Source organism: Haliotis rubra, unplaced genomic scaffold (assembly GCF_003918875.1).
Source record: "Haliotis rubra isolate DU_JTF1 unplaced genomic scaffold, ASM391887v1 Scf206, whole genome shotgun sequence".
NCBI lineage: Eukaryota > Metazoa > Mollusca > Gastropoda > Lepetellida > Haliotidae > Haliotis > Haliotis rubra.
Window position 1 is genome coordinate 1,247,137 of NW_025766070.1, and position 288,358 is coordinate 1,535,494.

Here is a 288,358-nt window from a genome sequence, read left to right on the forward strand (position 1 = left end):
TCAGTATTACGATGTGTGAGCCTTGGAGCATAAATTCATCTTAAGATAACGAACTGTAAGATGGGATTCGAACCCGGTCCTGTTGCTTGAAGGACGACTTTGAAGCAACCAACCGTTTCTATGTGAAGGCAACATTATTGTGATGCGTGACATGAATATGTCAATGTCACAACAGTAAAGCAGTGTGTCGTTATAGATTCACCGATGCATTAACGCACATACACAGTCGTGACCCACACCTCCATGACGCTGATTTCTCGTTACACTTATGTCACCCAAATCAGTGGATAATCTTAACAAAACCAGGTCAAGCATGTCTGTCGCGAAACAAATGACAGTTTCAAGATGTGATCGAAAGTCAAGCTAGGTGCTCTTCGCTATGTAAAGATATACGCATTCTGATGAAATATATTGTACAAATATTTTGAAAACTGAAATCGGTGTGTATTGGTAATAATTAAGAAATTTTTAGTCGGGGATTTTGTAATAACCATGATCATGTTGTTTCTTGGGATAATGAACGAAACATGTCATCGTTAAGAAACGGTAGTGAGTTGTTGTAATTTAACACATTTAATTCTGAACAAATATTGCAAGGTAGATATGTGTAGATAGTCTCACTTGTGACACGACTGTAGGCATAAACGTGTTATCATAAATCGCATCTGTTCACCCAGCTGTTACGCTAGCCAGGGGTTGTATGAAGCCAGTATGTGTCCCTGATCCCGTTATGTGGGCTTGTTCGCTATTGAAAGAGAAACTCACAACCGGACAATGTAATAATGGGGTTTATGCTAGTACCATGAGAAGATTTAATGCAGGTGGGAGTTCACTTGTATAGCATGTTGTTGTACATCTGCGAGCAGGCTAGGATTAGAGCTGGAGTCGAAGCCTATTGTCCTAGTACCTGTCACCATTCGATCGATTTCGTTCTTGAGTGACGCCTCTACACTTGTATACAGGTACGCGAGTAGACAATACCACTCGGACATGGCCGGACGTTGGTCAGTTTAGACAATGTATGCAGGAGCACGCACTGTAAGATTTATGTTCAACGCAGGAGTTAGGAATCAGTCAAGCGGTGTGCCATTATTCTAACAAAACACTAACTTGAGCACAGGCGGAAATATTGTATATGATGTTCCCCCGTGGCGGGTTGGAGAAAGTTCACGTACGGCGATCCTGCGGTATTAACTCGATCCGGACTTATAACTATGATTTTGTTCTTCGTTGAAGAGTTTAATGTGGCGAGAGTTAGTTGGCGTCGGTAACAGAACAGACCAGCTCGTGTTAAGGAAGGCATTTGATCTGAAGGTGTCCCGTGCTGAGATAGGACTAGCCGTTGAAGGTAAAATCTCGGACAGTGGCTCTCACACCTGTGAGCAGGTAGAGTAGAGGGACAAGTGCACTCTCCTCTAATCTCAGCAGATTCGGGTGCGAGTCGTATCATATCCGTCTCGGTGTCACTTTACACAATATTGGAGATTTGGGACAAGTGTTTTTCGTTTGATCTCTGTGTTGACCTGAGATGTGTTAACGGTATATCTCCCCTACCACAGATGGGTGATACTAGCGAAGATATATTATCTCGGAAAATGTACTGATACTTGTGTTGGATTACGCGCAGAAATTTCTGCAGTGGCGCTGGGACGATTGTTGTGGTGGAGCCACGCTGTTTCCCTTCCCAGACCGGGCGCGACACCCCAGTCTTTGTGGGTGACAGATCAGACCGACTGTGCATTGGTATGTTCACTTGAGAGCGAACGGGTAGCGTTACCTTCCACAGTGGTTGGGTAGTTGATTGTAGGTGTCTCCCGAGCCTGCATTGTTCTTTCCAGTCAATGATCATAGAGTTCAGAGCGAAACAATTGCATACGGAGAGTTCTCGCATGGCAGACTAGCTAACCGCAAGAGCTTTTGCTTTCTCCCTGTCACACACTTAGGAGTGGACCATACCGTCAGAGGGATTGCCAGGGGCACACTCCCCGTCTCCTTAAAGAAGCCATCCATGAGGATGAGGCTTGGTATAGTCTCTCGTCATTGCTTGTGCATCTGTTGTACAACGAGCCCATGGATCTCTACCGTTGATGTGTTATTGCACCAGAGGACGTCTATGGATTAAGTCAGATGGTGTCTGTGTTTCCAGCAGAAATACATTGGATCAACACGATAGTCTCCCGATTTGGATATACTACCTAATTGAATAACGCAAGATGGATATCATCAAAACGGATCCCGGGGTGTTTAAAAGAAAGTTAGCATCATCGCTGTATAGTCAGTACAACAAATGTACTTCTTCGGAGTCGGAATCCATGGCAAACAGACTTTCAGAGGAACTGGACATCGAGATGAGTCGTCTTCAGGACATGATGTCCTCTCTCGAGGAGCTTGACCAGGAACTGATGGAGGACCAGCTGAACCCAAGGACTATATCAAAGCTTGAAAACAAAAAGGATATGAAAGCAAGACAATCTAAAAGGGATACCGTTAAGCACCAAGTCAAAGGACGAAGCCTTCAACAGGTAAGAGACAATATGAGATCGTATTCTCAGACGTAGCTTAAAAGTAAATCTGAAACTTAAACTTTGGTCACTGAGCTATACAAACTCATGCATGAGGCATGGTCACTGAGTATTGACTTAACTCCTTATACTGTTTTCAGTATCTCGTTGCTGTTAGGTAAGATACTAAATGTTTCTTTGCATCTGTTTATCTTAAGGGTAGTGTTTGTAGTTTTTCAGTGCACAGACACACTGTCGCCAGAGCTATTGATTTTTTGGGAGCTGTTTCTGTCAGGTGTCTGTTTACTACCGGAGAGTTCTCTAGTCGTCAAGCCAGACAACTTTTTTTCAACTCGGAGGTGTTAGGAATATAATCAGATTCCTCACATTATGGTGGACCTTTTCTTCCTCGTGACAGTGGAGTGTCCGCCGTTATTGGATTTGGCACTCGTCTAATCAGCAACTAAACATTCTCATCGTAAGGAGCGTAATAAGCCCCATCCTTTGTGAGATTAATGTTATTTTCTTCCTTAAAATAATTCCTCTCACACGTAAATGTCCGGAATACGTAATTGCGCTTTAATACAAAATAAAAATTAACACTTTTTTGTTTTCTGTCTTGCATTTACATTATAAAAAACGTCTATTGAATGAAGCAACATGCCTTGCCTCTCACTACAGTTCGCTTACAATACAGCAGTAATTTAATTTTGAATCGAATGCAGTATTGAGAATTCCCTTAACCAACGAACCATACTGTTTAAGGCAGTGCTTGGAATTAAATTGGTATCCGTCTAACCTAGTAGATTGTGCCTGTCACTATACGGGAATGGTTTTCTGGGGTTCTGTTTGTAGATCAGCACTTTCCATACATACACTCAGACAGTGATCTGTTTATGAAGACAGGTCTTTTGCATGGGGGCATGCTGTTAATTTGAGCATTGTTGTCTGTGAGGCTCTTCTTAAAGAGTTTTTGGCATATTCTCCATTGCTTTTGGGAATAGATAGTTTATTAATGTTTTTTGAAATAATGCAGGGATATAGGTTATGTCACTGAAGGTTTATTATAGAAGCATGATATATCTTTATGGGGATATGACGTCGGTGTGTGTAATTTGATTTGATGGACATCACTCAGACGGTTTTAGCATGGGAACAGCAATTAAGAGTATGTACGCTGGAACACGAATCAATAACGCTGGTGATCACCGACCGATATTCACATGCGGGAACTGCAGTGAGAAACGCTGATGGTTATCAGGGAATGATTAAACTCGAGAGAAGTGAGTGAGTCGGGTTTGAAGCCATTATTGCATTAATGATAATATATTTATGATGACGATGGCGACAAAAACAACAATGATGGTGATGATAATAATTATGCCAAACAGCATCAAAAGGATATTTCTATTGCTGCTAGTGCTAATAAAAATAGCAATCATAATAATAATATTCATCGTCATCATCAAACAGTTCATAGGAGCAAGATTATTTTTGAGAAAACGAAACTATTATAATTGCTGCTACTGCTAATAATAGCAATTATCATCATTGTCGACGTCATCATCAACGTCATCATCAAACAGTTCATAGGAGCAAGATTATTTTGTATCGCGGCACGCACCTGTGACAATAACCTACTGTTTTGATTGTTTATAAACGTATTCCTTTCTATGTAAATTGGGACATAAAGCTGTCACATGGCGGACGCACTGCTACACATCTCCACGTCCCGGCCGGACGGTACCACGCACTGTATCAGCGCTTGCCACCAAGGGGCGTGCGGACGAGGTTACCCTGTAAGGCGGCCGCACAATCAAAGTGTCATCCTTTAGTAACTTGGCTAAAAAAATGAGGACAAGCCTCCCTGCAACCATCAACGTCTTCCCTGCGCCACCACACCGGACTATTACAGTGTGTCTGTTTTATGTGGATATCTGTTTCGATTCAGTAAAACCGCAATAACCATAGGCGATAAAACTTTGAAAGTCCAATCGATTGAACTTGAATGCAGCGTTACGTTAAAAGCTAAAAACCTATTCAGTGCGTTTGTTTCACACGAGGATAAAATTCAAGTTAAGCGTGTGATTCAATTTTGAATTGGATTCTATGTATTTCTTTCTATTACACAGATTATTTTCATGAGGATACCCTTACCGAATACCATTCATTCCAACTGTCAGTGTTATTTTTCTATACAATTTACAGGACACTAACTGATGCTTAGTTTGTGATACACATTGTCAGTTTGAAGCTATCGGGGAATCAGAGTAGGCTGATGTCCTGTGTGGCTGAGTTAAGTAACTTAATGTCTTTTCATGTTTTTCATACAAGTCAACAGGGATCGTGTTTAATGGACGGTGTCTATTCATATATTAAACCCGGGTTAGCTGCCGTAGAGGCATGAATAAAGCAGTAACTGTTCCCAGGGCAATGTGCATTGCTTGTTGTTTCTGAAACAAGCATCGTGTACATAGCATGACTTTGTTCATTTCATCTCCACTCGGGGATGCTTATGTGAAAGCTATAGGAACACAAAGTGTCATTCTTATTAATATGCACTGACAGTTTTACCACGCTGTGGCTTATGCAATCAATGTCTTTGTGAGTGAGTGAATTTATTTGTACGCCGATTTTAGCAATGTTCCAGCAATATCACGGCGGGGAACACCAGAAATGGGCTTCACGCATTGTACCCATGTGGGGAATCGAACCCAGGTCTTCGGCGTGACGAGCGAACGCTGGGGTAGCCATTAAGCTACCCCACCGCCCCTCTTTGTGAGTGAGTGAGTGGATCTTGGGTAGGTGGTTGAGTTAATGAGTGCGTGTGTGCATGTTTGTGTTGTGTGAGGGAATGAATGAGTTTTAGACACTTTCAACTGTATTCCAACATAAATGCATAGCGGCACAAGAAATGGGCTTCACATATAGTACTTATGAAGGAAATCGAACCCTGGGCTTCAGCGTTCCGAGCGAAAGCTTTAACCACTGGGCTACTCCACCTCCCCTCCGATACAGAAAATAAACAAACTAATGGATAACACGGAAGAGTGTTCAGGAGTTCCTGGAGGGAGTAGGTAGAGCAACCGTCCAGTCTTACCACAACGGGTGACGTAAAGGATGAGATTCTTATATTGTAACCTTATAGGAATTCGACCCCGGGTCTTCAGTCGGACGAGTCAGCGTTTCAACTTGGCTGTCTACAGCTCATTAGAACACCAATAACCCACACATATTATATGCACTTCTATTTGTTCGAGCAACTACAGTACAGAATCAAAAAGTAAATATTCCTGGCACATATAAAGTGGTACTTCTTGTACTGTTTACTAGTTTGTGTTAACTTGGGTATCCTGTTACTTCTAAATATATAGGCTGATTATAGCTTAGTCTACTAACATAGAGTGGTGCTACCTAATAGTCTTCAATATACTGTTGCAGTTCGACCATACATCCCTGAACCACCAACGTCTCCCCTGCTGTTATACTAGACAGTACTACCCAACATCGTAGACAGTATTACCCAACATCGTAGACAGTATTATCAACATCGTAGACAGTATTACCCAACATCGTAGACAGTATTACCCAACATCGTAGACAGTATTACCCAACATTGTAGAAAATGCAATGGCATCGATGTTCATCGAGACAATCCGACATTAAACAAAAACCTATCGATGATCTTTCGATAATCCGAACAGCAGAGCCAGGATCAACAGCTTGTCACTATATATATCTATGAGAACAGCAAAAATTTATACGGGCACACTAACAATTTGAAGGGAACGAATATTATTTAAGTCTTGATTTGACATTTGATTTCCCAATGAAGTTATTCTTAGTGTAGGTAGCTCCTTAAGTCATATCAGTATAGCTGACCTGTTTGTAATGGTTCAAACAGTGGGTATAATATCTGTCTTGTCTTAATAGAAAGTACAAGCGTAAACATTTGTTCGTCCAGCTTTAGCTGGGCTTGTTTGATATAGTGTCGGAGTTGTTGCATTAAGACCACGTCTGCAGGCTATGGACTGTCTCGGCAGGGTTTAGAGACAAATTGTATATTCCAAATGTCGTAGTGAGGAATGTGTGTCGTCAGCATTTGTTGATGGTCTTTCTCCTCGGGGCTCAACACTAATCGTGGGCATTCGTCAGCATTATCCCTATCCTTCAGTTGGGAGGGATGTGCGACTATAGGCACACGTTGCGCGTTTCAGGGAGATATATTGAGTGCTTACATTTGACTCTTGATGTAACGAATTCGAGGAACTTACGTCGTTATAATCGAGTCTAAAACAATCATGAAACCTCGTTAACATGAAGTCGAACTTGACATCAAATGAATGAATTTTTGTCGAAATAAACGTAGTTCGGTATCGAGTGTCGATATACGCCCATACTGTCAATGGGGGATTCAAGCGGGTATAGAAAGTTACAACGCTTTTAACGAGAAAATGTAGTCGAGTTAGTGAAGTTTAGTTTTGAGGATGATTGTTCACTTTATTATCTTTATTGCGGCTGACTATTTATTGTACCCGTATATTTATTGGTTCATTTAATTATTCAACAAAGTCGAATATTTGAATCATGTTGAAATTTGCACTTCAAAATAAAAACATTAGTGAGTTTAGTTTTACGCCGCTTTTAACAATATTCCAGCAATATTACGGCGGGGAACACCAGAAATGGTCTCCACATGTACCCATGTGGGGAATCGAACCCGGGTCTTCGGTGTGACGAGCGAACGCCATAAACGCTAGGCTATCCCATCGACCCCCACGTTAACGTTAACATACTGTATCGGGATAAGTCAGGTAACAGTACTTTGTTCACTTGAACCAATAGTTCGACACCCTGCTTTGTTATATCCCGATCAAATTGAATCATGATTATTTACAATAGTGGTATATCATCCATCCTCGATAATCTAGTGTGTTATATCTCTGCTTTGTTTTACGCTGGACCATTCGCTATCACAACGTCGCTCTCATGTTGCCGCCTTTGGGAGACACTCCGCTAATAATAGCTGTCCAATCAAATTCCATTCCTGAGCGAGAGACCTCCGTTGCCATGTCTCTGATAGGAAAGATGAAAATGACGTCAGTTCCCAAACGAAGCTTTTGTGTCGAACAGGTCCCGTCCCGTCATAACAGAACGGACATATAATAGCCTGGATATTCGAATAGGCATTTCCCCAAGTCAACGACGGTAACATTGTAGCGCAATGTTTACTTAGGACTTCGTCCACTATTGCTAAATATCTGGATATACCGTGCATCCGTGTTAATGTTATTGCGTGATTGAGTCATCGATACATTCAGTCTGTATGTAAATATGGGAAATGATAAAAAAATATATTCTAACCAATTTTGTTAGATGTGTCACGTGAGATGGTCTGTAGGTAATAAGCTTACCCCTTCCCGTATGTGACATTTATTTACGCCATTACATTTTAATCGGTTTCGTGACATCAAATATAAATTAGGTATCTTACGAACATGTCAAGGAAATGTTAAACTAACAACGAATATGACATTAAGTTTAGACTTGCAAATAGAGTCGTACAAAATTGATGGATTTTAAACACGATTCGACAAGGTAAAAAACTGTAATTGTATACTTTAGCCTGTTCTCTTTCCCTGTCGTTGTGCAACAAAAGAAATAATTCAAATCTGGTTTAAACTCATGGCATATGGGCAGGCTAATCATTTAGATAGGATTTGACAGATTAATCAACGCGGTTCTTCCTGGATTCAATTTCTTTTTGAAAAATTCTCTCGTGTTTGAAAGGCATGTTCAAGAAATTCAGGCATTATATCATTTTAAAAATTACAATATTGATTTTTTTCACGAAAAATAACTTGTGCTCATTTAATTGCCTGCTATGGCGGGTACATGCAAGTCATTCAGGGACTACAAGGCTAGATGGAAATTCAGACAAAACGTTACAAAACGCCCGAGGAACATTGCGGAAAAGTAACACGACGTCGGCCGGCTTGATCAGACGAACGTGTGTTATCAAACTCCGACCTCGAAAATGATATTTTTTCGCATGGGCGAAGATGAGATTAATTATTCCCCGAATATTTTGAAGCCTACTCTGACGGCAGAATTAAGCACGTGTCATGTAAATAATTAATACGGTTCAAGAAGATATAAAAGACGCGATTACCGGACAACGGTGAGAGTTGACTTCAGAGTCCTCTGTTGTCCGGTCTGGGCCAACTGTGTTAATAGAGCTGCCCCGAGGCCAAGACCACTTTACTTCATTACATATGACAAATTATTCATGGACGTAATCTCCTTCCCGATTAAATTGTTTTAGTGATTATATGACAAAATGTGGTGGTCAATCGCGCGTAATTGTAACCAAGGTGGTCTTTGATTCATGTCCATTTCTGTCATGATTGAAAATTACAAGAGTGCGACACTTCTGTTTCTGAGCGCATGGCCCTCCCCGATATCCCTGTGCGGACGCTTACGATACCAGTGCTCCATTAACACTGATGTTCTTTGTTTCAGTCGAACTGTTCTGTTAAACTCAAATTAGTTACTATCTGAAACACGAATAAATCAAGGTTAACTGTCTGACATAACTGATTAAGATCTTTTCCCCCACGTGTTGTATTTTTAAGACAATGGGTTGGAAACAGTGACCTGTACCCTTCGCTTCTGTGTTTTCAATATTTTTTATATTCTTTCAGAACTAATTAATTATTAAAGACTTGGAAAGATTACTGCGTGTCTCAATTCAACATTTTTATTTCATACGTTGTCATACCAACTCTACTCAATAGGCGTGTAATCCCTGGTGTTATTTATGCTTTTGGAGGGGGATGCTTTTAGAAAATTGAAAATTCATGAAAATTAAAACACGTGAAATAGACGTGGTTTGGGGAAACCATAATTTCAAGCACAAAGCAATTTTCTCAGTATTATCCCTTGACGACTTCCTCACGCCATCGTTCTCTGTTCCAACACGCCGTGTCTGTTGGGGGGTTGGGGGTCGATGGTGAGGGTGGGAGTCAAACCCATTGTCAAATCTGCCATCCTTCCCGACGGGGGACCCGGATCTCCTTCTCGCCCGGAGGGACAGGGTACTTAGCTTCCTTAACCCCCGTACCAAAACCAATTGGTTTCTTCTCATGTCCTACGAACCGAAGCCGAGATTAGCGCACGGTTAAATGTCCTGTTAATGTTTGTCTAGGGCCTGACTTTCTGATGATGTTTTAAATTCATGGTACGGTGTAAGGTTACCGATCTACCCGCTATGAACCCTGCTTATCTCAGCAAATAATGGATAGAGCCGTTTCTTGGGAATTATGCTTGGGATTCCTAACCACGTTAGAGTCACACCTCATAAGCGGCTGTATCAAAAGGGATGTCCTCGACGCATGAGAGTCTAAGAGCGAGAAGAGGACAAGAAGAGGGATATCACATTGACGTGCGGTATCCAGCTCACACCTTTCTGTTATGCCTCTACTATCAACCATCTCTTGTCCACTCAGTGGTAATGCGGGTGCTCCTAGCTTCGGGACACCATTCATTGAAAACGTAATGAGGCCTGACTCAAGCAGTTTAATCACAGATAGGGCAACTAGTTCCTTGTGCATTTAACAGATGCTAGGAGCCTAGAAGTCATCCTTTTGAAGCTCCCTAAACCACGACAGGCCTGGATCTGAATGTAGATTAGATGGGCGTCATCGGATGAATTTCCTTGAAGCTTTGGGTTTGTAATGCTCACCTTGAATGCAAACCTCCACTCTACGACATAGACATATCTTGACAGACCTACTGACCTGAGTACTTCGTTATCGGGAGCATCTCAGGCGCGAGATGTTGATTTGGATCCTCCGTTCATGTCTCGTGTTACTTTCATTCTCACTTTCAAGACCGCATGTTCTGATTATTTGCAATATCAGATTCACGACAGCTTGAATTAATCCTTTCGCTTTCAGTATCACCAGGCTTGTATGCTAAATGTAATACATTTATATAGCTCTAAAGTAACGAGGTTGTTCTTTATCATAGAAAGGACTTGGGGTAAACTGTTCTCACGCCAGCAACGAGAAATGTCAAATGTGCAGTTAAACACTGGACTTATTCGCGATTCCTTTCTGGAGAAATACATATCAGTTTTCGTCAAATATGTCTATCAGGTGTTTAACAATATAGCACAAATGAGTCAAAGAAAACAACCGGCTGAAATTCACACTGTTACAGGTATGCAACAAGGTTGTGTTCTCACCCCTATCGGATTAGTGTTGCACATACAATTTTAATGTCTATCGATGTTTACACTGTAAACTGATGTGATATGTGTCCATTGTCACGCCATGTTTATGTTCTAGCTATTTCAACACAGCAATAAAGGAAACAGTATAGTTATACATTGATTGTAAACGATAATCACACCGGTGCTCTGACCCTTCCTAAGTGTACAGGTAGGCCCACCTGGCACTGGGGTGAATGGCTGCATCAATTCCTTATACCATAACGACATGCCGTGTTAAATTGGAATGGGCAAGTGTATGGTGCTTCAAAGAGGCCGAAACATTTCATGTCCATTTAGCGTTCCAGGTCATCCGGTAACTTTGACAGAAACACGGATGTCCCGTTATTGGTCACTACAAACAAAGGTGTCGGGTTACCTCGCTGCTTAACAATCCATGCTCATTAGCAACAAGTGCGCATTGGCGCTGTTTGCTGTTTCCGAGTAACTTACGTGAGACCTAAAGCCACCGGAGTGGAAAGACAATCATTTGCTTTGCACCAAAGTTTAATTCAGCAAGCCGCTTTCAAATGACCCTGCACTAGGAGCTATTACCAGTCTCTAATCTGATACACTGCTAACACATGTTATATTTGGGATTACAATTTCTTTGTAAAGTACAGATTCCAGTACTTTTGTTGGGTTGAGTCCCATTCGGGATTCAAACCCACACCCTCAGAGTCAGGCACCTAATCGCCAGCACACAAAGTCTAGTCAAAGAAAGTGTAATCCCAAATATAACATATGTTACATTTACCACTTTCTAAATGGCATTGTGTATTTTCATGATACGCTGCTGTCCAGATACTGATTCCATCCAAGGTGTAGACGTCAGATAAATAATATGCCATGCTTAGTCAACTCATGCAAATCTTTGAAGGGCATTTAGAAGTGGAATGCATAAGAAAAGCAAGATTTATGGATGTCAACTTCTTTATTGTGAATAACACGACGTTTCGGAGCGTATGCTTGCTCCTTCACCTGATGAAGGAGCAAGCATGCACTCCGAAAATATGAAAGAGCAAGCATACTCTCCGAAACGTCGTGTTATTCACAATAAAGAAGTTGACTTCCATTAATCTTGCTTTTCTCAACTCATGCAAGTTTTACACATTATACTTTGACTTTATCCAAGATCGTAAAATATGTTTGACCAATTCCCAATCCGTGTTATTATACATAACCGGTTTTAAATATATGTCACGTGTTTGCTGTCTCCTAAATCTAATGAGGTCTGCGTCTTGTGTAATGTTAGCAACAATGGTTGACTGACTCTTAAGATGATGTAACCCATTCGCACAGTTAGGTGATAAATCCTATCCCTTATAAATATCTGCCATTGAAGATTCTTATGTAAAAGTGCCTTCTAACACCTTCCACGGGGTAGGTAGCCTAATGGTTAAGCGCTCGTAACGTTGAAGACCCGGGTTCCATTCCCCACATGGGTACAATGTGTTAAGCCCATTTCTGGTGTCCCCTCTCCTGATGTTGGAATATTGTTAAAAGCGGCATAAAACCACACTCACTCACTAACACCTTCCACACATTCCCCAGCCAGTGAAAATGAGTATCAATTTTACGTTGCAATGATTCGCTACAGAATATTCCGAGGAGGTACATGCGTAATATACCTGCATCTTTTATTGCCCTTGCATGTATGGGTGTTGCACCGTTAGATGCTAATCTGGAGGACGAGGATAGCCAGAGGGAAGTTGACAGACAGGGGATAAGACACGGCCAGGTCCTGACTTATACTCTTTCCGACAATGTTGATAATTACCGTGAATGTCACATATTTCATCCCCACCTAGACTATCGCATAGCACGGCCGATCACCGGCATTGTCTTGTGGATTTGCTACAAGCTTGAGGAGTGTCGGGATGGAGTTTATCCAAGATCGCTTTGAGGTGATATTGACTTACTTCCCTGTCTTTGGGAACTAACTTCCAGTCAGTTGTGCGGACGTTTATAGGTACTGCGGACTTTTATGTCTGTATTACTAAGGTTGTGTGGACGTTTGCGTCTGTATTACAAAGGTTCGGGCTGGACTAATGCTTAGTCTCTGAATATATATAGTTTTGATAGTAACAAACAAGCCCATTTAATTTGAAAAGGAGCCCCAGGGAGAACCTGAGGAAATCTAGACTTGCTTTATTTAGGGCTTTAGCACTGCAGAGAGAGCATGGCAGTAGAGAAAATAATGCGGTTCAGGGACTGTGAGACAGACTAGGTTCGGGCTTGTATTACTAAGGTTGTGCGGACGTTCAGGCCTGTATTACTTAGGTTGTGTGGACTTTGGTGTTTGTATTACAGAGATTGTGTGAATTATTGTGTCCGTATTACTAAGGTTGGTCTGACGTTTGTGTCTGTATTACTAAGGTTGGTCTGACGTTTGTGTCTGTATTACTAAGGCTGCGCCGATGTTTACTATCAGACGATCAGTAAGAGTTGCATTATAATTCTCAGGAGCGGCTGCTGAGTTTATGTCGGGCCAATATTTTGATATGAAAGCCTTATAGCGTGTTTTACTACTCTTGTTAACAAGGCAAGTTGGCAATAAAACCATATACCATTGACAAAGGCATATACTAGACGGTATATATGAATGGGTCGGAGGAATTTGGTTGGTTTCACAGGCTAAACCGTCGACCGTGACGTACGAGAGACAGCCATAAACGTGCGAGAGATAAGCCAGGACCACTTACATGTGACAAGCCCAGCTTTATTTGGCTCAAACTGACGACGCTGGCTAATTTAGATTTCCTGGATCAAATACTAGAAATATTACTGCTTTTGAAGATTTGGAACAGAACAGGTAGGGCCCTGACTTCTATCACCTTCCTACGCTCACAACTAACTGATGAGACATGATTTACTTCAATATCGCTGGCTATATGTCATTTTGTCAAATGGAAGTGTAGATCAAATACGTTATTTTCTCATACCTTCTGATCCATTTCTGGCTATGAAAGCACTGTCTTCGCCTTCAGCTGGTTCACAAAACACTGTCTTCTTTACCTGGGTCCTTCGGCTTGAATGACCGCTATCATTTGTCTACCATTAGTTCTAGATGCATCATGCTTGAGAGTTCAAGTCAATATATGCGTCTAAAAATACATGGCAACCAATGTCATTGGGTAATCACTGCAATGGGGTGTAATTGATTAATCTTTTCCAACTGTGATATTGATGAGCGAGGATGTTCTGTATCAACACTGTAGTGAGCACATCAAAGGGATCTCCTCCACATCAAACGGAATAAGTCTCAATCCGTTAGATTAATACATGGAGAGCATGTTGATTTGGACTAAGTTTCAACCTCGGGGCAATGTTATGGCATATTCTCAAATAGATATCTGTGTTCCACTAATGGCAATGGGTATTTGTGTTGTAAATGTCTTCCTACCAATACGACAGTTACGTGTCAGTTTCAGTATCGTAGTGATACATTTCAATCAATCATATTGCAATGTTAGGGGCGGTGGGGTAGCCTAGTGGTTAAAGCGTTCGCTCGTCACGCCAAAGACCCGGGTTCGATTTCCCACATGGGTACAATATGTGAAGCCCATTTCTGGTGTTCCCCGCCGTGATACTGATGGAATATTGCTAAAAGCGGGGTAAAACCATACTCACTCACTCACTCACTATTGCAATGTTAATACATAGATTTCATTAAGCACATATAAACAAATACTCATACGCTAAAGAAATGTCAGAATAGTGTTACCTTGTTGGGTAAAGTCAGTGTTCTATTTCTGTTCGAGTATTGTAGATAACGATGTTGGCAACATAATAGATGAGGCAAAGCTGGGATTAATCTCGAATATCATCAGTTTATACCCACATAAATCTTACTGAATCCATTCATACCTGCTGTGCCACCACCCACAACTAGGGGCGGACACATGCTGAAATTTCGTGTCAAAATGGCTGATTGATTATCAAATTTACAGCAACCATAGCAGCCGGATTTTGGCCAGAAAAGAGTCACGTGACCAGTGTCATGTGATGAGGATTAATATTTGTCAAATCATTGTTGAGTGAGGTAATTCTGATTTGATGACCTTTGATAAATGTTCCCGATAAAGTCGCTCCCCTGTGGTTTCCTTGGGCTAATATATGCAAGGGCTTTATGCCTGAATTTTGGAATGACACTCATTCAAAGCCACCACCATATCGAAGCGATATCGAAATACTTCCAAACACGTGATAATTGAAATCTTTTTAAAAATTCTATTGCTGCGATCAAAAATAGAAATCCCGTTCCCTAATATAAAGATATTGAACCGTTTAATGCCGTGTGAAGTTGCTCCATTGAAATCGGCCTATTTGTACCATGTTTTAAGGGGGGAATCTGCTGGGAAGACGTTTTCAACGGACGAATCAAGCCTTTAAGTAAACGTTTACCAGAGGACGTTCCTTTGAAAGAGACAAGATAGTTTTCGATCCAAAACAAGCTTTTTGAGTTCTTCAAGACTGGGATAAACTTCTTGATTAGCTATCGACAACGCGCGTCCAATTCCACGTTCGTCAAGGGGGACACGATAACGCCACTTGGTAGGGGGACACACGTAGTATTGTCCTCCTCGGGGGATGCTCAACTACACCAGCATCGACGATAGCAGATGCATTACGTGGACAAGAATCCTTCCAGTACTATTATACGCCCATCTTGAAACTGAGCAGCTCAATGATACGGCATGCAGGGAGAATGCAGCGGTTTGTGGCTTGGGGGACACGTTTTGTATACACAGGCATCCTTCACACATACACGTTGTTTTAAATAGAGACGTATGACATATCTATAGAGCGTTATGAGGGTAGCCCTGGGTCGATGATGGACTGGTTAGTGTTTTGACCTAATTTTGTTCATATTTTACCAGGGGCGGTTGGGTAGTCTTGTGGTTAAAGCGTTCGCTCGTCACGCCGAAAGCCCGGGTTCAATTCCCCACATAGGTAGAATGTGAAGCCCATTTCTGGTGTCCCCCGCCGTGATAATGCTGGAATATTGCTAAAAGCGACGTAAAACTAAACTCACTTACTGATAGTTTCCCATTTAACTCGCGGGTGTTGTACAAAGTAAAATAGCGTTATATAAGGCATGATGTTGTACATTTCATCCATTCTATCTGCTTGTATGTATATGGTGGTATTATAATAACCAGTTCCGCGTACCCAACGAAACATATTATTTTGACAACAAAAAGAGCAAAATAGCATAACTGACAAGTTAAATTTGCACTTTAAGAAAGTGCAAATATGATTACACAATGCCATTTAGAAAGTGGTCAAATGTAACATATGGGTTATATTTGGGATTACACTTTCTTACTAAAGTACAAATTCTAGTACTTTTTTGTACTTTACTAAGAAAGTACAAATTCTGAAAAAAGTGTAATCCCAAATATAACATATGTTACAAGTGCGCACAGTTGTCTTAGGTTAATGGCTCAAAACAAACAGGTAATAGATTAAGTTTGTAACAAAAGGTGTATATCGTGAGTTAAAACTTAACGCCACGCCGGCAATATCCTAGTCGTGACGAGACAAAATTGAACACTGATAACAAATATAGTTAGTACAAATTCCTGACGTCGAAGGACAGTACGGTAACTAAATTATAATGTAAATAAATAAGATTTTATTTGTAATGATATAAAGTTTAAAATCTCCTATAAACACCTACAGTGTTTTCCACCGAGAAGCGCCTAAACCATGAACTCATCTGAACCTTAGACACTTCAAACTTTGTAAATATTCTCGACATGGAAACCTACTAACATGGTGTCACTTTCCCATGCGTCTATTCTTCTGTTTCTCCCAGCAGGCAGTTGTGACATCTCTGGATAAATATTAGAAGTCAGCTCTAAATTGAACGGTAAACGCAGCAGCATCGCTTGTGTTTTCGTCAGTAGCCGCGCACAATACAGAGCCCCACAGTTGGGTCTCCAACGCTGAATGCTGTGTATATCTGATCTATATATCAATCAACGCCCTATTGTACGGCACCGGTAGGACTTCACTCCATGTCAGGTGATTGTCCTCATCACGTGATCAAGTGTCCTCGGCATTATTCCTGCTGTCAGTCGCAATCAAAGACTGTCAGGTGCCACCACTATTTAGCTGACGCCCATATTGTATTGCCCATTAGTCGAAGCTTCAAAACATGCTCAAGATGCTATTTCGAAGATTCGCCTTCATTCCTACCTCATAGTCATTGTTCTCATTCTATTAAGTCCGTCACAGTGTTTCTCGTAGTGGCTTCGACTGGTTTGCACAGCAATCGGGAGAGTCGCTTACAGGGCTGGGAAAACTCCATGAAAACGGATTCTTTTCATATTTTCACTCTCTCATTCTTTTTTTTTGTTTGAGCTATCGATTAGTGCCCCTTTTCGCTGTCAAACAATTGACCCTACCGGTGCTTCACTAATCAGACAGTTCTATGCCCATGCATGACACTCAACATTGAATGGTAAGCATGGGTCTCGTTAGCCTTTGTGGAAGAGTATATGCTAAGGATACTTAATGTCCAGGGTGTGGTTCAGCATACCTGGGTAAGGAAGAATGTATGATATTAAAGAGCAAGGTGAAACTTCTTACTATAGGGCCCCGTGTGATATGGCATTGTCAATAGCAAAGCAAGTAGAGGGAGCACGTCATTAAGGAAAGGAGAGGGAGAAAGGCACACTCGCGCATACACGCGCGTCTTCTGATGAGCGGAGTCTTAGCAAGGAAGCAATGACTTTAGGGCCAGTTCGCACCGACAGCGGCGAAAGAAGGATCGTGGTGTTGATTTATATGAAGCTGATCCGCGTTCCAGGGACATATCCGGGTACGGCCGGGACTTGGTTATTGGTGTGCGAGACTGGAGCGATGGGAGGTCAGTGCAGACGGTGTTATGGTGGGACATGGAAGACCGTAGCCTATTGAGATCGTATTGTGCGGACTGCTTGGCACTCTCCTAGCGGCTTTAGAGACGAGATCACGTCCATTGAACTGAGGCAGCGGGACAAAGCCATTGTCGTATGACCGGGTCTAAAGGCCGACACGGGCCAGTTGGGCTGAGAAACAGAGCGTTTACACGAGCCCGGCGTTTGACAAAAGAGGGGGACTTATTACACAGCCTTGTTCTATGCTACGCGCCTACTAATGGGGATCAATTCGGGCAAGGAGGTGATAGGGCGATGAAAAAAACGTCCCCAGCGGCTGTCCTTAGAGTGATAGCCCCATGATAATACTGAGATATGGAAGTGCATCTGCTCCGAGCGACAGACCGTGGCAAAGCCGTCGTGGTTTCTGCCAGGATCAAGATGCATCGGCGATCGTAGTTACGTTCAAGAACTGATACAGTGCACAGAATGCAGTGAACAACTCCTGGAGAAGGTGGACCCTTACTCGTTTCCTTCGTCGATATCGCGGCGATACCTGGCGTTCGGTTTTAATCGCCGCCATGAATCAGGTGAAGAATATCTCCTTTGATGTGCTGATACCTGTTATATTGGTGCCATATTTCGAGTATACCGGCCTCTGAACCCAACCTCGTCCAAACACCGGTCAACTTCTCCCGACTGATCTTGTATAAATCATCTGACGAATCCAACCTGGACTCCTATCTGATTGAGGAGATTTCTAATGTACGCGCTTGATCACCCAGCTTTGGATTACCGAATGACAGATAAAACAGCACAACAGTTCAATAATAACTTCAAGAAAAAGATGTGATTACATCTGGTCTGATCAAACTCTTTTGATGGCGACTTTGAAGTACTAATCTTGTAATCGCCCTGTGTGCGGACCCATTCTAGTAGCCCTTGGCTCTCAAAGACCGTGTGGAGTTGGACTAACATATTAGGCTCTTGCAAAGGTTGCCACTTCAGTAGATATGATCGTATTCATTGCAATGATTTATAGATGCAGACGATAAATTGTTTTCCTTTGAAAGCAGACGTATGGATTTTTGATAGTCTGTACATATAACAGACGACACGGATTTTTTTCCAAATCAAAGTGAACACGTTTAAGGCATGCCCCAACCTTAGCACTTTCGTGTTTTGGGCAGTCGATTAATTGTGATTTATTGCTGGAGGACGCGTCGTGTGTCGGATATATTACACATGAGGATACTCGTATAGAAGAGTATTGAAAAACGTCTGTTGTCAGGCAGCTATTATTTCTTGTCATTGGATTAGCAGTTTGTGTTCATAATGGGCAAATCGAGGGAAAATCTGTTGAAGGTAAGAAGCAATAATATATTATTTGTTGAACACGTCTTGTCGGTACCGTTAATGTTTCTTTTTATCGTGCATTAATATCCTTGTGACAGACTCGGAGCCAGCAGTTTGTGACCCCAGACGTTTTGTGATGATAATGCACCTGCTCAGGTTAATGTTCAGTATTACTATTTAGATATGAAATTATCTAATGGTGACATTAAACGTAATTATTTATCAAATATTACGTAGCGAGAGTAGACTGCCATTTTACAAGGACCGTCTCAGGACAGTGATGTATTGTGCAAGCAGCTTATTGTGTCGGCAATACATAAAGCATCAGGTAATAGTAAAGGCTTTGAAGAGCCCATAATATCATAATGACACTATAAGCTAGTACTTATAAGTTGTAAGGTGACTGTATCATGTGCTTCAAAGGGGACGTATGTATGTGCTATTGAAAATGTGGGTGGCATTGAGAAGACATGTGTACAATGTATAACTGTACAACCTGTACACATTTTCAGGTTCACATATGTACATCATTCTCTCTCTCTCTCTCTCATTATCTCATTCTCTCTCTCTGTGTGTCTCTCTCTCTCTTTCTCTCTCTCTCTCTCTCTCTCTCTCTCTCTCTCTCTCTCTCTCTCTCTCTCTCTCTCTCTCTCTCTCCATCCTGTTCCCTCTGCGCCTCTGGTCGTCTCTCCCTTTCTCACGACATCCGACTTTTAAGGAATATGGTTATGTGCAATTTCAAATGTTACTTTGAAGCTACTCATCTTGGTTACTTTTGGTACAACTTCTACCATACATTGCCATGTTAAGCTCTACTGCTGGTGTCTCGGTGTAACAGTTAAGGACATGTTGAAGGGCTGTTCATCATGCACTTGCGCCCAGTAGTCAGTCTGTCTCAAGTGTCACTGCGGTCGTTAGTTTCTATTGAGGGCTACTTGCAAACATACGCGAATATGCACATATGTCAAGCATGCACTCTATTAACTGGAATCGTATGCGCCAGTATGTCTGCGTGTGGCTTTGGGGATAACCGTAAAAAACCGGCGACCCCTTCAAACTGCCATGACAGAGGTGCCATAATTTGTCCGCAAGTATCACTCGATGGTGCTTACTCTGGGTCCACATGGAAACAATGAAAGTCCCCTCGGTTCCCAGATTGTGTATGACGAGAGGTGGCCGTGCTATTCTCAGACCCTAAAGCTCTGAAAGGAAAGGAATTGTCAAAAGCAGTTGCGACAGACGAACAGCTTGGACGCTTTCAGGAAGCGGGTCTTTTGAGGGAGACAATCAGTACACATTTGCCAGAGCAGTAAAAACATCAGATTTGATTATGCCAACAAATCTATTCACGAGCGGGAGTTAAACACTCTTGTAATCAAATAACAAGGGTCATCTTTGTGTTTTGCCAGTATCTCTGGTCGTCCTGAACGATAGGCGAAGGCACTTCTCGCCGAGACTACATGCCTCTCTCCTATCGTCTGTATGGAAGCACAAGGAGAAGGGGCGAATTGATTTTCACAATACAGGGCTAATTTTGTAATTTAATGTGGCGATATGATTATGCCCAAACAGCTTTCCGCGGTAACAGGGTCTTGTGCGCCTTCCCTATAGCAGAAACGGAATAATTCGGTTAGGATTGATGTTGTTAGTTCACAACCGTTCCTTCTTATTCCTGCTCAACCAACGCTCTTTCTTCCCGGCTTGGGTATCTCCGTTTCGTCTCGAGTTTCAGACAGCAATCTCTGAAAATTTATGAAGTCGGTTGGACACCTCAAATCCCGTTCCTTGTCGCGAGATCAAAAGTGCAAAAATCGCGAGACTCGATCAGTGTTGTTGAGCGCCAGCCAGGCGATTAGAGGGAACGAGACATTGCAGCAACCCTTAGCCTTTCCAATATCAGGTTTACTGTACACTTCGAGACTAGGTATCTTGATGAACAGCTGGGTCGTGGCTTTAGCTTGCTGTAAAGGTGGTTATACTTCCCTTTCATAACATCACACAGCTTCTGAGGGCGCTTCTTTGAGTGCGATACCTAGAGGTTTCAGGTCTATAGTGTCTCCATTAGCGTATCTTTTAACAAGCGAGTCCTTCTTTTTGAAAGGTAGAGACTAGTGATTACGTTGCTCAAATAAACTTACAAGCACCACCATGGTGCTTAGTAACAGCTGTTCAAACTTCCGTTATTTACTTCTCAAAAGAACTTGAAGACCTCCCGATCCTTTCATATTTTTAGTCAATCATCCGATTCTTTTATATGAAAGAGTCAGATGTGCTTTAACTTCATTGGCATTTGTTTGTTGTTTTGTTAGGGGAGTTGTATGTTTGTGTTACTTTGGTATCGTTCAAGTTCAGTACATTTGATTTATGAAATGCTTACTTTTCTATTTTTAATAAGCGATATTACCTGTTTATTTATTAATTTTAGTAAACCTTTGATTTATGAAAATCTGTTTTTGAATTAGCGATTTAATTAATTTATTTATTATTTTTTTATAAACCACAGGGTATCCATGGGATTAATACGTAGGTTCATCGTGTGGAATCCGAAGGAGGGTCAATTATATGCAGCTTATATTACTTGGTCTGGATTACGTATTTTGTGAAACGGCGAGAACACGGAAATACGAATTCCTATCATGACAGTAGCCCGGCTGAACTAGGTCCTTAACACCCACAAGCATGACTAGTCTGACAGTATCGATCCATGATCACACTAATCTAGAGGACTTGCCTGATCCTGTCCCAACCTCAGAGCATACTCACACATTGGCAGCTGTCAGACAAAATCATCATTCACTCGCTCACTCACCCATCTCCTCAACCCCTCACCCATTTACCCATTCACTCACTCACCCATCCACCCAACCAACCACTCACTCAGTCAGTCATCCAGAGGATACTCACACAGTGGTAGCTGTCAGACACAATCGTCACTCACTCACCTATCTACTCATTCCCTCACACATTTACCCACTCTCTCACTCACTCACCCACTCACTCATTCAGAGGATGCTAACACACTGACAGCTGTCAGACAAAATCATCATCACTCACTCGCTCACTCACCCATCTACTCAACCCCTCACCCATTTACCCACTCTCTCACCCACTCAACCACTCACTCACTCATTCAGAGGATGCTAACACATTGACAGCTGTCAGACAAAATCATCACTCACTCGCTCACTCACCAATCTACTCACCCATTTACCCACTCTCTCACCCACTCAAACCACTCACGCATCCAGAGGATAGTCACACATTGGCAGCTGTCAGACAAAATCGTCATTCACTCGCTCACTCACCCATCCAACCACCCCCTCACCCATTTACCCACTCACTCGCTCACTCACCAATCTACTCACCCATTTACCCAGAGGATCTCACACCCATCCACTCACTCATCCAGAGGATAGTCACTCATTGGCCACTCAACCCCTCACCCATTTACCCACCCACTCGCTCACTTACCAATCTACTCACCCATTTACCCACTCTCTCGCCCATCCACTCACTCATCCAGAGGATAGTCACACATTGGCAGCTGCCAGACAAAATCGTCATTCACTCGCTCACTCACCCCATCCAACCACACAACCACTCACTCATCCATAGGATAGTCACACATTGACAGCTGCCAGACCAAATCGTCATTCACTTCTCACTCACCAATTAGACACTCACTCACGCACGCACGCACGCACGCACGCACGCACGCACGCATTCACTCAATGGTCCACACACACAACCCAATTGAAACCCACCAGAGCATACGTTACCATTACCCGTCATATCTGTCTTTGTCATTTATTCTCAAAATGAAACCCTAACCCGGCAAAATGAACACCAGCGTTGCAATTCTTATAAATAAACATTGTGTGTGGGATTTTATAACCTATAGAGGCAAGTGAGCCCAAGCAGGCATTCGTTGTACAGCATGTATTCGAACATGAGTGGTTTTATCTATACCGCAGGTCAGCAGTTCAGAAAGTCTAGTGGGGAGGTTTTTATTCTGCTGTAACAAAAGTAATAAAGTTGACGATATGAGTAAGTATGTGAGCTTTGCAATGAACACAACTCTAAAATTGCGACGCGTCTACGTCCAATAAAACGCCATGGTCACGTAACGTGGTAACCTCGTCTTGAAATAAACGCTGCTTTTAGCATAGCAGTAACTGATAACGGGTTTAACGACGGCGTCTTAAAAGAACGTCTCACGACATGGTTACGTCACCAGCCGTTACCATCCAGCCTCGATGTGAAATTACTCCATGCACTGACGTTAGATTTGGACGTCCAATGCTATTTTGACGTTGCATAAATCTCTAAAGTAATAGGTATAACCACTTCTTGAGCCCACTTTGACGACAGTCGCCTCTACGCATGACTTTCACAATAACAAGATACACGTGGGTATCTTTAAGTGTGTTCATTATAGAAGTGTATTATCCTTGTGTCGTGCTGTCGAAGGGATGGGATGGTACGTCTGTTTGTTGTAGTTTACCTAAACTGTTATTCTCACGTATCTCTAATCTCGTCATATCTACAGCGCGGATGTCTACGAGTCTTAATGAAATGAGTTGGTGATTCAGCGGGTTCGTATAAAAGCAGCAACTAATTCACCAAAATAAAACGTGCAGAAGATTCAGTACCTTCATTTCACAATCAGTTGTTTTCATATAGACACCCTAATCATAGTATTTGACGCATAAATAACCCCTTTGAAGCACAACGAGTCAATTATTGCCAAAAATGTCATAAAACCCGAGGTGAGCTGTCCGCGTGGTTATATTTAGTTACCATGAAGTGTATGGAAAGGCCAGGGGAGCCTGAGAAAAAGAAGCAAATCCTTTTCCGCTTCAGTTGGCGTTGCGTCGTGGGGTGTCGCAAGTATTACGCGAGGGTGAATGAACGCTTGAGAAAGGCGAGTGTTCCACGGCACAGAGACAAGGGATCGATATAAAGAAAGCTGGAACATGGTTAGGTCCCCGTGATTCTGTGGTTCGGGCACGGTGTGCATCTATCATTAAATTGAAAGTCTTTTAGCCCGTTTCTTAAGTCAAATCAATGGCAGATTGTCAGGAATTACTGCTTTAAATGTGACACTTCAATTACAAGCGTCCATGTTTACTGTTGTATACAAGTCAGCCCCAAACAAAAGTCAATAGCAAGCTGCGATATTTTTATAACGTGTCATGGTGCAAGGCCATTACGGACAATTTGATGGTTCTTTCGGGGTTGGGGGAATATTATTCAGATTTATTTCAATAAAAATGAATCACAAAGAGTTTTTATCTGATTGTGCTGATGCCTGAGAGAAAAAAAGGATTTTTGTCTTGCAACACGCAATCCCCAGCCATTGCTATCTGTCTCATCCCCCATCTTCTTTTGAGCCTTTTATCGAATTGAAGACATTCATCACCAGTATTATCTAAGCAGAAAACAGTCGAAAAATACTGTTCGACCTTGATGTACTTTCTGATATATGTCAATAGGGTTGTGTGATAATAGTTTTCATCCATACTTAAACACGAGAAACACTGGGTTAATTGCACACATATTTCTGTTGATAATGTTAAATGATTAGAGTGAAATATGAAATTAATATGTTTGTGTTGAATAAATTGTAAATGATGTTTCTAAATTATTTTTATTGTTTATTTATATGATTTACTTATCGACTTATTCGTAATCTCATTCATTGTTGATAATGTCATAGCTGAGCGTATCTTAGAGAACTTGAGAGTCTGAGAATATGTTAAGTCCTGATATATTCTTAACAAAACCTACAGTCTATGTCCTCCGGCCTCAAAATGACCAAATAAATAAACTGAAAAGAAGATAAAAGAATATGTCCCACGCCTTACGCTAACAATCAACGAGAATATCAAAGCAAAAGAAAACTACCAAAAAAACCAAAACAACAACAATCAAACCTCTAAAAATACAAAAACTATAATCACGGCTAATCTGCACATATCAATCGGAAATCAGACACATTGTTAACTATTGTAAATCAACAAACCAAAATATCTCTCGTCTAAATAAACAGTCACACAATAAGACACCCACCCCTCCTCACCCCACCTTCACCATAAATCTAGCTCATACTACAACTGACGCTTCCTAGGCACTATGAAGTATTACGTCATGCATGTATAGTGTGCAATAAAATGCTTATCCTTCATGAATTATGCTTTACCTTTAATTGCAATTAATTCAAATTTCTTTGACCAAACCTCTTAAAATTGGACAGGATAATTACAGTCTTGATTTACTTGGCCGGTTTGCCTGCAGGTATTCTCATCTCGTGACTCCGTCCGCTGTACAATGTCTACGTGATGTTATCGCCAGTTAAGCAATCAAACATCTCATTAACTGTGTCCTATATCCCTTGCCATAGCGTGGAACGACGACTGCAAACTTATTGATGTCTCGTGTCGTATTTATTATCTATGCGATGATTAATTAGGTGGAAACTGTGACTACGGGCGGCGACATTAAGTATACCGAACAACCAAAAAGCCATTGAATATTGTCAATAATCAGTTTGAATACGGTTCGGTTGCTCTGGTTATGGCTGTCATGCCTTTGTGATTTGTTTGGTAAACGGAAGTCATTTTGTGTTTTCGAAGTTGGATTCAATTGATATTGAAATATGGCTGAAGTCTGTTTATTACAAAAAATAAATTAGGACACTGGTGAATTTCGATTTGGGATGTCAGAAATTATTAATATTTCATACCAGACATTTTCCACTGAAATCGTTGTTTCTTCCCCTGAGTAATGGTTTCTTCCAAAAGTAGAACTGACATTTTTCCGAAATGATGTAATGAAATTTGACAGGTATTAAGAGAGAATGGAGATTGATATTTTTTAAAGAACGTATTTCTCAATCAGGCCTTGCATGATACCAAGAAGGACATTTAATATTTAAGATTCCCCTCAAATTAATTGTTTTTTCATCAAATTTATATAGCATGTCACAAGTAGCCTTATCCTTGGACCGAACCCAGCCATGGCTCATCATGTCTGATATACTTGTCAAATCTAATCAAATTTGACGTTTCTTTAGAAAGGCTTTAATAAGTTATTGAATTGAAAACAAACTCTACCCAGGAAATTCGTTTCTCGCCATTAATTAGGAAGCGTGTTTGGAGCTGAAGACGCCTGATCATGTACTATTCACTACCCCCATCAACTTAGAATAATACAAAGACTGAAGTCAGGCTATACACGCCTGTCAAGCGACGGTAGTTATATGGGGCCAAAATGATTCCTTAAAAACGCTAACAAAAGGCACAGCGTCTGAACGGTAATGTGGAGGAGATAATTTTCAGTACAGTTGCCACTGCCAAAGAAATGTCCCGTCCCCCCTTCCCGCTCCCCCGAAGTGTCCCCTACCTGTCAGGTGAGCTCACCTGTGCTGCGTCCCAAGTGCAGGGCCCTCGGGCTAGACATAAAGCTCCGTGAAAGCTTCTTGATGGCGTAGTGAGATAAGTACCCTTTTCTCCGTCTTCCCGTATACTGCAGAGTGTGGATGTTCTGACATGGGATTATGCTGACGGTATACTGTGTAGTGTCTGAACCTAATGTCTGGGCCTAGTGTCTGGATCTAGTGTCTGTTGTGTCACACTGTACGTGCGATTCAAGGGATGGTGGACACAGTACGAACGCCTCAAGGAAGGAGTGCACTTGACTTACAGGTGACGCTTGGACTTTTTCTTGACCGTTGACCTGGTGTGCTTTGTGAATGCAGTAATGGATTATGGTGCGCTGTGTATGTATTGTGGCGGTTCATGCGTGACGTTATGGATGTTGACGTTTAATCTACTGGGCAAGTGCTGCTGCAGTATCGGGTCGTCGGTGAGGTACAGGAAATCATTGATCACACGAATGACCTGTTCGATTGTGGCCTGATACACAGGTTAGAATGTGTTGTTACCGATGCAGGTGTATTGGACATTTGATATTACACTGCTGCGCTTCATCAAGTGATGGGAACTATGGGATAATGAATAGAAAAGTGTGATCGTACAAGGTTTAATTGTACTAGGCCACAGTTACTCTTTCGACTTTACCATAGTGATGCTTTATTCCTCAGAATGAGTAATTTGCGACGATAGGCATCGGAAAAGTAGCAATAGCCATGCGAGCGCGATCTGAAAAAAACATGACCCCAAACAACGAAGCCTATTCAATAATATACAGTTGGCGCACAGTGTACTTTACTAATGTTGATTGTCTGTGATGCAGTGTGATTTGTTGGGTGTTTGCAGGCCTACCTTCGTCACATTTGTGGATGAATGTGTTGGTAGTATTAAAGAACTGAGATAGTGACCTGTATCGATGAGAATATTACTCCGCAGATAGGAAGCATCAGTATGTTTTCACACTGAGTGGGTAGGTGATGATCTCATGGATTTTAGTCCGTGGGGGTTAGAATCCCTTTAATCTACGAAGAAAACGACTTCACTTTTCCAATCAACACAGTGGCTTGAGACTTCCAATCACACTTCCACGAGGACACCACTTGACGCTAGAATTAACGTACACGTTGGGGTCGTGTCGGCGTCGTTGTATCCAAGACAGCGGCTGTTAGTTCAACAACGTACTCGACGTGCAGATACGCTGAACCACATATGTGTTGTTTTCTAATTATAGTAAGTTCAATCGATATAAATGATATCTGTAACACAATATCGCATGTTGGAGTCAGTTTCTCAGAGCTGTTTGTTGTCTTTCAGATTAAGGCCGGCATGGATAAAACCAAGAACCCCCGCGGTTCTGGTATCCCTCTCTTTGTGGGTCAGGGGAGCAGCAGCGTGGGTAGCCCTGTCCCCCATCGGAGTCCAATATCCCATCGTGCTGTCATCGGTAGTGAGACTTGTCTGCCCACCCCAGATGGAAGAGGGTTCGGTGATTTCCACACCCGGCAAAAGGCAAGTACATTTATGTTGAGTGTGGAATCCATTACAGAACTTGAGTCCTTGGTAGCGGATGGATCGGATGGTTAGGGGTTAGGACGGTGATGGGGGATTTGGGGGCCTAAAGCGGGTGCGTAGGGTGAAAACGGGTGCAGAGGGACGTGAGAGTAGGTGAGTAGGGAGGTAAGCATGGATGAGTAGTAAAATAGTTTAGGAAGACTGGGTTGGTTGAGCAGAGAGTGGGTTGAGAGGGGAGTGAGGGTAGGGGGATTCGTTTGAGATTGGGTGGGTAGGGATGTGAAAGATGGTGGATAGGGAAGTAGGAGTGGATGGTTAATGGGGTGAGAGTGGGTGGGTAGGGAAATACGAATAGGGGGGTATGGAAATGAGAATGGATGGTTAAGGGGGTGAGAGTTTTGGGGAACGGAAATACGAATAGGTTGGTAGGGAATTGAGAATGGGTAGGTTTTGAAGTGAGTAGGGAAGTGGGTAGCAAATGAAATGGATTGGAAGGGATAGCTTGTTCGGGATGTGAGAGTGGATGGTTAAGGGGTGAGAGTTTTGGGGTACTGAAATACGAATATATAGGTGGGTAGGGAAGTGAGAATGTGTAGGTGTGGAAGTCGGTAGCAAAATAAGTGGATTGGCAGGGAAGAGATAGCTTATCCGGGACGCGAGAGTAGGATTGTAAGGACTGAGTGAGTTAAAATTTAAAGTCACAACGGCAGTATTTCCGCCATATCGTGGTAGGGAAGTGAGAATGGGTGAGCAGTAAAGTTGATTGGTTACGAATTGGGAATGGGTCGGCAGGGAAGAAAGAGAGTCGGAAGAGAAGAGAGACTAGGTGGGTAAGTGGTGAGATTGGGTGGATGGGGAGGTGGGTGTTGCATATTTGTGTTGTTGGTTTGTTGTTTAACACCGCACTCAGCAATATTCCCGCTATATGGCGTCTGTTGCATACGAAGCGAAAGTAGGTAGATGTGTGTTGATGAGAGATGGTTGTAAGGGTTGTGAAAATTAGGATCATTTAGGCTCAAGGCGAACGTTGGGAATTATTTAGTTCCAAACATTTGCTGGAGTAAAGTGAAACGGATAGAAATCTTTATGAACTTTTTGAAACTGGCCGTTGTTTTTGGATTCAGAATGACTAAATTAATTATTTTATTCAACAACCATAGACTTGAGTGATTATGGTTTTACGCCGCTTTTAGCAATGTTCCAGCAATATTACGGCGTGGGACACTAGAAATGGGCTTCACACTGTGTACCCATGTGGGGAATCGAACCCGGGTCTCCGCGTGACGAGCGAACGCTTTAACCACTAGACTAACCCATCGCTCCACCATAGACTTGAATGGTTCTAGTCTGCACAGTTGATCTGTAAACATTTCACATTGCTCAACACATCTCTAAATCTAAATTGATAGAAATGCATTTTTCGCGTAACTGGAATCAGACGCAAAACTCTATGGTATAGAACAGGTCCAGGGTATTTAACAGACTAGCATGACACTATAAAACAGTTGATAACCGAGGATGACACCACCACAACAACGACCACTCTCCCAGCAGTAGCACGGGGTCCGATATAGTCGCACCCAGCCACCACCACTAACAGTCGAGACTAACAGGAGTATTGTTGTTGAAGTAACTTTGAACAATTCTGAAGTGATACGCACTACCAGGTGACAGGTCCTCACACGCGTCACCAAACAACCTCCATCATCACCTCGTGTAGGAATAGTGTTTACCAAATGTCGACAGGTATACCTTGACGCAGCAGGTATGTACCAGATTGACTTAGGACGATGCTGCAACGTCAGTATCACTCAATTGATCTTTTATGACGCCCCGACCTCTGATATTTCCTCATCCAACATAATTACTGTTACTATTGCAAGGAGCGTATTGATCAAGGCTTACTGTTAGTTAATACGGCTTTACTCTTCCTTCAACACTGACGAGGGTTGTTGATTAACGTGATCTCGTGTCTTTACTGATATTTCATGTACGTTTTTATCATTATCACATGAATGAATAATATTTTTCAAGAAGGACCTGAGAGTCGTATTCTCTTTAAGTATGTTTTCAACGTCGGAATATCTATTAACTCAGGTGACTGAAACAACATTTGATTGTATTCGTTAGATGTATACTTAATATGTGGAATATTCATCACCACCGGTATTCTCTGTAGGTTTGTTTGCACCAATGTCAGAATATCCATCAACTCAGGTGAAACTATTTGATTGCATCAGTTTTAGATATAATTAACATTTAAATTTTAAAAAAACCACCACTCTGACCATAATGCTGAAGAGGATCAGAATGGGACATCGTGTAAATCACAGTGATAATAAACTCGGGTCACAAAGTCGTTCGTTTGTGCTGTGTAAAAAGTTCATCGATATCCCTGCGTCCCGTATCGACACTCGGTGAAAAAATGCAAACATTTTTTTGAGCGTATAACCGCATCCAAGCGTGAAACATCAATTCTGAGGGAGGTTGTCAGGGTTGCTGGAGCTAACTGGAGCGTGACTTAATCACAGCCCAGATTTATTGTTGTCTGGATCAAACATATGGTTTGTTTTACAGTATTGATTAAGAAGGCTAATTACCATCGGTTGGTAACGGTAATTATCAGACATTTGATGAAATGTATGTTGATAAAGATAACAAAGATATGGTGTTTGAATTACTTGTTTGATAGCTGCGTGTCATACTGTAAATATAAGGCTGTTTTCTGTAAACAGATATCCGTGCAGATGCACTGAATTAACTGTATTTAAATGTAGATTAACGATAGAACTCTGAGGCGAACAGATGGTCGTGATAGGTGGGTGTTGCCAATTCGTAAAAATATCTGATATAAACACTTTCCGTGTTTTTATGACTTATGAAAATAAATCTGCAGAATATCTTGTCGCCCTTCAATTTTAAACTTTCAGACCATTTTGAGACACAGAGGAAATACGTTCAGTGAACACATTTCCAAGGATTTCATTGTTCTACCATCGGCTTCGCTGGCTTGGTCACCCATTACATCTTAACGCCATTTCGTATCTCAGACACACAAATTATATAAGACATTTATACGGTTGAAAATTTCATATCCAGAAGGAACAATAATTTTGATAAATTTTCAGACAAATGGTTTCCTTTATTCTCAACATTTAATTTCTGACTTAATCTTTAATCGAAGGGGAATAACTTTACTGGATTATATTCTCTCTATGCTATCAGTTGATCTAACATATTTGTTGAACCCAATGAACTTTGATCATGTACATTTATTTATTGCTTTACTTTATATGTTTGTACTCAATTATGGGAACAAATAAAAAGATTTTTTAAAATAAAATTTAAAAAAAAAATTATATGCGCTCCGTATATTTTTGTTAAATCGCCTTAGTTTAAAATGCACGTGATGTGTGCTTATTTGGTTTTAGCCGCATTCTGTTCATTCTTTTCCCTGAGAAATCCTTAAATTGATTATACACATTTCATAGAATATAGCCATCGATACTTGACACAAATGGTTATGGTCGGTTAGAACGCGGTTGTCCACACCAATACATAATGGGGTAAGGTTTAAACTTTCATCGGATTCGCTTCAGCGTTCTAAATCCATAAAACCACCATTCTCACTGGTAGTACAGCGTACTTTGACATTAATGTGTAGCTATTGTACGTCCAGATCAGTAAGGATGAACTAATACCATTAAGAATAGCAAATGAAGCCATACTTTGACTAAAGGCGTTTTATTTCCGGTAAGTGTCAATCAAACGCTACCATTAAGTTGTCGTTTGGTGGTCGTTGTAGCAGACGATATTCTGTCGACAGATGTCAGTTCGCGCCAACCGAGGAGACTCTGGTAATGAAGTATTGTAACCAACGACCTTTGCCGTGACCTACTCAATGTAATTTCAAGCAAGGGTACCTTCCACAATCACTAGTGCAACTCCGAGTCAACATCCAGTCATTATTGAAAGTTTTCAGAGCACATGAGTGTTATTGTTAAGGAAGGGTAGGGGGTCTGGATGTTATTATTTGATAACACTTACTATCATTGCTCAACAGCAATTGTTAGCTCTCTGTGCACGGGAGAATTACACAGCCAGTTGCCTTTGAAAAAAAATCGAGATCGGGCCATGTCATTATTTGACAACATGATGGTCATTGTGTCTTCTAAACACAACTGAGAACGAACAAAAACACTGCTGCTCTCGGGAAATGAGGACCAAGTTTATCAGATAAAACATCATTAGCTGAAGAGAGAAGGTTAATTTGTACACAAACGCCGAGAGCTGAAACACGTCCATCTTGCCTAACCGTGACTAATAATCCGGGCAGTAAACGCCATGAAAAAACGGACTTTATCCGGGAAATACCTTGAGAGTTGATCAAGTTGAAAAAAAGCAAATGAGTCATTGTGTCCTTGGTTACCAGTTAATTTGAAATGGTCATACAATTTGGCCTATCCAGCTGAGATCGTGGCCTGATTAGCCCAAGTGTCTAACTCGTTTCATGCATCACAGTTAAATAGGAATTTTTTGATGGACAAAATCAAATGGAATAAAAAATAAATACCTTTGCCGCAATTTTACGTCAGAATTATCTAAATCTGTGTTTAAATCTTTCGAGTTTGGAAACGCCTAATAACTATTTCAGACCATTATCTGATTTCGTAAAATTTCGAATCACATTGATATCTGGAAGATGCCACTTTTTGACATTTCGTTTCCATCAAGTTTATTGCATGGCTTCACATGTAAATTTATAAATTGAATGTGGGATTTATGTGATCGTTTAATCCGTATCAGTCTTTAATCGTGTTCTGACGCCTTCACTAACAACCAGCTGCCCAGATAAACTGATACCGCATATATTATATAACAAGAACCCATTGAACGTCCGTTCCGCGCACATGCAATTTTCATTATCTACGACTTGCATTAAGTGTATATCTCTTTAGATTACCCGTGAGAGCGTTTATATTGGTCAAATATGGTTTTGAAAATATTACTCGGAAAGAGGTTGATTAGATATAATCCCCCCTCATCAGGAAATAGCTGTCAAGTTATCGAGAGGGTCAGAGGTCAGAGGAATGTTATCATGGGTTATTTTGACATAAGTGTCACAACATGCGGATGGTTGGGATAAATAGGTATGTATGCGTGTTAAATATTACAGCTGATAGCGATGTCAAAACGTCCATTATGTTTACTTGGTGCATTATTGCGATTGAAAAAGCCTTCCTTTGACGCCAGGAGAGAGTGGTTTTTGTTAATGGATGGTTGTTGAACGTGTTTCGTGGAGAAACTGCGAGGGATTCTGCGACAGTACAGGTAATGTATTTTGCATTCATGATGTCAAGGTGGTTTCCGTAATTGTGTAGTTTATACTTTATGTCATCTCACTTGAACGCCTTGCCCCTTGTCGTAGCTTAGCTTGGTGAGTAAGTGAGTTTAGCTTTACGCCGCTTTTAGCAATATTGCAGCAATATCACGTCGGGGGACACCAGAAAAGGGCTTCACACACTATACATTGTGGGGAATCGAATCTGGGTCTTCGGCGTGAAGAGCGAACGCTTTAACCACTTGACGACCCCACCGCCCGTTAGCTAGGTGAGCTACAACAGACCGTGCACGTGTAAGTTACATTCTGACATAAGAGTCAGGTGTCTGTTGTAGCTCACCTGGATGACAGATGAGATGACACATGACACAAGGATGCCTAGTATGTAACATCCTGACACATGTGTTGGGTGACCTAAAACAGAGTCTTTACTTCGTCTATTACATGCTCGATACACGGGTCAGAGGGGCAATGACAGATATTGTGTCGTGTCAGTTATAATCAGATTCAGCCGTGCCATAAGAACATTTACCTTTCTGTGTGTGATTTTGAATAATAGAGAATAACACAAGAGACAAGATGGTAGAAGTACCCCAAGGTTGGTTGTTGTTTAACGCCGCACTCAGCAATATTACAGCTATAAGATAATATATTTTATTGCGCAAACGTTCCATGCAGAAACAGTGACAATACCCTACATAAACACATACGGCGGTCTGTAAATAATCGAGTCTGGACCAGACAATCCAGAAAGTAACCCATGTGTGATCTGTCTGCCTGTACATCATGTCATTACACTGTGATCCGATGCTCATGCTTTCGACCACTGGTTTATACGCTCCGACGACGTCGATTGGTTACAGAATCAGATCTACCCTTATTTGATTATACCGTCAAGTTACATTCGCGATTATATCAGGACAACTATTCAACATACAACAGCGACGGCCAGAGGTTGAATTTTGCCCTCATGGGAATTTCGAGTTAGAAAATTGGTCCCCAGCAAGTTATGCAGATGGTAAAACCACAGAGATCGGATTAGTCGGACCACTTTATTTCCCCTACTGTCCAGCCCTCCCTGCAATGCTAAAGCACTGCATGAAGCAAGTCTAGATTTCCTCCGGTTCACTGGGTCTCATTTTCAATTAAATGGGTTTATTTGTTACTCTCAAACTATATATATTCAGAGACTAAGCGTTAGCCTACGATTGGATGATCAGGTTAGGATACTTCTTTGATGGATGTCATCGTACCCCGACGGTTTGTATGGGTGGTCACACCATCAATCTCCGGATTGTCTGGTCCAGACTCAATGGTTTACCGGCCGCCGTAAAACAAACAAACAAACGTTGGATTTTGATTGAAACTTGTTTAGCCAAATGTTAGTTCAAAGTCTGTTAGTCCCCAACATCTGCGAAACGTCCACGTGGTGAGACCGCGACAGCACAGATACGACCCGTGTCACTGGCAGAATTTAACACTAACCATCCCTCCCTCCTGTGGTCCGCCTATCTGGTCATGTGTCAAATCCCGCGATGTCTTCAAGTTTGATATAGTCTAATTGTCCCAACTATGCCCACAGTGGCATCACGCGGCGTAAGTTACTGGGTAATTTGCCCACGGCACCTCATTACCAATATCGCTTGAATTTATCATGCCACTCTCTCAGAGTGTTTTGATTCCCATAACATCTGTTTATTTGGTCAAATCATACCTAACCTTTGTGTCATATTGGAGGTTATTTTACTTCTCAACTTCAAAAGGGTGTGTGTGTTCGTTTCTCCCACGGGCTAAGGGTCGTTGTAGGGGTTCAAGGAATGTTTACATCTCCTTAAGCGGTTGTTTGTGGTTTGTGTTTATTAGATGTTATCTGGCTGCGAATTAAAGATATTTAAAGCTTTGATACGTAGCGTATTTGTGAAGAGCTGGGATGATAATCGCAAGCACAGTGTTAGTTATTGGGGACGGTCCCCCTCTTAGTGAGCGCTTCCAGACCACTGACCAACGCAGGGTGAAGGAGGATTAGTATACGCGGACAAGTGTACACGGGGGCTTATAGTTCATTATTTTATCATTTATCTTCTTTTGACAACAATGGGACTTTAAACTTAGATCTAGCGGTGGACGGATGAAGTTTGTCAACAACTATTGACAATATCTGTTTTTCCTTTCAGATGGACCGAAACATGAGTGGGGTGTCGAGCGGCGGACCCCCCGTCAAGGAAGACAGTGGCAGTTGGAGACTCATCTCCCCGACCAGGGAGAGCGTTGCCCCCCAGTCCATAAGAGCAGGGGACCTTAAGGAGAGGCACTACTCGCATGTGGTTGATACCGACTTGGGTGACCGGACAGACAAAAGTGGCTATTCGTCTACCATGGAGTATCCCATTAGGGGAACAATGTCACCTCTTACCAACCAAATCGTAGTGAAACGATCCATTGGTCCAGTGGATGAGGTGTCTTTTGTATTTGGGCGACCTGCCTCGCCCCGGAGCGAGAGGGCTTCTACAAGGTGCCTCTCTCCGATCAGTGATAAACGTTTTGCCACCTCTTCGGATATTTTACCTTTGAAGAACAGTCACAGCCACGGCGATCGCTACCACCAGCCCTCAGTTGGGGCGGGTGGGGGAGGAAACATGGGAGGGATACTTTGCGAAAACTGTAACAGTTGCCTTATAGACCTTAAACGTCAAGCTCTTCGACTTGTGTTCCCCGATAACGAGGCTAAAGGACCGGCCTTGAAGGTAAGTCCGATAACTCTCTATTTTATGACTAACTTGTCTTATTAAAATCTTGGTTTCAAACTCCCGGATCACCTAAATCAAGAAGTACTAATTGCAAGGATCATGACTGCCGCAAGAGAACAATTCACATGCCCACCGCCACTTGATCCTTCGATGACAGTGTAACACGGAGACGGTTATAAAACTGATGCCTTTTGTCTTGCCTATTGTTACCCTAGAACCTCTCACAGGGTTTTCTTTCAAAATGAATTTTTATAACATGGCTTGTCATTGCATCCTGATTTATTTCTTTACAAGACTTCCCCCTAGAACGTCTAGGCCCAGATTAGGGGCCTTGGGCGATCGTTTAGATGGAATAGACGATACCGCACTGTCCGTAATGCTGTAATTGTCTTGCAGACTAAAACACAGGTTTTGTTCATTCTAAAGAATCCCCAGTACTGCGCGCTTAACACGTCCTGTGTGTTAACAAAAAAAATTCAACACACTTATAAAACCACTGTAAAAGACGAACTTATTACCGACACACACAAAAAACATGCACGTGTATCAACAATTTAGGTGTGCATCTTAGTTTTTTTCAATTAAGATAATGAAAAATAGGAATAAAGTTTAATTTGAAAGTGATTCATGTCTTAAATATTCAATTTCGGGGATTTCATTTTAGAACCACGTTGAAACCATGTCCCGCTCTAGGCCGTAATTTGACCTCGTGAATTTTATAGGCCTCTGGGTCAAGTTGACCTTTTGCACTTGTGTTAATGGTTTTTGCATATTGAATAAACGTAGCAATTTGGCCACATTTTCAACAACGTGGAACACCTCTCCATATGGTGACAAAGGGATGGGGTATACATTCGTTACTTTATTCAATAAAGGAGATGATCGGTGGTACTTAATAGAATCTGAAACACGTCGGGGAGACGTTGCCATCGATGGCGCATAACCTCGTTCAGGACGTCGTCTTCCTGATGAATCCTTTCAAAAGTTTCCAATATTGTTCCGAAACACAGAGGCGAACTTCTAGAGTTAATGCCAAGTGTTGAGAGATGCAGGTTTTACTACAGAAATATACGTTAGTTCTGAACAGGTCGCTTGCAAGCATCTGAACGCTTCAGTAACCCATACTTGTTGTAAGAGGCGACTAAGGGACCGTTCATAATTTATGGCTAGGGGGGGTGATGATGATTTGATGATTTTTATGGAAAAGCATGTACAATGTGAATGACCCCTCCTAAAATTTATGTACAAAATAAGTGACCCCCCTGCATGTCATGTTCAAAATCAATGACCCCCCTCCCCTACCCATAATTTCTAAACATAATTTTAAACATGCTTTGATGAACAAAATTGATGACACCCCCCTAGTACGTGTGTACAAAATTTATGACCCTTCCTAGCACGCGAGAACAAAATTGGTGAACCCCACCTAAAATCATCCTCTCTCTTCTCCCCCCTCTCTCACCCCCCACCCCCAACAAGAAAAATTATCAAAAAAAGTATCCAAAAAAAAAAGCCATAAATTATGAACGGTTCCTAACGGGATCGGGTGGTCAGGCTCGCTGACTTGGTTGACACATCGGTTCCTAATTGTGCAGATCGATGCTCATGCTGTTGACTACTGGATTGTCTGGTCCAGACTCGACAATTTACAGACCGCCGCCATATAGCTGGAAAATTGCTGAGTGCGGCGTAAAACTGAACTCATTCACTTGCGAGATAACTCCATCACTGAGGAAATGATTTTGAAAGTTTTAAGAAGTAATGACGGTCTGCAGTGTCGCTGGAGTTGTAAATGATGCAACACCAAACCCTGACGTGGTTAAAAGATATTACTGAATGAAATATCAGAAGTTTGTTGAGAACATAGCACCATGGAAGCCATTTCTCCCGATCGGAATAGCCAGGGGATTGGCTCATCTGAGACTGAATTTGATGCATGTAGTGCGATGAGAATTTCACGGGTCTGATAACAAGTCGGGATCATCATAATTCATAAACCGAACCCCGGTTTCATATATTTGAATGGCTTTTTATGGTTACGTGTAATCTAACGCAAGAACAAAGACCCAGGAGAATGGTTCAGAAAACGCATTAGCATTTGACCCGATGACATTTCCAAGGATTTATGACTTTCCATAAAAATTGGCACAATTTTGAAAGCGAGGTAAGGAATAGGCAGCGATATGGGTGCAGTTAAACCGGAATAGGAGACCATCTTATCCAACACAAGCGAACACGTCTTACGGGATCGCATGGCACCTGATATGAAAATCATATCTATAGAAACAGCGACGAGGCAGGCAAGTGTTTGAATTAATGAGATAATCTGATGCTGTTCCTTCCAAACTTCTCATCAGTTTCAGCGTTCTTCGCCTGCGAAAGGTTTATAAGGTGTTCTGTAAAGATGTATTTGTAAGCAGATGAATCACAGTGAGAAACGTATGTCGCGATTTCTCCACAACGGAGAGAAGTTTGATCATCTGGTAAGGTTATGGCGTCGTTGAGTGGTGAATCTGATATATGACGGGGTGTTTTAGTTCCAGTGTTACAGATATCTGTACACCTGCCTGTGCTGAATGTATGTGTATCGCGTTGAAAGACTTACGACGAGTCGAGAACCACAGTTACCGGGCTGTCTCAGTTCGCGCAGATGATTTACCGTTGGGCTGGATTAAACTGGAACCTTTTCGTTGATGGCAGAGGGACGTCTTTACCATCAGCGACGTGTGTAATATGCTACACCGTCGCCTTATGGATAATTATCAATGAATTCATTAGCCAGTACTCTTCATGTTGAAAGATTTGTGACTTGGGTGAAATTGGAAACCAAGAGCGGACGTCGGCTCCTATGGATATGGGAGCTACAGCGTCGGGATCACAGGTGCAAGAGTATGCTTTGTAGAACAATATCAAAGGGTTATAGGGCCCCTGTCCAGCTTGAGTCGATGTCAGCGTGGTCTAACGCCCAATTACCAACAGTTCCATGCACTTTCTACAGGGTCGCGACAGGTCCCCGATGCCTATCTGTTCCGTGCGTGTCTTCGCAGAGATGATACCCCCACTGAGAGAGGCTGAGGGGCGGGGGGTTTCAAGAGGGGAGTGCATGGATCGCTCTAGGGCACGCGTCCTATCTTTGGAAGCTCTAGGATTTCAATTTTCAATCGTGCAGCTTTGAGCCCACCGTAATGTTTTAGCCCTATAACATGCCCCGTAGCCCCTGCGGACGTCTACTAACCATCGTGTCGATGAACAGGGGGCAATTGATCTTGCGTAACTGATATCAAAAGTATTTGTTAGGCTAATCCTCGGTAATTTTCTCGCCTCTGGTCAAAGAAAAGACGTTCTGTTTTAGGGTTTCTTGTGTCTATACACAAGATAGAATCACTAACACACCAGAAACGTATTAGACTTTTTTAACAGTCAAAGAAAATTGAACTCCTTACAATGTCAGTGATAGTTGGTCGTATGTTGAAAACGGTAATATTACCTCTGGTGATAACCCGTCTGTGAGGAGTAGAGTCTGTCTCGAAGATCTGCCCTCTGGAAAGGCAGTTTATTACTTGGCTATCATGTTTTAACAACAGAATACCATAAATCAGCCTTTATGACACGATGCTGAACTGCAGTCTGTGGCAACTTGAGACCCATCCTCGGAACCCGAGGGTATGTTATGACATATGTGCTGGAACAGGGTGAAAGTGTATGACGAGGAGCATCAGACAACATTGGCTGAAGCGTGTGCATGTCAAACATTGGGCGGTGTATTTTGTAGTTATTTTATCTTTTAAGGTCCGATTTGACCTGGTCAGTTAGCATAAATCACGTACATCAAAAACACAAATGCGATGTATGATAAAAAACCCATTGCTATACCATATGTGCCAGTCATACATACAGGTGAAACTTGCCAATCCCCCAAATGGGATATTAAGTGTGATATACTAAGATGTTGCAGATAAAGGCGACACTTGAAGAAACGTCCGATTCTAATAATGTGATATCATATTTCAAATTTTCTAAATAACATAATATCTTTACGATATAGACACACACTTTCCTCAATGTATTCGATTCATGTTTCTAACGGTTACCCACCAAATGATGCTATCATGACAAGGCTGTGTGATTTAGAAAATGACTCGATTATTTACAGACCGCCGCCATATAGCTGGAATATTGCTGAGTGCGACCTAAAACTAAACTCACCCACTCACTCGATTTAAAATATAGACATTAAGTAGGTCAATAACGGAAGTGAATTACACACTACAACTGGACCTTGAAAACACTTTTTCTATGCCTTTAATATGTAGTATTTTTATATTTATGTCGACCACTGACCTTTGCTTAGCGAAAATCGCAAACCAATACAATATATAACCTAATGTGCATGTCTGCCAGACCTGAAGACCAGAGGCATCTCCAGACGCGGAAGTGAAACTGATAGCGATGGGGGTGCTCTCTATAAGGCAATGGCCTGCCAAACCTTGTCCTAATGGCGGTCGACACACTGCTCTCCTCTGCTTGTGCCTGTCAGAGTTTGTGGATGAACTGTAGAAGCAATCAGAAGAGATAGCGATGAACTTACACCGAGTGATTTATCTCCCGATGTATTTCACAGTCAGTCGTTCCGCGAGGCAATGGAACGCGAGAAAACAGCTTGCGTGCGCCTTAACTCAAATTTTACAGCCTAAAATTGACCGGCGTCAACACTAGTGTTGCCTTCGCGCTGTCTTTGGAATTATGTTGAGGGTATTATCTGGAACCTCCCTGTTGGAAAGCGTTTCGATTAACCATACCACATGACTGCATAACTGAATGTTTCTTGTCCCATGTGTGCGCACATTTTGATTATATTCCAGTAAAGAATTTACTCTTAATATGTAACTATAGATATTCGCTTTAGTTTTTCGGAATGTTGCATATTTACTGTTTTCAGTCATTTTTCGTGTTTAAAAATATATTAACCATGTTAGAGGATTCATCATTGAGGGGCAAAATGTGTCCGTTGTTCATGCACCTGAGCATCAGTCAATATTGTCGGTACTGAATACATGACGTCACTTTGATTAAGAATTTATGCGTGTTTCGAGGTTCAAGACTTTCTCTATAAACAAGGACTGTCATAACTAACGTTTGCACACAATGTTTATGTTAGAAATGTACTATTCATTGCTTATTTCACGCCACGGCAAATCACAGGCAGGGTTTCTTGGAATGTTTTCCTAATCACTTCAAGCTGTGCAGTGCCTTATCGTTGATATACCTTTATCACGTAAACTTGATTCTCAACAGCCTGTAAATGCGACATTGATTGTCATAATTAGCACTGAATTATGTAATTGATTAGCGTGTGTACATTGCGTCAAGAGTTTTGACAACTGATGGGCATGCCAAATATGCCATGAACACGATCCCCGACCGCGCGGCCAGCCACTGACCAGGCAGGACATGTGGAATCTCGAACATGTGGCACGTACCGTGGGGATTTATGGGGAGTGGAGTGGAAGGAGGGTCATTTAGGACCAGAGCAGGTCTGTTTGTAATGACACTATAACAGTTTGACTTAGAAATGAAAGAATACACCATAGCGAGTGGAAAGGTAAATTCTCGTAGTTTTGCAATTACGTACATTCCCTTTGCGATGAAGATGACATAGTGCTGACTATGACCTAAAAAACATTTTTTTTAAATGTTAATTACAAATGAAGTTACTTTCTAATGATATTCCCAGATAAGTGAACTGATGTGCTGTTATTGTTTAAAATATGTTCAAGAAAATATATTCCCTTGTTCAGATCAACTGATGATAGCTATAGGTTGTGTTTAATTCCTGGTTCAGACTAACACCATGTAAAGTTGTGCCTCCTGGTACAGATCAGCTGATGATAGGTTGTGTTTAATTCCTGGTTCAGACTAACACCCTGTAAAGTTGTGCTTCCTGGTACAGATAAGCTGAGGATAGGTTGTGCCTGATATAAGTTGTGCCTGATTCCTGGTTCAGACTAACACCATGTAAAGTTGTGCCTCCTGGTACAGATCATCTGATGATAGGCTGTGCATAACTCATTGTTCAGACTAACACCTTGGGAAGTTGTGCCTCCTGGTTGAGATCAGCCCCGGTAAAGTTGTGCTTCTCTGGGTGTGTTCAACACCAGTAAAGTTGTGCTTCTCTGGGTGTGTTCAACTCCAGTAAAGTTGTGCTTCTCTGGGTGTGTTCAGCCCCAGTAAAGTTGTGCTTCTCTGGGTGTGTTCAACCCCAGTAAAGTTGTGCTTCTCTGGGTGTGTTCAGCCCCAGTAAAGTTGTGCTTCTCTGGGTGTGTTCAACCCCAGTAAAGTTGTGCATCTCTGGGTGTGTTCAACCCCAGTGAAGTTGTGCTTCTCTTCCTCTGCTCAGCCCCAGTAAAGTTGTGTTTCTCTTGCTCTGCTCAGCCCCAGTAAAGTTGTGCATCTCTGGGAGTGTTCAACCCCAGTAAAGTTGTCCTTATCTGGGTGTGTTCAACTCCAGTAAAGTTGGGCTTCTCTCTTCCATGTGCTTATGAAAGCTTTGAATGTCTGGCTTCAGAAAAGTTGATAAGGGACTTCTTTTGTATCTCAAGTTCCAAATTTTGGTGGAGGTTTGATGATTTTGTCAAGTCTTTAACAGACAAAACTTGGTAGGATTGTAGGGAATTCCAGTCAAAGATAAATTCCAGTGCAGAGGTCGATGCCTCTGTTGGTACTCCAAGCTCTGCCACCAGCAGAAATCAAGATATGTTTGGCACCGCATGTTACCCATTAATCACAACTGCATCTTTTGGCAGCAACTCTTGATAAATGAAAGCACTGTTTCCTCTGTTACAGCCAGTATCTTGCTTTAGCTTCTAAGCCTTGTAGCCCTAGTGAAAGATAAGCCTATGTAAATATATAGAAAGCTGAAGATTCGCTGTATCACTTTTTTCACTGTTGTGTTATAGTTATAACCCCAATTACATTGATAGCTTTCACAGTGTGTTTTCTACTAACTTCAATCTTTTTTTAGTTTTCGCTGCTCTAATGTTATATCAGGTTTTAGCCTGTGACAGTTTTTATCTCCGTTCTGGTGTCAACATTTGTATAAAAACATGGCTTCTATTATTGAATGTCTATTACTGTCAATCACAGGGGGTGCTCTATTTCATGAGTTATGAAATCTACGACACATTCTTGGTTACTGCATCTTTGCATATTAATAACTGATGTGTAAATAATGAATGGAAATACATCAACTGAGCCGTAATGATATTTCTGCGTAACAATTCAACCTTAATATTTGATTACAGTTGTAAGTGGAGTTGGTTCAGATCTTATTATAGATAAATAATTTAACATTTCAAATAATCGTTTTCTATGAAATATAGATGACCTGGGATTTAGTGAAATGTACCTCATTTCAGGATCGCTGAATTTATATATCTTCTCTTTGGTTGTATATTTCACACAAGGACATTTCATTGCATTTAGCAAGGCATATCTGGTGTTCTTAATTTCCTGTTTGTTTGAAATACATAGCATAATTACATGTTGTCCTTTTCGATCTACTCCGTGTCTATTTCATTCAAGGAATCAGGTGCCTGCTGTTCTAAAGAATGCTATGAATAGAGGACATGTAGAATATATATACAATGAACCAGATTCATATCTGTCTGATATTTTAGCATCAACATCCTACAGTTTGTGTATTTGCATTTGGATTGCATTGATTTGTATATCTGGTAACCATGGAAACCAGTCTCTAGCTGCTTTTGTGTGTTTTAACAGAAGAAGATTATATCATATTTCATTCCTAAATATTTGTGTAAAGGAAACCGACTGTTTGTTGGTATGTGATATGTCGTTAATATCACATCCATTATTTTTAGTTTTTCATATGAATGTGTCGATATCAGATATATTTCATACAGGACTTAATGTAACCTTTATAACCTGTAAAGCTTTAACAATCACTATAGGATTTATTGTTCTTGCAGGAAACAATGAACAGTTGTAGCATGAAAGTGTGCTTTCATAACGTTTCATACATTGAGGTAAATAATCACAGGCATAAATTTGAATTTAATCTGCATCTTTTCACATGAAAGATTTTGATTCTTGCAAGTAAGGCTTATTAAAACTTTTTCACATACCAATCAATGAAACTTAATGAATACATTTAAACCTGGTCTGAATGCTAGTTTAACTAAACTTCCTTTCCATATTACCGTTTAAGTTAGACCAATGGTCTTGGTTTAACTACACTAACCTTGTTCTTCTGGCCTGGTCAAGTGAGTGGCATCTTAGAACATGATTTACTGTTACCCATTTTAAGGGTATGGTCATATGCTGTTTATATACATATTGTGACAATATGTCAGGGGACACCAGAATTTGGCTTTACAAATTGTACCCCTGTTGGGAATCAAACCTGGATCTTGTGCAATATGAGCAAATGCTTTATCTACTTGCCTAACCCACTGCCTTTCAAACAAATGATTGTAACAGTAAAATGATGGCTACTGGTGTGTGAGGTGATCTTATAAATTGTTAATTATCCGAAAAATATTGTATTGTATATGTATCATGTGATATGAAATCAGCTGAAATGATGCTGAAATGACAACTTCAGCACTTTCGTTTAACATGTGAATTCATAGACTGTTATGCTAATGATCCACAAGTATTTGTATTGTTGCCATGTCAGAGATGAAATTGATTACCAGCATGACTGCACCTTGAGGATGTACATTTCAATACCAGCCTGTCTTGCTGCCTCTGCAACGCAGGGCTGTACAACGTGCAGCTCAGCACATTGCACCGAGGCCTACGTACTTGTACCAAGCTGACTTGAGTGATGGATAGATACACCTAGGGTGGTCGATTACCACACCGGTACAGGTCCTGATAACACTCTGACACTGACAGGTCATCACAAGTGTTAAAGTTGTCGATATCATGCAGGGAAATGTGCTAGAAGTGCACTTTTTGAAATCCAGAGGTGATTAACGTGTGTGCCTGGTGTGTGTTCTTTGTGTTGAAAATGTGGTGAAACAGCCATCTGATTACATGGTAAATGTGTTTATAGCTGTAGATAGCTTGTATGTTACAACAGCCTCTGGCTGGAAATAGTTTGTATCATATAGGTGCCTATTGAAGTATATAGCTTGTATCTTACAGGTGCCAATGATACTATTGAGCTTGTATCTTACAGGTGCCAGTGATACTATTGAGCTTGTATCTTACAGGTGCCAATGATACTATTGAGCTTGTATCTAACAGGTGCCAATGATACTATTGAGCTTGGTATCTTACAGGTGCCAATGATACTAGCTTGTATCTTACAGGTGCCAATGATACTATTGAGCTTGTATCTTACAGGTGCCAGTGATACTATTGAGCTTGTATCTTACAGGTGCCAATGATACTATTGAGCTTGTATCTTACAGGTGCCAGTGATACTATTGAGCTTGTATCTTACAGGTGCCCATGGTGGTATATAGCTTGTATCTTACAGGTGCCAATGATGGTATAAAGATTGTATCTTACAGGTGCCCATGATGGTATATATAGCTTGTATCTTACAGGTGCCAATGATAATGTTGAGCTTGTATCTTACAGGTGCCAGTGATACTATTGAGCTTGTATCTTACAGGTGCCCATGGTGGTATATAGCTTGTATCTTACAGGTGCCCATGATGGTATATAGATTGTATCTTACAATTGCTAATGATATTATTGAGCTTGTATCTTACAGGTGCCAATGATATTATTGAGCTTGTATCTTATAGGTGTCCATGGTGGTATATAGCTTGTATCTTACAGGTGACAGTGATACTATTGAGCTTGTATCTTACAAGTGCCAATGATACTATTGAGCTTGTATCTTACAGGTGCCCATGATGGTATATAGCTTGTATCTTACAGGTGCCCATGATGGTATATATAGCTTGTATCTTACAGGTGCCCATGATGGTATATATAGCTTACAGGTGCCCATGATCGTATATATAGCTTGTATCTTACAGGTGCCCATGATGGTATATATAGCTTGTATCTTACAGGTGCCCATGATGGTATATATAGCTTGTATCTTACAGGTGCCCATGATGGTATATATAGCTTGTATCTTACAGGTGCCCATGATGGTATATATAAGCTGATGTATATATAGCTTATCACAGGTGCCCATGATGGTATATATAGCTTGCCCATGATGGTATATATAGCTTGTATCTTACAGGTGCCCATGATGGTATATATAGCTTGTATCTTACAGGTGCCCATGATGGTATATATAGCTTGTATCTTACAGGTGCCCATGATGGTATATATAGCTTGTATCTTACAGGTGCCAATGGTACCATAAAGCTTGTATCTTACAGGTGCCAATGATGGTATATATAGCTTGTATCTTACAGGTGCCAATGGTACTATACAGCTTGTATCTTACAGGTGCCAATGGTACTATACAGCTTGTATCTTGCAGGTGCCAATGATACAATATAGCTTTAAACATTTTCAGTTTAGTTATTGAATTCAAATAGTATCTAAATTAGAAATTCAATTTAGCCCAAAAGCCATGACATTGTGTATGTAGAGTTATATACTATATACATGTTCAGCTTAGTATAAACAGTAAAGTTGGTCATTTGGCTGAGCTTCCAATTTCATGATTAGTCAGACATATTGGGTAATAATACCTTTGCAGATCTTTTTTATGTCCCTGACAAACTATTTTCCCAATAACTGACATTGAAGAAGCAGGTTTGGAAGTCACAGCAATCCTTTAACCATCCCCCATTCATCATAAACAATCCTCGTCATGGCAGTGGTCCAACTCGGGAGTAAAATATACTACAATTAAGTTATTGCTGCAACCCTAGGGGTTTGGATTGCCTAATTTTCAGCCCATTACCCTGGATAAGTGGTGGGGAAGATAGCTTGTGGCGGTCGGTGGTAGGTAGAATGGGAGATATATTCACAGCCCCTGTCTGTGACAGACAGGAGTAGGATAAGCCTCAGTTCCTCAAACTGGGATGTCAACCTTGTGAAATGATATGTTATTTGACGTAGAGGAGGTAGATAGCCATATCAGGGTATTACTTTTAAGAGGACACTCTAACTGCTCTGTACTCATTGATTGTATCTGGAATGGACAGATTTGAGCTATAATCATATAATGGCCTGCCCAACTCTGAGACCAGGTATATAATCACTGTCTTTGTATTGGCCAAGAATAGTTTGTTTTTCATAAGGGATATAGTCTAGGAAACTAATATTGACATTGCCTAGCGTGTTTCTATTGTTAACAGAAGAAGAAAAAGACTTCTTTTTTTCCCTTTGTTAAAACATACGTCCGTTACTGGTGGATTTGTTTATATAAGCTTTGAGGTTTTCTTTGGCAAAAAGAGTAAAAACTTGTCTGGATGAAATATTTTGACGGTTGATGAGCGAGGGAAATAGGAAATTTGTCAACCCGTGAACACTTAAATTTGAAAAAAAGTTGAAGTTTGTGGTGACTCGATTCTTGCACCACTGTCGTCACTTCACACGTGAAGTCCTTTTGTGCTATGATCTTGTTAGTTCACAGGTACATGTATTGAAGCCCTTGTAGCTAGTCAGACAGACTTAATGTTTATACTTAAGGGCACCAGGTCAGACAGGAGTTTCAATGACTGAAGGGTTTTTCACACTCTGGCTGTTGCAGTATTATATGATACGATCCTGGTGTTATTGACAAGTTTTACGTACACGAGAAACCGGTTCACTTCAGAGTATATATCACATGCCTAACCTGCTAATTTCTACTACCTTTTGTACGGATATGATCACGGCCCTTTAACAGAAAAGGAAAAAACCTTCAGCTTTATGAAAGTCATGACGTTCTTGTCACCAATTGCGATCAGCAGTTCTCTTGGTGGCGCCACAACAAATATCGGTGAGTCTGTTTTCTGACAGCATTGTGGTATATTAAGGGTTGATGAATTAGAATCTGGAATCAAGAAGAACTGGGCTTGTAATTAGAGTTTGGGAAGAGGCTGCTCATTTTGTGCTTCTAGGCAAGCCTTGCCAATGGAGTTGGCAAAAATGTTCTCAGAACAATGTCAGTATTCAATTTAGAGATATTTGCATTAAATTGGAAATTGGCCATGTGTGAAGAGTCAGACTGGTTCCTTGCATTATGGCCAGTTGCCGTGTTGCCTCGCTGATTCTGAAGCCGGTTTGATTTTTATTTATGCGTCACTGTGAATTTGGATAGGCTGTCTTGAAATTGAGTTCTGATTTATGAGGGTGAACTGTAGAGAAAAAGACCATTTCGATCTGTCAAAATCAATCAAAAGAAGAATTTTTCGTGTCAGTGTATACAAGGTTATCAAACTGGCTGAAACTGAATCAGTGATGGTTGGTTGTCCGATTTTCATTGACATAATGCTGTTAAAACAGTGCTCAATCAACATGCATTACTATTTTATCAATCTTTATTGCTGTTTACCAAATGTGTCCAAAGTCAATTGAACCTCTACTTATCATTGATCCTTTTTGCTTGAAATGAATATAGATTGGTTGATAACATGCTCAGTATGGATAGATTGATGTCACCTTTGACCTCGATTTGAGCGATAGTGCCATAATCTTTATTATAAAGATATGAATATTTGATATGAGAGAAAATGATGAGGTGAACCATTAAAGGAATATAGGTCATGAGGCCATGTTGTAGGTCAATGGCGCCAGTTTGCAGTATAGTGCTGTAAAAAGCATTATTAACTATGGTACCTCCTTAATGGAAAATTAATTGGCATGGGAAAATATTTCAGGTCTTGGATATTCTTGATGGTTTTCAGTGAGGACAAATGTGAGAAAAAAAATACTTGAATTTTTAAATGGAAAATATATTTTCTGTAATAAATGGAATTAATGATGGTAAAATTTAAAGCGATGAATAAACAATGGTCAGTGGGTTATATGTGACATTGAATACGTTAATGACTGTCCTCCTTTAACATACACATAATTTGCTTTTGGAGGATAGCCTAGTGGATAGAGCATCTACTCATGATGTTGATGACCCAGGTTTGATTCCCAACATGTGTACAATGTGTGAAGCCTTTTCTGGTGATATTGCTGGAATATTACTTTAAGTGGCATTTGTGACTCTCTATGTGAAGCATTTTGGAGTTTGTAAATCATTTAGGGTGCTGTACAAATTCTGTATATTATTAATATTTATTTATGTATCTATACCACATTTACTCACTCACTGATAAACATTTGTATATTTGAGTAATTAGTGTAAAATTTATGCTTTAGCTGAGGGTCCTTCTTAAGCTATTGTTGATTTGAATAATTCATTACAAGGATGTGGCAAACACATGTATATACCAATACACTTATCATTAGGTTTCCCTTTCAATAACCACGCCATGTTTTGAAAAAACCTACTTAGATATTTACTTGATCACATAGGGAATTTGTAGTATGTTTGGTTGAGAATTCATCAACAGAAGTTATAAACAATGTTTGCAATACTTTATAAGTTTATTTAACATACCACTGAGAAATAAACCCATGCATCCATCTACTTGGTTTTGTACTGTATCAACGTTGGCATGCGTACCATGTAAATATACAATTGTGACGAACAGCTTGTGTTGATAGTGCAATGTACATAGCTTATCCATTTCACTGAGTGCATGTCAATAACATTATCTGCTATAATTTGCTTAAGGATCATAGCCAGTCAGTAGAGGAAATACTTGTTAATTTCAATGTACATTTCAGTTTGTAAACATATGTTCCCATGTCACATGCTGTAGTCATGAAATTCCTTTCAAGGCTGATTTTATGTTTGTCTTGAAAATGTACACGCTGGACACACCAACTGTCATCTGTGTGTCATTGATAAAGCTAAAGAAGTTAATCACAGATGCTGATGATAATTTTAAATATCTAGCTGGGTTTTAATATTTTATACGAGATAACGGAAATGGATATTCAACATTCTTGTGTCAGACAAATACATGAAAAGCAAATTTACAATTTTCAAAGTTGGGAATTATTTCAAATCATTCAGACATTTCATTTGAGCAGCTTCATTGCATACAGCAGATAACGCTGGCTCTATTCTAGACCTTATGATGTTAGGAATCTTTACAATGCCTGCCATCTTTTTAATGGCACATCTCTCTGGTTAGGCATTTTTATCACACAATTAAAGTTTTCAGCACACAATTCTTGTTTTTATCTGCATTTGCAGGGTTTTATCAACCCCTTGCAGTTTATTGAGAATGGGGACCGTTATCGTTCACATGGTGTGCTGAAGAAGGATGCTGGCATTGACAGCAGATGGTTTACTAGGGTCCAACAATAACTGAATTTTTATTGCAAATGAGTTTTGTTGTTCTGCTGTGCTGCAGGAAGCAATGATCCTGGCAAACAGTTCAACAACACATGTACTTTATTTCTTGGAGACTAAACCCTCGAAACTGAGGGTCCTTGAACCTTGGTACTTGTGCATTGCCAGTAATAGTTTGTCTTTTGTTCTCAGAGACTGGACCTTGGGTCCATGATCCAATTCTTCTCATTAAGGGAGTCATGATGTCAAGCAAATACAGGACTGAGCTGTGGGGCAAATTAATCATTATCATCAGAAGGATTATATATGAAGCGCGAGATTTGACGAAAGTGTAGCAGGAAATTCCCGCCATCATCTACTCCAATATGAGCAAGCTTAGGGTAGGATTGAGGCAGAAATTTAACTATGGGCGGGCTACGAACATTAATTACTTTTAATTCATTTGATGGAAATTTTGATGACATCCTCACATAAAAATTGCACGAGCTTGAGTTCCTTTGGAAATGTTTTAAGCTGATATTAATGTTTTCGTGCACCGAGCAAGTCAATACAAAACCCAATGTCCTCAGTCCTCAGCAGTGTGTCACTGGGAAAATATTAAACAGATTTGAATCTGACAGAAATTTTCAGCATTGACAATGAGATTTGTCACACTGGAGGTAATATCCATTTCATATTTCCACCATGCTGCCTGTCAGGTTGAAATGGGGTGGTGAAAACGTTTTTCATCAAATTCCAATTTTGTGTAATTAAAACCACTGACACCTGAACATGATTAGACTCACCTGTGTGACCTGGGGAGTCAGGGGGTTGTGACTGGGTGAAAGCAGAGTGACATGTGTTTATAGGAGATGGGGAGGGGGCAGGTTGGGGAGGGATCATCATTGGGAGGGGCAGGTTTGTGGGGATCAACGTTTGCATCCTTTGATTACATGAGATGGAATTATGCATAATTCATTTGTTAGGAAGTTAAACTATGAAAGATAAGAGATATTGCATTTTGTTCCTTTTATAGAAACAAACAAGGACTCTTATAACCTAGTCTGTCGTACAGACCCTGAAGCAAATACGTCCAAGAAATCCCACGCAAGTCTAGAAAATGTGCAAAGTCTAGATTTCCGCAGCTTCAGGAAAAAATGAAATTGAAGAAGGTCTCAGGGCTTCTTTTCATAATTTTTTTCTTATATATGTTCATTTCAGAGCATAGTTGTTAATCTACTAAACCAACACAAAGATAATATACTGTTGTTAGACTAAAGGGCATTACTAGCATAGCCATTGCATCAAACAGTTTCTTCTGTATAGGGATGGAATAGAATCTGTTTGTATATGCATCATATTGTGATGTTTATGTGATGCAAGAGTCTTTATGTGATATGTCTATGTTCAGATTTGGTTATGGGTATCCCTGAATGAGACTGGGTTATCTGTATAGACTATAAAGCGATGACAGCGGGTTATAGCGTAAAGCTTAGTGGATGACTTGGTGAAACTGGTTTATAGTGGATCACTGGGTGAGATTGGGTTATAGTGGATCACTGGGTGAAACTAGTTTATAGTGGATCACTGGGTGAGACTGGGTTATAGTGGATCACTGGGTGAGACTGATTTATAGTGGATCACTTAATGAGACTGGGTTCAAGTGGATCACTGGGTGAGACTGATGAAGATCACTTCTTTAGACTTGATTAGTTAGGATTTCATGATTTGTCATAGTGGATCACTTGGTGAAACTTGGTTATAGTGAATCACTGGGTGAGACTTGATTATTGTAGATCACTGGGTGAGACTTTTATTCATTGTAGATCACTGGGTTATAGTGGATTACTTGACAAGACTGGGTTATAGTGGATCACTTGGTGAGATTAGGCTCTAGTAGATCACTTACTGAGCCTGGGTTATAGTGGATCACTGGGTGAGATTAGGCTCTAGTGGGTCACTTAGTAAGACTGGGTTGTAGTGGATCAATTGGTGGTGACAACGTTTAGTGTCAAAGTTGGGTGGTGACAAAGTTTAGTGTCAGATTTGGGTAGTGATTCAATGTAGTGCTGGAGTTGAGTGGTGAATCAGTTCAATGCTGGAGTTACACAACTTTTCTATGTTATTATACCAACAGCTGGAGCTCCCATCATCATCTTGATTGTTAGTGCTTAACATTAAATTTAGAAAAAACACTCTGCATTGTGTACTTCTGTCTGGCAGGTTTAATCAAGTCAAATGTTATGAGCGCCCTGTCAATTTGAAATGACACATCAAATAAAAAGAATCTAATGACATTATCCAAATATTTCACCAACCCATTTTACTCCTTAAAAACAGAAAGCATAATGCTATGACATGGTGGCTCCACAGAAGAAAGAATCCTTCAAACAATACAAATAGGATGTCATTCAAAGCCCAAACAAATCTTAGAAAAAATCAACAAAACTGTCAACAAAGTTTCAGTTTGAATTAGCCTTAAATACATTATCTGTGAAGAAATAAATAACCGCATGGACCCTTTCTGTTTCATGACTATAATTTGTCTAAGGCAGATTGCTTCCTCAACAGTTCCTGGTATTGTCTTGTAACCAAGGAACCAAGGCGCCAAGGAGCCAAGTCCCAAATAGCTATTTGACAGCCTGGCTCCTTTACTTCCTTCAAGTTGATGTTGGGATTGCAGTGGCCCCAAATAACGGTAGAATAATCAGGTTAGGGGTCCTGCTACAATGGACAGTCAGTTCGAAAAGCCCAGCAGATGTTGCAGAGGAGAGAGTCGTGGGTTGTCTTCATTTAGGCTCATCTTCCGAATCAATGAGAGCATTTTTTATAGGCATTCTGGGACTTCTTTATCGGGCTTGTAACCAATCGTGACGCCTTCAATGAGACATGTCATTCTTTCACTTTAACTATTTAAATGTCTGCAGCATTTTATGTTACACTTCTTTTGAGGAGTGAATTTGTTGGGGATAATTTTTGCTTGTTTTCTTTGTTATTTTAATGCTCTTTTGAAATTTACGCCTCTTGATTTGAATATCCAGGGGATTTTGATTTAGAATTGACTAAAAAGCTTGATGTAATTGATGGATCTAATCCTGTTAATTACGATACTGACAGTTCCTTGTAGCCGATATACACATCTCCCTTCAGCATCAATCATAATTTACATTTAAAAATGCATAATAAAATGTTAATTTCATAAATTTAAGTAACACTAAATGAACTGATTTTAAAAAATGGTGTTGAAAAAACATGTTTTGGGTTTTGCTTTGTTCATGACATGACTGACTGACTGAGTATGGTTTTACGCCGCTTTTAGCAATATTCCAGCAATATCACAGCAGAAGACACCAGAAATGGACACCACACATTGTACCCATGTGGGAATCGAACCCAGCCCTTCAGAATGATGAGTGATCACTTTAACCACTAGGCTACCCCACCACCCCTTATGACATGACAAGTTTCAAATAACATTTGCGTGAGTGTGTGAGTTTGCTGTTATGCTGCTTTTAACAATATTCCAGCTATATCATGGTGGGGGACACCAGAAATGTTCTTCACATGTTGTACCCATTTGGGGAATTAAGGGCCTAGGTCTTCAGTATGACTTAGAGCTAGCCAATGCATTTTACCAATAGGCTACCCCAGCTTAACTAGGCCCAGATCTTCAATGTGACGAGCCAATGCTTAACCACTAGGCTACCCCACCGCGCTAAATAACATTTGAAATGCACACCAATACTTCTAATTTGTATTTCTTGCCTTTATGTGTTGGTGTCAGACACAAGCCTGATGAAACCTTGACATTGTATGAAATGGTATTTTACGTATGCCCTTGAATCATGATCCATTCACAAACCTACCACTCGGCGAGACATTTGAGACTCCCTTTGAAGTCTTTTGTGTTTATAGAGGTATGTACGTTTGAAAAGTCAAAGCTCGTTACAAATGCAATTTACACAAGACGAGATTGACGACAACGTTTTAACATGCAGTCAGCCGGCCAGAGACTGTAGGTAGTGGATCCTTGTTAGAAAGCAGGTGTGATATGTACAAGTAACCTGTGATGTAATTAGCTGTGTGAAATGTACGAGCAGAGCTTGCAATCACAGTGTCACAGTAACTGTCATACAGGTGAGTGGCAACTCGTTTATTTCAAGGATAGGTGTGATCGCTATGGCTGCGTGAGGTAAATATGTCATTTGTGTTTGGTCATTGACGTGATGAGAGTGATGACATTCAAAGTAGGTGTTGTCAATTTCTAAATTTAAAAAAGTAAGTGAAATTGATGACAAGACAAGATGAGTCATTTCTTGGTAGGTGTTGATGTTGGTTGTAAGATGAGTATCTCTATCTGTTAGTGTGAAAGAAGAATGTGGTCTGAAATAGAGTCCGTCTATTTCAGCTGTCATCAACCTGATCTGGGAGACAGGTGTAGATTGCGGGTTTTACAAGTTTAGTTTGTAATCTGAGTAGGAGGAGAGAAGGGTTTTGAGAAACGGAATGAAAATAAATTATTCCTGATGTTTATTTCTTGAGTTTATAGCCCTAGTTGCTGATAGTCAATGAACACATGTAGTTCAATTGCTGGGTGTTAAATTTGGAATCCTTTTTACACAAAACACATGGGCTTTGTTGATGGAGATGGGTTATTTTTTATGCATATTTTCAGACATTGATTATCTAAATTGCAGTTAGTTGTGCTACTGACTTTATCTCTTGTACAGCACCCCATTTACAAAATTATCCATCTTTTGTTGGACGGTGAAAGTTGTCAGATAGGAACTTCATGCGGAAAGATTTTACGATAGTCCAACCAAAATCAATTTCATTGGCCAGATATCCAGCTGTTACCTAATTTCTTCCCAGTTGCTGTCATAGGACTGTTTTCTCTTCCACTGAGATGCAGAGATATACTCTTGAGCCTGCCTCCCCACATGCTCACTACCTGACCCCAAACCCCCATCCCCCCACGTAACTAGGACTAGTGTCATCCTCTGTGCATCTCTCATTCACTGTATCGGTCTTGATTTTTCTTCCATCCCCTTTTCCTCTCTCTTCCACTCCTCTCTCATTCTCCCTTCTGTGAAGAACCTTTCCTCTTTACACAGCTATTCTTTCTCTCATCTGCTTCCAGGTTCAATCCCCAAGTAACTTCCTTCATTCTGTCCATCAGTCTCTCCTCTCTCTCTCACCCTTTCCCCCCTCTGTCTCTCCCCCTCTTGCTCTGTCCCCTCTTCCTCTCTCTCAACTTTTTTCCCTCCCTTTCTCTCCTTCCCACTCTGTCTCTCCCTTTTTCCCACCCTCTCTCTTTCTCACCTTTTTTTCGCTCCCTCCTCTCTCACCTTTCCCCCAAAACTCTCATCTTATTTTCCTTTCCTCTTTCTCTCTCCCTTGAACTTTCCTCTCCCTCCCACCCTCTCTTTCTCATTTTTGTTCTCTCTTTCACACTTTTTACTATCCATCTTTCTCTCCCACCCTCCCTCACTCACATTCTCTCCCACCCTCTCCTTCCCTCTCTCTTTCACTCCTATCATCTTTCTCTCCTCTCTCACTTGCTCCCTCCCACCTCTCTCTCTCTCTCTCTCACCTCATCCCTCCTACCTCAGCACCTCACCTATACGGTCCATCCCCTGAGTCCTCCTCAGTAAAGATTTGTTCTAATTTGCTTCCAAAGTGACATAGGCAATTCTCTATCTCTCCCTGATGAATGGCATCAACTTCAAGAAGTGTCTGGTGCCCATCTATAGCAGTAGTGGTGGTCCCTCCTCTGCAGACCAGCTGGAAGTAATTTCACTGACATATCACTGGGGCCATGTGGTTAATCATGATGTTGAAATAAGAACAAATGTCTCTGTTTATCTGGAGATGGGGAAGATCTGCTTCCTGTCCATATCAACCTCTGTAGCCAGCAGTTTCACGACTACCTAGTTTATATAGATGTGGATTGAAGGATTGCAGCGATAACCTCACTCAAAATGCTATGTTGATTTGATTTTATCGTCAATTTCAGCTCTTCCCTTTGACCATGTATTAGTTCAAAGATGCTGTAATTTATATCCTGTGTTTGACATGTACATTTATTTTGTAAATACATCGCTGCTTTTTTTGGAGTAGATATTTGTGATCCACAAATGGTTTCTTGATGTCTTTACCATCATAAGTCACGTGACGGATTATAGATTAGGACTGATCTCTGACAAATAAACGTTGGTCGTAAGAAGTGACTAAATAGATCAGTCGTCAGGTTCAGGGACCTGGTTAATTGTGTGTCATAGTTCCCTAGGGGTGCAGCTCACACTATCCATCACTGGATCGTCTTATCCAGACACAATAAATACAAACTGCCATCTCTCCCTCTCTCCTCTTGTAAGCAATTCGGGCTATCCCAAACTCTCTCTCTCTCTCTCTCTCTCTCTCTCTCTCTCTCTCTCTCTCTCTCTCTCTGTCTCTCTCTCTCTCTCTCTGTCTCTCTCTCTCTCTCTCTCTCTCTCTCTCTCTCTCTCTCTCTCTCTCAACTCTCTCAGTCAGTATCTCTCTCTCTCTCTCTCAACTCTCTCAGTCTGTCTCTATCTCTCTCTCTCTCTGTCAACTCTCAGTCTGTCTGTCTCTCTCTCTCTCTCTGTCTCTCTCTCTCAAACTCTCTCAGTCTGTCTGTATCTCTCTCTCTCTCAACTCTCTCAGTCTGTCTGTATCTCTCTCTTTCTCAACTCTCTCAGTCTGTCTGTATCTCTCTCTTTCTCAACTCTCTCAGTCTGACTCTCTCTCTCTCTCTGAATTTGAAGCCCACTGCATCAAGAGGACAGTTAGACCTGCAGACTGACAAGCCTTGCAAGGTTCTCTCCCTTGATTCATACAAGCAATCATTGCATGGCAAATGATGCTAAGTGAACTTAGGTTCCAGTTCCCAGTGGTTAGTTAATTGTAAGGATAGATCAGTTTCCATGGTAAAGTTAAATCTGAAAGACAAATCTACAAAACATTTATATTGTTCAATGTGCAGACATTTCAGTCACCTGTTAATACACATTCAGTGTAACTGTCTCACTAGGGATGGATTCGAGATTTCTAGTACATAAAGTATACCTTCATACATTCTTGACCTACTAAAACCCATGACTCCTGAGGCTTGAAACATACAAGCCCTCAATTACCTGACAAATTCATGGGAGGGACAGTTTAAAGTGTCATGAATCTTGGGATGTAAGAGCTGACATATTTATATTGAATGCAGAAATGAAATTCTCCAATAGGTCAATGTTTTACAGAACCAGGAGTACATTTATTTGCAAGATTAATTAAACTCTGTATGAAGGCCCCAACTGAATGGTTTCTTGCCGAGTCTGTCTACATACGACAGGCTCTCTGACAAAATGTGAGAAACAGGTCAAGGAACGCTGCTGTCAAGCGTCCAAAAGATGTAAAAATATTTACAAAATGCAAAAACAAATCCTTAAATGTGGGTGAGTATTTGTTTACATAAGATTGACACAACATACTGTGTGCAGATCCTCACTGACTTGAATCTCTTGCAGGGTCTGTCCTTGGAGAAGATCGAGGAAAAACTGCAAGTGCCTGAAAGTTTCCGCAAGTACCTGAAGCAGCTGCAGTGTGATGTCTGCGAGACCCACATCCGACAGCTGAAGCAGGAGGCCGTCGCCATGATCAAGTCCATCCAACACGCTCAGTCAACGTCCGGGGCCACTGCCAACATCCCCGCCCTCGTTGGGTCCTGCAACATCTTCCCCACCCATCAGAGGATTGGGAATGGAAGGTGGGTTCTGATTGGTTGATTTTGGTATTTCAAACTTTGCATGGATGTCTATTGGAGTGTAATTCTCAGTAAACTATGTGGCCAAGTTGTCTGTGCAACACAAACGCATGCAGAGTTACCTTCCTTGTGTATACAGGAAATCTGATCATGGGTTCGAATCCATTTTAGTATGGCGAATGTGGCATGGATATCTGTGGGAGTGTAATTCTCAGTATACTGGGGGCCCAGTTGTCTATGCTACACATACGCTATGCAGAGTTACCTACCTTATGTATGCAGGACATTTGGATCATGGGTTTGAATCCCAATTTTCCGTAATCATGTTTCTTGGTTTCTCAGAACCATATACCAATGGTTGCAGGTTTCAGCAAGGTGGTAAACATCTTATACTTATCACTTTGGGCTTTCGTTCCACATCAAGCTGACACGGGCAATATAACAAAAATGTTCCTTTTACCCAACACACCCACCAACTAGTATATATTTGTGTAGGACAGTCAGACATGTGAGGAATCAAACATTCCTAGGTTATTCCAGATCACAAATTTAGCAGAGAGGTAATCTGTGTGAATAACCTGGTTCATACTCACAAGGATTGCCAGCTAATCTGAACCAGGTCTCAATTAAGGTTAATATGATACGAAAATGATTTTTTTGTCTGTATTAATGATTAAGAGCTTCATTAAATTTTTTTAAAGTTCCTCGTTTAAGGTCAAAGTTTCATTATTTGACCTTTGGACCATTTTTTATATAAATATAAAAAAATTCAGTAAAGTTTTGTCTTTGTTAAGATGATTAATTAAGCATTACGTCATACCAAATATGATGCAACTGCCCTTGAAAGAGAATTTCAGACTTCAGAAAGCTCCAGTGCCATAGCCAATGATCTTTGACAGCAGCACCTTGAAGGGATGTTTCCTGAAATTGGCATCACCTTACTCTTTTCCATTCATCACAATTACCATGACTATTTTGCTATATACGATACGGCTTCTGTGCCAGTTACCACTAGGATCCAATTGATGCGTTCCTAAACTTCCAAAGACAATACCTGTAATACGACTCTCGATTAGAGATGCAAGATGCAGGAGTTCTTTTGTCTGCATGATTGAGATTTTTCCTGACTCTCGTTCTGTATGAGACTTGAGACTTGATGAGTTGCGATGAGAGCTCATGTAATAACTGTGTATTGTTACACAGTTAATTAGCGCTGCCTGACTGAAATGGATCTGAAACTGACTCCTGGAATCGTCTCCACTTTGTCCCTAGCTTCCACTGTCTGACTGAAAACTCCCCATCCCTAATGCATCCCTCCCAAAGCCTCAATATCAAAATTAAAAAATCTGTTTCATAGTATCAAGATTCACAATAAAAGAACACACCATTTAAGATTGAATTTGTATATATATGGGCTTTATTTAAAAAACATAACAACATTTAGTCTATTTTTTTTAATGTGTATTATGTAAATTTAACCAATTTACAAAGGAACTCTTTTGAGGTATGTGTTTCTTCTTCAGAACTGAAATTGGTTAGTTTTATGATTATTTTAAACATTACAAATCTGCTGCAAGAGGCACTGGTGTGAAGAGGAATTCTCTTTGATCTTGTTTTGTGCATATAAAGATTGTTTGGGTTAAATTATGGCCATGCTCAAATTTGTACTTTTCTGACCATCTCCTGCTAGGTCATGCCACAGAAATGCATTGAATGCTAAACAGCGGAACATGACTCCAAATGAAGGGCTTTGATTTATCATGGATTGAATGGAAGCAGTAATAGATCTCTTTCATGTGAAGGATCACCATCATTTAAATGTTGCATTAAAAACAGAAACAAACAAACTTCCATTTTTTTCCATTTTGATGCTGACGTGTAATCACATCTCATGATAAAATGTGAGAACTGATTCTTTTTGTTTGACATTTTACCATTTTTTTAGAAATTTAACTTCCATCCACAATGATTCATCTCTGAAGCTTTATTTATTAGTCTAGATGAAATATATGTGTGAGAATCTATTTGTGAATTTGTGTTTTCAGAAAAGATTGATTCTTTAATGGCATATAATTTGTGGAAGACTTTTTTTGTTACTTCAACAGAATCTTCAGGATTTTCCTTTTTTTTAAAAGAAAGGAGCAAAAAAAAATTAAAACAAACACACTCAGAAAGAAAGTGAAATCTATTTAAAGGTGTAAACTGTCTCATTCAGATGCTAGTCCACTTCATCAATGACTATACAGAAGATTATTACAAACACTGAAGCGAAGTCCCTCGTTAATTAGTTCTCGTTGAACGAGGGCTGTTTCACGGTCAGAGATCCGGTGACTATTTGCTTTTTGCCGGTCTGATGATAGTGTCATTTCACCAATACTTCCATTGTTACCGGTGGATTCATTTCTGGTGGCAGTCAACTAAATTAACATGATGCGTGTCGAAATTGTATCTGTGCCACTAGCATTGACTGTAGGCTGGTAGTTCTTTCTTCAGCCGTGATTAGGGAAGGGATTAGGAGGGTTCTACATCAAAATGGCTTTTGTTTGAAGCGAGACCTCCCTAGGGGAAGAAGTTGGGATTATGTGGGTTTTTTCTTGTTGAATTGTTTGGATGAAATTAGATTTGAAGGATATTGTCCATTTCTAACTAAGCGACCTTTGTTTTTTTTATTTGGAGTGAAATTCAGTAGTGTTGGGAAAGTGTTTTTTCTGTATCATATGACCTAAGAATTAATATTATTGTGGCCTATTATAAAGGAATAATGGGGAATGTTGTGTTTTTTCCACATTTAGCAATATCAATTACAAATGCTCTACACATGGGAAAATACACTGAGCCAGGTTCAGTCTGACAAATCAGTGCTTGATTATATGAGGAAATTATATACTGCACAAAGGAAGTTTAAGAACCCCAGATCATTTCATATACAGTAAATTAACTCAGGGACATCTAATTGTAATTAAATATAACCATAGTTCATTATACACATTTCCACTGAAATATATAGCAAGTGTTTAGGAACCCCAACACAGTTTCTTGTATATTGCTGTTAGTTCTTTATAAGAGTGTTTGATATTAGGCTTATAATATAACAACTTTTAATCATGATGTGAATAATGAATTGCCAAATGAAACAAGGACATATCAATTTTTCAATAGTTCATTATGAAGTCAGTGTGATTTGATATTACCATATATGAACCGGTATAGTTTAAACTTATAGTCTGTAACTATAGTGGCATAAAGTATTAGTTGTAGTAATCAGAAAGAACTGGGTGATCCTTAACCTCTTTTGTGTAGTATATAAAAGAATACGGTAAACCATAAGCACAAACTGTTTTTGGTCCGTCTTATGAGTGAGTGAGTATAGTTTTACACCGCTTTTAACAACATTCCAGCAATATCATGGCAGGGGAAACCAGAAATGGGCTTCACACATTGTACCGGGAATCGAACCCGGGTCTTCAGCATGACAAGCGAACACTTTTAACCACTAGGCTACCCCACCACCCCTTCCTCTTATGACATGTTTTGGGTTACTCGAGGGATATTGTATATATCACACTGAAGCTACTGCAATGTTAGAATACTTTTCTTAAAAACTGTTGTCATGGAATCACTAATGGGTTGCAGGTCAGTACAGGTCCCCAGTACCCCATGCTTGTCGTACAAGCCAACAAAATGTGTGAGTTTGGGTATTATGAGGTATGGTGAGTGAGTGAGTTGGGTTTAATAAAACTGTTTTCAGTTTTTACGTGACATGTCTGCTTAATGTGGGAGAAAGCCTGAAGTGATGCAGGTCTGGGATATTTATATTACCACTTGTGTGAAACCCTCAAGCATGGGTAGAGTACTGATATGTGTAAGGTTAATCTTGGCAGATTGGGATTTGAACCCACATTCATAGGTATCTGGCCACTTGAAGTGAGAAAAAGCGTGCATCGCCAAGCCTTTAGTAACGTGCGCTGCATTGAGGTCAATTGATCAGCTGTTGTCAACATGGCATCTCACATAAATAAAAACAAGTGGATTCGATGCGTATCCTTTTCTTTTGATTAAGTAAAAACATGCGGCTAGATAAATACGTTATCACATCGTGTTTCGGGAAATACGGGGTTTTATCAGTCCCTCGTAAGGTTATACAACCTTATAAAATGCCTCTCAAAGAAGATAACTCAGCATATTGAATTTTGTGGTACCTCAAGCCACTGGGCCACCCTGCCTCCATATAGTATGGACAGGTTGGAGCAAGGGTTCATGCTTTTAAAGGCTAGGGTTCAAACCTGTACACACATGGGGTGTGACCACGTTGCCAGGTCAGAGCTGTCTTTCGATGTAAAGCAAAGCAGTATTTAAGTATATTCAATGAAATTTCACAAAATTGACTTACCGGTTCATGATGATATTAAGCCATAGTATGAAGAAGTATATTATGAAGGCTCACGGCAAAAAGCATGGATGCAGATGGATGATGACCCAATGTCTTACAGGCCACTGTCATGCAGGTGGAACAATTATCACCGTGGCATTAATCAGCATTCACTCACTCACACAGTCACAGATGCAGCGATACATGAAATAATGTGTGTGAAGGACAGGGAGATAACTCTTGTGTAAGTTGATCTGATTAATGACATACAGTGTGATGTCTTGTGTTTGTATTTACCGGCAACAGATCATTGTTTCAGTAATGTTTGTTTCTTTGTATTTTGTTTAATGCCCCACTCAGCAACAGTCCTACTGTATAACTGTGGTATAACTGTGGTATAACTGTGGTATGTTGATCATTTAATGATAATACTAGTAGTTTGATCACTGTCACACTAAATCCCCGTAACTGACCACCCAATGTATTAAGTCTCTTCCAAACAAGAATGTTTAACAGGTGACCTATTCTAACTGCAAATGTTCATTGGATGGTGAGATCGAATGAGTTCTGTGTTGAATCCTGTTTTTATCGAAGAAATGACTATAAATTATTATTTTTTTAAATTATTACATTTGTGAATGCAGAGATAACAAAATAAGAGTTTTCAGACAACAGTTTCTTTGTTTATTTTTGTTTAAGTTGGCAATCAGCAATATTCTGGTTATGTGATGGAAGTCTAGGCCAGACTGTCCAGTGATTGACGTCATTGGTATCTGTCTATGCAATTAGGATATGATGACAGAATAACATATATTATTGAAAAGAAGTTAAAAAACATCTGGTGATCTACACCAAAACCTGATTCTTTAATATTGCTATAGTTAATATGACACAAATCTGCTGTTCCTTTACTTCTTTGAGTAATAGTATATCACAACTTTCAGCTTTCCTATTTTATGATAGGAAGTGTTCAGTGGATTCATGCAATCATTAAACTGAAACTAGATATTAAAGACAGGAGGACAGTTCTGTTACTAGCTCCAGACTGTCAATTTACAACAGCGAAACGTGGAGATGATTAAAGGGGAATAACTCTAGCTGACTTGGGCTGCCCTTATGCAGTGTAAGTTGTATGAAGCAGTGGTAAAATACGTACACTTCGGTGTTCAAATCAGGATATGATTGTGTTGGGAGTGATTCTCATTTATTTAAATGTCAGATAAGGTATCAATAACAAAACAGGAAAATAAATTGAAAATCAGGAAATATTGAAGAAAGTGTCAGGTACATCACTAAACTCAAGTGAAGATTGCTCGCGAGGTAGATTTATTTAGATCAAAAGGACTATAAATGTTAGATCTGAAATGAATCACACAGTTCCAGTTTTAGTGTACCGGTACTCCAAGCAGTAATACAGTAACACAAACTTACAAACAACCATGATCTGCAAACTATGAAAATAAAACATAACTTTGTAGTGAACATAGAAAATGTTACATAGTTTAATAACAAATCCGACCTCAAGGTTGACCCAGAGGAAGACATAACAGCTAGATATCCAGGTAAACAATTGATAAAATGTTATAAATAAATGTTCAAGAGACATAACACTCTCAGATAAACTTTCTAGTAGGGGTAAGAAGTCCTCTTCTTTATCAGTGCATCAATCCCATTACATTCAACATCCAGCCTATCAAGCACTTCAGTGCTGATAACATCATGATTAATGGATTTTCTTTCAAGTACAGAGGTGTGCTTAGGTATGCAATAACCTCAAAAATATGTCTGTATCTCTTCAGGAGCAGTAAACTAACAGGAACATATACTTTTGCACTCAGATGCTGTTTAATACGGGGCGGTGGGGTAGCCTAGTGGTTAAGGTGTTCGGTCGTCACGCCGAAGGCCCGGGTTCGATTCCCACATGGGTACAATGTGTAAAGCCCATTTCTGGTGTCCCCTGCCGTGATATTGCTGGAATATTGTTAAAAGTGGTGTAAAACCATACTCACTCATTCTCTCACTGTTTAATATTCTGATACCAAGATTTAAAGGATGGCACCTCTTGCCCATTTTCAATATTGGTATAAGTATTGTTCTAGTTCGTTATTAATATTAAAATTATTAATTTTTAGTTTATTATTAATCATTACACTTGATAACGGTTGTTAAATTTGAGGAAGCAGATAGAAAAATGTGTTTGGTTGATTTGAATAAAATCTGCTTGACTAGCAAATTCAAATATATCTTGTCCTCTTTAATGAATATGCTGTTTTTCTGTGCAGGTTTTGCTTAATAATTTTATGGAATTTTTGTATAATGTAGGAGTAATCTTTATAATTTATTCTTCCAATATTCTGAGTAACGTAACATTTACATCCGGTCTTCTCAAGAGGTTTTTGAACCCCAAATGCCCCTTTGTTCGGCTTCAAGAACCACCAGCTTGTATTTTCTATGGAGCTGTTTGTAGGACCTGTAATTTTTTACAGCAGGAATTAGCAAATGACAGTAATTAGGACCAGTGATGCAACACAATGTCACATTTGGATCTAAATCATCCCAGGCAACTTAATTCTTTTTGACAAGGAGTTATTTGTAACAAATATGGCAGAAAAGTTCTTGGCTAACCCTCATTTAGCTGTGATAGGGCTCAAAGCCGTACAGGGACAACGCTGATTGAGCTTGGTGAGTCTTTGTACATGGGTGAGTTATGCTTGTAGTCAAGAAAATTACGCTTTTCTGCTTCATTGAAATTCTTGTCAAGTTTGAGCTGAATTGAGACTTTAATCAGTGGTTATAAAACTCTAACCGTTGGAAAATCTATGATTGTCGGCCATATGGAACTAAGCAAGATGGCATTTGTTGTAAATCATACACGTGAGTTTTAAACAATTGTAAAACATTTTCAGAGTTAATTGCCCTTGAATGGTTTTCTATCGAGTGGTTAAGATCTGATTTGAACATTAAGTGTCTTTGTTTCTTCAAAAATGTGATTTATGTTCAGAAATAATCTCATTTCTTGCTATCAATAAGTGTTGGTATATCTGTTGAAAGATGACAGGGAAAAGCGGGCAGTATCGTTTTAATCTTTGCCTCACATTAGATTAAATCTAATTATGTTTGATCTAATTTGAGCTCGGAGAAACACTTTATATTTAATTATGCCACATCTGGTGTTCATTGAATTATGTTGTGTTAGTATTAACTTCTTTCCATAATGAATACTTAACACTTTGTCTTTCCAAGACTCAGAGGACTGAAAAAGTCTCCTCTCTGGGCTATAATTGAAATGTATGGAGTCACTCAGAATTAATGGAATTGATTTTGTTCTTCTTAGTCTTTTAGAGTTAGGCTTTTGTATGTATTTGTTTGTTGTTTAACATTGCAATTACAAATCTTCTATGTATGTGAGTAAGTTTAATGAGTATGGTTTTATTTTACTTTTAGCAAAATTCATTCATTACAGAGGGTGCACCAGAAATAAGCTTCTCACACTGTACTCAAATGAGGCATTGAGTGAGTTAAAATTTTAAGTCACATTGGCAATTTTGCAGCCATATCATGACAAATGAGGAATTGAACCCAGGTCTTCCACTAGACTACCACCCGGACCACCATCTATGTTATGGGTTCTTAAATCTGGACCACACAATCCAGTGTTTGATATTATTGACCAATACTCAGTCCTGCCATAATATCATAACACTTTATCAACCAGTGGTCTGTTGTACAAAACAGCCTTAGCTCTAAGGCTACCTTAAGACTATGTTAAGGTATGGGAGTTACAGTCACCTTAGCACTAAGACTACCTTAAAACTATGTTAATGTATGGGAGTTACAGTCACCTTAGCTCTAAGGCTACCTTAAGACTATGTTAATGTATGGGAGTTACAGTCACCTTAGCGCTAAGACTACCTTTAAGACTATGTTAAGGTATAGGAGTTACGCTCACCTTAGCACTAAGATCGCTTTGTAAAACAGCACCCTGGTCACCGTGGACAACTGGACCATGAAACGAAGTAGGGGTCATGTGTAACCTTACCCATGGGTGTATTTTTTTTAGTTAAGTTGGATGGAGAGAACAATAATAATAATGAGTCCATTTGTATGGTGCCCTATATCCAATCACTAATTGGTTAGGGCGGTGGGGTAGTCTAGTGGTCAAAGCGGAAGACCCGGGTTCGAATCCCCACATGTGTACAATGACTGAGGCCCATTTCTGGTGTCCCCCGCCGTGATATTGCTGGAATATTGCTAAAAGCGGCGTAAAACCAAACTCAAGTCAGTCAGTCACTAAGTGGTTGGTCATGGCGTGAAATGGGTTCTTTAGTTGTTGAAGGTGCTGCAATTAGTTGTGGAGAGTTGTGGTACCTTATGTATGCCAGAATCCAAAGAACATTGGTTCGAATCCCAGATTCCTGGTTTCTTTGTGCCATACAGTGCTTTTGGGCTTCACCAAAGTGGTACCAGTAGTGACCGAGATTGCATTCAGATGTTGGCCCAACGTTGGCAATGGTCCAAATGCTATCTGGGGATATGTACATGTTTGTATTGGTATTCATCCCACATTAAGCTTACATGCTGGGACAATGTTTAAGTAAAAGCAGCATTAAAATCAAACCACTCACTCACTCATTTGGATGGGTGTAACCCAATTTTATTTAGAATAGACCAGGGCATTATCTTGTTTTGCTGACATTCCTTTCCTAATTAAGATTAGGGCACAATTAAATGTTAAAATATTCCTTTACTTGACACTCCTGTCATTTTTTTTTAAAACAGATTTCAAGAGATTGGGGAGGAAAATAATGTAATCCAGTTCTCTGACAAGCTATTTTCATTAATTCCTCATGCCTCCTGGCATATTGATCATGAAACAATAAAATAAATGTGCACAGCCAATGGCAGTTATGAAAATATCATATTTGAGTTTCTTTTTTTTATCTATTAAAGCATAAAATATGAAGATTTATATTCCTGGTTCCAGTACAAAAAACATCTGAGAGGTTGTGCAATCATTATCATTAAATGTCGATTATATGTGTATAGCCTGAGGGAGTTGTAATTAGAAAGATTTATTTCATATGTCCAAAGTAGTTAACAAGTCAAATAGAATCCTATGAATTATGACTGGATTATATTAATCAGAGGCATAGAGGGTTAAATATACGGCTGATTCCACAAAGTCTGGCTTGTTTTGACAGTTGACTGTTGTCTGTCATTGTGACCATGATTGAAGAAAAAGTCATGTCAGTTACAATCTAGGTTCCTTTGAGTATAGAGGTAGTTGTGTTGAAGGTAGCACAGAATACTGACATGTGGTTTAGAATGTTGTACCAAATGGATCAAAGTGTTAGTTTGTTGGACGTTTATGAGAATGAAGTAGAGTTGAAAAGGTGTAGTGATAAACCTTATGTAATTCCGTCCTTAAAGCCGAGGGATGGTGGGGTAATGGTTAATGTGTTCGCCTTGTCACACCAAAGATGTTCTATTCCCCACATGAGTACAAAATGTTAAGCATATTTCTGTAGTGCCCCCACCATGATATTTGTGGACTATTGCGATGTAAAACCATAATCACTCACTTGGTAAGATGATCTAAGATGACTTGGGATGACAGATCTCCAGAAACCCATGGCTATTGCAGGAGATGACTAAATGGATCAGGTGGTTAGACTTGATGGTTTAGTTGACTGCATTATCATTGTAATCCGATATCGTGGATCTTCATGATATCAATCACTAGACTTTCTGGCCTGGACTGAACTAACTAGAATATTGCTGATCATGTTAATAAACAAACAAACTTGTAATAGCCAGTTATTCTTAAATAGGGGAGGCAGGGTAGCCTAGTGGTTAAAGCGTTCGCTCATCATGCCAATGACCCGGGTTCAATTCCAGACATGGGTACAATATGTGAACCCCATTTCTGGTGTCCCCTGTCATGATATTGCTGAAATAAAACCAAATTCACGCACTCACTATTCTTAAAACAGTTTGACCAGCTTTGATATCTTCAGTGAGAGTCAGTCTACTGAATATGTGTATAACTCAATATTAGTTTTCTGAAAGGAAGTAGTTTGTGGGAATGAGTTTGTTTTATGCCTTTTAAGAATGTTTTAGCTATGGTGGTGTTGTCATGCTGTTAAAAATTATATTGGAGTATGAAGACATTTGATCACTCAAGTTGACAGTACTTGATCCATATGAAATCATAGGACTAGTTCCACCATGGAGTTCCACAGGGAAATGTTCTTTGGTACATGCAATGTATTATAGCCTATGTGATGTAGTATTCAGCCTATGTGATGGTGGACAGTAAATAACTGAATCTGGACCAGACAAACCAGTGATTGATATTGTAAGCAAGGACAATCTGGGAACAATGACATATGTTCAACCAAATTAATTAGCCCGACCACATGTTTTGGTACTGGTCATATACCTCAAAGCATGGTTTACTTGAGACCAATGCTAACCTAGATCCCTCTTGGTGCCTTGATGTACTGATATTTGTATATATTGCTTTATATCACTATCCATTACAATATATTGCTACATGGTAAGCTCATGCTTGTCATGAGAACTGACTAACGGGTTTGGGTGTTCAAGTTCTTAAACTTAGTTCATACATGTCATCGTATCCGAATTGCATAGATATAAGTACATGATGCCCAAACCAAATATTCATATTCACCTTTTAGGTATGAAAGCATAAGAAGTATAATATATAATAAATATTAATTAATGGTATATAATTAATAAAAATGTATTTTCAAAGGTAATATTGTCTTGAGACTTAAGGGCTTGTTGATAGTAACTTAGCAGTTACAGTGGGTGCTGATAAAACAAAATTGCGACGGAATAGTTAAGGAATGGAGAATGAGGTTCTGGCTTATATCAGTTAATTCCAAGGTACCGCTGCCTATTGAATAAGAGTCCAAATTAACCAATTATCCCAGAGAAAGTTCTTAACCACCCTGTCATCACCGTGCCACCAGAGGGCCGCAGATCAATATTGATAGGCTACAGTCATCAACGATTTCCTGCGATTATAGCACTTATCTTTAAGTCCATCATTTTTGTTATCCATTGTCTATGTGGCATGCACTTTTCTCTCTTTCTTGGAATGAATAACATGGTGCCCTTTTGGCGATATTTCGGTGTCAGTTGTGTTAAGACAGTTTTGTGTAAAAACTTTGATTATGTTTCTACGTCTTGATTGACAGGGTAATTAGAAATCACTGTCGGTGGAAAATATGAGATTTATTGGCAAATGGCTCATGACAGAGTTTCGGTGTTGGATTCACTGGGTTGAAGTCAGTATAGAATTTCATGCAATCCTATCCAAATATGGAATTGAATCTTAAGAAGAATTCCATGTAAATTCCAACTTTGTCACGTTGAATTTGTCGAGTGTAATTTGCGTTAACTTGTCCCGTATTAAATGATTGACGTCTTAATGAGATAGGACTCTTAATAGCGTCATCAGGTTCGGGAAGATCCATATCCTGAATGGACCATCCGTATTGCGGACCATCCATTGGAAGCAGTGATGGTATTTTCCCCTGCCAGTCATCGCTGGTCAGAGTGCAGCATTAACCACATCACAGAGGTCTCAGCCTTTGTGAATTTTAATCAGTGCAGATTAAGAGCTTTTGTTTGACACGCTGTCCAGCCGACCATCTGATATTAATAAAAATGGCAAGATCAATAGGTAAGCTGACAAAGTCGAATCGCATTGTCTGATTGAAAGCTGTCCGATTTGGCGGCAAGGGTGTCGAGACAACTCTCTCATCTCTATTAGCTAGCAATTGTGTTAGGAAATGTGAAGTGGATGGCAATTATCCTGTATAGTTCCCCAAAGCACAAATTCTGTTTTATGGAAGTTACTTCAACACTGGTAAGTAAAACAACATTTTTTGTAGTTTGGACATTGGTCTTCTTATGGGATGTAACAATAACAGAGGTCCTGGTTCACATAGGATCTGTATCGAGGTGATTAGTGTATTGACGTCCCTCGCCACATGTTGGCATTCCTCCTGCAGTAACACAACTGGTGTTTAATACTGTTGGCATTTGGGATAAAACCAAGAAATTTGTTAGTGGCTTTGTTTTAGGAAATCAGTCGCAAATAAAAGAAGGCGATTTTATTGAGGTTTCTTCAAAGAGTCTTGATTAGGCATAAAGTGTCTAGCTAATGTCAATTTCAAAGTTTGTTGTGTTGAACATTGATGAATGTATGAAGTTAGATTTAATAATGCTTTGGCATCACACAGAAAACCAGTTCTATTCCTCATATGGGTACAATGTTTTAGGGCTGATTTCTTATGTTCCCTGCCATGACATTGCTAGAATATTGCTGAAGGTGGCGTAAATCCATTCTCACTCACTATGTCTCTCAGATGATGCAGAAAAAACGCTCATGATGCAGAAAACAGATGATGATGATGATGATGATGATGATGACAAAGTACACTGTTCTTTCTTCCTGTAACTTGTAATGAGTGTTATGACGCCAACAATCTTATTTTTTTAACCAAAATTGATACCTAAATCCATCCATCTTTTATTTCGTAATTCAGTAAAAATGTGAACTTTTCAAAATTTTAATGACTTCCTCATCCTGTAGATTTATTAATTTGTGGTCACAACATGCCTCCCCAGTTTCCTCAACACATGCAGAGATCTGTTTCACCAGATTTCATGGGAACAGGTGTTGATACAATGTTCACAGAGTTGAGCAGTTAGGGTTGTGTGTGTTTGTTAACATGGCTTCTTGTATCACACGAACGGAAAACCGCTCAGGGTGAGTGCTAAGCATTGACTGTTGCTATATAAAATGAATTTTGAGGATTACAGATGTTACAAAGGCCTGTTGTTATGTTTTTATGTAAATTATGTAAATATAACATTATTTAAATTAGTGATTTGTGATAACTTTAATTATGATATACTGATACTGAAAGATTGACTTTTGAAGTAATATGAGTTGTGACATTATTTAGAAACATGATTTGTAATAGTCTTCCAGTATGATGAAAAAAATACTCTATAAATGTTTCTTTGTTTGAAGTTAAATCATTTCAAAGCAAGAACAAGCACTAACAAGAAAGCAGTAGCGTTTGGTTTGAAAAAAATATTTAATTTGGAAAGGATTATGTGAGATGTTTGTTCACTAACAGAGTGAATGATTAATTTCATCAATAAATTACTCAAGTCTTGACCACTCACTAAGTCAATTTACCACAAAGGGCAGATAACTCAGAAGAGAACACGGAACTAGAGAACAGCTGGGCAATGAGCCACATGTTAGTGAACCAGTGATTTGGAGTTGAGATTTTATGTCGCCCGCTATTAACAAGTGTAATCCACGTCTTGAGAGCAAGAGGCAGGGGTTATGTTTCCTGCAGTAAAACTCCCCAAGACTCAATACCCCTCAGGCAATTCTCACATCTTTCCTATTATCAGATGGCAAAGTTTGCATAAATTCTTGGCAATATTTTTTGTACCTCGGCCAGTGTGATGATTGATAAATAGAACCAATGTCTGATTACCCTGCAATCAGCGAGCTCCATAGTTTGAGCCAGCTTGACAGCTGTAAATAGCGTATAGCGATGGAAATTTACGTCTTGAAATGCGCAACGGCTCTGATCAAACTGATGAAAGGGACATGAAACAAATTTGCTCCCCTGAATCAAAATTTTTATCAGAATCTTACATTTATCTTAAAAATCCCTCAGTGGTGGGGTTCTGTTTCCCGTGACAGGTGGCAAGGGGTATATTAGGCCATGCAGAAGGGGTGAATACCGAATTGAGGGAATGGGATATTGATCAAGGGGAACTGATGGAGAGACGTGAGTAATATGCGTTCCACATGCAGCATGCTTGTCATCATTCTTAAAGGGGCTGCGCACATTGTGCAGCTTGACCAGCAACAGGGTGCTCCAAGGAAACGGTGAATTATTCAATTATATTTTTTCCTTTAATGTGAGGAAAAGTTGAAATATTTCGTTTGATGTTGATCACATATTTCCTTAATAATATTTGTATGATATTTTCTGACATCCATGCATGATATATTTCAACCAAATCTCATGTGTGTGATCTTGGTTTCAAGAGTTGAGTACACTCAAAGCAGTATCAGAAGATTTTGTTTAATGTATACCAAATGTGATGTTCTTTCTTGTTACGAATATTGATTTATGTAACACCCTGACGGTTATGTCCAGACATTTATATGTCCTTATCAGCATAGTGCTTTTTTAAGATAGTTTTCAATTTCATGTACACTTGTATCCACATGATGAAGTATCATTATGAATATTGTATATGTATTTACAAAGCCCAATTTGATCATGGTCGCTGTTTCCGTGCTAGACCACCATGGCATCAGAATGTTATAGGAATAATTCCAAATCTATATCCCAAACAGCGCCTGTTTGCTTTCAGCAGAACAGGGCAAACATTGTATTGAGTAATCATTCAAATGTTTTATGTGGAAACATTCAAGGACAGTATGTCGGAAAGCAGAATGAATGATCCACAAGAGGTAACGTGCCAATCACGCCCACAAATAATCCTGTCATGGAAGATGTTATGGTAGCCTGCCTTCCTTAAATAATTACATCACTGCTATGAAGGTACCTAGCTATAGCTAGCTTATTATATTGATTAAGTTTGTAGGGTTTTGCGTTCTTTCCTGTGTGATGGTTACCACTGAGATATCATATGTTCTGTCTCGAGCTGTCTGTCACAATGTTATCGATCTATGATCATAAGGCTTTTGATAAGTATTTCTGAGCATTGTATTTTATGTCTTGTTCATTTTATACCTAATTTTATGTCTTTGAGTCCGTCAACCAGTTCTGTGTTGGTCTTTAGATCTTAGGGTTTTGAAGAATTGAGCCAGTTATAAATAATCTTCAACATTATTTGGATGTTTGGTTCAGATGTGATTTTTACAAATCATATTAATATTTTGAAATTTATGGTTTCAGTATTTCCAGGTCCTGATTTAAAAGCTTACAAAAATGTTGAGTTCAAGTACATTTAATTTTATTGATTACAATTGACTGATTAACACATATTTGTAGCTGTATCATGAAAATGTTCCTTTCATGAAATTCATGAAAATGTCACTTTCATGAAAATCATGAAAATTTCCCTTTCATGAAAATCATGAAAATTTCCTTTTCTCTTTTGTAATAGATGGGATCCTGATTAAAACATAAGCCAAGTTTTGTTTTAGAATTGTATCATAGTAATGAGATAATCACAGTTTCAGTTTAAGAATTTTTACATAAATCAAATTCCCAGTGTTGTTTATAACTATGAGGTCTATGTTGACTGAGTATCTATTACATGAAGTCTTTGAGGATCCGTGATCAGTTCTATGTGGGAAATATTCAAGGGATGTAAACCATCTTTAATTCATGTCCAGTGGTGTCAGACAGGTCAATGGTATGCAAATGATGTATTCTGGCCTGTAGTGACCATATGGGCTGACCACATTGTGTCACAATCCTATCCAACAAGCCCCCCAACAGAGGGAGGTATGGGACCCAAGTCGGACAACACAATGAAATCAATTGCAGGTCAAATGTGTTCTCTCTCATAGGTGCATGGTCAGAAAGGGCCAATTGTCACCAAGGGACTTAGGGCTTGCTCTTGCAGCTTAATCTGTCTAACGACTTTTTCTCCAGAGGAGAAACCTGTTGTTAACTGACATTCAATTCCTTTAATTAATCCTGTGGAAATGATTTTATTTTTACTTTTGGAGGCAATTCTGAAAAAAAGTGGTGTCCTTTTCATGTTTTGACCTGGTGTCGTTGATGGCAATGAGTGAAATGTACACACAAATACATATACTAGTAAACAAAAAGTGCTGTAGTCTGTTAGGAAGATATGGACAAAACTTTGTCATCACCAATTTCATTTAGGACAGAGATTATCCGATTGATGGTATTTATATCATCTCCCATTTCATTTAGGACAGAGATTATCTAATTGACAGAATTTATATCAGTGACATGTACAACCTAAATGTTGACAAAACATATCACCAATTTCAGTTAGGACCTGGAATATTTGATTGACAGTATATTGAGTGAAATGAAACAGTGTTTCAAGTCAGGGAGATAGACAAGTCGGTTCCTGGAAGTCTAAGTTTATTTACCTCATCGGGGTTTATTCTGCAGCAAATGTTGATGGGCAAGGATGTACAGCTCTAGAGGGGAAGGTGACATCTGGGTTCGCTGGTGTCTAGACACAAGCCGGCATTTGATAACTTTTGTGTTTATTTTCATGGGATATATACATAGTTACAGTCCCAACTGTAATCTTTATCAATTTTTGAAATGACAACTATAAATTTTATTCATGGAGAATATTGAAATATGGATGTCCTGGTGTTTGTACGACTGTGAGAATCATATTATGGCTCAGTGAATCAGACAACTTATTTGTGGGACTTGTAGACTTGCACAAGTCTTTAATGCAATTATTATTAGCTTAAACAACAATTTCTAGAAAAATGTAATAAAAGAACAAGTTGACTGCCATTCATGTTCTGTCCACTTACCAAGATTTGTCTCTTTAAAAGGGTAGTATTACCATACATCCATGGGCTTAGCATTCAGTACAGCCTTGGAGCAAGGCTAGGGGACTTGTGACATATGCACTTGTCACAATCACTGTGTTTATATACATGGAATTTTCATTGGCTCTGTTTCATATGGGATATGTTTCCTTCATTTCAAGGTTCAATTTGCCCAGTGGATATCAGACACTTTTATGGTGGACTATAACTGGATGATATAGATGAGGTTGTTGGTCCACCTATGCTGCTGTGATACAGCATGTCAGTGCTAACAACATCAGTGTCTAGACATCATGCATGGAGATAGAAACTACACATATTTTACATAGATTATTCATGTGTTCTTTAAGTCTATGTTTTTGTTAGAATTATAAATAAACATTTTGTGAGTGGATATTTCTGTGGTTTGTAGAGTTGTCCTGTTCCAAATCTCTGGAACACTTGCACAGAGACTTAGAGGTGTAGTATAAAGTCATCTTGCAGTGTCTGGGGAGATATTCCAAGGATGGGCACTAAGTTCATAGCAATGAACCAAGGCCAGTTCCATGTTATGTCTGTTGGGGTAAGGCTGTCATAGGTACCAAATCCGGCGCTGCAGTCACTTGCGGAACAGGTTCTACTGCTGGGAATATATGACTTTACTAGAACTACTTGTGGATCTAAATTACCTATGCTTCATGATGGGCCCTGGGTGTTGGAGTGTGGTGTAGTGGATAGAGTGTCTGACTGGAGGGCTGAAGTTGGTGATTGTCTCCTGGCTGTGTCATACAAACAGATGTTATAAGATGGAACTTGTTGTTACCCTGTCTGGTGGAGGGCATGAAGGGGATGAACAAGGACTGGTTGGCTCGGAGCTAGTGGGATGTATCTGAGTGGGGTATTCATGTTAAACTTGCTGTCTCAGGAGGCTGGTTCTGGTAAATGCAGACATGGACATGTGCAGGACATCTATGATGTGAAATATTACTGAACATGACACTCAACCAAATTTCATCTGACATCATAGATGTCGACTGAGTGGTCAGAACTTTTGTTTTGTGGTGCTATTTCTGATAACATCAGGGACAGACAACTCTAGGTTGTCTCCATTACCCACAATGCCTTGGTTATGTCAGTACTACAACTATTTTGACAGTATGTTCAGGGAATTATGATAGTCCTAATACTAAGATCACTATAAGCTTATAGACAAACTGTACTTTGGTAGCCCATTCATACAGTTTAATAACTGAACACTGATTTATTTACTCCATTTTTTATTACATTATGCAGGTCAACATGACCTGATTCCTTTATGTACTACCAGCAAACTTTTGAAACAACATGTTAATGCCACTGGTGTTTAATGATATAGCTAATAAAGTTTTACCTGAGTGCAAAATCAGTTCTGCTGGAAACTCTCATAAAATCGAACGTCAGTATAAAAAGTGGAATCTTTATTGGAACTGTGCACGGCGGACTGAATGTATTCTCTTTTGAACATTCCAAGATTCAAGATTGTTTGTGTTTCCAGGTTTGCTCGTCAAGGCAAGAATGTCTACTCTAACTGTTCCGGCCCAGGACTACCCATCGCTGCCCAAGCACAAGCTTACCTGGAACAAAATGTACGAGCTTGGATCCAACCTAAAAAATGTAACCAGGTAAGTCAATCATTTTATGATGTTTTGTCATATAATACCTGAACCTAATAATCTTGAATCCATCACTTGGCCACAGTGAGTTATCCAACTCACCTTTGACAAAATCATCCTGTGTCAGCAAAATGATATTGTGGATCATATGTTATATTTAGGATTACACTTTCTCAGTAAAGTACAGATTCTAGTACTTTTGGGGTTGAGTCCCATCCGGGACTCGAACCCACACCCTCAGAGTCAGGCACCTAATCGCCAGCACACAAAGTCAGATGCCTAGACCGCTCAGCCACCGCAGCTTCTAAAAATGGCATTGTTTATTTGATATTGTGGATGCACAAGATCCAGTTGATGAAGGTTAAGATGATACCGATGACTATGAAAAACATGAATCGATTGAGTGAGTGAGTGAGTGCATACATATGTATACTTTAACAACTAGGCTAGCCCACCTTCTTTCCCTACTACCCCTTCTTTCAGACATCCCACAAGTTAACTGTACTTTGTTTCAAAATTCTCCATGTGTCGCTGTATTGCTTACTTATCAGTCTATCCAGACTTGTTTCTTTAGTGTTGGTGATGACAAATTCATTTCTCATTTATCAAATATGCCACAGAGACATTTAAAACCATTAACAGATGATCAAGGTGATTGTTTTATTCTTTTTAAGCAGAAGTGTCACAGATTCTTGTAGTGTGACAGTGATTTGTGATTTTCTTGTCATATGTCAAATTATTTTGTTCTACACACATTCAAGGGATCTTGCCTTGCTTTGATATCTAGGCTGCTGGCTTTGTGTTCCTCAGCATTGACAAGCCTTCTTGTCTAATCCTCTAACACAGTTGTCAAATGTCAAGTTTTTTGTATATTTCGACTGAAATATTTCTGCAGGAAGCACATCTGTTGCCCAAAAATCTACATTGTGACATGTTAAACTTGACATCTCACCAGTGTAAGAAAGTCAAGCTATGTTTTTACCACATTTGTTGCAAGAAGAGCAGAGTGTTAACAGTCATTGTCTCCATGCTTTAGTTAACCTACAATGACTCCAGAATAGCAAACCAGCAAAAGTAAATGGGTTCACCAAGGAATGTCTTTGATATAAACAGTAGTTTTATATGGATCAGCCTATAGGAATTCCCATAGTGTCTAGTATGTTGAAAATATATCAAAAGAAAAGCTCTTTAGGGACTGCCAGGCATTTGAAAACAAAAAGACATACAAAGGGATTTCTGATCTTTCTTGAATAATTATTCACGTTTGTGTGGACTTTGGTCTTCCAGTGACAAAATGAGAGACGCTTTTCTAGATTACTTGATTTTGATAAGAGAAGGTTCTCGATTATTTTCCAAAGTCAGTTCTTTTTGTTTGATGTGGTGCCTCTACTTAACAATATGAAAAAAATTAATGAGTAGTTTATGCAACAAAGTAGATGTGTTAAAGTGTTTTTTTGGATAATAAAGACAGTTGTGTAATCTGATAACTGACTGTTTTTGTGAATCAAAGAGACTTTCACATTTGAATGTCTTTGTGTTTGGCACTCCAAAGGAAACCAACTTCAGAAAGGCGTGGAAGTTAGTGCTGATAGTCTTTTGCCCCTTTCTTTACATGCTGCAGATTTGACAGTTCTTTGTAGAGTAAGAAAATGGCATTGTATATACTTTGTTTGACCGTTTTAATGTGTCTTTGTAAGCTTGAACATAAAGACTACTCCTTTCTATAAAGTGACCTCAGTGCTATCACTAGCATTAGCTTATATTAAGGTATAAGAGTTCGATCAGCTTAGCACTAAGACCATCATATTCCTATGTTAGAGTATCAGTGCTACAACTACCATAAGATGATGTTAAAGTATGGGAGTTATGATCAACTTAACACTACAACTACCACAAGTCTATGTTAAAGTATGGTAGGTATGATCAACTACCATAAGACGATGTTAAAGTATGGGAGTTATGATCAACTTAACACTACAACTACCACAAGTCTATGTTAAAGTATGGGAGTTATGATCAACTACCATAAGACGATGTTAAAGTATGGGAGTTATGATCAACTTAACACTACAACTACCACAAGTCTATGTTAAAGTATGGGAGTTATGATCAACTACTATAAGACGATGTTAAAGTATGGGAGTTATGATCAACTTAACACTACAACTACCACAAGTCTATGTTAAAGTATGGTAGGTATGATCAACTTAACACTAGAACTACCACAAGTCTATGTTAAAGTATGGTAGGTATGATCAACTTAACACTACAACTACCACAAGTCTATGTTAAAGTATGGTAGGTATGATCAACTTAACACTACAACTACCACAAGTCTATGTTAAAGTATGGTAGGTATGATCAACTTAACACTAGAACTACCACAAGTCTATGTTAAAGTATGGTAGGTATGATCAACTTAACACTACAACTACCACAAGTCTATGTTAAAGTATGGGAGTTATGATCAACTTAACACTACAAGTCTAACTACCACAAGTCTATGTTATGTTAAGTATGGGAGTTATGATCATCTTAACAGCACTAAAGTCTATGCTAAAGTGGAAGGTATGATCAATGGGCCCATCTAAGCTACACTTTGATGGAACTAGTGGTTCTACTCTTCAATCTAAATGTTTAACAGATAATGAAAACAGCTGATTCAACACTTACTGTGGACATTACAAAATAATAACATTGTGTTTTAAGATGCGTAGTTTGATCACTGGTCAGATGAATGGGATGGTTAAGACAGATAAGCTGAAAGCAGGAATTTCTATGTGTCGAGATGTCTGGAATGGTGAAAATGGTTTAGGTGTAAAAGTAGAGAGATAAGGCACATGATGGATGTAACAGACAATTTCTTTGTCGTTTATATGTGGGCATTTTTTAGATTGGTCAATAAGCAGAGGTGGAGCGGAGAACTTGGAGAATGGATTTAAGGTCAATTTCCTGAAACATCAACAGATATAAGTGAAATTTATTAACTATTGAAACAAATAGAAAAAAAAAAAAAGACAGGCTTATCAGTACAAGAGTGACTGAGTGAGTAAGTTTAGTTTGATGCCAAGTATTGTACTAGACAGCAAAAATAATGCCTTTAAATGTAAATGTAAACCGAGAGATATTGACATGAAATGTATTCCATGTTACTTAAAGAGACAGGAAGAAAAAGTATTGCTCGTTGCTGTCAAGTTTTTAGAAACTCCTTCATATAAATACCTCGTAGACAAGCACTGTATTTCATAATCAAATTGAGTTTTAAAACAAATTACATTTTCTGTATATTACATGTCAAAGATCATGGTGAAATTGACAAGGGTGTTGATATTATTGAAAGCGAGTCTTATGAAATTGGCAACCCTGAGGTCGACAAGTGCTCAACGCGTTGACAACAGCCCCTGAGTAATCGTACCAGGAGTTAATGACCGAACTTATGTAATTCCATCATTGTGCTTATTTTCAGTGTGAATGCCATAGGGTCAGGTACACCATTCATGGCTCTTTAAGAATATATACGGTTACGCAGAGTGCATGAAATCTACTGAGGGCCCTTATCTAAATTGTATAATGGTAAATTGGCTATTGGGGACCTTTTATGCACAGTGCCCATAGATAACATGTCTCTGATAGAACGGCCAAGTAATTTCATCGATATCATATTCTCAATTGTCACATAATTTTGTGTACTCTTCCTCTCACTGGGTGACTCCTAAGGTATTAGACACTGGCAAACACAGATAGTGTAAATAAGTGAAATTCCCTGTCGTGTACATATAACTGATTGATATCACACTTGACAGTTAGACATTTCACTGGTGAGGTTGTACATATTCAGTATACAGCTATTGTTTGTTTAATGGTAAGTGGGAGAGTTGTTGATCTACCATGTCACTTTACTGAATTTATTATGTGCCACTTTCATAATGAATTGCTTTCCCATGAGATTTCTTATGGACATATTTATCGTGTTTATTGCACGGCCGTGTGTTGTCACACAATAGCTACAATGCTAGAAGGGTGTTGCATTTCGTCGTCAATTTCATGTTTTGTTGTCAATTCCTTGTCAAGATCATATAAACATATGTCAAGTAAGTGTAGTTTAAAAAGTATTCGTTTGAAGGTTGTTGTCTATTGTTAGTTAAGGATGAGTACGTAAGTTAATTATTAGGATGTAATAAAATTGACAATAAATGTTTATATGATAGCTGTATTGTCGTGTCTTAACAATAGGATCACATTACTCTGAAGCATGGAAGCCTGTGATTTTTACTTATATGAGAAGAAATATGAATACATGACCATCGATTCCCACGAGTACATTTCACATTGCCCCAATTATATGTACATTTGTCCATGTGCTGGGTCAGTTGCTTGCTATTGGTGACACAAGCACCTGTCAGGTGGGACATCAAAGGTGTGCATCACAGAGGATGCGATGGTTTGATAGGGAGTGACTTTGTTGTGACAAATGGATGGTTACCTGTCAACTACACCTGTAATTAGCTTACTTGTTATGTTCGCCTCGGGATACAGCTGGAACATTTGTTGTTGTCTGTTTCACGGTGTGATGTCAATACATACGCTGTTCTCAGGATTGTCTGTTTCTTTATTCAATTACTTTGTGAAATTGGATTTACTAGGAACGTCAATAGTTAAAGGTAAGTGAGTAAAAGATCAAGACATAATGTTCAGCATATATTCTTTGAAACAGGGCTTGTAATTTTGAACTTTTCACAACAATTTCATAAAATAATTTATGTGATATTTTTTATAAACAAGACAACTAAATGCATAACTTTAGATATGCTGATGAATTAACCAGCATTTTTCAGATTTAAAGGTTAGTTTTTCAAAGTATGGCTGTGCCGCAAATGAAAGTATGACTGTCACAGGAATGTGACTTTGATATGTGTAGTCATGTAACTTAACCTCCCATTTTCAGTATGGCTAATCTTGATGGCCATTACAAGAGTATCCGAGGATTACATAGAATATCCCATCATCCACAGCCAAACATGGTTGACAGGGCCTCTGTTACTCCAGTGGAGAATGTCATTCACAAAAGTTTACATGATAAGTGAATCAGACAATATGAGACTAAATGGTTTATGGTCTTAGGTTGACAACGTATTTGAAGCACATATTGTCCGATAATGGGGGCGTTAAATTTAATGGGTCTGTCTGATTTGACATGTGATGTGGGTTTGTATATAGTGGGTTGTTTTATTATACCTTACTAGTAAATTGGTATTAGCAGTAATACATTTTATTGTAAGGTTTTGATAATGTTGAACTTGGGGTTAAGCAGGGAGAATATGTAGACACTTTCTTATTAAAGTTAATGACATATTTTATTTCATTTGGATGGATTTTTGCTTCATTACCAAGATATTGCCTACTGTGATAGTTCGAACAGAGGAGAATAAGAATATTAATTGTACAACACCACATGGGAAGTTTCAATATTACAAAATTCCACCAGATGTCTCTAAGTTGTGGAAAAAGCTGTTGTAACTTTGAAGCGATAGCAGCTGCAGGTTTCTCATGCTCGGTAATGAATACATTTGAGCATGGCTGTGACCTGTTTTATATTTGGGAAATGTTTACATGTATACTACCTTCCATGATTGGATGTATGTATGGCATGACCCAGGTTCATACTTCGTTCATACATGCATGTGGTCTGATGAAAATGAGAAGAATTTTTTTTTTTTTCAGTTTGGATTTTGTGAGTCTGCATACTTGACTATAGCATAAACTCAGGCCCATTTGAAGCACTTATTGAAACTGAATAGTATGAGAGAAAAATGAATTTATCAGTGTGGGGCTATGGAGTTTGTTGAAAAGTATTTCTCTTTGGTCAGTGGGGGCGGTGGGGTAGCCTAGTGGTTAAAGTGTCCACTCATCACACTGAAGTCCTGGGTTCGATTCCCCACATGGGTACAATGTGTGAGGCCCATTTCTGGTGTTCCCTGCCATGATATTGGTGAAATTTTGCTAAAAGCAGTGTAAAACTCACTCACTCACTCACTCACTTTGGTAAAAAAAATATTAAGGTTGATTTATTCACCCTGCCTGTTATGGTGCTGTCTCTTCTCCATCTTCCTGAAGCAAATACTGACCATTCAAAGTGCATCTTTCATCCAAATAAAACTAAGGTGGGCCTACACAAAATACTGATACAATAATTGCTGAAAATTTATTGTACCAGTACAATGTTCCAGACAATGGATACAATAGAGGATATAGTTGATGAATGCATACAGCCAGCAATAAAATACCTATAGCCATAACTGGAAACTCTGACTCAGGATATGGTTTATGTACTTTTTATTTCTATTTCATTGTATTTTTATAACTGTAGCTTTTTCTGTGTTAAGGGAATTCCTGGGGCTTGTTAGAGTGATCTTTAAGCGATATTTGTATCTTGTCAAATGTCACTATTTGATGGCCCTCGGTGTCATTGATGCGTGTCGGAGAGAAAGTAAATGTCATTTGTGAGCTGTGGGTTGTTTCGCATAGCAGCAAGAAGGTAAGGGTTTCATCACGGAAGAACAGACAATTTCTGACAAGCATTATAAAACACTGGGATGCATCTGTATCTTTAGTACATTGGTTTTATGACATTGTTAGAATTTGTGAGAAGCCAGATGAGTGCCAGTAGTTTTAGCTTCACAAATTTAATTCTCTTTTGAGAATAAGACTTTCATACCTTTACCTGGTATATGTGTAATGAGTTAAGTAAACACAGTTAACACAGGGATCCATGTAAAGTAAATACAGTTAACACAGGGATCCATGTAAAGTAAACATGGGTAACACTAGGCATGTTTGTAAACTTAATGCAGGTAACTCTAGGCATCCTTGTAACGTAAATGCAGGTAACACAGGTATCCTTGGGAAGTAAACAAAGGTAACACAGGTATCCTTGGAAAGTAAATGCAAGGTAACACAGGTATCCTTGGAAAGTAAACAAAGGTAACACAGGTATGTATCCTTGTAGAAATTATCACATGGGTAACACAGGTATCCTATGAGGTAACACAGGCATCCTTATGGAAACTAAACTGCAAGGTAACACAGGGCATCCTTGTAATGCTAAGCATGGGTAACAGGCAACGACAGGTATCCTTTTGGAAAGTAAACAAAGGTAACACAGGTATCCTTGGGAAGTAAAACAAAACAAAATACAGGTAACTGGAAAGTAAAACAAAGGTAACAGGTATCCTTGGAAAACAAAGGCAACACAGGTATCCCTTGGAAAGTAAAACAAAAGGTAACACAGGCATCCTTTGAAAGTAAACAGGCAACATGCAGGTCCCCGAAGTATATACGAGGTAACACAGGTATCCTTGGAAAGTAAACAAAGGTAACAGGTATCCTTTGTGAGAAGCCAGATGAGTGCCGGTAGTTTTAGCTTCACAAATTTTAATTCTCTTTGAGAATAAGACTTTCTTACAATTCCTTTAAAGGTAACACAGGTATCCTTGTAAAGTAAATACAGTTAACACAGGGATCCATGTAAAGTAAACATGGGTAACACTAGGCATGTTTGTAAACTTAATGCAGGTAACTCTAGGCATCCTTGTAACGTAAATGCAGGGTAACACAGGTATCCTTGGGAAGTAAACAAAGGTAACACAGGTATCCTTGGAAAGTAAACAAAGGTAACACAGGTATCCTTGGAAAGTAAACAAAGGTAACACAGGTATCCTTGGAAAGTAAACAAAGGTAACACAGGTATCCTTGGAAAGTAAACAAAGGTAACACAGGTATCCTTGTAAAGTATACGCAGGTAACACAGGTATCCTTGTTAAGTATACGCAGGTAGCACAGAGTTCCTTGTAAAAGATGGGTACTACCTGCAGTGTAGGACATGAATACCTTTTAGCTAACACCTGTTGTCATCACCTATTTTTTGGTGATCCGTTAATATGATTTTCAACACTATTTGGCCCACTTGAATCTGCACAGATGGAAAATCAAGATTGTTTTTCACTGATACAGAGGTTATATTGACTCATTGTGGTGTCCTGGTAGTAGCAATGGAAATTTATTACGTTTAATTCTCAGGCGATTGAAAGTGCAAAATTGACCTATTTGGTTTTACAGGTTTGATAGTCTAATGCATGTAAATGCTAATTTTTGTGCTGTTTTATTGTTTAGAAACATTGATAACATTTGGTACATTTCCATAATATGGTAATTGTTAATGTGAAAAGAATTATCTGTGCAATGTGATTATGAAAATAAAGAAAACACAAACTGATGGATAGAAAAGATAAGCAAATGAACATTCTTTTAGTGGAGTTTATCACCATACATATTAGAATTAAGATAATTGCCAGGAACAAGACTCCTTCTGCCGCATCCAAAGCACAGCATGCCGAGACACCACTGTTGTTATGAAGTGAAAGTTTGAAGCAAGAAACCCAATTTGACTAGAAATTGTAAAGAAAAATTAGATCTTCCTGACAAATGCTCATTTGAATTCTTACTGAAATTCCAAGCAGCATGCATCGACATCGATTGGTACGAGAGTCATATGTTTTCTGAACAGAGCACCAAGAATACATTGTTGCTCGCATTCATCATTTTATCATGCTAGCAGTTCTCAAATTGGCGAAGTCTGATTATTTTTGTGTCAAAATGTTACTGTTGCATCAGGATCGAGCGCCACGAAGGGACCTACAATTAGATTTTATGGGAATTCATTCATTTTGACTACTGAACTGTGTAAGGAATCCATGGGCAACAACGAAAACTCAATAAAACATGTTGGGTCTTTTACCATGGGGACAGAATTATCAAATGAAAAATCACCAAGGGAGGAAGAAAATTTTAATTACGATCTCCGACCGTCTGTTTTATACAGAGTTATCTGACCCCTAGTTCATTGCTATGCATCCAAGTTGCGCATTCCAGAATATCAAAAGTCTATCTATGCTATTATCTGCCACAGGAGTTTAGCTTTGTACTCTTTGGCAAATCACATCCTCAGATGAAGGCTAGGATGAGATCCTCGATCGTTCATCAAATGGCAATTGATTCCTAATGCATAAAAAACGTCTGACTTTAAAAATATGATCATTTACAAATTTCAGTTGCATTAAAAGTGAGTCACTGGTTGGGGGTGAGGGGAGATAATATTATACAGTCATTAAATATTTCAAAGTCATTGAATTTCCTTGATGGTGAATTGAGCATACTGATGATGTTGGCGTGGTTGTTATTTAATGACACATTATCAAGTAATGAGGTTTTCAATACACGTCGTATCTTATAAGCTGTTTGCTCTCATTGCAGATACTTCCGTTCTAATCTGTAAAATAGTCACTTCTAGCGTTTGATGTTTCCATCGAGACTTGTTAATCTCTTTCATGGAGGATGCATGAAAAGTTTTCAGTTTTAAATATTTTTTTCCTGTTTTGTTTTTAAATCTAATTCTATATTTTATTCTGTATTTGTATTTCATGGTTTTTAAAAAAGTCCTGCTTGCATGCTGGAGAATGATATCTGGGAAAGTAATTGGAAAAAATTACAGTCCGTTATACCTAATTTGGACACTTTTGATACATTAAAGGTTTGTATTTTTTCTGTTTTTAAGTGGTAATTTGATAAGACTTACTGTTACTAAACTGGTTATGGATTTTTCGGTTGTGAGGATTTTGATATTTTTATTCCTCATCAACATGTTTAACAATTTGTTCAGCTAAAGCCCAGTTTTCAATACAATTGGGCAAACTTCATGACAGAATAATTGGCAATTGTGTTCACACAATTCTGAATCAGGCACCTAAAAAAGTGTCCCTTTGAAATCGACCACAAACTTTTTATCATTCCAAGTTTCCATCATATTCATTGTTATTTGTTGCAAGGAAAATAGCAGGATCACAATGTCAGTTTATAGAAAACAAGCTCAAGCTCTCAAAGCATTTGAGCCGACATCAAGTCGAGCGACAAATTGTTCACCGCTCACCGGGTTGTGCCAGCAGTTTCATTGAAAATGTGCTTTATTGTAATGAATTCAAATAAAAGGTCTTCTCTTTAGGGGCAGCCCAAACAAAAAACAGCATTAGATCGAGAATTGCTTCTTGGATCGCCTATCAACTGTTTGTCAACCAGCATGAACGATATGGACAAGCTTCGCAAATCATCATCAACTTTCGATTATCTAATTAATTCACGAAATCATCAGCAAACACTGAAAAGGCTTAAGAGGAAAACGTATCAGGGATTTTTTTGTAAGGGGGCTCCACGTAATTTATGCAGTTCCTTTAGCCCATGGCAAGAAGCCATCAACACCAGGTCCCATCGAACAGTGGGGGCCATGAAGATATAAACCTGGCAACTCTGTGACTAAGAGTGGTTGTAGCTGTTTGTGTTACCCATCTTCAAACACCACATGACAATATACACCCATAATTCTCTTCATCACAACCAGGCTTGAGATACAGTCTCTTTATCTGAGAGAAAATCTTTTAAATGGGCTCATCTCGTGGCAATATTTTTCTGAAAATGCAGCAATGACGACTTTGACGGTTAGTTTTCATGAGAAGAATTAAATGTGTGCGCTTCCCCCGGCTTGGTGCTAATTGCTTGGATTAGAAGCGTAAAAAGCAGGGCTCGTATCTCCGCAGGACCCCTAGGCTAACTATTGACCCTACGCTGTATTTGCCCTCTCTTAGGTCATCGCAAATTTTTTATTACAAAGTTTTTCACGATTTGACTGGCCTTTAGGCTAGCTTGATCAGCTGCGTCTCTGAATATCTTCATTAATACATGGCTTAGGGAGGCCGAGACTGTGAAGCAATTCAACACCAGATAAATTGTGCTTGCCTGTTGTCCTGTTTTGAGATCACCGCTTAGTAAACTTTCTCTCATGGAGTCCCCTCGGGTGCTCGCATGTTCTCGAGATGAGAGAGAAAATGTAATAGATTCAACAGTAATTGGTCTTTTGAGCTACAAAATGAATAATGTAATATCAAAGAGAAATTAAGATTTAAGCGACTACTCTCCTGCTCTTTGCACACCGCGTGTTGCTGCTACCGATTCAAACCATTTAATCTTGATGAGCTCTTGTTATGATCCGTCATTGGGAAAAACAGCCCGCCGACTTCATTCAACGGCTTGCCTACTTGCTTGACCATGGAAATCCTATCTGTGAATATATTTTGATGCAGAAATTTACTATGACTGCTCTCGTGGCGACAGATATTTGTGTCGTGGCTGGAGGTCAAAGGTGAAGGAAGATGGATAACTTGCTCATTATTGAATGCGGAGTTATGATAGGGAGGACAGTGTTTAAGGAATTCCATTGACTGGATATTCATGAAGACTACAATGATTGATGAACTTTCAGAATAATGGTTGGTAAGATAGATAAAGTTTGGATTTCAGTAACACGATTTTTCTGATCTGAACCATGTTTGAGTTAACATTGTTCCACATACATGGTGTAAATAATTCATATTTTGGAATATGTAAACTTCATTATCGATTCCATGTTGCCAGGAACAGTTTCAGCAGATGCATCTCAAAACAATTCCTTTTTCCCATCACTTCCTATGCCATATTGGTAACAAATATTCAAATTGACTCTTAAACAAACTTTGACAAGAAAATGTCACTTTCTAGAAAAAACAGGGATGCTTTCATTTGACTTTTAAATGGTCTGCATACATATTAGTTCAAATGTTAGATCACGATCACTGTATGATATAACCAAGATCAGTGTTTTTGACCAACTACCATGGGGCCTGCAGTTGCCTTTGATGTGTCATCATGTTTTCAGTACTTAGCTCATCACATTGTAATGGAAGCTGTTGCTGGCTGGACATTGTGTTAACCTCCCTAACAAGAAGCTTTTTCCAATGCCTAAATGCTGTTAGAGAATTTATAGTGGTAATTGAAGCTGTTCTTTCACAAAAACGATAAAAATACTATTCTCGTATTTTGATTAAAAATTGCTTCGGGGAGGTTTGGTGTAAACATACTTCTAATCCTTTGACAAATGATGAAGGCTGTTGTTTTCTTTTTTCTTTTTTTTATGGTTGCTTTGAGGTCAATTTCATATTAGCCAAAACAGTCTCATTGGCAATAGATGGAACTTGTAGAGTATTTTATATTATACCTTGGAGGAATCACCAAATGTTGCATAGTTTCCAGGTTACTTTTTTATGATTTATTTGTGATGATGATGTTGATGATGATGGTGATAGTGATGATAACTAAGATTAATTAGGGTATGACAATTATAATAATGCTAATTTACATTTCTATGATTATTTGATGATGATGATGATGATGATGATGATGATGATGATGATGATGATGATGATGTGATGGTGGTGGTGGTGGTGGTGGTGGTGGTGATAGTGAATTGGATGGTTATTATTATGAATGCATCATCCAAAGGACTCATCCCTGTGTTTTTCCATACTTTTAAAAAAGTTACAGGTCCATTATTTGAAATTCTCCTATTGGTTCAAATTAACAATAATTTTCCTCTTTCATGAATCCCAATCTTATGATCGTATAAAAGCAGTCAGGACACTTTTGTCCAATCTGTTATAATTTGAACCACAGAAAATGAATAACAAACTAAACATTTGTCCTGGATTTTGATTTTCAAATAACCTATTAAGCCCAATTTTCCAATTCTGTTGATGATGAAAGGAGCAGTGTTCTATAATGTTAACAAAAAACTGAAGCTTAAAAAACCAGCAAGCCAAACCAGCAGTTCATCTCATATTCACTCACAGGATGTTGAAGAACTTTCTAAAGAAATGTTCAATATTAATGTCAGAATCAAACGATTATTTTTTAGCTTCACCCTCATTAGTAATGCATCCATGAAACCGAATGTCGAACTTATAATTAACATACTACGGCCATTTGTACACAATAGCTTGTCACACCTGAATCAGGCAAAAAGAAAACGAGGCAGCCAAGGTAGTGTAAACCAACTCAAGCTATGACTCCATAAGATTAAACCGGAGAGGCCATTGAGAAACATGAATGAAAACAGTTAGGAATAAGGGGATCAATATCTGTGATACAAGCAACCATTGAGTGATTAAGGGATTAACAATGAGAATTGAAAGAAGGCGGGGCAGCATTGGAAGCAACAAAGTTGCCGGTATTGCAGGTAGCAGATCGTGTGTTAATGAAACTGTTCTGTGACACCTCAGCCTGAGCTTATTAGTGGAGTTGCACCTTTGTGAACCATTCAATGAAATTGTGAAGAGGCCTTAATGATTATTGAGGTGGTGGCTCCGCCTGGTGATTGGCCGGACCATGTGTCAGTTTGGGGATATTTATGATATTTCTGCCTCAGTTAGACATGCATCCGTTGGATGTTATGGGTTTGAGATTGATGTAGAATTTTGGTGTTCAGTCAGAGACTGCTCTGTGTAATGCATGCCAGGGGTTTGGAATATTTAATACATTATGTGTCCTACATGGCTGGTGAGTAATGGCATTTTGTTCTAAATTCTGATATTATATTTATACTTTTCAGCAGTTTTTGTCTATATTCTGAATAAGTTTTGATTTTTAAAGTCCTGTGAAGTGTAACATTCATTTTGTTACGATAAACCTTGTTATGAAAATATTGTGATATATATTTTGACATCCCTGGTTATTGGGTTTGTCTAAAATTGTATGTAATATGCAGGGTAATGTGATGTCAGCCTGTTGATCATTGGTATTTTTCTCTCTACACGTTCATCATTATACACAGTGGTTTGTGATACTTCAAGGAAAGTTGTGTCAAAAGTGATGTTCTCAGCTTTAATTTTTTATCATTCTATAATCATTTTTAAATGTATTCCAGTTATATAACACTGTGCAATATGGAAAGAATAAATATTAATCATTCATATAAAAATGATATGGGAAGATGGTGATGTTTTAGTTTCAGAAGACTTGAACAATGAATCTGTTGCTTCTTGTAATGAACAGTGCGTTCATCTCAATCAGTACAGTACAGACTTAAGCTCTTGACATTTATTCTTTCCTGGGTTTGTGTTTTGGGCCACACCCAACTTTATGCGGACTAATTTTAGCAAGATCCTAATCTTCTCGTGGCAGAAGTGCAGACAAAACATTTACTCAGCTGATTCAAGAGCGGATTGATGTAGATGTTAAGGCCTGTGTTATTGATTCTATGAGGTCTCTTCGGTGTCATTTGAGAGAATATGTAATATATTACATTCCTTTGTGTTAAGGTGAATTAGTACTATTTATGTCCTTAAACTTGTCACTCCTTGTTGATATATCAACATAGATATAAAGACTCCTGTTTCAGTATATTAGATTGTGCAGAATGGTTCCAGTTTGAGGGGCAGTCAGTGTGGTAGACTTGCATAAGTCTCCAAGGTACTAATTAAAAGTTTCCATGATGACTTTAAAAACATATAAATATCTCTCTAACAGACTGGCATCCGTTTATCTAGGCTTCCATGGGCTTAGCATTCAGTACATCCTTGGAGCAAGGCTATCAGTGGGGTTGATCATATTGTTTAATGTGTTTATTAAAAGAACGGAAAATATATAGTTTAAACAATTGTTTATTTCCAAAGATAAATGGATCGATAGAAAGGGAAATATATCACAAGGATGAGTAAGAGTAAGGTTTTATGCATCTTTGCATGAAATATGGTTGTTGAGTCACACCAGGAAAGACTTCACACATTGTATATGGAATAGAACCCAGCAAGATGAGCCTACACCATATACCTACTCCCCTACCCAAGAACCTAAATATTTAACATGTGTATGTTCTATGATGAGTAGGAGATTTCACATACTGTACATGTGTCCTATATGTTAAATGTGTTAGAAAGCATACACTTAGAAACATGTTAGTTTCAATAAGTGGAATATACACTTGGAAACAAGTTGGAATGAAATTTCTGAATATTATGTTATTATGAGAAATACGTTAATATGGTAAAATATGGCAAATATGACTTATTAACATAAGGAAGGGTATTATATAAATAGTCCCAAGTTATTTTAAGAGTCCAATTTTGATTAATAAATACAATTTTTATAGTAAGCCCTACAAGTGGTTGAAATGAGACATGCAATGTTGGAGCTATGAGCAGGCATCCTTAATGAGACTGTCAACTTAAGGCTGCAAATCATATCAGTATGATTCAATGCCACTGCCTTGCTCCACCAGACATTGAATCCTAGGCCAACCATTGAATCTGGGGCCAGAGTAGGGTCCGTCCACTGGCTTGTCAGTCGACATGGCAAAGATGTGATTGCTTTGACACCATACCCACCAGATAATGAAATGACTCGTAAGCTAAGCTCTGTCCGCTGTCATGGCATGAGATGGTGATTAAGTAATCTATATTTGCTAGAATTAAGTGAATTATTGGAAGTGTACCACCGTTATTAAATATGGTGTCATATTCCATTTTTTCATCAATATCTGTAATAATTCTCTGTATCTGATTTGTGGGATTTAATTAAGGTCACATATAATTATTCATTTTTGTGCTATCAATAGTTTGTTCTTGGAAAATTACACTACTATTTATCTTATTTGTATAACATACTCTTGGAGATTTGTATTTTGTCAAGCTAGTCAGGACTAGGGACGAGTCGGAGGTTGAGTTACATTTGGATATTTTTGGCCCCAAGAACTGCCAAATTTGAGCAGAAGCTGTATAGTTCTAAGAACAGATAATCTAGAGATCAGGCTGAAAATGTGGCAATATTGTTGATATTTGTCAGGAAGTCTGTTCCTAATGCTTGAAGCAGTTACAGCTGTTGACCAATAATGATTTCTGATGAATAAAAAGTGACATAGTGAGATGTTTTGAGAGGAAGATATAGCAAAAGTCAAATTGTGAAATATTTTCATTGGAGGTTGTAGCAAAAATGACATAGTGAGATCTTTTCACAGGAGGTTGTAGCAAAATGTCATAGTGAGATCTTTTCACAGTAGGTTGTAGCAAAAATGACATAGTGAGATCTTTTCACAGTAGGTTGTAGCAAAAATGACATAGTGAGATCTTTTCACAGTAGGTTGTAGCAAAAATGACATAGTGAGAACTTTTCACAGTAGGTTGTAGCAAAAATGACATAGTGAGATCTTTTCATGGGAGGTTGTAAAAATTATGTTTTATGTATTCTGTCATGCATGGTTATGAAATATGACAAATTGCAAGTGATAAAAACAAGAGTGTTTGTCATCAGTCCTGTTGGATTGTCTGTTAACTTTCACACCAATTTCTAAAACCTTTCTGTGACTTTGGAAGTTTTGCAATTCCATCAGGCCTTCAAAGAACCCTTATCATACCTCAGCCTTTTAAATCAGAAATGTTCATTTCCTCAGGACACTTGATTGAAATATTAAAATTTTAAAAATTTGAATCAAAACTCTTAACTCGCATTATGTCAGAGCCATTCATGAATTTCAAGTTATTTAAAATCTAATTACAAGTCAGTAAAAAGTTATAAAAAGTTATATATTTTTCAAGTCAACAATGGCGTCGAAAATGACAACACCACTACATAAGGGCGACAGGAAGTATTGATATGATGACACATCTTCATTTTTGTGGAATTCCCAGAAAAAATTGGTCAAGTGGTCTTGCAATAAGTGTCAAGCAGGAAATTCCAGTGTTGAATATTGGCCATGTCGTGCTTTACAACCTGAAAACGTCAGCGGTCCATCAGTGGAAAAAGAATTGCCGTGTGTGTCATCTTTTAACAATTCTGCTTTTTCCCAACTGTGTAGCTATGGTGTCAGAGGACCCTCATGAATTATGGAAAAGGCGTCCCCACTTGAAATGAATCAAAATCAATGCCACCCCCCAAATAATTGACGGGCAGCCTCGTTGATCAAGGTGTGAGATGGACAAGTTGTTTCTAATTATGTTATGGTATGCATCGTCCGTTCCATGCTTGTAGCATGCTGTTAATATTGGCCCATCTTGTTAGTCATAACCCTGCAAGTATTGGTGCACAGTTCAACATCTACAGGTCTTAAAGATGGCTGTAATCTTTAGGGATACTGACAAGGCTGTCATTGTGCTCGGTGGCACAGACAACCGATTCACCTGTAAGAAGGTTTGATTACGGGATACTTGGAGAAGATGGTCTTTGCAGGGTAAAGGTGTTATTGATTTGTCAGTGGAATTGTGTCAGCATGGTATATTGTCATTGATGTAGTAGTAGTTGTTGTGGAAGTTGTTGAGGTTGACATATAGAAATAGTTGTAGGTATAGTAGTATTATATAGAAACAGCAGTGGTAAAACTAATAGTCTTTAGAAAGAGAGTGATGTTAGAAAAGGTTGCAGCAAAGGACGTATAACATAAAAAAGTATAAAAGTGGTGGTGGTGGTGGTGATGGTAGTAGTAGTAGTAGTAGTAGTAGTAGTAGTAGTAGTAGTAGTAGTAGTAGTAGTAGTAGTAGTAGTAGTAGTAGTAGTAAAAGTAATAGAATAACGGAAGTACAAATCATAGGATTGTGTTCTGATATTTCACATGAGCAATGATAAGGAACTTTACTGGGAACCTGTTCTGTCCTACTGTCTCCATCAAAGGTAGCATCAATATTATTGGCAGGTTATGTGCTTGCTTAGCTGTATTGTAAATATCATGTAAGATTTTCATGCATGTCATTCATGAATACGATTTCCACATTGTACTATTTCCAGATGTTAACTGGTCAGTCCGGTCGGCAGGAGAAAATGTATGGCAGCCCGGAGACTGGTGACATCAGTGGTCAGCATGGACATTCACCCCTACCTCAACCAATCTACCACACGCCTTCCCCTCATTGGCACAGTCCACCGCCTCAAGGGCAGATAACTCCAGGTCAGCCACATCCTGTACAGAGAGTAATGTCCCCTGGGCCAGGGTCACCTCCGCCCAACCCTTCTGCTGCTGTTTCCTTCTTTGCAAGGTGAGAGTTATGTCCAGATATATTACTGACTGACCTACAAAGATTCATGTACATATACATATATACATAGATACACACACACACACTGTTGCATTGATCGATGCTCATGTTGTTGATCACTGGATTGTCTGGTCCCTGGAATATTGCTGAGTGCGGTGTTCAACAACAAACAAACAAAACATAGGGGCAAGGCAATACAAAGTACTCAGAAGTGTTTTTGCCAGGCACCAGTGATCCATGTCTTCTGGCAATGTGATGCTCTTTGCGAAAAGGTTGTTTTTTTTAAAGCATAATATGTTTATGTAATGGATGGATTTCTCTCACAGATTTAAGCATTAAACATGTGAAGTTTTATGATTTTGCTATTAGTGTATCAGTTTCTTAATGAAATATTTTGAAAAAGGTTGAAATTAAATTAGACCGTCTCTATTATTTCACTTTTCAAATAAATTTGCCAAAATTCACATCATCAATTTTAATTATTATGAGAACCAGATTTGCATAATCCTATTTAAATTTGCAGCAAAATTGAAACAAATTCAAGCTCTTGAACATTTTGTTCTTGTTGCTAGAAAATACTGAATTCATTTTTAATCCTAATTGAAACCAGCTGAATTATTCCTCATAAATCGTTCAGAAAAAAAGTAAGTTCAAATTGGACAAAAAGTTGGTGCTATGCCTAATTACATTATGCTGCCCCAATGAAGGTGGTATTTTGTAGAGTTATCTGAATGCCAGCATTGCAGTGTCGTCTGTAATTGAATTTTGAACTCATTCTTCCAAAGACAGTGGTTAGGGGAACACACCATTAAAGTTAATGTACACTGTCATGATCGGAGGTGTGACGGGCATTGAAGGGTCTTTTAGATTCAGCACTGTGTCAGAAGACCGCCTGGGTTATAACAAGCTTGGCACAAGGATTGGTATGAAATTCATGAAATGTAACACACTTCTTTTATTATCACCTTTAAAGAGCATTTGTTGTGTTCTTCAGAATTGTTTTTTGATTCCTCGATACCACTGGCGCCCTGGGCCTCCTCAAATCCGTTTTAGTCTCACATGTTTTATGTTACGTGTGAAATGTCCCTTTCTTCTGGCTATGAGGATTATTCATTTGAGACTCGGGAGGATAAAGCAATTTTCATGGTGTCTGGGGGAACTTTTTCAATTAACATGCTTTTAAAGCTTCAATACTGACAAATGTTGAATTCAATGCTAAAATATTACACTGCAAGGCAAGAATTCTTATAACAAATGAGACGTTTGTTCCTTTGAAATTAAGGAGCTAATTTTTGTCATGTGTTGAAAAAGGGGATTACATGATGAAAAAAATCGGACAAAAAATGACGAATTTAGTAACACTGATCACCAAAGTCGTCAATAAAAAATCGTGACAAACTGCACACCCTTCTACAATGAAAGGCTCATTCTGATGCCTTGAATCAGGATGATCAAATTTGGCCCCAACTTTGGGAGGGGATACATTGATTATCCATAAAATAGCAGGCAACAAATTTCCCATAATTAATGAGTTTTTGTGACTGACTCATAGTATGTGGAAGCTACTACCAGACTTTTGAGGAGTATGACATCTCTGCCATTGGTGGAGAGGCCACTCATACCACGATTGGTTATGGAAGTAAATATTTACGAGCTTGTTGGACCATTGTCGTTATCGTTATGGTTGCAAGTAATGGTTAGAATCGGCCAATTCCGACTTAATCCCCATGCTTGGTAAATCCTCATCAGCGGATAGGATAATGATTCATTCTTTCCCGATAGTCAGTTGGATAGAAAGAAAGTGAGAGAATTTACCAGGTGTTAAGCTAATTAAGGGTTAAGCAAATAGAACATATTTTCTGGTCTAATATGCCATAATGGGTATTGTGGAGAAACGTATTGAGTGTGTTAAGGAGCTTTTGTTGCACTTTCTTTGTTGGGGGTGTAAGCAATTTGGTCGATAAACAGACCATGCTTTGACAGTTATTTGAGGTGATAATGATAGGATTAGGAGTGAATATTCACTGTGTTAATTAGAGCTGGAATATGCTATTGTCACTTTTGTCATAAATAAGACAAAAAAATATTGACAGGTATTTTTTGGTCATTATCCAAATTTGCGGTTGTGTTTAAGCTGATGATAATTTCCTATAAAATGTGGAAAAGAAAAGAAGCATGTATTGTTATTTATGGACAAAATGAAATAATATGAAACAAATTTTCATCGGTGAAGTCAAACAGCCTGCAGGGGAGAGAATACAAAATGGATTTGTCAATAGAATTTTTTTTCAATTTGGTTTAGATTGACATTACCATAGGGAAATATGGGAAGTTGAAACAGATCACTGCTTGTAAATTTCATGTCGTGACAGACGTTAGCGAAATACACAACGCAACCAAAAAATAATCAGTTTGATTTCCTAATATCTTTTTTGGTGATCTTGACAGATTTTCAGCTCCCACAGTGTTTCTGATTTTGAGTCTAGAGAGGACAAATAAAACAAGAATTTAAAAACTAGGTTCTCTGTTTGCAGTATCGATTTACTTGAATAACCTTCTGTTCATTTTGAATGGGCGCACAGTACAAATTACTAAATCAATTGATAGTATTTCCTTCTCCGCTCACCAGACTGAAACCTTACAAGAAGTTAAATGATATTACAGTAAAGTCATATTTGAGATGTGTTTTGCATTTCAGGTACAGAGCTTAACTGCAGGTGTGGTATCGATTTGGTTGTTGAGATTTATGCTGAAAACTATTTCCCTAATGCCCTATTTTATGGTTGAATAACCCTGGCCAATACGACTTACTGTGACAGGCTTAAAGCAAGAATTATGAGATTAAACACTCACCATCATTACTCAATGTCAGTGGTTGTATTCACTTGCTCACTAACGTGTTTAGAAAAGTAATTAATGGGGTACTTTTATGTTTGATTTCATTTCCATAATTTAATAAAAACCACAAGTTAACTTCTTGATAGATTTATAAAGGAAATTGGCCAGTTGTGAAATAGCCACAGAATGAAATGAAAAGTCATCAATTTCTGTCACCAAATAAACAGGAATGAATTACCTGATAATCAGAACTAAGCATAGTCGTTCATGTCAGGTGTTGATATCTAATTAACAACATAAGGTCCTATCTACTTACAATGTTGATGAATTGATTTGATAATAAGATATATGAGTTAACTGTTGGGATGACTGTCATCCTTGTCTGATGGGTGCTTTAGGATAAACAGATGGTCACTGAGGGGTACAGAGTTTAAAGCAATAAAATCCATCAATTTTGTTACTATTGTACATTGCTATTGTACATTTCAATGTCACTCTGCATGAGACTGTCACAGAAGGCTTTGAAATAAATTTGGGTTGATTTATTTTGGTTATGAGGTGGAGTCTAATATGGTTGACCTCAAAATTTCATCATCATTTTAATGAATAATGAATTTGAGCAGTGTGTCGTTTTGGGGATTAATGTTTGTCAGCTTTGCATGATTGATGACTGTGACCAGTGAGACTGAAATTGACAATGCTGTTGTGTGTGGTTTCAGGGAGCTGTTGTACCTTGACGAGGCTATAAACAAGAGTCGATTGTACTCCTTGTCATATTATTGAGAGCTTGCAGATGTTAAATAGTGAAACATTAACTCAAATCGAGACAAGTAGGATGATGTGTTTGTCGTTACCTGAAACTGTCATTTTTCAAAAGAGCCACTGAAACTTGAGATTACCTGTGAAATCGGTTTGGCTTTCTAATGAGGTTATCATATGACATCATATTAAACCTTTTTGTTTCATTGAATTTTCAAATCGCTCTGTGTTCAAATGGTAACTCAATCTTCCATTTAAAATTTGATAGTATTCATGTTTAAATGTTCAATATTGATCTGTCTGCAGTTTTTTTGGAGATAGAATTGTTACAATTTGAATGGGGATTTGAAATTGTCTTTGTCATATCATAATTCAAAAGTCCTGAATAAACACTTGAATCATCACACAAGTGTCTTTCACACATTCATACTGTGATGTAACTCATTTACATGAATATCACTCAGCTACAAATTGATGTTTTAAAGCAAAACTCATGTCTAACAATTAAACTGGAATGATCTAAGCTGTTTGGAACGTTTAAGTATGCTGTGAGGTGCTAAAGCATGCAATTGACATAAATTTGATAGTTTCAAAAAGTATCTAATTGCTGAAAAAATGAAACTGGAAGAATTAATTGGTTGGTTTCGAAAAATTAAAAATATAAACAAAAAACTGAAAATCGAAGACTTTTGACATTTCACATTAGGTGCCGCTACATGATCATGAAAACAATAAAGAAAGAAAGAAACATGTACACTAATGTAAGTCATCACTCATGACAAATTGGAATCGAAATGTCAATTTACACTTCTAGCCAAACATTCTCTAAAAATATGTTGGGGTAGTACAATTAGAGATAATTAGAGATAAACAACCTTCCAAGTTAACATTTTGATGTTGGTGGTTGAACTTTAAAAAAAATATATTTGAGAAAGGAGAATTCCCTTTAAGTCACCAGACAGTGATGCTGAATAAGCATATTGTTCACCTGAGGTTGGATACCAAGTGGGAACCACTTGACGACATATTGTGAATCTGTGATAAGCATTTGTTCCAGCATGGTGCCAGATACATATATTGGTCCATTCAAATTCCAGCTGGCTGAAAGTTAAGATGATACTTTCGGAAAGTTAAGAGACATGCATACCCCAATATATTCAACAATTAGATTGGTTAAGCCAACCTTGGGCTCGGCAGAATGTTAGGACTAGATTACTGTGGGAGTGCTACTTTAAGAAGGTCATCGGTAGACTGGACGCTAAATTAGACTTCTCATGGTTTAGTCAACCTGAGGGTAGACAGAAAATGCTGTCTTAAAAATTGGCTTAGGGGATAGCCCGCTTGTCAGACTGTGAGCACTCATCGTTTGAGGAAGGAATTGACTCATATCTATTGATGAGCTTTAACTCCTTGAACAGACCCAGTGACACGAGTTTGGACCATGACTGTATATTAATATTAACACTAATGACCAAGGTTTGCAAGCTTCATCTAATTAGCCTGTAGGTTCAGATCTAATGTCAAGTTAGTTCTCATCACATAGAGTGGGCTCTTTGTCAACGATTTTTTCCTGTCTCCTACACTGCTTAAGATTAATAACTGCTTAAAGACATTTTAGGGCCATTTATGTCTTTTTGTGTCTCATCTAGAGTAACAACTAGTCTGTGAAATGAACATATTTTACAGAAAAAAAATAGTCCATAATAAAAAAAATATAATATAATGAAAAGGAGCCCTGAGACTTTCTTCATTTTCTGAAACTGGAAATCTAGACTTGCCAGATATTCATCGCTTGCATGGGCTCACTTGGATATGTTTGTTTCAAGGTCTGTATGACAGACTATATCTCATCCTGTAAATTAAGCTGCAGAAACCTATGGAATTAAGATCAATTTGATTATACAGAAAAAGTATGAAATAGAAATATTGATGAGAACTGAGAGATACTTTTTAAAATATCTGATACTATTTTCAGTATGTGTTATAATTAACATATTAGCTTTGAATTATTACAGCAAATTAAATAAATATGTACACAACATTTATTACATTTGCAAAATGAGATTCTTTTCGTGAATCCAAACAAAACCTTGGATCTGCTTTTCTCATTAATCTCATTTTACAGAAATCAAATCTATGCATAATGATTTTATGAGTGCATCTACATTTAAGAAGTATTTACATGAAAAAAGTCATTTTCAAATTGAAAACATTTTAAGGAGAATTTGATTACATAGTCTAGAATGAAGGATCACATTCTGCTATAAAATACAGTATCAAACTCCTGCGTTCATCATTCTGCTCAGCAGGGTAAATGAACTCCAATAGAAATCCACAGACCTCCTTCTATTTCATCAGTAGATGGCATTCCTTTGTACTATTCCACCTCAAGTCACGTAGATTAGATATGAAGGACAGGATTACTCATGGCTATTACCCTGTGGATGGAGATTGAGATAGTGAAGAAAAAGTCAGATAGTACTCTTTTCCATTTGAACAACAAACTCAACATGCCTGTGCATAAAAAGTGTTTGGAATAATTGCATTTACTCCGAAGATGGGTAAATATTGGTGTGTTACTTCAATTGATTGGTATGTCTCCACTATCATCATATCCAGTGTGGTTAAATCTTCGGTACACAGAGGTCCTTCTTTTGCCGATATCTGTTAAATCATAACGATCAGTTTTGTTTGTTGCTAGCCACTCATCAGGATCCATTACAGCGGGACGACCTTTCACCTCGGTTGACCTTGGGACAGGCACACATCCGTGTAAGATGAGTCCTGTAAAGGGATAAAAAGGGATAGATATTGATTGAGGTGTTTGCTCTTTAAAGGTTTTAATGACATGCCACTCCATGGCAATATTATGCTGTTTCGGGAGAACAATGCTTGAATTACATGGAGCATATTGTGCAGCGCACCCTGGTGTCAGAGTGGTCACTTGCACATGTGGCGTTAATGAGCTACTTGTCTCGGACGCGTTAGTGGACAAACAATCTCTATGCAAGTTAACATATGGAAATGGCCCCCTAAGTCTTCCATACAAACGGTGCCGGTTCTATAGCCTCGTTATCTGCATGCATATCTACAGCATGGGGTGAACTGTTTGACGCCTTCTTATTGTTGAGAGACATCCAAAGCAAACATTTTGATGTTATTGTGAGAAATGTCAAAGATGTAGTTATAACAAAGGGTATTTTGATTATGTCAATAAGGATATGTATTTTACATACTTGTCATTGATCTTGAACATGTTTGTGATTCAGTTAAAATAACATTCCGCCTGTTGTGTGTATTTGTTTGAAAGATATAAATAATATTTTGTTGTATTTTTAGAGTCATTAAAAAATTATGACAGTAGGAATCAACATATATTGCTAACAAAATGTTAAGGAACAGTTTATTCATGCTATTCTTTCATTTTTATTACTGTGGCCGGTCTTGGAATGAGGAGTATATGTAGACAATTTGTTTTTGAGTGCAGATATTTATCTGTCTTAATTGTTTCATTTTTAGGTAAAAATGTGGAAAAAAAATTACACTTATCTACTCCTCAAAAGTATCAGTTTTGTTGCACATAGCTGCAATGCATGGTATAAACACATGTAACAAATGTCGCAATATTTGTTAATGATTCTTTGATGATTGATAACATTATTGTGGTATTTTATCATATTTTATGTTTTGTATCAAATCGCCTCTTCTCACTCTGTAAAAAGTATATTTTCTCTTAAAGATTCACTAATAAGATCAGGGCCATGCACATATAATAAATACATTGCTGAACAGTTAAATAGTTTGAAAAAAAACTTATGTTACATCAATCAAATTTTATTTATCGGAATAAATCTAAGAAATGTACAAGAATGATTTAAAATGGATCAGTATAATGTTTGAAAAAACAAACATTACTGTTTCTTTATAATTTAAAACAATTTTTTGGTTAGTATAGTTCCCAACTATAGTAAAGAGGGTTTTACTATGGAACTGACAAGGATTAGATGGATTGGTTGCACATTTTCTGAAATGGGGTTTATTCTGAATACAAAAAACTGGTCCCAAGGGGTTTGCTGTCAGTGCTCAAAAACCAAATCAATTTGTCAAAGTTGGGCTCAAAGGGAGCTAACTGTGTATGACTTGTATCACATCTCCTGGTTGTCAAATAAGAAAATCATGGCAGGCGATTTAGTGGCGACACACGAAGAAACTAACTGGAATTTTGTCAAACATTTTTCAACACTGAATATATTTTTTCCTGGAATTGACAAAATCTGTTGAAGTTCGATGCCATCGTTTTAAGTTAATGAAATTATCATATATCTTACTTCATATTTGCTTGGTGAAATTTTAACAAGGGACACGTCTTCTTTTTGGAAGGCTTGACAAACCTTCGCAGGCAAATCCAATTTCAGCTTTTCCTTAATAATATTAGAGTTTTATCAAGATTGGAAATAAGGGCTGATTTTTCTTCATTTATCTGGTTTTGACAGTAAGTTTAAGATGAGAGGATGTGTTCACTGAGATAACATACATAGATCACCAAAGGTTTCAGTAAATCAGATTTCCTAAATCTATTTTTGTATATCCCTATCCGTTGGCATTGTGTGTTTTCCGCGATGTAATTTGGTTTTGTCCATTACATGCTGCCGAAGAAAAGCTATGCGGATATAATTCTCCCGACCACTTCACCTCAATGGGACAACTGATTGATGTTTATTTATTGGGTTAGAAGACAAGGGGAGCCTTTGCAGGGCAAAATACTACCTAGTTATCTTGATTACCAACAAACAGGACCAGATACATATAATTTTTATTTTGGGAAGATAAGCTTGTGTGCGATATAAGCGATTCTCCATCTCTTCTAAGAATCGCCCCTTTTTGGAATTGGGAGCACTCGTAAAACTCACAGAAGGATGGAGTGGTTACTTGTCACTGCTTGAGTTGCGATCACAGTTTATGACAGAGATTTCAAATACACTCTGATGAGCAGTGTGGCGCTAAGATTATGGAGGAATCGGCAGAACATTTTTCCTTCTTCTCATTTCTTTGATCGTGTTGATGGATTAGGTTCAAATGATCCTCCAAATTCTTTGCTGTAGTTTATGCCTGCTGATAGCTTCCCAAACATGGTACATTTGGTAATGTTTGGACACTTTTATGTGCAGGACTGTCATAATATAGAGGATAATTTGGTTTGTTTTTAGCTGAGAAATTATAATTTGACAGCCCCAGGAAATAGACAACTGTTTCGAAAAATCGTCCTGTCACATCTGTGCAATGAATGATTTCTATTTACTATCAAAAAACACTTTTAAAGTAATCAAGACATTTTCAGACACTAGAAGCATTAAAGAAACTTGTTTGATGTCTTTCAGTTATTTGATTCGTTCATTTCAACAATTGTGTTTTATTCGGAATGAAATGTAAATGAGAGGGTATATGTTTCAGATGTGCATTTCATGTAAATATCAAACATTTTGTGGACTAATTATGTCATTTGAAATCTAGAGTAAAGCTATGCAGAAATCATTAAAACATGATGTAGTTTATGAAAAAATCTGAAAAAAAATCAATCCTAAGATTTGATTCCAATATTGTATGAAATCTATGGAGAATAACTACATAAACCCAGGCTGAATTGTTAGACCTACATCAATTGAGGACCCCATTTTATCCCCATAACGCGTGTGGGTGGGGGTGGGTGGGGTGTGGGGTTGGTTTAAAATGGACTCGTCGTCCGCACTTTGTCTTTCGAAGCAGAACTTAAAAACTGTTCAATATTTCTTCACCAAACTTGGCACATAGATAGATGTCTTTCGAGCAGAACTCTAAAACTGTTCAATATTTCTTCACCAAACTTGGCACATAGATAGATCTGGTGGTGTACTGGTGCCTTTTGATAGTTTTGGAATTCTGAAGAAAACATTTTTGGCGTTTCCATGGCAACAAGTTTGACTTAGAATGAAATTAGTGGTAGTGCTCTTTTCCGGAGCAGAACTCCAAAACCGTTCACTATTTCTTCACCAAACTTGGCACATAGATAGATCTGGTGGTGTACTGGTGCCTTTTGGTAGTTTTGGATTTCTGAATAAAATATTTTTGGCATTTCCATGGCAACAAGTTTGACATACACTGAAATTGGTGATAGTGCTCCTTTCTGGAGCAGAACTTTAAAAACCTTTCAATACTCTCCTTCCACTTTTCTATATACACACCTAAATATTTGACATAATCATAACTCGTAGACATAATCATGAAGAGTATTTTGCCATTGCGGGGGATATCGATGACTTTGTCTTCTTGTTCATTTTGCCATAAATTGGGTTGATCCTGAATAAAATTGAATTTTGTGTTATACCACCACATATTATCACTCTAAAGATGCCTATCATCCTAAATTAAGCCTCCCATGATCAAAGAATGTCTTTCACAGCTCTCACTTCTTTGATGTGGTGTTAAAACACATCGCTATGAATGTACTAGGAGGGTTTGGAAGTGTGAAGATTTTTTTGTGGTTAAGTATCGACCCTGTTATACGTAATAATTTGGTTAATTTGTTTGGCAACATTCTTACCATAGGAAACATTGATGTGAAGTATGGTCGCTTGACAGCATAATCTCATGATCGCTGATCGGGAATTGTTTAGATGCAAGTGCCATCAGAGTTGAGTTGTTGATTGGCTGAAATATTCATACACTTGCCTCAAGGTTCCGCTGCCATGGCTGTGGCAATCTTTGAGGAAACTGTATAAATGTTTGAAGTGAGCTTCTTGCATTTTCACAAACCCAGAAGTCTATGTAGGCTATAGCACCTAAACCTGTAACATTCATTGAATGAAATTCGATTTAATGTCTTTCATCTTGTATAATATGTGGAACTGTAGCGACGCCGATACATAAAGGCTATAAGAAAGAATTCCCGCCGGTGTCGTAGATGAAGATTTCCTGTGTAATACCTTGTAATTGGTAGAGTTTACCAATCTTTCCCGTCTATTAGATTCTTCCCATCATACATCAGTAGTTTCCTTTCATCGCTAAGCTATGAGGTGTTGACATACATTTGATATGTACAATATCAACTGGTGAAATCTACATCACCTTTGGAAATGTTTGATTGAAGTCTTTCTGTTTTATTTCCCTATTGATTTTGTTTTTTCGCCAGAAGATTGAAATCAGTGTCAGAGGACAAAATGTGTAAATAGAATAAAATTGTATTCACGCCATCTTACGTTGGTGGCAAACGTGACGTGTAGTTAACTCGTGAGACATTATGTGTCCCATACGTTGCTGGTATGTTCGTGATCCGAGCTGATCAGCGCGCCTACAGCAGGCTTGTAGAAATAGGTCTATCTAAATAGCCACAGTATTTAACACAATTAGGTGGTTTGGAATTGCTTTTCGGAGACTTGCCAGCTAACATGATTTGGATGTTGGAATCCTTGGACTCTTTGGCAAACGTAATCAGAATGGGTCCGAATATTCCAAGGATCCAATTGTACAGAGATGGTACCAAGCTTGTTATGGCGTTGATCTTCTTGGGAAGTTCGGTAACAGAATAGGCACTCCTACATTTCATCGGGGCTGAGCATTGACTTTTGTTTAATCAGCAGCCATAGGCTCAGTCAGCGCCCCTCGCCCCAGGTCATCCTGCGTTCTTTTATAAACCAAACGCGCCTTAGATAAATTGCTTTTCATTGATGCTGATCACTTGCCTACACTATAATTTGCAAGCATCTTGTTGCTTCTGGGTTCCGCCACTGTTCCCCTGTTTACATAGAGCCACTGTGTTTTAGCCGGAGCAGGAGAGGTTTTAGACCTTAGTGCTCCTCTCAGAGAATGGCTGCAAGAAGGAATGAATTTGGAAACAAATTGAAACACAACTTGTATGGCGTTTCTTAAGTCATAAATTTATCGGAGGGGATGTTGGGGGGAATTAAAGCAGCCCTGCACTTGATGGTGCTCTCATGGTGGCTATTGCCCAGCCCTACATGGTAGAGAACATACATGCAGTTCAAGTGGTTAGCATTGGAGTGTCTGTTTCTTTATCTCGTATTGAGTATGGCAGCTTGAGGAGGTTGAAAGTATTTGTTTCAGGGAATCTGAATGTGGCTAATCAACATCCAGTTGAATTAACTCTTGATGATTTGTTTAAAAACAAAGTAGGATGATTTATTTTTAAAAAAGTGTTGTAATATATTTTTGAGGGACCCTTTCAGTCTTTCTGAACTACTTGTGAAACTGTTTATGTACTTTGATTGGAATGATTTGTTATGTGTGAATCAATAGATCTTAGAGTCAGATAGGTTGAAAATTTGCCAGTGGTCAGTATTGGGATAGTAAGACATTTAAGAGAAAATATCATCATCATCATCACCATCATCATCATCATCATCATCACCACCATGCCATCATCATCATTATCATTATTAGGATCATCACTCTCCAGATTCAGATAGATTGAAAACCTGCCAGTGGTCAGTATTGGGATAGTAAGACATTTAAGATAAAATATCATCATCATCATCATCATCATCACCATGCCATCATCATCATTATCATTATTAACATCATCACTCTCCATAAAATCAATACTTAAAACAAGATATACATTTATAAAATCATGATCCTCATGATTATCACTAACTTAATTGTATTTCATGAATTCATTCGCCTGTTATCAATACTTTTAGACATATAGAATTAAGTTCTACATCATGATGCCAACGCAAGTGTTGCCAATTGTCCAAGCGGTTGGCCACCATTATAGTTGTTGCCACAATCCAGGGACATACTAGCTCCATCTATGCATGCAAAAACTAATTGTGTCTCCTTTTTACGATACAACAACCCCTGCTGTTTATGTAATGGATCAACCACACCAATAACAGCCTTGTTACATGTCTCACTGATTTTCACATTGATGATTGCTTTCTTGGGAGCATGGCTGACAAATATCAAAGCAATTTGCCAATCTTTTGCCAACTGTTTTGTTTCATTTCCGCTTAGGCTCTTTTACTTTGGGGATAAAAATGTAGTAGATATTTTATTTAAATGTTAAGAAGCGGAAAAATTGCTGAAATTGTGAAAAAATTCCTAGAATCAGGGTGATGCAGACACTCCAAATAAGGTTAAAGTGTCATAAACTTATCTGTGTATGTTTAATATGCAAACTTTATGTTTTTAATCCATTAAAAACCATGGCTCAGAGGTAATGTTTGCCCATTTACAGTTTTGAAGAGAACAAGATAAAGAATGATAATCATTTAATAATATGAACAGCAAAGCCTGTTGCACTTTACAATTTTATGGTTATTATATGAGCCCAGTCAGAACAATCAAAGCCAGTTTTGAACCTTTTTTTAGAATTTTATATGTATTTAGCTGCAAAATGTCATCCAAGCAGGCATTTATTGTTTTATTATAGGAAAGTTTTAAATACACTGGGGATTAGTTATTAAGGTGCTTTAAATTTAATTGTGCATTTTTCCAGGTATGTGGTTTAAACAAGTTTTTGTTATATTTCAGTCATAATATGGGTTTGTAATATACAGGGTAATTCACTGATTGCAACTTAAGACCCTATGATCTGTTCTCATCAACTGCAGTTGGAAGTTCAGTAAGATAGTACATGTGTGTATATATGTTTTATAGTTTGATTTGATAGTTTGAACATACATAAGTAAATACAATATCTGCATTGATAGATTATCTCTAAACTGACTCAAGCCCATTTCTGGTGTCCCCCGCTGTGATATTGCTGCTCACTCACTCACTCACTCACTCACTCACTCACTCACTCACTCACTCACTCACTCACTCACTCACTCACTCACTCACTCACTCACTCACTCACTCACTCACTCACTCACTCACTCACTCACTCACTCCTCACTCACTCTCACTCACTCACTCACTCACTCACTCACTCACTCACTCCTCCTCACTCACTCACTCACTCACTCACTCACTCACTCACTCACTCACTCACTCACTCACTCACTCACTCACTCACTCACTCACTCACTCACTCACTCACTCTCACTCACTCACTCACTCACTCACTCACTCACTCACTCACTCACTCACTCACTCACTCACCCACCCACTCACTCACTCACTCACTCACTCACTTTGACCTAAAAGTATATGCTTTACCAAAAGCTCATGCTTTATTCCTCACATCAGTACAGGAAAGCCTGTTCTTGGAAGTCTCCCAGGGAATGGCTGAAATGTTCCTGGAAACAGCCTAAAATCACTCACTCACTCACTCACTTACACCCCTGGAGTTACTTCAGTAAATGTTTGACATCTATGAATTCAACTTTTTTTTTCATCTGAATCTCTAAGAAGGAAATATTCTCCCCATGTAGCTCCTAATTCATTGAGTCACCAAACACTTGCCAAAATCCTGGAACCGGGAATTGGATTCCAAACCATCAAGATGCATGAGGATGGGAAAAAACATGAGTTCTGTTAGTATATATAAGACCTCTAAATCCAACTTTTTCAAAGATTATTTGATTCCACAGCAAGACAATATTCCAGCCACGTAGCCACCAGATTCATTGTATCACCCAAAACTTGTAGACCATGAAAACAAGGATTAGATTCGGAACCATCAAGATGGATGAGATTCTAAAAAAACATGAAGTTATGTCAGTCAGGTTTTGCAGGTGAGGTTGTCATTTGCGTATGTATCCTGTTTGGACATATCTGTCGCCATCTTCAGGCTGGTGGCTTATGTGTGACACCTGCAATGTACATCGTCAATAGCCTGAAAGGGAGACGAAGGCACGACACATAAGTGGCAGTCGATATCCAATTAGGAGATGCATACGAAAGCCTTGTAAAACACAACAGTGGTCAATAAACTATGCATGGGAGATAGAGGGGTCATAAAAACATGACACCCTTCCGAAAATGGAAATTAAGTATGATAGATGTGTTGTCATTATAGCATAAAAGTGTTGTCATTTGGTCATTATTATTTGCTTTATTTTATGTTGATATTCTGTATTTATGCATCAAACAATAAATCCTGACTTTGATCACTTTGTACCAAGTGACTGATTTGTCGTTTTCTCTGGATATTTTTTCAGATGTTTCAAAACTTCAAGCAGATTTAAACTTGGTGTAACTGTGGAAAGATCTGTTATCAATCAGTTTTGTCAGTTTTGAGAAGGAACTGAGTGAAACCACCCCATGTCACTTCACATACCCTGTTATTAACAAGTTATGCAATAAATCAAACTTTGACATGACAGGACAGCAAGCCACACAAACCATATGGCCGATACCTCTTGTCTTTAATCCGCTGACGTAAAGGGATGAGCGATAAAAACAAAGCTGACATAAACAAATGTCTTGAAAAAGATAAAAGCAATTATGATAACCCCTGATAATAACATGCCATGTTGAAAAACATCTGAATGAAAAAAATTCTTGACATGTAAAAAATATGTTGCTTTAAGATGCTTGTATGAAACAAAAACACACGCTGTAATGGTGTAGGTGATATTTGAATAATGATCTCATTTCTCTTGCCCATTCTGCCATCATCAATCTAGCCTTGTACACTGCATATTGAAATGTTCGCCTTAATCATTGTGCTAACTTGAAGACCCCTCACTGAATTCTACTTTCAAATAAAGATTGATAGTCAGGGCATAGGAACTTGGCACATCGTTTCATTTCCCCAAATTATGCGTGAGTTATATATTCACAACATCCTTATGTCTTACTGCAGGAATCAGGAGAGAAATCTTGAGATGATCTTCTGCCGAGATCATCTATTTTGATCATGGTTATTTGATCCTTACAAAACATTGAATAAAACATATTGTTCAGGAATCCCTGCTTCAGGGCTAAAGCTTCAGGTTTAGCAATCACAATGTAATTGCCCAAATTTTGTTACCACACATTCTAAGTAGTGTTCTTAGGCAAGAGTTTGAATAAGTATTTAAATATTTAAAGAACCATTACAAGTATTTAAATACTTATACAATAATATGTAGTTAAGCTAACTTGTTTTAAACGTGAATTTCCATTAAGAAAAATGAAACAAGAAAACGAACCTTATTTGATTCTCATTTGATGTATGTTTCTGTTAAATTGCTACTTAATAATTTTTAAGAATTTGCTTTTTGGAATTAACAAAGATTCATTATGTTTGTCAAGAATCTGTACCAAACATAAAAAATGTTTTGACCAGAGAAAATTTATGTGCTTTCGTTGTTTTCAACTACATGTATATATAAGTGAGTACCCAGAAGGTAAGAGGTTGTAAATATGACTTTGTAAGGATTTTCAAGTTAGCTGTATTGCATATGGTCACATATAGATATAGACAAAGATAATTGATAAAAGTAACCTGGGACATTTTATAAAATACTTGTCATTGTAACTGGGTACTACAAATGTTTCAAATTGATCTGTATGAATTGGCACCTGGTGGTAGGATGTTAACTTTTGGTATTTGAGGCACTACATATACCAATCCATTCATGAAAGGAGCAGTTTGGAACTGGAGAAACAACTGTATAAGGCACAACTAGTTGTATTTGCTGTGAAGAGTTGCTTCCCTTAACCATTCAAGGATCTGCTGGTCATTTGCTGAAGTATCCATAACTGTGGGTCTGTAGACATTATGCAAAGAATGGTTTCACCAGATGGTAAACAGACACAAAATTAATTGCTCTACCTTCAAGCAAACATGATGTGGTGTGTGGGCTATCATTTCCAAAGCATTCTTAAACGCAATACAATTTCAGTGTTCAAGACTTTATTTTCACATGGTTAGGACAAACCATGGCATTAGGATGGAGTTTGATTATATGGATAATTGTTTGTTGGGGATCTGTACTCAATATCCTTGACAGGAACCAACAGTTACAATTCTCTCTCCTTCATTGAGAAATGTTTTTACTTGCTGTGTTGGAGATAAATATTTTAAGAATTACTTGTACACCTTATCGCCAGGGCATCTCCTGTTTTCCACAGGCTGCATGATAAACGTCAAAAGAATGAATGCTAACAACTTAAAACCTGTGCTCACTTCTGAAATGGTTCTAATGATTTGTATGCTATTACAAACATAAAGTGTGAATTTAGTGGTTTTAAACTTCTAAAAAAGGTTGAAATATGCTAATTAGTTCAGTGGGAAGCCATTTAAACTTGTGACATTATGCTTTGTGACACAATTCCCACTTTGCCTCTGTGTCACAGTTTGCAATAACTTATGATTGTTTCATGGGAATTCTGAAGAGACTGGTAGTTTGCAACACTGTCAGGATGCACAGATAGTCCATTCTCTCATGCGATCCATCTTTCACAGCTCTACTTCTTCATTGCTTCTTCATCGACAATCTGTCTACAAGGAGGCCATCTATAGCCAAATCACAGTACCTCAATGCACCAAAAATCTACCAATAAGACAAGGTTACACACTTCTTCCCTCAGTCTTAGTGTTAATTACCAGGTTCATCTCCACAACACTCTACCCTTGACCAGGCTCCATGTGATCTACACCAAGATTCAATGAGCACTGTAATTTGTTCGCCAAGCAGTATTGGGCTTGCATGCAGTGAGCATCACCGCTGGCTTGCTTGCTTCCTTCACTAACGATCGGCTCAAGTAGTCTCTCGGTTGGTGTGCTGCTCTGTGCAGTATTCGCTCCTTACTTACCACAGTGTGTAGAACTAAGGCTGCTGACTGTACAACTATGGTAGACTGGGGATTATTTCGATGTAAGGATTAAATTCACTGTCAACGATGAGTCGGTGAGTTTCATTTCAGTTCTTATTGTGAACAATTTGATTTTGCATTTGTATCAGCTGTTGAATTGGATAGGTTAAAGGTTATGTTTTAAGCTAAGTATGTTTGCACTAAGCTGTTCTGTGAGGTGTCGACTCTTTGCTGTCACTAATATTAGCGTCATCAGGTGATCAAACGCTGACCGTAATCCTGCGGTACTATCAGCTGGTTACCTGTAGTATCACATATTTACCTGCCGTAAAGATGGATGCAAAATATGGACTGTAATCAATAGAACAATCTGTAATACCTTGACACTTTATGTATCATAATGCAATCTTTCATCATTTATGTTGATATTTTTATGAGAAAGGTATTTATAGTGTATTGATCATTATGCAAATTGTATGTGATATATATATGTACTTGGAGGTCATGTCTGTATATGTTCAATATTAACACAGGGCTGGGGTATTATCAGCCATATTTAGGGCTGCACTGTTAAGGATATATGATACTCACCAGTTATTCTGTGTTGCAAGGATTTTGAAGGAATCTTTTTATATCTTAGTGTTTTAACCTGAGAATTATTTTTGAGAGAATGTTGTTTTTTATATGTTTTTTTTTACAGATTTATAGATTTATTAATTAATCAATTGATTCTTGTAAAAAATTATATTTCCTCCATTCAAACCAGGAACAAATGTAGTGATCAGTAGAGGACATCTTTGTTTTGCTGTTAAAGTAAAGAATCCCCACACATTCATCTGTTTCATGTCCACCATTGCACTGATTCCCTACAGTGCGGTGAGCTATTATGCTGAGTAAACATTTCTACACAAACATATTGTTCCTTGGACTGATAGATCAAATTCACACCTGAATACATCTCCATTGCATATAAGGATCCATTTCTCACCAAAATAAATCCCCATCGCCTATATGGATCGAGTTCACACCTAAGCCCATCTGGGGAATATGTACGGTTAACCAATGCCCATCTTCACATATCATACTAGCAGATATAGATCATTGAGAGAGGGGACTCTCTGGACCTCTTACAGAGTGTCTGTTCCACATTAATGGCCGATTCTTTATTCAACAATCATGTTTCCATTGCTCTGACTGTGATTGGCCTTAAACTGTATGTGGTCAGCCTACTAGGTTGATGATCCCCTTAAGCCGCAGGTAAATCCCTCTAATGCTATCTCATTGCTTCTCCAACACTTCCCCACCACATCTCCCATATATCAACAATATTTCTTTCAGCACATGGTTAGTTTTCTCGATTATGTGACTGTTTGTTGCTTGGACAATCTATTTCTGCGCTGATTCTCTTGCGTTTATGGATTAGTGTTGTATATTGAAGCATTTCTCGTGTTCGCAGGTTAAGAATATTGATCAGGCGATGAGCACGGGTCGTGTGGCTTTCGCTGCTCAGTTAGGTGGTCGTATAGCTGGGAAGTTTAGACTTGTTTGCATGTTGACATTGCTTCCATTGACATTAAAAGAACAGGATGGGAAAAACTTGCGACGTGAAGTGTGTATGATGGCGTGGGTCAGGAAAGGTGCTAAAAGCTCTCGGGGAGCCATTAATCACTGGTGGTGATCAGAATGCTGGCCGGTCCTCTTATTGATCAGCCCCCCAGTGCCCACAACATTGACGAAGAAAGTACCCAACGATAATGAATCCAATTTCACACCACGGAAGTGGCTGTTTTCCTTGACTATATCCAAGGGACAGAGTCTCGCTTATCCAGACCATAATCTCATACGTTGCAGGTTTTCGTGCATGTCCTGTCAAACGCGGCTGTCGTAACACTGAAGTCGTTAATGGGCAGCAGTTGTTCGACAACATATGCAGAATCATCATGCTTTGACCCATCAGGAATTGTGGAGCTGTTACTATCTCCACTATGACTTCGGCCATTCGAAAGCATTAGCATTGAAATTGACTCGTTTACTCAGAATGCCTGAGCAGCATATCCTAGCAGGAATTAGGAAGGTGCGAACACATAAATAAATAGACTAGGAGGGGAGAAGTAATTAATAGCCCGGTAGACCGCTGTATCTATTAATTACTTTACTGGTAAAACAAATTGAGAAATGGGGAGCACACATTCCATATTCTTATGCAGGGGTCATTAAAGCTACACTGCTAGAACTGAAGTGGGAATATATTTTGAAACTTGTTGATTTTTCGGTGTTGTGCTTTTAGGGGGGCCTAAATTTGCTTCGAAATGAGTTTGATACACTCATGTTACTGATGTAGTCAATTAGAAGAAAAAATATGTTGTAATGCAATCTAAACCTTCATGAATTGAGAGTAGTTTGTCGTCTGTTGCAAGTCATCAGATTTGTCACAGGTCTGAGAACATTCTCGATAAAAATGGCTCTGAGCAGCATATAAGATGAGGTCCATTTGTATCATTGCAATTACTGCCCTGTCATCTGAGAGTGTTTATTCAGTGATGGTAGCTCTTTACTGCATTGAACTTTGATAGCTACCAGGGAAGGTGATGTAGCAAAGTGGTACAGTTGGCCCATTCGCAAATCCTGGATTAATGTGTGAAGTCCATTTCTGGTGTCCCCTGCCTTGATGGGGCTGGAATATTGTTGGAAGTGACATAAAACTCACTTATTCAAACTACCACTCATTCACTCACTCACTCACTCACTGGAATATTGTTAAAAATGACATAAAACTCACTCACTCAAACCACCACACACACATTCACTTACTCAAAGTACCACTCACTCACTCACTGAAAGAGACATAAAACACACACACTCACTCAAACCACCACCCACACTCACTTACTCAAGCTACCACTCACTCACTCTCTCACTCAAACCACCACCCACACTCACTTACTCAAGCTACCACTTACTCAGTGAAACCACTATCCACACTCACTTACTCAAGCTACCACTCACTCACTCACTCAGACCACCACCCACACTCACTTACTCAAGCTACCACTCACTCACTCAAACCACCAACCACACTCACTTACTCAAGCTACCACTCACTCACTCACTCAAACCACTACCCACACTCACTTACTCAAGCTACCACTCACTCACTCTCTCACTCAAACCACCACCCACACTCACTTACTCAAGCTACCACTCACTCACTCACTCACACCACTCACACTCACTTACTCACTTGCTTCACTCACTTCCTCACTCACTCCAAACCACCACCCACACTCACTTACTCAAGCTACCACTCACTCACTCAAAACCACCACACCCACACTCACTTACTCAAGCTACCACTCACTCACTCTCACTCAAACCACCACCCACACTCACTTACTCAAGCTACCACCACTCACTCACTCACCACCCACCACCCACACTCACTTACTCAAGCTACCACTCACTCACTCACCACCCACTCACTCAAACCACCACCCACACTCACTTACTCAAGCTACCACTCACTCACTCACTCAAACCACCACCCACACTCACTTACTCAAGCTACCACTCACTCACTCAAACCACCACCCACACTCACTTACTCAAGCTACCACTCACTCACTCACTCAAACCACCACCCACACTCACTTACTCAAGCTACCACTCACACTCAAGCTGCTCCAATCACTCAAACCACCACCCACACTCACTTACTCAAGCTACCACTCACTCACTCACTCACTCAACCACCACCCACACTCACTTACTCAAGCTACCACTCACTCACTCACTCAAACCACCACCCACACTCACTTACTCAAGCTACCACTCACTCACTCAAACCACCACCCACACTCACTTCTCAAGCTACCACTCACTCACTCACTCAAACCACCACCCACCACTACCCACTCAAGCACCTCACTGCATACCACCCACACCTCCTCTCACTCCTCAACCCCACCACCCATACTCACTTACTCAAGCTACCACTCACTCACTCAAACCACCACCCACACTCACTAACTCAAGCTACCACTCACTCACTCAAACCACCACCCACACTCACTCACTCAAACCACCACCCATACTCACTTCTCAAGCTACCACTCACTACGTGCACTCACTCACTCACTCACCTCACTCACCACCCACTCACTTCACTCACTCACTACCACTCACTCACTCAACCACCACCCAGGTAGACTGAAGGGCATGACAAACATACTATACATCATGTTGGAACAATTTTCTCATCATCAATATGTACTGTCTCTGCTTGCTAGTTTTAAAGAAAGAATTGTAAATAATACCGAATACCATTTTGTGTTTTGTACATGAATTACATATTATCACAATACTCGCAAGTTACTTTCAGGAAATCAATAAAGTCATGTGCCACTGCTGCCTGATCCCTGTATCGGTACCAGAAACCTAGCCACATATTTACCACTATTTACCAAGTTCCAGAGAAACAGAATACTAATAGCAGTTCCAGCTGAAAAATTCATCTTGACATTTCTGACCCCTGTCAAAGTTATTTTGTCAAACTGCAGGTGGTTGATCTCCTGATGTAGGTGACCCAGGGGACCCTGCTCATGTGTCGTGTCTGTGGGTGATTCTGACACCTTATGACAATGCATTATGACAACCCTCTGTTGGGATGTATAGATTAGCAGGAACATTCTGGTGACCAGGAGAAACATTCCTGGCATTGATGCCGATGTTGCTATGTTTATGGATGTACTTGTTTATTCTCAATCAGCGTTTTGGGACTAGTTCTTGGATTTCATTGTAAAGACCGTTATAGCTGATGTTATGATTTTGTTTACTGATAAATTTGAAGTACATGTTGGGAGCTGAGAGGATTTCACATTGAATGGCAAGCTCATAGAAATATTTGATAGCAACAACCCTCTTGGGGATCATGCCGTCAAATTGGAAAATTATGTTAAGAAAATAAAACTATGTTCATGACCTCTCAGCAAGTGTTTTTCACATTGTATTCAATGTGTAGGGAAGTACATGGTTAGGAATTATGGCAGTTTGATATGATACCATAGCTGCTTATATGGAATGAGAAAGAGAAATATAAAGCAAGGTCACTGTAAAGGTCATTCTAGATGGATTCAGGAGCAACCATTTAATACATGGAGGTGGGAGATGGGCTTGGGCGATATGGATCATTGTTAGACATGGAATATTTTTCTCTGAAAGGTGGAACCAAAAAAATGGTTTTTAAACTCCTGACACATCCTGCATATCAAATGATGATTATTTGTTTTGAAAACAGAAGCTCAAAACCCAGCATTTTAGGGGGAACGAACTATATTTTTTTTAGGGAAAAGGTTGGGAAAAAACTAAAAAATTCGGCCTGTTGCAGCACAGTCCCAGTTTAATCAGATTTCATCATGTAAGAAATGCATCTTATCTTTGACAAACTGATTTGTTTCTTCAACATTTTGACAATGTTTCTTCAAGATTACAGATTGCTTGTGTCAACCTCGTGGCAATATATCTTTTAGATTACTTTGTGTGTTGTTCATGAAATGAAAAGTGTGAATTTGAAATGTTGTTTGTTTCATAATCAACAGTCTTGTTTAGATTCAATTTTAAGACACTCTTTTTCTCAAATTCTGTTATGCTAAGTTTTTGAAAAAAGTGCTTTTGTAGAAAATTAAATTGACAAAATGTTGAAAAACCTGATCTTATTTGCAATTAACCTTAGAAAAGTCCAGGTTGTGTTGTATAGCTCTTTTTGCCAGGGTATCTTCCCTGTACTGTTGCATTCCTCTTGTTGCCTTAGTATCTTAACAATACTTTTGAGTATCTTAACAATACTATTGTATTCCTCTTGTTGCCAGGCTATCTTTACAGTACTTTTGTATTCCTCTTGTTGCCAGTCTATCTTTACAGTCCCTGTTGTATTCCTCTTGTTGCCTTAGTATCTTAACAATACTATTGTATTCCTCTTGTTGCCAGGCTATCTTTACAGTACTTTTGTATTCCTCTTGTTGCCAGTGCTATCTTTACAGTACTTTTGTATTCCTCTTGTTGCCAGGGTATCTTTACAGTACTATTGTATTCCTCTTGTTGCCAGGGTATCTATCTTTACAGTACTTTTGTATTCCTCTTGTTGCCAGGGTATCTTAACAGTACTTTTGTATTCCTCTTGTTGCCTTTGTTGCCAGTATCTTATATTCAACAGTACTTTTGTATTCCTCTTGTTGCCAGTCTATCTTTACAGTACTTTTGTATTCCTCCAGGTTCTTTGCAGGCATGCCAGAGTATCCTCTTTGTTGCCTCTTGTTGTCAGGGGTATCTATCTTCACAGTACTTTTGTATTCCTCTTGTTGCCAGGGTATCTTTACAGTACTATTGTATTCCTCTTGTTGCCATTCCTCTTGTTGCCAGGGTATCTTAACAATACTGTCAGTACTCTTGTATTAGTCTTTTGTTGAATTCCTCTTGTTGCCATCTTCACAGTACTATTGTATTCCTCTTGTTGCCAGGCTATCTTCACAGTACTTTTGTATTCCTCTTGTTGCCAGGGTATCTTCACAGTACTATTGTATTCCTCTTGTTGCCAGGCTATCTTCACAGTACTATTGTATTCCTCTTGTTGCCAGGCTATCTTCACAGTACTATTGTATTCCTCTTGTTGCCAGGGTATCTTCCCTGTAATGTTGCATTCCTCTTGTTGCCAGGGTATCTTAACAATACTATTGTATTCCTCTTGTTGCCAGACTATCTTCACAGTACTATCGTATTCCTCTTGCTGCCAGACTATCTTCACAGTACTATTGTATTCCTCTTGTTGCCAGGGTATCTTAACAGTACTGTTGTATTTCTCTTTTGTTGCCAGGGTTTCTTTACAATACTATTGTATTCCTCTTGTTGCCAGGGTATCTTAACAGTACTGTTGTATTCCTCATGTAGTAAGCATATCTTAATACTAGTGTTGTATTTCACATGCTGATAAGGTATCTTGATTATTGTTGTATTCCTATTCCTAATGTTGACAAAGCATGTCTAACACACATAATCATCTATTCCTCATATTGAGGTATCAGTACACTACCAAGGTGGTACTCATGTTGACAAGGTACCTTTAACAGTACTGTTCTGTTCCTCATCTTGGAAAGGTTCCTTTAATGGTATTGTATTGACTTCAGTAACAATATAGCCGGAACTGATCACTGTTTAGCATTCAGATGTAGCATGACTGAGGCCAGTACTGCAAGACATCCGACTACGGTAGAATAATTGCAGAATATGTAGACAAATCAAATGAGTGGAAGGATGAATGTTAAACAGTAGCGTATTCATGTCCCCTTGACACCAATTACATTCAATTGTCCTGGTTCTAACCTCTGGACATGATGAAGGAATAGCAGAATTCAATTCACGTCTGAACATTGACCCACTTTTCTTGCTTATTCTTCTCTATAGACTCTATCCTAGAGTGTTCAACTTCATGTTTGTTACCCTTGGCTGTTTTCTACAGACATGGGTCTTCAGATTAATCTGTATATGGTTTGTTCAGAGAGTTCTAAGTTGGACCCCATGTTATAAAGTTGGAGTTTGGAGTATAACATTTGGATTGTGTCATGTCCTTTGTGTCCTATATTTCTGTCCTTGTCCTTTCTGTTATTTGGCCTCACTTCACAATGCCATCTTAGCACTGTGACTAGCCTGTGAGAGTTACAACCACCTTAACGCTGAGATCCCTTTGGCGGAACCTGGGTGTTTCAGGATGGTGGCCACTAAGGAAGCTAGCACCTGGCAGACTGTGTATTATCAAACCTCATATACATTGACTGTCCTATAGACTCAGACTCACAGGCTTCTCTGTGTACTAGCGATATTGGTTACCATGACAACAATTGTGTTCGCTCACTCAACCTATTGGTATCATCCAACCCCCTTAATGATAATAATAGTTTCTATGATATGAATAAACTAAGCGAAGTCATTTGACCAAGCAGTCATGTTATTAACCATCAGTCTAACCATCTGACCGCCTCCGTGGTGTAGTGGTTAGAGCATCCGCCCGGAGAGCGGAAGGTCGCGGGTTCGATCCCCGACCGCGTCATACCAAAAGACATTAAAATATGGTACTTGTTGGTCCCTGCCTGGCGCTCAGCATTAATGGGTACAACAAGGACTGGTCGGCTCGGAGTCAGTATAATGTGTCTGAGTGGGGTATTCATGCTTCACTGCAGCATGGTATCTCAGTGGGCTAGCACTATAAAACCAGCTTCAGTCTGGGCTAGTACAAGCAGCCACACATACATACACATGCATGCACGTTGTCTTATGAGCGAAATATTCTCAAGCACAACGTTAAAGCCAATTTCATCTCACCTCACCTAACCATCTATTTAGCAATAAATGTTAATACCTAACTGTGTGTGGTGTAAGAGTATGTAGTAGTGGATCTGCTTATTTCTTTTACTTAAATAAAATTGTTAAACTTCCTACATAAAAGTTTCATAAACTTTATTTTGTTGTGTTATTGCTTGGTCAATGCGATTTACTTTTTCTTAAAAATGAGAATAAATATTAAAAAAACAGAAGAAAAACAACCAAGACCAAGCAAAAAAATAACCCCACGAGTTTTGACTCATCATTCAAAGCGTCATATCACAGACAAGAACGCAATCACAAGTTTTAGACTCAGACTGACCACAAGGTCTGTGGGCGTCCTCCAGATATGAAGGCTTGTTTGTGGAGATTGACAGGGATTGGCCTCCTTTTACTATAGGTACATGTCTGACTTAATAGCTAACATCTTGTGGCCCAGACAGTCTTCTGGCTTTCTTGACAAGATGGAATGCAAATGGCAGCACACACTATGACATAACATTTTTCACATTTCCAATCTCCTTCATAAACTTTCCATGAATTTAGACGAGTTTCTAGGCTTGGCTTTATTCCTGGTGTTGCCACTGTAACCATATGTTGAACATGCAACCTGGAAAAGTATTTACGGTCATCATGTTATGCTCACTGGTATATGTCCCTCCATGTATACTGACTTCAAACATGCCTATGGTGCTTGGTCTGGGAGCACTGGAGCAATAAAATCCTTCTTGCTGACTATTTTTTCTTTCATTCATCTTTTAGGGTTGAACGTCGATCAAAGCAATTGATTTGTGAATTATCGCTGTTTGCAGTTCACTTAATCACTTTGTCTTTCCTCCAAGTTTTGATTCAGATGAGCTGTCAATATGCCTGTGTTGATTTCTACACCCATAGAATCAATACAGAAATGGTAAGGAATGGTTTTCAGGTGATCAGTGCCAAGCTCTCGCAAGGAAGTGATGATGGCACATATACAATCTCACAGTCTGCTGCTCAGCCTGTTAAGCCTGGGCCGGCACCGGAGAACTTATATGTCACCCCATGATTTATATAGTACACCCACAGGACCAATAATTGCAGCCCAAACAGTTCTTGTTTCACACCTCTTAGTCTTGACAGATGAGAAAACACATTCTCTACCACTGGACATTGATGAGAACCTAAATCATTTGAACCTAAAATGCTGAAGATGGGATTGCCCTACAAACTAATTTTTATGATTCCCTAGACATTTTATTGACTTGTTTATAAAGTATAAAAGTATTCCCCACGTACTCATTTCAAATAGAAAATTTAATCAGTAGTCTTTTATACAAAGTGTGTAATTTTTTCTTTATTTTATTAACCTTGAATGATTTTTATGATATACTTATGCCAATAATGGTTGTCACCCACCTCCCCAAACCAACCCCATACACACCTCACACCCACACCCCACACCCCCTCTCCAATTAAAAAAATTGAAGGGGGTGACAACCATTATTGGCATGAGTATATTTTTGATAATGTCATTTTGACTTATTTTATGTATTTTTACTGGGTTTTTTAAGTTGTTAGGGAAGCTTGGTTTCGATTCTATCACTTAAACCATAGCTATTTCGGTTTTCATATCATATGGTAATGTCAGTCCTGTTTTAGACTGCTGGTTTCTGATGTAAAATCTTCATATTAGGTTTTTCATGTTAATATAGTTTTCACTGATATCCTATGGCAAGAGAATGTCAAGATCGTTTTACTTCACAGAAGGACATAGATTTAGCCTCTTTTGAAGGTGCCAACTCAGTAATTACTTAAAGAATGGGGGAACTAAGAATTTGGAGATTTATCAAGAGTTATATCTGCTCCAAAAGAAACCATCAGAATACTACTGGAATTATTTTGACAAGGAAGTGGTGTAATCAGAGCGATAGCGCAACATCAGCAAAAATACTGAAGTCCTGATTGATTAGTCTATGGACCAATCTGTCCATGCAGAAATATAGATGCTAAACAAGAGGGACTGTTTGTTAGTACAAAAAGATAATGGCAAGTTGTCTGCCAAAATAAACTTTTCTTTTATACTCTCAATAATCCCGGCAAGCTCCTTGAGACCCCCAAATCCCTAACACCGTTTGAACGTGTATATCAGATTTAGGTTTTGCATAAGTGAAGAGATTTCATCCTTCAACCTACACCCATTTGTGAATGTGAAGAGTACACATTATATGCCAATATAGGTATTATCTACATTTTTCACATTCATAACAAAGCTTGTCTTTGTCGGTTAATTCTCGTGAATCACAATTGAGCTCACTTTGATAAGGCCATCATAACAGTTCTTTTGTAGTCATGTTTCATCATCACAGAAGAGTTTTAGCATGGTAATTTTTTGTTGTATGTTTTTTGAAACTCAATCCATCTGGCGACCGCCATGGAAGCTTTGTAATTAGTTGTCAGGTAAACAGTACCATGTGTTTGGTGAAGAATTCTGCTTTTCTGCTAAACCTGTAAAATGTGCCTCACATTTGTGGGCATAAAATCATCAAGTAACACATATACTCTCCTCTTCACAAGACTGCATGGCTGTTGAAAATGGGAAGAATTTTTACATTGAAGTTGCTCTAAAAATAGTTTGTTACTCCTGATGTTGGAAATATTTGGTGCCACTTACAGCATTGGCATGATTGGATTAAATGTCACATAGATTTAGATTTAGTTCAGTGGCCTTGATGTTTGAAAATACTGAGTGTTGAAATGACAAATTTTATATGGAACGTAATCTATAAAACACAATTTTTGGGTGTAATATTATCACTTGCTGAAATCCAGCAGTGTCAATCAAGTTGACATGAGTGTTGATTTCAGGGTAAACACATGAAGGGTCCCTTGTGCTATGCAGGAATTATTTGATCAGCTGATAGAATGTTAACATTTAATCACAACTCTGAAATTAATATTTTCAAGCACAATGGTGCTTAACCTCAACAATATTGTAGAATACAATTGCTCACCCAACTGACTCTGGACAATTTAAATGGTATTTTACAACTAAAAGACTAAAATCTAAGGAAAGATTAAAAGTAGATTGACAGAGACACACAACTAGGCTATTATTGGTTTTGCCATTTTGCAAAAACACTTAAAATTAAAAAGTTTTAAAAGCACTTCTTAGTACCTGAGGATGATACTTTCAATAGGTTTGTCTCAGATAACCAGTAACCTTTTTCCAGAAATATTTGCCCTGATGTGATCTGGTAGCCAAAGACGTCTCTGACTGTTGTCTTATCTTGCTGCTAGGTGGTGATACGATCTGAAGGTAGACTATAACCACCACCTTTCAGCTATAACATTGTAGCGTGAATACATTCTCAGAATACACTTTTTGTGGCTTTGTTGATTGTAAAAACAGCAGTGTGTCTTACTGTGTTTGGGGGATTTAAAAGTGAGACATTCTTTTCTTGGTGCCAAGTCTTTTGTTCCATGAAAAAATCTCCCATACAAAATTGGCATTCAGTATCAGGATTTTTTTGCAGTGCCTGCGAACAATTCCATCAGAAATCTTGCTCCTGGCTGACTTAAAGGCTCATTCCCGTATTGGTATTTGGTCACCTCTGAGGTCTTATGGTGAGAGAGAGAGAGAGAGAGAGAGAGAGAGAGAGAGAGAGACAGAGAGAGAGAGAGAGAGAGAGAGAGAGAGAGAGAGAGAGAGAGAGAGAGAGAGAGAGAGAGACACATAGCAGACACACAGAGAGAGAGACACAGAAACACACATAGCACACACACACAGTGACAGACTGACACCAGACACACGCATTGCTATATAGGTGCAATATATTTAACCTCATTTCACCTCAGCTCAAGATCTCTATCATTTCCGTTCAGTATTACTATAACATTCAAAGGAGAAACAATTTGTATTACGTTTGAAGTGTAAATGGATACAGAGCAAAATAAAAACAGTAACAGATTTAAAGTGTTAAACCTTTTTTTTAAAATCAGGAATAGCTTTAATTTTGGTTGTATACAATTATAGCAAATCTCTTAAGGTTTTGAAACAACAAAGAATTCACAACCATTCCAATCAAATATTTATTCTAAAAGTCCATGTCTACGTTTGTTGAGAAATTTACACTAAAGGCTCCCCTTAATCAGAGGGGAATAATTTATAGACTGTCTGATCTTTCACATTAAGGCTACCACTCTTGTTACATATGTTTAGCGTGTACATCGCTTGGTGTCACCTGTATCCAAACATTGAGAAAACAAAGTTGTATTGACCAGGGAAGCCTTTGAAGTTGAAAGCAAGCAAAAACAGAAGAGCAGCTTTAACTAATTTGGTATCATTTTCTTTACTTCAGGGATGGACCTGATAGTGGGGCAAAAAATTGAACTAGATTATGGTATTAGAGGGGATGCTCTAGGATGTAAACAGAGAATACATGTACACTAATCTTGTAGACTCTGTGGCATTTCCAGGAGCTATGGCACCATCTCTGGAGACCAAATTTGTATGCTTGACAGCAATAATATGTGCAGCCTTGCTGCCTTGTCTGTTAAGGGTGCATAACCTTTTTACAATTTTTACATGGACCGTGGTTAGATATCATGAAATGAATCTGGATAGTATTCACGAAGTTTCAGCATTATAGCAGCTGTGTTTATTTGATTATTACTTTGTTCAATGATGTCCCTGGCTTCAATAATGGCTTTATGAGGCTGAAAAAAATGAACTTGAAATGAAAACAATATCGATCACAATGGGGCATTTTTATATTGATGTAGACATGTACATGAGAAGAAAATCTAATACTTCTTGTATGTTTCGATGTTGGATGGTTTTCATTGTTTGATAATGTGCCCATCTCATTGGGGATGTGAAGAGAAAAGAGCCATAGGTTGTGAAAGAAGTGGATGTAAAAAGGAAACTTCAACACACATTTCAGTCATTCAGCATGCTGGGAGCTGGTTAACCATGATTTCTAGCACAAGGTCTTGGCTCAGGTTAGCAAGAGAAGTAAATCAGTCGAGTTTGAGAGAAATTTGGAACAAGGCCAACTGAAGCTTCAGAAATCTGGATTTTCCCCAAACATTTATTTGAGGAGTATGCTTGCTGGAACCTGTGCGTGAAGATCGGATAATCAGGGTGTATGATCGGAGATTGATGTTATAAATCGGGATGATGGGATTGGAATCCCCCCAGGAAAGCATGGATCCTCTCAGTCCATGCCAGATGAGCGATTGAGTCTAGGCATTGGTTCTGTTGAAGAACAGTCGGCAAATAAATTCATTGTTGTAGTGTCTTAAACAAGGATCTCAAGCTCCAGAAATAAACTGTAAATACTTGCTGAATCAGTTTGGCAGATTATTGTATTTGCAGATTTTTAATTTACATTCTTTACCATAATCAGTAATGAATGGCTCTTATGGAGTATCAAAGTGGATATTGTCCAGATTAACAGTAATCGGTAATGAATTGTTGTTATGGAGTAACACATGGAATATTGTCCAGATTAGCAGTAACCAGTAATCAGTGTTTGTTGTGGGGTATCAAAGTAGATATTGCCAGGGTTAGCAGTAATAAGTAATGAATTGTTGATGTAGAGTTACAGTGTAGATATTGTCCAGATGACACAGCAAAGTTGTTTAGTTTTATGAGACATGAAAAGATGTTAAAATGGTTGAGGTCAGCAAGATTTGAGAGATGATATCGTATGATTGCCATGATGACCAATCTTCTCTCTCCCCCACCCATAATATATGACCATGACACAAGCTGATATAAATCGAGCACAACATCACAATGAACAATAATCATCTGTGTTGAAAGTCAAATGTGAAATGATTTCTGATGATATATATAGTTCCACTCCTACATATAGCTGTAGTATCTAAACTTAAGTTCTTGGGTGGATCATAGCCTTGCTCCAAGGCTGTTCTGAAGGCTAAGTTACCTGTGAAGGTCCAGGTTAGAATGGTCTTCAGTAACCCAAGCTTGTCGTAAGAGGGGACTAACAGGATCAGGTGGTCAGGCTTGCTGGCTTGGTTGACACATGTCATCGGTTCCCAATTGCGCAGATCGATGCTCAAGCTGTTGATCACTGGATTGTCTGGTCCAGACTCGATTATTTACAGACTGCTGCCATATAGCTAGAATATTGCTGAGTGCCACGTAAAACTAAACTCACTCACTCTCTCACTCACTGAAGGCTAAGCCCATTGATGTATAGTAATTCTATCCTTCAAAGAGGCAAGTCTAGATAAGTGGACAAGGATGCCAGTCTGTTCTTTATGATTTTTAGAAATTATCATTTAAACTATTAATTATTACCTTAGAGACTTGTGCAAGTCCAGGTGGATCACTTTGTGTTTAATGTCACACTCAGCAGCCTTCCAACTAAATGCCAACAATCTGTAAATAATCATGTCTGTACCAGACAGTTCAGTGACTGACTCGAAGAGCATTGATCCATGCAAAATGGATCAATGAAATGGAACCATCCAAGCCACTGAGTTTTGCCACCTGATCCAATTAGGTCCATTCTTAAAACAAGCATCGTTTTCTGAGGCACTATACTCTTACCCAGAATCTAGGTATGGGTCAAATAAGCAAATCCTTGATACTAGATCTCTGGTTCTGTTTATGTAAAAAGACACGTATGAAGAGACATCAATATGAAGTATTTAAAAGGCATTTTCAGCGTATGTGACATAGATATCCTATGACTATAGCAGTGATTGAAGTGACATTTCAAAGCTGAAGTATAAATGTCCTGTGGATGATATTGATTTCATCTTCATCTGTTCTCTGTATGTGACATTTTGATACAGTTACAAAAACCTTTGTGAAGACCATATATTCAAAGATACTTGTAATGGAAATGAAATGTCACATGTGTAGAATATGGACTAGAAATCCATAAGTTAATTGTGCTGAAGTGCGGTGATGTTTAGATTATCTCTGGAAAACACATCCTGACTTTGCAAGGTTATGTCGTTATGGATCTGAGTCCTCTTGATGAATCTATTACACATTAATAATCACTGTTTGACCACAGTCTTGTTTTCTCCTCCAGAGCTGCTCAGAAACTAAGCCGGAAAAAGAAGCGGCACCAGCCTCCGGATCCAGAACCCCCACCCTTCCCAACCAGTTTCTGTGATGTCATCCGTCTATCTCCACCACCAACGCCACCATGTCTGCTGCGTGGAATCAGCAGACTTACGAACCCAGGCATGGGGAAGGTACGTCACTCTGATTCTCCTCTTGTTTGTCTTTTTGGGAGTCTCATCATGTTAACATGTACTCTGAAGCTGCTTGATAGCAGGACTCCCATAGGACCAGGTCTTTAATGGCCATCTTGAAAGATACAGACATCAGAATATTTTATTGGATACTCAAGTTGGGTACCTCAAAATATACAACTCATAATGAGTAAATTATTTTCTATAACTCAAAATATATACTTATATTAGGTAGTTCTGAACATTCTGATCAGGACCTAGAAATACACAATTCATATTAGAACCTCAGAATATTCAACTCCATTGGGTACCTCAAAATAACACTTCGTATTAGGACCTAAAAATGTACAATTCAAATTAGGTACCAGTACCTCAATATACACAATTCATAGTAGGACCTATAGATATACAAAGCCATTGGGTACCTCAACATGTGCATTTCGTATTGAGACCTCAAAATATATAACTCACAATTGGTAACTCAGAAAATATCTATTAAAAGATTAGCATCAATAATCTTTACCTGGAAGAGCACCTGTATCGTCATGGATACCTGGATGCTGGAATTGTGTGGGTGTCAGGAAGGATACTGGCATCAGGAAGGATACCTTGATTGTATGATGTCTGTCTTGAAGACTGTTCGAATTTGGGCATATCCTGAAAGCGTTCCAGTAGGAAGCAGGTTCAAAACCATAATGTTTGAGAAACCATTCAGCACAATTAGCTAACACATCAAATTTGATCTTTAAATATCAACACAATTTTTAGGTATTATCTAATTACTTCCTTGGGCCATCAAACACATGTCTTATATACCGCAAGGGATCAAAAACAATTAACTACATGTACTGTGATATTTCATTCTTCTATTAATATTTATGAAAAGCATGATTTGTTTATCATATTTTGAAATTACTTAATTAATCCAGGTTTAGTGGAGGAAGTAAACTAGACTAAGCCTTTGACCTTTCTTGTTTTTTGCTAATGAATATTTATAAATAGGCTAATTAATTACAGTTTTTGTGCAAGGAACTCTGTAGCTTTTGACCTTTGACAACAAATGTGAATTATTACTGTGGTTGCTCCATTGAAATGTATGTAATGTTTTAATATTGTTCAAACCTAGAACTGAGAATATCAACTTGAACATATTTCTATAATTACATTTTATATTTTACATTATTTTACAAATTTATCATATTACAATCTGCTCTGTTAGAAATAATGCTCATCGTTTGATGGATCTTTCGTGTTTTTATCAATGGAAACATTAAATCATTATCTTATTATATTTAACATTATGTAATTACATTTAACATCATCTTATTTCATTTAAAGATTATTCCAAATTTGAGAACTTCCATGTTGTGCATGATGCAAATCTTCCTATTTGGCTCCGATTACCCAAATCTCTAGTTACAAGATTTCTTGCCTGAATGTAGATTAACATTTACATCCTGAAATTTGTTATGGAAGTTATTTACTTAAAAATATATATCTTAGAAATAAAGGATAAAATACAAATGGAGCTGAGACAAAGTTCCAAGAACCAGAGACCATATAATAGATATATTATATGGTCTCTGCAAGAACTAACCTAATCTAGACTTGCCAAATCATTCTAGACTCAAGTCAGGTTCATGTGTTATTTATATCTCCATACACAGATTCACCTCCATGCTGAAAAATGGAATGTTGTTAAGATACACTTTCTGAAAGAAGTAGGATTAAGTTTTATGGGCAAAAAGTAAGCATGCAGTATTAACTCATATGAGCGTAAAGTAAGTATACTACACTGGAAACTGGCATACTTTGCATGTAACGAGTTCACCATTACCAGGCAGAATTCTTCAAAGTGCATGATGTGGTTTTCAACATGGCGGAAGTTTGCCAGCCGTTGTGGCATGAAATTATAAACAAATTTTTCAATACTACACAGGATTATTTGTTGATCCAGGTGATCTTAATGAACAACGTTAATTTTAGCTTAAATTATGGGAGAGGAATTCTGAGATTGGCGCTGGAATTCAAATCTGTAATTATCTGATAACACTGATTCAGGAATTCATTAATTAGTTAGAAATTATTTGAAAACTCTGTTCTGTAATTTACAAATTTTGAAGAAAATATGTCCAGATTTTCTTGGTGTAATTATTTTAGTTTAGATTTGAAAAGGTTAATGATAGTAATATTGAGATTGTTGGCTTTGTGACACAGGTTTTGGCAGATAACAATTGAAATCATCATGGTGCCACCGAATTATCTAGATTGTTATGTGAGTGAGTGAGTGATTTAGGGGGAACTATGCAGACATTCTAACTAATGTCTTCAGTGTAGCTCTGCCAACAAGATCTTCTTCCATCCATTATTTTGATCGTTAACTAAAGAGGAAGATATCCAGAATTGTATGGTTATGAGAGACTTGCAGTTTCAATAAGCCTTGGCACCTCCTGCGACTGAATGAACAATTTTTGTGGGGGGATGAAAGGAGCGGAAATGGGTGACATGTTTGTGCCGCCACATGAAAGAAACTGTGTCATTTACTAATGAAAGGTGATGCATATCTTATCAGAATTATTTACAATTTGCTCATATTGGGAATAATTATCCTACTAATGGGGCAATTACACTAGAGCACTCGCAAATATAAAACTGGACTTTATAGACAAGCACTCCTTAAATGGAAACCAGCTATGATAATTACGTAACATTATGTAATTTAAGGAGAGACATAAAAATATCCCTTTGAACTTACATGCTTGACATGTAGAATAGCATGCCATAGACTCCGTTGGTGTCCCACATTCCCTCCCCCTGTCGCTGGCTTCCCACCACCATCCCCCCTTTCAGCAGCCACCCACACACTATTTCACCACCCACGGGATTGCTAATGTCAGTGTGACTATTACGTAATACACATGCTGGGTAAGGGCTGTTGATCATCTTACAGTGGCCCTTTTCACAGTAATAAGATGACATGTACAATGGCTGCAGATGACCATGACCCAAGGTGACTAACTCATGTTTAGGGCTGCTCATGGTTATGGTCTGACCCAAATTAACTTTCAGATTCTTTCTTATGTTGACTAGCCACTAGCCCATCACAATGACTGAGATTTTGCCTTAAAATTGCCTTTAACTTAATGAAAACAAGTATGGATGATGATAGCTGCAAATAGCTGCAAAATTACTGATGTGACTTAAAGCCACATATACTCATTCACTATAGATTATGACAAGAGATTTGATGAAATGAATGCATTTTGCAGCAAAAAAGACAATGTTCTATATGTTAATATAAGTAGTCATCTACTGCACTACAACTTATGTTTTCAAGGAACTTGACTCTTGCCCCTTTACCCCTAATTCTTAAATATCTCTTCCAACCTACCCCTTCAATTCAAGACTATGTCTCCCCTCTTCAAATTTTTTGAATTTACAGACTGATTATCTCCCCTGTCCCCAACATTATGACTATCTCTCCCTCCTCCAGTTCTACATCACCTCCAGACACAAATCTTTCTCTTACCTCTCTTCCCTCCCCCATTCATGTCTATTTCTCCCCCTCCTGAACCTCCTGAGTATCCCCTCTCCATCATCAACTTCTCCCCATCTTCCGCCTTTCGGCCTTGCCCCCCAGAGAACACAGGGGGATCATAGGACTGGGACTAGAAGCTTTAGACCCCACAGCTGCCAAGGTCATTATGTAATCTTTAAACTTTGTATAAATGTTTCTCACATGCTTTATGCTTGTGGTCTTTGACAGAGTTTTTTTCTAAAACTTAATGGATGTGCATATCCGGTCGTCTTTGTTGAAATGCTCATTATGATGTTGTTCCTAGGTTGAGGACCTGGCAACATAACTAAGGGTCCTCTTGAAGAATTTTGAAATAAAAGATCTGGATATTTTTACTTTGAATCCAGGGATATCATTTCACATTTGAAAGCAGTCCGGAGAATCATGTGCAAAGAATTTCACTCAAATGCAGCACCTCATTACGAAGATTGTTGGTTGGTCTAGATTCTCAAATTGATAATTTACTGATCTTATTTCACATTTATGGGAAATATGTTTTTGATTATATTTTTATGTTCCCATCAGTGTAATTTGTGAACTGAAATGTGAAGTATTAATGAAAAGTTTCAAACATCCATTCTGTGTTTATTGGTATAAAAAGTCAGTTCATGCATTAATTTAGTTCAACAACACCATATTTTCTTTCACAATTTGTCAAATATCTTTTCATCATCCATTCAGTTACTGTTAATGGGACTTTTTAAGTCTGCTTAGCGTAAAATATTAATGAAACATAGCTATTTGTCCAATAGGTGTGTGGTAATTGTGTTCCAGGCATCAGTTAGGAAGATCACATCACCATAAACCTAACGTGTCCGGTAAAAGCAGCTATCCTTCCAAGAAGTGCAACCTGTTTTGCTTGTTGCCATTTCCCCCTGAAGGTCCAAGTTAAGACATGGAAAAGACCAATTAAGCATTTGTTACAAATCATCTCTTGACAGTTATCAGTCTTTTAAGATGTCCAGAGAAAAATCTGCAACAGTTTTTGCACCTACGACATAATGAATGCACTTGGTTATTAGCAAAAACTGAGAAGCAATTATAGAGTGGTCACTAAAAAGTCACCACCAGTACGTATTTTATCCTGCTGGGCTTGAAGACCACTTGGAAGCGAGATACTACATCCTTCAACTGATTTGTGAGACGTGCACCCCCTCACCAAGATTGCCTGTAACCAGTTTGATGGGCTGAAAGCCATTTCATGCTATCAGTCATGGCTGACTGCTGGATCGGGGCTTTCTCTGTTAGGACAATTTCCCTCCTACTTCAGTTTACAGCTGCTAATTTATGTGCCCATTTCCCAGGGACTGTTTCCACTTGAGGGCGCGCTTTTGCTGTTATGTCCAGTCCATGCCAAGATAACCGGTCATAACGCTTCTGCCAGGCCAACGTTCCGTAATCCCCAATCAGTGACTCCAAGAGAATTGTAATTACGAGCGTGCTTTTATTGCAAGCCATAGTCAACTCACAGGCTCCTAAACACTACAGGGAAAGAAAATTAACACTAAAACTATTCAGCATAAATTCAATAGATTTGTGAGAAATTTCCAAACTGATAATCATTTCCTGCACTTCAAACGCCTTCCTCTGAATAAAGCTATTCAACAGTTTTGTTGTGTTCAAATTGTATAATGCAAGATTAGGTTTCCTAAACATAATTCCAAGCTGTTATTTTATCATCAAATTATAATTATTGCTTCATTCTGCATAATAGCCTTAATGACGGATAACTCTGAAAAAATGGCTGTTAAGCTGCCTTGCAAATGCTTTCACATCAGCCATCTTATAGATTGGCTTGCCCAGCTATCAACATGGTGTCTGTAATTTTTTTTTCAGAGAGTAAGACTAAAAGATTTCAATGAGAAATTATTAGCTCAAAGGTCAGAATTTGTCAACTGTAATGATTTTTTTGTTTTGGAGGTGATGAGAGGCCATTGAACGGCCTAATATTTTCATCATCGCTTTTCAAGGCATTGGATGACTCATGAATACAAAACAAAAACTTTCATAGGAAAACTGCGATAAATCCCAAAGCATATTTTGCAAACAGAAAGAAGGAATAGCAATACATTCTCAACACACGATGATTCATCTGCATCCAAAAATAATGTCTTGTATCTAGTACAAATTCAATACTTTTAACCCATACAAATCGTTTTCAAACATTTAAATACAACGGCCGAGAAGAAATATCCTAATCACAGCAACTGAAAGCAATTTCACCATTACATGCATGTTTTTCTATTGAAGACAAAATTGTTGTACAACATATAAATTATGTACATTTTGATAGAGTCTCCTCACGATTGTTTGGACAACAAAATCATTGTGATTAAATGTTTTTTTCAAGCTACGTATTTCACATGTACATACAGTGTGTTTGCTGAATTTATCAGAAAGATATTAGAAATCTTTAAGTCTGTTACAAAGTACACGCGTGACTTTTGAATATCTGTAATTACTTATCAAGTTATTAATAAAAATAATAAATGATTGCTGATAAGATTAACTTAAATATACTGGAATAAAGTACTAATTTCAGGTCAAAGAGGTTGAAAAGTATATGTTAGGCCTTGTTCGTGAGTGCAAATTCCATTTTCAGTTCTGAGAAGTAAATACTAGTTATCTTGGACAGAAATGACTATTTAAAGAGACTTCCAAGGAGAGCATCACTTGGTCTGCCCTCTGATTGGCTGGAACAGCAGTCATGTGATGTAATGACTGAGTACACCAGCTGCACTCCGAACCCATGATTATTTAAACAGCTCAATTTCAAATCAAATTAAGAAATACCTCCTCACCCTGACTGCAGGAATATGGTCATTGTGAAATTGACAGTTATTAATTACAAGACTTGTCATGTATGTTGAATATTTTATGATAGATGTGAATTTTGTCAAGGCTGGTTCTTTACTAAACTGTGGCCATTATGGTGAAAGTAAAGTTTGGAGGACACTGATTCAGTACACTACAAATGAAGAATTGTATAATTCAACCAAAATATCTACATAGGTTATATTTAATAGGATAGAGCAGCCTCACATTGTATGTGTAGATTTATATATCTTTGAAAATATTGGTCTTAGGTAATGTCATAATTTCACAACATAGTATTATGATTTTGGAGTGAGTGAGTGAGGATTGATATACAACAGCAATATCACAGTTAACTTGATGGATACATGTCTGCATATTCAGGTAGGGGGTGGAGTCCATTCGTCACACTGAAGACCTGGGTTCGATTCCCACATGGGTACAACATGTGAAGCCCATATCTGGTGTCCCCTGCCGTGATATTGCTGGAATACTGCTAAAAGCAGTGTTAAACCACTCACTCACTCTTCATATTCAATCATAGTAGATCGATGCTCTTGATGTCAGTCAGTAAATTTTCTGGCCCAGAATCAATAATTTACAGATATCTGTTATATAGCTTGAATATTGTTGAGTAAAAACACATAAACTACTGCATCTACTACTAAGACCATTAACATTATCTTGGACAATGGATCAGTTTGCATTGGATAACAAATTAAACTAACCCATGAAGAATTGCTCTGAATCAACCAATGCTTGTCGTAAGAGGGGTCTAACGGGATCTGGTAGTCAGGCTCACTGACATGGTTGACACATGTCATCGTATTCCAACCTGCGTTGATCGATGCTCATGATGTTGATCACTAGATTGTCTGCCCCAGATTTGATTATGTACAGACCGCCACCATATAGCTGGAATATTGCTGAGTGTTGAATTAAACCACAAACAAATGAAACAGATTGAACTCCTTGGGGAGTACACAACCCAACTTGTACAGTGTACACTCCTACAGTCATCTCATCTACCATTCCCATTCACTGCTGCTTGAACACAGACAAAAACCTATATACATAATTTGCAACACCAAATATCAGTTACCCAGCCTAGCAAGGAAACACTTACTACTGAGGCCACACTTGTTCTCGTCGCTATATATGGATGGGATAATGCTGATGTGATGTAAATATTTTCACTCACTCACTCACTCCATCACTCATTCACTCCATCACTCACTCACTCACTCACTCACTCACTCACTCACTCACTCACCCCTCCTGAGGTACTCATTAACTGTTCATCTGTCTCATGGTATGACCACAATGACTCTGTTCAATTTCTTCAGCTGACCTGAAGTCAAACGGAATTGCCAGGTATACTTAAGTCTTAAAATTAGTTTTCAAGCTGTTAATTGCCTCCTTTCAACTTCCCTAGATGGTGTTAGGTGTGCTTGAAATTTACATATTTTTTAACTTAATAGTTTGCATATTAATGATGTATGGCAGAGTTGGCAAAACAAGGTGATGGAATATGTGAGTAGAAGGTACAAGTGACGTGTTCCTGGTGAGAGACAGCAGAATGATATTGATGAGGTCGCTGTGGAGTGTCAAACACTAACTAGGAGAGTCTTCATCAAAGAATAGTGACATAATTGAGGTTAAGCTCCACAGGCAGACCTCGGTATAATGCTACATCGGGGAATCACACCCAAATTGTTATTTGGAAATTTTTAATGTTTCCAGCTGCTAAAGAGCCAGTGGGGTAGTCTTGTGGTTAAAGCGTTCGCTCGTCGTGCCAAAGATCTGGGTTCGATTCCCCACATGGGTACAATGTGTGAAGCCCATTTCTGGTGTCCCTTCCCATGATATTGCTGGAATATTGCTAAAAGCAGCATAAAACCATACTCACTTAACAGGTAATGTCAACTGATATAAATAGACTGTGGATCTAGTTAGAATGGATGATGGTTTGGATGGGAGATGGGCTGAGATGGAGTTTTGAGTAGGGATGGATTGGATGGCCATTGTTTGTGTGTGTGTAATGATATAGGGTTGTAGTTAGAGCCATGGATAGTTTGGTTCTTGACATGGATTGGTTCTTTTGGAGATGGTGAATGAGGTTCCAGTAATGGTGGTGGGGAGTGGTATTGCAGTTCTTGCCTGGTCCTCAGGGATGAGGGATACTGCTTAAAGAGAGGGTGTAAAGGAAATGCATATCAGATTCATGAATTGTCATCAGTTATCTCAATGATGAGATAACATGTGTAGAGATTCTGATTATTTTCAGTAACAGGGAATACATCTCTGTCAGGGTAGGGAGTTTATACCATCTCTCTTTCCTATGGCACCAAGTCCATTTCAGTTGTCTAATTAATTAATTGGTTTGGAATAGCCAATGTAAAAAATCTCATTTAAGGGTGCTTTAGTTTTTTTTGTCTCATAAAATCAACGAGTGGTTCAACGATTAACCACAGCTCTCATTCTTATCGAGGATCTTGTCTTAATTGGTCGAGAAATAATGGCTAATGAAGGAACGAGAAGACCAAAGGACTACAAGGGATGATTCCACACACGGACGCTCTGATCATCAGCATAATTACCAAATTTATCCTAATTGGTACCACATCTTCATCTTTAACCCAACAGTGGCTCAAGGATAATAGTAAACCAATTTTTAGCCAATTATGGCCATTATGATATAGATACATTGATACAATCTAATCACTGCATTCCTGTCCTGAAAATTGTGGCAAATAGCCCTCAAGATCAAATATTCACATAATGTCCTACATGCCCAATTATCCTCCCAATCTACAGACAAAGTTGGTTGACAAAGGAATTCAAAGCAGGGCACTGATAAAGGATGATGGTAAACCTGGCACTAATAACCTTTGAGAAGTTTACATGTAAGAAGAACTGATGCCAGAAGGACTAGCCGATTCCATTGCTCTGGCACTGAAGTCAATATAAGCACCAGCACGTCCCCACAGGCGATACAGCTTTGGTCATCGGGGTCCAGCAGTGCCAGTTCCAACCCTGATGAGACATAATTGGTAGTCTGGGTCTGAAGGTCCGCCGCTGTCCTGCCCCAGGATGCATCCAATGTTTTCATGTCAAAACTAATAATTTCTTGAGAACAAAAACTAGACCTCTTAGCAGGCTTGTTGAGCTGTGTAGACATCGATGCTGAGCCTAGTAGTTCCGTTACATACACCTTCCTGGAAAAACACCACAGAGTGACTAGATTCAATAAGCTTAGTCTGAAACATTTCCTCGGGGCAAAAAAGCCTTGTCCAGTAAATCGCCAGTCCCTTTCCTTCAAAGTGCCATTGCAAAAAGCACTCACCTATTTCAGCGGAATGATTATTCAAGATTGGTCCAATTTACATCAAAGACTTTCACGAAATGTTGTTACTGTCAATAAGATAAACTGCACTTGCATTAATGGGATTTTTCTCTATGATTATTACATTTGTATATATTGCTCTGTGTAATCTGGGTTTATAGGTCAAAACTCTATTGGTGTGAAAATTGGAATTAGTGCATGCCCAGGGGTTATTGAAACAAAGGCATGTGGTCGATTTGTAATGGATTGGGCCCACGGATCCATAGAAAGTACAAAACAGCTGGAGTGGAATCGTGACAAAAATACGTTTACTAGTGATTTTTGTGTATGTTATTACACAAATTAGTATGTAATTAGATAAAGTATGTATGCATGACCACTGAGTATACATTATATCACACATGTGAACTATTGATTTTTTGCTCTTACCGGCAACAGAATTATCATGAAATCATAATGAAAAATCACTCTTATTGATGACTTTTACCAATTCTTCTTCTCATGACAAAACAGAAACATTGCTAGTGTGAAATTAAAAATACCAGATGTAAGTCATTTGAAAGTGTCTTTAATTTCCATTCCAGTATCTCAAACATTTCCTTAACTTTAAAATTTGATATTTCCATTTAGCCAAAAAGGCCCTCTTTCTTTCTAACTATGCACAGTCATGGAAGGGGGTCTGTCTTTATCAGAGATACCATGCTAACAGTTCACAGTATGACATGTAATTTGTCTGATACAAGCTATAACCACAGCTACAGTTGATGTGTGGTAAGCCTATTGCACCTGACACAGGTGAGAGATAGCGAGCATCCTGAGCTGTGTCCCTGGAGAACTGTACATTGCATGTTATGCTCAGTTCATGACATGCAGTACAAACAATATTCAATAAGTCAGCATTGCATGACATATTGATAAGCTGTGAGAATTAACCTCATCACACAATCCAGATTAATCAATGACTAGAACAAGGACTTAATTATCTATTTGTCCGTAAGGAAGGGTAGGATTATGTCTGCAGTGGAGAAGGGGACAAATCAGGCTCAACAAAGATGATGATGATGATGATGACGATGATGATGATGATGTCATTAACTATTTTCTTTGTTTGAGTGGTCAGATTCTGTCTGCAGTAGAGAGGATGATGATGATGTAGATGATGATGATGTGATTGTCTGTTTGAGTGATCAGACTATGTCTGCAGAAGTAAAGGGGACAAATTGTCCTCAACAAATATGATGATGATGATGATGATGGTGATAATGATGATGGTTGTGGTGGTGGTTTCATTATCTATTTGTCTATTCAAATGGTCAGATTATGTCTGTAGGGTATGGGACAAGTCAGGCTCAACTATGATGATGATGATGATGATGTGAGTGAGTGAGTGAGTTTGGTTTTACGCCGCTTTTAGCAATATTCCAGCAATATCACGGCGGGTGATGATGATGATGAGATGATGATGTTGATGATGATGATGATGAATGTCATTATCTCTTTGTCCGTTCAAATGGTCCGGTTATGTCTGCAGGGCTAAAGGGGTCAAGTCAGGCTCCCCTTAGATGATGATGATGATGATGATGATGATGATGATGGAACAAACCAAACTAAATTAACTTGCATCCGTGCACAACCATTGCCAAAACTTTTCACAAAACTTAAATTGAAAACATGACTTTACAAACAGGACAGTAAGTAATTGTTGCACTGATCGATTCAGACAGGTCTTCTTGTACATCTCCTGCAAATTGGCAGACCATGAATTCTAACTAACAAATCCTCATCAGTGCAACAATTTGGAATTTAAAACCATATTGTTTGAAGTGATTTATTCCCTTTTTTTGTCAAACAAACAGTTAATTTGTCATCAAAAGAAATCTACATAGTGGATGACTCTCTTGGGTACACAAACAATAATGTGTGTCGGACATGAAGGCACACCATTGTTCCATCAAGCAAAATGATTGATGTAAGCCTGTTGTTCTGAGCAAATGAATGGGTGTTAAGCAAGTCTCCTGTATAACCTCAATGACTTCTGTAACACTATTACTGCTGTAGAACGGTCTCGGTAACGCGGACTTGTTGTCTTGAGTAATTTATATTATTTCGGTTGAAATGTGACTCAGTTTTGCTATGACATTTTCATCAGTCTTTGGAGCTTTCCATATCACAGCAACCCCCTAATTAACAGCAGCAAAAGGCACTTTCGGAATGCAAGAGTCATGAAAAGATTATCACGAAAGCCCTTGCGACGTCTTCGGCCAGAATAGAGGACTATGTTAGAGCAATGAGTTCTGAAGACCGGCACATTCACTGGGCTCTGTGTGTAAGGGTACCGAACAGCAGCCCTTGGGGACAATTAATTTGTCAGAAACAATTCTGAGATAGGCCTGATTTGCTTTGTGAGTTCATTGAAGTAGTCCTTGAAGGCTAAAACAGTTACCAAACCATTCTTGGACCATTCTCGACTTGTGATCTGTTTAGTATGCATGGTCAGGGGCCAGTTTGCCTCTTCCAGTTTTAAGTTGACAATAATCATCTGATTATGTTGATCTGCACCCCTGGCCATTTTGGGAAAAGAACATTTGTAGGGATTACTGAGTACTGGCAACTACAGTGAAATTGAAATTTCATGTGATGTTTAAACTCGTTGAGGATTTAATTTCCAGATGTCGTTCAGAAAGGTCATTTAAATATGGCTGAAGCTAACATATGATAAGATATTAAAGTATTATTCTTAGTAGACCCTCAGGGAAGATCTTTTCCTTAGTGTTTTAATGTTGATGCCTCGGACAATCTTCTATATCATTTCTGATTGATGTATTTGAGACAGCATTGAAATATAATCCTTAGAGCAGCCACTGATAAGAGCCTGAACATTGAACTACAAATCAGCCTTAATGCACTAACCTCTATTGAAGTACAGACATTATGACAGCCATAGCTTAAGATCACTTTATTAAAAAGTAATTTACCTTGTTCGGAAAAAGTGATCTTTAAACTTCAGCTATTGTCAGCCTGTTTTAGAGCATGGATGTTATGACATTCATATTGTGATCCCTCAGAACCCCAATCCTTGTTCAACAAATGGGTCTCAGTGCCACAACTATCGTAGGTCTGTTTGAAGGTTGTGGAGTAATGAAGGTCATGTACTTAAGATCCTTACATAACAACCTTATTAGGTTTGTTTGAAAGTATTGAAGTTATGGCATTAATATAGCTCGAAGATATCTCTTCAGAACACTCCACCTTCTTCCAAAGATGATCCATAATGCTACAACTACTTTAAGTCTGTTTGAAAGTATAAGAATAAATGTCACAGCTCTCACATCCCCTGTTGGTACAGCCATTGTATTCTGTTCAGTTAGGAGTGTGGTTAGTCAGTGGTTTATGTTTGTAAAACCTCAGTTAATGGTGCAGACAGTTGTAAAATCAGAGGTGTGATGTTGCTGTCTGTCTGCCAAGAAGAGAAGTACTTGGATCTTTTACACCTACATAGGATATAAACAATATGTTTTATTTCCTTTGTACGATTTGATGGTGGCAGTGTACTGTCCATTAGCCTAATACTTGATGACTGAAACTGGTAACTATGGCGTACAATAGGCACATTGGACCATGTGGTCGATTTTTAAGTAGGGATGTTTCTTGACAGTGTGAAAAATATTTGATCATGATTAGCAAGTCATGCTGGTCATATATTCTCTTACTAGCCTGTTTTTTCACATGACCAAATGAAAGGAAACACGGTAACAGTGAGGGGAAAATTATGTCAAAATTAAAAAAGATAGAATATGGAACACGGTTTTTTATGGATAACAACTTCTTTATTTTGTGAGTGCTCACGAAATAAAGAAGGTGTTATCCATAAAAACGTGTTCCATATTGTACGTCTCAACTTCTAAAAATGCCACTCAAACAAGTTAAAAAAGATAGAACTACTGTCTGAGTCAATATCAAACAGTTTTGTGACAGGTGAATAGCAAGAGACTTGATTTTTTTTGTTTTAAATAATATTTTCTAAATGGGTTATGTATAACATTTTCTGTTTTCTAGGTTTATGTATAAGTCACAAGATAGAAAAAGCAGCTAGACACTCTGTAGATATTTCCACTGGCCAGATAGAAATGAAAGTAGCCATGGGCCACTGGGCAAGCATTAATTTTGCGCACTGCTTACTTTTATTGACTATGTGGGATTTGGTTATATTGTTATCTTTGGTGTAGTGTGTTTAAACTGGGATTTAGGTGATCACTTTGGTCTATTGAAGGTTAGGAGTGTAATGTCAATCGTTAAGTGTCATAAACCGAGGAGTTTAATGTCTATAAACCCAGGATTAAGAAAAGTACAAACCTGGGGTTTGGTTGAAGCATCTCAGTATTGTACTGGCTACTGACAGGATATAGGTGAATCGATGCATGTCTACAAGATCTGGGACTCCGTGATACAAGGTTTAGATAAAGGTCCCTACAGTGTCCTGTCTGGGGTTAGCGCAAGGCATTTGTAAGCTGCGTTGTCGGGGATTTACGTGAATCAATGTATATCTACAAGATCTGTGATTTTCATGATCTCTAGGTTATTGCCTGAAGTGCAGATGATGCTCCCTATAGTGTGATGTGATTTAGGTGAAGGCATTTTTAGTCTGCATTGTGTGAGATTTGGGTGAAGTGACGCCAGTGGTGTTTTTTGATTTTAAAGGAATTGATTTCCTGAGACCAACATCAACAAAGCTGGGAAAGAGTATCTGTATCGTGGGAATGGGGTTAAGTGTCGTGTACAGTGTAGCCCCTGTCAACAGAGTCTACTGCGAAGTGATCATCGACACCTTCCGTAGTACGAGGATCATCAGCAACGTCTGTTCAAACCACAAAGAAACAACTAGACGATGAAATCCCATTCCCAATGATAATGGTCAATCTGGCCAAGCAATGTGGTCATTAATCGCAGATTACACCATACAAGCTAGCCATGCAGGTTGTCCATGTTCAGGTGGCTGGTCAGGGATAAAGCCAGGGCTGGACACTATTCCCCTTACAACACCGGCTGTCACTCCCATCCCCCTAACCAGAGACTCTGATGAATAGTTGTGAGGTTTAACAGTTGCCCAGTAATAGCATTGTCAGGACCACTGATGGCTGAATTCAGTCCTCTGTCAGAGGGTTCCCAATCATCAAAACAGTTTTCTTTCCTAGCAGTGAAGTTGAAAATTAGATTTTCCCCTAGCCTGGCTCTCGAGGTTGAATGTAAATAGATTCCACGCGAAACATGATTTAGCCACGATGCTGTATTGAGAAACAGAGAATAACGGAGGACTCCGTGTACAATGCGATTGCAGTGCATTAAAGAGATTAGGCTCTCAAACTCTGTATTAATGTACGCCCGGCCACCGACCATGGGCTCATGCCATCCTCACTATGGTTTGATTGCTTCCATAATGTATTGAGAGCAAGAACCAGTTGCTGCATGTCAGTCTACTGATGGAATGCACGCTTTTAAACGGATTATTTTCTAATTGTCCAGTTTGCTATTACAGAATAAAAGATGACACAGTTTGTTATTAGATTGAAATTACCTTATTGTTAGTCTGTAATAGGGTGACGTGTTCATGGATGAAGTACTGTTCTTTACCATGTCTCAATGTTTAACATAAAAGGATCATAAAAGTATCACATTCCGTGCTAGTTTGTTCAAGAGGAAACCGAGCATTTATGAAAGTTCAGGACCATTTAATGCTACCTTGTTCCATTTCAGATTTTTTACAAAGGCATCGCAAAAAATGAATATATTGTTTGGATCATCTTTGTTTTGATAGCCTTGTGACCATACAAATGATAAACAGTGAATCTCATGTAGTACAGGACTTGTAGCTGGAGCCACTGCAGTAGATTCATGACTGTTGTATGTTGTAGCATTATTTCACTGGTATGGCATTATGCTACAGAACAGCCATTTTTGTACAATATATTACTGAAATACATCCTGGAAATGGTTTAAGGTAAAGTTAATCCAATGACTAATTATATCATGCCTAGTGGAACATATGTGAGCTTTCAACATGGTCTGTGTTTTGGCTTACAGCAACATCATTTTGATCATGTATTGTATCCTTGTATTAATATTAGCATTTAAACACTTCTCAGTGTTTGAAATTAAGAGTAACAGTCAAATTTCCCTGATACTGATCACTAATATTTAAAAAGAATATTGAAAGTTAAAAAATTACAACCTCCCAAGTTAAAATGGGTTTTTTTTCACTAAACATAAATAACCTAAAAATGTTTTCTGCTATTTTATAATTCTAAAGGTTTACTGTTTAAAGAGAATAGTTCCACATATAGTGTAGGGCTCTATCCTGTATGCAAGACCGTATTTTACCAGATAACTATCAAAGAGTTAATCATAGACGTATATGAAAAACTAGATGTTTGGCATACCGTTATGACAAGTGAAATTAAGGTTATAACCCCCAGACAGGGCTGCTTAACCGGTTTCAGGAGATGATTCACCTAAAATGCTCATTTGTATAACAAGAAAACAGCGGTTTACCATGTCGACCCATCTCAACTTGGCAGATAGTAATTTCCTAACAAGTGTTTTTCATATGTAGGATGACTATCATGTCATCTGTTGTAGGTAGTATGTTTGAAATGGAACAGATCTCAGCTGAGACTAATTTTCTAGCAAACTAAAAAGTACATTTTATGTGGCAAAATGAGTTACTGTCAGCCCCAGGGGAGTGATTCCACCAAGCCCAGAGGAGGGAGGTGTTTTATGGCCATGCCTGCCAAGATTATGGTGAACACTTGGAACAAGACTCAGGATGAACATCTAATGAAGCTAAGGAATCATAACTTGGCTTAGTAAAAGTCCCACCATAATGGTTAAATAGCTGTGACATATACGACCTTACAGATGAAATATACTTAATCAGATTTGCAAAGTGCCTGATACTATTAATCTGAGTTGTAAATCAAAAGGACTTGACACAATTGAGGGAGATGATAGTGCTGATAAATATTTCATGCCCCTGGCCAACTGCAGAAAGGATATGCCAGCAAAAACGGTCCTAGCTAGATGAGGCGAATCCTGCTGGCGGAGACACAGCCAGCAGATTGGATTTAATCAGGCAAACACGAAAATTGGCCTTCACTGTTTAGGTTCATAACAATTGTTGATACAGTGGAATTTGCCATCAGTCTGTAGCATATCTGGTTGTGGCTTGAAATTTGATCCAGAGTTATGCTCGATTTAGTACATCTATTATTCAAGTGCCCAATAAAGGTAGAAAAGTGGGAATGGTTCGGATTGTCAAAAAATTAAATCTGAAATGTGATTTGGGGACTGTCATATCGTCAAAGGAGATTAGCACTTGTGTTCGTATTTCAATGCATAATTCAATTGGTAATATTAAATTATCATCAAAGAACTGTAACAGGTCAAGACAGTTAGGCTGCTTCAGAACTGAACATTCAATGAAGTTGGGGAACTGGGTTAGCAAATTAGTATCACAAATGATTGGAACCCATTCCTAGCTTCTGTAAGCTGCACAAATTGAAACAAATGGTTCACAAATTCGCATTCCTTTTCACAGACTGTAGTAAAACCCTGTCAGGGCAAGTTACTGTGAAGGGTTGGAACAGAATACAGATGGGAGTCAGTGCGTAGTGCCTTGTCCTTGTACACTCCGAGGCTCTGATTAAATGGCTGAGGAGCGCCAATCGATGACTATTATTGATTTTCTATGTGTCAATCTGCTCATATTCTGTGACCATCCGTCATATAAATAAGCTCTAATACATCACATTCCTTTGGGATTTGTACATCAACTCCTATAGGCACTTCCTCTCATCCTTTTAATTTTCTACTTTATTGCACATTATGGCAAAGATTACCAAATTACTGATAGTGTATATATTTGTTTGGTGCTGGAATGGGGCACCAGTTGCCCTTGGTGGCCTCCAGGATATATGATTGGTAGCCCGTATAGCACCGTTCATTTGGTAATAAGTTGAAGAATGTCTTTTGATATAGCAGAAAGTGGGCTTATTACTTAAGCTGGGTATGATGTATATTTCTGGACCTTTCAGTGCATTTGGGATATCTTATGGGACCATCAGGATATTTCCCAGAATCCCAAATCGAATTAAGGTATCGCCAGTTGCTGTCATAGAATGTTGTATGCATTCAGTGGAAATCATAGTGCCAAGATTAGGAATATTTTTAAGAATTCTTTGGTGTTATTCAATAATACCATAAGGTAATAAACCATTGTATGAAGCAGCATGGGGTTTTGTTTAATTCATTAATGGATAGAGTTTTGTTTTTTAGTTGAATTTTTCATTTGAAACATTCAAACTAAGAGCATTTGTCAAGCAGGATTAAAAATGACCATGAACTGAACAAATTTAAGTGATTAAATTAAATTTGATACTCTTGATAATTTTTATTGGCCATTCTCAAAGCAGTAAAATTTAATTGTGGCATGAATAATGGAATGTAACAACTTCTATTCTTTGTTCATGATGACATTTGTGAAGAAATGGGTTTGTGGAGCTGATGGCATTTCTCAAACTCAAGTAATTTAGATTTGTGTCACTCTCTCAAGGACACGCTCCCAATAAACTAGAGAGAGAAACTGCATCTAGGGCAAAAAGAAAATTGTTTACATTCTGAAACATCAAACATTAAGATGTTTATTTACATTTATGACTTTGAATACTCACTTTTTTCTTAAATTAATGTCCCAGATTTGCTCAATTATTCAGTTAATGTTTATTGTTTGAATTCATGGTATTATGTAACAAAACAATACAAATACTACAGGAAATTGATTGTGCCTAGAATGTAGAATTCTAAGGCAGATTCGATAAAATACGAGGTAGCCATTTTCCTTGATGGGCAATATTGGTTCAATTCATAAGTTAGTATGATTTTACATGATTTTAGAAATATTTGAACATTATCATTATGAGCGACACTAGAAATGGGCTTCATTGTAATTGTGTTAAGAATCAAACCTTCGCTTTCAGCTAACAAGTGAGAACATTAACCACTGGATTATCCCTCGGCCCTTACTGTTTGTAAAGTAAAATGTAATTTCGGGAGGTAATCCCTGAGAGAGCAACAAAAATACCGGTACTGAATAGGGAATTATATGCACACTCACTAACTTCTTGTGGAGTTTTGTACTTGAATTGTTAACAAGCATTACATTCAAGTGGCATTTTCATGAGCAATATTTGTGATTGTTCATTGCTTGGTAGTCAGCTCAGGCTGGATATCTGCTACAGTTAATGTAACTTCCCAGACCTTCTCCATTGTTGATAGATCATCTACCAGGAGGGACAAAGGTCATTGTTTCAGCCCTAGTTGCATCACACGAAAAGATGTTAAAACATGGTACTTGTTATTACCTTGCCTCATGCTGCATCAATCTTATCCATTACAAGCAGCCACACACCTGCCTGTCAGTACACAATGCAATACTCGCGAACATGATATTAATTACCATTTCACTTCATAGGTGGTGGGGTAGTCAAGTGGTTGAAGTGTTCTCTCATCACACCGAACACCCGGGTTTGATTCCCTACATGGGTGCTATATCTTAAGCCCATTCCTGGTGTCCATGTCATGATTTTGCTGGAATATTGCTAAAAGTAATTCATCGACTTCACTCTCTCACTCATTTCAGATGACCCTTGTTTCTCACTTGTTTATCTATCACAAGGTCTAACATACTCCAATTCTTAAAGTCAATACAGACAGCAATATTTACAGAATAATTGGAACAATGATTTTTATGAAATTTTTATTTTTACTTTTTTTAGGTTAAAGTGATGCTGAAAATATGTTCGCCATCCAGCTCAACCCAAGGAGAGCAGGCCCACACTTTCCTAAACCTTGACCCTCGGAAGAAGCAAGTAACCGTTTATGACCCGTCCGCCAGTGGTTACTCAACTGCTGCAAGCAGAAGAGGGGGAGTGACTGCCCCTAAAATGTTTGCATTCGATGCTGTCTTCTCACCAGATGACTCGCTGGTAAGCTGTTTCACCCGTCTTTGTATAACTGACACTTCTTCATGTTTTATTCATAAAACACTATTGTGCACAATGAATTCTTTTTTCCATGTCTGTAACTACTAAGTGTAAGACTCCAACCTTGTTAAGTCCCATGGAAATCTTCCTGGACTCACAGGGAAGTTGGTTTAGTTGCACTCTCCCCAGGGAGTTGAAAATACAGCTTTTTCATAAAGTGATGCATAATGATCATTTGTTACCATGGTAGCCAAAATGCAAGTGAGTGGTATGATTTACCAGAATTTGAAAGTATGATTTAACCACATGTAGATGTACTGAACAAAAAAAGAAAGAGATATTTTTATGAAATTGTGTCTAGCTGACAAAACATTTTTGGTTCCCTATAGTAATGATAGGCATGAATTATAGTAACAACCTTGTGTATGTTTTTCTTAAAATTCAAAGGATTCAAATAAAGATTCAGTATCACTACACAACATCAAAGGCCTGATTCAACATTAATTGCTACCCTTACAACCTGTGTTCCAAATGAGACATCTTTTACCTGCTAAAACTTTATCTGAACTATTCATCAAGTTCAGCGTAGGTGTTTTTCTGCTTGTTAAACATTCATTTTCACCCATATTAACCCAGTTTTCTGCAAGAGTTGTTGATAGCTTGTCTGTTTTTGGTAACATCACATCTTGTAGCACTGGTTTTCACCCTAGTTGCTGGGACTTCGTTAAGCATGATAGCTGTATTGGGACCAGCATTATCTCCCCTTCTGACACTCTTATTATGGACTACCCTTTTTTGTTTGTTATGTGTTGAGTAAGGTGTTGAAAGGATGCGGCAACTTGGCAGATAGTATGACAACACAATGGTGCCAAGAATGTGACAGAAATTCTTGCGGCTGATCGATTACTTCTATACCTGAGGCTCGGTGTGTATTGTCAGATGGATAACACATTTTCAGGGTGTTCAAATGTATATAAACACTCTGTGATGTCTCCCTTAGGCAAGCCCATTCCTTTCTTGACCAACATTAGATAAGTTACCCACTGAAGGGTGATCTGTACTCTTAGAAGTGTCATGTGTTAAGGTTAGCGTCTTATTAGAATGTATTCTATTCTTTAAAATGTATTCTATTCTTTAAAAGGTTAAGTTTATCAGATTAAAATATTGAGTATCTGATTTCTGAGTCCAAGTCAAACACGCATCCGTATTTTCATAAATCAGATCAACTTTGCTGATAAAACTATTTTCAGATACCATTTTTAATTTTTAAAAGTGAAAGAATCATGTTAAGTAAATTATGTAGTGATATAAAATAATATCTTATAGGTAAAGTACACTTGGAATATGAAATTTGAATTACTGTATTCCATCAGAACATGACCCTGTGACATTGCCTTGAGATGAACTGGGTGTAGTCTGAGGATAATTGATATATGATCTATAGTCAGGAGATTGGGACCAAAGGTTTATGATGAGATATTTAGGGTTGAGGTAATGAGAGCTGACTGCATTGGGAGCAGTCACCAGGACAAGAAGAATCCAGCCATGTGTAAATTATTAATTAATTGGTTCCTTGGCTTTAGTTTGTGTGATGACCATATATAGCCTCTGTCTTGTTCATCACTAAATCATCGCAAAGCAGCACTGGTACTGTGATCCCATTACCTGCCCGGGGCAGAGCAGGTGAATAAGTAATAGTTTCCCCAGTCTGACAGAGCTGTGGCACTTATAACATTTCTACGTCTGACACTTCATTTCTGATGTGTCCTCCGGTTTCACTGGTCACACTATGCTCTTCATCACTGGTCACTCAACCGGTTTTCTGTCTGACATGTCCTCTAGTTTCACTTCTGAAACTATGTTTTGCAGTCTCACTTCTGACACTGTTTTTCTCCAGTTGCTCATATGACGCTGTTTCCTCCAGTTTCACATCTGACACTCTGTCCTCCCATTTCACATCTGACACTCTGTCCTCCAGTTTCACTGACACTCTGTCCTCCAGTTTCACATCTGACTCTCTCTCCTCCAGTTTCACATCTGACACTCTGTCCTCCAGTTTCACATCTGACAATCTGTCCTCCAGTTTCACATCTGACACTCTGTCCTCCAGTTTCACATCAGACGCTCTCTCCTCCAGTTTCACATCTGACATTCTCTCCTCCAGTTTCACTTCTGACACTAAGTTCTTAAGTTTCACATCTAACATATTGGGGTATCCTAGTGGTTAAGGTGTCAGGTGGCAGGGTTTGAGATTGCACACACTGGTATTTAGGACAAATGAGGATGGTACTGTATTTACATCGATGACAGTAATTTTGGTTTCTGAGGATGTACAAGAATTTTGGATGAATTCATGTGTTTGTGTCAGCATTTGTGTAATGTCTGAATAACATATGATACTGATGTCAAGCAGAGATATGGGCAGTGGGGTAGTCTAGTGGTTAAAGCGTTCACTCACCACGCCGAAGACCCGAGTTCGATTCCCTGCATGGGTACAATGCGTGAAGCCCATTTCTTGTGTCCCCCACCGTGATATTGCTGGAATATTGCTAAAAGCGGCATAAAACCATGCTCACTCACTCACTCTAAGATATCATTTGGCTTCACATCGGACTCTGTGGCATTTAATTTCACCTAGTACTTTCACTCTACAGTTGCACTGCTGACAATTTTCATCAAAATTGAAATCGCCCTTGAAATCACATCATATAGTTAAACGTATCACACTTAATCAAATCAGTAAATGAAATATAGCATTTAATGCCTGAAAACGCTCTTTTATACCCAAGATATGCTATGAAACATTCTGCAGAATTGATAACATTTCTGCTGTCTATATCTGAAAATACCTTCAGTGACATTGCTGACCTAAGCATTCCTGTCAATTCTGCAACACAGACATCTGCCTCATGTTAAAAGACTAAGATTCTTGTGGGTATTGTTGCTACCTGAGTTGAACTATCTGATTCCCCTCACCCCTAAAACCCCAATGCCCAACCCCCTGCTCAGTTCCTCTCACCTTGCTTGTGCATAGGGAACAACATATGGTGAAACAGTTTCTTCTCTGGCATTATCCTCCCTTTTGGTTATGAGGGAAAATGGGGAAGAGGTCAGGTTAAATGCATGCAACAGCTCACTGAAAATCCCCCACAATATATCCCTGCTGGAAGTATGGTCTTCGCCATGCTTCCAATATCCTCATTTCAGCCTGCAAGAAAAATGGCCTTTGCCATAGTCGTTTTCACTGAGCCCTGCGCATAGACTGATATACGAGCTCAGTGATTATTTGCTTGCAAACATGACTGATGAATTCTGTTGTTGAGGTTCAAGCGAAAACAACAAATAAAGATGGAGCTGTCGTTTCTTTGGGACAGTTTTTGGTGTACGTAATTGTTGCAATGTTGAGTTGAAACCCAAAGAACACAGCATATACATGAAAATGGCACATGAGTGACTTTGATGTATGACAAGCGTGTCTGTTTATGCAAACTAACAATTACCCAGATAGTGATTTTATTGTTATACACTTGCGTTCCCATTAAACCAATATTTAGGAATGCAAACTGCATGATTACCACTGAAGACATCTTCAACAAAGTAAATGACCTTTGTCTAATCGCTAATCTCAGATAACATTTTCAGCTGATATGTTCGATACAGACTTCAAAATGTCTGTGCTGCCTGCCATTCTGTGGAATCAACACTCTGTTATCTAAGGAACTGTCTGGCACTATGCAGTAATGTGAGCTGACTAAAATGTTAAAATGTTTCCTGTTTTATTCTTGGCATTGATGATTGCTGCAGCCTTCTTGGTAATGGCTTCATCTTGAGAACATGCATCATCATCATGAAATGTACATCAGGGTTTTTCAATGGGCACATTAGTTGATTGCTCATCCATTTCTTTTGTGTTCATTTCTTTGAGGATAGTTTCAGCAACATGACTTTTAATTGGTAGTCACCTCTAAACGTCTTCAAACTCTTCAAAGATGTGATAAAGCACCTGTAATTGTATTCACCTTGGTTTCAACTTGTGAGTACAATTGCACATTCACACGATACTGTAAGGAAAGTATCAGAATATATGGAAAGTAGGAGCTCCTATTGTAATAAAGGCGTTCCTTAGTACTCCTACTTCTAACTTCCTCTCAAAGAAGTGATTCTGTTAAGTCATTAAACATCCAGTTTCACAAAAGAACATGGCAATGTTGGAAAAAAAATGGACATTCAGGTAGAATTGGTATGTAATGAAAAGATAAGTATGTTTTGGGTGGTCTTATTCCAATGCCTATAAACAGCTTTCTGTTGTATATTATAGTTATATCTTTATTGCAGAAACAAACCATATACCACAGCTGAATAAACATGTGTTCGTGCCACTGACATGATGACATCAATGTGCTTGTATATTGCATGTAAATAGATGTTTCATATCATCAGCTGACAGAGATCTTTCAGTATGTAACTCCTGTGAAGGCTGTTTCTGTATAGACACAAAGGTGTTTATAACATAAACACATGAAGCACAACTGACGGTTAGTTCGACATTATTTGCCATGAGAAGTAACCAAAGTTATAAAGTTTTTTCTTTTCTTTTTCTCAGATCAATTTCGATCTAAGATGTATGTATATTTCATTTTCAGGCTGAGGTGTGTTCAAGCAGCCTTGCAGGAGATTGTTCAAGCAGTTGTAAATGGTGCAGATGGATGTCTTTTCACATTTGGCCACTCAAAGCTTGGTAAGAAAACTTTTAATGTTTCCTTGATAAAATTAGGTGTTGTTTGTGAGACCAGGTGCTCGGGGAATGAGTGCATGCTGAGCAGCATTTACAAAACCAGCTCTCTGATCTTCGCATTCCGGTGGCAGGAAGTGTTCGCTGGCTTACTCTCCCCGCTTTCATCCGATAACTTGAACTTTTATGCCACCGATGTATGAAAGGCATAACAGGCGGAGGGATTTCCACGGACATCACTGTGGATAAGACCGTATAAACTTTTACCTCACGTGCCCCCCCCCTGCAAGGAATAACACAAATGCTTCCTCAAAATTGTCAATTTTGCACTATCGGTATTTAGCCTTCAAAGAAGAGCACTGAGCGTGGATAGACTGGCACCGTTACTGCTAGCTCCTTTGAGGATGAAAGTTTAAAGCAAAGGGTATTAAATCATTAAACATTAAAATCAATAAATTAGCTGCTAATTTTGTCTAATGAAACAAATCCCAAGAATAGGGTTTTATGAGAGGCACATTGGTTTGAGTACTTGGAGCCATGCCTGTATCTTCTGTAGCCAAATTCTAGCATCCATATTACAATGGGTACCTCCCCAGAGTGAAGTTTTTATCACTATTGACCGTGCATACAATTTGCATATATACATTATACAAGGAAAGAGAGCTTGCCATAAAAGTATTCTCTACGACATCTCTAGCAATAAGGCCTATTGAGATGGGCCATTTGATGTGATATATTTGGGGATAAAGAAAGCTGCCGTTACCCCAGGCTGACAAGAAACTGTTAGACTCTTTAGTACATCGGAAAGCTTTCATTGAAACTGAGCGGAAAAACAAGATGGCTGACCACTTGTCCTCTGTGGAGAGTACTGGGGCCATTTGTCTGTCATACCTGTCCACTAAATGAATTGTTATAGGTGATTTAGTCCATAGAGAAATAGACATGTGGACATATTTATGAACTTAGTCAGCAGTTTTTTGAGGATATGAGTTCTTCTATCCTTTGAGTGAAAAATGTTTTAATATCATAACATGGATTGAGGGTTTTGACACAAGCCCTTCCTAGTTTTGCATAAAAAATGGATGTTATTTAATCAGTTTTTATTGAGGTGAATGTTTGTCAGAGGAGGTGGTTCAGAGGGGAGAAGAAAGTAAGCATTGAAATTTAAAAAAAAAATCAAAGTGCATAAAAATTAAATTCGGCCATCAAAATAAAATACATTCACATAGAAGATTCTATTATGGATAACAATAAACATAATTTCTAAATATGACTTCAATTTTTTCCTGTTGAAAGTGTCAGTTGAAATTTATGCCTATTTTAGCAATATTCCAGCTTTATTAATAACTGGTTCACATGTACCAATAATTTGGGAACTGAACCCTGATCCAACACTTTAACCACAAGGCCACCACAACAGTATATGGAAACTTTTAATTCTAGTGAAAACTAGACAATGCAACAGGTTTCACGAGGCACCGTTTCACTTAACATTAAAGTCTTTCTTGTGACCTTTTCAGTCTGAGTGGGTGAACATGTCGACATAACATGGGTGTCTAAATGCCATTCAAAGACATGATAAGTGTCAATTTCAGATTGTTTATTTAACTATTTATATGCTTTTTCTTTGTTATTGAATATATGTCTAGACAGAATGTTGTAATTGTTTATTTGACTTTTAAAGATTAAGTGTGTGTCTGCCCTATGTCATGCAGTCAATAAATAATTTAAAGCTCATCTTGATCAAATTGTTGTGCTTCAAATATCATGGTGTTATTTTTGTCTTGTTAATTTCCTACAGCACTTACAGATAACTGTTTACTTGTGATTAACGATGATTTACTATGTAATATACATGTCATATAGCATTGTTATTACCTAACCTATAAGGGATAAGCACATTAAACTTTACATCACCTCTCCTTGTGACTTTTCAGTCATTTATGTATTATAAAATATGAATATATGCTACTGCAAAGAAGTTGAAGGACATTTGAGTTTTTCATATAACAACAGTAATTTGTCATGGCTTTTGTTTTGTTTTGTTTTGTTTTGTTTGTTTGTTTGTTTGTTTGTTTGTTTGTTTGTTTGTTTGTTTGTTTGTTTGTTTGTTTGTTTGTTTGTTTGTTTGTTTGTTTGTTTGTTTGTTTGTTTGTTTGTTTGTTTGTTCTTACCACTGCACTCAGCAATATTCCAGCTATATGGCGGCAGTTTGTAAATTATGGAGTCTGGAGCAGACAATCCAGTGATTGAGAAAAATGACTTTTCCCTTTTTGACTTGTCATTTAGTTTTAAAGGGAATGTATTTTTGTGTAGATTTTAGGTTTAGCAATACAAATAATAATATACTTGTTGGGTATTTTTTAATTAATATACTGGATGGATAAACTTTTGCAGTATGACAGAAATACTGTAAAGTCTTGATGATGAATAGCTCATCACTATATGACAGTAATACTGTAAAGTCTTAATGATGAATAGCTCATCACTATATGACAGTAATACTGTAAAGTCTTGATGATGAATAGCTCATCACTATATGACAGTAATACTGTAAAGTCTTAATGATGAATAGCTCATCACTATATGACAGTAATACTGTAAAGTCTTAATGATGAATAGCTCATCACTATATGGCAGAAATACTGTAAAGTCTTGATGATGAATAGCTCATCACTATATGACAGTAATACTGTAAAGTCTTGATGATGAATAGCTCATCACTATATGACAGTAATACTGTAAAGTCTTAATGATGAATAGCTCATCACTATATGACAGTAATACTGTAAAGTCTTAATGATGAATAGCTCATCACTATATGGCAGAAATACTGTAAAGTCTTAATGATGAATAGCTCATCACTATATGACAGAAATACTGTAAAGTCTTAATGATGAATAGCTCATCACTATATGGCAGAAATACTGTAAAGTCTTGATGATGAATAGCTCATCACTATATGGCAGAAATACTGTAAAGTCTTGATGATGAATAGCTCATCACTATATGGCAGAAATACTGTAAAGTCTTGATGATGAATAGCTCATCACTATATGGCAGAAATACTGTAAAGTCTTGATGATGAATAGCTCATCACTATATGACAGTAATACTGTAAAGTCTTGATGATGAATAGCTCATCACTATATGGCAGTAATACTGTAAAGTCTTGATGATGAATAGCTCATCACTATATGGCAGAAATACTGTAAAGTCTTAATGATGAATAGCTCATCACTATATGGCAGAAATACTGTAAAGTCTTGATGATGAATAGCTCATCACTATATGGCAGAAATACTGTAAAGTCTTGATGATGAATAGCTCATCACTATATGACAGTAATACTGTAAAGTCTTGATGATGAATAGCTCATCACTATATGACAGTAATACTGTAAAGTCTTGATGATGAATAGCTCATCACTATATGACAGTAATACTGTAAAGTCTTAATGATGAATAGCTCATCACTATATGACAGTAATACTGTAAAGTCTTGATGATGAATAGCTCATCACTATATGACAGTAATACTGTAAAGTCTTGATGATGAATAGCTCATCACTATATATATATGGCAGAAATACTGTAAAGTCTTAATGATGAATAGCTCATCACTATATGACAGTAATACTGTAAAGTCTTGATGATGAATAGCTCATCACTATATGGCAGAAATACTGTAAAGTCTTAATGATGAATAGCTCATCACTATATGACAGTAATACTGTAAAGTCTTGATGATGAATAGCTCATCACTATATGGCAGAAATACTGTAAAGTCTTAATGATGAATAGCTCATCACTATATGACAGTAATACTGTAAAGTCTTGATGATGAATAGCTCATCACTATATGGCAGAAATACTGTAAAGTCTTGATGATGAATAGCTCATCACTATATGGCAGTAATACTGTAAAGTCTTGATGATGAATAGCTCATCACTATATGGCAGAAATACTGTAAAGTCTTAATGATGAATAGCTCATCACTATATGGCAGAAATACTGTAAAGTCTTGATGATGAATAGCTCATCACTATATGGCAGAAATACTGTAAAGTCTTGATGATGAATAGCTCATCACTATATGACAGTAATACTGTAAAGTCTTGATGATGAATAGCTCATCACTATATGACAGTAATACTGTAAAGTCTTGATGATGAATAGCTCATCACTATATGACAGTAATACTGTAAAGTCTTAATGATGAATAGCTCATCACTATATGACAGTAATACTGTAAAGTCTTGATGATGAATAGCTCATCACTATATGACAGTAATACTGTAAAGTCTTGATGATGAATAGCTCATCACTATATATATATGGCAGAAATACTGTAAAGTCTTAATGATGAATAGCTCATCACTATATGACAGTAATACTGTAAAGTCTTGATGATGAATAGCTCATCACTATATATATATGGCAGAAATACTGTAAAGTCTTGATGATGAATAGCTCATCACTATATGGCAGAAATACTGTAAAGTCTTGATGATGAATAGCTCATCACTATATGGCAGTAATACTGGAAAGTCTTGATGATGAATAGCTCATCACTATATGACAGTAATACTGTAAAGTCTTGATGATGAATAGCTCATCACTATATGACAGTAATACTGTAAAGTCTTGATGATGAATAGCTCATCACTATATGACAGTAATACTGTAAAGTCTTAATGATGAATAGCTCATCACTATATGACAGTAATACTGTAAAGTCTTGATGATGAATAGCTCATCACTATATATATATGACAGTAATACTGTAAAGTCTTGATGATGAATAGCTCATCACTATATATATATGGCAGAAATAATGCTGATGTGACGTAAAATTGAAGTTCACTAATGACAAATAGGATTGGTAGGGGGGGGGGTATTCAACATGTTTTAATTGAAACAAAGTCAAAAAACTTGTAAGGTCAGACCTTCAGTTTATGGTCAATTAAGTGAGTGAGTGAGTTTAGTTTTACGCTGCACTCATCAGTATTCCAGCTATATGGCGGCAGTCTGTAAGTAATCGAGTCTGGACCAGAAAATACCAGTGATCAACAGCATGAGCATCGATCTGTGCAATGGGGAACCGATGACATGTGTCAACCAACTCAGCGAGCCTGACCACCTGATCCTGTTAGTCGCCTCTTATGACAAGCATAGTACCATGGGTTGCTGAAGACCTATTCTACCCCGGATCTTCACGGGTCTGGTCAATTAAGAAAGATAAACAGTCATCCTGCATATATTTGGCCTAAGTACTGTTATACATTATTAATATTTCCAACAAATAATAATATTGAGTAATATACAATGAATATGGTACAAAACGACAGTTTGGTGTTTAAAAGACTAAATTCGTCCACAAGGACATGCCTTTTGAACCATATGGATGTTGCTGTCAAAGCGGAATGTTATCATGCTAGAAATATTTCACAGTAATATTTGCATTATGAATATAAACTACATTATGCATAACATAACATTTTAGATTGCTGAATCCTCTCCTATTATATGCAGACAGTGATATCTTTGAAATAAATTTTGTGATATGTATATGTGCTTTTTGTATTTTGTGTAGAGAAGTCTAATATTTGAGAGTGCCTTTGTGATTTCCATGAAAGTATCTTTTTGAATTTTGAACTAGAATTGGATACTAAAATTCTCCTGAAATTGTTGTAGGCGGTAAGAGGCTTTCGAATAATGAAATACCAAAAGGAAAGAAGACTTATCTGTGATATTTTGAATTCAAGGGTTACCAGTGATGGCGTGATGACCTTGTTCATGGTAACAATGTTTACTCATACATTCTTATCCTCTCAAATTGTAAACTTCCTAACTCTAAATCTGTTTTTATACTTCAGGACTGGCAAATCACTTTTATCACTTCCTTTATTTAGTTTGATTCTGAACTTGAAATATTTTAGAGCTATTTAGAAAAAAATGAAGAAAATAATTCTTCTACCAGTACTTGTCATAAGCTAAACCAAGGATCTTTAGATCACCGTGACACATATGACAGCCATAACTACAAGATCACATTGCAAAATGGCTTCCTTGGAGGATGGATACATTTGTTTATAACGTAATTCCTAGCTGTGTATAGAAACGTTTTTCAGCTATCATCAATCCTTGTTACAAAGTCTAGGGTCCCAGGTAATAATGATTTGCAGTGCAAAATGAGTCACGCTAGGAACCCTTCATTTAGGACCATCTGTGTTAAGTTAGCCTACAATGTTGTAGACAGGGTATCATGTGGTAGCCATGTCGACTTGTGACGACAGTCAGCTGTTTGTATGACAGATGTACATTTCAGTTATCAATTTCATGGGTTAGTGTGGTACACATGTAATTGATTATACCAAGTACTTACAGTTCTGAACTTAGGGGATTATGTCTGTTAAAAGAGGCCAATAAATTTTGAGGTGTTTTTCATCCCTAAAAAATATGATTTTAAAACAGTGAAAACACATTCAGAAAGATAGAAATATGTTTTGATTCTGTTCAAGTGATCTGCTGAGTGATGAAAGTGTTTCAAGCATGATTTTTGTTATACAAGTAAGAGGAATAAGTCTTGGTGATGAGAAGAGCATATAATAAAGAGAAAGCACTGTTGTTGTGTCGGAAGGCAATGCTGAGTGATTGAATTGTTCAGCAAAAAGTTTTTTGGGAGTACAAATGAGAGAAATATTTTTGGCTTGCAAACTTTTTATTGATTCCATGTTTCAAAGGCGGTAGTTGATGAAAGGCAACATATTTGCATGTGTGATAAATTTAATACAGCACATTTTGAACTGAAAACTTCAAAGACCTGCTGGTGCTATAAATGGAATAAATAAACAATTTTTAAGTGTGAATTCGGAAACTGCAGTTTTTTTATTGCATGTAGACATACATTTAAGTGCAGCCAGTGCTAGGAACAATTGTAGGTATCAGAATGCAGCATTGTATGCCACTGAAGCCCATTGTGAAAAAGTATGCTCAGTGTCAAGAACAGTAAATATTTGTTGAACAAGTGCAATATTAATCAGTTAGCACACCATTTATAAAGATCAAAAGGATTCATACTGAAAAAAGTTCTCATGCATTGACAAAAATCAATGATCGTTTGTATCAGTTGCAATAGATTAGATTAATATCATGGACATTACATCATACTGATTCGAAAATGGCATCAATGTAGCAACAGGCAGTGTGGAAATTGAATTATCCAAAGACATACTCCCTACGTCTCTGACATGCTCTTATCCTGTATATGTGCAATGTACAAGGCATTTGTGATGCCAGTTTCAGAATCATACCTTATCTTAGCATGATGTACTGATCTCATCATGAAATTGACATTTCTCCAGAAATGCTGTATGTACACAATGCATGAAATGAATTTCGTCCTTGAGATGATTTGACATTAAAGATTTTCTGTTATGTCAACCTAGCTTCTATTTTAAGATATTTTGCTGGTGATATCTGCAAATGCCACTTGACTAGTTGGATATGCCTTTTGTATGATCAAAGAGCTTAGTTTTATTATGTCTTAAAATGCAGTTGCCAGGTTGAGCATGACTACCAGGCTTTAAACCTTTATAATCATGAGATGTGAAGTAAGTATTAAGATTCCTTAATGTATCTTTTGATGTAGATTCTGCTCATGAACCATCAGGCAGAATTTGATGACTTTTATATTTCATCAGCTCGGAACATGTCTTGGCAGCATTCCAATACAGTAATATTAACTCTTGAATCCTGAAACTAATCATATTGAAATACTCTGGATGAAACTTTGGGATTACCAGGGTTAAGCTCGGTAGGCAATGTAGGTGGGCTCACAGTTAGAAAATGGAGAAATCTTCATCATGAATTGGGTAATGGAAATACTTTGAAGATTAGCTGTTATTACCCTCTCATATACACTTTGCACTGTTAATGTGATTGTGAGTTATTACAAGCCAAATCCATCATTGCTCAATCGTGATTTCAGTAATTATATTTGAATAAAAATCATCTTCACTAATGAGGAGTCTTTCTGTAATAATGTTGATTATGAAATTAAGGGCTTTTTTTCATGTCCAAATACGTTATCATTGTAAAAATCATCCCAAAATGTTCCAGAATCCTTTGCAGCAGTTGGTTGTATGTATTTGTCATTCATGAAAAAATACTTGTAAAAACATCTTGTGAGTGAAATTGACATGTGTTAATTTCAGCATGGACACTGCTACTTCTAAGAGATTGTCTGTGTGAAGAGTTCTTCTTGTGATGAATCTCATTTCCGACAGGAAAACTTGAAAATTTTCCGCGCTGTCCGCACATTCCTGTAGTGGTTCCACTTCCTGTGGTTAATAGAATCAAGCAAGATTTGTTTGCATTAAGGTTGCACCGATCATAGCAATCTATTGCCTTAAGAACAGGCATCATGATCAAATTTTGTTTTCATTACTATTGAAACTTAAGATGCCTTAGTTCTGGTGATGAGTTGAATGCTCTTGTTTACAGTCATGCTGTTTTAGGTTGGAAATACATTTGTCTGCTGTGCTGATACTTTTCATTCATTGCTTGTTCGGTGATTACAGTGTTGAGATTAAAATGACTTGCTTGATGACAAACAAGTTGAGATTACAAAGTTGTTAGATAAGGATTACAACACTCATGGCCTCAAGAAAGTTTTCAAAATATTTTATGGTGTACATGTAGAGGACATTTCCAACTTTAACAAACCAGTTACAGAAATTATGTCTGATGCAATTCCCTATTTTTATTTGTGTGATAGACAACTGATTTACCTTTGAAGGCAGTTCCACCAGTGCCACATGCGAGACAGAATGTGCTTCTTGCTCCTTATGTCATTACTGTTTGACAAAGACTCATAAACACATGTTTATGCTGTAGTTGGAATCATACAATAGACTGGGGTGTCAGGAGCACCTGGTGTCATCACTGATTTTCAGGAATTCGTTTACATGATTTTCACCTCCACTTTGACATTTCCAATCAATGGAATCGGTTTCTTCAGATGAAGACCCTTGATCCTTGGTGCTGATGTTTTATGTTTATGATTATGGAAATGGTTTTTGTCACTTTTCTTTATGGCACCTTTCATTAAAAAAAGGGAAAAAGAGAACTAAAAAAGATTTTATGTACCTGTAATAAATAGTTCTACTCTAAGCGTATATCCCTGGCTAATCCTATTGCTTATAATAGTCTACATGAATATTGATTTTGTTCAGTGTCTGGTCTTGTGGTCTAACTTTTCTCATGAATATTGCATTTTGGTAAAAGATCTTAAGAAAATTACTGCCTTGAATTATGAATACGAAGTTTGTTTTCTTTGAAGAAAGGATGAAAATGTTTAGTTACATCAAGTCTCAGAACGAACAAAATGACACAAATAACATTAAATGTCATTATCAAGAGTGGACATGGTTTGTTACTGAGTCATATCTATCCCAAACGAAGTATATTTGTCAAAGAAGCATAATATTACCTAATAACTCATCTCATTGCACGCATGATATTCAGTACAATAACCAATTTATACCATGGTATATATATTTATGGTCATTGTGCTGTGGGGTAGCCTAGTAGTTAAAGTGTTTGTTCATCACGCCGATGACCCGAGGTCAAATCTGATGTGTGAAACCCATTTCTTGCATCCCCAGCCATGATATTTCTGGAATATTGCTATAAGCAGCATAAAACCATACTCACTCACTCTGTGATTAATATGAGTATCTTAGCTTTGATAGATAAACAGATACCTCTTCTTTTTTCATTAAAAAACATTCTTGAAGATGCCAACTCAGGTACAAATTAAACAGGTTAAATAGATTCTGTTTATTGCAAGCTCAGTAACTCTCTCAAAACGAGGAAATAATGGTATTATGTTTTTTGCACACGATCAAGTTGCCAGATTATTTGTACTGAATCCCCGGTATTGTTTTCACTGAGAGAAGTACTCCCTAAGGGTTGAAGGTTCAGACCCCACACCCCTTGAATGCAAAATACATGAATGAAAGAAACTAAAAATGAAATGTTAACTGTAACACCTCATTTCCTCAAAACACATATTATACACATCACCATGTGTTTCTCAAGAGCTATGCACCGAGTAGTGGCAAACTGTAATAGCCTTATTGCTTCCATATGTTGAAACAAAATACGCATAATTGAACTCTAGTTGAGGAAATACAAATACATGTTACATAATTGTTTACGTCTTGCGAAAGGGTGAACTAAGAAGCATGCAGAAGTAATCCTCAACGTCATATTTGAGCAGAAAGCATCGTGGAATTAACTGGGCTTTGCATCTTCTTATGTGTCAAATCGCCTCTTTTCTCCCACAACTGCTTAAGCTGCTTTATCAGTTTACAGATGCTTAAAAGGTGAAAGCTCTTACATCTTAATTGATGTCAATATCTGTGATGAATGTGAATTTAGAGACAGTCCTCGCTTTATTCTCTGTCTCAATAGCTTCTGCATGACTGAGACGCCATCCAGCTTGTGTTATTGTCTCAGTTGAAGAAGATGAACTTGACCTTTTTCAACTCATCTTCTACTAAACAGTTTAGGTGGGGCTGCAAAAACGAAAACGGAGATAATTCAATAAATTTGAGATATTTCAAATATTATAGGTGCATTGGACTCTAAATTTTCTGCTGATTAAAATAAAATGCCACACATAAGATTTTTTCTTGCATTAGGACAAAATATTTATTATGTTTTAACGGAAATAGGTTGCATTTCCATTGACGATGACCTGTCAAAGGTAATGTAGTTTTGTGAATGATGGAAACGCTGATGACAATTTTCTGAATCAATCTCCTAGTGCGCACAGTTGGTACTCTGAGTGTGTGCCACAGTCGATGGAATCATGCAGCACCAGTGCAAGCTATTCTATGTACACAGTGTCATCTGACGTAGCCACAAGCAAAGGGCTTCATTACTGAGTCTGTGCCTTCCAGCCAGCCTCTGTATCATCTAGCAAACACAGACTTGCTACGAGACTCAATTTTGTGTGAAATGATTATAGGTTATGGATGGTTTCTATGAATTGTTTATTATTGCTTTGGTTCTCATCAGCATTCTTTTAGCTATTAGCCAGATACCAGGGAATATCAACAACAAGAATCTGTTCCAAAATCAAATCTATTGTCTTAATGTTGTAAATTGGTTTGAATGTCATTACTGTTATTCCAGCTAATTACCATGGATGAAATATATATTTCTGAATATTTCTTATGTTTGTGTATGTTTGAAATTGGTAATTTCAATAGGAAATAATTCTGGAAAAAAAAATATCCTGTGTGTTATAGTAATTTTTTTTCCATCACATGTGTAACTAAATGTAAAGTGTGACAATTTATTAGAAATTAATTCCTGTTCTTCTTCAAAATCAAATTCTTCATACGATTTTTCTAAAGAACCAAACCTGCTGCATTAACAATCTCTGGATCCCCAATTTTTACCCGGAGCTATGCTATCACTTGAATCTGTCTGGAGAGGAAGCCATGACAGCTCACCACAACAAATTGGCAGCAGAATCCTGTTACCACGCCATGGCCTGTGGTCAGTTCCACCATTCCAGCAATTTGTTGTGTTTTTAAACATCCATGTGAAGCATCAACTCCCTTCTAGCTTGATCCAATGATAGCAGGCCAGGACGGCAAACATGGCCTGTTGGATTACCCTATTGAACCTCATGGCTCTGAGGTATATACAAGTTGGATGTTTGACTTGCGTAAATTGTTGTATAATCTGATAAAGATTTAATTAAAAGATGGTTGTGATTCTAAAATTGGTGTTTATTTTGGGTGGGAATTTCCAGATTCAAAGTTTTAATTAACACATTTGTCATAAAATATGGATAAATAGTTACTTCTTGAGTATCATAAGATTTTTTTCTCAACAAAATGAGTGAGTGAGTATGATTTTATGCCATTTTAAGTCATATTCCAGAGATATCACCAGAAATGGTCTTTACACATTGTACTCATGTGGGGACTTGAACTCGGATCTTCGGTGTGACAAGCGAAGCCTTTAAAAACTAGCCTACCCCACCACCCTTCAACTAAAAGAACCAGAAAGTTGTCTATAATTATTTTGTAAAGGCCTATAGATAGTTTTGGATATGATTATGATATTGACTGCACTGTTTTTTCTGTTTGATTCTTAAGATGTTTTTTTTCATAGTGATGTAGTCTCTCTTCCAGTTTATGAAATTAATATTTAAAGGCAATCAATACTGGTATGAATTGTATAACTGACAGAGCGAGACAACGTTGAAACCATTACAAGTGAAACATATCTCATCCTTATCACAGCCAACATCACCATCTGGCAATAATGATGATCAAATTTGTTGTAAATTGCATAACTGGGACACCATGGGTGTAATACATTTCAGTGAAAATTCTTGATTTCATTGAAATGAAAATAGACATGTTGCAGTCAGAACAAATACTTTTTCATACATGGAGATGATATTCTAGATCCCGACTATCAGCAGTACCATAGGAGACAGGAATGTTTTCTGACAAAACACTCACCCACCATCTATGAGCCCATCACTACTCTATTCCTTTCTCCATGGCTTGCAGAGTAGGAGCTTAAGGTCACAGTTTCTTTCATCTTGTTACCAAATAATGCTACCTATCCTTAATTACATGCTTTAATTAACAAATTTACTGCTCATTAAATCCTGCATTAGGCTATCCTTTGCATGTGTTGTTTTGTATTACCTGTATCAGAATGTTTTAATCGAATTATCGTTTATATCTGTCTGGTATTAGTTTATCGGGGTGATGAGGAAGACTTTCAGTCTGCAAGGAGGCGTCTATCCCCGAACCTCAGCATTGTTACCATTTTTTCGTCTTACCCATCTGATGGTATAGTAATTAGGAAACAGTGGGTTGTACCCCCCTTTGCTTCAAGCAATCAGGGAAGAGCCAGAAATGAACTGTACCGAAACTGACGCCTTAGCGCTGTTGTCTATTTCATCTCATGCTCAGCTGTTGAGATAGGAGAAATGTTCATTAGAATGTGTCAAGTAATGAAGAACGACTGTTTCAGATATAATTTAGAAACATAAAGCTAGTAATTTTTCATGTGTATTGAGCTATTATACCTGAAACTCATATTGCAAATAGTTGATAGCATTTTACTCTGTTGTACAACTAACTGTTCATCAATAGATATAAATAGCTGGCTCAAGCTGTGCTAAAATATGAAGATTGAGGCTAGTTTTAAGTATACATGACAGATCGGTTTGCCATATGGCTTCTCTGTAGCGCCTGCGGGCATTATGACACATGATAATGCATAGTGGCAGCAAACATGAAGTTAGCTGGTATCTTCACGCCTGATATCTTTCCGCCAAAAGTTGACATAAGAATGCTCCACTGTCATGTAATGAATCCATTCTTGTGATTATTACTGGATGTTATCTGTTATATTCACATTGTATTCATTAGTGTCAAATATTACTGTCACTGTCACTTTGGTGAATACATATCGCCCTCAGCAAGATGGAAGAGCACACTCCTGTGTTACATGGGATTTAATGCCTACAGTCCATGTACCCCCTCCCTACAGTTCAGCTACCCCTCCCCTACAGTTCAGCTACCCCCTCTCTACAGTCCATGTACCCCCTCCCTACAGTCCAGCTACCCCCTCTCTACAGTCAATGTACCCCCTCCCTACAGGCAACTCCCAGTATATTTCCAAGTAATACCAGTTTGTCCCAGCAAACATTCCAACAAAATGTCCCAATATATTTTCAAATAATATCAGTTTTGTCCTAGCAAACTTCCAACAAAATGTCCCAGTATATTTTCAAGTAATACCAGTTTGTCCCAGCAAACATTCCAGCAAAATGTCCCAATATATTTTCAAATAATATCAGTTTTGTCCTAGCAAACTTCCAACAAAATGTCCCAGTATATTTTCAAGTAATACCAGTTTGTCCCAGCAAACATTCCAGCAAAATGTCCCAATATATTTTCAAATAATTCCAGTTTTGTCCTAGCAAACTTCCAACAAAATGTCCCAGTATATTTTCAAGTTATACCAGTTTGTCCCAGCAAACATTCCAACAAAATGTCCCAATATATTTTCAAATAATTCCAGTTTTGTCCTAGCAAACTTCCAACAAAATGTCCCAGTATATTTTCAAGTAATACCAGTTTGTCCCAGCAAACATTCCAACAAAATGTCCCAATATATTTTCAAATAATTCCAGTTTTGTCCTAGCAAACTTCCAACAAAATGTCCCAGTATATTTTCAAGTAATACCAGTTTGTCCCAGCAAACATTCCAACAAAATGTCTCAGTATATTTTCAAGTTATACCAGTTTTGTCCTAGCAAATGTTCCAGCAAAATATCCAAGAATATTTTCAAGTAATGCTATGTCCTAGCAAATGTTCTAGCCATATTTTCAAGCAGTACATCCAAGCACTTCTGCCTTTTTCAAACACAAGACATCCTCCCCAAAACTCTCAAACCCTTCACTGAAACCCATCTCACTGCTTAACCCGTCCAACACCCAAACCATCTCCACCAAGGTCCTATTGGGTCATTCCATTAATCTGCAGTGGCCATTTCATTAGACATGACCACTGGAATAAATCACCTTTTATTGGTCTTAATTGTAGCTCCTTATAGTGATTGGTCCGTTGTTATCATATTCAGGCGCTGTAGCTAAATAGATTCACTGAAGCTTAGATATGTAGCCAGATTCCAGGTATTCCGGAGACTTGTATCTCGGTGAATAGCCTGTAAGTGCCTTGCTTGTGAATAGAAGAAAATATTGAATGAAGAAAAATTTGAGATATTTTGACAGTTCCTGTCTAAAATTTCACTGCAATAATTTGATGCTTGAATGCTCAGTGCAATTTTTGTCATAAATTTCATTGCCGTTGTTTAACACTTGATCAATCCCATGGATTTATTTTGTATTTCTTCTTGGTGATTCAACGGTTAAATAATATGCATGATTCATGTATTGTATTTTGATGAATAACATAAATTTAGTTTTATTCTTTTACATTTTCAATTAAAAGTAATAAAAACAACACAAAATATTTTATCATTGATTTTGTAGAAATAAGCACTTTAATGCCCCAATTTGAAGAGATCTATTTCTTTTATATGCAGTATGACACACAAATGTGCATAGACTTAGCTTGGGCAGATGTTTACCACTAGCAAACGTGGACATTGGAATGGGAATAGCGAAACCTGTAAGCATGGTAATAGTGAAACCTTCAATTACTGGTATAGTGAAAGCTATAATCATGGGTATTGTACTGACACAGAAATAAGTATAAGCAAATCTGGAACCTAAACTTATTAGCAGTGAATCCTGGTGTGACTAAGAGACACAACTGTGCAAAGTATATCCCATGTCTAAGACCACTGACTCTTCATTGCAACTGTACCCTGCATTCCGAGCATAAAATCAATAGGTGTTTACAGGATACACAACAAATATCTCCGAAGGGTTGAGAAATAGATGCAGATATTCTTCCATCATGGTTTAGATATACTACAAACTTAAATTTCGTCTTAAGATTAATTTTGATTTTAGACTTCATTTGCACCACAAGACATATTCCTGCGCTGAGATCCTTACCATGTTATTATGATAAAGACATGTGCATTAGTGAATGTGTCCATTTAGCTGGAACACTTGTTTACTATCAATTTCTTTGAGGATAATTAGGCAAGCCACATAATTGGATTTCTAATTATTTTCATAATATTCTATCCAACACATGGTTTATATTAATAGGGAACAGATTCATGGCAACAGTCATTATCTGGATGGAACAGAGGTTTGGCAGACAAATGAGTTATGTAAGCCATTAGAACCTGACCGACTTGTGGAACTTGCCTGTTGACTTGCTATCTATGTATGGAAGTGTCTGTGAGGAACTGCACTGAAGGAATGGGAGAGATATGTCAGCTTTGGATTTTAGATATTTCTTAAAAATTGAATCTATGTTAACTTGAAGCTGGGAATGTCAGTGTTTGGTGAATTTATTTTAATTAGAATATTTGGAGAAGATTTAGTGTTGCGAATTGTTTGTGTTTCATTTGAGGGAAATACATTTGTCTTGACTGCCATGGAAACTATTGTTTCATAATTACTGGGATAGTGTTGCTTAAAAATGACAAGGTGGTGTTGCTAGATGTGCACTGTAGCCTCAGAGAGCTAAGGCACATGATTCACTGTGCAGAGTTGTGTCCCTTGGTCATGCTAGGATCTACTATTCATTGGTCTGGGGTCCAGATATGTTTATGATCCTGACCACACATGTATCATAATGCATGATGGCGGGTTAGCCATGTGGTTGAAACATTAACTCAACACATCCCAGGTTCAGTTCCCTGATAGGTACAATGGATTGTTGTCTCCCAATTTAGTGACGGGTTAGAATTAGCCATCACCAACTCATGCTTGTCATAAGAGTTGACTCACTGACTTGGTTGACACATGTTATTGTATCCTAAATGCATGCTCATGCTGTTGATCACTGGATTGTCTGGTCCTTGCCTTCTTGCTTAAATTCCATGACATGACTATTATTTTTACTCTTGCAGGTAAAAGCTACACAATGATTGGGAGTGACGAGTCATCACAGACGTTGGGGGGTGGTGCCATGTGCTGTGGCGTGGTTGTTCAAGCTCATCAATGAACAGAAAGAAAAAACAGGAGCTCGATTTTCTGTCCGTGTCTCCGCAGTTGAGGTCATTGGCAAACAGGAAGTGTTGCATGATCTGCTTGCCGATGTTGCTCAAAGTAAGACATCATTTTATTTGTATTGTTTTCCCAAAATTCTTTCACTCGGTAAGTTCCTGGACTATCCATATAGAGAAACTAGCAACATTCCATGGTCTAGTCCCCACTTCCAGCTCCAAGTCTAGACACTGTAATCAGGACCATGTGTGGAACTGAGACAATGTCTATGTGTAATTAAGGTAATCATCAGCTTCGAGATTGATCTACATCATGAGATTTTAGTTAGCAGACAAACTAAGTGGTTTTTTGAATGACTTGAATCCAAGTTGCTGGGGCTACCAATTGCCCTCTGCCCCATCTCTCTTTAAGTGTCCTGACTGGTCGGTCCACTTCTTAGCATGCTGCCATGAAATACCAGGACTGTAGTTGCCCATGGATACCCAGGCATTTTATAACACGCAGATCTCATGATATCCCTCCAGATTCCATGAATTAATGAATTAATGAATTTTAAACTGTTTATCTAACGTATCTACGCAAAGCTACTTGCACATTTCATGGAATATGGACTCCATGATTTCCCTCAAAGTATCACGATTTCATGAATTTTATGCCATTACCAACTTAAGTGTTTCAGAGCCTGCAACTTGATGAAATATTTGATTTCAGTTGTAATCTTCAAAATTCAGTCCTTTTAGCTTTGTCATCATAAGTGTTAAACTTGTTTGTCAAGTATTAAATGTTTGTGTTTAGAAAAACTTTAACAAAAAAATTTAAATGAAGTGTTCTGACCAGTCAAGGTCAATATGACTCACAATTATGTGCGATAATATTTCAAAATGTCCATTATCACCAACTCCGTTGCATGTTTAGACACTCCGACCATCAATTTCATCATATTCGGGCTATAATTGTTAGAATTAGCTAGACCAACATAATACCATTCAAAATTCCACATCAAATAACTTCTGAGAAAACCCAGGCCTAAAAAGAATTTGTTATGTGCTCAAATCACCACATTTATGAAATACAAAACTTCTCCATACCAGGGTGTTCTATTTGTGAATGAAAAATTAAGCAGGAATTTGAAAACGCAGAATAGTTTGAGCACGAGGGGTTGAGATCTCCATAGATCATGTTCTACATGCCCGACATGTTGGGTCCATGATTCTATATCTCTGGCTAGGATATAATACCTTAGGAGTCCGCCTTGCTGGTGGTCTTGAAATCTGGTAGGATATTCTAAACCTCAGGTTGGGAATATAATCAAGCTTAATGGCAAGCGATTCAAGTTTCTTTCAAACATGTCTGTAACATGCATCGGAGATCTGTGTAAATGCGTACAAAGACTTTTTATCAAAGCAGAATTAGTCCGAAACTATGTTGTTCATGTACAGTTGCTGTGATGTTTATTGGGAACTTTTGGATAACTCATTAATAGCACTGTTGTATGTCGTAATGTTCTACAAGAGCTTTGTATCACCTTGTGCCATTGGAGAAGTCAGCTTAACTTCCATAGCCATACTTTGGTTTGATTCCTTGAATTCAACCTATTATCTTAAAAGAAATGATATTTGCAATGTTCTTCAGAGGGTTTCAACATTCCAATTCCTTTTCAATGCAAAAATCAATTTGAGTCAAGAATTCTTAAAATCCAATTTTTTATTCCTGCTCGGAATTATGATTATCAACGGATTTCTTCTGTGAAATTTTTGTGTAATTTTATCATGAATTGAAAATTTGCAAACCTTTGATAAAGGAAGCAGAGATTTGAAAAAAATCCTGTTTGAATTGTTGTCAAATCAAGCAATGCAACCGCTCCTTCAGATGACTTTGTTCAGGGCATAATGGCCAAGTTTTCTCAGTGCAACAAATTGATCTTGAAAGAGGCCTCTGTCAAAAACGATTCCTCATACCACAATAGCATCACAGACCAATTCCGACATTCCTTAGGACTTATTAGCTAACAAAAGATGAAACCTTATTAACCAGAAGCAAACAAGGCTTTAGAAAGAACAGGCAACATGCAGATCCGTCGATGTTATCCTAACATGTTCTGCCAATGAGATCCCCGAAACTGTGACGAGGACAAAAGGATTTAATCTTCCCCTCTTCAGCACAAACCATTCTGAGTAATACACAACAGCCTGTGATTGTTGCTTCTAAATCTCATTGCAAGCTATTCAATGTTGTTTGATAAGCAGACCATTGCAAATTAGATTCTTCAACTGCATGCCATCACATTGGAAAAGCGTGACTCACAAACTAATTAATTGGATCGGAAAGTGTTCTTAATTACCAGTTGGAGATTGTCTTTATAATATCTATTTGTATTATGGGAAATTGAGCCTGCTGTTCATAATGTGTGGGGCCAATGATCTGACAACTATCAGACTGGAGTAATGACATTGATTAGATGCAGATGCTAAGAAGATGCCCTTAACGTGCACATAATGTGCAGTATATGCAGTAGTGACGCCCTAGTATCATCAATGGGACAAGAAGCAACCCAGACACTGTTGAAAGTGATTTAACTCCTACTTTGATGTATTTTTTCTACACAAGGCAATCGCTATCATTTCTTATTCGGACCATGGCTATCAGGGATACCATTCGCAGACATTGTACAAATACATTATGAAAGGAATTCTAACCAGGGGAAATAGGATTGCTTGGATAAAGATTTTAGGGTTGATTTAGGAAAATCTGAGCTGTTATGTCTGTTTCAATAAAACGATGGAATATCATCCAGTCACATCTCTATAGACCTCCTGTAGCTTACATGAACCCCATATTGTAAAACGAACAAACATGACCAATTTTAGCTAATAAGAATCAATCATTTATGAAATATATGTTCAAAACCCACTTATTATTAACTTCTGGCAATTTGTAGAGATACAAGAACGTTAATTAGCATTGATGGGTGATATTTAGATGAGAAGTATCCCGATCAGGATGGTTTGTATTATGAAGTGGACATCTTTCAGAGTGTTTGCTTCTGAAGTGAAGACCCTTTCCATTTCCAGTGCAATAAATCTAACCAGAAAATACTTTCAAGATGGTGTGGTACATAACCAAAGCAATTCCTGCTAAATCAGGCCGATCTCCTACAACCTCCCCCAAACTGTTGCTAACAGCAGCCCAAATACATGGTGATCACAATCCAGCACCCATGGAGAGCACGAGGCCTAACAAATAGTGCAAAACAGCAGTGGCTCACCAGTTTTGAGATAAAACGGATGTAACAAGCCACAAGTGGCGGATGTTTCGAGATCACTGCTCAATAAGAGAGTAGCTGAAGAATTTGCCATGGTGTGACAGCTTGTATTGGGTAGGGGAAGTCAGCCATGACTACGCTTCTGAACATTGTGTGACACTCATAGGAAATGCTTGCTAAGGCCCTCTCTGCATCCTTTTCTCTCGCTCTATCAACTACTGCGGGAAATGATTCAATTAAGAATCACTCTGAATTGTCATGTACGGAGTTCTACAGTAAGGAAACTAATTCTTGGATCGATTAAGATCGCCAGGCCTTCAGCTGTGCGTTTCTGTTAACTCAACCCTGGTCACACACCAAAATGTTCCCAGGTCGCAACCAGTAATTCAATTTCATTTGCATGTGATCATTTGTGGAAAGTCCTTTTTTGATAAAAAACGGAAAAGACTGTTTTTTATCAAGTGTGACTGTTGTCGTGATTTCTGGATGCCATCACCACCAGTTTGATTGCGTCAGCATCTAATTCCCAGCATCCAGGGATTATTGTCGATTCGTAATCACGACATGGCAACAGAGTCAAGGGTCATTATTGGCAACTCACTTTGGCAATCGTAAATTCGTTCATGAAGATTTATTCTGCTGAAGAAAATACAAAACAGCAGTACTTCTTTTTCTTCATTAGTTCAAATAAGATTCTGTGTCCAATTTCTGGTTGTAATGTATGAAAGGAAGAACATATCCACGTTCTGTTAACTTTCACAAAAAATGTACAAAATTCAATTTAGCTTTATGGAAAGTTCATTATTAAACTTTACTGACCTATGCTATCGAATCAGCAACTGTCTCTGCATTCATTTCAGTAAATATGTATTTTACGAACAGTCTCACACTGAAGAGCATATTCAAACCCTAAAATCTCATCTACAATGTATTAGAAAAAGCTAAAGTATTTTGACGCCAGAAATCAAGAAAGTGTCGAGTTCACAGCACGGCGTCTGTGGAAGATAAACTCTTCTTTACTATCTGCATAGGTCAATATTTGACGAGGCCATTGATTGATTTCTCATCAATTGCCCACTTCGAGCCTGGCTGTTTCGTGGAGGCTCTTCCTTCTTCTTCAAGCCTAGCAGGGAAAGGCAGTAACAGGCACAATGTTAGTTAAGCAATCTATAGCAGTGGCGGTAATGTGTGCATCTTGACACATCTCGTCCCTTCCACTCTCCCCATCAATCAATCGTCGCTGACTCCGACAACTTCGGCTGCTGTCAATGTCTACCCGGGCGGTTGCATGTCCCTATGTCATAATTTGCCCCTTCTTCTGGAGGAACGGTTGATAGGATGATGTAGGCAAAGCTTGGGCTATACAAACAACACAGAATGTATCGATGTCGGACCCAACTCTGACCTCTCTACGTCTGCAGCTAAAAGATGAAACTGTGGTTATTAGTTTGCTTTGGTTGAGTAATGCGTCGCCTGTCATTTTTTCAATTAGCTTGTGGGTAATTTTGTTGAGATATGTGTTTTATAGTACTGTCCCTAATTTGTCAAGATAATTTGACATGGTTCATATTTTTTTTGTTGCAAGATATGTCAGGTCTTTTTCTTATCATAGAAATATCAACATTCTGTTTTCTTCCTTTAGGAGGTGTTTTTTTTAAACAAAGGTTGGAAGGTTATATGAAAATTTGAAAAATGAGCAAAAAGTCTGCTTCTCATTTTTAAAAATAGGGTTGTTTGCCAAACTGAAAGTTATTTTATGGACCATTTGAATGATATCTATTCAAGTCAGTTTAAAAGCAAAAAATACTTTACATATTCCAAAGACGTCTCTGATAACACTATCATAGAATGTATGTTTCAAGGGGTTTTGTAGACAGTGCTATGCAGTGATTCAAACTTTTCCAGCAGTATTCAATTGTTTTTAGATATCCTGCCAGGGAAGCTTTCAGGTTAAAGCGTTTGCTCTGTAGCTGATATGTCAAGTTTGATTCCCACATCTGTACAGTTTGTAAAGCCGTTCTTTGTGCCCAATGAATGATAGGACTGAAATATTGATTAATGAGGTTCAAACAAAACCCTCAACACAACGTTCCCTGGGTATTAATGGTACAAACAGATTCATCACAGTAACTGTTGGACCATTCCGAACAGGAAACTGACCAATCCTTCAAGAATGAAGCACTATCAGTGGAAAGACAGTTAACTTTGTGAGTGATACCATTCTTCTAAACAGTCAGTAATGTTCACTTCCAGGGGCCTATGTTTGTTTCCACTATGCGTGTTTGTTGATGCACCAACGGATGGTTTGCGTGCATGTATTTGTACAATCAACAAACGTCCTCATCCTGCGCGGTGCATCATGGTCCTAAAGGCAAGCTACATTAAGTCCCGTCAAAACTTGCTAAACACAATGAAATGGGAGATGATTTGCTTGTGTCAGAGGCTTCAGTATGTCCTCCTTGAAGATGGCTGATGATCTTCAAATGATTTGAAGGAAATGTAGGCCTGGTGCTCAGACAATTTGAAAGGCTGGGTTTAATTGGTGGAGGAAGGGTTTGTTGTTGAGAGCGTCTGGATGGTTTTGGTAGAGAAAGTTCATGATTAGCCAGATGTAGCGAAGTACATGGGTTATATGTATACAGTCAGGCACATGCGTGTTTTCATTCCTCTAGGTTGCTTTTACTGTACATGTTTACAAATGCCTGCAAACAAATGAACAAAGTTAGAAAAATAAATCAGTGGGAATGATTCAACACACATTACAGACGAAGATGGTACATGATATTCAGGTTATGTTAATGTTTGTTTTGACTTCCGCAACGTTCTGGTTGATGTGAAGGTTTTATGAAACGCTATTGTTTTCAAGATGGATCTGATTAAATCTACACGAATAGTATTTAAACTGCTGTAACAAAAATGTCACTGCTAGCTGTTCTGTTCAAGTGTACTCAATGTTTTTCATTTGGTAATCTCTCTTTTCCATGCTTCAGCTAGTGGCCAGTCAAAGATTTACAATTTTATATAAATAGTTATGTCCCTTTGCTGTTTCAGGATTATAACTCATTCAATCAGACAATCACAACTACCACTGCTCACATGGCAACAGATCTTAAGTTTATTTTCTATTTTTCCTCCATATACCAACCAGGCTATTATTAATAAAGATCTGTGAACCCCCAAAATATATAAAAAATTATCTTGAATACACAATGCCATTTTAGAAAGTGGTCAAATTAGAAAGTGTTGGGACTCAACCCAACAACGTACTAGAATCTGTACTTTACTGAGAGAGTGTAATCCCATATAAAACATGTTAACTTTAATCTTCACTTTAATCTTTTGTTTCACTTAACATCCAATGCAGAATCTTCCACTTGTCTTGATATTTCAAGTGTTGCTTACAGAAAACTCTGAAATGTCTTCATACATTCTCTGTTTGCCTCCAGGTCAAGAGACAACTGGAGTAGGCACAGCTCCAGGAGTATACTTAAGGGAGGACCCTATCTGTGGTACCCAGCTCGAGAATCAAAGTGAACTAAGAGCACCAACAGCGGAGAAAGCAGCCTTTTACCTGGATGCTGCACTTGCTGCAAGGTCGCCTGTTGGTAAGCATGCTGGAACCTTCAATTCTTTCATACCTTACCATTATCCGATTCTTAAAATAGTAGTTCAATATTGGGACAAAATCATGCTGTGAATAAAACTAAATCGAATTCTTTATCCTGGAGATCAAAGGGTCCATTAAGAAGAAATATGGTTCAATATGTGTGCCATTTGATGAGATGATCTTTTATGTTGTATTTGAAAGAAACGTTACGCTTTCAGTGAAGCTTTCGTTAAGTTTGAAACCAATTTTGTCAAATATTTCCCTTTGCCATGTGGATTCATTGAGGTGAAAAGTGATACAATGTGTGCACCTATTTATGTGATAATGTTTGATGTTTCGTTTGAAAGGAATTTACTTGTTCACTGAAGCTTTTTTGTTTGTTTTGAAACAAATTGTGCATTATTTGTCTTTGTCAAGAATTGTTAACAAATTGGTGATCGTTCTCCTTCAGATGAGGAAGGGAGGTCGTCCCATGTGTTATTCACTCTTCATGTGTATCAGTACCGTATTGAAAAGACCAACACCAAGGCTGGACTTCCTGGAGGTGAGTCCCCATCCTAATCACCTGGGGCTTTCTCCAGCCAAACCTTAAATAAAATAATTAGCAGTTATTTTTTTTCCAAGCAAACTATGAATAAGAGTGAGTGTGTTTACCGGTAGTTTTACGCTGCTTTTAGCAATATTCCAGCAATATCACAGCAGGGGACACCAGGAATGGGCTTCACACATTGTAGCCATGTGGAAATCGAACCCGGGTATTTGACGTGATGAGCGAATGCTTTAACCACAAGGCTACCCCACCGCTCCTTTGAATAAGAAAATTCAGATCATTTGTTTCTATGATTCCATGTAGTTTTGGCCAGTCAATCATGGAACATATTACTAAAAAAATCCACATTTTTTTTATTTTCAATCATTTGTTTCTGTACCTATCTATACTTGCTTATTACCAAGATTTGTGAACTGGGACTGGAGTTTCATTTGAAAAGCTTGAAAAACATGGGTTTTTTATTTAATTTTAATGACAAAGGGCTTCCTTAACATAAACCTGAAAAACATTGGTTTCTTTACTGTTTCACAATTCTGAATGACTTTTCCTTTTCGTTACCCAAGATGTTTTTTTCCTATTTGTTTTCCTATTTTCCTTTTCATTAACTGGAATTACATGAGTTTTTCCTTTACTAAGTGAAAAAACATTGGTTGTTCCTATAGTAAACTTGAATGACAAGTGTTTTCCCTTCTTAAATCGACGGCCTCCGTGGTGTAGTGGTTAGAGCGTCCGCCCAGAGAGCGGAAGGTCACGGGTTCGATCCCCGACTGCGTCATACCAAAAGACATAAAACATGGTACTTGTTGGTCTCTGCCTGGCGCTCGGCATTCATGGATACAACAAGGACTGGTCGACTCGGAGTCAGTATAATGTGTCTGAGTGGGGTATTCATCCTTCACTGTGGCATGGTATCTCAGTGGGCTAGCACTATAAAACCAGCTTAAGTCTGGGCTAGTATAAGCAGCCGCACATACACATACACACGCATGCACGTCATCATATGAGCAAAATATTCTCAAGCACGACGTTAAACCCAATTTCACCTCACCCACCTCACCCTTCTTGAATCAGAATGAAATGGGCCTTTTCTTTGGTGCAGCAAGGCTGTTCTCTACCCATAATATATAATACTATTTAATGGTCCTAGGAATCTGTCATCCCTATCTTCTTGTGAACCGTATTAATGAGAACACCGACCTATTCATGTCTACATTTACCTGCCCATAAAGGCCACAATCATCTTGATACTGTGAAAGCGGAAATAATGACTCAGTTTTTTATCAACAAACAGGTCATAATTCCGGGTGTGGTACTGATGAAAGTGATAGGCATGTACAACCTCCGGCTTCTCTAGGGAAAGATTGTATCAGTTTATACGGAAAGGCCTACAGAACATTTGCCCACATTTTGTAGGTACATGGCTATCAATACAACAATAAAATCTCCATAGTATGGAAATAAAGAGTACACCGGTCAGTAGTTTTGCATCATGAATAGTATTTAAGATATGAATGATATCTGAAGTAAGTTAAGCTCCTTAGGCATGAAGGAAATTCGACATTTATTAAGACCTACAAGCACATTGGAAACCTTTACGTGAGCGGATAGGCTTGTGGCTATATACCTTCAAAGTCATATGTAGTCATTAGAAACAAGAGCCTTCCATCTTCAGGTTTCACTACAACCGGGACTCAAATTTTGTAATCAATAATTGAATGTTGGGCAAAAGAAAATGTACACCTGACTAAAAAATTAACAAAATTATCACATTTTGCAGCGAGTCAGCAATCTCAAGTTTCAAAAACACAAGTTAATATCTATTTCAAATACATCCCCATTACATAACCACTTCTTGTTTGTTTAATTAAATATACATGTTGTTGAAAAATATTGTCTAACATTTCAGTGTCAAAACATACAAATTTATAGATGAAAGTTGTGAAATGTACCTTGTCATCTCCACATGAAATGATGTGTGATATATTTGTAATAGCCTCATGAGTCTTTTAGGTAGTAATTAATAGCTGAAGTGATAATTTATAAAAGATCCCAAAACGAGCTGAATTCGATGTTCTGGTGGATTTCGACGATTGCATTGCTCGCACTATATCGATGGAGTAGGTGTGCGATCGGAGTGCACAAGTAATTTGATTGGTAGGGCTGATGACCAGTGGCTGATCGGTAGGGCTGATGACCAGTGGCTGATCGGTAGGGCGGATGACCAGTGGCTGATCGGTAGGGTGGATGACCAGTGGCTGATCGGTAGGGCTGATGACCAGTGGCTGATCGGTAGGGTGGATGACCAGTGGCTGATCGGTAGGGCGGATGACCAGTGGCTGATCGGTAGGGCGGATGACCAGTGGCTGATCGGTAGGGCGGATGACCAGTGGCTGATCGGTAGGGCGGATGACCAGTGGCTGTCTTGAGAACTTTTATTGACGACTGAAATCCGAAAGTTAAGTTATATAGAAAGCAAACAAACATCAAAATTATTTACCCATGATCGTTAATACCACTTCAGATGCAAAATCAACTGCCTTTAGAACAAGAAATAGAAAGAGAAAATTCAGCAAGATCAGTCGTCTGCTTGTGACAGGCAATTTGTAAATAGGAAGCCACGTTATCACAACACTCCCTCACCATGCGGAGCGAAAAATATGGCTGATCATCAAAAACCCATACAAAATCCCCAGATGTTGAGAGCGGCAACGGTTTCGCTGATAGGATGTCATCAACGCTATTTTTGTAGGAAAGACTTGATATTTTTGTGTGAAATAGATGAATATATCCTTCATCACTCAAGGTTAGTAAAATAAGAACTTTTAATGATATTAAACATAAAAATTACTTTTGTCTTACATCGTCAAAACCCCTTTACACCGGGAGATATAAATGAAAAGAACACATTGTCCCTCTCTCTCACTGACTGGTGTCCTTAGACGTAGCCCACTTATCTTGACTTGCCTCTTTAAAGGATTGAATTAGTATTCATCCATGTACTTAGCACTCAGTACAGCCTTGGCGCAAGGCTATGTCCATCCCTGCTTGTGATTCCATTGGAGAGTTAGTGAGTGTATGTTTCTGGTACTGCAGCCCAAAATTACAGCAATGTCATAACTGTTGTGAATAATCTAGTCTAGATGGTGAGTGAGTGAGTTAGTTATTCGCCACTTTTAGCAATATTCCAGCAATATCACAATGGGGTACACCAGAAATGGGGTTCACGTATTGTACTAATGTGTGGAATTGAACCTGTTTTTTCGGTGTGATGAGCCAACGCTTTAACCACTAGACTGCCGCCCAGAGTCTAGATGGACTAACAGTGGAACAGAAACAATGTGTGCTTGTAAATCATCCACTACACCCACTCCTATAGTGGTTGTACCTTCAGAAGGTCTTGGTTTTAATCCTTCCTCCTTGTTCCACATCATACCAGTCTTTGCTTGAGTCATGGTAGCCATGGGGGCGGTGGGGTAGCCTAGTGGTTAAAGCGTTGGCTCGTCACGCCATAGACCCGGGTTCGAATCCCCACATGGGTACAATGTGTGAAGCCCATTTCTGGTGTCCCCCACCGTGATGTTGCTGGAATATTGCTAAAAGCGGCGTAAAACCAAACTCAGTCAGTCATGGTAGCCATGACAGGTTTCGTTTGTATGGAGATACAATATAATTAATCTCCAGGTATGTTAAAAAAGTTGGAATCTGGAGCAAAGACATAACTTGACTTCAATGTTATTTCTTAACAGCTCAGAATAATAAAAAGGTATCAGGGGGAAAGAGATTTTTGGACAGGCAGATCATGAGAATCGAGAATTTTATTGGTGAAAGCACACACATTTGCTCACTCACCCTTCGTGTAGCACTATAGTCTAGGGCGCTGTTCCACAAAAAGATGGTGGCGCTAAGGTGATCGTAACTTCCACTGTTTAACAATTACCGGTACAACTGCCATAAAGCTATGATCCCGTCAAGAAATGGGTCCAGGAACATAATTCCACCAATCAACCTACTGATTCAGAACAAATGTCATCTACTAGACGTTTTTGTCGGAACACATGGTTTATAATATGCAAGATCTGATCTTGAAGCTTTAATATGGATAGGATCGGAGGATGTGATTGAAATAAAGGCTGTTTGTTTTAGTGGGTAAATCATTCAGTGAGTAGATATATACTTTAAGCCACATCAGCATTATTGCAGCTATTCGTGGTTGATGGTTTTGGAAAAAATGCTCCTGGGTCTGAAAGAGACCCTTCTTTTATCAAAGAAATATTAGTAGTTTCTGCTGTTACCCACAGTTGATTCATCACCCAAATCTACACTTGATCACCCCGTTCTTAACCCTATAGAAACATAGGTCATTCCATTTATGATGTCTGTTCTGTGAGCTGACTGGGTTTGTCGAGCTATACTACAAATTACATGCCTGATCAAAGTTTCCATCAATTCTCTTCCACAAGAGACCAGACACAGTGATATTTTCACCAGGGTCAAAATCCAGTTGAGAATCTTCCACAGACTGCCATGCCAACAAGTACACTTCCTCCAAGTCTGTCAATACTGCATAGTGAGACTCGGCTGAAAAAATTAGCCAGAGATCTTTCCCTAAGTGACAGTTTAAACAAACTGTTTTTAATAAGGCAACATTTGGCTTCCGTCTTGCATGTACTTGTTTAAAGTGATAAGTGGAGGAAGGTATCCCATAATGCAACATTTCAGGTTCATTCAAGTGCATGCCCTAGGACCAACGGATTCTAGGGCTTATGTCAAATGATGAAAACCGTGCCTCTTGGGTTCTAACAAGCCCCCTCTGGACTTACCAGCTCATTTTAAATTCAGTCCATGTTTAAGTTCATTAAATTAGCCCTGACTTGTCCCTTGACAGGAGGGTCTTCATCAACACGGAATTACTTGTATCAAAATGTCGCTGCTCCTACAGGATGTTTTTATTTGACTTTTTGCGAGAATGTGTCAAACAGGTCGTAGTTATCTCTTTATTTTGCGTGCCAGAAGATTATGTTTGTTCGGAGAGAGATAGTTTATCAACTTGTTCGGAGGTGTGAGGCCTGACACCATCTCCCTGTTGATTCTAGCAAATTGTCATATTTATCTTTCTGCTTTGACATTTGACATCGGCACGAGTGTTCAAGATTCTTATTATAATGATAATGGTGATTACATGTCAGTTTTGTCATGTTTTGTCTGGAGAAAAACATTTATGTTTGCATAAGCCATTGAATGTGTAAATCTGTGGTATTCAGTGCAACGCAGAATTGTCGGATTTCTTCATAGTTACAAGGGGCGGTGGGGAAGCCTAGTGGTTAAAGCGTTCACTTGTCACACTGAAGGCCTGGGTTTGATTCCCCACATAGATACAATGTGTGAAGCCTGTTTCTAGTGTCCCCCATCGTGATACTGCTGGAATGTTGCTAAAAGTGGCGTAAAACTAAACTCACTCACCCACTCAGAGTTAGAAACTATCAAGTACAAGCAGAGAGTGAGTGAGTTAATATTTAACGTCACATCGGCAATATTTCAGCCATATCGTGACGAGAACATATTCAAGTACAAGCAGCGACCATATAATAGATAATATATTATATGGTCTCTGGTACAAGGGACAGACACCATGAGCTAAATCTAACTACTTCACAGCTCATGTCTGTCAGTGCTTTGTGAAACAAAAACTATTCCCTCCAAATTTAAACTGGTCCTGTGTCTTACTCACAAACCACAGCAGTGTTGAACCCCAAAAGTTGTAATCTTGGTAGGCTTTTTTATAAGCTTTCAGATTAAACACCGACAGACATGATTCTCCATGTGATCAGATTTACAATAACATCACTTCAGTCAACTTTCTAAACTTACATGAATAATATCTGGATTTTTCAAATCATTCCGCGCTCAGCATGATGAATTTGAAGCCTATAAAATGGGAAATGCCAAGGCATCCCTGAACTCAAATGCTTCATCAGATCCAGGCAATTATGGCCTCATCTACAGCTAACTGCCTGTATCACGTTGTGGGTAGCAGACTCCATTGACAATGATACATGTCTCCAGGAGATGTTTGTTGTTGCTGATGCTGAGCTGTGTGTGTTCACAGCTGGCAAACGGTGGCCGAGGGAGGGGATGGGGCTCCATTTGGGGGTAAGGGGATGCTATGCAGGAATGAGCCAGATTATGATGATACTCAGCTCATGTTGGAATTAAAATGGTATCTTAGCTTTCTCAAAAAGAAATTGAAATTAAAAAATAGGATAAGTTGAAATATATTTGCTTGCTGAAATGACATTATGATGATACTCAGCTCTTATGTCGACATGATATCTTAGCTTTCTCAAAAAGGCAAATTGAAATCAAAAGAAAGGATAAGGTAAGATATATTTGTTAGATAAAAAGAATTCCAATATGGAACTGAGGCAGTTTTGAAGACATGCATACATTCAGTGTACACAAACATAAGGTAACATTTAGGTGAGGTGAGGTGAAATTGGGTTTTACGTCGTGCTTGAGAATATTTCGCTCATATGACGACGTGCATGCGTGTGTATGTGTATGTGCGGCTGCTTGTACTAGCCCAGACTTAAGCTGGTTTTATAGTGCTAGCCCACTGAGATACCATGCCGCAGTGAAGCATGAATACCCCAATCAGACACATTATACTGACTCCAAGCCGACCAGTCCTTGTTGTACCCATGAATGCCGAGCGCCAGGCAGGGACCAACAAGTACCATATTTTAACGTCTTTTGGTATGACGCTGTCGGGGATCGAACCCAGGACCTTCCGCTCTCCAGGCGGACGCTCTAACCACTACACCACGGAGGCGGTCGGTAACATTTAGAGTACATGTATATTTACAAATGAAGTAAATAAACACAATATACCATACATACATATGTTACATAGTGTGGCACATTATTGTAAGTTGTGTACTGATTCCACTGTTTGATTGGCATTCCGGGAAGTTGGTAAGTAAATAAGGAAAAATGAACAGCATTAAAGGTAATCATTCTGGTCGATTACATTGATTTAGTGATGTTTTGATATGAGTTCTTACGTTGTTACCAACTGGTATATGTATTAACCTAGAAGTCTTTTTCCACAAAGTTTTACATCTTATCCTTGTTATTAGCTCTAACCATGGCTTTCTTTTCTTTTCTGCAAGAATCTTTGGCAGGAACAGATTATTGTTTCAGACTTAAAAGATATTAGGTTCAATTTCTGCCTTTGCTTCAGTTGGGAATAACAAAAAATATTGGTTTGAAGACAAACTGGATTAAACAGTGTTTGTTCTGCCAAAATTAATCAAAATTGAAAAACAGACAATTTGGTTAGAGCTTAAAAGTATCCAAATCCATAAAAGATGAGACGAAATAATTAATTGTCACCATGGAACCAATTTGTATGAAATATTGTCTATTTATTTTTCCAAATCATTCACAGATGAGTTAGATTAAAAAAAATCTTCTTCCGTCTCCATCTTGTCAATAGTCTCTTCAAAATAAACAAACGAGGGATGGTTGAGTGAGAACCATGCTTCATTGGTACCGATGATTCATAGGGCACAACGCAAAAACATAGATACATGGTATAAATCTGTCACTAAACGGTTCCTCTTTCACTGAAAGGGACCATCTTTCTCTCATTATCAAGGAACATCTTTCATGTTTGCCTCCAGTCTAGACTCAAGGAAAGCCTCTTCCCTTTAAATTGGTCATCAGGCTTGTTTATGGTCTCACACTGAAATCACCACACACCTTTGGCGCACTGTTAAACTGCTTCAAAGAATGCCATCGGTTTGTTAGTTTACCATTGTATCTGTGTAAACAATTGAAACACTAAAAGTGTATTTTTTAAAGAATATTTTGCCTTTGATTTCTACATCATAAACCTGGAAATATATATGCTACTAGAAAATGGTCATGTAAGTTTTCCTCGGAAACATTAGTTTTATGATGCTCCTCTTCAATCTGTCATATTTTTATCTAACAAAAGTTGGGGAATCCTTAACATCTTGTAGAGAAATTGATCATCGTGACAGTTTCTAAATTAAAGAAGTCATCCTATTTGCAATATATTAGCAAAACATTGACTTTCTTGTTCTTATTAGTGTTATGAGAGTACTGAAGTCACTTTACACTCTGATGATCAAAGAGGAAAAGTAATTTGTTATTTATATATTTACTGAAATAAGTTAATACATCAAATAAACACTGTCAAAATATTTACACTAGATCATGAAATAATTGACTCGTCTATGAAACTGAATTAATTGGTCTAATCTATTGTGTTTATAGTAGAACAAGGTAAATTAACACACATGGCCTAAGGCCATCATAGGCAATTAAATGCTAATTACCTGTAAAGATACCTGGACCTTTATTTAGGAGTGACAATGAGGCACGTTCAGGCTCAAAGAACTAATATACACAATGTTGTATCATCGGACAATGACCTTGTTTAATGAGTATATGTAGCTCTTATAAGTGAATGATGTAGCCAATCGGACTTAATCCCCTTGAAAGGCTATAAAAACATCAGTACCAGGTATTAACACATACCATAAACCAGAGTGGGAGAGATAAGTATCTACAATGCAGTGATTTACATGCATTGTGAGGTGTCAGTTACATGCTAGACAACAATTGACATGTGTAGACACAGCTCGAGTGTAAGTGTCACCATTGAAATTGACGGGTTCAGGGATGAAATGAACAATGCAATGTCTCACCAGACATCAAGGGAGGGGGTAGTCTGGTTTGTGAGTGATGCTTGGAGGGGGTATGGCAAGCAGCAATTAAAACACCTCTGGCTGTGGTTGAAGTGATATAAGGAATTTAGCCCCAGTAAGATCAGTTAACTGGTGTGACGGGCAACGGTCATTAGCAGGGTAAGGAGATAGTAGAGGATGGTCAGCTTAGAGGCTACTTCAAGATAACAGACTACAAATCTGCAGTAAGCTGGTAAATTCATCAGATTTCCAGAGCAGTAGTCATTGGCCTTGACTTCTCACATGGGGGAATGTTGCAGAATTGGCTCATTCCTTCCCTCTCTTAAGCTGGTGGTAGCTTGGATTTATTTACGATATTTTCCTGCAAACTGCTTCTTGGAGGTAGATATTTTTTCCTTTTTTCACGGAGATTGAATTTCATTTTTGTAATTTGACAGAGATTGCTTGTTGATATGTTTTCATGATATGGCCGCTCTGGAAATTGATTTTTTTCCAACAGGTTTTATGGGCTATTTTTTTCTGTTAATATCACTTTTGAGTAAACTCAAATGGATTAGGTCTGTGCTTGAAATAAGTGTAAGTCTTTCGATTGAATGATAAACTCTGTGGAAACTATTTTACACCTCACTGATATGATCATAAAAAGTTGCTGGTTCACTAACAAATAGCATTAGCCTCAGGAGGCGCTAGGAAACTAGCAGAGCTAGAGCAGCTGACGTAAAAATAGTTTCCCTTCACTTTTCGAGTGGTTGTTGGGCTGGAAGCTGCAACTTGGGGTCCAGAGTAAGTGTCATATTTTTTCACCTACTTTCATAGAATGTCTAAGGTTTTTCAGACATTTTCCTGTTGCAGCAGACATACAATAACTGAATGAAATGTTGGAATAAGTTTTTCCAGATTTTGAAATAACTATCTGTACGTGGTTAATGATATGAAAAACAGTGTAAATTTGGAACTCAATTACATTTATATTAAACTTTCCCACAGATAAAATTGATTTTCAGTTCATCACAGTTGAGGAAGCTCTTTAATGTGTAGGTTAGTGTAAAAGTAATCATTAAAAATGTATCTTAATTTGTAGGAATACAGCTACAAATTAGGCCATTTTTTTCAGGTTTTCTATGCACCATGGCCTCTAGCAGGGAGGGCTTGCATGTAGACTAAGCCTGCAAGAAGTGGTAACAGAATTACGTGTTTCAGTGTTGTAATCAACTCAGACAAAGATAATTGATTTAAAATGGATTCTTCTTTTTCAGTTGCTGGAGGGCGAAGTCGACTACACTTGATTGACCTAGGAAGTACGTCCAAGTCGAAGGATCCCAACAACGTTGCCCTGAGTCTCTCTGCCCTTGGCAATGTCATACTTGCTCTGGTGAATGGACAGCGCCATGTACCCCACAGGTAGAGACATTATGTAGAATGCATTCACATTGTAGATAACAAGTTCGATTTGCTTTTGAACTTAGCACTGCTGCATTGCTTTCTTAAGAAATATTGATGAAACTTGTTTTTGAAATGTTTTTGTTGACCTCATTTTTTGTGGACATTGCAAGTTTCTAGAAAGGAAGGATTTAGGACTTAGCATACACTCACACTATGAAACAGATACTGGGGATATGGAATAGCATGTCATGGCTGTTGTGAGAAAACAGTTAACGTGTAGCTGGCCTCGTGGCTTACTTAGTCTGCTAAATGTTATATATCATGCTTATCATTCTCAATCTTAAAAATAAATCTGATAACACTCAGACCATATCTACTCCTAACATGGCACTTTTTACGTCATCAACACTTAATCTCGAAAACCACCCAGGACTGGAGCATAGTATCATGTTTTGTTACGTTCTTTTTATCTACAGCAGAAGGGATCTTGGGATAGTATTTAAATATGTACTTCACCAAAATGTTTCTATCAAAAGAAGTATGGGCCATGATAGCTGAAATATTGTGTAAGAAACCTTACATTTGGGATGACTACTAAAATTCTAGTAGTCTTTGGCTTAAGACATTTTGGTTGTAAAATTCCTGACAGTGCGATGCTGCCATTGCAGATAGTCCATTTCAAGGAAACCGGAACAGGACTTCTTCTTTCAATCTTTTACATTCCTTTTAGTAGTGAGATTGTTATAGGAAACAGTTAGGACGATTACGGTTCTGTTGTTAGGGAACAAAGACTTGTAAAGATATAATCTTGAGATAAAAGCATCAGTCAAACCAGAAATACTATAGTTTACAAACAATGAAATGTTAAAATGCCATGAGTTGTATAATGTATGTAAAACACACCTTTTCATCAACAAGTACATTCAAAAACAAAGAAAAAACAAAGAACTTTCAGAAATGCTTTTACATGTTTACAGTATTACGCATTGAATTATGACAAAAGATGTTCGAAAATGACCTACAACATAGATTCTTATATGTCATACCATTGTTTATGTAGATTTTGATCCAAAATGCAAGTGTTGTCAAAGAACAATACAACGGTTTGAAGCGTTCTCATGTGACAATGTTTTTGAACCAGAAAATATTTGGGCCATGTGATATTGTTCTTCCACTTTCATCCCAGTGAGAAATTATAAAACATATGTCTATTTACTACCACGCCTAAGAAATAAATGAGAAAAATAACACTCCTTCCTTACCAAATATTTAGTGAAATATTATGAAAGAGGGCTTATTGATGATGGTATTTATTACACAGAAAAGATAACAATGTTATCCTTTTTTATGCTACATCAGGTTCCTTTGATGCTTTACTTGGTCAATAATCATAAAAATCAATATGGACTTTGGAGCCATGGTTTGATACTTGGTAATGAGAAATGCGCAGCAGCTATAAAGTTTTATACCAAATTGATGTGGCATCTCCGAGAAATGTTTTAATTGTATGGATATATCATTCCACATCAAGGAGTTAGTAGACTTGGCTGGGATGTGTGATGAGACAGGGGACAGCAATGTTAAAAGGGGTCACTGGCAATAACTGGAATATTTTTCAGCCTGATGGAAAATTTTGCATTAGGTAAAGAGTCTTTCTGGTGAATTAATGACCGATGTTTGCTTCAGTATGTTCACATTTGCCTTTTAACAAAGAGGCTTTTTAGCCTTTCCAAGATGGCAAATTAATTGTGAAATATGATTTGAATATTGTATTTATGTTCAGTTGCTTTGAACCACTTCAAGGGATTGGAACATATTTTTGATTAGGGTAGAGCAAAATGCATGCCAATGCATACGAGCAGAGCATGCATATTTGTGTGTTAATTATTCTCTTGAGAGATTTAATGAACAGTCTTGGTACACATGTTTAATGCTGTTCTCTCACAGCTGCTTCCATCTTTTGTCTGTCTGTTGACCTTTAACATATACTTTCATCTCTCATGGACGAATATTTTTTGCAAGGAAACAAGTCTAATAACTTCAATCACAACACGATCACACTGTTTTTTAGCATAACCGCTCATTCTGTGTTTTATCTCTCTCTCTCTCTCTCTCTCTCTCTCTCTCTCTCTCTCTCTCTCTCTCTCTCTCTCTCTCTCTCTCTCTCTCTCTCTCTCTCTCTCTCTCTCTCTCTCTCTCTCTCTCTCTCTCTCTCTCTCTCTCTCTCTCTCTCTCTTTTCCTGTTTTTCAGTTTTAACTAACCCACATATTGCTACTACAATCAAAACTCATATTCAAGGAAATAATGTGTTTAGGCTGAGAGTGAAATTACTTGCAGGCTTCTTGCTGTTTCTGAGATAGATTTGAATCTGGAATTTGTTAGGTTATCTGGGTGATTGGCAGCTGGGCTGGAGGAAACCATGTTGGCTTATCTGCCCCTGCTGTGATGGGAGTTATCTGCCCCTGCTGTGTTCAGATGATCAGGGTTCAGGGGTAGCCATGTTAGGGATGGTGTATCCATCTGACAACCATAATTTATTAGTACCCAGTGGGTTTATGTTGTAAGATGGAAAATCTAGTGGTGTTCTTACACAAGCGGCATGATAAAATCGTACAGGACTCCTTCCAGTGATTTAATGGGAAAAGTCGAACATTGTGTAAATTGTGCTGCCATTAATATATCCAACATATTTAAATATATCTTCAACGGACTAGCTTTTGGTACATATGGGAGATGTTAGAAAGAGTTAGGAATTGAAATAAGAAGAAACGTCTTTAACATCACAATGCTTTTTAGATGACAAGGGTATAAAAACACAAACAAATATTTTACATATTTTCAGTTGTATTAAAACAGATTCCTGTTGGTTGAAGTGCATGTATAGACTGCACTGGCACAAGTATTGCAGAATGATATGGATGATTTGAGTCACTAGTATAGTTTTTCAGGCGCCTCTTCAACATGGAGGTAAAAACCCAAACAATGTAACACATCAGTTGACGTCCTAATAATCGTAAATTGTACAAAAACCACAGGTGCCATAATGGTGTTGTTCTTTGCAGTGACTCACTTGGCCAGTAATTTGCAACATTCTTTAATCGCAACAGTGTTGTTAAACATGAAATCAGTTCCTGCAATTACCATATAATTTATGGATATTGTCTAAGATTCCTCCTCATTCTTTTGGAAATGTGGCTCATTTTCTTGGATTGGGGTTAGCCAAAGTCACTAATGTTGCCTTTGGGACTCGGAACCAATTATTATGAATCTAATTACCCCTTTGATATCCTCTTCATAAAGGTTGCCTGATTATGCTTCATAGGGAGTCTCTTAATATATGATGAACTAAATTGAGGCTAAGCGTTGATAAATACCCAAACATCAATCCATTTTTCTGATTTTTTAGTTAAAGGTTCAAATTCCATTACAATTTTCCCTTTGTCATTTAAATTAAACTGCACCAAAAATATGAATAATAGATATGAAATTTTCAGCTAAGAAATATTTCAGTTTGGCAAAATGCAAAATTGATATGCATGGAATTGAAGGTATTTGATTTAACATGCTTTGCAGTCCTACAAAGAATTGGATTTTGACCAATTTGCTCATTCTTTGGTTCTTCGGAAGTTAATGTTTCAATTTTTAAGAACATTTGACATAACGCCAAACTGTTATGAAGGGATGGGTTTATCTAGTTCATAATAATTTTTTCAAAGATCAAGAACATACCTGAGTTTCACAAAAGTGTGCTTCCTTTATGTATCTCTTGCTTTTTGTGTTCAGAATAATTTGTGTATGTTATTTGGAACTCAAATGTTTTAGAAGTTTCCATTTGGGAGTTCATACATGCAGTCATTTAATTTTATATGTATGTAAATATGTATTCAATTTTTGAAATGTTTGATGAAACATAAAGACATGAGAAAACATGAAATGAGCTAATTTACATATCTTAATGAACACTGCACCGGTGACAAGCATCCGGAGTGTATTCAACTTAGTGATATATTTATAATTCTTCTTGAAAGAAAGGTGGAAAATTTATATATCTGTGATGAAAACAATTTCAACTGATAAGACTGAAACTGACATAACTTGCCCCAGTACATTTGTGAAGTCTCTGGTGGCTTGGATGAAATTGATTTGAAATTGACATTTAATTCCAGAAGAAAACTATACAGCAAAAGTTAGAAAAGCCCAAATCTCAAGTGAAATACTGATCAGTGGACATGAAAACTATGACAGCCACAGCGTTTAATGACTTTATAAACCTTCTTATCACTGTATTCCCAAGTGGTGATGAACGTGGGTTCACCTGATGTGTGAGGTCTTCTTTGTCAACCCAAGAACTTCGTCTTGAACGGTCTCCACTGACCAGCCTACTGAGGGAGAGGACCTAGCAATTTATCTAGTCTAGTTGAAGAATGTTTGCCTTGATTGTATGGACCGAATTACGACAGTCCCTCTTGGAGAAGACTCGCAGAGGAAATAAAGATAGAAAAATCAATGATAGGAGAATTGTGACAAATTGGCCCAGAACGACTGCATGACTTGCTACGACCAAGCAAATGAGCTAGTTTGTATTTGCGTTCAGTTTTAGGGTCCCTTAAAACTTCCCGACTGTTTGAAGTTGCCAAGAATGGACTTTAAACTTTTTACTTTTATTCCTGCCTCACTGATTACTTTGAGGACAGTTTACATAAAGAATATCCATGCCATCACCTTCCGAAATATTTCGACTCCACAATGAGGCATCCCCTGCTGAATAAATATTTCTGAGTGGATCTACAGTGCTGTGTGGAATATAGATCTCAATTAAAATCCACTTGCAGCGCCACCTATGGGCCAGGAGGAAATCAAGCAGAAATGATCTCTCCTTAATGTTCAGAAACTTGAGTATAAATAATGGCCATAATGTGACTGAAGTGCTCTAACCTGTCTTTACGACAGTGTTTGTCTTACTTGTAAGTGAAACCAGACAACTGATATGCATTTTCTAATGTATGGCTGATTTCAGTGAGGTTTGCCTAACCACTGATGTTATGTAGCTGTGACTTTGAAGTGAACTTGAGCCCTTTGTGTCATGTTTGGAAATCTTTTATATTTATTTACATAATTATACTCTTAATAAATATCATTTTACTTTGAATATGATGTCATATATGGAAATCTTTTTGTTATATTTGCATAATATACTTTCAAATATCAACAGTTCATCGTTGAGTTCATAATGAAGTACTTCTGGTTGTATGGAAGTTAGTGTTCAGTACACAGAGATACTCTGTACATGTCATAAAAACACTGAAAGCTCTTTAATCCTCTTGGTCAGTTCCCTCAGACCATATTTATTCAAATCGGTCAGCTCTGTGATGAGCATTTAGCATGTAGATAGCCCTGGCGATGATGAGACAGTATTAACTCAGCCAATGATGTTCCCAGGAGATCAGATACTAGCTTCCTAAGCATGAAACAGGGGCATCACCTGACCTTTGAGCAAGGTCATTAAACTGATTGAGATCTTTATCCCTTGTGGGAGATCTGTTTGCTCTAAACCCGTTGTCATCTCACTGTCAGTGAGACCTGTGTGTTGACATTTGTTTATTTTATTTTGGTGTGAAAACATTATGACTGACAAAAGAACAAACTGGAAGGACCTGTACTGAAGTGATACAGTGTTGCACCTAATTGTTATGGCTTATGTATTGTTTGTTTTGAGTAATTTAGAATAGGTTTGGAATAGCAGAAGTTCTATTTTTGTTGTCAAAATTATGTAGAAGTGATGGCAACCGAAGTGAATTGTTTTTCAAACTATTGGGTACTTCAGAAAACAGTTTGTTTATTTAAGGAGTGAAGCAAATCTTGGCATTGATTGATGTTGAATTGAAAACGTGTGGGCTATGAAGCTGAAATTGTTTTTACATGCATATGTCACACCCAGTTTTTTTCTGTATAAAAATGCCCTGAATGCTGCCACAAAAGGCCATTGAGTCAAATGTGAAACCAAATATCTGTATACTTATATTGTTTATAGGAAAGCCTGTCTTTTGCAGAAGTTTCCACTATGTCAAAATAATAATACATCCTTCACAGAAAAGCAAAAGAAAACATGTCATGTTTTGTAAATCTTTTTAAGAGTGATTCCCCATATTGTCTTTTTGTTTTAAGAAATGTTTCAATCCATTCTTCTAAAAAAATGAAAAAAAGCTTTTAAACAATGTTGAAGAAACAAGGATACTTGTCATGAAAGACAATGTTTCATAAAGGTTCTAAGATGCCAGATGGTGCAAGATGATGGAATAATCATTTTAGAACATTTTAGAAGTAACAAAATGTGTCAAGTGTCAAAGAAACTTGTTGGAAATCTTCAAAATATTTTCAGCTTCATTTCTCATCACATTTATGTGATCGTAAGGCCGTGTTAATCTTTAGGGCTTAGAGTTCTTTGAGTTTATATGTTCATTTTATTACTATAATTATTATTGCTATGAGGCATTGATAAAGTAGTAAATATCATGATATAAAGTAATAAATACCCTTAGGTAGTAATTGCATAACTTTTCCCATGCACAATGTGAAAACTACGCCAAGACCACTTAAGATGACTAATCATAAACAATATTTGTCGCATAATGATATTATGCCCTTTTTAATGGCTATAACAGCGTGCGATATAGGTTGACTTGTCATAATGGAGCACAACAAAGAGAAGGCAAGCTTTTCATGTCAGTCATGATGTCAGAGGGAGGTTTCATGTGAAAACCAATCCTTTTCAACTTTTCTTTAACAGATGCTTTTAACATACACCATTGATGTTTAGTATTGATACAGCTACCTTGCACAAAGACTGGGTCAAGGCAAAAACTACCTTTGTTTTAAATGTGCATGATCCCAATAATATCAGTCTCACAGCAGCCATCTTGTGTAGATTAGCTGTTTATGATAGTGTTAAATTCAATAAAAACAGGGCCTGTAAATATAGCAAGGTTTTATGCCTTCTTTGTGGTATGGAGTTTCCCACACAAGCGATATAATTCTTCCTTAACATAAGGGGTTTCTCTTGGGAATATGGACATGGTGCAGAGGCTGCCTGTTCTTATTGCCAATACGATATCTCTTGTTATGTATTTTAGGGTTCCATTACTTTATATAAACGTGGATGTCAAAATGTTTTCATGAAGCATTGTGATTCATGCAATATGAGTCAGTTTCAGATAAATGTTGTTTACATGTTGTAAATGGAAAGTTAGGCTGATGTGGTTATTATGAGAAAAGGCCAATTCATGTTTTGATTGGATGTTATTGGTAGGTTTTAATTCAATAACCATCTTTCTCCCAGCATAATTAGCAAACTTAATTAACTTGAGTTTTACACCTGTCTCTGATTTACCTTGTTAGTTTTATGTTCTTTGCTGTCGTTAGGAAATTAAATCCTGCTGTCACAACCTTCAATGCTTCAGCTATAAATGTATAGGGGTGGAGAAACTGGTCATGAGGGAGGGATAGGGATTTTCATCGCAGCAGGCACCCGATCAGAAGATGCAGGGGAATTGGGGTGGGGGTGCATCAAGGAGGGGATAGTCTGTCTGTGTGGAGGGGTGTGGGGTGTGTGTGTGTGTGTGTGTGGGGGGGTCATATTCTTGGAACCTGCTTTTAGAGCTGATATATTGACCTTCTTTCCTCATACCCTGTTCAGTATTCCAAGAGTTCCTGATAATGCAAAGAGGACTCTCAAATGGAATTTTCTGGTAAATAATCAACATGTGTTTGGCAACAGTTTGGTGTTTTAGCATTTTCTAACTTATTTTTTCAGCACCAAAGTTTGTAATAACGTTTAAATGAAAAGTGAATGTGATGATTCTTCATTCATTTTGTGCCAGGAATTGTCATATGTATAAAATTGTACCCATTACTCAAACTGGGCTTTTTATTCCAAGATCCTTTTTGCTTGATTGATTCAATGAACAGGTGATAATTATGGAAACAGGTGGTTCTAAAAACAGTTGACACATTAATGAATTACGCTTCATTTCAGAGCAAGAAAATTTAATTGACTTTGCTGACGATGTGGTAAAAAGCTTACTTTAATTGCAGAGACAGCAAGATAGCTCAACTTTTGAGAGATTCTTTGGGCAACATGTCATGCCGAACGTGCATGATAGCGCATGTGTCATCAGGAATCTCCCGGTACAACGAGACGTTGCAGGTGATTCAACTGGCAGCAAGGATACACAGGATGAAAAGGAGGCGGACAAAGGTAAGACGATCGATAACCAATAATCAATTATAAACAGATCAATATGTGCAAACATATCACCTTACAACAATGAGTAATGGCTAATTGAATGTCTCGCAGTCTACTATTGAAAATTTATGAAGAGATGGGCATTGTTTTTTGGCATTTAAATGATTTTCTTTGGTACTGGTGTTTTGTATGGAATTTGTTTTTAGGATATTTACACTTGAATTTGAAATGGACCATTTCTACATGGTATCTAAAGGGATTTTGAAACAAATGGAACTGTGTACATGTCTATTTTACTGGGAATCACGGATTTTGAAACAAATGGAACTATTTTCAGTGCTGGCTGCAGTTTGGTTGGACTGTGTACATGTCTAAATTGTATCTACTGGGACTCAGGGATTTTGAAACAAATGGAACTATTTTCAGTGCTGGCTGCATTTTGGTTGGACTTAGCCTTAGTCTAGGTTGGACTGTGTACATGTCTACATTGTATCTACTGGGACTAGTACTTTATAGTTTAGATGATGATCAGACAGTGCTGATGTTGGTTGCATGGTATGAAGATGTTGGCTGAGTGTTGGACTACTTAAATGTTGGATAAGACAGTGGAGGAATGGAGGTGTTGCTCTACACTGTGTGCCAGACTACAAAGATTTTGGTTTAAACAGTGTTAGATAACACAGATGTTGACTTAAGACAGCACTCGACTCTCTCTGCAAATGGTGGTTAGACAGTGTCTATCTATGCAGATGTGGGTTCAGACAGCACTCAACTCTCTCTGCAAATGGTGGTCAGACAGTGTCAGTCTATGCAGATGTGGGTTCAGACAGCACTCAACTCTCTCTGCAAATGGTGGTCAGACATTGTCAGTCTATGCAGATGTGGGTTCAGACAGCACTCAACTCTCTCTGCAAATGGTGGTCAGACAGTGTCAGTCTATGCAGATGTGGGTTCAGACAGCACTCAACTCTCTCTGCAAATGGTGGTCAGACTATGCAGATGTGGGTTCAGACAGCATTCAACTCTCTCTACAAATGGTGGTCAGACATCTATGCAGATGTGGGTTCAGACAGCACTCAACTCTCTCTGCAAATGGTGGTCAGACAGTGTGTCAGTCTATGCAGATGTGGGTTCAGACAGCATTCAACTCTCTCAAATGCAAATGGTGGTCAGACAGTGTCACAAATGGTCTATGCAGATGTGGGTTCAGACAGCACTCAACTCTCTCTGCAAATGGTGGTCAGACATTGTCAGTCTATGCAGATGTGGGTTCAGACAGCACTCAACTCTCTCTGCAAATGGTGGTCAGACAGTGTCAGTCTATGCAGATGTGGGTTCAGACAGCATTCAACTCTCTCTGCAAATGGTGGTCAGACAGTGTCAGTCTATGCAGATGTGGGTTCAGACAGCATTCAACTCTCTCTGCAAATGGTGGTCAGACAGTGCCAGACTATTCAGATGATAGTTTATTGTCAGACTACCTAGATGAAGCCTGTTGGCAAGTTTAATTTCCCAGAAATCTGAGCTTCTACAATCTCTAGTGAAAGCTAATTTTTAACCATTGCACAATGGTTTTGGGTGAAGATCAGAAGATTAATTTTACCTTCATCTGTTAAAAGTAAGGGCTATTTTATCATGTGTGAAGAATGTGTTTGAGGCCATTCTTTTGAAAGTACGAAAAATATGTTGTTTGTCTTCTGAATGATAGAACAACACTGGAGAAAACAACGATATAACCTCCTCCAGATAATTCATCAGGGCCAGTAAAAAGGTTCCCGATTACTACTCTGTTTGACTAATGAACCGTTTGCATTGACTGCTGACGCCCTTATCACAGGTCTTGATTTACAATGATTTGATGCCAAAGTAGTTTTATGTTCTGAGGTAACATTCTGTTTAATGTACACATTTAAGGCCAGGATATTCTGTGTTGGTTTACAGATTTTTGTTTTCAAAATCGTGGTGGGTAGATGCAAAAATAAATATGCAAAAAAGACATTATATTTTGTTTTATGGCTCCAAAATTATCTGAATTTATCTGTTATCTGTTGTATGTAAGCAGTGGAAGAGAAACATCTCTTCAGCTGAAACCATTTTTTGTGTTGAACACTTAACGTTTCATTTGGTGGAATGAAAAAATCTAATATTGAGCTTTTCTACTCTTTGTGGTTTTGGGATAAGCTGAATGCATCAGGGTTTTAAATACACTTGCTCTTATGATTTACAATATAAATTTGTTATGGATTAGTGTACAGAAATGATACCTTATACATGAATATAATTCAATAAAGACAACCATTTTGATATTAAGTTGATGGAAATTTTACATTTTTGTGTGAATGTATATAACATTATATTTTAGAATAATAAAACAGTATCTCAAATTGTGTCCATAAATAATCATACTGTATGTATATGCCACATCGATAATATCATGTGACCTATATACATTAGTATTGGAGGCATTAGAGCAGCATCAAGGAAAAGCTGTATCTGAACTGTGGCGTATAAACCACAATTGAGACGGTCTGATCCATACCCCAACGGAGCATTTAGTATAGATGTGCTCTCAATCAATGATCAAGTCAGTTATACCGATAAGGGGAAAACATCCTTCATTGATTTGTATTGTGTTCCATTCGGCAAACTTTTTCTCTGATTAACGGTTTCAATCAATACTTTCTCAATGGTTAATAACCATCCTGTTGTACCATACTTGCACGCTTCCAAGTCAACATATCGACACAAGCATCATTTTAGCGTACCCACTCTAATGTATTGAATACTTTGGCCTCTCAATCACCACGTTCACTAAGAGAAGTTGTCATGTTTCAATATTTGAAGAATTGTACACTGGCCGTGTAGGTAAACAGTCGTATCATATTGCACGACCCTGATGACGAATAGAAAAGGTATCTGGTTCTTCTCTGTGTTGACGTGTTATAGCACGTGCTGTGTATTAATTCATTGTTTGGATTTGCATGGTACGCAACCAACCCATTCATGCCAAATATCTTGAAACAATAAAGTTTGTTTTCGTAATCAATTAAACAAACATACAGATCTGTTACATCATATTTCTTAAGTTTGACACATGCTTTGTGGTGAAATGTGTTTTTACCAAAAATTGGATATATTTGTGTTAGATAAGGTTCTCTGCCTGTTCGTGTCTAAAGTCAGTGTAAATCAGTAAACAAGAAGATTAAGGATCGGTTGACGTTTTCTGTACACGTTCCTCTGACGATGGAATACTCAAAGAGCAACAGATTATGAGAAGAAGTGCATTTTTGATTTGTGACTTGCAGACTTAACTGCAGTAGAATTCAACTTAGGTGAATTGCAGATAACATGATAGAGATATAAATGAATTATTTACATGGTTTCCTTTATATGTTGTAATGTTTATGGATATTCATGTTGATAAAGTTGCAAGATTTTGTTCTACATGTAGTCTCAAGTTAAGCCAGATGTCATGTTGTGTTTATTATACAGAAAAATATATATGTAAATATTTTTTTCAGTTCTCAAGCACAAGTTCTGAAGATAGTTCTACCGATGAGAGCATCAACTTCCGCCGTCCGTATCGAGGATTTCGAATGGGAACACTCCGGGAAGATGTGCTGTATTCGTCATCACATTCAGATCCCGACTATACCTCGAGTAGTGAACAGTCTTGTGATACAGTTATTTACCTTGGTGCTAATGGACAGTCTCTGAGTGACCGTGAGCTGACCGATAACGAAGGTCCACCAAGACATGTACCTAGAACAAACCCTCGTCTTCCCAGACGACCAAGTGGGTCAAGGTCGTCAGGAGACGAAGGATCAAATTCAGACAGTGGACGAAGTATGACATATTCTGATACACATAGTCGGTCCCCTCTAAGATCGGTGACACCTGTGAATGGCTGCGTGCAGATGTACGGGAAACAGATGCACTCAGCTCCAGGATCTCCTCAACCAGGTGCAGTATCAAGACGAGCCAATGTGAGAACAAAAGCAGTTATCTCACGACCCCAGCTACCAGGTGAAATCAAAGAAGCTAATGCACACTGGTCTGAGAAAGGAAGACAGCATCCTCAGCATCCACAGCATCCACAGCATCCTCAACATCCACCCCACTCTCCTCATCACTCCAGCAAGAGGGGTATGAGGCCAAGCCCAGATACAAAACCTCTACAGGGAGAGCAGTGGGTAGATGGACCTGGGGCTGCTATCTACCCTGATAAGAAGGCTAGAGAACAGTGGGTAGATGGCCCACAGGCATTTGTTGTTCCACCAGATACACCCAAAACTGCTTCTAGATTCAACAGGAAAGTAAGCTCAGAGGAGCTGTGGGTTGATGGTCCTTCAGAAATGATTGCTGGGCAGAAAAGAGCAAAAGACAATGTGCCTCCAGCAGGGATTGACCCAAAGCAGCCCATGCATACATCATGTAAATTTGAGTTGAAAGAGGCATCTGCTGAACCAAAGTCTTCGCCAAGCCATCAGAAGACTTGTAGTAAGGTGCTAAAACAGACTCATCCTAAACATGTGCAAGATTCTAAGGAGCGCCCAGAGAGCACAATAAGCCTTGACAGCAATCTCTCAACTAAAGCAGAAGCAGCTGATTCTAGACCTGCAAGTATGCTAGACACAGGAGATGGACAGAAGGCTGAAGGACCTAAACCAGAACCTGCTCCTGAGACAATTAAAGTGAAACCATTTGTTCGTGATTGGGTTCAAAGACATGGAGTTGTTAATGAAACACAAGGACAAAATGATGCTGAAACTGGCATGTTCATTGTAGACTCTGATAACAGAGTCATAGGTACATTAGAATCCATGTCTGGTAACAAAAAACAAAAATTACATGAAGCTGTTGCAAAGAAACTCTTGTCCACATCTCCAAAGCATTCGCCCAAAAGTTCTCCTGCCTTGTCAAGGAAAGGTAAACAAGAAGCTAAGGAAAAGGAAAAACCTGAAAGTCAAACCAAACTGCAGAAAACGCAACTTCCATCTCAACCCCACCCAACAAATAGAGTGGCAGAGTGGATAAAGTCTGTGTCATTTGAGCAAGGCTTGGATACTAGTGCCAAATCTGAGAGTTCAGAGGTTGTGATGGCTGATGCTGAAACAAACACAGAACATGATTCAGACTTTGAAAGGTTGGCAGCATCAGACTCAATTAAGGGAATAACAAATGGGGCTGATGCACATCCTGACACAAGTTTCGATAGTAGCATGGACATGGGAGAATACAATGAAAGCTTGTTGAATCGTGAGTCCATTTATGAGATTCAGGTGGAGGAGAAGCTGGAAGGATTGAAGCGGGGAGATGGGTCGAGGGTGGTGAATGATGTGCCTGATGATGAAACCTTCAGTAGTAGATCACGGACTGATGATAATGATAAGGACTGTGAGAATCAGCCTCTTCTTGAATCTAGTGCTATAGAGGAGCATGTGCGTGCCCTCACCACAGGCTCCAGTTCAGTGTCCAAGGGAATAAAGTCAATGTGTGACAGGAATACATCTCCTGTGCCATCTGATTATGACAATGAGAATGATGTGTTACCTGAACTGTCCAGGCCACTGTTGTTGAGGAGACCTGATGGTGCCTCCAACCCGAACCTTCTTAAGGAAGTGTTCCAGGAAGGATTGGCAGATCAGTTGAAGGACAATTATGTAATAAGTGGTGAAAGTGTTTCCATTGAGATGATGTTTGCTACATCTAGTCACAACGATTCTGGAATCAGCAGTGTATCTGAACTCCCTCCTACCTCAAGTTTCTCAATGGGACCATGTAAACCTGGAACTCCAGGCATTGACTATAGTGCTCAAGATGTGCAATCAGGAAAACTGGGCAGTTCAAAAATGCCAGTACGATCTAAACCTCCTCTCCCTCAGAAACCCTCACCAACATCCAAGCCCAGCTCCCTCCCTAAACCCTCCAGTGTTGGCTCTGCTCCTTCAAGCCCATGCCGACAAATTTCTCCATCAAAAAACTCTCACAAAGACCTCTCACCAAATCAAAAAAGCAAAAGCTCTTCCTTGCCTGTTTCTTCACACAACGGTCGTAGCAAAGAGAAAGACCGAAACGGTAAATCATCATCTCAGAAATCTGTCTCACACCAAGCTGGAAGTCCTCCAGGCAACGGTGTGTCCAAATCTGCATCTAAATCACCCAAAGCTGCCCATAGTAAGCTACCCATCTTTGGCTCTAAGACCCCATCTCCAGTCAAGGAGTCCAAATCTCGGAAAAAAGACAAAGATAGCAAAACTAGCAAGATCGGGAATGGTCGTGTTTCAGAGCTTGTTCACAAAAACAAAGGAACTGATTCTGATAGTGGAAATGACAGCGGGATCGTGACTGTGGACAAGAAGCTGCTGTCTCCCTATGCAACTGTAACAAAACCCAGGACACCAAGTCACTCTAGCAGTGGACATGGCAGTGACAATAGCAGCACCATCAGCACTGACATCCACTCAACACATGGCAACAAGTCTGACAAGCTTCATGGTGGAACCAGCAGTGGCTATGAAAGCATGCTACGAGACAGCGAGGCGACGGGATCATCATCGGGAGAAGAAGAAAATACAGATGACAGTTCAGGGGAGAAGAAGAAAGGATCAAAGCGAAAAGGTATGTTTGAACCTCATCAATGATCAAACATTAGTTGAATGTAGTGAGTACTGACACTCTATTGATGTTATGGGTCTTCTAGACATTCTTGATATATAGTTCCATAGCCAATTCTCAGGATTTCATTTTATTATTTGTGTTTTTCTGCAACATATTCTTGTGATTTAGTTTTGCTGAAATGTATTCTTGAGATTTAGCATCCCATGAAATGAATTCCTTAGATCTTGTTTCTTTATCAGTTGCTGAGAATAAAAACAAATAATTCATTCATTACTTGAAATCAGATTGCGTTCTTTCAAGAATATTACCAACTATCTATTTTCAAATGTGTAAAGTTGATGAAACATCATGAAAGAGTATATGATTACTCATGGAAATATGACATGATTAATATTGGTTATTTTCTATCTTCCTCTGCAATGGCTGAGTTTATATATAGAAGAGAGGCTAATGTTTGCTGATGACATAACACAAACAGCTGAGCAGCCTTTGTATTGTGAGCTACACATGATACATACCACACCAGCAGACACAGCCAACACTGTTCTGTCATACATCACTCTCCTGGGTATCTCTGTATACACCAACCTATTATACGTTCCCACATAGCTAGGCTAATAGGTTCATTCCGCTTGCTTTATTTTCCTGCTTTTCATATCTGTTCTGTTTGTGTAAAGCTCCCATAATATGTTCTGTCACTGAAGATCAACTCAGGGGAAAAAATGAATTATTGCCCACTTCTAGGAATCGACACCATGGTTCGATGTTGTTGTGTTAATAAGCTCTTGACAAATGCTTGTATTGGGTCATGTGTGAAAAATGAAAATGAAACCCTGTCGGAAATTTGGTTCACTACAGTCAGTAAATAAGGATCTGATCAAAGGGACATAACTCTCATTTCTGTAATATATCCTTAGTTATTGTAGTAATTCTTAAACACTGATTTAGAATGATTTGATGCTGGTTGTGTTTTAAATTCATGGAGAATGAGCATATATAATATGCTTGTAGTGCATATGTCAAAATTGGGAATTATTAGCAAAGACTTGAGAGGGTCAAAAATGGACACTCAGGGCCAAAATGCAAGGGCCCTCAAATATATCTAGCATAATTATCAAGTGTTTGTGATTTTATGGTAGATGGAATTATCTCTGCAAAGTAACTGACGTAATTGTGAAATTATGAGACATGCCTGACAATAGTGCTGGGAATTATTGGCAAATGCTAGAGGTGATTAAAAATGGACACTCAGGGCCAAAATGCAAGGGCCCTCAAATATATCTAGCATAAATATCAAGTGTTTGTGATTTTATGGAAGATTGAATTTTCTCTGTAAACTAACATAACTGTGAAATAATGAGACATGCCTGACATTAGTGCTGTTGGTTCCAGGAACTCGCCGAAGTCGGTCAGCGCCTGCTAGGTCTTCAGAGAGTCCCCCTGACAGTTGCAAGCAAAGCCCTTCTGTTAGTCGCAAAGCTATGAGCCCGTCACCACGTGCTTGGGTGGACACGCGTCACATGGGGAAGGTAAAGGAAGAACCGTTAGACATCAAGAGCTATGATGCAAACGATGTAGAGAGATTTGAGAGACGCAGGACCGACGAGAAAGAGGTGCGATTTCCGCCAATTTCTTGTTCGGATTTGCTTGCTAAATCTGTACCAATTTATCCCTGCTTGATTTGCTTTTGGCATTTCTTTAGACAGTCCTTGCAGCCTCAGAATCAGTGAATCCAGCTCTTGCTTTCATGTAGCCATTTGAGTGTGTGAATGCTGCTTTGTATACAAAGTGTTATATTCAGCTGTGGTACAACTAGTTCCAGTTTGATATAGTATGTCATGGGTTTGTGTTTGTTTGATCCCAGTAATCTATACTCCAGCTATATCAAAGCATCTTGTAGTTAATCCAGTCTGGACCAACCAAACCAGGGAACTATTCTAACCTGGTATCTTGTGGAATGGTAGATATGTAAATTCGATTCAGTACAAATACTTGTGTGTAATTGCTTTTCAATACATGTTTGGTGCAAAATTTCATTCTCTCATTTGCCTGTCCATTTGAAGTGTTCCAGTTCCTTGAAGCAGTTGCCTTGCTAGCGTTTCACTGATCAACAGTTGTTTTATCCCTTGCATGGACCCACTCATGAGAAAGATCCTGAAATAAATATATAATTTTTAAATTTTCTAGACCAAGTTGTCTGAGCAGCAGCGGAAGGAACGAGTGAAGGAGCTTCTCAACAAGCAGGAGGATCTCAAACAGGAATTGACAGCGCCAAAAGACCGCATTATGATGGAGCGAAGCACGTGGAGCTTCGACTGTAAGTTTCTCATGTGCTTCTCCTGTAAGAGCCGATCGCCCCGGACCGATGTTTGATGTGTCACATGACCTGACCTGCAGTAGCATCATGTCAGCACGCAACTGCACCTTTCGTGTTTTGTTCCAAGAGGAGACCATACAAATCTTTCTAGCACTGTCTCTCCATCAAGCTTTGGTTGTAATCCTCCACAGTCTCTGCTACCAAGGTGTAGCTGAATCTCATTGTTTTGTTTCTTACTTCAATATGTCTGATGGGCAGGTTGAACATTCATGTGAAACTTCAAGGGTAGATTTAGTAACGTCTCATAAAGAATCAACCTTCAGAACAGATCTGAAACCAGATTGTTTCATTCTTGATTTAAGTCGTTGCAAAAGGCATTGACAAACTTTCATTGAAGAACTGGAATTGATATAGGAAACTGATTGTTAGAAAAGAGCTTTTATGATGGCTTTTCCAAACCTAGATGTACCCTTGAATTTGTTGTATTCATTGAGTTAGAAACTGATGACGACACCACATTGTCTTGTATTATTTATCCCTGACAGGTAAAAGAACTCCACAACTACATAATATTTTGTCATCGCACATTTTCTTTGAGCCCTTGTCATCATTATGATCTCTATGTCCTGTACTATCTCCATTGCTAATGTACCTCACTGTAAAAATTCGAGACCTCATTTTGCATCTAAAGTTTATTTCAAGTCATACTGACCTTATGCAAAAGTGTACTACATTATTTTCTAACCACCTTTTTCTGTATGCAATTTTGATATTTTTTGTTAAGCATTCGCTTTCATTCAACCAATACCTCCAGCGGTATAACCGAGGTCTCTTGTTTGATGTACATAATGTTTGAATGCTATGCAACAATGTATTTTAGCTCCTGTTGATTATGCAGTCCAAATTTGGTGCATATTTGGGTGAAATCGATTACCACCTTGCCCTTGACATTGGAAATGTACATTACCATCTGAAATGTACAGGTTTTGAATGTAACTATCCTCACTCTGTTAGTCTGTATACATTGTCGTATATTGCTACAGCTGTATAATGTCAGCGTTTCACCAGCCCAGATGCACAGAATATTTTGTTGTTTAGGCGGCACTTTTAAGTATATTTTTCCTTTAGAATTTTGTTGTCATCCATCCCTAGAAAGAATTTTTTTCTTTACAAGATGATATATTTCCAAGAAAATTATTTTTATTAATAAAATGTTTCTTTTGAAAGGAATGATTTGATAATTTCTTGAAGAAAACTGTAAATAACAATGCCCTTGACTGCTATTTGTTTTGTATTCAACCATTGATCTAAGATAAAATATTTGTAAACGTGTCCTACAGTTAAACTTCTCATAATCTGTTAAGCTTGACTGGTTCTAAACTTGTTGAAATATAGAAGGTATGTTGGTTACAGATTTGAATTTATTTCATCTGAAATGTCTCGTTTGATCATTTCAGTGTTTGTGGCAGGGCTGCGCGATATTGATCAGCCTGGTTATGTTGAAGCACTAGAAAAGGAAACTCTTATTTTGGAGAAACGGGTCCAAGCGTGTCAATCACACATCATGATTGTCACTTGTTTTGATAGCAATTCAAAATCAAAATCTCATAGTGAAACATCCATAGTATAGTCCTTGTGCTTAGTAACGTTCAGCATTAGCTACTGAGATTTGATTTCAGTTTAACAAAAAGTAATAATGTACAATTCAAATTGTTATGTTATATTATATAGTGTTATGTTATACAGATTTTTATCTGTAATTATTTGGGTTTAATTAAAACGAAGTTTCGGTACAATAGATTGTACTCCATGAATGAAATTTTAGCTGAATTTTAGAGTGAATGTACCGGTATGTTTGTTGTATTGGTTAGAATTTTATAACAAGAAGTTATTGGTATACAGAGTGCACAGTTATTGCATCTTGACACCTTATTTTAGCATTTACAAGCCAAATATCAAAATTATAATAAACCCAGAGCAAGAGATGTGGCACAGTCAGGGAAATGGTTGCCAAAAAACAGTCAGTGTGGTAAGGGAAGTAACTCCACTCAGCTTAATCATGGTAACTGATGATATGCAATATTAATGTTAACACAACAAGAGAGGGTTCAAAACTGCTGTTAAACTTTTTTCACATTTTTCAAAAGAATGTTTTGTTTTTTGTTCAAATTAGAATTTACCAATGTAGGTACATCAATACAAGAGCAATTTAGAACAATTTTCAATGGGAAATGTTGATTTCATTTCCATGGTGACACTGGTGCTCTTTAATATTTGAACCTTCCTACAATGGGGAGGGAAATTTTATAAATTTATAAAATTTGATATCCCTCTCCCCTTCAAGGCCCAATATGCCAAAATATGTTGTACATATTTTTCTCGGGCTGAAAGTTTTCATTGAACTGCCTTGGGGTAGCTTGTGCTGTGGCTTAGAAAAGACAAAATTTGCGATATCTTGTATTATATATGGATGACAAAACAAGGTCACCTCAACAGTGACTGAATCTGATGAAGTTGTCTTTCAAGTACTAAAGAAATGTTTTGGGGATTTCTTTGTGAAATTCTGCCCAAAGAGTGTTTTTATCAACTTTTAAGACTTGTATGATTACGTGTTCTGATGGTGGTGATAGCGTATAGGTCCATAACCATTGAATTGTCCTGTATTTATTTGTATTCATATTAGAATGATGTACAATTACTCTCTTTATATATATTACCATGTGCAGAATAAAAGACAGATTTAAATATATTCTGTGTCTGTGTCTTTTTCTCTCAACACAGAGATAGGTAGAAGACTTTACTTTGACAGTGTACGACTATAAGTGTTGGTTGTTGTTGTGTCTTTTCTCTCAACACAGAGATAGGTAGAAGACTTTACTTTGACAGTGTACGACTATAAGGTTGGTTGGTTGTTGTCTTTTTCTCTCAACACAGAGATAGGTAGAAGACTTTACTTTGACAGTGTACGACTATAAGGGTTGGTTGAGATAGGTAGAAGACTGTTTGACAGTCTTTTCTCTTGGTTGGTTATTGTGTCTTTTTCTCTCAACACAGAGATAGGTAGAAGACTTTACTTTGACAGTGTACGACTATAAGGTTGGTTGGTTGTTGTGTCTTTTTCTCTCAACACAGAGATAGGTAGAAGACTTTACTTTGACAGTGTACGACTATAAGGTTGGTTGGTTGTTGTGTCTTTTTCTCTCAACACAGAGATAGGTAGAAGACTTTACTTTGACAGTGTACGACTATAAGGTTGGTTGGTTGTTGTGTCTTTTTCTCTCAACACAGAGATAGGTAGAAGACTTTACTTTGACAGTGTACTGACGACTATAAGGTTGGTTGGTTGTTGTCTTCTTTTAGAAGACTCTCAACACAGAGACAGTGTGACTATAAGGTTGGTTGGTTGTTGTGTCTTTTTCTCTCAACACAGAGATAGGTAGAAGACTTTACTTTGACAGTGTACGACTATAAGGTTGGTTGTTGTTGTGTCTTTTTCTCTCAACACAGAGATAGGTAGAAGACTTTACTTTGACAGTGTACGACTATAAGGTTGGTTGGTTGTTGTGTCTTTTTCTCTCAACACAGAGATAGGTAGAAGACTTTACTTTGACAGTGTACGACTATAAGGTTGGTTGGTTGTTGTGTCTTTTTCTCTCAACACATAGATAGATAGAAGACTTATTTTGACAGTGTACGACTATAAGGTTGGTTGGTTGTTGTGTCTTTTTCTCCCAACACAGAGATAGGTAGAAGACTTTACTTTGACAGTGTACGACTATAAGGTTGGTTGGTTGGTTGGTGTTTTGTACCACATTCAGCAATATTCCAGCTATATTGTGGCAGACTGTAAATAATCCAGTCTGGACCAGACAATCCAGTGATCAACAGCATGGACGTCGATCTATCAATTGGGATACGATTGACATGTGTCAACCCAGTCAGCGAGCCCGACCTACCGATCTCGTTAGTCGCCTCTTACATGGTTTACTGGAGACCCGGATCTTCACAGTATACCTCTATAAGAGGTTTTATTGAATACTTTAAATCTTTTCACAGAGAGTATTTCATTATTCTGTGATATTGAATTTCACCATGGTGGTTGTCACAAATCAAAGTGAAAACTCAAACACAATCTGTGAGTTATAAGAGTTTATTTCTACGCTATTACATTACAACATGAAACATAATCTCCCCCTTACATACCCTCTCCCCACCCACCCCACTCCATGAACGCACACACAGAGTCTACATCTAATCTTAAATAGCTAACTGTAAATATAATCTTAATTAGCTAACTGTAAATACTTAATCTAAATCTCATCTTAAATACCAATCCTTAATGCCCTGAAGCCTCATTAACCTTATTTGGGATGTTTGCTGGTATGTACATGTATTAGGAGTACTAAAAGAAGGAGGGGTGCTGCCCCACTAGGCACGTATGTATGAAATCATTACCAAATTTGTATTGAAGTATCATTCATGGTTTTTAACTTTTTGTAAAATTTCAACATTTGAAAAGAATGTTTATGAAAAAACCCATCTTTAATTGTGCTATATTTTTAACAAAAAAAATAAGACATCATCAGATTTACTGAGTTATGTCAATTTCTAATAAACAGCCAATTTCCATGGATGACTTTACATGTGTTGTTGAGGTAAAAGCTTTTCCTTCATCATTTTCTGGATGAAAGTATTATCTGTTTAGAATTCCATCTTAAAAACAGTCATTGGTTTCAAAGGGCTTATTCCCAAGTCTTTGGTGACCATTTCCAGTGTAGGTGCCATGCCTGAAAGTACTGGGTCAGAGGACACAGAGAATCACAGGAAACAGTTGCAAGTAGTCAAATGGCTGTTGCCATGGAACAGTTACAAAACAGGGCCTAGATTTGTTAAGCTCTCTTAACGCTAAGATAGTCGTAAGTTAATGTTAATGTATGGCACTTACGACTATTTTCTCAACGCAGAAAAAGTAGAAGACTTTACTTTGACTTCGACCATAAGGTTGGTTGGTTGTGGTTCCTGAGATATAGGTCTATTTCAATTTTGGTCAATTTTGTAACTTATATAAAACATATATTTATAATGTGTTTACATTTGACAGTGTACGACTATAATGTTGGTTGTTGTGTCTTTTTCTCAACACAGAGATAGGTAGAAGACTTTACTTTGACAGTGTACGACTATAAGGTTGGTTTAGAAGACTTTACTTTGACAGTGTACGACTATAAGGTTGGATGGTTGTTGTTGTGTCTTTTTCTCTCAACACAGAGATAGGTAGAAGACTTTACTTTGACAGTGTACGACTATAAGGTTGGTTGTTGTGTCTTTTTCTCTCAACACAGAGATAGGTAGAAGACTTTACTTTGACAGTGTACGGCTATAAGGTTGGTTGTTGTTGTTGTGTCTTTTTCTCTCAACACAGAGATAGGTAGAAGACTTTACTTTGACAGTGTACGACTATAAGGTTGGTTGTTGTTGTGTCTTTTTCTCCCAACACAGAGATAGGTAGAAGACTTAACTTTGACAGTGTATGACTATAAGGTTGGTTGTTGTTGTGTCTTTTTCTCCCAACACAGAGATAGGTAGAAGACTTTACTTTGACAGTGTACGACTGTAAGGTTGATTGGTTGCTGGTTGTTTTGTACCACACTCAGCAATATTCCAGCCATATGGTGGCAGACTGTAAATAATCCAGTCTGGACCAGACAATCCAGTTATCAACAGCGTGGACATCGATCTATCAATTGGGATATGATGACATGTGTCAACCAAGTCAGCCAGCCTGACCACCCGATCTCGTAAGTCGCCTCTTACATGGTTTACTGGAGACCTGGATTTTCACAGTATACCACTAGAAGAGGTTTTATTGAATACTTAAAATCTTTTCACAGACAGTATTTCATTCTTCTGTGATTTCGAATTTCATCATGGTGGTTGTCACAATCAAAGTGAAAACTCAAACACAATCTGTGAGTTTTAAGAGTTTATTTCTACGCTATTACATTACAACATGAAACATAATCTCCCACTTACATACCCTCTAACACCCCACCCTACTCCATGAACGCACACACAGAGTCTACATCTAATCTTAAATAGCTAACTGTAAATATAATCTTAAATAGCTAACTGTAAATACTTAATCTAAATCTCATCTTAAATACCCATTCTTAATGCCGTGAAGCCTCATTAACCTAATTTGGGATGTTTGCTGGTATGTACATGTATTAGGAGTACTAAAAGAAGGAGGGTGCTGCCCCACTAGAGCGGGTTTAACTTGGGTTCAAACAATACTTCTTGAGTGTGTCAGTTTACTGTGGGAGCGAAAAACCTGCAAGCGAAGGAGCCTTAGGCAGTGGTGAAACCCAAATGAAAGTGGCAGATATTGATCATAATAGAAGCAAATGTGGGATTCAAAACCACAAGCACTGGATCCTGGTAGCAAAGGGGGATAACTCTGCATATCCACAAGGGCACGTTTGCTACTTCCCAAAGGATAGCTTGACGTCATTGTAACTCAGGTCAGTATGACTTTTGGAGTCAATATGCTTTTCTGTCGACGGTCACGTGACCGCCTCTAGACCAATAAGGTAGCCGGAAAAATATGCTTGCATAATAATATATATTATACATACATCATACACACACACACACACACGCACGCACGCACGCACGCACACACACACAGCACAGACACAGCGAGATATCGCAGATCGATCGATAGATATAAAGATATCATTTCCACACAATTTTGCATCATTGTGACTAAAACCGAACAAGGAAACACCTAGATATAAAGGTTCAAAACGTGTCTTATTTATTGGAGACGGTCCCCCATCATTCATTCACTACTCTATGTGGACCCGTTAGTTAGGCTTAATGACTTGACTGATTGCCTGACATCTTACACTGACAGCGTCGAGTGGGACGTTGCTCATGATATCAGTCACTAGTTTGACTGGTCCAGATTCCCGTGGGTTTCATCTAAATGGTTAATGTCTGAGACCTGCATCACTTGTGGCTTCCCTCCCACAGTAAGCTGACACGTCGTATTGCGGGAATACTGTGCAGTGTGACAACCAAAAACTCTTACTGGCTCACTGGGCCAGATTCCAGTATTTACAGCTTGAATATCGTGGGTGAAAGGACAAACCAAACAAACATTTGTCTACTAAAGATTAGCTGAGGATACCGTATCCCAGATACGTTCACCGATCATCACTGGAGACTGTTGATGTAGAATCAACATTCCAAACTGCCGTTCAAAGGCAACTCAATTTTTTTGTTATACCAGTACCTATTTGTACGTGTGTTACATACATTAGTATTTCTATGAAAACATGGTGACAGAAAATAGGGCTATCGATCAGGATTTATTAGCGGATATGGGAAAACAAACTCTGAGGGTTTGCTCGTTGTTTACCGCCGCACTCAGCAATATTCCAGCTATATGGCGGCCGTCTGTACATATTCGACTCTGGACCAGACAATCCAATGACTAACAATACGAGCAACGATCTACGCAACTGGGAACCGATGACATGTGTCAACCAAGTCAGCGAGCCTGACCACCCGATCCCGTTAGTCGCCTCTTACATCAAGCATGGGTTACTGAAGATCAATCCTAAGCCGGATCTTCACAGGCTGTTAAGACTAAGAGATCCGTTGGGCCGCTTTCCTCTTTGTTGTGTTATGGAACGAGCCCCCTGGTTATTTACAGACCGTCAAACTCGCACAAATATTCACATATGATTCCGTTCGACTTCAAAATACTACAGCTACCCTCTGACCATGAGCAGCCTGCTAATAACAACTTTAAAATCATTATTGATGCTGTCACCTCTTATGACAAAACATATTCATAAAGAGAAGATGACCCTATTGGATGTCTTGGTTAAGTAATTGATAACTTCGTGATACTGTCCTTGGTAGACAGCTCAAACTGAGAAAGAAGAAACATAATTAGAATAATTCTATTTTGTCCAAGCCATCTGTCATCGAAGTCTGGCTGCCTTACATGAAAGGTTTGTAGTTGTGCCATCTGACAAGGCCTCACAATATATGTAAGCATCACTACATTCATTGTTTGATCAAAGAAGCTGGTATACGTCACATAACAAATAATGCCACATGTAAGTCGTGTATGTTAAATGGGGAAGAAATGTGCCAGTGTCTCTCATCAGAGGCTTACTTTTCGCTTGATTCTAAAACCTGAAGACACGTCACTTTTCTTTTGTATTTGATTACAAAACTACGTAAAATACGTAGTACAAAGAGAAATATGTTGCTGGACCCAGGATATCAACCCTGTCTCAAGGATTAATTGTTATTCTGAATCATAACCTTTGAGGTACAAGAGCATGAGAATGAACATTTGTTTGATCTTCCTCTCCTTACAACATGCCAGGCATCAACAAAACTTTCATAATGGTTAATGGCGGTCACGATGAAGATATTTCCAAATGTGAAGCATCAGCGACAAAATAATGTTCCATGCGATTACATACATTGACTTACATACATTGACTTATGTTCCTGTGAATTATCAGGTGAACAATTGACTTGCCTTTTCATGTGTTTGTAACAGGTGCCATCGGCGGGGAAGGTTACAGGCACCTTTTTGCGAGCACCTGGCATCATCATTGTTTGATAGTGATTTACTAACATATGATCATGATATAGTCGTGACTGTATATTAGACTGTTTCAGAAGAAACACCTTATGAATGTGTAGCTTATTTTGTTCATTTCATTTGAATCATTAAATAACATCTTTTAACTATGCCATCGTGCCGATCTGTAGAAGAGGAGACAAAATGTATTAAGTTCCATGCTGCACTACCCATCATTATCACGTAACATGTAGATGTTTTATCTCCCTACTAAAAGTAGAAATATACAGATATGCCATGTATGTAATAAATGTTAAAACGTATTTGCATAATTGATGGGTGGGTAAACACACATACGCAAGACATGAAGGTACATACACTGCCGAGCAAAAATAGTGTACACTTGGAAATTGGATTTGATCCCTTAATTACAAACATGATGAAAACGTTAATGAGGTGAAAACAGTCGCCGTAACACTGCAAACTTCACTGCAAAGATCGAATAGCCATTTGTTCATTTTATCTGAAAATATGGGCATATACTTTCTTTGCTTTCATATACCTGCCTGGAGATATAATATGGCACATCCTGACATGTATTTGTGCTCGCCAGCAATATGTTAAACCGTGTACGTATCTAGAGTGAGTGAGTGATGTAGGTTTCACGTCGTTTTAGGCACTATTGCACGAATGTCGAAAATCTTATCCCAGGCCTTTGGGAACTTTGGTAAGAGAAACTTCATGTGGATTCACACCGCTTAAAACGATATTCAGGTAATATAACTATGAACACAAGAAATGGTCTTCACACATGGCGTCATTGTAGAGAATAGAACCGGGTTGTCGGCCTTCTCGGGCAAGCACGTCAAACACCAGGCTACTTCAGTGGTGGGCTGAGAGTTTCCCGTTTGTGAAGCGGATATAGAGTAGAACGTTACCTGTCTGCTGCTAACTGCTTTCTATAAAATGCGGTAATCGTGTTTTGGCGAACTGAAAATGATACCTTTGTACGAATATTTTTCAATTAGAATCTCCCCCACGACGTTAAGATTACTCTTCGTACATATTTGAACAGTCGTTAAAAAAACTAAGTCCATTAGATTGTGGAATGTATATAAAAGCTAGTTACAAACACTTGTCATGGAATCGGAATACCAATATTGACAAATGCACGCATCGTTAAGGATATGTTATTTCCCCACCGTGTCTATTGACGTACTCATACAGTACTCTTGACCCCATGATCACCCCACTTTCTAAACATGACACCAACATGGAGCGCTTTCTTCCCGTAAAAACAGCCACACAACTCATACACACAGACACACACATACATCACCTGCAGAAACACATGCACACATACCCCATATAACATACATACAAACTCATACACACACACACACACACCACCTGCAGAAACACATACACACATACCACATATAACAAGCCACACACACACACACACACACACACACACACACACACACACACACACACACACACACACACACACACACACACACACACACACGTTCCATTACATAAGTGAAATACAACAGCCAAACAACTCATACACACAGACACACATATACCACATGCAGAAACACCACATATAAACAAGCGCACACGCGCACACACACACACACACACACACACACACACACACACACACACACACACACACACAGACAGAGAAAATGCAAATTAAACACACAAACACAGAATACACGGACATAGTTAAAAACACCACACAGACGCAAACATATACAGGCACACACACACACACACACACACACACACACACACACACACTAACTACACACTAACTATCTCTCCTCTCCAATCACAAAACAAACAGACACACATATACCACACACAAACAAAAGCAAAAACAACCAACAAACAAACCCCAAAACACACGAGGCGAAAGTCTTCGCTGCAAGACCGGGTTCGAATCCCCATTGGGTTGAATGTATGAATGATAGGTGTCTCACTTTATGCATGCATATTGCTAAGCGGTAAACTATATTGAAGGGATCGAAGGCTACTAACATTCAGTATGGTTATTTCCAATTTAATTACTTACCCCCAGATTTCTCTTGAACAATTTGAATATAAATACCCCATTCCCCTACCCCCACCCCCTCCAAGAATGTCAAATGGTCGCCACCTGCCACCTCTAAGGCAGGCCGAGTCTCTGTGGGTGATTCCTTATTTTGCCTAGCTACGTATTGTTGTTTCCCTTGACGTCTTGGTCTCTATTGCGATACTACCTGGCCATTCAACAGGTACATGCGAATAGCCAGGCCCCGTAAATAACTCTGTGTAACTTTGTGTACACTAAGAAAAGATATGGAGTTTTTATGTAGAGGTGTGTATCTCTACCAGCAGGCCGCCCCGAGCTTCCTTTAGTCGGAACCAGACCACGGATCACCTGTGTGTTGACAGAGTAACGCAAACCTACTTACGTCACAAGCTTGGATTGTTAAAACAAGATATTTCTTAAATCATAGGTGAGATTTCATTTTTCGCAATGTCATCGTTACTAACTGTATCAGTTTTGCGTATATTTAAAGACGGTTTTATTCTGTAATACAAGTTTTGTAAAATGTTAGAAACATCTGCGTCTATCGGTTATAAACTACTCAAACGTTAAACAACAGTTATAACGAACTTCAAGGACCACTAATTGTATTACTTTATAGACATAGAAAGTAGACGGGACAAACGCCTCAGTTCGTTTTAAACGCGTTCTTCATAAACGCAGTTATATCATAAATCATACTTAGTCTGAAATAATAATTTACTATGAGGTTATTGTTTATGTCAGTCCTGTAAATCATATGTGAATAAAAAGATCATATGGTTTTCAGACAATGTTGAATTAACCAAAATATTGCAAATATGCCAAATATTGCAACAAGATTTATAGATGGGATTGATAAGTTACAGGACAGATAATGGTCAATCGAAAACCACGTTCTTTAATGTCTTTTGAGTAGTGTCCCTGTTACGATATAACTGTTTTAAGAGCAGTCAGCAAATATTCCAGCTGTATCAAGGCTCTTGAAGGCAACTAAGCCTGCATGGGATAGTCAGGGCATTGCTTGACAGCAAGAACACCAACCAATAATAGGATGGCATCTAATTTAGCAGTCATGTCACACCCTGTAATCCTCTGATCCCGTAAGGCACCCCTTGCAACAAGAACACCGATCAGTAACGTCAGTGCTGGATGGTACCTACCACATAGTATAAACATCCAATCCTCTTAAGTCATCCTTTGCAACAAAAACGCGATACAGGAACTATTTGGGACCGAAATGCCAACGCAGCGTGTGTGATAGAAACTTGTAAAGGACTTTACCGTACAAAGACTCATATCAGGGGGGAATTGTTTAAATATACTGCTTGACAGAAGTAAAGGACCAGCCTTGTCGTCCTCGGATGTTGACGTTCTATATTCCAATCTGTTGTCCGAAGACTAGTCTGTCTCACAGTCCCTGAACTATATATATTACTGTGTTTCCGCCAAACACTTCTGTAATTCAGAAGCGATAACTGAGGAAAGTCTACATTTTCTTCAGGTTCAGAAGTTCCCATCGCTATAAGTGTCCTTTTGAGTTACTTATGTCCAAAATTATACATTTCCATTGACTTAGCTTTAGTCTACCCTGAGACGTTCCTAAGCGAAACTAAAACTTGCATTTCGTGCTACCCTCACTATATATAGTATGACCAGAAATTATTGAGAATTTTAGGAATATGTTTAATTGGATTTGTAGTATAAACAACCTTGACCAGCTATCAAGTGCTTGATTTCATTCAAGAGAGACAACTCTGTTAATCCTTTTTTATTAGTTAGTGAAGAGTTATCCCCCCTTTGTTTACTTGCTAGCAGACGACATTTATCAGTGATCCTCAGTATGGATGATTTAGAGAAGAGGAAGTTCATTTTAGAGTATTATAACAAGGACATACGATCAGCTAAAGTGATTTCAAGTAGAACAGGCATCCCTTTGTCCACTGTTTATCGTGTTTTGAAAAATATTGGAAATGGATATGGCATTGAGCACCAGAGAGGCGCAGGTAGGTCCAGAAAATTGACTGTCGGTGACAGGAGGCGGCTTGGTATTCTTGTTTCTAAAAGCAAACGAAGGAGTTTAGAAAACTTAAGGCTGGATATGATTGATAGAGGAACTGTGGCTGTCTGTAAGGAGACAATTAGAACTGAGCTGCATGCAATGGGTTGGCAGAAAAGTCGAGGAATTCCATCACCGATCATGAAACCTGAACAAAAGGAGCGAAGGTTGAACTGGTGCTTACAGCATAGACATTTTAACTGGAACAATGTGATTTTCTCAGATGAAAGTTCTGTGTGGCTGTTTCCCAATGCACTGAAATTTTGGACCAAACAAACTGAAAAACCTTGGGGTGTCATATCTGTGTTAGGGGCAACGCCCCTCTGTGTATTTGAAGGGAATATGAACAGTGAGCAGTACACAGATATTCTCGAGGGACATTTACTTCCATCTGCTCACGTGTTCTATGGAAATGTTTGGATTTTCTAGCAGGACAACGACCCAAAACATCGTTCAAAGCATTCACAGGCCTGGTTTCGGACCCAAAATATGACATTATTAGATTGGCCAAGCTATAGCCCTGACCTAAATCCAATAGAAAATGTTTGGGTACTTATGAAGGAATGTGTCAATAAGAAAAAGTCTGACAAATATTGCTGAAATGAAAGAAGAGGTGGTCCGATATTGGGACAGCATGGACCACGACTTTCTAACTTCTTTGATCAGTAGTATGCCCCGCCGCATTGAAGCCTGCATTGCTGCCAATGGTGACTTGACAAAATACTAACTGTTCACCTGTCTTTGAATCTGGAGTGATGTTCTGCTAATATTCACATTAATACGTGAGTAATGAGTGAATTTTTAAAAAAAAATTACAATCGTTAAATTCTCAATAATTTCTGGTTGTACTGTATTTCCAAAGTATCTATCCACAAATATACATCCAGGCTTGGTTTGAGTTCGGTCAGTGATCTGCATTTCGGGGTTGGGTGCTGAAGTGGTCTCAGTGGAAAGGGACGATCTCCAATAACAGGAGCCTATATTTGCTTCATCATATGTCATACAGGTTCTTTGATTAGAAGATAAACTTATTGTGTTAGGACTAGAGGACTGAATACGTAAATGTTAGTCTGATTCCTTGTTACATCACATTTAGCGTTCGAAAAGAATGACTCTTAGATGATGCCAAACAGTTATTTATTTATCTCTCTCTCTCTCTCTCTCTCTCTCTCTCTCTCTCTCTCTCTCTCTCTCTCTCTCTCTCTCTCTCTCTCACACACACACACACACACGTTCCATTACATAAGTGAAATACAATGTTCATATATATCATTGCTCGATAATTCTGAATTCGAAGGAAACACTATTACATGAATGCATGTAATTATTACATTCGATAAACATTCAACACAAATGAATGTATGTTCTTCTTTTTGTAAGAAAGAATCGTCTAATGCCATATTTTATTCATGTTATTCAGATCCATTTACCACATTAATGCTATCTGTCAAAATGTGAATACTCAGGTTACTTGCACAAGAAGCATTTTCCATGTTGAATGTAGCTATACCCCACGATTCAGTTGGCTGCATTTTGCTTCAGTTACCAGGTGTTCCTACTGACATACACTCAATATCTAGTCTCGGACAGTGAAGTAAAGTAGCGTCTCTAGCGGTAGTCTGAAGACCAGGTAATCATTTTCAATGGCTCTTGGCGTGTCGGGGACATTTGTGTACATTCAGTGTGATTTATGTGTATATCTACTGCCATGACTGTATAAACAAATGTGTTGCTTAAACAAAGTGTAAGGCGTCACTCTAACTGAAGCTGAAGAAACATATTTTGTAATATAGTTGTCAATATGAAATTGGAACATAGTTCTACAAGTATCTGAGGTGGGGTGGATGGTGGGAATATGTGTACCACCTTCAAGGGTGGTTGAATGATGCTTTTTCTAACTGTTTTTAGGTCGTTGAATGGTAATTCTTGAAATATTGTATGCCCACCGGAATGAGTGGTGTTTGAGGAGAACTTTTTATATACTATATAATCAGGGTTACATCATTAGGCGGCTGGGAGGAAATATTACTTGAACTAGAGGTGGGTGGGAGGAAATATTACTTCAACTAGAGGTGGGTGGGAGGAGATATTACTTCAACTGGAGGTGGGTGGGAGGAGATATTACTTCAACTAGAGGTGGGTGGGAGGAGATATTACTTCAACAAGCGGATGGGAGGTAATATTGCTTCTAAAGAGGCGGATGAGAGGAGGTCTTACTTCAACTAGAGGCGGGTGGGAGAAGACATGACTTCAACTAGAGGTCAATGGGAGAGACATTACTTCAACAGAGGCGGATTGGTGGAGACATTTCTTCAACAGAAGCGGATGGGAGGAGATATTACTTCAACAGAGGCGGGTGGGAGGAGATATTACGTCAACTATAGGCGGATGAGAGGATGAGAGGAGACCTTACTTCAACTAGAGGTGGATTGGAGGAGACATATTATTATAATGTTATTGGTCATGCTATATATTTTTACTTCTGTACCTTGTTATTCCCTGTTGCAGTTTGTCTATTCTGTATATTACCCATGCATTTAAGATCCTTGGAACACCATAACATAAAATCGTCATGGGCGTCATAATGAACAGATGACGCCCTTAGTAACAAAACTTTGTAACAACATAAAAATGCCAAGGACAACAACGCAAAGACCACAGTCAGTGAAATAAAAGGCTTGGATAACCAGAAGTGATAATTAAAATCCAAGATGAGAGTTACAGAATTTAGTTTAACTAATATCCGCCTCGAAAGGAGACATTGATCTGTCGGGGTGTTGCCGAATCCTGAGTATTAATATACTACTCCATTAGAGGGCGGTAGGGTAGCCTAGTGGTTAAACCGTTGGCGCGTCACGCCCAAGACCCGGGTTCGATTCCCCACATGGGTACAATGTATGAAGCCCATTTCTGGTGTCCCCCGCCGTGATTTTGCTGGAATATTTCTAAAAGCGGCGTAAAACTAAACTCACTCACTCATTACACCATGACAAAATCAAGGGGAATGTTTAAAGTTTCTTCAATATGATGTAAAGGAGTCCCGTCGTTTCTTTTCGCTTAAGTTATTGTTTTCGTTTTGTATATATAGTAGGGCAGAAAAAAGTAAAAGTAAATTGTAAAGTAAAAGTAAAAGCATTTTTGACGTTTTACATATATTTAAAAGACAAGAAAAACATAACACTTTACATCCGTATTCCTAGTATGGGATATGTATACAGAGACATAGAGGATATTCACACAGAAATCCAAGACAGACCCAACATGCCACTCATATATTACCAGCAGTCCTTGCTTTAATAGGAACTTATGTCGTGGCTGAACCGTTTTGAAATTTCTGAAATCTGTAAATAAGCAACCTAGAGTTTCTCACTGAAATATTCTACGTGATTTCTTTTACTTTTGTGCTACAGTACTGAGGAAGCTATGTCAGGACTGGTTCTTTACATATAGTCGTATATTGTCTCGAGTGTATACTGTTTGACTTACATGAGTAGTTTACTTAGTTTATGATGTTGTAAATTCCACAAGCCCTTAACTCCTTCAGTGAAGTTTGTAGTAGTTTATAATATGCCATTTAACATTGTCAGACCTTAGCACGCGTGTAATGATAATTTCAAGTGAATGACCACATTGTAGGTTTTACAGTTGATCACTATTTCCTGAGGAGGATATCATTGTTGACAATATTGATAAAAAATGTTGACGATATGGTTGATAATTATGTCCTAAGGAAGATTACATCAAGATTGTTAACAACATTGCTGACAATACAGTTGCTCATTATCTTCTAGGGAAGATTGATTATCTGAAGACTGTTGACAATTACATGTCGTGTTTTGTTGGCTGATATTGCTTTAGTGTAAAATACAAAAATGGAATAGTTCTCGGACTTCCAAACATTGCTAGCAACTGTCAATACTGACACTTTATACTTTTAACGTAAATTGCAATTAACAGGCCGATGTATATATGAGAAGTGGGATATATTATCTAAAATTATCGTGTTGATTGATCACATTGGTACACTTACAGTTAAGATCAAATAACTGGAAATACATGTATGTTGATCCTTCTCTGACACTGAGGCGATTTGGAGGAATTATGGCTACTGTGTTAGGTATCTCGTGCCGGTCACAAGTCACGTGATCACTTGAACAGCAATGGGTGACAGAGTTCGACATCTTGACTCTTGTCCAACAGTCAAGTATATTTTAAATGTGATGTCGCCTTTGTCAACAGTGACTTTGTTCGAGCTATGCTTCTGTCCACTCACCAGTCAAAGGTACCCAGTAGGATGAAAGGGTTATGTGACTGTTAGCCTTCTAGCGCCTTTAGACAGCTTGGTTCCATGGTACCCAGGAAGCTGAGAAAGAACTTCTGAGCACCTTGATTTATGAAAATTGAGTGTTCACCTAGGTTATAATGGTAAGTTTACAGCATGGTTTCTGGCAAGGAACAAGTGCACTAGAAATGCAATTATTATCGATATGTCATGTATACTCATGCCAATAATGGTTGTCACCCCCTTCAATTGTTTTAATTGGAGAGGGTGGGGGTTAGGTGTGAGGTGGGGTTGAGGAGGGTCACAACCATTATTGGCATGAGTATATATTGTTATTGTCGTAAGAGGCGACTAAGGGGATCCGTTTGCCAGGCTCGCTGACTTGGTTGACACATGTCATCGTATCTCAATTGGGTAGATCGATGCTCATGAAATTGATCACTGGGTTGTCTGGTCTAGACTTTATGATTTGTAGACCGCCGCCATATAGCTGGGGTAGTTCTGAGTGTGGCGTTAAACAACAAACAAACAGAATGTTATTTTTTCTAATCTATGACCTGTACAGACAATGGGCAACTGTAGCAGTGGCAGTGGCAGTGTTCGGGAGCTGAGCAGCAAGGAGAAGAATGACATCAGAGAGTCGTGGGCGGAGTTCAACGAGGGCAATGTACTGGACAATATAGCTCACCTCTACTACAAGTGAGTTCACAAAACCTCTTCTAGTTTAAACCCTCTTCTTTCCTGTTGGAGGTGGGTGGGGTAGCCTAGTTGTTAAAGCGCCCGCACGTTACGCTGAAGACTCGGGTTCGATTCCCCACATGGGTACAATGTGTGAAGCCCATTTCTGGTGTCCCCCGCCGTGATATTGCTAAAATATTGCTAAAAGCGGTGTAAAACCATGCACACTCACTCTTTTTCAGTTGTGAAAAGCCCAGTGTTGCTATTTGTATGCCATCCTTCTAGCGTGCCAGAAACCAATGCTTGTGGTTTCGAATCCTATATTTCCCCCGATTCTGGTTCTAGGTTTGTCAGCACCAATACCGTTTCCCCATTTTCACAAAAGTGATTAACTGTATCACGTCGGACTCCAATATCATGCTGATACCAAGTGACATAACAGAAATAATGTACAATTCACACATTTGAGACAACTTAACACTTCAGTAATCAGTAATAATTTAAGACGGGACTTTGTGTAAATATGAACCTAAATGAAGAGGATGAGAAACAATTTGGACGTGGATGTTTTCCGTTGGTCCAAAATCCTTCAGTCGTGAAAATTTCACATAGTTTTATGTAAATGTTATACCATTAGCATATACTCGCTGTCTGTATTCCAGTGGTACAAACATGCATTGTTGTTTCCAAGAAGTGTGTGAGCAACTCGCCATGACAACAGATGACCACTAAAAGTCTAAACCTAAGCTACCGGTTTGATCCTATTTAAACTGTCTAGAAGCACTTATAGCATGTAAATATTAATAAAGTAAGAACATTTTATAACAGATCATCTAAGTCTTAACAAATATATGTTTATAATAGAAGATCTGTTAAATAGTTAAATATAGAAATATTTCAAATACTTACATATTACATAGAACTAATTTGACTGACTGACTGAGTTTAGTTTTACGCCGCTTTTAGCAATATTCCAGCAACATCACGGCGGGGGACACCAGAAATGGGCTTCACACATTGTGCCCATGTGGGGATTCGAACCTGGGTCTTCGGCGTGACGAGCCAACGCTTGAACCATTAGGCTACCCCACCGCCCCTATAACTAATTTGATTTGCAAATAGTCCGACTGTAAATACGACTTTTCAGCTAATAAAGGATAATCAATTCTAGATGTACACTTTACAAGCCAACTGAAGTACCAGGCAAACACGGCTCGGAACTAGTCTCCTGGGTCCCCCTCAGTTCTGATAACCTCATATTTCACCGATAACCTATACACACAGACAATGACACAGTGGCCCCATGTGTCCAAGTCTTCGTGTAGGTGTCAGGTGATGGAATTGGTTTTGGACACGGGGATTAAACCCTGTACAGAGATAATGCTTGTCGGGTACATCTACCTAAATGTGGGTCCCAACATATCGAGTTAGTTGGTTAATAGGTTAATAGGTGATCTTTGTCACTGACCATAAAGATGCATGCCTATTTGATAGAATTTACGTACATGAATTATCACCATAGTTACAATATATTGATTATGTAAGGACTGTTGTATTAAATATTAAATATTAAAGACATGACGCAAGTAGCAGTCCAATCAAATTAAATATTTGCAGACGCAATCATTTGGCAAATTATTGACAATGGGAAATAAGGTATGACGTCACTTCCGACACGAAGCTACAGAAGCAAATTGGGCAAGATATTTAATTTAAAAGCTTTGATCAGCTTTTACAGACGTTCTATCAAGACATTCCTTCAATATATATTTAGATCTTCACTTACATAATCATCGTTTACAACAAAGTCTATAATTCTATGAAAACTGAACATAAATAGCTATTGAAATGGCCAAGGTATGACGAAGGCCTCTTTTCTCCCACGGGTTAATCTAAGAAACGGTGTAAACATTTAGGTATCATTGGACAGTTATTCATATGAATCATAACTGTATTTTAAAAACAAATTGTGTGTTTGGGTCTTGTCCTTGAATAGGGATGGCAAAAAGGTGATTGAAAGATTTCAGGAAGTGTTTGAACATTCCGATATTTTCCAGTCCGATATTTCAAAGTTTTTCTTCACTTTAAGTGACAATAAGCGACACTATCTTGTCACGTCCCCAAAAATATATAACATTATCTTCACTTATTTCATTTAAACTATGACCACAGCGATAGCTTGACTTAATCTAAAGTGACAACATAAGTATGGTGGCTGATTAGGGCCATCGCTTTCTCGTCTCGTGCTATCGCTTTCTCGTCTCGTGTTATCGCTTTCTCGTCTCGTGATATCGCTTTCTCGCTTTCTCGTCTCCGAATTTTAAGGCGAGAAAGCGATGGCCCTAATCAGCCACCATACATAAGCGATTTTAGACATAGGAACGCTATACGGTAATGACGTATATTTGACCTGAAGTATATTTGTGTGCATGAACCGTGTATGAATACGGTCAGAAGGAGCTTTTGAAGGGCATAGTTACCAGCTGCAAACTGTCAATAATACTTATCTAGCATGGGTTTCAATGGCATGAATGTCGTGATTGGGGACTGATACTTTACCTATATGCGATATTCTTTGTCGACCCATCACAATTGATAAGAGGCTGGATTATGACACTTCACAATCGGGTATCCAGGTGGGGAAAATAATCTGACAAGGCCATTGACAGCTTATGCCCCTGTAGTCGCAAATACTCGCCGTACCGACTTCTCAAGCGAGGGTGATACACGGCCTAGGTTAAGAACACTTCAGTTTCTGATGGCCGTGTTGGGTAATACATTTATAGGTACAGAGCACGAAAGAAATATGTATTCACTTTTATTTCTAAAACGTTACTCGGTCACTGACCAGGAAGAAAAGAATGTTAGGCCTTTCATTTTGTCTGACAGCGACGTTCCTTAGAAAACATGGCATGGCTGCACTCTGAAAAGTTGTGTGATCTTTGGTTTTGATGTAGTGACCCAGCAGGGCTGGTATTCATCACGGTTATCAATTGGATTAAATGTCTTTGAAACCCATGGCTTTCAGTGTAACTAAACTTTGGCTTTGAGACAGAGAAACAAATATATTAGCTTCTATTCAGTTACGCAGATCTGCACGTATATATTTGTGTGCCTTTTGTGTAGTTTAGCAATAAAAAGACTACACACTGTCGGTAAAGAAACAAACATTGTTATAGTATGAATGGGAAATTAGGGATTTGGGGGAAGGGTAGCCCGTGAGACAATGTCAGAAGCATACTCAAACAATCTGATTTGGGCCTCCACACGAAACACTGAGAATTGTGTGAACAGGAGATACAAATTGTAAGCATTATGCTGGTTTTGCCACAATAATATATAAGATATTTTACCTGTGAAGATCCGAGTTAGAATTGGCTTTCAGCAACCCATGACAGTCGTGAGAGGCGACTAAAGGGATCGGCTGGTCAGGCTCGTTGAATTAGTTCATACATGTTATCATATCCCAACTGAGTAGATCGATGCTCATGATGTTGATCACTGGATTGTCTGGTCCAGACTCGATTATTTACAGACGTCGCCATATATCTGGGAGATTGCTGAGAGCGACGTTAAACAACAAACAAACAAATAAGATATTTTTGTTCCGCACATTGGCGCCCTGAAGATAATGAGTTCAAACACACACAAAATTTGGAACCTTCGTTGTGTTCAGCTGTCTATCTATTCGGTTTGCACTGCCTTCCTGAATGGTTCCACAGTCCACTGTGTTTATATATGGGTGTATCATTTCACAGATACCTGAGAGTATTGCAAAATGTTCCAAACGTGTTATCTTAAGTCACGATATGGCTGAAATACTGCCGCTGTGACTATAAACTTTAACTCACTCACTCACTCCAAACGTGTTAAAAGCACACGCTAAAACATTTTTTCACGTCGATTTCAGATTGTTCGGTGATCACCCAGAAGCAAAACAATTGTTCAAGTTTTCGAAGGATAAAGATTTGTCCAACGAAGAAATGCTGAAGAACAAACAGTTCCGTGGTCATCTGGAAAGCCTGGTTGCCGTCCTCGGAAGTGCGGTCAACGAGCTTGATGACCTCACAGAGGTTGGGAAAGACCTCCAGCACCTTGGGGGAAAACATTATAACTACGGGATCACCATGAAACAATATTCGGTACGTGAAATTACTGTGGTTTGAGCGGTACATAGTGGTATTTGAATGTGTTTGCTGCCTTTGTGAGGACCGATGTGTATATTTGGGCAATGCACTGATCTACATCATCTTAGAGGTTTTTAGACTTTACGGATGAAATGACATTCAGTCTCCACAGACTCTTTACTCCCATAGAATCTCTTTCTGAGGACACTTGCATAAAGGTTAGGTCCTGAAGAAGCCTTGAAGAACCTTGACCGCGATTCTATGTGAAAGGTAGGAGGGTTATTGAACAAATATGATGCAAGCTCTTCAATACTATTCGGATATTTTTCTTTATAATTTCGAAATCAGCGAAATAAAACATATAACATAAAAGTTGCCTCACTCATGCTTTCTAAATACATTGACCTGGATTTTATCTTTTTCACTCGGAACCCACCCACATCCCCAGACCCCACCCCCACCCCCCATTTCACTGCGACTACGAGGTACAGAAAGAAATGAGACATGTTGGTCTGAATGGTTCGATAATTCGGACAAAGAAGTTATGCTGACGCGAAGCGATTTTCAAAGCAAATGTCCTCAGATCTCCACACAGAGATTTAGGGAATCTGAGTAAAAGATTTTAATGTGACCTTTAAACTACTCCCCATTTTGAATTAAAGAAGGAATTCATATAACGAGACACGTAAGTGTATTTAACATTTTTTGAGTTAACGAAATTGCAACGCTGGTATCGTTGATCTCTCGTGCTTCCTTCCATTCAAGTGAGAGGGTATGTAAGAGTGCTTGTATCCAGCGTTAAGTCCAGATAAGCCAGTAATTGTCAAAAGCAAAGCCAAGGTACGTTGAAAAGCCATCTAGCCATTGACCATGCCCCTCCTAACCATTACGTTTCGTATATTACTAGGGAGCAGTTCTCACCATAAGTCCTAGACTAAGGCTTAGTCTCTGAATATATATAATTTTGATAGTAACAAACAAGCCCATTTATATTGAAAAGGAGCCCTAGGGAGACCAGAGATTCAGAGATGGCTTGGCAGTAGGGATATTAATGTGGTTCAGGGACTGTGAGACAGACTACATAAGTCCCAACCTACCTGTAACAAGCAGTAGTTATGTGACACATTCTGCTACGGATCTTCAATCAAGAACATTCATTAATCACTCAGATCCCATTTTTAGAGGGCATGTTCTTTTCGTCAAAGAACCACCAATTGTAAGAACAAGTAGATATGTCAGTTTACTCATTGAAACTGAAATGTAACTCACATGAACTGATTGCAGGGATGATTTAAGGGGAGGTTTTACAAAGCCAATATATTCTGGAGGATATAGCAGAATCACCATTTGATCTTCAGAGGTTCTACAATATATTTAAGAAATATTTATTGTGAAGAAACTATTCATAATGCGTTATTGTATGGCAGCTTGAACGATCTTTTGACTGAACTTATAGAAAATTGGCATTTTACATGCCCAAATATTTTCTCATGTTGCAACGTACCTCTCCTCTCTGCTGGAACATGTTTTTAGGAAACAGTACTAATATCTTTCTATGTTGCAGCACGTGGGCCAGAGTCTCCTCTCTGCTGGTGGTACATGTACAACGTTTAGGAAACAGTACTAATATCTTTCTATGTTGCAGCACGTGGGCCAGAGTCTCCTCTCTGCTGGTGGTACATGTACAACGTTTAGGAAACAGTACTAATATCTTACTATGTTGCAGCACGTAGGCCAGAGTCTCCTCTCTGCTGGACGTACATGTCCAACGTTTAGGAAACAGTACTAATATCTCCCTATGTTGCAGCACGTAGGCCAGAGTCTCCTCTCTGCTGGACGCATGTACAACGTTCAGAAACAGTACTAATATCTCCCTATGAAGCAGCACGTAGGCCAGAGTCTCCTGTACGCCCTTCAGACGAAGCTTCAGGGCAACTTCACCCCTGATCGGAAGAAAGCCTGGGTGGCATTGTACGCCGTCGTCGAAGTTGCTATGAAGTCGGGCATGGAGGAAGCGAGTAAAAAGAAGTCCGAGTCTCAGTCGCAGGAACAGACAGCGTGAGGATCTGGATCTTGGTGCAGGGTGTCGATCTAATATTCGATAACAGATATACTTTTAGAGCACAGCTACATACCCTCATCCAATAAGAGTTCGTCATCTGGGTCACGTGAAGTACAATAATGCCACATTTTATACAACACTGTTGGAGCTTCATGTAAATCGAGATTTACACACAAGCATGGGACTAGGATTCGTGAGCCATGAACGAACTCGGCTTTTTGCTGAGCTCGAGTATTTTGATGTGCTTTACGATAGAGAAACAGTGACAGTGCTGTATCGGGGAAAAGAACAGTTATGAGGACGTACGCGTCCCCAGTGTACTCTGGCAACTGTACCCGTGTTTCTGAAGGAGGTATCGTATCTTGTCCTGCACCAATTACTTAGTAAAGGTCTCCCAAAGAAACACGTCTTGACATCTTCAGAGTGCCCATGTATATATGCGTGAGACTATTCCGCTTACTCTTTAGGAAATGGTCTGTGTAAAATAAAAAATGCTAAACATTCACATGTACAGTATCTTACATGTCCAACATGGTATATTCAAAGACACATTTAGGAACTGAATTAGGTATATGGTTGTTGATGGCCAGAGAAATTCTGTTTCTTTTGTTGAAACCACAAACGTGAAAAATGAACACATTTCCCCAAAAATCATCTTTCGAACTAAAATTGAACCTGAAATGAAATGAAATAGGGCAGCTATGTATAAGTTAGAAGGGACAAAAAGGCCTCACTACTTCACATCAATACTTATCTATTAACAACACCTTCCTTGACCCTTCAACATTTAGAACTTGTTGAGTCAGTGGAAACTGACTGGTTGCAGTTCTAATGTAAGTCCTACACACATTACCCGTTATTTACATTCCCTTACACATTGCATTTGGTCTTCAATATCATTGTATTTGTCCATTGTACATCCGGCCATTCGTATTGCTGTATTTATACTCGTCTGTTACATGCAATTTTATATACAGTATAATATCCATATATTTTGTAATTGTTCAAATGTTGCTTATTAAAAAATATAATTCATTTATTATTACAGTAATTATTTACCGTGGCACATATAGGTAGCGATTGAATCGTGGAGATCTTTCGAAATGATATTGCTAAAGTGGTTTCCATATATAGTATAAAAAACTGATCACGAGTAACATAATTACAGTGAGTGAGTGAGTGGTGTTGTGTTTTATGCCCCAGGTTTACACCGTAGCTGCTATATAAACTGTGTCGGCATGGTCTTGTAGCAAATAAGGGGTTGCATACATGTCAGTCAGTCAGTGGTGTTAACTATGCTCATAATGTCAGTCACTAGATTGTCTGGACCAGATTCGAGTATTTACAGACAGCCGTCATATAGATAGAATATTGTTGAGTGGCGTGTTAAACGACAAACAAGACGAGATGTCATGTCAAATGTGGCTTTCAGCGAGCGTGCATATTTCGCCTCTTGCAGCAATATTCAACCACCATCACGGAAGGGGAAACCAGAAATTGACTTGACACATGTTGCCCATGAAGGGATTTAAACACGGGCCTTTCGGCGTTACAAGCAAACGTTTTGACCACTGTGCTACGCCACCGCCCGGACGTTTCTCGTATCTAAGTTTGTTTGAGTATTTAAGTATACCAACGTGGCCTTACATATAAAGGCAGGGGTCACAGTGTGCTACGGTGTATACTCGAGTAGGTTGTTTTGCGAGAACGTTCAGTCAAGATGTTACCCGTGAAGATCCGGGTTAGAATTGATCTTCAGTAACCTCGTAAGAGACGACTAATGGGATCAGGTGGTCAGGCTCGCTCACTTGGTTGACACGTCATCGTATCCCAGTTGCGTAGATCGATGCTCATGATGTTGATCACTGGATTGTCTGGTCCAGACTCGATTATTCACAGACCACCGCCATATAGCTAGAATTTTTAGCTAACGGTGTAGGGTACTGTTTTTTGGTTCTTTTTGTGCTTTTTTGGTTTTTTTGTTGTTGTTGTTTTGTTTTGTTTGTTGTTGTTGTTTTTGGGGTGGGTGGGGTGGGGGGTGGTTTGTTGTTGTTGAACGCCGCTCAAAGTGTTACTGCAGCTTTATGATAGCGGTCTGTAAATAAACTGGATCAGACAATCACGTGATCAACAGCATGAGCATCAATCTACATGCTGGGCGGGATAAAAACATGCAAGGCATCATAATACCATTCACAGCCTTTTATTTAATCAATTCTCCTTGCATATCTTCCATCTTCTGTAACACATCAATTAACAATACTGGAATAAACAATGTGAAACAAATTTAAAATAGCTGTCAGAAACCACTGTGAACAGATATCTCTGTTTACTATCTGTTACGACGGAGCTCTGATCTGAACTGATCACAAGCGTGTCATAGGTCACAACTGAGATTTCGGAGTCATGTGTGTATTGAGGAACATCAGTATCTCTCGCCACGCATCCTCCTGAGCCGGCAGGTGATGTTCTTCCTCCCCGCCCCACAGGTGAGTGACGCCTACAATGCAAGGGAGGTAACTCAAGTTACGCGTGACCATTGGTAAAAGCCTACAGCTAAATATTAATGCTGATCAAATGTATCTGCGAAAATCGGGATTTTGGCCTGCAGACTTTCCCGTGAAACGAAAAGGAATTCATGATGGTATGTGACACGTTGAAGTCATGCTGTAAGTTTGCTCTGCAGTGACATTTATGTGTTGTACATGAAACTAGCACAGTTACAGTGTGAGGCTCATTTCTTGCAGCTGGAATTCGGGCTTGGACGGGTAACCCGGATACACGGGACGGGTGGGTAATGAGTTGGACCCGGGTACCCGTCTCAATACCTGGACCCATTATGATCATGTGACTAATAGATTAAACAAAGTAATATATTATTATTTCATGATTAAAAGGCTGTATTGGCTCTGAAGATTTAGACATAATTACAGTCACTTGTTTTGAATATAATACATGATTAAGACATTGAAAAACTCGAAATTTTAGCCTCCGAGCTGCAAAATATATGGTCACTTCTTACATAGTTGATGTCAGGAATTAACAGAACGGGTATCCGGGAAGGGTAGGGTAACAAAAGGTGGGGTACCCGAGTAGAAAATTTGGACCCAGCCCTACATGGAATAGTGTTAAAAACTTCCTAAACCTAATACTACCTCAGTTATATGGCCTGTGTTAGTTTGTGTGTTGGCGACAGGTGTTGCAGTTCTCTGACGTTTACTACTTTTTCGATGGGCATCACACAATTGTACCCATGTGAGGAACTCCGGTCTTCGACGTGACGAGAGAATGCTTTAACCACTCGGCTACCCCACCGCCCCTCCCATTCATGAGTGGTGCATATCAGGAAATGACACATTATCAATTTGTCATTAATATATCCATAGCTGTTGGAGTGAGTTGGCTTTGAGAAGGCTTTGAGAAGGCTTTAAACATTATTCCAGTTACATGTGGAGGGAAGCCCGACGCCCGAAGTGATGTAAGTCTCTGAAGTTTACCTCTTTGATGAAACCCATGGTATGGGGCTGACAAACCTAGAAACGCTGACGCGCTCGGATTCGAACCCACAAACATAGGCTTGTGGCATGTCCAACTGACGCAACTCTCTCTATAGGCCTATGGTGAATTGTGGCGCCTTAGATATTATAATGAAACTATTACCTAATTTATCTTGATTCAAAAATTCAAATCTAAATGCATTTACTCTTATGCGAAATGCCCATGTAATCTCACCATTATGGTCAAGAACTTGAATCAGGTCATGAGTGAGTGAGGGAGTTAGTGCTGCAACCTAATTTATGGTAGACAATCCAAAGATAGTTAAGTCCTTTCCTAGCACACGAGAAGGTCACTAACCCGTATCACAAGGACTGGTCTCAGTACTCATCAACTGAGTCCTAATAGTATCCTTAAGTGATAAGGGTTAAGGGTTAGGAGCGGTTGGGTAGCCTAGTGGTTAAAGCGTTCGCTCGTCACGTCGAAGGCCCCGGTTCGATTCTCCACATGGGTAAAGTGTGTGAAGCCAATTTCTGGTGTCCCTCGCCGTGATATTGCTGGAATATTGCTAAAAGCGGCGTAAAACTAAACTCACTCACTCACTGATAGGCACGGTTAGGCATATTGGGTTAACATGTACTTACCAAGTATTTTGTTGTATGATGCCTTACACAGTGGAGAATATGGCGGTTCAATCAGGTGACCTGCCCCCGGGTAGTACACAAAGCGGAAGTTCTTCTTTTTATCACCTGGTATGGCTGCTTCAAGGTCATGCTGCCACAGAGGGTCAACACACAAATCTTCTTCTCCAACGACTATCAATGTCTTAATATCCCGTCGCCAAATCTATAACCGATCATAAAATGTTATCCATGTGGGTAAGATTTGATTACATTCATGCCAATAAAAAGCGACAGAAATCTCAGCTGAAGGTATTGACGTTTAATAATCCTCTGCTGAGCGCAGAATCCACTGTACGACTGTATAACACGCATGTTTTTCAGTAGCTGTCAAAGGGTGATGATTACCGGGTTTGCGAAAAGGCTACCAACTGGCGGCATCCGTGACTATCACATGGAAAAGCCTGTAGATTTTTCACCTAATTTTACATAGGGAAAAAAAATCACTGACATCCCTTTAGTAACAGCATCAAGTGTGTCCTCAAGATAGGAGATCCCGGTTAGAACTGATCTTCAGTAACCCATGCTTGTCGTAAGAGGCGACTAACGGGATCAGGTGGTCAGGCTCGCCGACTGGGTTGCCACATGTCATGGGTTCCCAGTTGCACAGATCGATGCTCATGCTGTTGCTCACTGGACTGTCTGGTCCCGACTCGATTATCTGCAGGCCGCAGACATATGGCTGGAATATTGCTGAGTGCGGCGTAAAACAAGAAACCAAACCAAAATAAGCTTTTTCATATGTCCTGAACTCTCATGTATTGGTTGGAATACCGTACAAATGAGGCCAATGATACATGTGTAGGTCGATGTCCATGAACAGTTGGTTACAATGGGATTCACTCATTCACCCAAATATAAACTAAAGATAACTCTTATTCAACAAGGACTAAGTCAGGCACACAGCACTGATTAATATCTAGGCATTTGTAAAACAAGGGCTCCGGGCCTATGTTTAACAACAGATTGGATAATTTGATCAAGAAGCACCTTTTGTACCCACCAAGAACCGTCTATACCCAACAAGCATATAAACGCCCCGAGGAATGGTGGAGAATGCCTGTGAAATGGGTCAGTTCTTGAAAGAATGACGCGTTAAAACAGAAACATTACTTTCATGAATTTAAAACATTGAGCAAATAATTAAGTACTACCGGTAAGATATGCTCCTTTAGGTTGTACTCCTTAAATGCATCTCTCTGTATCACTCCTTCATCAGTGAATGTGCACTTTCTCACGTCGAACCTAGGGGGAAAATATGTAATTATGAGGGCGGTAGGTGGCCTAGTGAGTACCGCTCGTCACGCTGAAGACCCGGTTCGGGTGCACATAATGCACAGTGTGTGAAGCCCATTTCTTGTGTCCCCGCCATGATATTGCTAGAATATTGCTAAGAGCTGCGTAAAACAATAGTCACTCATTATACTTATGATCCAAACAGTGAATATGTGTTCACACAATTTCCAGCTTTCAGCTTTCTCACTGAGGTTTCATACATGGGCATCTAAATTGTTGTCAACTTCGTCGAAGCAGTAATTCGTGTATCCCCTAGAAAAGCTTGCGCCATTTGTAGTGAGTGAGTGAGTTTAGTTCAACGACGCATGTAACAATATTCCAGCAATATCACGGAGCCTGACACCAGAAATGGGCTTCATACATTGTACCAATGTAGGGAATCGAATCCGAGTCTTCGGCGTGACGAGCGAACGCTTTAACCACTAGGCTACCCAACCGCCCCTTGCGCCATTTGTAACGTTGGCAGTAAAAAGCGAGATCTTCACAATTACGTATTTAGAATAGAAGCAGTCTAATTTATACTTGACGTTGGCTTTCCTTACTTGGTCCCACGCACTGCAATATCGTCAATGTAAATATCCTGGGGGAGCATCATGAAGGGGTTGCCATTGGTGCTTACCAATACTTTCACCTGGAAATATACGACTGTGTTGTACTCAGCCAAGAAGACACAATCAAATGTCTGAAAAATACAATTCAGAGCACCCAATCAAAATAATCTATCTAAACTATGTGACATTTTGACGCCTCATAACGCCGCGAAGTTCCGGGTTAGAATTGGTCGTCAGCAACCCATGCTTGTCGTAAGAGGCAACCATTGAAGATGGGGGTGTTAGAATTGGTCGTCAGCAACCCATGCTTGTCGTAAGAGGCAACCATCGAAGATGGGGGTTAGAATTGGTCGTCGTCAGCAACCCATGCTTGTCGTAAGAGGGATCGGGTGGTCAGGCTCGCTGACTTGGTTGACGCATGTTATCGTTGTATGTTGCGTAGATCGATGCTCATGATGTTGATCACTGGATTGTCTGGTCCAGACTCGAGTATTTACAGACCGCCGCCATACAGCTAGAATATTGCTGAGTGCGGCATTAAACAACAACCAAACCAAACTAAACCTGTCTAACCTTCGAATCAAATCTTCAGTAGACTGGGTACCCAAAGGGGAATACATATATGGACACTTACGCACCACCATCTACTTACATGGGGAGAAAGTGTCGATGTGGTCATACACAGGCTACCTCCAACACAGTGACCGATCATCCCAACTCCACCGCGAGCAACCACCGACTGACCAGCAAGCCATTCAACGCCTCTCTGAAGTTTCAAAATGACTATTAATACATCATAAACTGAGCTTTACGCACATACAGCTTTCCCATTGGACGAGAGGCTGGTCACATGACTGTCTTTCTTTACGAGACTGAAATGACAAGCGATACGTCACATGTGTGCTAGTTTCTTACGACAAGCAGTAGAATGCGGGGAACCTATTCTGCAAAATCTCCGACGTTTTTCTTCAGGCGTACATTCCTTCTGCTTGTCGTAAGAAACTATAATAGGATATTTTTATGGACCCATGCAACTGACAATGACTTTGGCCGCTGGCCTAGGTCAAGTTCACTTTCTTAGGTCCACAAAACATAACATTGCCCTCATAAATGGTCAATAGAATTGATACTATTTTCCTGAAATACGATTCTTAGTGTGTCAGCACCTTACCCATCATATTCGTTTAATTATCTAAGAAGCAAATGTTCTTGACCTGTTTGGTTCTCTGTGTCATATTTAGCAGCGAGAGTGCAACTGTAATATTGTTCAAATCTAACTCACCTATTCAATATAAACAGGCATTAATTTTATTTGATTTGTGAATTCAGAAATACAAACATCGTACCAGGAAATACTTTACATCCAAGTCCTCTGGCTTTTTTGGAAGGTCCTTATAGGCGATGTAGGCCAGAGAGAAGGCAGCGAATCCGTGAGATGCCAGGAGCGCTGCTCTGTAGTCCATGATGCCGCCAGCCATACCAAACACGTCCACAATACCAGGGAACGGACCTTCACCTGGGGTAAGTAGCACAGGTAGTTTCCAGTTAGAACTTCTCATTGCTGAGTGAGTGAGTGGGTGTTGTTTTACGCTGCTGTTTTAGCAATATTCCAGCAAGATCACGACGGGGAACACCAGAAATGGGCTTCACACTTTGAACCCATGTGTGAAATCGAACCCAGGTCTTGGGCGTGACGAGCGAACGCATTAACCACTTGGCTACCCAGCCGCCCCTTCTCATTGCTGTCCGCTTACAAAACATAATGCATACTGTACAGAACGTCATTATGGGAAGAGGTTTTCTGTTGGGAAATCCTAGGCGTGCTAGAAGCCGGCGATAGCGGGTTCGAATCACAAATCATCCTGATTATATGTATTGATGTATCAGCATCATGGCCGGTTTCATTAAAGTGGTAAACAGCAATATAGCCAAACCATTCAAACAGGAATCCCTATAAAGGCCTTTCATAAAACAAAGGACACGATGACACTTGACCACACCAGTTGACAGTAGAACTATTACCTTTCAGCCAAACATGTAAAACACCTTTTTGGTGTTTAATACTTTAATCCAGGCCAGTGTCGGTTCCATAGTGATAGCCTACGGAGATACCATACTGCAGTTTGACACGGATAACCTAGACACTATACTAACTCCACGCGGACCAGCCCCCGTAAAGATATTAGATTTGGTCTTCAGCATCCCATGCTTGTCGTAAGAGGCGACTAAGGGGCTCAGGCTCGCTAACTTGGTTAAAACATGTCATCGTATCCTGATTGCGTGGATCGAAGCTCCTGCTGTTGATCACTGGATTGTCTGGTCCAGCCTCGAATATTTACAGACCATATACCTGGAATATTGCTGAGTGCAGCCTTAAACAGCAACAAACAAAAAAAACCGAGCCGGCCAGTCTTTTTCCCCATTAATGCCAGAAGCGCCGAATTAACGAATCGACAACCTTCCGCTCAGTCTTTCCACCACACCATGGAGTTGGTCTTTAAAACGAGCAGTTAATACGATCATACCCAAAGTACCAGCACTGTTCCTGACCTTGAACAACTAACCCTTTGTATACTTCACCTGTCAAGAGCTCGTGGGCAACATTTCTTTCCGACAACACAACTTTATATACTACTCACACTTTGCTAAGGATCACAAAATTCACAACTTTACTTAAACACTGATTTATAATTTGAAATTGTATCCATATAAAACTAGATAAATAATGATATGGTAACCCCTCTTTAGGCAAACGGTCACTTTAATCTAACATTATGCACTTGATACATGGGTAACCATAAAAATGGTTTTCATGGCACCAATCAACAATTTTGCAAATCATGGAACGAGTCATTGACAAGTACACAAGACCTGTCAATAGCAGGTATGGGATCCACAAGATGCAGTGACATACTGAAACCTAGGATCCATGCTTACAATAAGCTTAGATATTTAAACCAAATTAGACCCCACGTCATAGTTTTCTGTACCTGGTGGTAAAAGCAACGCGCCGTAGATTCCGTCTTCGTCAACGATAATTTTCTTGACACCGGGTCTCATGTACCATCGTTTGAGTGACGTCTCAGCTAGCGCTGAATGCGACAGCATATACTCTCGAGCCAGTGGCGCAAACTCCCTGTGGTCATCGTGTATTGACAGTGTCACGTCATACGGTGTAGTGACATCTAGCTTCAATAATCGGGATGTCCCGAACGGTTCTCGCGTGGATGTGAATAAGCCCATCGGTTGTAAACCTGAACAAAATGGATTTCATGTTAAAACTGTTATGTTAATATCATCATCTGAACTGAACAGCTCTTCTTTATGACTGAAGTCATAATAGTGAGTGACTTTAATTGTTTTATTGGGATACCGCAGATTGCTCTAACATATAGGTACAAAAAGTACCCTACAGAGTATTTTCCCAGCTATTCGCGGAGGTCTGTAAATAATGAAATCCTGATCATTGAAAACAATAACTGAAAACAAGAGCAACAGTGAGTGAGGGAGTTTAGCTTTACTCCGCTTTTAGCAATATTCCAGCAATATCACGGCGGGGACACCAGAAATGGGCTTCACTCATTGTACCCATGTGGGGAATCGAACCCGGATCTTCGACATGACGAGCAAACGCTTTATCCACTAGGCTACCCTACAAGAGCAACAGCCATGTGAAAGGGGTATTTTGGCAGCCAATCAGCCGATTCAAAGCTTTGGTGCTAAATGTGGTAGAAATGTATACAGATATATACAGCGACCTAAATTAAAACGTCCTAAAAGTACATTATACGTATTTACACTTCCATGGTTTTGGTGGTTTAATATGAAACTAATATATTTGTGTGTCCTTTGTAGAGCGCAATGTTACTACATACTCATCGATACTCGGGACGAATGACTTACGAAGACTTCGACCAACCTGAATAAGTTCCCCCGTGACTCTCGTGGACGAAGGTGTCGACACTGCCATGGTCATCCGCCACAAAGTGACCACACGATGCAAAGTTCTTGTTGTTTTCTACCTGCGTCGACAGCAAGGTAACCTTCTGATGTCTCCGAAGACCAGTCACAGTAACACGTACTTTCTCGTCCACAAGCACTTCCGGTTGGCTGACATGAAGCGATGGACCAACCATTGTTGTCAGTGAGTATTTGAATATCACAACTGATGATCTCTTTTCTATTTTAATAAACGACTTGATGAAATTGTGAACGATTAGCTTTCGCAGCACCATGTCCTATCCAGCCAGAATTCTGGCTTCTGAAATCAGCGAAAACAGTATTTATTCCATGATTTACAAAGTGACTTAAACATATTGTAAATAAACAACAATCCCCGCATGTCACTATAGCTAACTATATTTGATTGGTTTTGTTATCATCTAGATGGTATAAAACTGCATTAAGATAGTCTACAGCAATGAGGTGAAAACAATTATCATGTGCATGATTTGTGATATTTACGTCATGACAAGGAGCTTTGCTCGTCTGTTGTGCATTAAATTTGATAAAGTTTGCCCAGTGTTTCACACTTTTTAACTGGGTGGACTTGTAATAATGTGTTGTTACAGAAAGTTAAAACAATCTTATTCGAGATTGCTAATTGAACCAACACCGAAAACTAACTCTTACACTTTTCGAGGGTTGCAATCCAAGGGATGTAACTCTAATATCGACGCACTGTGAAACTAACACATATTAGATAGTGTAGGGATGTAATTATAAAATAATTCCTCTCTGAACACTGTTTGATGCCTTCTGTTTTCTTTTCGGAACAGCCTAAATACCTGAAAAGGTACTCGCTAAAATAAAAGGAAATCAACATACACTATATTCCTTTATCACAAATTAATTTTAAAAATACTCATTAAAAGGTGGAAAAAAATAGTCGTAAATATTGTCGCACATTGTTGTCAGTTTTCACATTTCCGTATGTAACAAAAAAACAACTTTTACAAATTTACTACCAAATGAATTCTACATCACATCGTTTACTTACTAGTATTTGATTGTATCAGATACAGCAAGTTTAAAAGGTTTTTGTCCCTTTTTTATCTCATCACACAGAAGCTGGACCAGACAATCCAGTGATCAACAGCATGAGCATCGATCTACGCAATTGGGAACCGATGACACGGGTCAAGGAAGTCAGCGAGCCTGACCACCTGATCCCTTTAGTTGCCTCTTACGACAAGCATGGGTTACTGAAGATCAGTTCTAACCCGGATCTTCATGGGGCCCACCAGAGATGAACTTCATACCATCATTTTCAGGTTTGCACCGTATCTGCACCACTTACCGGACCATACCATAATAAGCAGCAAAATGACCTCACCCAAGCGTACGTAAAATATAACAAATTGGCCATGGAACTGTACCTTTGTTTGTTGCTTAACGTCGCACTCAGCAATATTACAGCTATATGGCGGAGGTCTGTAAATAAACGAGTCTGGACCAGACGATCCAGTGATCAACGGCATTAGCATCGATCTACGTAACTTGGATACGAGGACATGTGTCAGGGGCGGATCCAGAGGCGGATCCCCCCTTTACCCCGAAATAGTTTCCCCTGAGGAGCATTTCCCCCTAACCTTTCTCTAAACTCCTGGATCCGCCATTGTGTGTCAACCGAGTCAGCAAGCCTGACCACCCGATCCTGTTAGTCGCCCCTTACGACAAGCATGGGTTGGTGAAGACCAATTCTGACTCGGATCTTCACGGGTGTATTATATCATATACATCTTCAATTACATATTGTAAGACTATATGCAAAATAGAACTTGAGGTGCACGTCGTACACCTGAATGCTATGTTTCGAAATATTTGGGACTACTTTGAAAGGCATTTTAGAAGTTGTTAAGATGAAGAAAAACTAGGCTAGTCAACTTCTATAGTGCAATGAGTGCGACGTTTCGGTGTAGGTACTAACAGCGTTATCACCACATGCTTGATAACGGTGTTAACTAGTCCGTTTGGCTCAAAAGCGGACCGATGAATTGCAATCTAACTCGAAAACTAATAAACATAAAATACTCAATGAAACGCTGATCATAATCAAAACATCAGACCAACTCTGTGATTTGTTTGCAGAATTTATGTTCTAAAATTAAAAAAAGTTGTTTAACAATCGATCATTAAAATTTTGACACAGTTCACTATTTGTTACGAGGGAGGAGTGCAGAGAAAGGGACAGCCAGTTAATTAGTTTTCGAGTTAGATCGCAATTCATCGGTCCGCTTTTGAGCCAAACGGACTATACACCGAAACGTCGCACCCATTGCAATAAAGAAGTTGACTATCTATAGAACTTGGTTTTCCCTTATTGGAGGCTATAAATATAATAAACAATGGTATTACGCCTGATCAGTGAACAACTTCCAACTGTTGGTGTTCAAGCTTATACGTGAACCTAAGTCTAAACTGTGATAGATTTGTTCTTTTTAGTTAAACGTGAGTTGTCAGAGGGTGTTCTTATCTCTTGGTCAAAAACAGTGACACTGGAACTCGGGTGAGTATTGTCGGATTACATGTATATGTTTTCAGTGTTTGACCCAATTTGTCGCACTATAAATAGATGTGTGGCGCCTAACACATTGTATATACTCGGATGGCGTCTTGTTTTAGAAGACAAAGATACATGTCTTTTCTAATTTCGTGTGTCGTTTAATTGAATGGCGAGAAAACAACGCGTTTCTCAAACTAAAAATAGGGACGCTTCTTCTGTATATATCTCCCGACCTATGAGTCTGACGTGTTGTTATGATTATGTCGAAAGGTGTGTGTACTCCCACCTTTAATCGACATAAACACTTGGTAAACATGTCTGCACTTGGGTTTTGACGGTAAACAATTTTTCGGACGCTGATATCTCTCGTTGTTTTGATTTTGCCCCGGAAATTTGGAAACCAATGAAAGGTCACTCTAAACAAATTACGTTTAATGTATTTTTATCTAGAATATAGATTATGAAAAGCGCCCGTAAAGTTTTCTCGAAGGTGCATGTTAAGGGCATCATTTTTTGTTGTGGGTGTTTCACGTAGCCACCAAATTCTGAACATGGGTCGGTCGGTCGGCAAAAAGGAAAAAAACAAAAACAAACTTGATAAAGACAAAATCATCTGAATAATGTTCTTGATTCTCATTTATTGTAACTCTTATTACAATTTCTTGCGTTCTTTTGACTTGTGGCAGCGACTGAGTGAAAGATACACATGTAATACGACGAGGCGGTACGATTTAGGTACGCGAACAGTCGGTGGTGTCGGATTGAAAATAAAGGTTTTATTATTATTATTTTTTGGTTATTTTTTATTTAGAAAGGTCGGGCGGGCGATGAGAAACAAACAAAATAAAAATGCTGCCCTAATGATACATATAGTACTGACTTGACAAAACAGAGTATTCGACACATCCGATTTTGAGACAACAAGGTGGGTCTTGTAAAAACATCAACGGCCTATTTACCATTTTTTCCTAAAAGTTTTCGAATGACCCAGTACTTCCAGTCCAAGAAAAAACAATAAATATTGATTCCAGACTACGTATTTAATCAAGACACCGGCCGTTAGACTCTCTAACAATTAGTCGCTGGCTTCTATATGTAATCGTGAAAATCCACGTTCAAATAAGCAGGGGACAGTGTGATATCCTGGTAGTTAGATTAACACTAAGTCTCTGACTATATCTAAAAAAATTAAATTAAACAATTCATTTTCAATTGAAAAGGAGCCCCGGTGAGAAGGGAGATTTAGAACATGAGGAAATCTAGACTTGCTTTATTTAGGGCCTTAGAACTGCAAAATGGGCTGGGCGGAGGGTACAATATTGTGGTTCACGGACTGTGAGACAGACTGCCTGGTAGTGAAGGAAAAGATCTTCACTTGCCTGTGGAACGTATATGATTTGAGTTTGGCGTGAAATTTGGACGAAAACGGTAAGAGACGCATCAAGTTATGAAGCAGTTACGTGACTTAAACATTTTGTAAATAAACAACAATCCCAGCATGTCACTCTATATAGCTAACTGTATTTGATTGGTTTTGTTATCATCTAGATGGTAAAAAACTGCATTAAGATATTCTATTCATCACAATGCGGTGAAAACAATTATCATGTGCATGTTTTGTGATATTTACGTCATGACAAGGAGCTTTGCTCGTCTGTTGTGCATTAAATTTGAGAAAGTTTACCCAGTGTTTCACACTTTTTAACAGGGTGGACTTGTAATGATTTTTTGTTACAGAAAGTTAAAACAATCTTATTCGAGATTGCTAATTGAAACAACACCGAAAACTGACTTACACTTTTTCGAGGGTTGCAATCCAAGGGATGTAACTCTAAAATCGACGCCCTTCTGCGACCCATGACTGCATTCTCAACAAGGCGAGAGGTAGTGTTACCAGAGACCATATAATCGAGACCATCGATGTGTATCAGTTACATGCCAGGCCGTAGCGCTGATAGTTAGTAAACAACTGTTGGGGAGGGCCGTCCTATTTCGTGCCAACATTCCCCCAGAAACGCTACTAAACGTATATAAGTAGCCAACAAGAAATGACATCAATCCACGCAATAACACGTGGTCTGTCAAGCTGAACTTTGGACAACACACCTGTTTGATACGCTTCAGCTGATACTTTATATGTTAATACGAACACATGCACATGCATTATGCAGTAATTAAGCATCAGTATTACACATTATAACTTACCTGCCACCAAAACACTCCCAACACAGATTCATACACATGCGCGATTTGGGTATCGGGATTTTGTATGGAAGCCCGTCACAGACAACAGGGCTGAAGATATTTTATGAAGCTTCATACACTTATTTGAACGTTTGACATAAACTTTTGCAGAAAGCCCGAAATGAAGCAAGTCTAGATTACCCCAGGTTCTAAATCTCTCTTCTCACCAGGGCTATTTTTCAATTGAAAATGAATTGTTTAATTTAAATGTTTAAAAATATTCAGAGACTAACTACCAGAATGTTCCCTAAAAATGTTCAGAGACTAACTACCAGAATGCCCCCTACTTACTAGTATTTGAACGTGGATTTTCACGTTTACATCAATACAAGTAGAAGCCATCGACTAATTGTTAGAGAATGTTACGAACGTTGTCTTGATTAAATTCGTAGTCTGGAGGCAATATCGGTTTTTATGCACCGAAAACTTTGAGGAAAAGATGGTGAATAGGCCGTTGATGCTTTTACAAGACCCACCTCGTTGTCTTGAAATCGGATGTGTTGAATACTCTGTTTAGTCAAATCAGTACCAAATGTATCATTGTCATGCTCCTACGATAAAAAATTACGGGTGCTTTTCATAATCTATATTCTAGATGCAAAACGTTAAACTTTGTTTAGAGTGACCTTTCCTTGGTCTCCAAACTTCCGGGTCAAAAACAGAACGAAAAACAGAGATGTCAGTGTCCGAAAGAGTGTTTACCGTCAATACCCAAGTGGAGACATGTTTACCAGGGCCCTTATTCTCGAAACGTTCGTAGCCCTAAGAATTCTTAACTTAGATCGTAGCCAATGTGTTAAGAATGGGCTTAAGAAGTTCGTAGGTCTACGAACATTTCGAGAATAGCTATTCAGGTGTTTATGTCGAATACAGGTGTGAATACACACAACTGTCGTCACAATCACAACAACACCTCATAGGTATGGAAAAATAATCGGAAGAAGCTTAAGCGTACCTATTTAGTGTTAGAAACGTGTTGTTTACTCGCCATAAAATATACAACACACGAAATTAGAAAGGACATGTATCGTTTTCTTCTAAAACAAGATCCAATCCGAGGTCATACAATGTGTTAGACGCCACACCTTTTATTATAGTGCGACAAACATTGAAAACATGTAATCCGACAATACTGAGCCGAGCTGCAGTGTCACTGTTCTTGGCCAAGTTTAAAGATAATTTAAAACATTCTCTGACAACTGACGTTTAACTAAAAGAACAGATGTACCACAGTGTAGACTTTGGTTCACGTATAATGGCTTGAACACGACTGTGTTTAAAGCACTAACAACTGGAAACTGTTAACTGATCAGGCGTAATACTGACTGACTGGGTATGGGTTTACGCCGCTTTTAGCAATATTCCAGCAATATCAGGGCGGGGGACACCAGAAATAGGCTTCACACATTGTACCCATGTGGGGAATCGAACCCGGGCCTTCGGCGTGACGAGCGAACGCTTTAACCGCTAGGCTACCCCACCGCCCCATTAGGCGTAATAAGGTTATGTATTATATTTATAGTCCCCGGTGGGGCGGTGGGGTAGCCTAGTGGTCAAAGCGTTGGCTCGTCACGCCGAAGACCCGGGTTCGAATCCCCACATGGGTACAATGTGTGAAGCCCATTTCTGGTGTCCCCCGCCGTGATGTTGCTGGAATATTGCTAAAAGCGGCGTAAAACCAAACTCACTCAGTCAGTCAGTATAGTCCCCGGTAGTTCGAAACATAGTGTTCAGGTGTACAACGTGCACCTCGAGTTCTATTTCACCGATAATCTTACAATATATCATCTGTAATTGAATATATATAATATCATACACCAGTGAAAACCTGGGTTAGATTTGATTTTCAGCAACCCATGCTTGTCGTAAGAGGCGACTAAGGGCATGGGGTGGTCAGGCTTGCTGACTTGGTTGACACATGTCATGGTATCCCAGTTACGTAGATCGATGCTTATGCTGCTGGTCACTGGATTGTCTGGTCCATTATTTACAGATGGACGCCATATAGTTGGAATATTGCTGAGTGTAGCGCAAAACAACAAACCAAACCAAAATCAGTGTTGTCATATGTCCTGAACTTTCATGTATAGGTTGGAATAACGTACACATGAGGCCAGTGATACATGTGTAAGATCAATGTCCATGAACACTTGGTTACAATGGGAATATGTCATGCGAGTCATCTGACTCTAAGAACAGGATGTAGCAGTTGGACGAATTATCATATAATGTTGATGTGGAACATATACAAATGATGTCCCTTTTGCCTTCTTCTGTACACGAGAACGTGTAACCAAACCAAAACATATCATTTGTATCATTTGTCAGAAAAGGACCACATGATCAGATTTTCCTTAATGGATATTTCATATGAAAGTATTTTGTAAGCGGTGCATAACGTTTCTCCAGATGTGTATATCATAGAAGCCAATGTAACAGAAAATGCATGTTTCGGCTTAAGAATCCGACTCGCACTCTGTGCTGCTTCCGTCGACCAAACACAAAATATTCGAGTAATAGTTCCAAAAATGTTCACTTGGAGGATGACTGACTGACTGACTGAGTTTAGTTTTACGCCGCTTTTAGCAATATTCCAGCAATATCACGGCGGGGGACACCAGAAATGGGCTTAACACTTGGAGGATGAACTGTTATATCAAATAGTATTGTTTACATCAGTCACTATAAATAATCAGGAACTACTCAAGCCGTTCCATCGCTACTTAAAAGTATCACGATTACCTTTTTAAAGATTTCCATCGTTGGCCCGTCAACGTATATATTACATGACTAGGAAACATAAAACAATGTTTGGTGGCAAAATCTGTGAGTTCCTACATGTTCTAGCATCTGTGAAATATGTTATAGTGAGTTTTAGTTTTATGCGGCTTTTTGCAATATTTCAGCAATGTCACCGCGGGGGATACCAGAACATGGGCTTCACACATTATGCCTATGTGGGGAATCGAACCCGGGTCTTCGGCGTGACGAGCGAACGCTTTAACCACTAGTCTACCCCATTGCCCCACCTTTTTAAAGATTTCCATCGGTTGACCCGTCAACGTATATATTGTAGTGAGTTTTAGTTTTACGCAGATTTTTGCAATATTTCAGCAATGTCACGGCGGGGGACACCAGAAAATGGGCTTCACACATTGTGCCATGTTCTAACATCTGTGAACAATGTCAGGTATATTGATAAATGGCTGCTTACTTTAACGCAGTATCAGTGTTTTACGTCACTATTGTATTTTACATATGAAAATACATTAGACAATTGTTATCTATCATAAAGTGAGAATTATTAAACACAACTGTTCCATTTGAGATAAAAACTCAAAAATGTTCACATTAACACAACAATTACACATTGAAATGCCAAAAACAACAGAATATGTGAATATAGTGCTGAAGAGTTTTTCAGTTAAGTAAAGTTGTATGAAATGAATATATTCTGTGTTGGGGACCTATTTCTGAAATCCATAGAAAAAGTGAAAAAAATCATATACTCAATGTGGTTGCCATTTCAGATGCCCAGCTAAATATGCTCATGCCAATAATGGTTGTCACCCCCTTCAATTGTTTTAATTGGAGAGGGGGTTGGGGTGGGGAGGGGGTGACAACCAATACTGGCATGAGCATATTTAGCTGGGCATCTGAAATGGCAACCACATTGAATCTTACAGTTGAGACACAAAGCTCGCTGAAAATCGTATTGGTTATTTGTTCTCCTGTCTGGTCGTCAGATTTGCTCTGACCCATGCACTAACTTTTGACTCGTCAAGTTTTAGTTAATTAATACTAACATTCGGCCATACACTTAAGGGAGTCTTACTGGTCTCCTAAACAGAATCAGTACATGCCTAGCAACTCCTACGTCTTTGGCTTGGGACCCGCACTTTTTTAACTCATGTCACGCTGTCACGACAAAACTGATAAATCCTACGTCAAACTGGGCTCATATGAAACATGAAAGCAATAATACGTAAATATAGCACAAATAGGTGTGAATACATCGTTTTCAGTGACTTTTCTGAGAAGGGAATTAGCAGTTATTGGTCTCCCGGTGCTCCAGAATCCAGCCGGCATATCTCTCCCTAAAAACACAGTAAATCATTGTGGATTCCTTGAAACACTGGTCTATCGATAACCCCTTCATCCCTGAAATAGGAAATGTTATGTTGATAGAAGAAAAGTATTATCTTAAATATCATGTGATCCACAACTCCTTTACCTTGGGTTTAACCAATATCAAACGTTCAAAACATCAATCCATACGTATGTTCATCCTGATGATTTGAAAGGAAACTATCTGCACCTTGATGGGCAGGTTATGTGCAGAGCATAACAAACACTCACTCACCCACTGCCTGCAAATAACTGGAGGGTTACCATGTTCTCCGTCTAGACAGCTACTGGCTATAGACGCCGGGATGTAAATTGTATGTGTTTGTGAAATGTGTGCATATCAATTTCGAGAATATTTAACTATCATTGCTGTATTTATTCCAGGTAACACGTTCGTTTGACACAAACATAATCTCGTTTCCTGAGTTATTATTTGAATAATATTATTATATTTCCTTTATATTGCCTCATTCATAGGACGTGTTTTGTGAACAAATTGTAGCAGTATAAGCTCTGGTTACACTATATTCAGGAAGGCTGTCAAATTCAACAATAGTATCGGCAAACATGTTGAAGATTACTTGAAAAATCTAATTTGATGATCGATTATTATATTTGTTTAACATCTGTAAGGCCCCACTTAGATTATTTGTATGTTGGCGTCAAACAGAAACAAGATGCAATCATAAGGTAAATAACGGATAAGTTTAACTTGGCGATCAGAACCCCAATGAGGCGATTCCACATAAGTTATGTCAGAATATCAGCATTCCCCCAAACGCAACAGCGTTCGTGACAAGAAGGGGCGATGGGGTTGTCTAGTGGTTAAAGCGTTCGCTCGTCACGCCGTAAACCCGGGTTCGATTCCCCACATGACCCATTTCTGGTATCCCCCGCCATGGTATTGCTGGACTATTGCTAAAAGCTGCGTAAAGTAAAACCCAACTCACTCACTCACTCCGGTTTCACGTTTTCTTTCCTTCCATATCAAGTTGACGCTCCTTGATATAAACCTTACTAACTCACTCTTTTGTTATTTATTATTAAAATATTGAAACAGCAGTGCATGATAAACAATATTTTTCGTTAAAATATAAGTAACTCAAAAGGGATGTTAATAAATTGGCTGAAAATAATACGTAGTACCAAATGAGCAGCCTAAAATTGATATTATATTATATTTATTATTAACATGTTGAAGTATAAAATATAGAATATATATCATCAATTGCCATGGTTCATAATGTAATTGTTACACAGCCACCTGGCACTGTTACTGGTGTAACCGATTCCACACATCAACTAACACAGTCAATGGAAACACTGTTCTTTACTCCTATACACCCGTGATGTAACTGACAATCAGCTGACGAGATATATGTCAATAGTGACACTGACTGAAATGTACCTGACAGAGCATGCTGACAAGATCAGAACCCGCTCAGGCGTATTCCTTTGTTGTGTCGTGACGTACCACCGAACCAATTCTTCAGGCTTCAAACCGCGCAGGGTTTCACACCGAGAAATGTGCGTCCATAATTTATAGAAATATATATGTAGTGATTTCAATTTAATGGCAATAATGTCAATAATCACTTTGTCGACTTTACAATGAGGGAAACCCACGTGCTGAAATATTCCCTATTTGGTTAAAACAGGCAAAATAAGTTATGAAAATTATATGAATGGATCAATCGAAAATTAGAAATGACCAGATGGTAATCATGTGCTGCCCATTTCACGCTATTTGCATAGACACACACGGCCGCGACCACCCCCGATAAAACGGTGAGGTGAGGAGACATGTGGTTTACCGTCTTACATAAGAATATTTTGCTCATATGACGACGTGCATGCGTGTGTATGTGCGGCTGCTTGTACAGCCCAGACTGAAGCTGGTTTTATAGTGCTAGCTCACTGAGATACCATGCCGCAGTTATGCATGAATACCCCACCCAGACACATTATACTGACTCCGATCTGACCAGTCCTTGTTGTACCCATTAATGCCGAGCGCCAGGCAAGGACCATATTTTTAACGTCTTTTGATTTGACGCGGCCGGGCATCGAACCCGCGACCTTCCGCTCTCCGGGCGGACGTTCTAACTACTACACCACGGAGGCGGTCCCCGCGAAAACGACTGCTTCCTGTGAAACAATCCTCTAGATCCAAAATACAAGGACACTATAACTGATCCGAAAACATGGGTGTTAAAGTAGGAATACCTCTGTATCCATAGCAACGTCTTTCTTTTGTTATTTACAACTACTTTCCAAAATGTCACAAAAGATTAGTCATCACCAAACTTACTGCACCACGAAAAGTTTTTCTTATATGTATTACTTTTAATCTTTTCCCGTAATATACATCCGTCAACAGTGATCAACATTTGGAAAACTAACTACTTCAAAATTTACAACTTTATAAAATCATCATATATGTGATTTGTTAAATTTCATTGTGTACAACATGGGATTGTCAACAGAACATTTCAACCCTGTACATGAGATGAATATACTGACATTACATGGAGGCATGTCTAGTTCAAACACATTGACTTAATCCTGAACGAATGCATTGTATTGATAGTTACATAGACTACTCAATCGATTTAGTCATAACCTCAAAGCACTTTATCTATACTGAAATTTGAAAAAAATGCCTTATGTCATTGGTCGACCAAGGCGTGTAAAGTACAAGCTGGAGTGAAACATTTCTGGTGGGGTAAAACAGCTTTATCCACACATGCACCTATATAACGTAGGGGGTCATGAAATATATAGGATAATACCAAGTATTATAAGAGAGATCAGGGATGATAACCAACATCCTATGCAGGTAGGTCCAGTCTGTACAATTCAACAACAAAACACACAGTGTCGTTCGTGATGTTGATACCTTCACAGGTGCTCGAATAATCTCTGCACACCATTTTTCTGTCAATCTTATTGATTTTTGCGAATCATCGAAGAACCATGGTGAAAAACTACCCCGTTCAGGGCAACCAAGGTCAAGGACAGGAGAGACGGATTGACTACGAGTACAACCTTTCATAGGGGTACTTGAGTACGAGGTACCGGTCAGATGATACCCCAGACCTTCCCCCATTGAACGCGTCTTGAACATGATGGGGTGACGTGTGCCTAACGTTACATATTATTTCGGAACTACTTGTCCAGGCTCTACAAAAGGAATTTGAAGATTACGCAGTATGTCGACTGAAGGAATTTTTGACAAAACATGGCCATATTATACATTTCTGGTCAATTTTCCACCTTACCACTCTCGTCCTTCAAGTTCATTAACGGTTATAAGAACTAGTGTCCTATTTCTCAATATCGGTTTTAATATGTTCCTCGTTCGTTCACTATCATTACCACAAACACATGTCGTACCCGTGAAGGTCCGGGTTAGAATATTGATCTTCAGTAACCCATGCTTGTCGTAAGAGGCGACTAACGGGATCGGGTGGTCAGGCTCGCTGACTTGGTTGACACATGTCATCGTATCCAAATTGCGTAGATCGATGCTCATGTTGTTGATTACTGGATTGTCTGATCCAGACTCGATTATTTACAGACCGCCGCCATATAGCTGGAATATTGCTGAATGTGGCGTAAAACTGGACTCACTCATTCACTCACAATCACATGTCTCTTTCAATGTAGGAAGTTGTAAGTTCTTTAAGAGGATTCCCTAGTTACTTCGAAGATGAAATACTCAACTGTTTAACGCGAAACCATATACAACCAACACATTTTAAATTTAAACAATAAAGTATATCATTGAAAAGTAGAATCATACGTTGGTGATGTGTATGCTTCAATAGACAAGCACAGATATTTAAACACATATGTATACACATCTTCTGTACACTTGGTTTAAATGTAAACTAACATTGATAGCCAGATTTACCTCTTGTATACATCATGATGGAGTGAGTGAGTGAGCGAGTTGAGTTTTCCGCCGCACTCAGCAATATTCCAACTGTATGGCCTATGTCTGTAAATAATGGACCAGACAATCCAGTGATTACCAGCATGAGCATCATGACGAAGAGTGTTTAGAATCTAAATCTATTAACCATTTAGACAACACATCCTTTATGTACATTCAAACTATAAACTAACATTGATAACCAGACATAACTCTTGTATACATCATGATGGAGAGTGTTCAGAATCTAAAACCATTATACATTTAGACAACACATCCTATATTTACATTCAAACAATAAACTAACATTGATAACCAGATTTACCTCTTGTATACATCATGATGGAGAGTGTTCAGAATCTAAAACCATTATAGACATCCTAAATGTACATTCAAACAATATAACATTTAGATTTACCTCTTGTATACATCCTGGATAGAATCTAAAACTATTATACATTTAGACAACACATCCTATATTTACATTCAAACAATAAACTAACATTGATAACCAGATTTACCTCTTGTATACATCATGATGGAGAGTGTTCAGAATCTAAAACCATTATACATTTAGACAACACATCCTATATTTACATTCAAACAATAAACTAACATTGATAACCAGATTTACCTCTTGTATACATCATGATGGAGAGTGTTCAGAATCTAAAACTATCATCCATTTAGTCAACACATATTTTATGTACATTCAAATATGTCTTCAAATGATTTAGCATTTATTATTTTAGCAAATGCACAACGTAATCAAAGGTAAATTATGAAGAATTGAAAATACAGGTGACTCAGTATGTCAGGTGTTAGCAGTCTCGATGAGATGGACAACGCAGTCTCTAAGGACGCCCAGATTTCAGAATCTATCTTCTGGCTTCAAATGTGATGCTAAAGCTTTTGAAAGTCACAGCTAATGAATTGTATATTGCCTTTCGTAATAATATGACAGATTGTTACATGATATAGGAACACGCAAACAACCAAAACATAGCCATCAGATGAAATATAAACTACACACTAAATCAGCTTGTTCACCGTCTTTACAAGACGGTTTTAACCAAACAATACGTGGTACGGAATAGACTGCTGTCAGTAGCAAGGTTGGGATATATTTGAACAAAATCGCACAGATTACATCGTCCCAGAACATTTACTTCATGGTACATAAAACCAAAACTAGATTCATATCGTTAGAAATCTGAGCCCCACCAGAGCTACTCTTCACTAACAGATGATGTTACACAATAAACGCACTCGCTAACTAGTTGTGTCTAGAGTTTTCTGTTACCACAACTTTTAATATAATGGCGGCAATATCAATGAACTGCATGGTGTGCTATGTTTGTTTTAATGCACCATACGAGATGGAATTATCAACATATTTGGTCATGCATATGGGTCCTGGATATAGGTCATAAAAAACTTTTAAGATTTTTGAGTGAAGTACCCTATCAACCAATTAATCACTATCAACCGTAGAATTTGTTTAAAAACATCATTAGTGTTGCTAAATGAAATTACACATGTATGCTTTATTGCAAGCTTGCATGTCAACACAAATAACCACAAGCTTTAAAGAAGACAACGGCAAACAATATTTTGATATAAAGAAGTCATGAGACAACATTGTTTCCATCTGTATTCCTCTTCGCCAGGAATTTGTTGAAATGTTCTAGGATTCTCCTCCAGGAGTCTTCTTGGGCTACAGCATTTCCTTTCATCTCTCCACCAAATAGAAAGAGCTTTTCTGTGAGAAAAAAGAAACTTTCATTCAATGAATTGGATGTAAATTGTTATGATCATTGTTACAATGATTAACATAGTAACACTTAATAGCCGATAAGTTCCTTCTCGAACTATCAGCCTCAGTCTATGTAATATATAACCTCGACTTCGATGTGAGCCAGACTATGTAAGATGTATCACCAGACGTGCCAGTATTAACAACGTATCCATGGTGCTCGTGAGCTTGACATAACGATCTTGTCCCAACTCTTACCAGAAGCTATTCTTTAACATGGCTGTTCCCCACAGCGTGAGTCTGTGCTGATCTCCTTACAGATCAGAACATATACCAACTGTTGTGTACATCAAGGCAACCTGATTGCAACCACATTAAGCATATGTGGTGTGACCTGGGCCTCCTTTCACAAAGCACTAAGGTGATCGTAAGTCACTAAGGTAACCTTAGTGCAATGTTAAAGAATGGGAGTTAAGGTTAACCTTAGTAAAGGTTGTTTCATGAAAGGAGGCCCTGGACAAACGTCGTTTCCCGGGTCTCATTATTTGCAGCATTTACGCCCAACACTTATGGACGATTGGCAGCCGAGGCTGGTTTCAGTGGCCCTGGAGAGGCCTTGTGCAGTCACCCAGGCAAATGATGGACACGCATAAGGCTTTATAACCATTGTCGTAACCGGGATTTGGGTGTTAGTAAACCCTACTACCAGTTACCTTTTAAGATGGCCGTTCTGCATTGTCAGGGGTGATGTAAGCTCAAATTACACTCGCTTGGTCCGTCCGGGGCTTCTACGTCTCGGAGTGAGAGGTCAGACGACCGAGACTCCTAACTACAACATTACATTCATGTACTGGCACTCTGGCATTACAAGGAATAACTCAACACTAGGTTCTATACTCACATAGGTTTACTCGATCTCTCTCTTCATTACAAGGTGACGTGGTCAGGACAGGATAGGGCAAGCTCTTCACCAGATATGGAACTGATCGATCGCGATGCGAACGTTCTGCTGACTTTGTAACCCGCGCCCCTTTCTAGTGCTAAACCATCTTTTTAAGGTGTTCGAGCCTGCTCCACCCTTGTCACATGACCAGATACAATCCCTCTGATTCGTTTAAAGTTACATCATTCCATGGTCTCATGTCGTACCTCGTGATCAGAGAATTACTGCAAACTCATCGGTGACTCACCGTTAATTGCTACTTTTAAGAGTCTTTTCTGTTCTGTTACTGACAGTTATCCTGTTCTCTATTCCTTAGTTTATTACCAAGCAGTAACAGCATTAATTCTATGACTAAATAATCGTAATTCTCAATAATGGATTTGTGATACGTTTCTTGAATAACGGATGCATTTTCGCCTTATAACACCATGCTGCTTGAGATAGCGACATAACACACACTATATTAATGCTTGATACATTCTTTCAAACATAAACATGTCCCATGTAACCGGTATAAAGCTTTGAAGAAGTCACTGACTGGATCTCTTGAAAACCACATATGCGTGTTATGTTTTGCGTTTGAAGTCAAATGTTTCCAAGAGGCTTTGCATTGTATCGGCAGTAGCCTCAACAACCCTGATATTGCTCCCCTCAGTATGCAAGGTTGGCATTCAATAATAGGTTAACGCTTTAGCAGCTGAATTACCATAACAAAACATTATGATAAAAGGGATTTTATTTTGAGTACTAGAAACAGATATATGTCTTACCCCACAAAATATATGTACAACTAACCATACAACGTAAACAAAAACGTGCATCTTGTGAAGGACTAACAATAACTTTAGTTGAATACGTTACCAGATTTGTTGTCCAAATAGTGTTCCCTACACAGGGGCACATAAGGGGGCTCTATGATGTGACCAGCCCCTGGGTAGTATATAGTCTGGATGTTGCGTACTTTGTCCCCAGGGACCTTCTTTATCAGCTCTCTGTACAGCATGGGGGAAACTGTTCTGTCATCTTCTCCAACAAGCGAGAGGATCTTCACGTCTTGACGCCATATCTGAATTTAATAAAAAATTCCAGGGAGTGTTTATTTATGAAGTTGTTATTATGCATAACCTAAATGTAGACAAAAATGGACATCAAAACTTTGTACAAAGCAAATTAATACTTACAGGAAGAACAGAAACACTTTCGTCAGCGAAATTAAATGATATTGTAGCATATTTATCGTCCAAAGGTTTCATCACTGGCCTGTAAAGAAACATCGAGTAGGAAATAACCATATCTGGACCACAAAACGTGCAATGCGGATAATGATTAGCGATTACTTTCACAGATCAAGGAATCGTGCAATGCGGATAATAATTACCCATTAACTTCACAGATCAAGGAATCGTGCAATGCGGATAATAATTACCGATTACCTTCACAGATCAAGGAATCGTGCAATGCGGATAATAATTACCCCGCCTTCACAGATCAAGGAATCGTGCAATGCGGATAATAATTACCCATTAACTTCACAGATCAAGGAATCGTGCAATGCGGATAATAATTACCGATTACCTTCACAGATCAAGGAATCGTGCAATGCGGATAATAATTACCGATTAACTTCACAGATCAAGGAATCGTGCAATGCGGATAATAATTACCGATTACTTTCACAGATCAAGGAATCGTGCAATGCGGATAATAATTACCGATTACCTTCACAGATCAAGGAATCGTGCAATGTGGATAATAATTACCGATTACCTTCACAGATCAAGGAATCGTGCAATGCGGATAATAATTACCCATTAACTTCACAGATCAAGGAATCGTGCAATGCGGATAATAATTAGCGATTACCTTCACAGATCAAGGAATCGTGCAATGCGGATAATAATTAGCGATTACCTTCACAGATCAAGGAATCGTGCAATGCGGATAATAATTACCGATTACCTTCACAGATCAAGGAATCGTGCAATGCGGATAATAATTACCGATTACCTTCACAGATCAAGGAATCGTGCAATGCGGATAATAATTACCCATTAACTTCACAGATCAAGGAATCGTGCAATGCGGATAATAATTACCCATTAACTTCACAGATCAAGGAATCGTGCAATGCGGATATTAATTACCGATTACCTTCACAGATCAAGGAATCGTGCAATGCGGATAATAATAATTACCCATTAACTTCACAGATCAAGGAATCCCGATGGTCTGGTGAAAACCGACGGTGATAGATAACATGTTCCATACATCTGCTAAATTCACCATATCTTAAAATCTATATTTCAAACTGAGCGTTACATCAAGATTTGACAATTACTGTTTGAACATTGATCTATCGTATCGCAAGCTAGAAGCACTGCGTTGGCATATATTATCACAAAAATTTAGTTATTTTCTTTGGTTCTGGGCTTATTTCATACATTTTTTAAATGGTACATTTTGAATGTTAGATTATCCGCAATCTGACTGTCAGTTTTGGATTATTTCATACATAATGATACAAATGCATAATTTTATCACCAATTCCGAATCATGTCATGTTAAAGGGAAAATATATGTATATACTGCATATGCGAAAATAGCTAATATATAGTGGAAATCAGTTTAGTTTTGCCCAGCTATTAGCAATATTCCAGTAATATCACGGCGGGGACACCAAAACCCATGTGGGGAATCGAGCCTGGTTCTTCGGCGTGACGAGAGAACCTGTTAACCACTAAGCTATCCCACCGCGCCAGCTGATCCACAAGGATTTACAGCCTCAATAACAAAGTGTTTTAATTATAGTAATGTTCAGTTACTTACAGGTATCCTTTCACGAGACTTCCGTTTATGTGTTGATCTCGAAGAGGAGAGAACAGTACAGGGCATACTGTGACTGAAACCACAACCTGATAATGTCATGAAACTTGTAATGAGTTTCAGGGTGAAACTGTTCTGTTTTCAGTCGATAACCGTAAGTAATAAATAAAACTTGGTGACCAAAACGAACATGAATATTTGTCACTTACTCTTAAATATGAGCCACATTTGCAATAAATGCAACAATCGCTGATAGAGCAAAGATATTATGAATGAAATTATTTTGAATGAAGGGTGATTTTGAATGAAGAGTTTTTGTTAAATAATGCATTCAACATGCTTAATATCCAACAAATAAAAATAGCTTAATTACAGAAAACATAGCAGAATCACAGAAGTTGTTGTGAAGAGATTTAACATGATTCATATCAGCTGTTCAACTAAATAATTACATATAGCAACAACGTGAACACAGCTGTCACTTTGACCCTGAATACACGGACACATCATGACCATATGGCAATGTTGCTTCTGTTCCCTGTGAATAGACATGGCTCCAGCTTCAACAAGCCAAAGATGTCCGAACAGAAAACGGAAAATGCGTAATGAAGCATCATGAACATCCGTGAAGGTAGGAGGTCACAACTATTCGTCAAATGCACGATGTTCGAAAAGGAAATGAAAATGACATAATAGATTTATGAGTATTCTTGAAGCAAACCGAAACATGAGTCTCATAACCTTTTCAGACAATGACCTTTTTTCAGCCGATCCAAATTTTCTCGTGTGAAAGTGAAAATAGACATTACAAACAACTATGGTTACACTGAATTCAAATTTCTTGTTTCATTAGAAAATAGTATTTACTAATGAATTTGAATTTTAAGATGTAATAACATCGTATTTCTATATTTTATGGCGAGGTGTAGGCAGCATGACCTTAACTAAGACGTCACAGACTGCCCCTGTTTGATGAGGTCGTAAAATGATTCACAATGCATCTGGCTGACTGGTTACACCTGTTATGTGTTTTTTTGCGCATATTTTATGTAATTCTGTAACGCACAATGTGATTGATATAATATCAAGTTCGTACCAGACCGCCAAACTTTTCTAGCGGGAGAGCCTCGTTTTGAGATTTCCACGATTTCCATGTTTCCGGTTGTCAGAGCTCGCTGTACGAAAGAGCACGCTGCGCGAAGTGTTTGCAAGGATTGGAAGGAGCGCAGTGTTGCAATATACAAGCTTACATGTATCAAATAATACTGATTAATAATTATGTATCCAGTTAAATGAATTGGTCAAACAATTCTGGACTGGTTATTGTACTAAGTTGCGCAGTAGGACGGGACCCAGTCAATAGGAATCGAGACTGTTGTGTAATCAATGTTTTGACAATGAAACATGGACTCTACTGTGATCATAAGGGTGAGCGAGTGAGTGAGTGAGTTTAGTTTTACGCAGCTCTCAGCAATATTCCAGCTATATGGCGGCGGTCTGTAAATAATCGAGTGTGGACCTGACAATCCAGTGATTGATCAATTCTAACCCGGATCTTCACGGGTTACTGTGATCAAAGGCTTGTTACTGTGATATTATTCAATACAAGACAGGACAGTGAGTAGATACATGTAGTTGTTCAAATGTCAGGCTCAATATGGTTGCTAGCTACGTCAGTATTGGATATGACTTCATCAATTTGTTCAAAAGACAGTTGCTAAGGTTCAGGTGTATTTGGCATAAATGCATTTTCAGAGATCAAGATTGGTACGTGAAGGTCACAGAAGGGTCAAACAGTACAACTAGCAACTAGTACATGCTCAGAAACTATGAAAATTCACAAGAATACATTGTGATTACAATAATGACTAATGAGTACTGTACAACACATAAAATGACATACCCAGAGGTGGATATGTGGACATACTTTATGAGTCGTTAAATCATTTCAGAGACTTGTTAAACCTGGAAACGTTTATGGTGGTTCCGAGTACATACCTTTCGACAGAAAGAGGCAAGCATATTCGCAACTGCTCCTCCGAAAGATGTACCTATGACGCCAATGCCACCGTCAGACGCTTGAGGGTGCTGACTCAGCAATTCAGCAACATCCTGAATAAAATGTACAGAACATTGAATTCTTTCTCATTTTTTAACATATCCATGAACAAACAACACTATGCACAGTCAAGGTGTATTTGAGAAATTAACTGAATATGGAGAGTGAAAGTTTTGCTTTCATATTAAACGCCTTCACCTGGAAATAGCCATAGTGAAGTTCATCAAAACGCTGCGGTAGACCTTCGTAGCCCAGGTAAGCCAATGCAAGTGTCAGATAACCCCTGGAGGCAAGAAGAGCCGCCCGGAATTCGAACAAACCACCAATGGCACCAAACATATCGAGAACAGCAGGAAAAGGGCCTGCACCTTAAAAATGGGGAAAGTTGAACTGTTGATGTTCTGTCATTAGTATATATCTTATATATTATTAAAATATTATAGATTGTATAGGTATGACGTCGCAAATTTTATACAGTTCATAAAATTGAAGGACGTTTTAAAATATGATAATCTTAAATATCATTTTCGAAATTTAAGTTGACTGTTGACAGTATCTTTAATGTACCCGGAGGGATGAAAATTGTCCCTCGTAGGCGTCCCTCCCTTACAGGTATCCTTTGCACTCCCTCCTGCAGGTACCATCGTTTCACTTGTGTTGCAGCAATCACACCTGGAGAGTTACTCGATGACCCGATGGATTTCAAGTGAACATGATTTAACCATGCTGATATCGTTATGTCAAATGGAACTGTGACATCTTTCTTCAACAGACGTGTGGGTTTTCTGTGTTTAGCAGATGGAACCATGGCCCAGAAAAGGCCGATTGGTTCAACGCCTGAATAGAATCGAAGGAACTTCTTAAAATACATGAGAAGCCATTTGGTCAGATATAGGTGGAACATGATCTAACGTGTATTAACAGAAATATGATACATAGACTGCATTAAAACCCTTTTACGATTTCCTATTCCTGTTGATGTAATTAAGACTGCTCTCGTTGTCATTCAATGGATATACATTTAGAGAGTCTGAATAAAATACAATATATATGCACCTTACACCCTTGTATATCTACATACAACACAATCAAGATTGCTTGCATACTAGTCAGGGATCATTCTTAAAGCACACACGGATACTTTTTCAGCCCCGCTTGGTATTATAAATGGGTAGAAACTCAAAATACCACTGAAAGAACCTCCTTCACTTGACTGGACAGTCGTGTCCACGTGACCACCCTCATCAGCTGTATAGTAAGCGCAGGACACAAACTCCTTGCCCTCGCCTCTTAGAAGAGCAGAAATTGTGATCTTCTGATGCCGCCGAAGGTCCGATACTTTGATAGTGAGTAGTAGACGACGACAACGTTCTTGAAGGATTCACTAAACGAGACACCGTTTGGGTAAAATGTACCCTTTGTGTCATCCCCATCATGAACATGACTTACTCGCGTTCTGAAACTGGGCAACATGACGACGACGACAAAGTTCTTGAAGGATTCACTAAACGAGACACCGTTTGGGTAAAATATACCCCCCTTTGTGTCATCTCCATCATGGAGATGACTTACTCGCGTTCTGAAACTGGGCAACATGACGACGACGACAACGTTCTTGAAGGATTCACTAAACGAGACACCGTTTGGGTAAAATATACCCCCTTTGTGTCATCTCCATCATGAACATGACTTACTCGCGTTCTGAAACTGGGCAACATGTGTTAAGCAGATATTTGTGTACATACAAAGAGGATAAAACAACTACCAATGACAGGTTATTGCGACACAAGTCTACAATTGCTATAATTCATAAATGCCATAGACACTGGGAGGTGTAACATGTGCTTTAGTGTGTGAAATACATTAAACATGCATTTTTGCATTAATGTTTGTATTGTCAGTTGGTAATTGCAATTTCTGCACTTCAATAATGATACTGGCAGTTGGTAACACGTTGGTTGATACTAACATAATGACAAATATGCCCCTTGACAATCGGTGATTACAAGACTTTTATTTGCTACTAGGTACTAAAATAGATTGTAGTGACAATTATTTTCCATAATCATAATAAATAAATGCGGCAGTAAATCTTTACTAGTAAATCTTAGTAAAATCAGGTCGATTGTACACTATATCATAGGCATGGCATTATGAAAAGCTATCACAAAGTGATAATACATACATTACATGTATATATCATAGGGACATGGTATGATAAGGACTGTCATTATAGTAAGCTCTCTAGAACCGTGTGTGTAAGTATGTGCGCGCGTGCGTGCGTGTGCGCTCGCGTGCGTGGAAGGAGGGGGAGGCGTGGCACAGCTACTGTGCAAGTACAGCTTCTATAAGCATGTTTGCAATAGATATATACGTAAATCGTAATATATAATGTATTTCAGCATTTCATTTAAAAACCCATAAGTTACATATCTTAGGAAGACATTTGAAAGCAAGTTAAATGCATATGTTGTAATAGACCTTGCCAAGTTAATATTAGTGCAGACATTTGGTACAAACATCTTGAGGATGTGTTTGAAGTTCCAACGAAGGTGAGTTTTTGCCCACAATGGATGTTAATGATAATGTTGATCAAACAGCTTGGTTGGACAAATGCTGGTGACTTGTCCTCAGGAACTTAGGAAGAGGAAGTCATGTTACTCTTCTTTGAAACATAATATATGTTCATATTTAGCATTAGTCAAAGTTCATAATTTCAAAACAAGCACTATCATATGTGGCACAATGACCGCTTGTAAATATCACCTAAAATGTCATTTCGACCTTTATCAGTGCTGAAATATTTCCTTGCATGTATTCCAGATGCTTTTTGTTCAGTATGAAAGTTTAAATGCCAACCTATCGAAAACAAAAACCCTTTTTGCGTAAAGGTGGAATTGTTAATGTGGGAAATGGTATTATAGTAATGAAGTTGGAGCGGTTATTTCTGAATATACCTTAGAATATAAATGATATATCTCACTCGGAACACTTTTCAAAACAACTGATACAAAAAGTATAACGAAATGTTAGTTTATTCGATAGGTAGACTGAACTAAGCAAGTATTGTCAGATATGTTCTATTTAGGTAAGGTCTTTGTCATGCGTGGGTTGACCAAGATTTTGGACGTATAGTTAGTTTTCTTAAACCAGATTGAAAGATATGTAGTAATGCAATGTCTGATGTTTTCGAGTTCCTTGTCCATTTAACCTTAACCTACGGCCAGCATTGACTGTGGTACCCCAGGCGCGTAGAAAGCCAGTTTTTCGTGTAAGCCCGATAGGTTGCTTGATATTTTTAGATAGTATTGAGGGCTTGCCCAACCATTTTAGCAACGATTATGTGTAAGCTCGGGGTTTTTTAATAATGGTAGCTACGTCCCTGGGTACTGTCAAGAATAGACAGATAGCGCAAATCACAACAGAAAAAGTGCGATGTATTCAGTTTGCCTGTCTGGCGCTCGGTATTAAGGGAACAAAACAGGGAGTGGTCGGTCCTTAATCATGATATAAATGTGCCTGCGAGTATCCATGGTCGCCTGAGGCGTACTATCTCAGCGAGCTAGTGATATAAAACGGGTATAAGTCTTGTCCAGTAACAGCAGAACATAAGTTTATTTTACTTTACACGTGAAATAAAACCAGTTTCTCCTTACCTCTACATAATTATGTCATTGACATGTTACAGTGCAGACATTAGGTTCTTCAAATGACAATAAGACGTTGGTATTATGAACAAGGGAGATAGTTCTGTGAATACACAACCTCTTTATTACAATGAGTTACAGTTACAATTACGACGTTTCGAAGGGATGTACAGAGACGTGAAGTTGGAAGGTTAAAACATATCGATATGATTTTTGTACAAAGTCTAAAAGTGTCAGATTAATGTTTAAATAACAGATGAAGTTCATGTATAAGGCCTGGTCGATATATACATGAAAGTCAATATGATTCATAATTCAAAATGCATGGTTGACTGAAAACACAGTGGTTAATACGGGCAAGGAATATAAGAAACGGGTTACCATGCCCTACTCCACGAAACACAGCTTCCTTCTGGTGTGGCGCGGTGGGGGTAACCTGAGGTTAAAGCGTTCGCTCGCTACGTCGAAGACCCGGGTTCGATTCCCCAAGTGGGTACAATGTGTGAAGCCCATTTCTGGTGTCCCCTGCCGTGATATTGCTGGAAAATTGCTAAAGGCGTCGTAAAACCAAACTCACTCACTCACTCATTCTGGTGTACAGGCCCAGGTCACTGAAGACACCACCGTAAAATTGGGTGAGGTGAGGTGAAATTGGGTTTAACGTCGTGCTTGAGAATATTTTGCTCATATGACGACGTGCATGCGTGTGTATGTGTATGTGCGGATGCTTGTACTAGCCCAGACTGAAGCTGGTTTTATAGTGCTAGGCCACTGAGACACCATGCCGCAGTGAAGCATGAATACCCCACTCAGACACATTATACTGACTCCGAGCCGACCAGTCCTTGTTGTGACCATTAATGCCGAGCGCCAGGCAGGGACCAGCAAGTGCCATATTTTAACGTATTTTGGTATGATGCGGTCGGGGATCGAACCCGCGACCTTCCGCTCTCCGGGCGGACGCTCTAACCACTACACCACGGAGGCGGTCGTGGCGCGGTGGGGGTAACCTGAGGTTAAAGCGTTCGCTCGCTACGTCGAAGACCAGGTTTCGATTCCCCACGTAGGTACAGTGTGTGAAGCCAATTTCTGGTGTCCCCCCGCCGTGATATTGCTGGAAAATTGCTAAAGGCGTCGTAAAACCAAACTCACTCACTCACTCATTCTGGTGTGGAGGTCCAGGTCACTGAAGACACCACCGTAAAATTTTAATACCACAATTTAAAGAAATAGAAGCTAAAGTTCAATTTCATCAGTGTTTACCTCGTATTAAATATCTCAGGTTCCCTATAGTTTTATATGTCACATGTCATGAGCGTCCATCTGGTATCCTATAATAATATACAGAATGTATAGAGAATGCTAAACAAATGTCCCGTGTAATACCATTGTATGAAACGACTAAATTGTTAAACAATATAGTATTACTTGGGACATAGTTTAGTATTTTATTTATTATTTGACCAACATTAGCAAAATAATTTCTCAGAATTCAACTTAAAGATTTTATATATAACGAGTGCATTACGCCGTCGTAACAAGGGTCACGCGTATGAATACATTTCATTTATGATTGTCAGCATTAGTCTATATCTAATTTGATTTTTTTTAAATAAACAAGGGGGTATGAAAAAGGAACCAAATGATTTCAACCAACAAAATATTTTTTGATACATAAATGATATTACACGCAACTGAACAAAGAACAGTGGAAACTTCTTTCTTAACAATTCAACGAGTGCATTACGCTCGCACAACTGGGTCACGCATATTGATACATTCTGATTGTTGCTGCCATTTCATTTCCTTAAAAGTAAATAAATACGATTTAAAATAACAGAGAAATTAGATTTCAAGAACCAACAAGTAGCTATGTAAAAAAAATGCTTTAAATTAAAGATCTGAAATATCACGACTTCGAGATGTGTTGTGAATAACAGCCGACATTTTGTTTTGATAACGTTACTTCGGTCATGTGACCGGATGCAAATAGTTCCGGCAGCACGCGATGTTATTACACAATGTTTAATCAGGGAATTATTTAATGTAACATATTACACAATGTGTAATAACATTGCAGATTTATTAAACAGTGATATCTTCAACGGGCGAGTAATAAACCTATCTATCGCCTTATGTCTATATAGATCCGGTTACAACCCGTTTCTCCAGATACTTATTTCGTGACTCGGGGATCGTCTGATAACATATTTCTGATGCATGTGTTAATATGAATGCAATTATTTTTAGAATATGCTATACTGTTCAATCTGAAAATTATCTAAAAGGCATTGACTTCTGTGATGGCAGCTGTGACTGTATACACGCCTCAGTGGGGTACACGAAGTTCGTGATCATAACTACCAGTTGTAGGACTTCTTCTGGAGAGTCTCTGTGGCTGAGTGGGTTTACTGGAATCACGAAGAGGTTTCACGGGCTCATAATTATGCTGTTAATGTTCATTCTGCACATATTACACTCAACAGCTAAGAAATTATAAAGACCACGACATAGCAAGCGAAATAAGTCCAATTTTGACTGACTGTTATCTTGTTACCTGTCATTCACTTTGATGTAAGTATGCTTGCTAGCTGAATGATTTTCAACGCATTGAATCAATACTTATCTGCAGGCTTCTTCGCAACTGGTGAGGCCCAACATTAAACGTTATATGTGTACATAGGATAACTGATATCCTTTCCTTTCGCTTTAAAGCATTTAAAAAACATTACCACGTATATTTATCATCTCCGGTGCAATAAGAATTCTGTTTGTCGGAATTATGGCTCTGTAGAGCTAGAATGTTATTGTTATCTTTAACAGGCGATGTTGTGTATAGCTTCCTGCTAATGTCAAGCTGCAGGCGGGGTAACAACAATTTCCATCTTTTAATGTATTTTGATATGAATTGACCAAAGGACAGAACCACTGACCCTGTGCTCTCCGGCCAACGCCTTATCCAAATCATTTTCATTGTGAAGGGAAAATATTACGCATCAACAGAAAGTTATACTTGCTGCACATAAAGATTTTTTTTTTTATAAAAAGTGATAAAAGACAACTGGCCCTTATACAATTCCCTGATTGATAAATGGGCGATAATACATATGCTTTAAGATCATACAAGTAATAAGTTGACATCATTTGTTTATTTATTTTAATTCTGAAAGATATTTACACAGATGTCATAGACAAGATAAACATCGATTAACAGCACTTGTTATGTACTCGTCTTAGGCAGGTACTTGTTTAAGTGTTCCAGGATTCTCCTCCACGAATCCTCCTGGGCAACAGCGTGTCCCTCAGTCTCTCCTCCCCCACAGCATCAGTATCTCTGTGAAGAAAAGATTGTGTCGTGACAAGATGGATGGTTTTGTTGTATAACGCCGCACTCAGCAATATTCTAGCTATATGGAAGAGGTCTGCAAATAATCGAGTATGGACAGAAGATCCAGTGATCAACGGCATGAGTGAGTGAGTGAGTTTAGTTTTACGCCGCATTCAGCAAGATTCCAGTTATATGGCGGCGGTCTGTCCGGACCAGACAATCCAGTGATCGATCTACATAAATGGGAACCGATGACATGTGTCAACCAAGCCAGCGAGCCTGACCACCCCATCCCGTTAGTCGCCTCTTACGACAAGTATGGGCTGCCGAAGACGGGTGGATCTTCACGGGTGGCAAGATGGATGTATATTATGTGGCCATTGAGCTGATATAGTTCTTCTCAAATACCTTTATCACTAGTTGACAGAGAGGTCTAAAGATCTATATTCCATTCATAATCAGAAAACATTTTGGCCATAACCTAAATAGTGCAATAAATCAATAGCTAAATTCCATAGTATTTGTAATAATACAATGTCTGATGTTTTCGAGTTTGTCCATTTAACCTTAACCAACGCCAGCATTTACTGTGGTACCCCAGGCTCGTGGCAAGCAAATTTTTTTCGTGTTAGCCCGATAGGTTGCAAAGCTTTATATTTCGATAGTATTGAGGGCTTGCGCAATCTTTTTAGCAACAATCATACGTAAGCCCGGACTATTTTTGTAATGGTAGGTGCGCCCCTGCCCACGTTTCTAGGATGTCTCCTCACCGGAACTGATCATCCCGATTTCCGGTCCCGACCTATCAAAATACGCTGAAAGATGCGTGTTGTTATCTTGAATGGCGACAATCAATAGTGGAATTAACAAGGACTGGTCAGCTCGAAGGGCTGTCACTATGAAACCGTCTTTCTACCTGGCTATCACAGGTAGAACACAGGCACGGTGTTAAATCACATCACAACACATACCAGTACTCCTAAGTAAAAACCTTCTAAGACCTCTCACATACTTGGATTACCTCCTACTCCAAGTTGACTCACCGTGAAATGATTGAACAACTGCTCAAAACGTTGTTAAATCACTCCTTGACATACACCTAACTTCGTTTGTAAAACCTAAAAAGCATGTTAAAGATAACAACACAAAAATGGTACAAAAACACATATCATAGGTCCACTCATATTCTCGTAACATGTCGCCCTCACCAAACTGTTCGTCCAGGTAGCAAGCCCGACATAAAGGTGTATAAGGTGGTTCAATCAGATGGCCCGCTCCAGGATAGAACACGCTCTGGATCGTATGCCTCTTGTCCACGGGGATCTTCATCTCCATCTCCTTGTATACCGATGACGGCAGGGCAACGTCGTCTTCGGCGATGATGGACAGAATTTTCACACCGTGACGCCATACCTGTAGATTTTTACAGGCGAGACAAGTAATGCATGTGGGAAACCGAACCATGGCTCTTTATAAGACAAGAGTACACTGCACTAACAATAAGATGCTTAAAAGTATACTTTCTGCACAATACACACTGTATGTATGACGAAGATGCTTAAAAAACTTTCTGCACAAACACGCTGTATGCATGACGAAGGTGCTTAAAAAACTTTCTGCACAAAACACGCTGTATGTATGACGATGGTGCTTAAGTGTACTTTCTGCACAATGCACGCTGTATGTATGACGAAGGTGCTAAAGTATACTTTCTATAAAATACACACTGTATGTATCACGAAGGTGCTTAAGTGTACTTTTTGCACAATACACGCTGTATGTATGACGAAGGTGCTTGACTATACTTTCTGCACAATGCACGCTGTATGTATAACGAAGGTGCTTAAGTGTACTTTCTGCACAATACATGCTGTATGTAGGACAAAGGTGCTTAAGTGTACTTTCTGCACAATACATGCTGTATTTATGACGAAGGTGCTTGACTATACTTTCTGCACAATACATGCTGTATGTATGACGAAGGTGCTTAAGTATACTTTCTATAAAATACACACTGTATGTATGACGAAGGTGCTTAAGTGTACTTTCTGAACAATACACGCTGTATGTATGACGAAGGTGCTAAAGTATACTTTCTATAAAATACACACTGTATGTATCACGAAGGTGCTTAAGTGTACTTTCTTCACAATACACGCTGTATTTATGACGAAGGTGCTTGACTATACTTTCTGCACAATGCACGCCGTATGTATAACGAAGGTGCTTAAGTGTACTTTCTGCACAATACATGCTGTATGTAGGACAAAGGTGCTTAAGTATACTTTCTATAAAATACACACTGTATGTATGACGAAGGTGCTTAAGTGTACTTTCTGCACAATACACGCTGTATGTATGACGAAGGTGCTTGACTATACTTTCAGCACAATGCACGCCGTATGTATAACGAAGGTGCTTAAGTGTACATTCTGCACAATACATGCTGTACGTAGGACAAAGGTGCTTAAGTGTACTTTCTGCACAATACACGCTGTATGTATGACGAAGGTGCTTGACTATACTTTCTGCACAATGCACGCCGTATGTATAACGAAGGTGCTTAAGTGTACTTTCTGCACAATACATGCTGTATGTAGGACAAAGGTGCTTAAGTGTACTTTCTTCACAATACACGCTGTATTTATGACGAAGGTGCTTGACTATACTTTCTGCACAATACACGCTGTATGTATGACGAAGGTGCTTAAGTATACTTTCTATAAAATACACACTGTATGTATGACGAAGGTGCTAAAGTATACTTTCTATAAAATACACACTGTATGTATCACGAAGGTGCTTAAGTGTACTTTCTGCACAATACACGCTGTATGTATCACGAAGGTGCTTAAGTGTACTTTCTGAACAATACACGCTGTATGTATGACGAAGGTGCTAAAGTAAACTTTCTATAAAATACACACTGTATGTATCACGAAGGTGCTTAAGTGTACTTTCTGCACAATACACGCTGTATGTATGACGAAGGTGCTTGACTATACTTTCTGCACAATGCACGCCGTATGTATAACGAAGGTGCTTAAGTGTACATTCTGCACAATACATGCTGTATGTAGGACAAAGGTGCTTAAGTGTACTTTCTGAACAATAAACGCTGTATGTATGACGAAGGTGCTTGACTATACTTTCTGCACAATGCACGCCGTATGTATAACGAAGGTGCTTAAGTGTACATTCTGCACAATACATGCTCTATGTATGACGAAGGTGCTTGACTATACTTTCTGCACAATGCACGCCGTATGTATAAAGAAGGTGCTTAAGTATACTTTCTTCACAATACATGCTCTATGTATGATGAAGGTGCTTAAGTATACTTTCTGCACAATGCACGCTGTATCTATGGCGAAGGTGCTTAAGTATACATTCTGCACAATACACACTGTATCATGAAGGTGCTTTAATGTACTTTCTGCACAATACACACATTTCTACCGCTGTATAAAGTTTGTTTAGTACGAAGACGCTAGGCTATTGTGTCAACATGTACCCACCGGGAGTACTGGAACATCGTCGCCGTTGAAGTCGAAGGTGGATGAAAAATACACATCGTCAATAACTTTAATTTTTGGTCTGAAAAGAAATATTAGATGTGAAGCAGGTCTTTGTGAAGGTCAAACCATGTTTTCGAGTGAAGTGAGTGTGTGCGTGCGTGAGTGAGCGTGTAGTTTACGCCGCTTTCAGAAATATTCCAGCAATATCACGGCGGGGAACACCAGAAATGGGCCTCACGCATTGTACCCATGTGGGAAATCGAACCCGGGTCTTTTTCAACACCGCCCCCTTTTCAACGAAAAAAGAATTAAAGATACAATAACTTCGTAACAGTAAAAAATACATGCTTCATTCCTACTGACTTCATGGAACTTTGCAGTCTAAATACTGAACTGAATATGTTGTATAGTATATTCAGCTATATTACACCCGTCAAAAGAGGGTCTGTTAATGCCATTGTCCACCAAACAGGTGAAACAGGTAATCGATTGTGCTAAATAGAGAGTTGTCTCTAGTTGTAAAATCCAGGTAACATGTAAGCGTTGGTCTGTGTATGTTATATTCCAGTTACTGCCTTTCACGTCCAAATACCTGTGAAGATACCAGTTAGGATTGATCTTCAGTAACCCATGCTTGTCGTAAGAGGCGAATAAAGGGATCGGGTGGTCAGGCTCGCTGTCTGGGTTGACACATGTCATCGTATCTCAGTTGCGTAGATCGATGCTCATGCTGTTGAACACTGGATTGTCTGGTCCAGTCCCGAATATATACAGACCGCCGCCATATAGCTGGAATATTGCTGAGTGCGGCGTAAAACTAAACTCACTCACTCACTCATGTCCAAATACTGTTACTAAGAGACACCGTTAATTTGTTTTTGACGACAGGCACTGGGGATGATTGTGTCCCTTATTTTGGCAGACAATCCAGTTGCAAAAGTCTACGTTAGTACTACTAGAGCAGCTGATTGAAACTTACTTTTCATATTAAATACTTTACATACGTACGGGTATCCTGGTATAAATTGTCTTTTTAAACCTTGGTCTTTGATTGGAGCGAACAGAGATCCGTTTACCGATACTGTCGCCTTTACCTGAAGATCAAAAGAGGGGTTTTGTTAGTGACAGAAATGAGGGAATATGTCCAAACGACCAATCGCACATGATAGCAGGGAGTTCCCGTGCATACACTTCTCATCCTGGTTGATCTGTCGAAATGTGTTAAGAGTGAGTGAGTGAGTTTAGTTTTACGCCGCACTCAGCAATATTCCAGCTATATGGCGGCGGTCTGTAAATAATCGAGTCTGGACCAGACAATCCAGTGATCAACAGCATGAGCATCGATCTGCTCAATTGGGAACCGATACATGTGTCAACCAAGTCAGCGAGCCTGACCACCCGATCCCGTTAGTCGCCTCTTAGGACAAGCATAGTCGCCTTTTGTGGCAAGCATGGGTTGCTGAAAACATATTCTACCCCGGATCTTCACGGGTTAAATGTGTTAAGACGTATATGTTGCCATGCACAATAGCACGGTAGCTCATCTAAAAAGACGATCCAAAAAAGAAAAACCATATAACTGCTGATGACAAGTGTAAGCCGGAAACAACTAAAGTTTTGTTTGTTTGTTTGTTTGTTTGTTGTTTAACGCTTAACATTTCAGCTATATGGGGGTGGTTTGTTAATAATTAGGTCTGAATCAAATAATCCAGTGATCAGCAGCATGAGCAATCTCGGCAATTGGGAACATACAATGGCATGTTTCAACCAAGTCAGGGAGCCTGATCAGCCGATCCCGTTAGCTGCCTTTTACGACAAGCGTGGGTTACTGAAGACCAATACTTTCAAACTAAAGTAATGGCATTTTCACACACCTTTCATTGCCTAGTTACTAGGAGGTAAAGTTTTAAAGTTCAAGATATTTTTAAAAGTGGCAGTGTTTCAGGTGTATATGTCCATATATGTCACAGTAGAAGGAGCAAAGAGACCACATACACACAATTCCGATGACAAAGTGTGAACTTATTTGTAAAACAAGCATTTAAATTTCAGATGTCAGTGACAAGGCTGTCATCTGGTTTTATTTTGTTAGTACATGTTTATTTGTAGAAAGTGGGGTACACGAAGTTCGTGATCATAACTACCAGTTGTCGGACTTCTTCTGGAGAGTCTCTGTGGCTGAGTGGGTTTACTGGAATCACGAAGAGGTTTCACGGGCTCATAATTATGCTGTTAATGTTCATTCTGCACATATTACACTCAACAGCTTAGAAATTATAAAGACCACGACATAGCAAGCGAAATAAGTCCAATTTTGACTGACTGTTATCTTATTACCTGTCATTCACTTTGATATAAGTATGCTTGCTTGCTGAATGATTTTCAACGCATTAAATCAATACTTATCTGCAGGCTTCTTCACAACTGGTAAGGCCTAACATTAAAACGTTATATGTGTACATAGGATAACTGATATCTCCTGTGTGTTTCTTTTCGCTTTAAAGCATTTTAAAAAAAACATTACCACGTATATTTATCATCTCCGGTGCAATAAGAATTCTGTTTGTCGGAATTATGGCTCTGTAGAGCTAGAATGTTATTGTTATCTTTAACAGGCGATGTTGTGTATAGCTTCCTGCTAATGTCAAGCTGCAGGCGGGGTAACAACAATTTCCATCTTTTAATGTATTTTGATATGAATTGACCAAAGGACAGAACCACTGACCCTGTGCTCTCCGGCCAACGCCTTATCCAAATCATTTTCATTGTGAAGGAAAATATTACGCATCAACAGAAAATTATACTTGCTGCACATAGAGATTTTTTTATCAAAGTGATAAAGAAAAATGGCCCTTACACAATTCCCTGATTGATAAATGGGCGACCCCTTAGCCGCTGAGATAACCACGGTTCATAGATGTGAGGAATACCATACGTCCCTTTCATAGAATAGGTTTTCAGAAACCCATGCTTCTTCTCAGAGGCGACTAATGGGATAAAGTGGTCAGACTCGCTGACTTGGGCCTCCCTTTTCACAAAGCACTAAGGTGATCGTAAGTCACCAAGGTAACCTCAGTGCAGTGTTAAAGAATGTGAGTTAAGGTTAACCTTAGAAAAGGTTGCTTCGTGAAAGGAGCCCCTGGTTGATGCCGAATCGTATCCAGTTGCGTAGATCGTAGCTCATCATCTCAGTCATAAGATCGTTACACCATGAGTCGATTACTTACAGACCACTGGAATTTTGACTAGTGCGGCGTTGAACATACAATCAAAACGAGTACTTCCCAGTATCAGTAGAAGTTCGAGAGCTCGGTAACCCAATGCCACCCCTGTTTAGGTCTATGCCACCCCGTTTAGGTCTATCCAGTCACACTGGCGATAATACATATCCTTTAAGATCATACAAGTAATAAGTTGACATCATTTGTTTATTTATTTTAATTCTGAAGATATTTACACAGATGTCATAGACAAGATAAACATCGATTAACAGCACTTGTTATGTACTCGTCTTAGGCAGGTACTTGTTTAAGTGTTCCAGGATTCTCCTCCACGAATCCTCCTGGGCAACAGCGTGTCCCTCAGTCTCTCCTCCCCACAGCATCAGTATCTCTGTGAAGAAAAGATTGTGTCGTGACAAGATGGATGGTTTTGTTGTATAACGCCGCACTCAGCAATATTCTAGCTATATGGTAGAGGTCTGCAAATAATCGAGTCTGGACAGAAGATCCAGTGATCAACGGCATGAGTGAGTGAGTGAGTTTAGTTTTACGCCGCATTCAGCAAGATTCCAGTTATATGGCGGCGGTCTGTAAATCGAGTCTGGACCAGACAATCCAGTGATCATCAGCGTGAGCATCGATCTACATAAATGGGAACCGATGACATGTGTCAACCAAGCCAGCGAGCCTGACCACCCGATCCCGTTAGTCGCCTCTTACGACAAGTATAGGCTGCCGAAGACGGGTGGATCTTCACGGGTGGCAAGATGGATGTATATTATGTGGCCATTGAGCTGATATTTTTCTTCTCTAATACCTTTATCACTAGTTGACAGAGAGGTCTAAAGATCTATATTCCATTCATAATCAGAAAACATTTTGGCCATAACCTAAATAGTGCAATAAATCAATAGCTAAATTCCATAATTTACAAGTGTAGTATTTGTAATAATACAACGTCTGATGTTTTCGAGTTCCTTGTCCATTTAACCTTAACCAACGCCAGCATTTACTGTGGTACCCCAGGCACGTAGCAAGCAAATCTTTTTCGTGTAAGCCCGATAGGTTGCAAAGCTTTATATTTCGATAGTATTGAGGGCTTGCGCAACCTTTTAGCAACAATCATACGTAAGCCCGGGCTATTTTTGTAATGGTAGCTGCGCCCCTGCCCACGTTTCTAGGATGTCTCCTCACCGGAACTGATCATCCCGATTTCCGGTCCCGACCTATCAAAATACGCTGAAAGATGCGTGTTGTTATCTTGAATGGCGCCAATCAATAGTGGAATTAACAAGGACTGGTCAGCTCGAAGGGCTGTCACTATGAAACCGTCTTTCTACCTGGCTATCACAGGTAGAACACAGGCACGGTGTTAAATCACATCACAACACATACCAGTACTCCTAAGTAAAAACCTTCTAAGACCTCTAACATACTTGGATTACCTCCTACTCCACGTTGACTCACCGTGAAATGACTGAACAACTGCTCAAAACGTTGTTAAATCACTCCTTGACATACACCTAACTTCGTTTGTAAAACCTAAAAAGCATGTTAAAGATAACAACACAAAAATGGTACAAAAACACATATCATAGGTCCACTCATATTCTCGTAACATGTCGCCCTCACCAAACTGTTCGTCCAGGTAGCAAGCCCGACATAAAGGTGTATAAGGTGGTTCAATCAGATGGCCCGCTCCAGGATAGAACACGCTCTGGATCGTATGCCTCTTGTCCACGGGGATCTTCATCTCCATCTCTTTGTATACCGATGACGGCAGGGCAACGTCGTCTTCGGCGATGATGGACAGAATTTTCACACCGTGACGCCATACCTGTAGATTTTTACAGGCGAGACATGTAATGCATGTGGGAAACCGAACCATGGCCTCTTTATAAGACAAGCGTACACTGCACTAACACTAAGATGCTTAAGTATACTTTCTGCACAATACACACTGTATGTATGACGAAGACGCTTAAAAATACTTTCTGCACAATACACGCTGTATGTATGACGAAGGTGCTTAAGTGTACTTTCTACACAATACACGCTGTATGTATGACGAAGGTGCTTAAGTATACTTTCTGCAAAATACACGCTGTGTGTATGACGAAGGTGCTTGAGTATACTTTCTGCACAATACACGCTGTATGTATCACGAAGGTGCTTAAGTGTACTTTTGCACAATACACGCTGTATGTATGACGAAGGTGCTGTGACTATACTTTCTGCACAATACACGCTGTATGTATATAACGAAGGTGCTTAAGTGTACTTTCTGCACAATACATGCTGTATGTATAACAAAGGTGCTTAAGTGTACTTTCTCTGCACAATACACGCTGTATTTGCTTATGACGAAGGTATGTATGTATGACGAAGGTTTGACTATACTTTCTGCACAATGCACGCTGTATGTATGACGAAGGTGCTTAAGTATACTTTCTATAAAATACACACTGTATGTATGACGAAGGTGCTTAAGTGTACTTTCTATAAAATACACACTGTATGTGCTGACGAAGGTGCTAAAGTATACTTTCTGCACAATACATACACTGTATGTATGACGAAGGTGCTTAAGTGTACTTTCTGCACAATACACGCTGTATGTATGACGAAGGTGCTTAAGTGTACTTTCTGAACAATACACGCTGTATGTATGACGAAGGTGCTAAAGTAAACTTTCTATAAAATACACACTGTATGTATCACGAAGGTGCTTAAGTGTACTTTCTGCACAATACACGCTGTATGTATGACGAAGGTGCTTACAGTATACTTTCTGCACAATGCACGCTGTATATGTATGACGAAGGTGCTTAACTGTACTTTCTGCACAATACATGCTGTATGTATGAACGAAGGTGCTGAAGGTGTAAGTGTACTTTCTGCACAATACATGCTGTATGTAGGACGAAGGTGCTTAAGTATACTTTCTGCACAATACACGCTGTATGTATGACGAAGGTGCTTAAGTATACTTTCTGCACAATGCACGCTGTATGTATGACGAAGGTGCTTAAGTGTACTTTCTGCACAATACATGCTGTATGTATGACGAAGGTGCTGATGACGAAATGGTGCTTGACTATGTACTTTCTGCACATAATATAGTAATGCACGCCTTAAGTATGTATACACACTGATGTGATGAAGGTGCTTAAGTATACTTTCTTCACAATACATGCTCTATGTATGATGAAGGTGCTTAAGTATACTTTCTGCACAATACACACTGTATCATGAAGGTGCTTTAATGTACTTTCTGCACAATACACACATTTCTACCGCTGTATAAAGTTTGTTTAGTACGAAGACGCTAGGCTATTGTGTCAACATGTACCCACCGGGAGTACTGGAACATCGTCGCCGTTGAAGTCGATGGTGGATGAAAAATACACATCGTCAATAACTTTAATTTTTGGTCTGAAAAGAAATATTAGATATCGACTGTGAAGCAGGTCTTTGTGAAGGTCAAACCATGTTTTGTGAGTGAAGTGAGTGTGTGCGTGCGTGAGTGATTGAGTGTGTAGTTTTACGCCGCTTTTAGACATATTCTAACAATATCACGGCGGGGACACCAGAAATGGGCCTCACGCATTGTACCCATGTGGGCAATCGAACCCGGGTCTTTTCAACACCGCCCCTTTTCAACGAAAAAAGAATTAAAGATACAATAACTTCGTAACAGTAAAAAATACATGCTTCATTCCTACTGACTTCATGGAACTTTGCAGTCTAAATACTGAACTGAATATGTTGTATAGTATATTCAGCTATATTACACCCGTCAAAAGAGGGTCTGTTAATGCCATTGTCCACCAAACAGGTGAAACAGGTAATCGATTGTGCAAAATAGAGAGTTGCCTCTAGTTGTAAAATCCAGGTAACATGTAAGCGTTGGTCTGTGTATGTTATATTCCAGTTACTGCCTTTCACGTCCAAATACCTGTGAAGATACCAGTTAGGATTGATCTTCAGTAACCCATGCTTGTCGTAAGAGGCGAATAAAGGGATCGGGTGGTCAGGCTCGCTGTCTGGGTTGACACATGTCATCGTATCTCAGTTGCGTAGATCGATGCTCATGCTGTTGAACACTGGATTGTCTGGTCCAGTCCCGAATATATACAGACCGCCGCCATATAGCTGGAATATTGCTGAGTGCGGCGTAAAACTAAACTCACTCACTCACTCATGTCCAAATACTGTTACTAAGAGACACCGTTAATTTGTTTTTGACGACAGGCACTGGGGATGATTGTGTCCCTTATTTTGGCAGACAATCCAGTTGCAAAAGTCTACGTTAGTACTACTAGAGCAGCTGATTGAAACTTACTTTTCATATTAAATACTTTACATACGTACGGGTATCCTGGTATAAATTGTCTTTTTAAACCTTGGTCTTTGATTGGAGCGAACAGAGATCCGTTTACCGATACTGTCGCCTTTACCTGAAGATCAAAAAGAGAGGGTTTTTTGTTAGTGACAGAAATGAGGGGAATATGTCCAAACGACCAATCGCACATGATAGCAGGGAGTTCCCCGTGCATACACTTCTCATCCTGGTTGATCTGTCGAAATGTGTTAAGAGTGAGTGAGTGAGTTTAGTTTTACGCCGCACTCAGCAATATTCCAGCTATATGGCGGCGGTCTGTAAATAATCGAGTCTGGACCAGACAATCCAGTGATCAACAGCATGAGCATCGATCTGCTCAATTGGGAACCGATACATGTGTCAACCAAGTCAGCGAGCCTGACCACCCGATCCCGTTAGTCGCCTCTTAGGACAAGCATAGTCGCCTTTTGTGGCAAGCATGGGTTGCTGAAAACATATTCTACCCCGGATCTTCACGGGTTAAATGTGTTAAGACGTATATGTTGCCATGCACAATAGCACGGTAGCTCATCTAAAAAGACGATCCAAAAAAGAAAAACCATATAACTGCTGATGACAAGTGTAAGCCGGAAACAACTAAAGTTTTGTTTGTTTGTTTGTTTGTTTGTTGTTTAACGCTTAACATTTCAGCTATATGGGGGTGGTTTGTTAATAATTAGGTCTGAATCAAATAATCCAGTGATCAGCAGCATGAGCAATCTCGGCAATTGGGAACATACAATGGCATGTTTCAACCAAGTCAGGGAGCCTGATCAGCCGATCCCGTTAGCTGCCTTTTACGACAAGCGTGGGTTACTGAAGACCAATACTTTCAAACTAAAGTAATGGCATTTTCACACACCTTTCATTGCCTAGTTACTAGGAGGTAAAGTTTTAAAGTTCAAGATATTTTTAAAAAGTGGCAGTGTTTCAGGTGTATATGTCCATATATGTCACAGTAGAAGGAGCAAGAGACCACATACACACAATTCCGATGACAAAGTGTGAACTTATTTGTAAAACAAGCATTTGAATTTCAGATGTCAGTGACAAGGCTGTCATCTGGTTTTATTTTGTTAGTACATGTTTATTTGTAGAAAAGAAACAAAACGTTTATAATACAAGTATATTGTACTTCATGCAAAGAAAACAATCCGTACCTTTGGACAGAATGATGCCAGCATGTTGGCGATGCCACCTCCGAGAGAAGTGCCAACAACACCGATGCCGCCAGGGGCTGCTTGTCCGTGCTGACTCAGCCATTCTGCAGCTTCCTAGTCACACAAGTTATAATGGAATTGTCAATATAGCCTGTCTTACTGTCCCTAAACCACACTACTTTCCCTTTCTGCAATGTTAAAGCTCTAAATGAAGAAAGTTTAGATTTCCTGAGGTTCAGAATATCACTGGGTCTCCTTATCAATTTAAATTGAATTATTGTTTGTTTCTTTTAAAAATACATATATTCATAGACTCAGCGTTAGTCTGTTGCCAGTACAACCTCATCAATATCTACGCGGAATGTGTGGTGTAAAGGTGACTTCGTTCGTTGTTTGACCGGCTGAGTAGTTCGTTGTGTGGCTGGTTGAGTGTTCGATTGAGTGTTTGGTTGAGTGTGAGTATTTGAGTGGCTGAGGGGTTAAATGTATGAGTGAGTTGTTGGGTGTTTGAATGAGTGGCTGAATGGGTGGTTGCGTATCAGTTTTTGAGTGCTGTTGGGTGGATGAAGTGAGTGGCTGTGTTGGATTGAGGGAGGATAGAAAACACGACTAGATCAAGGTTTCCTGTAAGTTTAGAGGAGACAAATCAGTGGTTAACAGCGCCGATAAGCGCCAGCAGACTAGTAGGACACAATAAGACACTTAACACATTGTGATTAGCTGTTTCCCATTTTAGTCCCTTCTCACGGAATGCATGGATGCTGAAAACAGGGAATTCCCTTAAGTTTTCGGGCCTGTTGATTGAAATGTAAGGATAAAAGTGTGACGAGTCAGTCGGCGTCCATTTCGGTCGTACAAGCTGGTACAGGTGCATACGCTACACCAGCCACCACTCAGTGGCAATTATCGTCGATATTTACAGTCCGTTTGAGTCAGAAACGGACCGATGAATTGCAAATTTTATCATTGTACAAAATTGCCACATAAATATAAATAGTACACATGTTTATCATTTACTAATACCCAACAGCTTTCTTATATTTGAAAATTTTCCGGACTCCACCAAAAAAAGTTCTTTAAGAAACTATCATTAAACTTTTGACACAGTTCACTATTTGTTACGAGGGAGGAGTGCAGGGAAAGGGACAGCCAGGTGTGCGAAAAGGATGGAGACGGCAGAGCACAGGATAATGAATCAATAAATTGGTGGGCACTTGTGCACGTGCTTCTCTAACACCTGGCTGTCCCTTTCTCTGCACTCCTCCCTCGTAACAAATAGTGAACTGTGTCAAAATTTTAATGACAGTTTCTTAAAGAACTTTTTTGGCGGAGTCCGGAAAATTTTCAAATATAAGAAAGCTGTTGGGTATTAGTAAATGATAAACATGTGTACTATTTATATTTATGTGGCAATTTTGTACAATGATAAAATTTGCAATTCATCGATCCGTTTCTGACTCAAACGGACTGTACGGAAGATACGGTCTTTTCAGGCCCAAGTGTACCGCGTAACTCATATCAGTATGAAGTACATAACTGTAACCACATCCGCACTCCCAGATCTGAAACTCCGAGTCTGAAGGAATGATCGGTGAAGGGAATTATAATCATGAGCCACTAAAACAAGCGATCTTTGACAACGTATACCCATGTGGGCGATTTTCTAATATGATAAGACCATACAAAAACCGACTCTGACTGGCTTACGTCATATAGCTCTGCGTCATGCATTAGTTGTCATTAAGCAACTTCAATTGTACTTTGGGCCACTGTGCCTCAACTATTTAATAAAACCTGCTTGTATGTCGTTAAACAACAAACACACCAACAAACGAACTGTCTCACCTGGAAATAACTGTCTCACCTGGAAATAACCATATTCAAGTTCGTCAAAGTCGTTGGGAAGGCCGTCGTATCCCAAGTAGGCCAGTGCAAATGTAAGAAATCCCTGGAGGCGAGAAGGGCCGCCCGAAACTCAAACAGACCACCTGTACCTCCAAACATGTCAAGGACCGCGGGAATGGCCCATCGCCTTAAACAGTACGTATTGCAATTTTGTTGATGTTAGGATTATAGAAACGTACGTTTGTACGTGAACATGTGATTACGCATTTCAGAAAACTGTTATAAGTACTATAATCGTTTCGTCTTTAGTCATGGAAGAACAGTTAAGAATCCTCGATTTGGGTGTATACTATCATATTATGAATGTTTGAGTGAATAGGTAGAAATAGATATTTTAAACGGACCCCTGTTTATCCACTCACCGTCTGTTTTGACAAAATTGTCAAGGTGAGGCAAAATGGAAAATAACGTAGGCACACTGAGACATAAAACTTGCATACCCTACTCAGACATATGACAATGACTCCAAGCAGACCGATCCTTGTTTTATCTTCAGTCCTATAGGTATGCTAACACGGTGTCAGATCTGTTTATGTGTTTTACATTTACGAAGCCATTAAATATACAAAATTAGTCTCACTACGCTCTTACTCAATCCCTGTAATGTAATAGGTTCCATATTCGATTCCTTTAGTGCAATATTTTCAAAATGTGGCTTTATAAAAAAAATAAGAGACTAGTATAAAATGTTACTTCATCAAATACATGTCTGTTAACATGATTCACAAAGAACTAGACAAAGCCTTTGCCACTGGTCAGCAAATAGCAAACAGTCGTATATTCATATTGCATATTTACCTGAAGGAACAAACAGAGTTCCTCGTATTCGCCCAATTTTGATGGGGAATCTTTGCACTCCTTTGCTTATGTACCTCCGTCTCACGTGTGTTGCAGCTATTACTCCTGACGTGTTACTTGCTGATTGGATGGATTCAAGGTCCAAATGACTTGATTGGACCGATATGGTGACATCGTATGGAACTGTGACGTCTATATTCAGTAGGCGCGTTGTCCTTCTGTGTTTCATTGATGGCACCATGGACCAGAAAAGTCCCATAGGTTCAACACCTGAAACGTTGTTATTTACTATTATCAACAAATTGTTCATGGCACTCTTTTGTAAACTGTCAGTTCGTAAGTACTAGGTTTGGTCCTTCATAGTCCTATACATGTTTTTCAAAGTTCAAATAAGTGTTTTTGGGAAGTACATATTCACAAATGGTAGGAGTTTAATTAAACAGAATACTAACTTTGCCAGCGGAACTGCTACAAAGAAAAAAGACATCGTAGGTATACTGCTATAACTATAATAAATGAAAAAATGCCTTATTTTTAATATGTATATTTATATACACTATAGATTCCTATTACGCCTCTTTTAGTTATGATTAAATAATCAGCTTGACGTTGCCCAGTCACAATAACGCGATGTAGAGGGACACTGACATATTAGATGGTTGAGAAAGGTGGACATGGAAACCAAATACTTGGCAAATAGAAAGTCTTGTAAAAACTCCGCTGTAGATCTGGATGTTGCCAAGTGACGTATACTCACCCATATAGGACCCGCCTTGACTTGAATGGACTGTTGTATCCACATGACCAGTTTCATCAGCTGTATAGTGTGCGCAGGACACAAACTCCTTTTTGCCCCCACTCAGAAGAGCAGAAAGAGTCATCTTCTGATGACGCTGAAGGCCTGATACTCTGATCGCCACAGGTTCATCTATCAAGGCATCGGACGGTTCTACGGTCAGAGTTAGGGGTGAAACATTCAACGCTAACGATCTTGAAATGACTTGAAGGCGACGGATAGATTTGCAACGGATCAGACTGCAACCGCCTGCCATGTTTAGCAAGAAGCGCTTGTAGAGATGGCAGTTTTTTTTCTGAAAACGGTAAAACAGAATTTTTGGCATCCTGTTGGTCTTTTTAGGAAATTAGGAGACTATTCTAAGAAAATGCTGAACGCGCTGTATACAAGTTCTCGTATAACCGAAATAACTGGATTTTAAACAAAATGAAAATTCAAACTGTATGCCTTGAAGAAATGAAGGAAACATTCTGGCACAAATTTCAGCCTCCAAATAGAAATCTGCAATCAGACTGACTGACTGACTGAGTTTAGTTTTACGCCGCTTTCAGCAATATTCCAGCAATATCACGGCGGGGGACACCAGAAATGGGCTTAACACATTGTGCCCATGTGGGGAATCGAACCCGAGTCTTCGGCGTGACGAGCCAACGCTTTAACCACTAGGCTACCCCACACCCCTCTGCAATCAGATCTCACTTCATTAATATGTATTCAGATACAGTTGGTTAATACATACATTACCTGAAATATAATTCTATCACGGCTTTGTGGGATATCAAATTCTGATTGGTTAATTACTGACCACGATCGATCTTAAACCTAAATGAAATGAATTACACGGACCGTTGAACCTGCGTATGAATACATAGCTCTCGCTCACCCTATTGTTTGTAAACAAACATGTCGTCAGAATTGGACATCGGCGATTTTCACCTCTACCGGGTGTTTGGACACAACGCCGATTTGTCTGCAGCACAAAAAAATAGTACTCTACCATCCTCCAGACCGACAGTGAAAGCACAAATCCTAACCTGAAGCCTTTGGTCTCCGTTGTGGTTTCAGTAGTAACCCCTCCACTGACCAAGTCCCACACCCACTCCTGGAAACACGGCCTGTCACGCCTCTGTGCCTTTGCGCGCTAGAATGGATATCAATCTTTCTGTTTCATTGTTGCGGTCCATTAGCTTGTGATGTAAAGCCGGTAAATGTTTGATTTAATAGGGCACTGATTAGGGCTCTCACGAGTACTCGGGTACTCGGGGCCGAGTCGGGTAAAGCAGGACTCGAGTCCAATTGAATGGACTCGAGGACTCGCAGGGGAGATACCTCTAAACATCTCATGCAATCAAGATGGATGATCGTGAGAAAAAATCCAATGTCTGGACGCATTTTTATCTTGATTTAGTGGCCAAAATACGAAATGCCGTCTTTGTGGCGTTCCCCTTAGTTACGCAAGCATTTGTCCTGTAAGCACCCACAATAAGCACTGTAGACAGAAAACCAGCTCAACAAGCAACGCTGGGGCAGTTTGGTAAGTTTGATAGCAAAAGTCGCAAGCCTGTTGACAGGAAATGGTATGAAGGTATTACGCAAAAAGCAATGCTTGTGCGCGTTAAGGATATGCGACCATTAAGTCTTGTTAAAGGGGGAGGGTTTCAGGGCTTTCTGTGAACCATTGAACCCAAATTACCAGGTCCCATGTACTGCGACAATTCACAACTACCTCATAAAGTCGTATGAAGTTTGCAAGGAGAACAAAATATCAGTACCCAAAACAGTACCTGCCGTTGCCCTAACTACGGACGCGTGGACAAGCGTAGCCACTCACGGCTGTATCACTGTCCCTGCCCACTATACCTATGTTTGAACAACTTGTTTTCTACATAGATATTCAGTCGTTCTTATCCAGCGTATTTCTGTGTTACATATTCAACAATCAACACATACATACGCATTCAAAATAACATTCACACTTGGAGACCTATATCCTTAATAGTGAAAATTTTAATCACAATGAATACCATTGACGTGATCTCCGTTCAGCAGAGTTTCGGAAGAAGAAATACAGCGTAGTGTTCCTCAATAAATGGTTAGTCTTTAGTTTGAAACCAAACCGTTTTCACTATAAGAAGCCTCAAATAAACATCAATCCTGTTTTACATATTCTTTAAGTTCCATAGTCGATCTATCTTTACAAGATACTAGTATCTAATGCAGCACCAATCAATGAATGCTTTATCTATGAATCTTCCAGCTTTGGAACGTGTTTTGCCGTATTTTAACCGTGATTAAGGTTAATTGATTATGTGACTTATCGTCCAGGTGAATGTTTAAAAGTTGCTAATATGTCATAACTGCAACGACATATAAATATTAAATAATCTTGAAAGCGCAGTCAAACTTAAAACCAAAAGAAAAGAGAAGTAGATTGATTGGTTTCTTTTCCCGGACACATCCAATCATATTACAGCATTTACAGGCGTAATAAGGTATCACCGGCCCAGCTCATGAATGTTAATCACATAATTGATCGCGTAGAACTGAGTCACAGTGACACTTACGTTGCCTTCACATTCTGTTTGCAAATAAAAAAGGTAATAGTTACTTCCATTGAAATTGAATATCAATTGCTTTATTCAGGAACGTTTGGATTCACATATACATGTTGCATTATTCGTAGATTGGAAGTACGAACAGGTACGTGTATGCTTGAATGTTGGTTTCAGATAAGCATCCAAATTGTCGGGTACTCGGGTCCGAGTCGGGTCTGACACCTCGAGTACTCGAGTCCCAAATTTTGGACTCGTGAGAGCCCTAGCACTGATCCAGAACGATTAATGTTTCGCGCCAACAATCTAATGACGTCAGGTGGTCAGACCTGCTCCCTCGACCGTGACGGACACAGGGACTGGGCAGCTGTCCACCTTGGAGAATTTAAACAATAGGACAATAAGAACGATGAATGCCCATTAGATGTCGTTATTGGAAAGGTGTCGTCTCAGGACGCCGACCTTCCGATTTTCTACTAATCTCAGGACGCCGACCTGTGGTTTCCTTTGAAGGTTAGGTTCTGATTAGGCTTAATTAGCGTTGCGGATAATCTACTCTAGATGTTTTGATAAGGTCCACTCGTCGCACATATCACTTCCGGTTGATTGAAAAGTTTACAATAACACTTAGCAGAGTGCCAATATTGAACACTGTTCATATCTTTGGTATAAATATCTATGGAATGGCCAAAGGATTCACATTCGATTTCGAAATGGCAAATGCACCGCTCGATCAGAGATTCATCCCTACAGCTCGCGGCAGTCGTTACTTGGTTGTTGGCGGGTTCATGTACAGAGTCACCAGGAGAAAACGAGACTGGATATCTTGGATATGTACAGCAAAAGACTCATGAAGACCGCTGCCGACAACTCGGAGACTACATGACCAACTTCTGGGTGGAGGGAGATCTGCACATGGCGCAATGGAACCACCACAACACAGACGGGCCAAGAACAAACAACCACCCAGAAGGGTGGCATTCACGCCTGAAGAAATACGTCGGCAAGGCTCATCCAAACATTTTCGAGATTGTGTCGTTGCTGTCACGAGAACAGACCAACACCGAAAACAAGTTGGTCCAGTATGCGGCTGGCCAGAAGCGTCCGTCCAAGAAGAGGAAATACGGGGATTTGGAGCGACGACTGGATGACATTTGTCCCGAGCTTGAACAAGGAACACTGTCCGTGAGGCAGTTTGCTCGTTCTGCATCCCACCTATTGCATTTAAGTTAAAATCTGTGAAAAAATGCTATAGGAATTTACGATGTACATGTATTCATTAAAAATTCTAAAATCTGTCAACTGATAAAAATCTGTCATCTGTTGTCATCTTCTCATTAGGTGCGCTCTCATCCACATAATCCGGATTATCCTCTTCTAACAACTCTTTGATCCTGCATTGTCCTCGTAATCCATTCTTAATTGGCAAAATGTAACTAGTCTCAGGACGTCGACCCTTATATTTCACTCAACCGTAAAGTTTGGTCGAAAGGTCGGCGTTATGAGCCTGAACCATTGGAAAATATACCAGGTAGTTCTTGTCTGATTGCAATGAAGTATCCTAGCAGTGTAGGCTTTTACGGATTTTCTGATGAATGGTATGATAACTGACCCTATTTCTGTGTGTTTTAATCATGTCATGTAACAATGTGATGTCTATTGACATTTGATATTAAAACACGCATTTGATTTAATTGAATCCGTAAACTAAATCACCCCCACTTTGCCATTGCTAGAAAACTCTTAAAATTTACTTAAGGAAAAAGGTATGTACAATTTCTAACTTTAGTTCACAACAAATGCTTTTATGTATTTCTTATGCAACAACGAAGTTCGTTTGTATCCTCAAAACAGCGTAAGTTTTTTAGGCGATACAGCTATCACTACTCACTTGATGTAACCCATGTTTGGTGGTATAAACATACAATTGTTTATTTGTCATCATTCACTTGATGGTCAGTTAATATATTTATAACAGGTATAATAAAATTACGTCGCTTTTTCCCAGTAACATCACAGCTGAGAACACCAGAAATGGGCTTCACACATTGTACCCATGTGGGGAATCGAACCCGGGCCCACTGCGTGACGAGCGAACGCTACCCCACCGCCCTGTGTGGTATAGACAAAGATCGATACGGGTCTTCTGGTAATTGTGTCCTTGTAATTCACGTGCTGCTATAAATTTGAAGAAATGAAGATAAATATGTCACGTCTCAAGCTGTCAACTTCAATATAATGTTCAAATACATTAATGACAATGTAAGTTACTGGATGGAACGTTTTTTATTGTTTCTTCATATTGACCCAACTTTGCAGTTAACTGGAATATAATAAAAGTGTTCTACACAACTGAGAGAAATATTTCATATAAATATATATCTATTAAAGATTTCCGGGCAAAGATTTGCTGCAGCTGATAACAAGAATAACAGTTGTAAACAGCAAGTAATTTCGCAATCCGTTTTAGTTGCCAATTCCTATTTCATATATCAAGATTTAAACAACTGCCGCTGTATGTGCAAGAAAAATATGGAAGATAATCCATGTAAACTATGTAAGTTGCGAGATTAGCAAATCAATACATTACCAGGCAATTCACATTTCGTTTCATACAGTTCCGTATTTTCTATAAACCCATCGCCAGTTCTATTTCCGCTTATATCCCTCAACCTTTTCTGAGTGACAGATGATTATACTAATAACTGGCACTTCCATTCTCTACATCCCAGATTGTGAGACATATATATTTTTAAGTTTCCCTACGTTGCGACCCTAACTGCACCCAAACTGGGAATATACCCTCGGTATCGTGACCGCTCTCGGCAGGGAGAACCGTGCCTGCATAAACAGTTAACTTTTTTCAAGATGTAACATAAAACAAACAATGTTCGACTTACATAGATTCCCTTTGGCTTTGAGTCGTCCTCGAGAACAACTTCACCCAACCGTCGGATATGGATGAAACGCAACACGCTCATACATGTGATACTGCATTCCTGAGGCGCACTGGTGAAACTACGGCAGCCCGTTTGCGCCACAATTTGTAAACCGTGGCTATTCACACACATGCAAGCGTAACTGTGTCTGTGCTATCATTTAACACTAATAACTCATTCGTTCATCAACAGATTTTCTGTCCTCATGCCTTACATAGGCATAGGATCCGGGGATAGTTATGTCATCAGTGTGCTCATATGATAGCATACGTCTTATTATCACACATAATGTACCATTTTAAAACCATTTGGAAGTGACAAATATTGAAATTTAACAAGGAGTTTGACTGGATCGGATTGCAAAATGCGATACTTAATTCTTTGTTGTTTTTTCCTAAATTCTATTTAAGACTATGATTTTTTGAAAGTTTACAAATATGTAAATACAATTTCTGTGGGATTATATGCGGCATAGAAGGCCAGTTTTCATGAGAAACGTACCTAAGGCTTTACAAGTTTGGCTGTTATGTAGTGTATGCATTTGCACGTTTGGTGTGAGTAGATATAAAGTTCAGTCTACAGCACAGACAATAGAAACTATGTTACAACAATGCGATAACAATGCAGTAATTAGCTAAAACAAAAGCCCATATACCACATAAAAAAATCACACATTTTATGCTAGAATGGGCAAAAACAAAGAAACCAATGACCAGAAATCCCACATTTCATCCCACATCCCACACCCGATACCAAACATAGACAAACAGTAGAGTAATTAGCTACTAATCTCACATCTCAGATTCATTAAGCTTATTGATACACAATGTCTCCTTCATTAAGTACTTAATGAATGATTTGAACGGGTAAGCTATTGATTATGAATGTTTTTCCACTATATTTGAATTACGGTTTACTCAGAGTGAGTCACAATGATTGGAATGTTGACCATTCAAATGTACATAACAATTCTTTGTACTGAAAAGAGAGGCGTCCCTGGTCCTGACAGAACACCTTTTTGAGAAATGCTGTATCACGATGTTGTACGTGGTTGCATAGATGGAGACTATGTAGTGTTGCCGAGTTAATGGATGAAAAACTTAACCAACATCGTTTTCATCTGAGAATGAACATCCAAGTTCATTACTCGTCAACATAACAATGGGAGAGGTTGACATACAAGTAAAAAAATATATATCTCGTTATAAACATAAATTCTAAGGTTAACCATCGCTAGACTCCTACCACACACGCACACTAATAGTCGTTATATTCCTATCACAGACAGATAACATCTACACTGATGTAGAATTGAAATGATTGTCTAATTAAAACCCAGGGGGGTGTTATTCCTATCGTGTCATCAGCATGTTCATGCAAGAGTTTTTCTCATTATCCTGTCGCGACAAAATGCTGACAAGTAGCTTTGCTCTGTAGGTCAAAATGGTTAGTGTTGTATCGCTGTCTATAGAACTGAGATACACAAGACCCCACCCTGTCACGTTTCATCATTTTCTCATAGAATTGGAGATATACAAGAAATGAATATTCTATTAATTGTTAGCACAGTGCCTTGCAGTTCTTTTCAGTACGCACACCTGTTGCATTATCAATAGCTCAAAACAAATTTAAGTGTTTTGTAAAAATTCGTTTGAATCTTAAAACGTATTACCGTCTGCAACAGATTTAGTGGGGAATATTCCATGTAATGGATGTCCACGTTACATTTAATGCTAAAAAACAGTACCAACTTAAAATTGGAAATAATAATAACGCTTCGGATATTATTTTTGATTTCGAAACAGCTTCGAAATTAAAAGCATTATTTATCGACTTCTTTCAGGAAGTTAGAAATTTTAAATCTAAGACACACAACATCATCACCGGTTGTTTGTTGATTCGTATTATCAACAACTTTCATTTTAGTTTTGATCGACTGTTTGGAAAACTTACCATTCAGAAATTAGACACTGGCTACGATGTGGTATTGGATACAGAACACATGAAAACAGTTGTAGAATATTTGATAAAACCTGATGCTATTGTGGAGGTTCATCGATTCCGAGAAGAATACAAAGATAACTTATAGAAGGTGAGTATATTCATTATTTATATAGAGTAGATGTTTCAGTACTCTATCTCTTTGTTGTTTAATCATTCTGTGCACTTTACCTCATCAAAAAGTCTGTCATATACAGGTATCCTCAATGTTTTCATTCCCATTGAGGGGCGGTGGGGTAGCCTAGTGGTTAAAGCGTTGGCTCGTCACGCCGAAGACCCGGGTTCGAATCCCCACATGGGTACAATGTGTGAAGCCCATTTCTG

At 38.8% G+C, this 288,358-nt stretch overlaps 5 protein-coding genes across 8 annotated transcripts; 2 read left to right on the forward strand and 3 right to left on the reverse strand.

The window, feature by feature from the left end:
• Positions 1 to 1,163: 1,163 nt before the first annotated feature.
• On the forward strand, positions 1,164 to 206,215 carry LOC124276132 (kinesin-like protein KIF26B). Its single transcript, XM_046711803.1, is given in 19 exon segments — positions 1,164 to 2,522; positions 27,746 to 27,940; positions 35,459 to 36,028; positions 57,899 to 58,137; positions 76,615 to 76,741; positions 94,421 to 94,668; positions 127,371 to 127,536; positions 147,101 to 147,310; positions 151,951 to 151,977; positions 151,979 to 152,045; positions 168,652 to 168,698; positions 168,700 to 168,850; positions 175,457 to 175,615; positions 176,069 to 176,161; positions 186,159 to 186,303; positions 194,378 to 194,540; positions 198,050 to 201,149; positions 202,542 to 202,762; positions 203,337 to 206,215. Coding segments are annotated over 19 exon segments (6,423 nt in total). The 5' UTR covers positions 1,164 to 2,213; the 3' UTR covers positions 203,523 to 206,215.
• A 14,854-nt stretch (positions 206,216 to 221,069) lies between these two features.
• Positions 221,070 to 227,368, forward strand: LOC124276140 (neuroglobin-like). Its single transcript, XM_046711814.1, has 3 exons — positions 221,070 to 221,200; positions 225,090 to 225,321; positions 227,192 to 227,368. The coding sequence occupies exons 1-3, from the start codon at positions 221,070 to 221,072 to the stop codon at positions 227,366 to 227,368; spliced, it is 540 nt and encodes a 179-aa protein (XP_046567770.1).
• Positions 227,369 to 229,555: 2,187 nt separating this feature from the next.
• Positions 229,556 to 242,175, reverse strand: LOC124276133 (bile acid-CoA:amino acid N-acyltransferase-like). 2 transcript variants are annotated; one of them, XM_046711805.1, is made up of 9 exons: positions 242,101 to 242,175; positions 237,310 to 237,651; positions 236,381 to 236,644; positions 234,737 to 234,906; positions 234,043 to 234,156; positions 233,382 to 233,470; positions 232,698 to 232,788; positions 231,508 to 231,709; positions 229,556 to 229,868 (listed from the first exon to the last, which is right to left on the reverse strand). In XM_046711805.1, exons 2-9 carry the CDS (start codon positions 237,623 to 237,625, stop codon positions 229,753 to 229,755), a joined length of 1,362 nt encoding a protein of 453 aa, XP_046567761.1. In that variant the 5' UTR covers positions 237,626 to 237,651; positions 242,101 to 242,175; the 3' UTR covers positions 229,556 to 229,752. The 2 variants fall into 2 exon arrangements, with proteins under 2 accessions (XP_046567761.1, XP_046567760.1); XM_046711804.1 differs by lacking the exon at positions 242,101 to 242,175 and adding an exon at positions 241,692 to 242,027.
• A 9,657-nt stretch (positions 242,176 to 251,832) lies between these two features.
• Positions 251,833 to 266,224, reverse strand: LOC124276141 (acyl-coenzyme A thioesterase 2, mitochondrial-like). The gene is made up of 5 exons (XM_046711815.1): positions 265,969 to 266,224; positions 258,396 to 258,622; positions 257,725 to 257,838; positions 253,765 to 253,969; positions 251,833 to 251,966 (listed from the first exon to the last, which is right to left on the reverse strand). The coding sequence occupies exons 1-5, from the start codon at positions 266,222 to 266,224 to the stop codon at positions 251,833 to 251,835; spliced, it is 936 nt and encodes a 311-aa protein (XP_046567771.1).
• Positions 266,225 to 271,740: 5,516 nt separating this feature from the next.
• On the reverse strand, positions 271,741 to 286,152 carry LOC124276134 (peroxisomal succinyl-coenzyme A thioesterase-like). Of its 3 annotated transcripts, XM_046711807.1 has the most exons (9): positions 285,995 to 286,152; positions 280,504 to 280,837; positions 279,747 to 280,016; positions 278,908 to 279,075; positions 277,044 to 277,157; positions 275,874 to 275,959; positions 274,856 to 274,934; positions 273,132 to 273,336; positions 271,741 to 271,890 (listed from the first exon to the last, which is right to left on the reverse strand). In XM_046711807.1, the coding sequence occupies exons 5-9, from the start codon at positions 277,065 to 277,067 to the stop codon at positions 271,778 to 271,780; spliced, it is 507 nt and encodes a 168-aa protein (XP_046567763.1). In that variant the 5' UTR covers positions 277,068 to 277,157; positions 278,908 to 279,075; positions 279,747 to 280,016; positions 280,504 to 280,837; positions 285,995 to 286,152; the 3' UTR covers positions 271,741 to 271,777. The 3 variants fall into 3 exon arrangements, with proteins under 3 accessions (XP_046567763.1, XP_046567764.1, XP_046567762.1); XM_046711808.1 differs by lacking the exons at positions 278,908 to 279,075; positions 279,747 to 280,016; positions 280,504 to 280,837; positions 285,995 to 286,152 and having other exon boundaries at positions 277,044 to 277,951; XM_046711806.1 differs by lacking the exons at positions 271,741 to 271,890; positions 273,132 to 273,336; positions 274,856 to 274,934; positions 275,874 to 275,959 and having other exon boundaries at positions 277,067 to 277,157.
• Positions 286,153 to 288,358: the final 2,206 nt, after the last annotated feature.

What these genes read in the sequence shown, in the direction of transcription:
- LOC124276133 (XM_046711805.1), bottom strand. Translation starts at nt 237,625, where the DNA reads ATGGTGCTGCGAAAGCTAATCGTTCACAATTTCATCAAGTCGTTTATT. An exon ending in CGCGTTGCTTTTACCACCAG is followed by an intron (nt 234,907 to 236,380) that starts GTACAGAAAACT and finishes TACTTACCCCAG; the next exon opens with GTGAAGGTCCGTTCCCTGGT. An exon ending in CATCGACACTTTCTCCCCAT is followed by an intron (nt 233,471 to 234,042) that starts GTAAGTAGATGG and finishes GTATATTTCCAG; the next exon opens with GTGAAAGTATTGGTAAGCAC.
- LOC124276140 (XM_046711814.1), top strand. Translation starts at nt 221,070, where the DNA reads ATGGGCAACTGTAGCAGTGGCAGTGGCAGTGTTCGGGAGCTGAGCAGC. An exon ending in ATAGCTCACCTCTACTACAA is followed by an intron (nt 221,201 to 225,089) that starts GTGAGTTCACAA and finishes CGTCGATTTCAG; the next exon opens with ATTGTTCGGTGATCACCCAG. An exon ending in TCACCATGAAACAATATTCG is followed by an intron (nt 225,322 to 227,191) that starts GTACGTGAAATT and finishes CCTATGAAGCAG; the next exon opens with CACGTAGGCCAGAGTCTCCT.
- LOC124276134 (XM_046711806.1), bottom strand. Translation starts at nt 286,075, where the DNA reads ATGAGCGTGTTGCGTTTCATCCATATCCGACGGTTGGGTGAAGTTGTT. An exon ending in TCAAGGCGGGTCCTATATGG is followed by an intron (nt 280,017 to 280,503) that starts GTGAGTATACGT and finishes ACAACGTTTCAG; the next exon opens with GTGTTGAACCTATGGGACTT. An exon ending in AACTCTGTTTGTTCCTTCAG is followed by an intron (nt 279,076 to 279,746) that starts GTAAATATGCAA and finishes GTACTGTTTAAG; the next exon opens with GCGATGGGCCATTCCCGCGG.
- LOC124276141 (XM_046711815.1), bottom strand. Translation starts at nt 266,224, where the DNA reads ATGGTTCGGTTTCCCACATGCATTACTTGTCTCGCCTGTAAAAATCTA. An exon ending in CTACCTGGACGAACAGTTTG is followed by an intron (nt 258,623 to 265,968) that starts GTGAGGGCGACA and finishes GATTCTATTCAG; the next exon opens with GCGTTGAACCAATCGGCCTT. An exon ending in TTGCCTCTTTCTGTCGAAAG is followed by an intron (nt 253,970 to 257,724) that starts GTATGTACTCGG and finishes TATTAAATTCAG; the next exon opens with ATATGGCGTCAAGACGTGAA.